We start from the raw sequence: 288,358 nt of genomic DNA on the forward strand, positions 1-288,358 counted from the left end.
TTTCAGAATGAATAGTACATATATAGAGCTCCTGTGAAACTAACTACCTTTTATACCTAGAATTCATGTTCTGGTTAAAACCTTCTTTTTCTCAATGGACCCTTCACTGGCTTTAATATGTAAACAATAGTAAATATTGCAATTATGCTGTTAATGTTTTAAAACTTTATGTTTGAATTTTGGCAAATTACTTTTCTGTAATCAGAAAATATATATGTAAAATGAAAAAAAAAATGGTTGGTTTTAAGAGTCTTAATTTATCAAGACTTTAATTTTTTGTTGGAGGATTTTATTTTTTGAGAGGAGTGCCATTTTAGTGAAAGGGGCTTGAGAATGTATGTAGAACCAACATCTGTGATGTTTGCTTGTATAAAACACTCTAATGGAAAAAGAGAACAATAAATTATGTTGGTGGTTGTTTGATAAAAAGAATGTGTCTGGATATATTAATGATATCTCCTTAGCATCTCTATCTATTTGTCTGGAGATGAACGGATAGTAATACAAGCTGATAAGTTTCTCTACTAACTTTATTATATAACTTTATATTCTACTAATTTAGTCAAGTAAACGTTTGTTTCTGTTATTAAAATAAGCTGAATGAGTCATTTGATCTTTTCATTAAATTCTATTAATAAACTATTAAATGGTAGCTCTTAAAAATAAAATTATATAAAATGTTGGAAAGTTGACAAGGGTTTTAGAACAGACCGTAGACTGTTGCAAAACGGGACATTTTTCTCAGACAGGAAAACATACTAGTTGTATGATATAACTAAAAATATAAATCCTAAGCATTTTCGGTATGTAAAAAAACCAAAAAATTTAAATGCAAGTATATTTTCCAGTATTCACATTTACGTACATACGTAAATGCAAATACTACATTTAACGCTAATGTGGATATTCATAAACTGCAAATAATTCACGGATGGGAATACAAATATTTTATACGTAACAATTACTTAATATGTAGGAGTAAAAAAACGATGTAGCCATTAAAATAAATGTTGTGTGTTGATTAACATAAAAGATGCAATCTCAAGCAGAGGAACTTTGAACTCTGGGTCATCTGTACAATTACCGGGTCATGCAAAAATTTTGAGACAATATTTAAAAGTTAATAACTTCGTATACCATGTATAACACTAGTGATTTTTTCTTTTTCTATTGAGACCCGTAAGTCTTCTCTTTTTGCTTACTTTAAATTAAAAACATAAGAATTTATTATCATGTTGCAAGGACAACAAAAGCAAAGGATTGCAACCTTGTTTACCGCCACAACGTCCTTAAAAGTAGTAAGTGTGGCCAAATATGGCTCAAAAGCGAACCTTTACGGTGTCAAAGTGCGCCTAGAGAAAGAGCTATGATTATCAAACCAAGTCTTATCAGTGACATCAGAAATTGTATCATAAATAATGCTGATATTATCTTTATGCCTCAATTATGAAATTTGTATTACATAAAATGGACAAATTTCCAAAAAAGATTGATGAAACTTGATTAAAGATCAATAAAAAAATATTGAATACTAATTGATGCTAATGAAATACAGTGATATTTGAATTAAATATAAGTAATAGCTATTGAAAATCCCAATGAAATGTCTATATTTGTACAATTAATTTTGTTTTGAATCAATTACGGTCAAAAATCAAATATTATTTCGGAAAAAAAAAATCTTATTATTTCAATTGTAATAGTTAATTTATTATTGTTACTAGAGGGTTTTTTTTCCCAAATAATATTCGATTCTTGACCGTAATTGACTTAAGACTTACGACTCGACTTGGATTTGAGTTTATATTTTAGAGATCTGTGACTAGACGTGGCCTCAAAATCAAAGACGGGTAACTTGACTAGGAATCGATGGTTATAACTGAGATTTTTTCTTAACATTGTAAATAAGAGCCTTAAATTATGGACCTTTTATTATAACTATTATTTTGAAATGAAATCAAAAGAGATATGAGTGCTTGAATTAGACTCAATAAAAATATTCAAAGACTAAAACTGGACTCAATGAAAATATTTAGGAACTTGAGCTTGCTGTATGAGGAGTTTTTCCCACTTCTGCTATAAACTATGTAAATGTGAATATATAATAAAATATTTTTATTACATATTAGGGTCTGACATAGATATAACATGACAAGAAGTTAGATTTTTGATAGACAGTAAGATCTACGTTCTTTTATTTGTCAGTATCGTTTTGACATCCTAATAGATGACAATAGCTCAGCCTTTCTCCTAATATTTATATATTAATAAAGTTTATTTTCTTTTATAAATCTTTGTTGCATAGGCCCCCAAGATGACCAACATCAATAATGCTGATGTCACATGCAAACACTTTAAAGTTAAAATATATAAATGTACAAAATTTGTAGCGTTTGGTATTTTATTTTTCATAGTGTATATCCTCATCAATGATAGTGAGTATTATACCAATATAATTGCTGCACAAATGTGATATTATCAAAAATGCTTAAGGTTAATACTTTGATGTACCTATGTATAACGATATATTTCCGCCCTGTAATAAACATAGTCAAATTAGAGGAAGGTAGTTTTTATTTATGTAGCTTGATAACAAGCACATGATGTCTAAAGCAGACGCTCGCCAAGTCAGGTATATGAGGAAATCCTTCATTATATTACAATAAAAGTATAAGATGATAAATTAGTATTTATCTTCCATAATACTTTATAGAAAAAGGAAACAATTATCACTGATATCCAAAATATCCTTTTAATTCTAACTCATGATAAACAACAACTTAAATAAAACAATACCCTTTTTTGTCCTGATCATATTATTCCTGGTTTTTTATTGTGCGGGTTTTTAATTAAATGCGCCTTTTGATAAAATTTACCATTTACATAGGGGGGGGGGAATGTTCGTTAGTAGCATTTACAACCACTTTCTGCCTCAAAGATTTAAAACTCAAACTGTCCGTTATGTACGTGAAAACAATTTTTTTTTTTTATGCTATGGATACTGTTCTGGATATAAACTAAGTTAAATTGATACTGATTTGCCGTTTATATCATCCATAACTATTTTATAAATTAGATACATAATATTTTTATGGTTTAAGATTTAAACGTAGATGGGAATTACAAATTTAACATTTATCACATACATATATGTACATACATATATATTAAGCTCCAACAGATATAGATTGTTTAAGATCGGTATTAATATTTATGATAAAGAGAGAAAATAATTGTCGCCCAATTTAACAAAAAAACAACACTGGAATAAGTACACAAAATCCTAAGCATGGTGACTTTGGTTACGGCATAATTTTACACATAACCATAGCAAATCAGCTCTAGTGTTCAGATTTTTTATTGTCTTCTTATTAACTCTGTCATGATTTATAAATCTATGAATTCTTGTTCTACGCTGTACAAAGTAGAATAATCTGTTATTATAGAAACAACTATTTTTGGATATTTTTACAATTTTAATGTTTTATGATAATAAGTGATCAAAATATTTTACATATTTAAATAAAATAATTATTTTCCAACATTATTAAAAGTAATAAAACATGACTTATACCACCCAAATTATATCATCAAGGTCTATAGAGTAATTCAGGGTGGGAGAGAAAAGAGAGTCTTTAAAAATGGAAACTATGGCTATGTCTAAGTTTATAAAGTTAGGTAAGTAAAACTTTTTGTAATTATTAAAAAAAAACCGAAACAAAAAAAAACCTGTTAACCCAATGTAAATAAGGAAAAACATGTCTATGATAAGTATCGACAAACTCTGGCTGATTATTCTTACTCTGTCTTTAATCTCCTCACTAATGTATTGGTCAGTCTTGATATTATAAATGTACCATTACACATGATATAATGGTATTCATGTGTCTGCATAATATTTACTCATAGGTGCAAATGAGTAAATGACCTACATATAAGTCATTATATCTAATCAATGACTAATTACACTAGTCATTGAAATTGTATTCATCTTGTAGGATATTTGCTGTGTCCGATTATGTTTAAAATTTCTTGACTTTAGCCTGAGCAGTTCTTGTTTAAAATTATGCATAGTCTTTAAGAATGTATAATACTTGGTATTTATCCTTTTAGTTTAATAAAAAATATTTAAGTAATAAAAGTATGATATGGGTTAGGATCAATTCTACTTGTTTGGTCATAAACCAATAATTAAAAGCGGAGGAGTAATACAATTACCAAACTGTGAGAGTTAGTATTGTGTCAGTCCTTATTGATTCGATCCAATCCAATCTTAGAACTGATTCGATTAGTCTTGGTATTTGTCCTTAAGATTTAGGTCCTTTTTACTGTAAGTACTAGAACTGATTTATAAAATATATTGTTGAGTGATGCAATCAAGGATCTAACTTTATAAATTTGTATGACTGGTATTCAGAACTGAACTGTACCGTACTGAGACTGAACTGGACGTGACTGTAGTCTTTAGTTTTAAATAAGGATTGCCACAACATTAGTGGGAGTATCGGTTTATCAATTCACATCATGTATTTTGAATACAATAGTGAGGGACTATAACAATTAGTTAATATATATTGTTAGATAATGAGGAAAATAACCATTTGTTAAAAAGTTTAATTAAAACAACTGCTTCATATCAGTATATGATTATTTGAAAGCTTAATATAATATATCAGACTTAAATTACTAAAAAGAAAATGTTGGTTTGAAATGATCCGAATATGTAGCTAAGCATTATAAAATTTGACGTTGTTTACTGATAATAAGCATGGCTCAAAAGTTGTGCTAAGCAAATAGTTAATATATTATGACTTTGATTATAGTACATTGTACACATATATGTTTATATAAAATTACCCTATACTTATGTAAGGGTTCATACGTATTTATGACTCCGAACGAGATTATTTTTTTAATAAATAACCCCTTTGATCATATATGAAGATAAGAATCAATTTTGGCATGGAGTATACTCAAAAGATACGAATCTTTATCCACAAAGAGTTTATTTCGATTTGTAAGCTCATGTTATAGTCGACATAGTATATTCAAAACATAGCGGATTCCTTTAAAATATTTTTAATAAGCCTTTTTACTGGGCAAATTATGTACTGTTGGACACATCACATAGATTTTACGTTCATATGCTTTATATCGACATCGCGCGTTATATTTGAGATTAAAAAAAAATCCTTAACAAATATAGGATGTTAGTAATATTTTCATTGAAACATCCAATTAAGATGTTATTAATGCATTTAAAAAGTTAGTCTGAAACGCCCTAAATTAATAAATTCGGAAAAGTTTCAAATTATAATTTTGGACATTATGAAATACGATTTTTTTAAAGAAATATATATACTCGTGCAAAAAGCTGTTTTGAATATTTCTCTCTGATGTGAATAAAATTTGAAATACAACTTACCTGCTATTGCAGCCAGGGGAATCCCTGATTTTTTGACAATCCTTGAGATGAAAGAGCTCATAGTATTTTACGGGAACGAAGAGAGGGAGGGACACCCACACGGTACATAATTACAGAAATAAATTAAACAGAGAAACCTCACTCCTAAGTCTTCATCCTCAATCATATTAATGAAAGGGAATATTATATTATGTTTACTTCCAACTCCGTCTCTGGAAGGAATATAACAAATCCAGTTCAGCAAAAAAAAAGTAATTTATTTCATAGATACATCTAATATTTGGTTGATAGTTAAATAGCTCTCTGGATTCTAACTCTGGGCAAGTATCGTATCCGATGCACTTTAACTCATCACCTTGGGAAATTATCCTTTTTCCAAAGATATGCTATAATTATCTGGTCTGATTGGCTCCTATCGTCAACTCCAGATACATAAACCCTCATTTCCAATACAATCCAATATTTGCTTGGGATTCTTCCATAACAAAATTTTATATTATCGTGATAAAATATTGGATCATATATTAACTTCAATAATTCAGAGCTATAACTTGTATTACAATTAGCAATCTTTATGTTCAAACCTTTTTGGTACATTATTTAGTTTCATTCGTTAATATTAATTTATATCACAATATTATACATCTTTGCTTTACCATTCTACAAATTTAATAGTTATCCTCTTTGTTGAGAATAGGGTACATTCATTAAGTTGTTCCAACTCACCTTTCATTCGGGATGACACATTAATAAGCAAGGCCGTCTATAACTTAGACTTAATTGGAATAAGTGATTTGCGCCTAGATAGCTCATCATATTTTTAGAACATTAAACGCTTGGCTCCTCTAGTATTTAGAAATCAACAACTTACAATTTAACACTCCGTAATAGTTAAATTCAATTTCTCATTGATTCTATGTTTTAATATTTCATTTATATTGTGTTATTTATAGTTTTGTTAATCAATTAGTTTAACATTATAATATACAATTTATAAATGAATTAATTTTAGTTCTTGATTCATTAATTATTTCGAATATATTTCCTTAATTAGAATTAATTAAACCATTGGGAGAGGTGGAACATAATATTCCCTAAAGGATCTCCTCCTATCTTTTCATATTTTTCCTCAATAAAAGGTGTTCATCCGAAGGACTGCGGAGAGTTAAAGATTCAACTCCACATATTGACATTGCTTTTAGTTAAATTTTCAGACTTGATGTTATTCGTATGAGCACTTGTTATGAGATTCAAAACTATTAGTAATGCTTGAAAATGAAATGTTGCTAATTTTCTTTTTAAATATTCCTTTAATAGGTAAGATGGAGTTGCACTGAGTTTGTTAGAAGTAAACATTATAGTATTACATTCACTCCACCTAACCTCAGAAAGTTTTGGGGAAATAAAGTGTATTTCTTTCTTTAGGAATAACCTGGGCGCAAACGTACACCCATTAAGTTCAGGAGAATAACTTCTCCCGAGCGCATTGTCCAATGTTGCTAATTTCCCAAGGTAATGAGTTGAAGCAGCTTGGACTCGGAGACTCTACACGACACTTAGCTAGAGTTAGAATCCAAAGATAAATTTAACCGTCAATCAAATATTAGAGTTATCAATGGAATAAATATTTTGCCGAACTGGATCCGTTATATTCCTTCCAGAGACGGAATTGGAAGCACGGATAATACCTGTATTATTTATATGACGGCGTGAAGAGTGAGAATGGCATTTCCAAATCATCAGCGTCTTCTATTTTTTATGCCATTATTAGAAGAGATCGATTGTACTCAAAATAGCTGTTGTTTAGATGTGAAAATTTATTATATGCAATAAAGGATGCCCCAACAGTTGGAAAGAATTTATCAACTGTTACTAATTAATTTCCAATCTGTATTGCTTTTGTTTTTAGCAAAGAAAAGGCATTGATAAATATGTTATAGAGATTGCTACATGTTTTATTAATTTAAATAACAATCTAATTAGTGTTAAAAACTTGGCAACAATCACATTTAAGTGAACGCCTTATGGAAGGTTTCTGGTAGGCTACAAAAAAGGATAAGCAGGGTATATAAAGTCCGAGTTTTGCATACTAGACAAAATCAAAATCTTAGAGGAATAAGATTTTTTTCAAGGAACTGATCTAGACTGATCCTTTTACTAGGGTTGATACAAGTCTCCCAAAATATTTTTGAAAATCTCAATTCTACTTTAATTCGAATAATAACCAAAGCTCTAAACATTCAAGTATTGATGATTAGTCAAAAATTCTAGTATTGACACACCAGAAGGACATTAAAAACGATTGCAGACGCTCTTTCATTAGTAAAAGAAGAGTCGATAAATAAAAAAGGAGAAATTGCAATAACTCAATACAACTAGAAAATTGATATATTTTTCTTAATTCAACTCGACGCATATTTCAAAAACACGAATCCAATACTATTTGAAAGCTAATAAAGTTGTATCGTATAAATTTCTGGACAGAATTGCAAATCTAGTACATATATACATTTACATTAATTAAATAGGTAATCATTACAGTTTGTAGAGGATTGCTCACAGAAAATTGCATGCTGCAGAAAATTGCTCGTAATTACATAAATTTTAATGATTCATCTACTGATCTGTCCCATCTACATATCCGTCGAAAGTTTTCCTATCGGTAAGTGGTGTATAACAGTTTATTAGAAGCAGTTTATGATACTCAAAGAAACAATCGGCGGTGGTGTTTAACGGGCAACGAGCTATGAGGGTATTCTGTACTACCTATGAGCCTTGTGTATATCTAATTTGAAAATTATATTGTCGCCCATCTGCAAATGAGAAAACAATCAACAAATCCTTAGATGGGGCAGTCATATTTGTAGACGTAAGAGATCAATAGATGAGTCACTCTACAGGTTAGGGATTTTAAAACCGGAACAAGTTTAGACCTTAATAACTTGGCAACCCTGAGATTTATGTTCATGAAGTGTGTTCATCAGATTTAGCTGATAAAACAGTATCCGAAAAGTACGAAATTCTTGAGATATTCTACAAATACGGACTCTGTGCAGCCATTATTGTGTGTCTCCGTGCCGGGCGCAACCGAAGAAGATTATTGAGTTCATGAAGGTACCCAAATCAACGGTTTACGATGCTACCAAGGCTATCATGGAGTCTGATTGTTAGGAAACACCTACAGGAAGACTCATCTCGTTCAGAATGACTTAGGAAAAAAAATACACTCCAAAGAAGCAAAATGGGAATGAAATTATGACCATATAACTCCCTATATATAAATCACTTGAACAATTATGTGTGAGGCGTCTTGGAGAGTGATAGAGTTCAATAAATATGCACATAACACTTCCATTCTCGATGCAGTCCCAAAATGAACAAAGAGTTCCTGATCAAGGCAAGATTGGAGGCTGTGATTGAAGCTGAAGGTAGCTGGCTTCATTGATTGACATTACTATGAGCCATTACATGTAATGCTAAAGATTTGTTAATTGCTGAATTATTTGGGGAAATAAGTTTTGATATACATTATCCTTAAATTTTCTGGATTCAAAATTCCCACTCTTTTTATAAATTATAATTGCGGCAATTTTGGTGAATAACAAATTTCCTGAAGGCTATTTTCTACCTACAGGAAAAAATCAAAGTATAGTAAGTATTTATTCTAAGATGTTATTGCACACTAATATTAAAACTCATTACCACACATAAATTATTAGAATTTTTATTCGTTCAATAGTATTAATTTATGGAATAATCATAATTAAGATTATATTTAAATAATAAGGAGAATAAAATACATACAAGTTAGTAATAAAGAAGGTTTCGGAAAAAAAAAATATATCAAAAATTATGTTTGTGAAATTTCATTTTTTTTTTCTTTGAAATTATTGTACAAAAACACAAGACAAAGCGAAAATATATATGTATAAAGATTATTTTAAAACACAACATTTTATGAAGAAAATGAAAAAAAAAAAATGATTTATCTTTTTTGTTATTTGATTATAAGTAATTTAATATTTAAATTGAGATACATTTTCAAATATTTTTCTATTTAATCAATATTAAATATTGTGTGTTTTTATTCATGTATTTAAGTCGTAAAAGAATGATCACAGATAGAGTTTTCACAATTTTGTATATGTACATAATATTTAATTTATTTACAATTGGACTTTATATAACATTGTTTTTGTTGTTGTTTTTTTGCCATTAGATTATAATAATTACATCATTAGTCAACATTGTTTTGCTTTTATATTGAAATGATTTACCCCTGGTTGTTTATACCACAAAACACCTAAAAATTATCTTTGTAACTCGATTTTTTATTTTTTTCTACTGAGTTACTTTTTCACAACATGTACCTGATATAGTATTACTTTTTCCTAAGTGAACTCTAAATAAAAATCAATTACATAATATAGTTTGTAGTACATACTTTTAGATTCATAAAACATTTTTATTATCTATGTATCTTTTTCTGAAATAGAAAAATGCCTCGTTAGTACCAAAAATAAGCTATTATTATTTAAAAATCTAATAAATTACTCATTCTTGATTAAAATGATGAAAATCATAGTTTGGCATAAATTGATATTCAACTCATAATAATAATTAAAAAAAAATACATTATCAAAATTAACACTTTAAAAGTTATTTATGATTTTTGTCATCTAAATTTTTTGTTTGACTTATAAGGCTATCTAAGTTTATTGATATTATACACAATGTTGCTCTTTGTAGGTCACAAAAACAGACACTTTGAGTTATAAATGTAATTTTATTGTTTTTCGAGGTAAAATCATCAAGTTGAAAGTATATTGACTGGTGTAATTTGACAGAATACAATTTTAGTAAGGAATAAAAATAAATTCGTACAATTCCATAATAAAAACTCAATTTATATAAGTCTTAATTTTTTTAACATATAAAAAATGAGTTATAAATTGTTGATTAATACATAAGACAAAATATAAGGATATTACAAAGTTTAAAAAGGTTTCACTGAATGAATTAGACCCAAGTATGATAAAGGATTGTTTATATAATATTTGGCAAAGTTTAAGTAGTTGTAACATGAAGTAAATATGATTTTAGTTTAGAAAAAAGAAAAAAAAATATGGTGTTGAAATATTATATGCAAAAGAAAAAAATGTGTAATTTTTTGTACTAAGGATCAAAGTTATAATTAAAAGTATGGAAAAAATATTTTCAACTTTTCAATATATATTACTCAAAATAAAGCTAAAATTGAAGTTTGTTATTGGATGTTTAATATATGTGTATATTTGCATATATGTCTAACTCAGTGACTATATTAGTTTTGCATTTAAAAAAAAATATGATTGCCAATCAAAGGGTAGTTTATATATGTTAGGAACAAGCATAAAATAAGTTTTTTCTTGTATTACCTTCCCCCCTTCTAATGTTAAATGTTCTGCAAATATATATTTTTCAATTAGTATTCTTTAGTTTTTTATAAATACTTTTTTGGATTAACTTTAGGCCCTGATAGTTAGGCTTATGTATTATGAAAATATCCATAAATATCAATTAAGAAAATGTAGTCACATTTAATTACAAATTGAGAACTATGTAGTGTTGAAAATTAGCAAGTAAGGTGCTCAAAATAAAGCATAGACTCTTATTAGTTATATTCCAATAATATTTTCTATTTTAACAATCATTTTGGTTTTTTATGTTGTCAAAAAGATAGAGAAACTATATTGGTAAAATAAATTTTTCTTACTTTTTATTAATGTTTGTTCTTCACATATATAAATATATCATTAATACAAAATTCAGATCATTTATCTAAAAAAAAAATGATAAATATAACTTTATCTTCGTAAACATTCATTTAAATTTAAGACCCAGTTCCTTGTATACTATTAAATATTTTTATAAATACTGTGATTATGTGAGAAAAATCAAATATACTTTCACTTTTTTATGAAAATATCTGCGTGGTTCAACTCTTTAAGAAAATCACATTCAATTATTTTTGTTTTTAGATCCAGAGTCCTAGTCCTTCACCGTCATTTGGCCAAATTCTTTCATTCATTCTTGGATTGTAAAATCCAGTTTCTAAAAAAGAAATAAATTATAAAAGGTGATATCTTTATAGTATATTTTTTAATTTGCCTTATTACAAAAAGGTCTTGTAATTTTTAAAGTGATAAATTGTTGTTGATAACTTTTTAAAGATAGATTGATACATGTGCATTTCTAAAAATTAGTATTTGATATCATCATAAAAATGTATATATTTATAGAGACATGGATACTAATATACATAGTCAACTAACTATGTTGTTAGGTAATAAAATTTATTAAACTCATGCATTCTTATAAAATGAAATAATTTAAATTCTTACCTACTACGAAGATCAAAACTTTTTCTGTGAATTTACAGGGAATTAATACGACTTTGCATAGTTTTTTGGGTCTTGATCAACGTATAATACAAAAAAAAAATTTTTTTTTCAAATATGGCACGTGTTTTGTATTATAACTCTATGAAGAAGGGTGAATGATCTGTGACGAACATGCAAATATGTATTGAGGAGCTCTTAGGAAGGATTCAAAACTTAGTTTTTAATAAGATCAAATATGGTTTTATTTAGACAGAGCTCTCACGGGCGGAGCTATCTAGGACAACAACAGGTTTGTGAAGGACAACACGTTTAGGAGAGAGCAAAGAGGAGCTGGATGAGGAAGATCCTGACCCACCGTTTGTTGGTGCCGGTGTAGAAGCAGAGTTGAAACCTTCATCTCCGGAGCTGTTTCGGCCACTTTTTAAGCAACCGGAGGATGAGGCAGATGAAGAGTCTGTTGATGTGTTAAGGCAGACACCTCCACCATTTAAATTCGCATAAACAGGCATTGACTGCTTCTTCATTGGAGTATAACCTTTTCCTCTCGGTAATGAGAGTTCTGCATAGGTGACTTCTTGGCTCTATAAAGTAAAGAAATAAAGAGAAAAACAATAAAGAAATATTTTTATGGATTAATGACCTTCTCTACTCTATGTATATACAAGCAGAAAATAGATATGCATGTAGGTAATTTTAGGGGATAAAGCGTAGGCGAAATATAATGCAAAAATACTTTATGGTATTATTGAGAATATGGGTTATCAATGTTAATGCATATTATTTACTCGTAATGATAGAAATAACTGAAAATAAGTTCGGCGATATCACGTCGATTTGTTTCAATAACTAACGTGAGTGAGTCTAAAACTATTTTTTTAATACATATGCATTCTAAAATCAATTTGTAAATTTATTTATAAAACATAATGTTGAAGCCTAAAGGTCATCCTAATCATATAAATCAAAATGTAATACGTCAACTCAAAAGCCATCTTGACAAAAAAAATATTTCCAAATATTTGATTACATAATTAAATTTGCAGGAGGGCTTGAAATATTTCCACGAATATAACCTATAGTTTGAAGCCTATTTTATCCATAAGACATTATTTACTCCGATAGAACCTCTGAAATATTTACTCCGATAGAACCTCTGAAATAAAATGGTTATAATAATACTACTAACACTCGGTTTTTTTGGTGCTGATGGGCTGCATATTTCATTTACGTCATAATATATTCAAATTTATACATAAAATACTCTTTTTTGTATAAATATGACCAAACAAAGATTTATTTGATTAAGTATTTTCATGTTTGAAAATGATTATGTAGCAATTAAGACGTTTAACATTTACAAAAGCTACTAAAAAATCTCAAGAGTTTTAATTAGCAATATGAATATGTAAGATTTTCATGGTACATTAAATACGTATGTATGTCAAAATATATTTACCCTCTATGTACCAAGAGTTATATATATTTTAATGATAATCTTGGGTGGGTAGAAAAGGAAGTTTTTAAATTTTTTTAATCGAATGTTATTATTCCTTTACGTCACGAGTTCATTATTATTTAATGTAATGATTTTTATTTTCATAGTGAGGGGAATAATTGAGCAATTATATGCTATTAACACTTATTTTTCCCCTTAATCTATCCATTATTATTAATATTAGTTTTTCTTTGTAGAAAAACTACTTTTCATAAGAAAACGCCTTATTTTATATGCGTAAAAGTTCGTTACAGCATTCCAGACGTATAACCCAATGATGAAATAAAATATTCTGTAATCTACATAAATATTTGTTAATATATACAACATAAAACTGCACATGGAGGGAGTACATTTATAAAAAGAAAATAAAGATCCTTCAACAATTGGAAAAAATGAGTAATTTTAACATTAAGTTAATAATTTCAAATTAAGTTTCAATCTAAAAATGTTAATTTAGCGTTGGTTTTTAATCAAACTGCAATTAATGTATTATTTGGGTCTAAAATTTGCAAGGATTAATGAATCAATCATTGTAAATATTTTATTTAATGAAGAAATAATACAACTTGCGAAGAAAAATTTCTTAATTAATCAAAAGCTCAATAATAGCAGTAAGTCAGTTGCTTTAGTAAAAAATCTATCATTTTCTAAGTATAAAATTGATAATCTCCAATTTTGACAAATTAAAAAAATAAAACTTTTTTATATTTTTAGGGTAAGTTATTTAGCAAAGTAATTGAATTTTTTTACCTTTGTTGTCAATATTTAAGGTCAAAAATGTGTTATGATTTTTTAAAGAAAGCAAAAAAATAAATCATTTTTATTCCTTTTTGACAGGTTGGTTTTATGTTGCGGTTTACCACTTATATAAATAACTATTTGATGAAATAAAAACTTACTAAACTAGGGATACATCGCAGCGTGTCATAATCTGTTTTTTGTTTTTGAAGTGTAGCAAATCGCGTTTTATCGCCGTAGACTCCAAAACCCCCGTCTTCCTCTATACCGCAATCTGTCGGAATAAATTAAGAAATTATATTACATTTAAGTAACCAATTTTTCAAAAACTCACCACCAATTCGTGGAGAAGAAGAGATCGGAATAATATCCGGATTTTTCTCATCCACTTCGATACAATCATCAATCCCCTTTTGAAGAGGTACATGCGTTTCCGTATAGCTAATTCTATTTCGAATCTTATCAGGTGATCTTCGACACGCACAAAAATATATTGAGATAAAGAGAAAAACAATGATAAGAGCCCCGCCAACTATCATAAGGCCCATGAGTATGGGACTGAAAACAAATTCTCGTGAGCGAAGATGTGGTGTTTGAATAACTCTTTTCTGAGCTTCTTTCATGGTGAATGCATGTAATATAATGGGATTAGAGGCTCCTTTGCTATTGGAAGAGGTGACAGAGAGTGCATAGGATGTCCCAGGTCGGAGGCCGTTGATATGAAATACGGGCTTGACATTTGTTGTATTTGCGACAATGAATGAGGTCTTTGTGTCCTTAACCATTATTGTAAAAGTCTGAAAGGATGTTTCATCAATTACTGTTACTATACGTATATACAATAACTATTAGAGGTTTGGAAAATGGTTATTATTAGAGTATCCATTAATCAATAATGAAGAAAAATAAAATACACATAAGGGGGTCTCATGAACCTATATTTTCGGTGTCCCAGTTATGGTTGTTGTAATTGGTAAATTGAGCCACAGAATGACAGCGATGATTTACAATCAACCAAATAGGTAAAAATTGATGTATCATTACATGTGGCGGCCCTGTCCCACGTTGTATTTACCTAATTGAAAACAGGTAGCTACAAAAATATACTTTAATTCTGTTCTCTATTATTTCCATCCGTCAAAAATTTTGATATTATGCTCTACAATTTATCTTTTTTAATGCCTTAATTTTATAATTACATCTCAAGTAGACCGACAACAAATTACAAAGCCCTAGGTTGTTGTTTTTTAATGTCAAATTACAACTTTCAATTAACCGAAAAACTCTACTACTTCACGTTTATGCAATAGAATATAATTGTATCAAGTAAATTATGTTATATAACATAAAGCATCTCCTTGGAATAATACAATGATTCTTAAAAGACATGACACATAAAGGGCAAGTAACTGTATCTAAAATATACATAGGGTTTATTTTCTCATTACTTGAATAGTGGAACACCCGCAATTTAACGAGACACATTTTTTAACAACCAAAGCATGACTTGATAATTAAAAATATGACCCAGAAGCAAAATATATACTAAAGTTTGTTTGTAAATTAACATTACCTGAGTTAATCCTCCATCAAAACCTTCATGGCACGTTAATTGTAGTGAAAAATAGGTTTGATTTTGTACTGAACAGTTTTTTGCTGGATCTGGTTTTCCAGCTGGAATCAAATGAAAAACACACGGCTCCTCTTGTTTTCCAATATAATTTTTACCCCAGCACATGAGTGAACCATAATCCAATTCAGTCTATAGAAATGTGATAAAAAGGTTATTATTGTCGAAGTATCATTATAAAGAAATAATTAAGTATATAGTTGTAGACAATTATATATAGTTGTAAATTCAAAGCATTTCATAGTGTGTGAAATTGATTGTAGTTGGCACTCTAAGCTATGTTTTTATTTTACAAAGATGTAAATTTCTTAAAATTTTGAGAAAAGTACATCTAGTCATAAAATCTCTGGACGTATGAATGACTAATAGAAAAATAACAATTATACTTAAGTCAGTCGGACTCATAGTAGATTTGATTCAGTCATAGTTGCTTTTAGTTAATCTAAGAAAACGTCATAGCAGCTAAGCTTCTCTCTTCTCCAGGGCATTCTACAAATCATCTGGGTTAACAGTACTTTTTTTTATACATAATTTAAATGCTTATAATTTACAACACTATGTATATATTTTACAATACCTGTGGTGTATGTATAGCCAGAGATCGTGAGCCATGAACATCAATGCGATTTTGTTGTAGATCAATTCTCTCTGAGGAAGTGTTAAAAACCCAATCAAAGGTCATATCTGCAGAAGGATTGGCAATAACATCGCAAGATATACGGATTTGTTCATGCTTTGCAACACCATAGACTTGTACTTGATTAGGTTTGCAGAAAGGCTTATCTATGTAAAAGAACAATAAAAAGACAAATTAAAATGCATGTACTTAAGTATATGGTATTTAGATTAAAATACTTCGAGATTACATAGGTATAAATAAATTGGCTTGCGTATCACATGTTTTAAAATGCAGAAGTGAGGTAAAATTAACCAAACATGACATCAACTGGTTATTTTTTGTAAAATGTAATGAATAAAATTATAAAACGCTTCCATGATACCTACAGTGCAACAATTATTTTTCATGATTAAGACTTTAGATACAATACGAGTAATATATATAGGTATCCATAATCAAATAGCAAACATTATTTTTTTTTTGGTGAAAACAAATTCCCTTTCAAAGAAAATTGTGAATTATCATTAATATATTGATCAATACAGGGATCGAAACGTCTTTCGATCTACCCTTAATTTGGAAAAAATAAAAATAAAAAATGGTGTAGTAAAAATAAATCCATTATTTCTAATGGATTTATATATTCTTTAATAATAACTTTTTTAATTAATTTTCATTATCTTGACCTTCTAAACAAAGCTTACAAGACGGTTGGAAACGAAGATTTCGGTTATTTTATCCACATATTCGACAATTGGCTTTCCAGGGTGTGCTGCATCCTTTACATCAAAATTACCGGAACAAATCGACAAAAAAAAAAACAAAAACGTGCTGGGATTTTATAGTATTAAGACCATAAACAATAATCCCAAGCGTTTTCGTCTTTATTGAAGCGAAACTGTAAGATATGGTGTATTTTCTCTTTACTGGTGTCCATCTTTGACGCGCATTCAAATAATACTGAGTCAAACGATCTAAAAAACTGTCTTAATTTTTTTTACTACCAAATCTTATTTCTCTAACGCCATCTAGTATAAATGGATTGGAATTTTACAACGCGAGATATCCATAACAAAAACCATGTATTGAAAAAATAATTTCTTTAACAACAACTATTATATATCTGGTCTGACATTCACATGTTTTAAACGTGTCACTGCACTTAAAATCTATATAAAGTTTTCAAATTTAGAATTATTATAAAGAGGAATCGTGGGTTAAAAGTCTTATAAAATGTATTGTTTCAGTGAGAGAAAAATATTTACCAGAAAACCGGATCGTTTATTATGTTCTGTAGAATAAAAACTATATAATATGATATTGTATTCACTTAATGAGCTTGACTAATAAATATGCACATAGCTAAATAGAAACATGAGGAGATAGAGAGAGAGTAGAAAGGAATTATACATTAGGGGTAGGGGTCAATCCCTTCTACTTCTTCTCTTATTAATTTAAGAACATCAAAACTATTCTTTAACGACGATTATTTTAGTATAATTTATTTAAAAGAAATATTATGAACATCTATTTTTATCATAGAAATATTTTTTAAGCATCATATCCAATTTCTAAATGAATTGTTCAGTTTGAATGGAAATGCAATCTTAGCTGTGAATGTTCCGTTTTCATTATTTTATCTTTACGTATATGTATGTTCATATAATAGTTGATTGATTTCCAAAAATAAATAGTATTTGTTGATATATCAGTCATTTTTTTCAAAGAAAAAAAACAAGAACGATTAACTCTCCATATACTAAAAATTGTCCCATGACCTCATTTCGCTGTTAAAATAACAAGAGAATTAATATGTTTGGAAATTTGATACAAGCTCACTATTTCATGCATACAATTTATTTTATTGTTATTTTTTATATAAGTATTGACACTTTTACATACACTCGTGTACTTACAACAAAAGTGGAACGTAATAACGTTCTTTGTAGAATATTTTTGGCATTGCTATTAAATGACATGTCCATTCGAATATACATTCTGATATTGTATTTACATATTGTGTATGTGGTACTACTGACCTGTGGAAAAAGTATGAAAGAGAGAACAAATTCTTTCTATTTACATGGGTCGTCTGAATAAGTACAAAAACACAATAAAACACAAGGAATGTCAGAATAATTTTTTAATCATATATGCATACAAATAAATATATCTCAGACATATTTCAATCAGTTATAAGCTTTGGTTTTAAATTTGTGGATGATTTAGAGTACCAAAAATATTGACTAAAGTTTTAAACCTTCATTTGGTTTCTCAAGCTTAATTTACACCCAATATGGTATTTAAAATAAAAAAATTCTATTAATAATTCTTTGATTGTGTCGAGGAATTTTTACTTATCTAACTGTAAATTAATATGCCAGAATAGTTTGAAGATATAAATTGGCAATGACTTGTCAATACCATACAATTTTAATCAAAAGTCAATTTTCAAGGACATATTGTAATGATGGGTTTCTCATTTATTATTTTTAGACTGATAATTAAAATTTGAAATTCAGTAAAAAATTAATTTAATTAAAATTTTTCTAAAAAATATTCCTTGTTTTAAAATTTTTGTCATAAACAATTTTATTTTGTTTATAGTGGCATAATTTATTTCGAAGAATTCTAGTACTTTCATAGTAACAATTTTGGCTGCAATTAAAATATTTATCAATATTATCATCGATTTAAAAGGGAAAATAAATTCCTTCACGAAAAAGATTTTTCTTTAAAATAATAATAAAATGATCTCTCTTTGAATTCAATACAGGAATTTAATCGATGAAAAACATTATTGAATTATTTTTTTTATACATAGAGCAATCCACTTTCAAAAAAGGAATTATGAATTTTAACCTTTGAATTTTATTAATCAGGATTTGCACGTATATAGATAGTTTATTAACCCCAAAGACTGAACATCCTTGTTTATATTGTGTATATTAAATTTTTTCTCTTTTTTCTAGGAAAGTTCTTAATTTATTTAATTTCTTTGAGTATTTTAATTTTGTGATATGAAACTTTATTAGTTTCTGAGTTATGAAACAAATGTGTAAAAAAAGAAAGAAGAAAATATTGTGGTAAACCTGAGAATTTGAAGAATGTTTGGAACAGAAAGACTTAGCTTTCAGAACGTTTTATTAGATTAGCTACATGTAGCTCTAATAGGATGGAAGTAAACACAAAGTCTACTATATAAATCTCTAATAAATCCTCAGTTTTACTCTCTGTCATTCCTGAGTACACGCATTTAGCACATAGATAAAAAAAGTAACGCACTCGTTTTAGAGTATACTTTTATAAATCGATCCCAGTAACATATGATGGATCATTCCCCGAACAAGTTCTGTTCGATAGTAATTCATGTTAGTTCTATCCTTTACAGGCTTCAATATTTAATATTCTTGTCTGCAAATATTGTTTTAGAGAATATTATTTTATAAACTTTACATTATATATTTGTACAAAAGTATTCGATTTTTCTATTGATACTTATAGTATCATATGTAACAAGTATTATGAGCAAAAACAAGTTTTATAACAGTAAATTCTTTATTTTAATGTTGTTATGCTTTATTGGGGTGGATAAATACCCCAAGGAAGTACTTGTTTTAAAGGGAAGTAACACAAGGGTATAAATAAAAATACGATAATATACAAAAATATTTTGTAAGTTTCTATTTCAGATGTAAATAAGTTGTATTATATTTATTTGTTTTGAAGATTTTTTTTCCAGGTATTTTTTATTTATTCTTCAAGTTCCTCTTTGAACATAAATTTGACGATCATCGACGCATGAAATAAGATTTTTTTGTTTTTCATATCCCTACGTAACATGTTTTTCAGTTTACATACTTTTTTAACTGATAATTCATATTTACTTTTGATCATAAAATGAGAACTCAAAGTATATAAAAGTATTTCCTTCACTACCTAACATTAATGTTCTAAATATTAAAATAGTAAACCAAAAGAAATAAAAAAAGTTAAGGAAAAAAGCCTTGAAGAAGTCGAATCTGCACTTCCATCGATGAGGAATGTAAAAAAAATAATACTGCTGTATATGTTCATATGAGGTCTGTTGACAAAAAATGCAATCATAATCTCCCCTCCCCCCTCTAAATGTTACTGAATCAGATGTAAGTCTGAGAGAAGAGAGACAAATCTATATTGAAAGTTTCAATTGAATATCAATTTGAGAAAAAAATTATTTTCTTGTAAAAACAAAAAAACAAAGATACAGTTAACTTTGTAAATATTTAGTATAGGGGTCTATTGAAACATCTTTCTACCAAGTGAAAGTCCATTCTGCCGTCTAATGGTCAAGTTTACAATTTTGTTTTTTGACTAAGCATGTTGTCTTTCATTTCTATTAATAAATTATCAAGATTAATCCTTTAAAAGCCTTACAAATTGCGCTTAAAGGGCATTTTGTCAAAATTAAAGAAAAGTGTAATGATAAATTATATTTAAAAAGTCATATTGGAGCTAAATAAAGTATCATAATTCAAATAAAAGAACATCTAAGAATGAAAGAGGAACAAACAATTATTTTGTGGTATCAATATAATTTTATATATAAAAGTATCCCAAGATAGCAACAGTCAGGCTATATTTAATATAACACTATACAACAAAATTCAAGTCTCAGAACGCCCACCGGCTAAAACCCGTATTTATTATTGATATTTAAGCCAAAGAATATTTTTTTAAATTTATTTGTAATGGGCTTGGTACTGTTAAGGCTTATTTAAAAATCACGTTTTAAGAGTACAATTTTGATTTAAAGCTGTGCTTAAAAATGAAATCCCGCTTTAAATAAAAATTAAAGTAAATAACAACTGATAAAAACATTCTAGTATTCGAACGATAATATATTTATAAAGTGAACAAAATAGGTCTAATCATCGAAAAATCAAGTAAAATGAAGGGTCTCATTAGGAAACAAACTTTTTCCAATTGCATTATATTATAACTAAAACTAAAGGATAAACCTTAGATTACAACTACAGAAGATTAGCTGTAAAAAAAGAAGTTTAGAAATTAAGTCGATTATTTGACTAATTCTAAGACGTTATGTATTTTTTGGAAATAACAAAGTTTAGAAAATATATAAAAATATGTCGTTTAGATTAAATATAGGTATCTATTCGATAAATACTACTTATATACATTAGATATTAAAACATATTTAAACGAGTTAATTTTTCTGCCTCTAAAATATTGATTATTTATTACAATTAATAAAATAATGATATTTGATTTTGATATTTTTTCACTTGTGTTAATTATGTGTTTTAGCCGGAGGGCAAAATGCTGTTGCATAGTAATATTGTATGTGTTGCGTAAATCAGGAAAGTGAAAATATTGGTCCATAAACTGAGACCGATAAATTGGTTAATTGGGTTCAAGTTTTGACAACGAGCCAATTTTGATCTACGGTTTAAGATGGAGATCTGGACCAAAAAATTTCGGTACCAATCGGTCTAGAAAAATTATCTTACGACTATATTGTAAAACAAATGTTTATGAAACCAAGCCTCAACATAAAAAGGTACCTATATAATATTCATAATATGTACCGATAAGGGCTGGTATGGTACAGGGTTGTACTTGGGTTCGGTGCGGTACATTTTACCTTCAGTGTGGTACGTATATATATATATAATCACATATTAAACATTTTGATATAATAAAATTTCGGTTTTTTTCTTTTCTTAATTTAATAGATTTAGATAGAGAGGTAAGATTTTAATCCATTATTTCCGTTATATATAAGAAATAATTTATTTATTTTAGTATTATAAAGTAACAAACTACGCACCTTTAAGAAGCTACTGCGGCTTGTACTGAACTGGTCAGTTTAGTTTACCGTCCCAGAACTAGTACATACTTCATTATCTATTAATGTTGTTATAAAGAAAATGTGTTATATTTTCTAATTATATTTCTAATTGAAATTCATTTCCAAATAATAAATTAAGCTTTAACAACATAAATATTAAATAAGAAAATATTTAACAACATAAATATTAAATAAGAAAATATTTAACAGCAAATTTAATTCAACATACTTTTAATAGAATCAAAAATATATATCAAGGTAATACTTTTATTTATTTATTATTAATAATTATTTAGAAAATAGTGAATAATTATATTTTATGTCTTTTACAATTTGGAAGCAAAAAATGAGATTAAGAATTTTAAATTAAAAATTTACAGAACTTGTAATTAAGATAATGCAAAAATATAAAATTTTATGTATAGTCAATATATTAAAGGTGTTTTTTTTTGCTTCTTTTGATGAAAATGACTTATTGATAAATATTATATGACACATTATAATGTTCAAATTAAAACTCTTATGTTTTTTCTAAATACATAATAAATATGTAATATTAATAGATCAAATTGAAATGATGGCATCATTTCGTGATTTTTTATTAAAATGACAGATGATATAATTAAATAATGTGTAATTACACATAAAAATTGTAACCTGTTCAATTTTTTCAAATCAGTTACAACTTATACAGAAATGGCAAGTTGTTCACGACATGTTGGTCCTCTTAAAAATGACAAGAAAACAACTTCAATTAAATAAATTAATATAACAATCAAACTCCTATATTTTGTCATTTCTAAGTTCATAATAGATAGGTTTTGCTTTTTGTAATAATACAAAAGTTAACTTATAAGAACATCTATAAGGAAAATAAGCTTCATCTCGGTCTTTTTTTTCAAAAAACTGATTGTGCATATATACTTTATAACTTATCTCTAACTATAATAACTTAAAGACCGGGGGGGAATATAAAAACAACCATTTCTTATTATCTGCGGTAATAGTAAAAAGAATACAACCAATCACGATTCTTATGTCTTTTTTAAGAGTCACCAACAATAAATTTTTGAGCCCCATATGGCAAGCATAGCTGCAGTTCAAAATCCACATTACTGGTATATTTATTTTCTATACAGCTTGTAAAACGAGTAAATTTCAAATATTAAATAGTTTTAAAATAAAGTTAAAATTTGAACAGGTCTAGCGCACACACATGATAGATGTAATAGCACATCTTTATTCAGTTATCTATATAGAAAGGATTTGCCTGTTTTTTACTTGTGGTAGGTTCCACTAATTACCCCCTCTCAAAATACCATGATATGTTACATTAATTTGACCTATTGATATAAATAATTGAATTAAGTTGTTTCTAAGAATTGGACATCAAAATAAAAGAGGATATTTCTTCATATTAGTCTGGTTATCTGCTTTCTGGTTCATACATAAGTGGAAAATCAATTATTACTGTTCAAACGATTATAATAGTTTTTTTGTCATAATAAACAAAGTTAATTCAAGGACTACTTTTTCTATATTTTTATTATATATTTATAATGAACCCAATGGGTTCACTATGATTTTTTCTTCATTTTATATTTTGTTAACTCCGTTTATTGTGCGGATGAGTTATCTGTCACATACATTCATTTGGTTTTTCATTGTTAGGGAGTCTTTCTCTACAACTAATACTACAGTTAGTATATTCCCATATAACAAAATATAGACTTCTTAGAAAAATAAGAGATAATAATTGTTCTTGTTTGACATACATAGAATAAAGGCGAAAATCCGTTTATATTAAAAATGAGTTATTGATAATAAGATACTTTAACATTTATAAAGGAATAATTATTTAAAAGTTTTACAAAACAATAAAAATATCATACATGTTAAATTTATAATATGAATTGAAAATGAATTTTTGATTTTCTTTGCAATTTTTTTTTCTATTCAAACACATGCTATTTTTTTCTGACATACTTCTCATAACTAGGCATGAATATTCATATATTGCACAGAAGATACATTAATGTAAATTATTCAAAATTTCAAAATAGAGAGTGCTTTACACTTGTATTTTTCAACAAATTATCGTCAATTTCTATCCACAAATTATTTTTATTTGGTTACCTTTCTAGGCGCAGCAAATTTAACTTAAAGTAGCCAAAACTTAATCGTCAGAAAAATAATACATAAATAAATTAGCTTAAGAGACCATATAGGGCCATTATAAGTCTTTCCAATCTAATAAATGTTCTAATATACATCAAAAATTATTAAGTATCTTAACTTATTTAATACATTTTAATAATATTTAAATAATAATTAGTTGCAAATTTTTTATTTTCTACATTTTTGTTCATTTTTAATTTTGTTGACGAACCATATATGTTGTAAAATAACCAAAGATAAATCTATGTGAGTATATAAAGTAAAAGTTGAATAACTCCTGTTTCTCAATATATCAGATCTAAGAGCCTTTCCATAAATTAAGTAATAACATATATTTACTTATCTCAACTTTTTTTGTATGATCGAATAAATAAATTTTCAATAGTTGACATATCAAATATTTTCTCCTTTTTTTAATCAAATCACTAGCCATTGAACATTGTCTTATTGTATTTAAATGAACACATGTCCTTTTGTGTTTATACAATTTAGAATTTCGACCCTTAAAAAAAGGGTTATGTATATCCTAAAATGATCTAAAGTGATAACGAATCGATCATAAATAATACGAAAATTTATACTGTATTGTTTTATTAGATTTCGACTTTAATAATATTATTATTTTAACTAATTAGGGTACTGAACATTCTTGGATTATTTAATTGGCATCAGCTCTTTTTATTTAGTTGTGAACAATTCCATAATACTGGAATAGTTTCCTGAAAACTTTATCTATTTATTTTGGACGCTTTTCCAGTCAATTTTTGGTTGATTGAGGTACACTTAAGCATAAACTTCAAGCCATAAAGGTTATTTTTATGTTTCTCAAAATAAAAACAATCAAAGGTGCGTCATCTCAATCCATGGACAAAACAAAGTAGACTTTTGAATCAAGAAGATTGTCAGCTGAGTCATCAGAAGCCAATAAATATTCTATACAGAACTTAGGGTCACTAAAACGACAATAGCCTTTAAACTAATGGTCGGAAGACTGTTAATCTTTGACACATAATCTTTGAAGGTTACTACTTACCAGAAATTATGTGAGTCCTTAAAAAATGTTTCCATAAATATGTCAGACCGAGGGTTTATTTAGTTAAATATATGGTAGTCTGGTTTCTTCCAGTCAAAGTTATCAGATTTCTACTTTATATACACGAGTATATTTCAATTATAATCCAGGACCCACTATGACTTATGAAAAATATAGATGAACTGATAAATCTCTTCATTTCCCCCTTTTATATTAGATAAAAATTTTATGTACTTCAATAACATTTAAAATAACTATATATGTGTTTTATATGAATGAAAGTGCTGACCTAGATGTCGAGTCTCTTTTTTTTCCTATCTAATATGTATTTACTATTGTACAAAGTATTGAAAAAACTTTTTGTTTTTACGAATAAGTTTTTATCTACATACATAAGAAATAGTTTTGAAATATTTCAAGAAAAAATAACCATCCTAATATTTGATATGTTGGAAAAATAGAAAAAGAGTATTATGTAAATATAATTTGTTAATCTAATATGTATATCGGCAAGTTTGAAAATTGAAAAAAAATTGTGAAAAGTTTGTTAATGGTTACCCAGTTTTTGTTTTTCCCCAGCTTATAACAAATCAACGATTTGTTAAGTTTCTTTGCCCTTCATTACTATTACTGTAACTCCTAACGTGAATAATTTTTCAAAGCGTTTAACACCTCTTACAGAAGAAATCATATTATGACACTTTCAAGAAAAAATCCTGATAGGATATTTTTCAAAGTATGATATTGATTAACATTCTTTAAAATATTCAGCTTTGTATATGATTTATTCGACTAAATTGTTTTTTTAAGGACTATAATACCAAGGAAGTATCAACTCGATATTTATAATGGTCTTGAATTTAATATTTTTGTGTTTCTTTGAATGAAATCAATATATATATATTTTATACTTAAGTATTTACCTATGATTTTTGTTAATAAGAAAGAGCAAATAATAAAATGAGGCCATTGAAATTTGTAAATTATGAAATGTATTCCAAATTCACCAAAAGGTTTTCTAGGCATTACATAAATTTTGAATTTCCGTTGAAGAAGGAGTAAAAAAATGTTTAAATGAGTAACTAAATACTTTTTTTTTAAATATCGCTTAAAATATCCCGAGAAAGTCAAATAGGGTTTGAAAACCATCACTTTTCAGTTTTTATTTATTCGGTCAAATCCAGTCCAGTCTTAAGACTGTCAGTCCTAGATGGGATCGAGTTGGAATGAAATACAGTCCTTAGTCCGAAATAAAAACCAACAAAACAAAGTTCGTATCTATTTTGAGCTTATTTAGATAAAAGTTACCGTATAACAACCATGTTCATTTTGTTTCTTAGTTGTTGCATTATGAAATTTAATTTTATTTTTAGCATCTTTTTAATTCTTAAGCCTCAACTATAAACCCCTATTTGTATAATTTCTCTTTTGAAGAAAAAGTAGTAACATTAATAACAAAATTAGGAGGGGGAAAAATTATACAGCCTCTCTGACAGCTACATTTGTCGTTTGACGTATTCCATAAATGTACATATAATATGGATATATATGTAGCTTTAATTAATATGAGGTCTTAATTAATAAAAAAAATTAATTAAAAACATTATTCCTACTATTTGTTCAAATTTAATGCCAGGTACTTTGTTGTGTTGAAGGATATTAATGAAATTTGTTTCTTTTTTTGTCATCTATCATGATGCATGCTCGCTCATTGCTCAACATTTACTCATAAATATATATGAACATTGTATATAGAATATATAGTGAATTGGCATCAGAGGTAGTTGCTGGCTACATTGTTTTGTGCAAATACATTGATATATATAGCAAGTAATAAACTGCCGGAATATAAATGAATTATTCATCTACTGTATTTTGAAGTATGAATGAATGGTTTCCACATTGTTCTAGGCTGTATAAATAGATATGGTACATACCTAATATAAAAAAGGATGTTTATAATATATAATTGATTTATTTTATTACATTTGCTGAATATTTAGATTTATCAAATTTTTTACTTAAAAAGCATTTCAAATCAATCTATCTATTTTATTAAAAGACCCCTCACTGTTAGCACATTTGCACATACCTTAATTTACATATGTATGTAGATAATAGTGGTAATACTCTATCAAAGACCGAATGTTTTTTGGTTTTTTTGGTTCGGTCTGAAGTGATTTTTAGACTGATTTAAACCCAAATTATGATCCAGACTGTGGATCATAATTTCATATCGAGGATTTATTAACTCGGGCTTAATCTATTTATGGGTTTATTTTAGTCTCAATCTATATACCAATTTGCTCCCCATTCCTGATTCATGAATTGTACAAATTTGATTTATACAATACAAACTTCATATGACGTAATTGTGGATTGATCTTCACAACTATGAAATTATCAGCAATTCATCCATAGAATCGGTCTAGAACAAATTTTAAATTAGACGAATCCTGATCAATTTTCTTGTAAAACTGATTCAGACTCAATTTGTTTAAAGAACCGAATTAGGTCCATATTCTAAAAATTATTACGGTCCTAGACCGGTCTATGATTTTGAGACCAAAACCCAACACTAGTAGATTTGTAAATATTGTATAACCAATAGAAGAGTGAATCTCTTATGTACCTAAATATATTCTTTGAATAATTTATTATTCATTTAGCTCCCCAAAATATCCCATTAATTTTTACGAGAGTACTTCTCGGGTGTTGTTCAACCACCACAACATTAAAATGGATATTTTAACAATATAAAACTTCGTATATTCTTAGTAGTTGTTATATAAGACTATAAGCATGACTAAACTGGAGTTCTAATTTAATAAATTGTTATCATACAAGACATACTTTATACAAAATAAGACATATCTTACTCATTTCCATATTCATCTTTGGAGTAGATAAATAAAATGAACGCATGAAAATCATTTTTCCAAGCCTCGATAATTAATTTCATAATTTGCTAGTAATTTAGAAGCTAATTAAGGAAAAAGAGGAAGTACATGGAAAATTAAGAACATACATAGAAAGAGGAGTAAAATGTGATAAAAACCAGATATTGCATGAAGATTTCAATCTTTGGGGAAGTAAAAAAAGGTTATAAACGGTAAAAACATAGTTATATGCAATTGACTCTATCCTTACAAAGTTGTAAATTAACATATCTGTGATTTACAGAATTGCAATTAAAACAAAGACAGTATTTATTTACATACATTTGCTAAGTAATTAGGCTTTTCTTAGTAATATAACATTTTTAATCTCGTACATATACATAAACTGGAATAGGTGTATAAAGAAAAAACCTTAAGATCAATAGATATTTAGCAATTTGCTCCAACTTTTAGAATACCTTCTATCATTATAAGTTATACCAGAAATATATTAACAACGAATAATAAAATGCTAAGAATCAGGCCTATAAAGTTACTTAGTCAAATGAAGGTTTAATATATCTATTCAACCATCTGAAATGCTATAAATACCTAGTTTACTCAACAAAAGAAAAATAAGATATTTTTATTGAGAGAATAAAAGAAAATGAGTAAAGATTAGTTTTCTATAAAATCTCAAAAATTTTAATAGGAATAAAGTATTTTAATTGACTGAACAGTAATGGCAGTAAGTCGGAATAAATAATATACATCTATTCACAGTTGATATTTCGGATTTACTGACATCATTAAAAACAAACATTTAGAGAACTAATGGATGTGCGAGTAATTTCAACTCGGACATATTGAATAACGGATATATTCCACTCCTATGGGAGGATAAACATATACCGAGTTCTCTGTATATTTTAAGACATTTACATTTTTTAGTATCACTACTCTATTTGAATTTCTGCCTTCTGAATCTGGATCAGTTTTTTGTTATTTTTTGAAAACCTTTTTGATGAAGAAATAGATCGAGTCTTATTTATCTTTGTATCACCAATATAATCGGACACCTTGTAATATGATATTTACCGTTACTTTGACAAATTCGAGTTTTGGTTTATACCCTCGCCGATATTACTGTGGACTATGCCTGAGGCAAACACAATTGCGATTTCCTTTTTTTCCTCGTTAAATTGTCCCAATGCTCCCCTCAAGCCTGATCTATTTATACCTTCCATCTCTACTTTGTACATATTTATGAGCAGCAGACATAACACATTAAAAGCTACTTACATCGGATGTCCAGCTGAAGATTATTGCTTTCTCCATCTCCTTCTGCATTATGGGCTGTACACGTATAGATACCCGAATCTGCCCTTGTTACTTTTTGTAGAACAAGGCTCTTGTTTGAAATGATCACCTTCTTCTGAATATTATGTGACAGTTCCCGACCCTGAAATGAACAATTTCATTATTTTTGTATGAATGTATGTATGCATAATGAAAATTACTGGAGTATGTAAATGAAAAACAGAAAAAAAGATGAAGTAATTTTCTCATTGTTTTACTAGGCATACTGTCTCAAAATTTCCCACGATTATTAATTTTTGTACCTTTACTTCTTTTAGGTATATGAATGTATATTATAACATGTATTTTGGTGTTGATTAAAAAATTCTTAATGATAAATAAATAAAAGTGTCAGAAGAGGAAAACTTAATTATACAGAGAAGACATATTATCGTCAATGTGTTGTATGTTTTTAAGTAAGTAACTTAAAAAAAGAGAGTTCTTTGTTGTATCTTATACCAAAATGAGAGATGCTTACCTATCACACACAAGAAAAGAAAACACCGAAATAGGGTCGTTATTTAGCAAAGTTTATGTCATTGGAAGAAAAGTAGATAATTTTTTTTTGTATACACCTTAAAAAGTAAATTACCGCAGAAAAGTTCAATTAAAAAATTAGCAGAGACATTAAGGTTATGAGTCATGCACAAAGGAATCTTCACAATAAGTTGGAAGGAAAGACATTAATGCCTAGTATTGAAACTTGCATATAAATTGATTTGTTGTACTATGGTCTATAATTATTCCTTCATATTAGGAGCCGAAATTTAACTGTTCTAAAAGATTGATCGTTTTTTATGAGTCTCAGACTCTGAATAAACGATTTTTTGTATCATATTGAAATAAGACAATTTATTTATGTACAACTTCGTTTTACATAGTTAAAATCACCCTTGGTATCATCAAAAGCTTATTAGTTATTGGACGAGACCAAAGTTTTAGATGAGAGATCGATCTAGGTCTAATTTTCTTATAAGATATTTACCCATTGATATAATTAGAACCGTTTTAAAAAAATATAACGATCTTGCAGAACGTGTAGAATTACCAGACAGATCCCAACACTACAAATGATCAAATTTTCTGTTTCATTTATTAGGAAAGGTTGCAATATTCAATAAAGATTGTCATGTACTTAATAAAACATAGGTAATGGTTGAAGAAGTCATGTAATATGAAAATCCAGACATGAAGGAACAACAGTATTTTGTCCTTAATTTAACTACTTTTATTGAGATGAGGCCTTTATTATCTTGATCATCTTGAGGAAAATGAATAACAACTTTATTTTTTTTTATTAGCTATAATTTGTATATGACTTTTAAAAGTGACATCTTTTTAATAATGAGCTGGTAAACAATTTTTGATACATATAATGTTCATTTTGGACATACACGGGTATTATGCATATTAAGAACTCCTTTATCTCCGTTGTCAATATTCATACACATGGAGGTAATTACACGTGAATGGAGTACGAAAATGTGTGTTTTTTAAATTTGATTCCGTATTGAAATTAACCAAGGTAATTTGAGAAGGCCAGAGACATACCAAGGAGAGTGAAGGTGATTTTGCAGAGACTACATTTTACTTAGTCTGAGTAAAGACCCTTGACTGCTAGAACGACACGGACAGTAGGGATATGTCGAATATTTTCATTTTTTTTCCTTTTATTATAGGAATTTAAATTTTCACAGTCTTAAATATAATATTTTTGATATCCCCAATGTATTATTTTTATATATTAGATATTCCGTATTATATAGAACAAAATCTGTAAAACAATTAGTTCTCCAATTTAAATACATCAATACTTACATTATGCCTCCATGAGATCTTGTACGGCCTGGGACTAGACTTCACATTACATTCAAAATAAACATCATCTCCTTCTTTGATATTTGATGCATTAAGACTTGACCCCAATGAAAGAGCTGATGTAGGGATATCTAGTTGGGTAAAATGAAAGAAAAAAAAAGAATTGAGTATAAATGTTTCAAAGAGTAAATGTAGGTAGATATAGGCATTTAGAATGAATTGAAAATTGTTCTGAACCGCCCGCCTAGAGAGAAATTGAATCTATTAAAATAAGAGGCTCTATAAATATTGGAAAATAAATTATTTATCATTCTCAGAAAACTTATTTCCTTAATAAAATAAGCTATTCAATTTATTATGTACATATGTCTACCTTTTTGTGTGTAGTACATACGAATGTGTGTTTATATGTAAATTTCGAACTCCGAATGGATAAAAAGCAATTCATTGAGGGATAAGCATTTTGAGTTTGATGATTATTTGTATGTAAATATATAAATATCTATAGATTATAACGCCTTTCTCTACATCCACCCATTGTTAGGAGACACAATACCCTACGTAAATTACTTAACAAATTTTTATCCATATACTGAGTGAATTACTGAATAGTTTGAATACGAGATCTGTTCAAAAAGAAAATCTTATTTTCTAAATCCAATTATATTCTCGATTTTTTCATTATTTCACGTCCACAACATTTGCATTGTTGCTTTTTTTTACAGATAAAAATGTGAAACGTCTTTTCAAACTTTTGAAAGAGTGTATATGCTTCTAAAATTGTTATTTACTAGAAAATAATATATTTTAAAGAAAGAATAATCGTTCAAAAGTTCTACATCATTTTCTCCTAAATTGATTTATTCTTTTCATTTTTTAATATTATAAAACCACTAAAAGATGTCTAATTTTTTTATCAGCAAAAATCGAAACAACAATGTAAACATTGTGGACTTTTGTACCATATCATAGAAAATAAATTTTGAGAATCAAATAAAAATTGAATTCATAACGAAAAAATAACGGTTTCTTTTTGATCGGAATGGTCTATTGAGACAAAATTATTTATCGAATAACTTTCTTTTTCTTTTAAGTTTATGATTTTTTGATTACTTTCGAAACTTTGTCCAAATGTACTTATAATATATGGTTGCTTAACTACAACAACTTTCGGTCTGAAGCGTAAATTTATAAATTATGCATTTGATTGACTTAGTTAATGAATATTTCCAAATCAAGTTCATTGGTTATTATCTTAATTATGAACTAAATCTTCATTTATTGCGCCCATTGTGGGTAATTTTCAGGACCATACTAAATCTAAATTTTGCACCTGTTTTTTCCTTTTTCGATTGTATTGTACGCTTATTATAGGTAATAATTAAAACATTAAGAACCAAACACTTTTTTTTCCCAATAGGACAGTGTTCTTTTTACCTAGTAAATTCTTCAAGTCCTTGTTTATATTGAATAAAATATTTATTCAATTAATTTAGCATTTTATATCTTTAATAATTAGTGGTAATCGCTTAATATTTAATTATCACTACTATATCATTGGAATAATTTTATGTTAGGTTGGGTTTTACATTGATGAGATTCATATAAAATTTGACATTGCGCTTAATGTTATAAATAAATAGGAAAGAATACGTTGATTTCCCTCTAACTCAAAAAATATATTTTTTGTTTGTTGTTGGTTTTCGACTTCTATTTCCTACTTTGATGGTTTGAACGCAATTAAGCTCTTATTCAGTGTTAACGATTTTTGATAAATAAGTTAAATTAAAACCACATTTGGGAAGAATTGGGAAAAACTATCAAATTATTATGGGCTTTTTTTCTTTTTATGAGAAAAAATAGTTGCGAGATACGATAGAAATAAGGTCACACAAAAGGAAAAGAAAAAGATAATAATAGATCTATCATTTTACTGACATCACAAACGAATAGAGACTACCACCAACCTGAAACGCTTTTATTAAATTTAATAACTATAAGTCTCCGTTTTGGTCACGCTGTTTATACATTTTGAAGTCATGCAAAAATGCTCTATATATTTAGGTGTTGCATAAAATTCAGCATGAGTTCGTCAATGTGTAAACCTTCATTTATAGTTTAAAAAAAGAATGCTCTTTACATGTGATATTCATTTATTTTACAACTTTTTTTTTCGACCAACCTTTGGGCTAGTTTTTCTATTAGCGGAATAGTTATGAAATGAAGTAAAAAATGAATAAAAATAATCGGTTATTCAATGTTTTAAGGAATAAAAAAAGACATACATTTTTCTACTAATTACATCAAATAAATAGATCCAACAACAAATTGCTCTAATTCCTCATAACTATTCTTCTATATAAAAGATATTGTTTATCTTTAGAGTATTCCTTTGTTTAAGATACCTCAAATATCACTTCTAAAAAGAACATCTAAGGAAAATTGTCAAGTAACAATAATGATATTAACCAAAGGGGTTGTATTTAAAGGAAAAACACAATCCATGAACATTGAGATATATGTAGAAACAGAAAGAAAATACACAAATCTGATTACAAAGAGAGAGAAAGGGAAACCACGTTCAAATATTGGCGTTTTGTGTGTAGTTTTTTTTTTTTTTGTATCTTTTTCCAACTTTATTGGATTAAGATATTTTCAATTAATAGTTACAAATTAATGAGGAAGTTCCTTATCCTCTAATTCTCTATGTATTATGTCCCTTCCCTTTTTACCATTAAAAGGGTATTTTCTTACTTTCTTTCTATTAGCTTCAGGAATGAAAAAAAAAAACAAAGAATAAAAATGAGGCAAACGCAAGGGGAAAAAATCATTTGTCCTGTGTAAAAAAAAGCAGAAGAAGATTTTCTCCCCAATTTCCCCTATTTTCTCCAGAGAAAAAAAGATGAAGATGAGAGGTTGAAAGCTTCCATATACCATATATATGCATATATATATTTATTGCAAGATTATTATTCACTAAGAAAATAAGATATACTATTTTCATATGTTATAGCCTAAAATAAATACTCATGAATAGACTGAATCAAAGCTATAATTCAAGAAGCAAAATGAAAACCACATGATCAATATTTGTACAAAGTAGTGATCGTAACGACACTTTTTTTGTCCGGTAGGGCTGTTGATTATACTTCAATATTAGTATATAACTAACTATGTAGCCTCAATGAATTCGCCCTATTAACAGAATTATCAAAGTAAATTTTACAAAGGGAACAAAAATTGTATACGTCATGATGAAAAATGACATAAAATGATTAAGTGACGTCATTTATGAAATAATCAAAAGAAACCTCTTATATGGGGGAAAAATATGAGTAAGATTTAGAATCTACTCTAGCTAAAAGTTGAATCTCGCTACTTTGTATTAAAGCTTAAGGGCGGGTGTGCTCTTCAAAATGGCAGATCTAAATATTTACTAGTTCAACAATTTGTTTTATTTATTTGTCAGCCATTCCATTCCGGCTTATTTTGCACCATATTAGTGACATGAACGTCGATTTGTTGAAAAAAAAAAAAAAGGTTTCTACGACAAAAAGTATTGCGCCCGTCTAAAACCATATTTTCTACACGTCTAATCATGAAAATTAAATATTTAAATTATAAATTGCCAACAATTCATCACTATTAAAGGATTAAATTAAAAAGCTGTGGCCTTAATTAAATCAATTGTCATATTCAGGACATAAAAACAGGAATAAAGAAGATGGGATTTAAAAAGAAAACATAAAAAAAACAAGCTTATAACGGTTGGGTTTCCCTTTTTTAAGAATTAATTAACTTAAAGTGTTTTGAATCCAGTTTTTTTTTTCAATTCCCCTATATAAGGAGTTTATTTTGAAAAGAAGGGGGGAAAAATTGAATTTCTTTTGTACACGAATACATAAAACATATTTACGAATCAATTTACAGTCAATTTTTGGTTCCATTGAAATTGCTGGCTCTTCTAACAAAACACATAGTCATATTGGTATATGTAAGTATTCCCAGCCCCTTTTCCTCTAACATTTATACTCATTCGACAACTTTTTTTTTGTTGGATTTATAGCCATTATTTCTACTAGATCTTCCAGCCCCTTCTATCTCAAAATGAAAATTCTATTTTTAGATATATAACATTCTACATACATTTAACTCAGTTCAATAACAGAGGTCATATATTTATATATATATAAACCATCCTCATAAATCACAAAGTACGTACAACCTCTTGCCGCGATTATTATTATTATTTTACATTTCTATTTGTTTGAATTAAAATGAGATCATTCCATTTTATTATATAAAAAAGACTCACAGTGTATGTCCAGTTTCCAAGAGTCCTCTTTTGTAGAATCAGAGAGCCCAGGAACTCCAGCTCGACATACCATAGGAAAGCCTGCATCGGTTACACTAGGGACATAGCTTAGCGAACTAACTGTAATGTTTCCATCATGTGAATGCTTCGTTATAACCCCATTACGAATCTATAATACACGAATAAATTATACTCAATTTTTTTTTAAAGATTACACCAAACATTTTCTTTTGTTGTTGTAAAAGATGAAAATTTTTACATGCCCAATGTTTATTGAGCACTTTGATATTGTTTGAATATGCACATAGCCTTTGCTCAATTTCTGATTCTGTACAAGTTGTAATTGTATAAGCAAATACATCTTAATACAAGTTGTAATATAAAAATGGGTGGGAATATTTTAATTAAAAAAATTGCAGTGTCATTATGATAATTAAACAATTGAACTTTTATGGGACCTATATATATAGTAAAGATATATTTTCTTTAACAATAAAATTACTGATGAATCAGAAAGCTTCATCAGACGAAATTCTATCATTTGAATAGACAAAAATAATATTAAAAAAAAGTTGGTGGAAAAAATGGTTGGTATTGTGATTAAATAACATGTTACAAGACATGTGCAATTTGTGAAATATACTTGTACAAAATCCCAAATTGTAAATAGAATATATTATAATATATATAATTATTTTATGAAAATACCTGCTTGCTACCAATCCACCAAGTAACACTCGGTTGTGGTCTAGCTCCAATGGATTGACATTGTATTTCATAGCGTTTTCCTGCAGAGAGTGGCTCACGACCGTTAAGTAAGGAGACCGACAAAGGACCAACTATTCATAATAAAAAAAATATTATTAGAACCAATTTTGCACCATAAAATTGCAGGATATTAATTATAAAAAAATAAGGATGAAATAAAATTTTCGTTCCAATTCAACATTAAATAAAAAAATTCTTAGAATTTTACAAAAAAAAAAAAAAAAAATCGTTCACTGAGTTCAATAACAGTGTACAATGGTACTGCCTATATTTGTCAGCTGTTGATTTGTACCTTCATTCCATATTATTGTTAGTGCTATTATTCTTGATTTGTTGAAATTAAATTACTTATTGTTACCTCTATTAATTTTAAAAATATCCCATAGTTGGGAAAAGGAATTGCCTAACAACCCTTAATTCATTTTTGGACTATGTTTCTCTATATTTCTGAAGGAAGTAAGGTTGAGAGATGCTAAGAGAATTGCTATATTAATGATAAGTAGTTTAATTTATTTTTTATTTCTTTTGTTTGTAGGACATTCAAGGCTGTTTTGTTGATTATAGTATAGAAAAAGAATACAAAACTTTTCCTAATTTTTTATGAGAAAGAAACCAACATGACAGGTACTTTGGTTCTGTTCGCATATACCACAAAACATACATGTATACTTATATAATATATACATGTATTCTATATCATTTTTGTGGAATTAACTTATTTTTTCATGTGTAAAAATGCTACTACTATGAAAAAGAAAAACTTTATCGAAAAAAAAAAAAATTAAGTAAATTTAGTAACCAATAAACCTAATTAAAACTTGAGAAGAGAATATAAAGAAAACTTTATTAACTGCATGAGAAAGTAAGTATATATATATACATATATTAGATTGGCTCTTAAATTATTATTATAAATATGTTGGGGGGAGGGGATCATAGTTCAAAAATGATCCTTTTTGGTAAAAAATGAAAATATGTAATGCTTGAGCTATATTGATTAATATTCAGAGATTGCAAATCGCCTTTGTAAATTCATAATTTTTAGAAATAAATAGAATTTTCTCCTAAAAATCGTCAAAATAGAGCAATTTAAAAAAAAAAAAAATTTTAGATATACATACACTCTTCAAAAGTTATTCTTTAAATTCCTTCCAAATAATTATTTTTCATAAAAATGATCAGACAAGATATTTTTGTACCAGGTATAAGGCGCATTTTTTTTTTTTTGTGTGTCTTTTATACTTATTTTTGTGAAAAACCAATTTAACAACCCTTGAAAGATTGCTTATTCATCTAAAATATGTATTTCCTTATAAATTACTTTATTTTGAATATTTTAGAACTAAAAATGACTCAAATTATATATATTTTCATTTTTGAACTAAGCACATTATAAATACTACTCGTTTTTTGATTTTGGAAATAAAAAAATCTTTCATAAACTGTTCTTACTTCGTTTCTGATCTTGAAAACTTAACCAATAATTATTAAGATTCATTTGATACTTAGAATAGCACAAATATACGTATTAATTTTAGAGTACTTCGTTACTTTCAGCTTTAAATGAATTCAAAGGTGACTTCTTTATCAAAACGACTTTAACCAATTAAAAAATATATATGTTATAGTCTAACCAAAAGTAACCAAAAGTTTGTCTAAGAGTATCACAAACTTTTTGGTTTATTTTAGAAAATTTGGTGATATAGGTATTTTCTTTAAATATAGGCAAGGAAAAAGGTCACAAACGGTGAAAGTGATAAAAATTCGCAATTGTTAGCTTTTCTATGTATAAAAATATAAGTATTTGTACATTTCGTTATTGTCAACTATTTGACAGTAATACTATAACGAACAAATAAATCAATTTAATTCAACTACAATTATCGCTGTTTTGAAAAAATAAATAAAAAATTATAATTATTAAAAAATGTCTATATTTCATTACAAATATATATAACTAAATTTTTAATATGAAACAAAAAACTTAAATGTGTAGTAAATTGATGATTTTAAAACCAAAAAAAAACATTTCCTAAGAAAGTATGTATTTTTAAGTGTTCAGAACAGTTTAGCAAATATTAAATATTTTTAAAACAGATCAAAATTTAACAATGTTATTTTTGGACCAAAATAAACATTTCCATTCATTAAAAATCCTACATTTCGATAATTTAAAAAATAAAATTCACCCTTATGTACATTTCAGTATTCTATTTGTCTGTTTTTCGATCTAGAAGCAGAGACTTAGTCAAGCAAATAACAATAGTTGTAGCAAATATTATTTTATTATAGTTACATATTTAAAATGATATAAAATTAAGTATATTTGAGATTCAATAAGAGATTTATTAAATGTATATGAATTGGAAGCTAAAGCCAATTGAATATATCTCTAATATATAATATCTATTATTTACAAATTTTCCTTTTAGTTTTTAAAAAGATTACAAAAAATCATATTTTTCAGATATTTTGTAATACTGTATAATTTTAATTAAAAGTTAAAATCATCGTGCATCACGCAAAATAACAATTTTATTTATCTACCTATGCGTATATTTTTATATTACATTTACAGGGTGTTATAAATAAATATCTACAAAATTTAAAGCCTGCTTGATTCTTAATAAACAGCGTACAGGTTGTCTTGTGCAAATTACAATTATTCCGTCAAATTAAATTAATTCAAATAAAACAATGGAACAAGCAAAAATAAATGATATAATTGAACTTCAGCCCTTACGGACATTAAAAACCTCCTAAAATATACCAGAAGAAATTAATGAGAAATATTATAAGATTGGAAAATAAACCAAGGGAGGACAGGTTCTGTATCTTTACATCCTCGGCAAAACCAATTTCTGTCTCCCAAACTCTTCAGAGCTAAACTCATCTGACTTTTATTTTTAGAAAAATATTGAATAAAGACTTGTGCCAGGTTTCATAGAAATATCAAGTCTTTAGAGTCTACAATTGTTGAGGATATTGGCGTGGAGGGGCTTATAAAAAATGTTGTACATCGGGTAAAAGTTGTTGTGGCGACAGACTGCATGACATTACTTTAATTGTACTACACATGCTTTTTCCTCCGAAAAAAAACTGACAAAATGCCTTAAATTAGTTAGTATTTGGGAAAGGTTTTCCAATTATGAGGTTATTATCCAATAAATATTGTAAACTGTTCAGAGCTTCAACGGAGCTAATTCTAATTAAACCAGTCAACGTTCGGAACACTGGTCGGTAGAAAATATGAAGAAATATCCTCAGCTGACAACAAAATACAATGTATACTTTTGTGTTAGTGAGGTAACACAGAAGTGGAGAAAATTGTTGATATTATTATAGCTAATAAAATTGCATTGTTATATTAGTATATATGCTTTTTATCTAAAAGGCTTTAAAGTTAGTGTGGTTATTTATCTACAACATCTTGGATATGAATATTTATACAAAGATAAATACATCCATAATGTTACGTATAACTTTGTCGATATAATATAAAGATAAAAATCAATGGCTCTTATATTTGAATACAGTATTCATATTAATATTTTATTTTTTAAATATAATAACCGGGAAGTATATTGCTTAAGTCTTCTTTTTACTTATTTATATAAATGGAATATAAATAAACATTACACATCCATAAATATCAATTTCACAAGGGCTTGAGTATTATGCAATAACGTAATCAATTTCGCTCCTCAGTTAAGTCATATATGTATGTAGGTATGCTTCAAAGAACTTCATTAAACTGATACATATATTTATAGATAGAATTAGGAAGGTATTTTATAATAATTTATCTTATATGTAGCTGTATTCGACTGCATCTATGTGGAACCTGCCAGTTGCAGCTCAATATATAGAAATAAGACTTAGCTTCTTCCTTCCGTTTGATCTATTTTAAGAACAAAAAAATGTTGAAAATATTGTATAATCTTATTTTTTTAATAAACATTCAATTCTTTTCATTTGTGTTTCGTCAATACATGGGAAATTGTCTTAGAGCGAGATCCCGGGGAACAAATTTTTAAATTAGAAGATATTGTTAGTAAATATTTAATACTGTGAAATATAAGTATTTACATTAAGATTAAGTAGTATTTACAATAATCAGTTTTAAGCAAGAATTATAAATATATTCTTCATTTTTTTTTCTTTATCACTAAATGTAATTGTGTGCAGGTTGTTTTGAATACCTGCTGACTCCACTTTTTGTATTGCGTAACACGTGCTTGGTATGCTAAACTACTTACCAACTTCTGTTTTTAATCCGTAATTTTATTCATGAAGCTGTATAATACCATTTAAATAGAATTTTGTAATCTTTAAGTGCAATAATTAGGCGGTTTATTCAATGGATTAATTACAAAAGTTTATTAGTAGAAATGTAAGATATTTATCAATCGACCATGGGTTCAAAAATAATTTTTATTTAAAGTAGTCATAGAAAATAGAACAATCCTAAATTATTTTTTATGTTGACAGTGGACATATGTTAACCCTTGCTGTTTCATGCAAACATCCATATTTTAAATTAGAGGCATGCAAGTATGACTTTCAATATGTTTTTCTTTGTCATAAATATAATTTGCCAAATAATAAATCACGTATTATGGTCATAGGTATATAAAATAAAAATGTATTAGGCAGCAACATAAAGTGAATTAATGACCTAAGGATGACAAAATAAAAAATCTATAAATTATGATTAATAATTACATTTAGATATATTTGAATATACATTTGGATTGGGCAATGGGAAGACGAGTAGTTAGTTTAAATATGCATATTATTAGAAATGTGGAAATGTCCCAATCTTAGCATGCATAAATTTAATAAAAGTATATGTTGATAGCATTGACAGACGACAAATCTACTCACAAATATCGCTATATCATAAATCTTAAGTATTTCTTTAGGTGTGAAATTTGTATTGATATAGAATTCTTTGTTTTCCAATGATAGCTTTGCTGCTCTTCTCCCAAAAAAACATTATTCAAATTGTCAGAGTTACCACATCATTTTTTGGTTTCTTTTTCACATACCAAAAAAGGTTAGAATTTACAACTTTACAGATCACTATATAAATTATAGTTCTTCATGTTCACTAATGACCTAAAATTTTTAGAGTAATAATTATTATATTTCTGTATAAAATATGACCTGCTATAAAAATGATAGTTAATATGGTAACTCGGACAATTTAATAATATTTTGTAAAAAAGTAAATCATGACGTTTTACATATATTAGCTACCAGCAGCTTTACGAAAAAGGAAACGAAATCCTACTCCAAAATCTAGCAAGGACATAGGCAGGAATGACTTTGATGGTAATCCACAATTATACAGAGTACAACAAGGAAAGATAATTTTGTCTCCTCAACAAGCCTTCAGTGTTACTTGCAGTCATTCATGAGTACAATAATTAAAATTTCCTCAAAAATTAAATAATAATGATAACAGGTTAGGAAATGTAAGAATTCTGTTAAAATGGTAACTAAAAAAAGTTTTGCACTTATTTTAGCTCATATTTTACGCAACTTTATTAATAAATAATACAATAACTCATGTCTTGCAGGCTATTATGATTAGGGATGTAAAAAGTGTCCAATTCCTCGTGAGTGTTAATAAAAAAGCAGAGAATATATTTTGGTAATTTTGATAGACAACATATCTACTGACAGAGATAACTAAATATAACACTATAGTTATCTTTGTTTGCTAATACTTATTTATAAGAGCACTGATATTTTGAATGATACTGGCATATACTTTTTTTTAATGTACGCTCACGAAGATTTTGAGCAATTTTACATCCTTAACTATGAGATATATATACTGTTCATAAACTTGTGATAATTTTGACAATTTTCACATCTTTAGATACTACATATGTTTATGTGCAACTTAGAAGAAAGAAAGTATAACTTATATGAGTCAACTATTGACTTTTTTTCTTCTGTTTAATTTTGATTTTTAAGTCATGAAAAGAACAAAATAAATACGAGTCGTTAGTTATTAAAATATATGTATATCCAAAAAGTCGTAAGGACAGATGGCATTTATGACTTAAATCTTCTTTCTTAGTTTCTTCATATATACTTATTACTATGTATATAGATAGAGTAGGTATAAAAAACTGCTTCGTATGAAGGGATTCTCAAACAAATGGTTATTGACCATTGAGTCCAAACTGAGGGATTATATTCTACTTACTATAGGGAGAGAATGAGTAGAAGGAAATAAGCTTTCAATCCTCAAAACGGATTTACACTTAATCACTTGAACCCCAATGGGTTTTGGTCTCCTTGTCTTTTTTTTTTCTTACCCTTTTTTCATTTCCATATAAACCATCTGGTTGATGATTTTGTCTATTGTTTTGTTTTTTTAGACTACAGATCATCATTAAGAACATATTCTAAATTTGTGAAAAGCAAACGTTAAGGGAGAAGGAGAATAAAATATACTTATATATTTTTTGTCTTTTGTACTTCATATAAAAACAAAACAAGAGGAATATTTAAATGCAATAATTTGCTTTATTTGATACAATAAAAAAAATGTCACAAGGTAAAATAAAACTGACGTGCCTAATAATTTAGTAGGTAAATACTTAAATACATATTTTTTAAATTGGTCTTTTTTTTTGCAATAAGCTCTCAAAATAGCTACATACATATATTTGCTTTTTGAAATTATTTTAATAAGAGAAACAATATATTTATAAATTAAGTTTGAAAAACTATCATGATAAAATTAGTACAACGTTTTTGTAAATTTTAATAACCCTAGGAGTCTATTTAAGGCCTAAAGGTAGATTTTTTTTGACTTCTCTGTTTAAATCTGAATTCTGTTATGGAATATATACAGTATAAACAGAACATTTAAATTGATCTCCTTGCTTCTAAAATGATAATTAAACACAAAATCTACTTAATTATACTTCATTTTGAAACATATTTCGTGAACCTTATGATACATAACTATTAAATATTACATAAGAAAATGAAAAGTTAAAAAAATCAATGAAGATCGATTTTTTATGCAAAAAAGTTTTAAGGTCTTATATTACGTTTTAAAGCAATAAGATATAGTAATGGAAAAAATTATGTGGAAAATATTAGCTACCAATTAAGATATTTTTTTACTCGATTTTTGTATGATTTAATACCTTTTTTATGAATTTTAATCATGCTAATATACTAAAAAATTTATTATTAATATGTTGGAATTTTATATCAATTGATTTTAACTTTTATTTTCATCTGTATAGTTATTTCACATCAAAATACAGCCGGCTCTGAATCGAAATTATATTTCAAAAACGTGATTTTTAAAAGGTTCTAAAGGCCTAACCTAAGTTGGATCATGAATTTATAGGTCATTTTCGTGTTCTACGGCTTAAATAACATGAGGGTGTCAGGTGGTCGGCGAAAGGCTGTTACATAGTTTTATTAGTTGTAAATTAAAATTACAATTTTTTTTACACTTAATGAAAAAAAAACAAATTATATAATGTATGTAGGAAATTTTTAAAGCCGTTTAAAATAAAATATTCAAATATTATTATTGAGGAATATTTATACATACGCAGAAATATATTTTAAACTTCCTTGTTATTTTTTTTTTTTTTTAAATATTGATTTATTGGCATATTTTTTCTTTTATAACCTTATCTTCATTTATTTTTCACAAATATTTACTAAAACAACTTTGTTTTTTTCTCTTCTGCTTCAAAAGAGGTTGTAAAACACTTATTAGAGCATAAAATCAATTTTTCTCAATAGTTAGGTAAAAAAATATGCAAAAATATTAAATAGATAGGAAAAATGCATATGCTTTAAGCAATTTCTCAAAACATGTATAATTAATAAAAGAAAAAATGAACCCGTAGCGACTTTTTCAAATATGCTGTATAGATTCTATGTATGTAATTATTTAAATTTTTTAGACCCTGGAGTTGTATAATTTTCTATGTAGAAATGAACACTTAATTATAATGTGTATTCATGATTATATTGCTATGTTGATTTAATTTGATAGGGGTTCAAAATATTGAGTAGATTCTATATTCGAAAGACTTAGGAGTCGACTTTTACTCTTTTTATTACTCAGTTAATTTATTTCAAAACCTAACAAGAATAATTCCCTGAAGAGTTTAGGTAATCCAACGTTGAAGAAGAAATTTTAACAATCAAAACTTTATTTTCCATTACTAAGTATTTCATTTTATAATATTGTAAGCATCAACGAATGAACTGATTACATTTTTTACTAATATTAAAAAAAATATAAATAATATAATTATTTTTTACATGTGAATTGATAATTTAAAATATGGTTTGAGAAAATAATATTTAAATTAGTAGAATGTATAATATTTTTAAATCATTATCAAAAAAAGACATGTTATATTGAATGGAAAATATTTTTTATTCCTCTTCCATCAACAATTTTGGTATTTATCGTTTGGGTCGTTAAATAATAAGAAAACGTGAAGAATTTTATGTAAAACCTAAATAATTAATGTTAAAATTTATTGAAAACTCATAAATAATTATTTTCAAAATTGTGCGAAATAAATATGTGACAAATTAAGAGCATATGAAGAAAGTGAATCAAAAATATGATACTCACAAGACATTTTAAGGATTTTTCACCCAGGAAAAGTAGCAAAATTTTAAAGTTTTGTGTACATTGAATAAAAACTTTTAGAAAAAATTTATGACTCTTTATTTTTTATGTTATATTTGAGTATTTCACGTGTCACTTTAAGACTTATCCTATATCAATTCCTCCACTTATATTTGTATAATATATTTATGAGTATAAAAATAAAATAAAAATATACCGTGCAATTGTTTTTGATTGTCAAAGTGAATTGTTAAAAGCAAAACAATTATATTGTTATATCATTCGACAAAGTTAAATAAACATTTCATAAGTGCATTTGATTTTCTTTTTTTTTTTGGCAAAAAAAAATATAAATATTTTGCAACATATCAAACAACCATCCATTGTGACCGAACCTGATAATAACAATAAAATATATTGGAAATTTGACATTTTTATTTAGTGTATAAATATATTCGTAAAACCAATAACATATGGGATTTCTATGGCCAATATATGAATATTTTTGAAAGCTTATGTCGATAAATCTACTTCGATCAATGACCCTCTTATAATTTTTTCAACAACAACAAGAAAATAAACTTTTTTGTCACATAAAAAAACAATTTATGTTGTAAAAAAGTTGTAAATTGATACAAATTGTATTAAGATAAACTTTTATATAGATTTCAATCACTCTTTATATCTGACATCATTGACAAATACACCATGACGTATTAGGAGGTATAAAAAAGAATATAATTCAAAAATTTATAGTAATTGTCATGAGAAAAGTAGTACAACCATTGAATACTCAAAAGATGCCCAATATATTTACTTTGTAATTTCTGTCTTTTTTTAAATAAAAATTTATAAACTTTTAAATATACGACGTTTTATATATTATTCTTTAATTTCTAAGGTTGACTTGTTTTTATATAAGCATGTTTTTATTTTTATACTATATATGTGTTTCCTATTTGTCATTCATTGGAATATTTAATTTTTTAAGATACTATTAACAATACTTAATTGCTTCATTCTATTATTAATAAAGAAAATTTAACACAATTTCAATTTTTCTCTGATATAGCTGTCGTCCCATCTCTCTTGTCTACTAATTTGAGCTAAAGCATTGTTTACTTTTAATACTGCACATTCACAACTTTGTGTGTGGCATGGTATTTTGAGAAGTTGAAGCGGTGAAGAGAAAAAACTAATCAGTTGACTTTGAGGAATGACTACTATGATAGAAGGTCCAGTGGCGTATATAAATTGACTTCTCGTTAGCTTTACCATGAGCGGGGCCTTATACAAAGACAAAAAGGGGGACTCTTTCAGAGCCTTGAATAGAATATTTAGGAGAGTGAGATAGACCAGTTGATAATTTTTGTTTATTGAGACGATACTCTTTTAAAAAATATAGTTTATGTCATATAAAAAATTTGACACCTTTTACAATATTTATATATTTGACCTTTTTAAACTTTTTGGGTAACTTTTTTTATATAAATGACCGTTAAATTTGACACCATTAATTACACTTTTTGATGTTAGATTATGCTGTTCATTTTATATGTTATATTAACAATAAATATTTTTAACTAATAGAACATAATCATAATGTTAGACAGGATTTGTGACTTTAAAAGTAAATGGTAGAGTATGCAAACTATATTTATCAACCAACTCAATATTTGTTCAATGGATTTTCTTCTAATCTAATCATATATTTATTAAAACCCAAAGCCAAATGAATGTTGTATAACTATTCAATATAATCGCCTTTGGTGTCAAATAACATCAAAAACAGAAGTTGGCCTGGATGATAGTTTTCTATAGTAAATTTCAAAATTCCTCCCAGATCTTAGACATCAGCTCTGATTTTTTATTTCAGAAGTATCTTTTGGTGTGTTGCTCAACTACGGTCACACTCAAAAAGTCCATGGGTTTGAGGTCCGGTGAGCTAGGAGCCCAAAAAATTGTTTCCAACAAATTCAAACAAAAATATGATAACCAAATCAATGTTTTGTTTACAGTGTGGCATAGATCAGAGTCTAGTTGCCATACAATCATTTGCCACACACTTCTTGATCAGTCTTTCAGAACAGTTGAGATCCCTGGTAATGGCCTCATCGATTTGGATCGATGATTTTTTTCAAATTTGCAATGAAATCTAGATCCCTCTGGCGGGTTGATCTCATCTGGTTATCAACACGCTTTGCTGTTGATTTTTCATAACTTCCAAGACTATTTAAGTTCTTCCTTACTCTACAAACAAAGTACCTGTCCCGGTTTAAGAAGCTTGCAATCTCAACATTGTCTTGTCAGGCATGGATTGCAACAAGGGAGCTCTGCCTTTTCCAAGATTATAAAATAAATATTTCATTCATTGATGCCATTTTTTTCACAATTCCATCCGAACAATTAAATTATCATTGATAAAGAATACTATTTTTATGATTTTAAGATAAAAATAAAGAGAGACAGATATAGAAAAACAGATAAAACGAAGGAAAATAATTAATTAAAATATTATATAGTAACATACATAAACATAGATTACCTACTTGTTTATCTATCTCTCAACTACTTGTACTTATTCTTATAACACAGAAAGATACAAGAATAGACAAATAATTGTGGAATTATAATTTATCTTGTAGAAAAAGGAAGGTTCTTTAATTCGTGTATGTATATATGTACTATACATACGTAGAACTGAGTGGTATATTGTACACTTATGCAACAGGTCTAACCCTCCATTTATCATCATGATATACTTCTTTGTATATTTTTACTTTATTAATTTACGTAGACATACATTCATTTGTACGTATATTTATGATGGTTCAGAGAAGTACATATATAAAAGTAATGTGATACCAAAGAGAGGTATAATAAGAAAATAATATTGCAAAAAAATATTATTCAATGGTCTTTTTTTTTTATATTATACATAGTTATAACTATAACTTGGCACTATTTGGCCCCTTTATAAAGAAACATACACTATATTAAATGATTCAAATATCAAATGATACAACCCAAAAAATATCCATAAAGATAGACTACAATACACATAGGTATAAAGTATCAACGTAAATTCTTATACATTTAAAAAAAAATCCTAAATGAATGTTCCAATAAATTTAAGAGTCAATTTAACATTTAGATAGATATATTTGCATAAATAACCGCCCCACCCAATTTACAAATGCCTGGTATCTAGTTTTCTAGTATGCATAAAGGTATTATTACTATTAATAGTGATGGGACTGAGTACAAGACTGATTTTCGGTCTAAAAGTGGTTCCTTCTAGATCAATGGTTTTCAAACTTTTACATTTAATACAATATTAAGATCTTTATGTACCTCAACCATTATGAAACTAATTACAAAATTGATCTATATATGATGTTTAATACGCGTACTAAGAATGGTAGTCGTACCACAGTTGGAGAATCATTACTCTAGAAAGAATATTTTATTCACAATTGGTTTCAAAATGTTGCCTGTTATTCAATCAATTTGGGAAGCAACAGATATATATTTGGTATCAATTTTAAAATTAATCACTTTGTAAAGCGACCTTTAAATGGTGTATGCTAATTTGAAATCACAATTGACAATATTTTCATAGTTCGTAATTTATATTGTACCAAAACGAGACACTAATTAACAAGTATTTGCTCAATAATTAATGTATTTATTGTCTCTTATATAGAATAAGTGTCATTCGGTATACAGACTATTGGGGTACTGACGTAATTATTAGAGTAATTGAATCTGTACTTGCAAACCCTTTTTGCCTAAAAAATATTTACCTGCCGATGGTGGTCATCAAGTTCCTACACTATACCTCCATAACCTATTTCACACACCAAACAAAACAACAAAATAATCCTAAAAACGCCCCTGTAAGTGCAGACAAATTTACCTCTACGATTTTTTTTTGTTATTTCCATTTGTCCAAAAAGTACTGAAATCATTGAAATACCGACACTAGTTTTGAAATGGGAGCTGGGCGATAGTATTGTTGTCGTGGTAACCCTGATACATATATAGGTTTCATGATTTTTCTTTAAAAGTAAGTCAAAAGGATCCAAAGAGGAGACGAGTGGATAATGTTGCTTATTGAAGATTAGCATGAACATATTTCATGATTTAAAGTTCTGTTCAGCACACATAACCGGTTTACTTTTGGCGTATTATTTATTTGCATTTGTCCCTAATGGGACTGTTATTTATAAATAATTGCTTAGATCTTATTTCCATTTTTTCCTTTATGTAAAGTATATTCATACATAATGAGGATGCTACGTGATGCCATTAACATTATATTGTTCGTTAATCGAAAAAGACTCATGAAAGAGTCGTAGATAATTAGATATTGGACAGCATTACATAACTTTTAGCATGAAAAAAATGAACTTTCTACTCTATCCCTGTTAAAAACCGTATGCATAGTATATTATATACAGTATAAGTTGGATAACTCGACTCTAGATAGCTCCAACCTTTAACACAAAGTAGGTATAGTATTATAGTATAGTGTTTCAAATACAAAATATCAATTTATAATTTTTGGATGTGGTGATGAAATTTTGCAATTTGTGGTTTCGTTAAAGGTGTCGTCATAATTATTTATAAATATGAATTAAAGATAATTCATCAATAAATACAAGGGAAATTCATATCATTTTTATTTGTTTTTGTGTTGCCGATATACATATATAGACGACGGTTGACTTTATATAATTTAATTCCTGATTTAAACCAATCACAAGTCATACACATTGTTATATTAATGGAAACATGTAATAAAGGTTTACTTTTGTTTTTATTCAAATTCAATATTTCTCAATTCAAATAGATTTATAAATGATTTATAACAAGAGTTTTGAAATTAAATCAATCCTAATAACCTCATAATTATTTGTGAAACACTCATAAATTATATTATTTTTTATTTATTATCCTATCTCGAACAATAGTCATTGGTTACCTCAAGGTCGAGTTATCTGACTTTTACTATATGTATTTTTTTAAGACTAAGAACTCAAAAATATATCTCTTTGTTTCCACTCATCTCTTTTAGCAGACATTGCAATTAAATATGTAACATAAATATTAGACTAATTATTTGTAAATTAAATCTACAAAATATATGAATAAATATACTCATTTGTATTGCTAATGGCAAATCTCTTTTAGTTGATTTTTTGTGGAATGAAGGTATCTTTATTATGTGATGTTGTGAGAAACGTTTTGATAATTTTGTCATTCAAAAACAATAATAAAATCAGTAATTACATCTATAAATGAAATATCACAAGTGTGATGTATTATAAATGATTGACTTATTCCATTAGTATACTATAAGGAGATGTCTCTCAAACATCTGTTAATATTTAATTCAACATAAAATTACAAAATACAAGCATACAGTACTTTCAATGACGTCCCATTTGTATACAATAATAAACAAAATGTCATGTCAAAAGGATAGCTATTCTTTAAAATATTTAAAAAATAATTCATGTAATGGCTTCAAAAAGAAGAAATAAAAAACAAAATTAAACAGTTGTTTATGAAAGAAAGATGAATTTTTTATCTTTTAAATATTTGGTAATTATTTTTGCTACCAACAAGATGGCTGAGTTTTAGAATGAAAACATCACATTTTAAAAGCCAATTGAAGCTACATCATTATACATTCTAATTTACATAATATAACCAATGAATTAACAGTAACATTTGAAAGGATTTTATATTTTTCTTCAATTATTCTACTTTTATTGTACCTAACCTAGCCAAAATAAAATGTATTTTACAAACCTAAATATTTGATGAAGATAAAATTATGAAATATGTGCCTTCAATAAGGTGTTACCTTCAATTATGATGCAGTTTTAAAGGAAGCAAATACTTTAAATAAATAAATATTTGTGATATTGTTGTCAACTTGGTGTTATCGCACTTGTATGAAAATTTAACTTTTTTATTCAACTGGTGATTATTCCATACACGGTTTTTTTCATTAGTGTTGTCATATTAGTTCATTGAAATCTAATTAGTTCTTGTTCAGCGATTGTGTACAATTTCCTATTATTAATAGAAAACACACTTGGGAAGATTTGATTAATGACAACTACTTTGGAGACATTTTCTTTTTGGAAAAAAGGTTGAGAAATATTCACATCGTAGCAAATGCAATTCAAGAGGGCCTTTACTTTTTCACTTTTTTATTATGTAGTGTTATAACTAGTTTTCTTTATATAAAAGTTTAATTCTTTTAGAAAAAGAAAATTAATGAAAAAAGGAAGATATTTGAAATATTTTTTTCTTTTTAAAAAAAAAACCCTATCGAGATTTTTTTTTTCATTTTGAAATAAAAATCTTTTTTGACAATATATTTATTCAAATAATGATAATTTATAAATATTATATATAATAAATACAAAAATAATAATATATTTGTTATCTCTTAAATTGAAGAGGAAATGAGCTTTTGATAATTGCTAATGATATATCATCATTCAGAGAAAAAGAACTGAAAAAAAGAAGAAGGGAGGGAAAAAACAGTATATACGATGATTTTTCTCTTGTGATTATGGAAATTCTCGAGTTTTACTTATGGTAAATTCCAAAAAAATGATATTGATTTTCCGGGAAATACAACATTTAATTATTCCATAAAAAACCTTTATTTAATAATGAATGTCCTAGAATAAATGAAGTACTAAAATGTTTTGAACGATGGAACTTTACCATAAGAAGAATCTTATCTGTTCCTAGTTCCTTTTTATACCCACTACCAATATACAGTAGCATACTTATATTCATATATAATACACGCTTGATGCTTGGAAAAAGGAAATAAGGACTTGGAATAAACTAGTAAAGGCTATCAAATCATTTATATTTCAGTACATGATTGGTAAACTAGTTTTTATCTGCAAAAAAACTCCAAATACTTTGTGCTGAGTCAAATTGTGCTATGGAATTTAAAAAAAAACCGTGGTATTGGTAAAATAATAGAATGGAAGAAAATTAGGATGGATTTTATACAAGTAATTTTAGCAACAACTTTTGGTGAATTTGTTTCTTCTTCTTAAAATATTTTTTTAAACTAAAATTTCACACTATTCACATGTTATTTACTAGGGCGGTTTTGGTATTCCCCACGATCCCAAAAATTAAAAATTTATATCACGAAAGGTGAAAATGTTGAAATTCAATAATGACATATTTTTCAAATAATAAGGAAGAACATCGCGAATTATACATTATATTATGTGAGTATGAGTATAAAAATCTCGCCTCTTTCGAGTTATAGGGACAGAGAGTACACATAATGTGGATAAATTGTGATTTCGACTCTTATGGAGTATCAAGAGAAGGGAAGGGACTTGTAGTCGATCCAACGACTGAAGGATAATACCAAAGAAAATATAACCCATTATTTAATTGAGCTACGACTCTTTCTTGTATCTACCATGAATCAATATAATATTAATTACAATATTTATTTAGGGATATCTTTCACCTACTTTCAAGAACCTTCAAAGTACTACTTCTCCAAATAACTGGAAAAAGTCAAAATCCCGCTCCTCACGGTCCAATAATATATCATTAACGTCGTTTTGCTTAGCAAAGTTATTTCCTTATAGTGAACAATTTGCAAACATTGAATTTCAATTTTCCGCTTACTTTGTCTCCATTTTTGAGATAGAAAGAGAAAATATAAGGTGGGGGCAAAAATGTAACCATACCCAAGACCATTTCCCGGAAAAGAAAAAAACCCTAGTCTCTACATACATATTTATAATTTTTTTTTATTACCAATTAAACAAAAAATAAAGAGAGGAGAGAAAAATTACCTTTTATAAGTGTGAAGGTAAAGACGCAACAAATATTTTCATCTGTTAATGTTTCCATACATAGGTATACGAGTACTACATACATATATCGTTACCTGTTTCTCAACATACCCTGTGGGGGTCTGGAATGTTCCTTCCTTCTATACATATACATATCTTTTTTTTATGGTAAGGTGGTGTCAATGAGGCTTCGAGGATTTTTTGATAGGTCATAAATCGTTAGGGCTCTTTATGGTAATACTTTATTCTGAGACAATATTAATAAAGATATGTCTTGTGTATATATGTATCTGTGTAAATGATTGATAGGATATTTTTTTAGAATGTGGCATAGTGGCTTCTAAAATTTTTGGGGTTGTTCGAAAACAAAAAAAACAATTCCATTGGTTCCGAGGACGATTTGTTTCAAAATTGACACTTTACTCCTTATAATCAAAGTTAAATCAATGAATATATGTAATTTAATATTTTGACAAGTAAAATAAGTTATTTTTTATTCGAAGCTATCCCAAATAACATTTCCATAATCTACACTAGCGTCTGGCTAGACAAAATTTGCCAAAAAAAAAAAATATTGTTATGAAACGCTATTATAGCTTAACATGCACTGATCAGACTAAATAGGGTTTTATATCTTTATCTATTTTTCCTATCTAAAGCTTAATTTATCTTCTGATTCCCTGATATGCCTAACTGTTAATGGGAATCCTCTTAATTCCTTTATGTTTTTCTTTTTCTATGAAATTACATTATTCATAGACCATTTTGACTTATCTTTTAAGTTCCTCTTTAATGATCGAAAATGGGAGGGAGGGGGGTGATCCTAAAAGTGGATCGGCATAAGTCTACATATGTAGTGGTAGAAATAGAAAAAAAAGAGATAAATTTGGTTAAGGATTTTTTTCAAAAAATAAATGACTAACAAATCTATGACTTCGATATATAACTAATAAATATTTACATAAATGCCGAATTGACCTTCTGAAAAATCCATTAGGTAAGGTTTAAACTTGGTTTTCTATAAAATCTGAATATCAAATTTGAATAAATTCGCATTATAGTAGAATTGATTCCATTCTTAATACTTACGTAATTACCTTTATTTGATCTCGCAGCCTTTCCTTCAAAAATAAAAATAAAACAATGCCAAAAATCATTAGGTAGATGTTAGCCAATTATACGGTATTATTACGTAATAATTGCTAAGAATGGTTAATAGCTCCACTAAAACTAATTCAACTAAACCCATCAAAGTTCAGAAGAATTATAAGAGAAAAAATCAAAAAATTCGACAAATGTCTGAATGAACGTGTATGTAGTAAAATATATTGAATGAACATGTTTAATAAATGCCAAATTTATAATTTTTTTTTGTTCATAAATTAATTCTTATTTTCTTGCGGGTTTTAACTTTATTTTTGCATGGGGACGGGTTTTTTATGTTTGTCCATATAAAGAATGGGTATAAATATGTCTTGGAACCTTTTTTATCAAAATAATAATAAATCCATCTTATTTCTTACAACACGATAAAGTCGGAGACTTATGTTTTGCCTATTTTTTATTTAATACGACAACACAAATCATGATTTGATGAACTATGTTAGGCAATCTCGACAACTATACAACTGTGTGTCTGTACTATATACAAAAAAAACATATTCTTTTATATTGAGGTTTTTGGTGATAAAGAGAGGGAGAAAGAAAAAAAAGGATATATGATCTAAAATACATAATTTATTTATCCAACAATAAATCCCTGATTCACAACAGCGAGAAAATTGAGATTATCTCTTTTTTCTTTTTTTTGTACTCAAAAGAAGATTCATATTTTTTTTTCTGGTGGTGTTTTATTTTTTTATTCTTTCATATTTTTATTGCTTCCTCCTTCGACTGGTAAATGTATTTATGCATACATCCTATGAATAAAGTAGAAATACAAAAGTGACAGTTGATTTTTTTAATAATAGAAAAAAAAGGTCACAAAACAAGGTCAAAGAAGAGCTGTAATCAATTCCAGACGTGTGTCAGCAGGATCTTGGCTGGCTTGTGTTTTTTTTTATTTAAAAAAAAACTGAATATTCATTTGAATGATCTATTACATAATGAGTTAAAAATGAAGTCGAAAAATATGTGACTCGTCAAATTAACAACAAGCTATGAATGAGTTTGTATTATTCAACTACTATGTTATCTTATATTTCTTTCAATAAATTATTATTCACATATCATTTTTTAAATTCTACTTAAAGGTCATAATTAAAGAAAAAAATAAAAATAAAAAATTGATTTTGAATCAAAATGAAGGCACGAGGCTCACAAACAGTCTTAAATTCAAATTATTATTACTATTCATGCAAAGGGTTACCTGAGGTTGCTCGGGCGAAGAAGGGAGTGGTACATCATATTGACAATGGTGAATACATTTTTATGTTTATACACTTTCGGCACGGGCGAGCATTATAATACATATATTATTTATTACGAATATTTAAAAAAAAAGTTTTATGAACTTCAAATAACATACCAAACTATAAGTATAAATACGTTGTCTTCGTAAAAAAAACAATTTTTTATTTAGGTCAAAAATTGCAAAATACAAATTCGCGAAGACGCCAGTCAATTTTGAATTTTAAATTAACCCCCTATCTAGACTCCTACTGTTTTGGGTATAGATTAAGGCCCGATTAATGACCATTCCCCCTAGACACACACCAAAAAAACCTGTAATCTGCAAAATTTCAAACTTCTAGGTTCAACAGTGTGGGCCCCATAAAGGAAACACACACCAACTCTATGTATTTTATTTATACACAGATTTAACTTCTAAAAAGTTAATCGACTCTTAATATTGTGATGACGGGAAAAAATGTTAAGATAAGTTATTTGACGTGGAGTTCAGCTCAAATACTAAACACTTGATTCGAATACATACTCTTTCAACGGCTATGCATGAATGACTCGGAGGTGCCACAAATTTTACAAACAAATAGCTTGGTTACAATAATATTTTTATTTAAAGGGCCATTTTTGAGAATTATTTATTGTTAAATAAAGGATTTAAACATAAAAATAACATTCCTGGATATCTCAACCCATAACAAAAACCGAAATATGAATGTCTATTGGCGTTTATTTTAATAAAGTATAACATGATTTCAAAATTTCTTACGTTTTCTCTTTGAAATTGCGTATATGTTGTCTCACTTAATATATAAACAAGTCCTGATACGATATAAATGGACTGAGGAATGTCCTATTTATGAATTTCATTCAGATATAATAAATATTTTCTATAATCGTATATATAAACTTTTTCAAAATGTGATATTGATAACTTTTTTATTTGATGGGAATAATTTTTTTTATATGTACGTAGACATGATTAATACACATAATATTTCATTTTTGTACATTTTTGATGACAAATGTTTTCATTCTAGTCAATACAAACAAAAGAAACGAGTCTTTACAACAACTCATGACCTAATTACTTAAACATCCTTAATAAAAAGCTTAGTCAATGTTTTTTTACTTACAGTTCATGTCTAATTTCACAGATGTCGAAACCGGAACAGATATATTATTATTTGTTGCTTGACACGTCAAAATAGTATGAAGATCCTCTCTTTTCAGATTATGAAGAGTTATTTCATTCACTACCTTAAGTGGAGTCACTGACTCATAAGAACTGTCTAAAAGACTATGATCCCTCCACCAAGTCACTCGTGGACTTGGACGCCCTCCAAGAGAAGAACATTTGAGAACAACGTTGTCTCCTACACGATAAGGTCCGAGTTTAAGACGGATTTCTTCATCTCCCGACTCTGTAGTGACTTTTGGCTTTTCAGGAGGAACTGAAATGAAAGGTATTGTGTGTGGTGCATTGAGATGGGATTTAAATAGATGTTACGTACCAATCACTTTTAAATGTACGTTCGTGATTTTAGTAGGAGCTATTTTGTAGTCCACTCGACATTTATAGAGTCCTTCATCATCCCCATGGACATTATCCACTACGAGTCTACCAGGATGATGATCCCCACGGAAAAAGGCTCGGCCCATAAGGACTTTATCATCAGACCAGTGACTCGCCTCTTCATACGACTTTCCCCTTGTGTCATATCTAAGATAGAAAGAAATAGATTTATTAAAATAGGTTTTTTTTTGGCATGGAGAAGAAGCAAATTGTTGTCATCATACTTTATATACACACGAGGCGTCTCAATTAAATCAGACATTACCCCTAATGGTTATATATACATTTATGTGATATTATTTTTTTTCAAATAAAAATTGAGGAAATAAGATTAATAACATCAATTTGTCTTCACACTTCTGTACTAAGAAAAAAAAAGGGGAGAGGGGGGAGGTCTAAACTCCAATTAATGATCATTCATTATATCATCAAGAAGTAATGAGGGGTGAGGATGAATAATTTTTCCCACGTGTCAGTTAACCTTTATATATTTTTGGCCTCAAACTCTCTTTACAATTATTCTTATTATCATAGTATATTTCAGGATTTTTTTACTTTTGAATTCTACGCTGATACTTTTGAAGAAAGCATTATTTCTAAACAAGCATTAAAAGATGGAAAGAATATAATTTTTCTTTCCATTTTGGAACATTTATATGTATATCTCAAGAGGTACATAATATATAATAATACAAAGTCAAAGAAATGTTTCTTCGTGTTGAGATTTATATGAGTAATAATCATATATAAAATGTTTTTTATATGTTCATATCATAGATTCAATTTTTTGAGTGTTTTTCTTTAAAGGTTTTTTTTTCTTATTTTACTCCAGGAATACGGGAAGTAAAAAGTTTGCTGACATAATTTGTAGTTAAAAAAATTTATAACCCTGTTTATTTATACGGATTTTGGGAAATATAATGATATTTCTGAAGACAGTTAAACATCTCTTAGTTGTGATTCTGAGCTTTTTTGAAATACAGATTTTAAAAATCTTCTTCTTCAAAATGAACTCCTGATCTATATTTATAATTATATATCTAATTGCTCCTTTTTTTCTAGAATATTTTAGGAGATATTACTAATAAAACCTTCTCCATGATTTTACATGAGATATTTTGTTTTTAATTTTGTAGCAGACGCGATATCTCGTTTTAGAAAGAAAAAATTGGTAATACAATGAAGGAAAGATAATCAAGGAAAATAGATTGATTTGAAAATAATAAGTCCTCAATATTCCAGGGCGGCAAACAGATTAAAACCAGGCTACGAAGTGGAAAAGAGTTCTTAAACTTCAGGAACTTTTTGACCAATCTGAATTCTTAATCATAATGGCCTTGATGGGGAGGAACGAAATGGATTTGTGAATTGTTTTAAAGATGTAGTCTTCCCAGAGGATCGATCAATTCACTGATCCAAGATCCTTGGGTATTCGAATTAGTCATAAATTTTTCTCATGCTCGAGATGGATGAAAATTTATAACTACTCCCTTCCCAAAAATTCAAATATCAGATCAATTTTAGGTGGAGAAATGGCCAAAGTAGAAGTATAGCCTATTGTTCTATGAACCCTTCCCAATTGGTTGTATTGTTGTTATTGGATTTGTGGAGTATGATTTCATAGTTCTACTTTGTCTCTTTCACGATCCTACATCAAAAATTGACATAATGACTCAACAAAAAAACCTACCGACATAAGGAAATAAGATATAGTTCAATTTTGCTTGATGCTCCACCAAAAATCGACTTGATATTTGAATTTTTGAGTAAAGGAGAAGTAAAAAAATTGACACGAATTTGAAAAAAAGATCAATCAATTAAGGGGTTATTATTTGGCTGTCATGTTTCTGATTGAGGTTTTCCATTTAATAAAATTTTATAAAAATATACACAAAGGAAGTAATGATTTCTTTTGTACAAATGAAATACTTTAGTTCAAATAATAGGTATTAAATCATAAGAATGAAAGAACTGTAATACATTCTAGGGAATTTTTAATATAATGTTTATATTCGCTATGTACAATGGACAGGAAAAAAAAACATTCCAAAAAACATTAAATACAAAGTTGAATAAATGTTCAAATTTTGTATTGATTAGCATTTATTAATCAGAAATATTAATGAGGGATTTTTATCGTAATATATTTTCGTTTGAAGGATTTTAAAACCCCCAGAAAAGTATTTACATTCGGATTTAAATGTTATTTAAGGAGGATACAAAAATAGCAAGTCCATCAGAAATAAATAAGTCAGTCCATAATATACTGATTAATTGACAAACACAAACACCAAAAAAACCCTAATTTTTTTTTTGGTGCCGTTTCTATGTATGTGTATATTTATTCAATTAATAAAGATATTTTTCTTCTGTGTGGTTTGTAAAAAAAAATATGAAAGTGTTAAGAGTTAATTGAGAATATGTTAAAACAATATGTTTTTCTTCACCAAGGAATGAAAAAACAAAAAAAGTTTTATATGCATTTAGGATAATATATCAGGTACGGGGGGGGAATCAAGAAAAGTACATACAACATATCGTTTATTTTTATTTTTAGGGAACCATCATTTCTTCTTAAAAGTCTTTAATTAAACTTCAGACAATCGTAAAAACCCGCAACTATTGGTTTTTACGTACTAACATACACCAGGTAAAATCTTCACAACCAAAAAAAAAAAAAAAACAATAAACATTTTAATGACTACTTTCCATGCCAAGTTTTTTGTTTGTTTGAGAGTTGAGGTGAATGAAAAAAAAAACCCTGTAAAAACTTACGTATAAATCGGGAGTGAAGAATCATTCTTGAACCATAGAACAAGTCGAACTTTATCACCCTGTTTTGGAGCAGAAATGTTACAGGGAAGATCCACAGAACTTCCTTGTATAGCTGAGACTGTTTGTTCGGGAACTACAAAAGAAAAAAAAATAGCAAACCATTAATATTTTTCACTTATTCGTAATTATTATTCTAGTTGGAAATTTATTTTATTAACTGAAAAACTTTTAATAGGGCAAATATAAGATTAAGCAAAATTTTATAGTGGAATAAATTTGAAATTTTACCTCTAAATGATTTATTGCATATTTGCAACAAAAATAGTGTCATAAAAATATATAAATCATAAATATAACAAAACACAATAATATATATATATATCAAAATTGTCAAAATACACTAAACAATCATAATATTATTTAAAAATACCTTATAACCACTAAGTTATACATGCTTAATATCTTGAAACAAGCAAACAACACACCATCACTCTTCTATGACTAATTACCTATTAAGGGGGGTGTAGTGATGCAACGTCATACTAATACCAACACACTTTCCAACTGGTTCGTTGCAGATGTAAAATAAATTACATTTTTTACACTTAATACTCTGATACAAAAGAAACTATTATTTTCAAATTCCAAGTCACTATTCTTATTCGATTCCCAAATAAATTTTTTTATTGTAAAATAAAGGAATTTAGGATTAATTAGTAACAGATAGTAATAATGTGCAATTAGAATGTTTTATGTTCTTATTTATTACAAAATACATTTTTTTTCTTGTCAAATCAAAAAAAAAAATAATAATAGTAACTTGTGGCTTGAATTCCTTCCATATAATTTATTTATACACAAATATGTACATAATAATTAATATGTCAAAAACAGGGACCAAGATCTAACTATTACATCTTTTGATTTATATTTGAATAAGGATTCAATTTTGTATTGCCAGAGTGTATAATTATTTTTAATCTTGAAAGATATAATAATATTATTTATATTTGATTGGTAAAATATATCTACTGATTGATTTGATCCCAAGTAATAAAATGAAAACTTGGAAGTAGGTAGAAATATGTAAAAGCTATTGATGATTGAGTGATGAATCATATCAACCTATTTCTGAATGACAAAATTGATGCTTTCTAATAATAGATATAAGTATATTTATTGTTCCACTACAAAATGGAAAAGTCATCTATCAACTAAAGAAGAAGAAACTTTATTTAGCCATTTATATAATAATAATAATAAAGTGTTAGCTTATTTTTGATTTATAGAAGTCTCTATAAAATCATATTACTGTGAAACGCGTCCTTAAAAGTTTTTTTCACATTAATAATATTGTCTATTATTAATAACCGATTAAACTTTGAGTGGAAGGAAATGATCACTTGAAAATAAGAGTTGGAGTTAATTAGAATTATTTGGACATAATTTATGTTTTAAGGAAATTAAAGTCTTTAATAACAAATATATGTGGAAAGGATATTTATTTACAGATCGTATCATCAACTTGTCCAAAACACAAAATATATAAACAAAAAACGTAGCTGTAAATTGAACAAGTAAAAACAAAAAATACCTATGTTCAGCCCATAATGATAGAGTAGACCAAAATAAAATAACACAAAACAAAACAAAACATAGTTATATATTGAAAGGGTTATAGAAGTGAAACACTTGGTATGTTTCTATATATTTACTATGTAAATATAAATGTTTGTAAAGCAATAAATAATTTTTGAGAAAAGAACAGTGATTTTTATAGTTTGAATACATATTTCAAAAATACAAAAGAGTATCTAATTCACTTAATAGAAAAAAAAACAAAGTTATGTTAATAATTTAAAATAATAAATACTATCTGTTTTTCGTTTAAAAATTAGGTTTATTAGCTCGTAGTTCCTGTAGTTATGCCATAAGATAGAAAGTTGAACGATATATTGCAATTAACTAAATTAGGATTATTTTTATATACATATGTATGTAGGTGAGATAATATGAGGTTAGGCCTTTGACACTAGTCTTTTTGACATCCCTAATTTATTTCACACCAAATAAATAAATAGCTAACTGATTGATTTCAAGTTTTATCACATTTTTTTTCTGTGTATTACTTTTTATTTATTAAATATAAGATATGCGTATAAATAGCGGTACAATACACGGTACCACTTAGAGCTTTGGGAATGCTATTTTGACATTGCGTTTGTTATTGATTTGTAAAATGACATCACATGAGCCACTGAGTTTTTATGCCGTTCCATTGTTAAAAATGTATAAGATAAATATTTTATTCATCCTTGCTATGAATATTTTATATTTTTTAATTTGGTTTTTGCGAATAAAATCTGATTTTTCATTATTTCAAATAATTATTTTCCAAGTATTTTGAAAAATTCTATATATATTTGAACCAGGTTTTGAGTAAAAAAATAAATAAAGAATCCACAAAAAAAAATTCTGCAAAATTTATACTGATTCCAAATAAGGGTTCATATTTAATGGGAATACTTCATTCTAAGAAAAAAAAATGTTAAAGTAAAGAAATCATTTTGTGGTTTTTGTTTGGAGATCGATAACACTTTGGTTTCTCATTTGTTAATCAGAAAAATGATTTTTTAAGTACAAACAATAGGTTCTTCATTATTATACGGAGTACTTGCTTCTAGAAGTTGAATTTAAGTCGCAATATTGATTTAATTTCAAATATCATAATGAAAAAAATATTACTGGAAGTTGATATACATAATATATCACGAAGTATTTCAATATTCAACGCTTGCATATAGCTAAATAAAGTAAAAGGATAAATATACATATTTGAAGGATAATTTACTCAAATTTAGGTAATAATATTTAAATGCTCTGTAAAAAACTAATAAATGCATTCTAAACATTGAAAATAAAATATACAAAAAATTATAGTAAAAGTAGGAATCAACTAATGGCTTAATAACTCTGGCATATAGTTATAAAGATAATGTGAAAAAAAAAGTAGCGTGTAGACTTTATTACACTGTTATTTTGAAAAATCCATAGCATAATAAATTTTTATTGAAATTTATTTTATAACAATGCCATTATGTAACTTATACGTTTAAAAAATTAAAAAACCATATGTTTGTAAATGAGTAATTCTTTACTTGACACAATTGGGATAAATGTTTTATTTTTCTATAGGTATGTATATGTAATGACTACCTTTGGGGTTAAGGCCAATTAATGAGTTTCTAATGGTACCAAAATACTCCTAAGGTGACATTTTTATTAAGAATACGCTATTTTTCAGAGTGACATCAAATAGTAACACCATTATTAGTATGGCGTTGCTAGCTTCATAAGGTAATTAGTCGTAATTGGGATACTATTAAAATCTTGGTGGAAAAAACCCTCTACTCTTTATTATATATCTACTACAAAAGAAATAATCTTTCAAGGTGTACTATACAACTTCACTTCAATTATAAAACTTATAGACTACTTTATAAAGTAGTCGTTATACAATAAAAAAAGAGTTACTAAAGTAGGAAAAAAACTTGGGTATAAAGAAGTTGTAACAATATACATACATTGTGAAAATATATAATAATACATATACTCTGAATTATAGGTATGGTTCGATGGAAGATCAATCAAGTTGAGTTCTTTCTCCTTGTACCTACATAGTAGGACAAACCTACCCCAAAAAATGAGACAGGTTAATTAAGTGATAATGGATGAGAAATCAGCAATGAAGGATCGTATACAATATACTATATGTAATACGAATAGATAAAGAGACAATAATTGTTAAAGTAATTTTAATGTCTCAATTATTTAGATAGGATAAATAATTAGTTGAAATATTTTGTTAGGGGATTGAAAATTCTCTCTAAATAAATAATGTTGTATACCTATGTACTAAGGTGGTTTTGATTTTTAATATGTGAATAAAAAATAGTAACCATAGCAATACATATCGGTACTTTAAAAAAGTCCCAAAATTGAAAAAAAAAATGCTAAATCTTTTCAACAGATACACTTTAAACAAGGTGTTGGGACTAGGAAATCGGCACTTATAACTCGACTTGGACATGAGTATATATTTCAAAGGCTTACTACTCAACTTGATCTTACAGTAAAATACTCACAATTGAATTCTTGACGAGACTCGAATTGGCCTCGATTGTGAGTTTATAGTTAATGCTAGAAAAGTATTAATTTTAATAACCCTTTATTATAATAATTATGGACTTGATATGAACTCAAAATAAATTTGAAACTCGAACTGGAATTAATAGAATATTTCAAGACTTAAATTGAACTCGATAAAAATATGCAAAAAATTGGAATTTAATTGGGCTTATGAGCAGCAAAGATTTGAGACTTGACATGGAAGTACATGATTATATAGATTTTACTTAGATATATCTCCAAGGCAAATAATAAAACATAGAAACGAAACGCGTCTGATTGCTTAAGGAGATTTCCTTACCCACAACAATACTTGTTGAGATACCATAGATGGCATTACTCTATTATTTTTCTCGTAACGTATGAAAATTTGCATTTCCTTCACATAATTTTCTTTGTAAATTCAATTTAAACGATACATGATTGGATGTTGCGTTGTTAACCCTAAAGTAATGTATGTAAGTCTCACTTACTTTTGTGAACAAAAAATAATTATCATATCCAGCTATATTTTGTCAAAAACAGATCATGTGGTCATCGTTCTTCAAAAACGTCCCATACTTTAAAATACACGTTGTATACATGAGATCATTATCATAAGTATTATCGTTTACTAATTAAATTCATTGAATTAAACTTCAAGTATATTTAATGAACAATAATAATTTGCCGCTATTCATATTTCAGACTTAATTAAAGTATGTATTGTTAATTTATACATTGGACGTTATTTAATCCAAGACAGTCGAGATATATGTATGATGGTTCTAGGTGATATTATCAAAAAATTTATGTATGTGGTTATTTTCTATTAATTCCAACTCTTGTAAATTTTGTGTAAAGCGTAATTTTCGAACCAATGATATAAGAACATAATAAGACGGCGAATATGTTATTCAGTTAAATTACCAATTAGCTATGTGATTGCATCATTTTCTTCTGTTTATAGTTATGGGACTTATTTCACTCTTCCATGTAACGTCTTTTGCGTCAGATTTGGACGCGTTCCTTAGATTTTAGACCCAACTGAGCGGAAAATCCAAATTTGAAGACCCATAAATCCCTACATAAATAACTTATTTGTTTCTCTTTTGGCTGGAAACACAAGCATGTTACTTATATTTAAACTACTTTAGAAAGATATAAGTAACATATTTTATTTACTTTGAAAATTATTATCTTCTCCTGTGTTTTTTAACCTCTTATTTAAGCCTACTTTGTTTGTTGTTGTTTTTATCATGTTTATAAATATATACTTTTTTTAATTATAAGAAGAAGTACATTGGTAGAAAGGGTAAAGATATGATGTATGTAAGTTACTTTACTTACTGAATTATGATGACTAACATAAAAACAAACAGAAAGATAAACAATTGAAAAATTAAATTTCTTATTTTTTATATAGTAGTAGTACGCATATGAATTAATACATTTTCTCCCTCAAACTTGAACTAAAAGGAAAAAAAAATTATACAAAAAAAGAAAAAAACCTTAAGGCGTTGAAAACAGAAATTGATGCCTTAGGATGTTGATATATACATATATATGTATTTTTGTTATTATTATTATTTTTACTTACTTCTTCAACATTCAACATCATCTTGTAATTTTAGATGAAGGAAGTTGTGTTAAAGATTTGGAAGAGAAGAAAAAGAAGAGAAAATGACTCAATTAAGAGCTTTATGACTTATGTACATACTTATACATATGTATATTTTACATAATTTGGATATAGAGTAGGGACCGAAAACTAACATTAGCAATAAACTAAGATATTATCCAATGTTTTTTTTTTTTTTTTTTTTTAAATTACTAAGTTTCTTTACGCAACTAAACGACAGCTGAAACAAAAGTTATCAATTTTTTCTTATATTCCAGGTCTTGATGTGTAAAAAATGTTGGAGCATAAACAAAGGCAACGCGTTTGCCACCTCTTGTGCAAGTGGCAGTGCTGAGAAGGCTTCAAAGCCCGTTGGCATCTAAATCCAGACTGATCAAAAAGTACATTAAGGTGTGTACCTTCCATAAAGGCAAGAATAACATAAACTTGTGCAGCAATAATATGGCTGAATTTTGGTTTGTTTCAATGTAGCCTTCTTCCTTGGGCTTTTCAATTTAGGGTATCTTGGAGAAAAAAATTTGCCACACCTCTCATCCAAATTTGAATTCTCTCTGAGATGCCATCATGACAGTGTGGTACGACATGAACACATATTTCATCGTCAAAATCTGCCAATCTGTTCACTAGTGTGTCGAGGTTGTTATTGCTTGAGATGGAGGAGATAAACAATAAAAAATATAGCTAATTGTAGTATTTAAGCATCCTCCAAATTGGTCTTGAGTTGTCGATGGATGAGCTTCAAGAAGACCCCTCTTAATTGTGGATTTAATCGAAGGCGAGATCTTGGGTTGAAGGTTGGGAGATAAATCAGTAATGGAGTTTGACTGTATTTGAATTTATCCTTTTCTAGTCCAAATCAAGTATGAGTTATTCTAGTTTTGAGTCCTTACATGTACGAGTTCAAGCCTATTCCGACTCCATGAAAAATTTTGAATATTCGATGTGGAAATTTATTCATAAATATGAACTTCCATTCAATTTAATTTTTATTTTTTTGCTAATGACGCTCATGACGATTTACATAGTATTCATTTTTTATCATTCTTTAGATATGACGTAAACTAAAAATTGATAACTACAACTGTATTCATGGGATTGAATTGAAAAATATGGTGTGCCTCAACGTGTAAGGATACTTAATATAATTTTTTTGACATACTTTTTTATCTAATAACATTAGAATCAGAAAAATATGTTTACAAAATTTGAGATTTATTGATAATTTAAATAGAAAAAACTGTAATCAAATTTCATCTAACTTGGAAACTGTGTTTTTAGTTTTTTTTAAAGAATACAATATTTTATGTTATTTACTATAGTCAAAAATTATATGTAAAAACTTTTGATATATATATTTTTTTTTTGATAAAATAAATATTATTTTATTTGAACGAGGTGTTGAAATGTATAAATGAATTTTGAGTGTCGGCCTTAATGGATTAAAGTCAACTTTTCTGAATACGAGGAGATCCCTTTAAGATCGAACTATAAAAATAGGTATTTGTCAGGTTTCAACAAATTAAAAATAACACATTTAAAAATAACTGATACTTATATTCTATGTCACAAATAACGCAAAAATTTTGTACTAAACAGTGAAAAAAATTAGTAAAGAAGGGTTTTAATATAAAGTATAGGTGTTTTTTAAATATTTATATGATTTTTTTAAATTTAAACATATTAGAGCTTCATTTATTGTATCATTTTGGTTTTTTAGTGCGTAACAAAATTCAAAAAGTTGAAAAAAAATCCATTGTTCTTCACTTTTTTTTCTGTTTCCTCAATGAATTGTTTCTAACAAAATCTTAAAACGTGTTGTTCTAAAAATATACATAATATATAAACCTTTTCAAATTCGTAATTTCTTTTAATATTAAAACAAATTCTGATGTAATTTACAGTTGATCTAATCAGAGTTAAAAAGATATAAAAACGTGCTTACATACAGGAAAATAAAAAAGAAAGATAATGTTTAAAACGATCAAAGTTAATGCATGGAATTTTTGTTATTATATAAAAGGAGCTACAAGTATCATTGTAACTGGATTTTTAACAAAATGGGATATCATGTTTACACATTTTTGCGTTAAGAGACAAGGCATATTTAAGGTTTAGATAAAGTCATTTTAATTGCTATATAATTCGTGGAAAATAAAAAAAGAATATCTATTTAATTTAGATTGACAAGGATATATTCTAGAAAAATTGTGATTTAATTATTTTAGGATGTAAAATTTGGTTATAAATTTAAAAAAAAACACTTTTAGAGTCCAGATACGTTAACCTACCTAATAATAACAACAATAAAAAGCAGTATAATCCTCTTGAAAATGATTTTCTATTGTTATGATAATGGTTTAAGCCAAACATTAAATAACTTTGCATATCTAAAATAAGTTATCCACATTTTTTTTGTCAAATTCATATATGTTGTACCTATGAAAAAAACAATTGCTTGTTACTAAGTTTTCATTGCAAAAAGTATTTTTTTTTAAACATTATAAAAACTTAAAATAATATAGTTATTCAAAATTTATTATTAAAATAATTCGCATAAGGAGATTCAAAAGTTTAAATTTTCTGAACAATGTATCCTTTCTCTAAGCAAAAGTCCTAATCACGGCCTTAATAGAGAAATTAAAACCTTTTTTGGATAAAATTTATTTTTAAAAAATGGAATAAAACATAGACTGTTGACATTATACTATTTTTAGCATTAATTAATGTTATAATAATTCATCAAATATTTTTTAAATCGAAAACCTCACATATTAAGTTTTTAAGTTTTCTTTGGATTTAAATAAAAGTTCTTCTGTTGTCTTATAACTTTCGAGCAAATTGAGGAAAAGTATTTAAATTAAGATAAATTATGTATATTAAATTACCTAATTCATACATTTTTTTATAAGTCTAGTCGCCTAAAGTTTTTATAATTTTGTATATACTTTTAAACTAGAGGTGATGAAAAACATTTTTGATATTACTTTCTTATAAAAATAAAGAAATTATTAAGAAAAATTTATTTCTTAGAATTAAAAGCCTTTAGAACACTTGATTATTGTCAATTTTAAGATGATGTTTAGTTATGTAAATTTATACAATAACATTTCAAATATTTTTAGCTAAATGATAGTGCCATAAATACAGTTTTTATAATTGGGGGGCCTGGTTGGTGTGATTAGGGATGAACAAAACTAAAATCTTAAACAAGCAACTGATGTTCAAAAGGATATTAATTAAGTAATATCATTAGTCTTGACCCACCTTTTCTTCGTGCGTGGCACAATGCCTATCGCCATGGATTATAATATAACTAACGGTTAATAGACCGATTAATATTACTAATTAAGAATTATTGGGCGTCAACCCTCTCGGGTATTACCGTACTGTTTTACATACATACGTCACATGCCTTATTCGAACGGTAAATAAAAGTTTTGAATTAAATTTTTTTTTTATTTACTAAAATTTAATTTAATTTTTTGGTCATTATTTTTATCAATAAATTTCCCTCAAAAAACTTTTTTCTTATAAACCAGTATATTCATTTATAATTTATTTTTTACTCTTATAGCTCGAATTTTTTTTTTAAAGTAACATCGGAATATTATTTAAAAAATTCAAAGTTCCTTACGTTCTTTTATTGTATAAATTTGTCAAACAAATTGTTTTCATTCGATTCCAATTTTTTACATATCATAGAAGCTTTTCATATTTTTTTCAGTAATTGCTCTTTAAAAAATGGTATACAACTGTTCAAGGAAGATTTCCTAGAAAAGTACTTTCATTGGAAAGTTACCCTCAGTAAAATTTTTGTAATATTAAAACTGCACACCGATATGTCGATCTATATATATATATATATATAGATATTACCATATCTAAGCATCCGTAGAACTCTTTTATTGATTTGAAAGAAGGAGATATAGAATTTAAAATACCCTAAAGAGTTTTTTAATCATTATCTATGACAAGCAAATTTGAATGCAAAATTTTGTTAAAAAGTTTCTAAACACATACATATATGTCATCTATTCTAGAGTTTATTACAACCCGTACTATGAAATATTACATTTTACACTAACTTCGACGCTAACTTAGAATACATTTTGACAAAAAAGTTCCTTTGTTTTATGTAAAATCTTAGAGATTCAAAAAGATAGTAAAATATAACAGTATATAGAAGGACTATTTTATGATTTTTATAAGAAAATATCATATTTCAATAAATTATTTTCAAATGTTATTAAAGATCTTTTAGAAATACTTTTATGTTGAGTGAGGTAAGTTATTTGAATTTCCACAATTAATTTTTTCAACAAATTGTTTTTGTATTTGGAAATGACGTTAATAACTATTAAATAAGTATTTTATTACAATTGTGTTTTGCAACTAATTAATCATTATGTTACAATTATATAGAAAATTTTATCCGAAATAGAGCTCACATACTTGCAACTTGAATTGAGAATTTAAAAAAGGGTTTCTTTGAACAAATGGGTTTTATGTAGACATAATAAATTGAGCTTAAATTATTGTTAAACTCCCATAATTCAAAATATGACAATAAAATTTGAAATCAAGGCTCTGTAGGGTTCTTAAAATTCTGGAGTATCTTAATCGACCCCAGAAATTTGAATACAAAGTCGATCTCCTTAAAATATTGGAGCTTCTATAAATGAGTTCTATCAACATAAAAACAATCTTCAATATATATCTATAAAACGAAAAAATAATTTTGTACATCATATACAGTCCGATTACAATGACCGTTTACAAAAATAGACTGTACCATATTTTGGCAAAAATAAATTAATTCTCTTTCCTAATTTTAAATTTGGATAAAAGCTGAATAGAATTTCTAACTTCTTGTATAGATACTTGATGGTTTAGTTAATCTTAATCATTCACGATTGAGGGTCAAAAACACGTTGTTATTGAACTTTATAACAAATGAACAGTCCTACAATAAATTATACGGAGTTTAAGGTCATTTGTTGAAGCTTTTTATGGACTTATTTTATATATAAATGCAAAATCAACTCCAAGATGTAAATTTATAAAGTTTTTTTTAATGATAAAATATTTACAATCAATAAAAAATGCATTCCAGCAATATTCTGTGCCAGCTTGGATTTATAGGAAACTTAAGCATGAATATCATCAAATTTTAGGCCAATGACAATATATTCAAATTGTTGGGATGAGTTGTATTTTAAAGTTTTCATTTGATTTATTGTTCTTCATTTGACCCAGATATAGTCTTTTAAATTAAATTTGAGAATTTTAATTATTTCATTGTGAAAATTAATGCATACTACTGTAAATTCAATTTGCAACCCCTCCAAAGGATTAATAAGTATAATTTGTTAATAGACTTGTTATATACATAGTAAAAATAAAGATATTTGGTACATATGGTTTTGTTTTGACGCACAACAGATATATATTTTTACTTTTTGAATTTAGTAGTTTTAAAGATGAATCTCTATGGTTAAGAAAAAATAACTTGTCCCTGCGGAATAATAACACTTTGAGAATTATATTATTTATTGTAAATAATCTATTGAATATTATGTTAAACTTTACTTAGTTTCAGATAATATTTTTTCTCATTTTCTTTATATTTACTAATGCAAAACTCTTTAAGTAGTAGGAAGATATTAAAATTGGCTTATTATTTAAAAGATATGGGTTTTTTCTCTTGTATTAATTCATTTTATGAACCAATGGTGAATCGAATGGTTACAAAGAAAACTTATAATGGTTTTCTAAATATCCTCCTTCTCTTGTGCAAACATGTGCAATGAAAAGAAATATGGATAATAAAAATAATAATATATCAATAACCATCCGGAATAACCGCTTCTTTATTGTTGTTCCTCATATTTCGCATGTTTAGTCGTGAATGAATAATTATGTTGGTATGTTGAAGGATGGAATCATTATAATTTTATTGTTATATATTAGTTATACCCTTGCTGTTGATCAATTACACAATAATTAATCACTTCAAAACCTACAACGTGTCATGACCATAACACTCTTATAATAACTATAAAAAAATATCATACGTTAATGAGGAGTAAGCGTGAGGATAGCAAAAAATGTAAATTGATCATATCTTTTTCAATTGGATATGAAACATGATTCATGAGAGTAATAAAAAAACATATACACCAAACTAACGCCAAATTGCTACAATACCACTATGGATTCCCTAAATTTCATATTTAAGAAGAATTGGATAACTACTGGCAATGGTTTAAGGGCTTTTCTTCGCCGTTTTTTTTTTTTTTTGAAATTTTATAAATATAATAAAGGTAACAACGTTAAAGAATGATTGGCTTTTTAGTATCGTTTTTTATCTCAAGACGTCATTTTTTAAAATACCACAGAAAACGTTACTTTATCATTTTCCTTCGGGACACGGGTTATTATTTTTTTCCTTTAGATAATGTACCTAATTTATTACATTGAAATGGCGAATTTATGGTAGCTGCATAGCTACTTATTATACATTATAAACCAAGCCTAATTTTTCTTTGGTACCGGTCCAGACGTAACTTCTTTGAAATACCTAAATTCTTTAGTCGAATAAATCATAATAGTGTCAGACCAGTCTAGTATTTTCAAACCGAACCCTAACACTAATTTATCTTTAAATAACTTTACATATATTAATGTAGTAATTAGATACACTTATTCACTTTAAGAAATATGTAACCACAATGAAGATTTATCTTAATTTTTAATAGTTACAAATTCTTTCTTTAATACTTTTTCCACAAAATCCAATTTTCATAAATTATATATCAGAAATAGATATAGGTAAATAAATATATAGTACTGTTATGTAAATAGAATCTTCAATATACATACAAGGGTATGAACACACATAATTTATATATAATAATGGATTAAATATTTTAACCACAAGATTAGACATTGCCCATAGAAATGATTCAAGTTATTTGTAGCCTTATATCCCTGATACTGAATTATTGTCCTGAATCTGTATTTGATAATTTGAGATATGAAAGAGTCAAAATCCTGTTCAGTATAAAAATCCAGGTCTGAGAGAATGTAACTTTGAGAAATGACATATCTGATAACAGAGTACATAACTTGACTATAGTTCCCCTTCTTTACGAATACAATTAATTTTTCAAAATAATGAAAAATTATCAATAAATAATAACTAATATCGTACAGACTTCATACATATACTTATTTTTTAATTTACGTTCTCTAGGATTTCGACGTTTTTCACATATCTAATTATGACATTCAAATATATGGCAACAATCAACAGTTTTCTCTCATTTAATTTTTTACTATCAGTTTAATTAATACTAAAAATGTGACTAAACGAAAATCAAATATTTCAAGTTTTGATAATTATTCAAACTCAATTATAGTAGATTTTTCAAAAAAAAAAAAGAAAATGTTGTAGGATGAAAATTAATTGAATGAAAATTGTCAGGAGGTTATTTTTTTTCGAATTGTAGTAAGACAGATATTCAACAAAAGACAAAATACGGCAAAAAGTTCGTTTTAAAGTTAATTGTTCGAAGATCAAGTATTTAATCGTGATGAGACTCGGTACAAGATATTTTTTCTTTTAATTATTTCCTAAGTGAATTTTTACAGACCGATTTGGATTGGTATTTCATTCCAGATAGCAATCTCATACTGTAGACAGAAATTTAATTGTTTTCCAATCGTGGAACAAATTTTTGGTCTCTATATATATTGACCCATTTTTTTGCACTTAACCTATGAAGAGATTTTTTTCATATCCTGATTTATGAGCTGTACCAAAAAAGACTTACCCAATACGTTTAAATTCATTTACCATCTTTGTAGATGAGTGTTCACAATTTTGAAATACAAAAATTTTAATTGAGACAAATTTAGACTAAACTTCTTTAAATGACCTAATTATTTTGGTTCACTGAAAATAAGAACAGCCTCGGACCGGTTTGGATTTTCAGACCAAAACCCAACACTAGTATTTAACTTCCATAGCTACATTTTTTCAACCCACTTTTATAGGTTTTCCCCTGTATACTACTTCATGCAATGGGGCTCCCTCCCCCTTTCCCCCCTCAGACAACTACAATTACTAAATATAAATATGACTTTAAAAAACAAAATAAAATAACAACAGCAAAAGATATTAAAAACACCTTTGCCCGTCGCTCAAAAGCAATAAAAAGAGTTACTTTTACATTTTTACCCACCATAAATATGAAAGTGTTTTGTATGTAGTACATTTATATTATATCGCATTATATGTGACATTTCATTCAAGTCTTTTACATATTCATAAATATACACTTAAAATAATTTATTTTTGTATATATATGTATATTAGTTAAATTGTTTTAACAAAATGTGACTTATTTTTCCAAATAGATTGCTTTGAAAATAATGATACTTTATATTGAATAAGTCATGTACAAGTTGTAACTTTTATAAAATTTGCACAATTCTAAAGCAAAACATAAAATTAATTTTTTTTCAGGATGTATTGATGTTAAAAATTTGACATCCAATCATAAAATTTAAGGATGAGTCTAAATCGAGCACCAAAAGCCGTGCTATTGAGAAATCTTTTACGATAAAAGTCATTATGTTTATCCCAAAGTGACATCATTTTAAAGTTTGGAACGCATTTCAAGGACGAATAACAGGGATAGATTGGAACAAATTTGGAGTACCAAATAAAGGACTGATCATTCATGGCTTATGACTTTAAATATTTTAGAGGAATTGTGACGAGAATAATATAAAAATTGAATACTCTATAAGCGGTCGATGTATTAACTATTTAATTTCTGTCTATTTTAATGAAATTTACTAGTTAACTATAAGTATTCTGTGGTACATTATAAAATTCAAATGCCCACAATTATATTACTCGTAAAACATAAAAAATAAGTAATTTTATGTATCAAATTAATATGATAAAATAATTTATTAATTAATAATTGAAATTACGTATGATTTATTTAAATAAAGTGTAATGAAACTAAAATCTACAACATGTATAATCTGACTTAGAGGTTAGGAGTTAGACTCGAATCCATATTTTGAAGACTTGTGATTTGATTTGATCTAATTCGAAAGATACATATTGTAAACGGAATTTAAGAAACCTCGTTATACCTTGGACCCATTGTTATAATTACAGTCTTGAAATGGGCCCAAAATAGATTTAAAAACTCAAACTAGACTCGATAAAAATATTCAGAGACTCAAATTGGACTCCATGATAATATTCAAGGACTTGAATTTGTGACTTAGGACTTGACACTTAACTTGCCGTACAAAGACTTTCGCACGAGATATCCATTAAATTTTTATATTGTGCTAATTTACAACTAGTACAGAAATACTAACTTGTACACAACATACATTTATAAAATAACAAATGAAATACTAGCTGTTCAACTGCTAAGATACCTCCAATATGAAAATGCAATCATTCCTTTTAACCAACTATGAAATAAAATTAATGATGTTATCAAATCTCTTAGTTTTTTATGTAGCTTTTTTTCTCGTTTTTTCTAAGTATACATATAGCCGTCAGTAAAAACCTGATTTATAGTCTTCATTATATAATATCAAAGTGTCATTATTAGGACTTTAATCTCTCTCATTCTATTGCTTTACATAGATATACATATATGTAGTTAGTATGGGGGTATATATTTGTAATATAAGATGGGAGTAAGTAGAACGTATTGTATATATAATATATTTATAGGAAGCAGTACACTGTTTTTTTCTCATCTCTAAAAGGAAGTGTAAAATTATCAAAAATTATTACCTACTATGATAAAAAAAATAATTGTCCATCGAACGTAATAAGAAAGTTTAAAATGTATGCAAAAATACATAAACACTAGTATCGGGTTTTGTTGTGAACCTCATTGCCGGTCTACAACCGTCATCATTCTTAGTAAACCAAATTAATTCAGTCCTTTATAAAAGCTCAGTCTGGAGCAATTTGATCAGATATTAAGTGATAACTTATATGACCGATATTTTGATATAGACTCTAACCGAAATACAATAATTTTTGAACCATTAGTTAGACTGTGGTGTTATCCCAGTTAGAATCTTTCAATAACTTTTTTTGACACTGGAATGTTTTGGTTCTATTGTGTTGATCATTACTAATACAACTAAAAAACTAATGATTTTTTTTAAATTCTTAGCTTCCATCGCTAAAATATATATATTCATTATAAATACTTTTTTGGAGAATATATTTACTAGGTGAATAAAATTATTGTGAATGTTTTCTCTTTTTTCAATTCTTGTACAAGATTTCTTTTGTGATGACCCATCATATGTGCATAGTATATATAAAAAGTAATACATCTATCAATACAAAAATATACATCCACAGGTATATACACAGAAGTATTTAAAAATTCAGTCTGAATAATTGAAATCTATGTAGAAAGGTTTTTTCTATACTAATTAAAAAATCAGATAAACCAATTTTACCTTGAGGTAGAAAGGTGTTTAAATATAATACAAACAATAAGTTGAGTACACACCCGAACCGAAACATGATACATATATTGCAAAAAAAAAAAAAGTGTTATTAAAAAAGCCTACCACGAAAAAGGATAGGCTTCAACATGATTGAATAAGTTAATTATTACTATGATTATATAGGTATTCCTACATAACATTATTCAAAATACCTGTGTATGTACCATGAGAAAAATAAAAAGCCCACAAATTTATCCTTTATTGTAAATATGTAGGTCATATAAATACCTCACCTTTCAAATCAAACATTGTAGTTTTAAAATTGGTATTTTTTTTGGCATCTTACATAACGTTGCTAAATAATAAACGTTCTTGTAAGATTGTCCGCCAAAAAATTGCAATCAGTAGAAAATTGCCTGTAATTATACTATAAATGTATTGATTGATCTACTGATATGTCACTTTGACAGATAGGACTGATCTATCTATGGATCCGTAGATAGTTTCCCCACCTATATAAAATTGTTGAACATAAAAAAAGTATTGGAAAATTAGGAAAGATCCTTTTTGGGACTTGAAGTAGCGGTGGTGGTTTTTAGTCTTCCCCGAAACTCAAATTTTATATTGCACAACCAGTTTATCTTCAGAATAAGCAGTTCTATAGGGGCTTTTGCAAGTGACAGTGGCTTTTTTAACCTATATTGAGGTCCCAAGGTTATCCTGCATAAATTATGTATTCTCGGGGTGCCATTGTAAAATTGTGGCATCCTCCCCGCATGATAATACATATAATTTATCATCAAAAGCTCTAATTTGATGTTTTTAACAAAATTTATAAAATATAATTTTATGATGTACGATTTTGTAAAAAGTGTGATTTTTATTTGATGTTATTGTACAAATTATAAAAATGAGCATTTAAAATGAAAAATATACGATGAGTTAATACAGTAATTGAATTCCTATAAATGTAGTGATTTTTATAGCTGTGACTAAATGATAATTATTTTGTGGTACATATCCAATGTTGTCAGATTGACTGATTTCCAATTAGATTTAACCAAATTTTACTCTGTAATTTGCTGTAAGTAGTAATTTTATAGCTTGTACTTTGATACATATATAATTGTGTAAAAATAAGGGCCATAAAAACGATATAGTTGTTGATAAATTTAGTGAGATATTTTATTTGAAGACGTGTAAAAAGCCAAAGTGTTTATTGACATATTTAGAAGTGTATCATAATAATAAATATTTATTTGATAAATAAATTATTAGTATTTTTTGTTGTTAAATCATATTCATTTACAATGAAACAAAAAATTTATACTATTAAAAACCAAAAAAGTTGCCGAGAATAATGTTGTTGAAAAAATAACCCTCCATAACTTGTATATTTTTGCAAATATTCCAAAAACTATATTATAAAATGTTCCAAAATTGAAAATAGTACCTTTGTGCTGTAGAAATCTATGATTTTATATCCAAAGTTCATTTTTTGGTGGTATTTTATCTTAGAAAAGGAAAATTGACGTTTGATGAAAAAAAAAAAAAAAAAAAAGTTAGAAAATCACAAAATTATTTAGTTAAACATAAATTTTTATTCTTAAAATTTAAACATCAAAGAATCTTTAAACCATTTTCCATAAAATTTATTTCGAATAAATCTGATAAAATTACCATTTTATGTTAATTTAAAGTAGATTGATCAAAAGGACCGAATTTTGTTGTTATACCCTATATAACAGAAGATTTTTAGTAAAAAGGATAATAGTACATTTTCGTGTCAATATAACAACAGTATCACTTATTATAATTATTTGTGACATAAATATATAAGGTGATTAAAGCATTTTTAGTACTGTATATGACTTTCTGTTGCTGTATTTTACTCCAAAGGATATAATTTAATCGTTTCGCATCAATGTACGCACTATGATAAAGACTATGATGGGTGTCATAAGGGGATAATTCAATAAAATATCCCCTTTTCAACATTAAAAAACGCAATTAAAAAATAGCTCTTATGTTCTACTTTCAAATAAAGGGTGGCCGTAATCTCTTAAAATCAATCAATATAACTCAAACTTTATATTTGTTTTATGTTCACAAAAAGGAATACTTGAACAATTTCCTCTTCAAAAATTTGGAACAAAATTGAGAAACCAGTGTAATGTCTACCAAACTACCTAGTAATATGTTATTCTGTGAACTACATATTTTATACATTGATATGTTTCTAAATATACTTAACTTGATAGGGTTAATAGTAATCAAAATTATTATACCATTTCCATCATTATTATTATATGATATTACATCATAATTCTAAATACATATGTATATGTATCAAGGGTGCTTGCCTATCAGCATTTAATGGATATCATAATGGCTTGTGCTACTAAAAAGTAAGACTAAGTATGATTTTGTTTTGTTTTTGATTATAACGTTACAAAATATTATCATTAAAACACTTGATGAGATACATTGTGGACCTCTATATATTATAATAGTATTATGTAACTATATTTAAACATTTGTTTGTATATTTTAGCAAACAAGATTTTCAGAACACCACTGAGGTAATTATTTTAATATATGTTCAAAGTTCATATGTACATATGTTTGTACAATTTGCAATGTTGTACAGTTTATACAACCTACATAAGCACATTGTGCAAGCAATTTGCTCTACGTTTCATAACTAAACATGGATTACCATCAAAATATTTTCATATTTGATATTTTCAAAAACATATTTTAGATATGACATTTTACAAATAATTAGAAGTAACCGTACAAATTTTTTTTTTTCTATTTGTCATAATCGGTTTATTTCGTTTGGCTACAGATTTATATCCTAAAAATATAAAAATATCTAAATTAAAAATGTATATGTAGCTTTTTAGTGACAAAAAAATAATATCTCTAGTTGAGCATATATATGTTCGGCTGTGAGAATATGTAATATATCAATGAATTGATTTGTTGTGAAACATCTGACAGCACAGTTTTGAGCTATTTTCTTTGGACTATCATCATATCAGACTCTATATAAGAAGTACAATTGTCATAAATGTGCATTGAATAATTCCTTTAACTGTAATTATTTTGTGTATTAAGGATTATCTGGCTGCAAAAATTGAACAAAAATTTTATTCTGAATTTGTTAATAACTTAAAAACTTATGAAGCACCATCCCCCCAAAATTTGAAGTTTATGAATATAAGAATATGGATAAAACCAATAGTAAAAGTGTAATAACAAGGATATTTCAGTCTCTGGCGTGGACAAATATCCTGGGAAAATAACTCAGTTTTAGTATATTTTAAATATCGAATGGAAATTCAATCATTGCATTATATATACTTATAACAAAAACAATGACATATGTCCTTCATCTTATTTTTCGATTGGAACACAAATATATGTGAAATATACAATGAAAATTAAATGTCATTCTATGGGGTTTTCTATTTCTTTAAGTTGGAAGACGTTAACTAGATCTGAATATTAAATGATTAGTCAAAAATATTAAATTGTTGTTTTTATTTAATTATATCAATCTCTAACTGAGTACTTCTAATTTTTTTATAGGAGTGTAAATACACTTATAAGACATATTCTCCCATTCAATACTCCCTTTCTTGGAAGTAAAGCCAAATAAACAATAATGTGTAGATGTTATTATCATCACATGAATTGGCTCAAGGAATGAAAATGTTGACACAATGAAATTATCATCTTGCCAAAATGGAATGACATTTGAGACGGGTCATGATCATACCTCTTATATTTATGGCATTTCTCAAACTTATCTCTTACAAAAAATTAATAATAAGCACCAGAATCGGTTGGTAATTCGAATGTTGGGAGGCGTCAAGTGGACTTTCTTAAATAATTTTGAAGTACTTTGAAGTTCTACTGATAGTAGTTGACTTAAAATTATCCAATATCAATACCCTCAAACAATTTATAGCTATTTATGGTTACATAAAACCGAATGATAAATATTTGGTACATCTGTTTCTAGTTACTTATTTCAAGCGTGCACACTTCTTATTTTTTTTGAGTATGATTAATTATGTTTGTTTATTTCACAGTTTCAATATTTGAAGTTTTTATTATTGTTATATATATTTTTTTGCAACTAGTTCTTATGTTTGAGTGAGAAAGAAAAAGTCCAACGTTTTGGAAATAATGCTGATTAATTGAAGTTTCCCCTCCTGTTCTTTCTGTCCATTTTTTGTTGGTACAACGGTGAATATAACAATATAAAGCCAGAGAGGAAGACGCATTGAAAAATATTTTTTTTTTTTTTTTCAAATCTTGACACTATTTATTTTTATTTTGCAAAAAGAAAAGTTCAAATATTTAGCAAAGAAGGTAATTAATATTTTAAAAATATTAAACTATAAGAATTTTAAGTGCTCTGGAATTAATTTAGATATAATGTTCCAATCAACGCAAACACAATATATGTCTTCTTTTTTTTTCAACTAAACTTATTAGGATTAATCCATTGCAAGTTAAACAAGTTGTCTTTAACAGGTTATTTGGTCAGAATTCAAGAATTTTATAGATTTTTTATCAAAAGACTTGAACGTTTCCAAATAATGTTTAAAAATCAAAAAGACATTTTAAACAACGACAAAATTAAACATCCCAAAAAAAAAAAAGAATATTAATCTTATAACTGTCCAAAAAAATTTCTATGGAATATTAAAGGCGTCTATAGATACTTATGAAGTAATTAATTATATTTTTTCTGTCAACATAAAGTCAATATTGAACAATAATAAAGTGAAAAAAAAAATCTTAATTTATCTGTTTACTTTTATACATACTTAAACCCCAATATTTAAGATATATATTTGAGTGAATTATAGACTTATTACTCAAATTTGTGTGATAAGTTAAGATACTCAATATTTGTAATAACAGTTTAAAGCCTTACTTTAATTTAAGATACATATATTGGCCTTGATATGGCCTTTCAAATAAAATATATCAATTTCTCATTTATTTATTGCGAATATCAATTTTGGCTCATTCAATTGCAATTTGCAGGTCCTCCAAAGGTGGGCAATAATGATTTGTTGATATAAATAGACGATAATTCGTCGAAGTATATAAACATTATCTTCACTTCATTTTGAGAAAAATCATTTTCGCTGACTTTTGTTTTGACGACCTATATACTTTAACAATTGATAGTTGAGAACATATTTCTTCACCTTCAATTTTTTTTTTAGAGAAATTTGACTACATCACTTTAGTATTGAATTTCTTATAATTTTAAGCAGATTGAAATAATTTTTAATTTTTATATAGCCCAAAGACCACATTAAATTAATTATTATGAATTATCTCCACATACAACAATAGAGATGAGGGGTTTTCTTTGTTTTCAAATACCAATATTATTTCTCACAGTCTTTATCATTATTTTTTGGTACTACTATTCGTTAGATTATTGTTATTTACATATGTCCATTAAAGGATTATGAACAAACAAGAAACTATATACCTATTGTATGTATTTGTACACAAAAGTATACATATATATTTACTCGTACACTGGTATAAAGAGATCAATAATTTGTCTAAATATATTTTTTTTTCATTTACATATATGTACATACATACGCTAAAGATTTTTATCAGATTTTTCAAAGTAAGGTACTTAGTACATATTCAACTTTGAGTACAGAAAAAGAAAAACACACAGATGATAAGACAAAGGACGAAGAAGATAGTTTCAGTTATTCAGTTCTTAATTCCTATTTGATGATTTAATAGGCTTATGGAGGAATAAGAATTAGTACTAATGGATTAAAATTAAGTAAAGACTTCATTAGTATGAAAGATTGCGAAGTAAAACAGTTAGAAAACTGTGTTTGTCTTGAATCAAACCTTGTTTGATCCACGTTGTCAGTTAATTATCTCAGTATTCCAATTAAATTAAATTGTTTATTAAAATTTTGAACCTCCGGTACTCAACTGGAGTCCTTATAAGCCTACAACAATGGAATATCCGTGTAATATATTTTTTTCATTTTTAAAATATGTAAATTCTTAATTTATCATACTTCATGTATTTAATTTTTTTGGGATAGCTCTTTCCTAGTTTCGGAGTTGATAACAAATTCTTAAAAAAATTATCGATGGTTTAAGGTATGTTTTAATATTTATATATTATATTACACTGGCCAACACAATTTTTCTTGCATGGGGGTTTTAAAGTGAATATAACTCCATTATTATTACAAACATAGAATATTATATCAAAATAGTAAATGCAGGAACAGTGTATTTTTGTTTATAGACAAACATACTAGTTCATTTTTGGGGTAAACTTCCTTTTTGATGACGCCCTCTTATGTAGAGCATCTGAATGACCCCTCTTCAAAATCCAGCAGGAATCAGTATGTCTTCCATGACTTTAATGTCTTGGCGGAACCTCTCACCTTGTTCGTCGCTAACATCTCCAAGTCTGGAAATGTGTCCAGGTGATCGTATAAGTAGTCAGTTTCTGCTCATTCTGCACCCGATCTCTCGTAGACTATGGAGAAGTTTATCCACAATCTTTTGGTAATTGTCGTTTTTCATGTTCCCAAGAAACCCCTGCACCACGTTAGTATTGCAGTCCACGCTCGAGATTCGAAAGTGGTCATCCTCTCAATGAAATGTATGCCACTGAGTAATGTTCTGATATGGGGTCCGTCGAATGTCCCTGCCTTTTTCTTCGCATCACTAAGACTCGGAAAGTTTGAACATATGTATTGAAAACGATCACCATTGTGATCAAGAGCTTTTACAAACTGCTTCATAATACCAAGTTTGGTGTGCAATGGTGGAAGGATGATGTTTATTCGATCAACTAGTGGTTAATTGATGCCATTCTTCTCTCCAGGTACCATGTATGGCTTGATGGGCATTCCATTCTAACCCAGTGATCCTTAACTGCTCTACAGACCCAGTAGCAAAGGAAATAAGGGTATTTTGTCTAACCTCCTTGTTGACGAAAAAGGAAGTTCACCATTTTTAAATCCACATAGATTAATCACTGGTGATCGAGGTATTTCAATCGTTCAAGTACTATTTTGATGTTTCCATACTACTCCTTCATGGCGACTGAGTGTCCAATAGGGATACATCCATATATTTTACCATTGTTAAGTAAAACCCACTTTAAACTTCTTTTTGAGCTATCAATAAAGAGTCTCCACTCACTTGAATGATACGCAGATAATCCCATAGCCACAAGAAACCCTTCAATGTCACTGCAGTATACAAATTTATTGTCGTAATCGAAGAACTTTCTTTGTTCTTCATCTCTGTTACGATAAAATGTGACACTTGTGCCCTGAGCAAGCATGTTTCGCTCTTGCAGTCTGGAAGCCAACAACTCAGCAGATTGTTTAGGTAAATTCAAATCTCGAATCAGGTCATTCAATTCAGGTTGACTATACAGAAAAAGGTTGATCAAACCATGAACCCAATGGTGTGTAATTTGCATCTGTATCTTCTTCATCATCATCATCTACTGAAGTATGTGCTTCATCATCAATATCTGATAATTTGGTGAAAACAGGTACAGTTATTTCGTCCGAATGAGGAACTGGCCATATTGTAGAGGAGATGCTAGGGTATATCATGTATCGCTTGTTCTTTTTATTGAATCCGTCAACATTTACATGGCAGAAGTAAGAATCATCTAGGTGGTTTGTTGGTTCTCCCCAAATCATCGACACACCAAATTTGAGCTTAGCATTTTTTCTTTGAGACCAAGATCTCGGAGTTTCGAGACAAGTCGTGCATACTATGTGAGGTGCCCCTTTTTTGTTTTGGTCTCCAAACAGTACTTTAAAATAAGCAAGGTACACACTCTTAACGAAGTGAGTTATGTTCCGTCTTTGAGGTGATAAAGTGAGGCATCCACAGATATAGCAGAATATATCTGGGTCACTACAGCACTTTCTTCTCCGTGAGGATGTAGACATGGCTAGCTTATACACTTATACAGATGTGTTCAGATTTCGTAAACAGCTATAATGGTGATTTAAAAAATATTTTATATTTAATCTCCAACGTTTACTAAATCCAAATGAGAGCAACACAAGAAATAATATCCAATGAGAGTTTTACTGGTATAGATTGGATTTAATAAAGGATATATTGATTGCTAAAGGAAGAGCTGGTACACATCGAGATATATATTAAAACATGTTAAGTACTCGTGTCAAACAGAGAGAAAGATACATACATAACAGGAACACGTGGTATCATTATAGGCTTTTTTATGTAAACATCCACAAATATTAAATATCAGATATCACAAAAACTTGAAGTGATGTGGCAAATCTAAGCATATATTCGGCATCAACAGCGCAAATTCTATAACAACCCGTTGTCAAAATGCATGCAACAAAAAAAAATTAAATTTTGTTGACCAGTGTTATTTACATTATTGTTAGTTTATCTTATTTGTTTATTGCTTTCTTAATATCTTATATCGGTGTTACCCAACTAATATAAAAATTTAAATTGTATTTTATTGTCAACTGTCGATATTTCTGTTTCTTTACTCTTAACCAGTGTTCTGAATGTGGATTGGTTGAGTTAGAATACATTTTTGTTAAGCTGTGAACAACTCTCAACAATCACGGAATACAAATTCCGTAGTTGCGATGAATTTGCAAACTACCAAGTGATTTTAAACCTTGTTTCAGTAACTTTTCGGAGGGGAGATTGTGTGATACACTAAAGGTAACTACGTGTCATCTACCACAAGGGTGAATATGAAAAAGGGAGAGAGAGTTGAAGATATATGTGCTATTCCATAAATAAATTGCATTGTTTGATAATCTTTTATCAATTTTAGAAATAATTTATCCTCTAAAGTATACAAAATTTTATATTCTTTCTCCAACTACTATTTTTGTATTATGAATTCACACGTATATAATATAAGCCTAAAAAAACATTTCTTCTGTATTTAAGGTAATATATGTAACAGCAATTAAGGGTAAATGAAGCTTATGATGTCAATTTGTATATTAGGTTGAGCAACAACTCCAAAGAAAGTACTTGTATTAGGATTATAAAGGAAATAACGGAAAGTAAAGTACCTCTTAATAATTTACGACTTTTCTAAATTCGGGCCTATTTGAAGTATATTTTATTCTTATTAACATTGGATCCTAGATTATCGAGATTAATTAATGATGACGTGACTCCTCATATTGATATGATGGGACTACCACATTCTTAGATATAAATTTGTAATACTTGAAATAAAATTAAATAGCAACAACAGTATTTTTTTTTCCTTTTTCTAATTGAGTATTGGACTGTTAAGAAAATAATCATAATTATCCATTTTTAATGAGGGAGTTAGAAGCATCTCAATTAAGTTTTGTATGTACATAAATTTATTATTTACTCGAAGAAAATCATTAAATATAAGTAAGTATTAATAAACATTGATCGATGTTCGACCCTTTATGTGTATGTATAGGCATGAATGCATACCTTATTATACTTTTTTCTTCATCTATTAGTAAATAAGAACTTAGATACCTATTAGGGAATATTAGATGTGTGTTTTTCCCGCGCCTTAATTATTATTACTTTACCTACTAAAAAATTGGGGAAATGAAAGCAAGTAAATTCCAAGTGTTCTTCTTTCTTAAGACTTTTTATTAATAAACACCGATCTTAGATTAAGAATTCAACACTAAAGAAGGATTTACTTTGACATTTTCATAATTCTATATAATTCTATTCTAATTCATATAAAATATCTTTACACCACCTTGATTTATACAAGCTTATGATGAAAAAACACTCATATTCAGCTTTAAACAAAGATTGTTTGAATTTTAAGTACGGTAAAATCATTATCAAAAAATTATAAAATTTTTTAGCATTATGTTTTAAACGATGTTACTATATTTTATCTCTAGTTATCTTAAATGAAAAGCGCTTACAAAAGGTTTGAATGATTAAAAAAAGCGAAAATAAATAAATAATGTCGTTTTTGCAAAAAAAAATAGAGGGTGATATAGAGAAATTGATGTCATATTTGGAATCTAAGGATACAAATAATCCTGGTTTAGGATATTTTGATCGTGCTTAATAAAAAAATGGTGATCCGTCAACACAAAAGCAAGTTGAAAAGATTTTTCTTAAAATGTATCATCCTAATAAAAATTTACAAATTTTATTTGAAATGCAATATTGGGGTTAATACAAGTCCCTTATACAAAATAAAAGTTCTAAATTATGGATAAAGTTCTTGCATATCTTAACTTATCTCACAAATTTAAATAAAATGTCTTTAGTTGACACCAAATGTCAGTGTGTATTTGACACTATTTAAATAACAACTAAAGAGATTACTTTGAATTTTCTCATTTTTTAAGTTTGTTGTAAGGTTGATGTATCAAAAGAGTGTTCTTTGTGGATTGAAATTATTATTACTTTACCTACTAAAAATGAAAGTAAGTAAATTCCAAGTCATTGAGAGAAAATAAAGCAGCAACTTCTTCATAAATGGCATCCTCCACCTTTATTATTAATATCATACCTACCTTCCTTCCTTCAGAAAGTGTCATTATTTCAACTCCCCGTTGTTACTTTAAATTTGGAGTATACATAAATATGGTTGTAATAAATGTATCTATATATGCCGTTAACGCCTTCCCATCATTCATTTGGCTCATAATATTAATAACAATAATTGTACATATGATTATTTTTTCCCCAAACAGTGACACGACAAAAAAATAAAATATTTATTTATAGAATTTATGGGTATTCAATGCTTAAAGTAATAATATTTTTATTTTATTTTTACTTTCTTTATTCATAAAAGGAGAAAATCTAAAAAGGTTACCTTTTAACCTGCCTCCCCACTCCATTACTTCCCTTTGAATCCTAAGGCAAGTACTTGTTTCAGGGGTTTAGACAACCAATCATTAAAATAGATATCTTAGAATGATAAAACTTTATTTGCACCTTCTAGTTGTAAAATCTGATTATATAAACATTAAAAAGGGTAGGAAGTTTGGTAAGCGTAATGAGTCGGCAGGAGCAAGAAATATCATACTACTGAATTAACACCCTTGTTAACATAAGTTGTCCGTTATAGGACCATTTCTTTTGTTGGAGGTGTAGAAAAAAAAATATTGCTTTAGTGGAATTAAATTTATTAATTTTAAATTTGTATATATGTATATTTTTTTAAATACACCAAAGGTAAGTTAGAATTATTATTACCTATGTAAGTTACCTCCATTATAATTTATTAAAAATAAGATTGCTCAAACTATTTTACCTTTTTTAATCTTCAAACTGGTATTTTTCTCTACGTTTTGCCAAAGGTATAATTGAACAAATTAAATAACTTTTTACCATAATTGCTTATACCCTTTAATTCATAATTGTAAATAATTGTTGAAAAAAAGGATATTATGCCAATATTAAGGAATTAAAGAAAATGTTGAATACTTCTAATTTTATAAAAGAATTAAATCCAATAAATTCTTTAGTCTTAGCTTTTGAGCAACAGCATAGTTTCAAATTTTGTAACAGCGGATACTAGTTTGTATTTTGTCCCTAGTGTAAGTCCCCACGTTTGAAAACAAATATAACGTTGGTTTACTTGTTTAAATATTACTTTCGTAGCAATGTATACGTTAATAATATGATTTTTTTAAGTAGACCTTCTGCTTTCCCGAAGGTCACAATTGGTCATTAGGTAGCAGTCCCATTTACCTGCATACATCCAAATAACTTTACTAGACATCAAAAATACATAAAAATCCTATATATATATATGTCAATCCGTAACTGAGCAAATTGAACAAAAATAAGTGATTAACCAATTTTGGGCATTTGATAAATATTTATGTATCAAAAGATAGGCATTATTAAGCTAAACATATATGTAAGCTTTGTAGATATGAGTATGTTTATTATGAAGATTCAAACTCATGAAACGGTAAAAAATAATAAATATGTATTACATTACTTTAATCTGGTACAACTTGGATTTACATACTTATACTTAATAATATTATTTTAAATAGCTAGGCCTAATTTAATTTATATATGCATAAGTAAAGTAGGGTTAAAAGTATTAATTGATACGTACATTCTTATAAATCAGTTCATCAAAATGGAAAGCCAATTTTTTTTTGTTCTGAAAAAATAATCGAGGTTTTGTGTCAAATAATTGATGGGTATAAAAAATTCTTGTATTCTTGTATATAAAAATAAAGAAGAATTTTAGCTTTATATAAGACTGAGATAGTTTATGGGTCTAAAGAATTAGTATTGTTTGTAATATGCAATAAATTTTTATCATAACACTTAAAAAATGATCCAATTTTGGAAGAATCGATTTCATTAGTTTTTTAAAATCTACTTTTTAAGCAGGAATGTAAAAACTGTAATATGAAAATTATCGAAATTCCTACTATTGTAAAAAAAAGCGACATGAGAGTATGTCATAACAAATGTGGTAACTTTGTGAGACAACATATCTCCTAACAGAGATCACGATAATACTCTGTGCTCACTAAAGCTTTAAAAAAAAAAGAAGCGAAACGCCTCTGTTAGCTTTGGTAAATTCACTGGTTGTGCTGATGCCTATTTATTATATCAAAGATGACGTCACTTTATCATTTTATCTTATGCCGTATGAAAATTTTTCCTCCTATTGTAGAATGTACGTTGTTGATTTTGTTAAAATAATTAATTCATGGATGCTGCATAGTAGACTAAAAATAGTGACCCGACGACTACTAACTTTTACAAATATTAATCATGTGGTTTTCATTTCGTCACTTGGCTACGTTCGATAATATGTTTTAAATTTAAAAGTAGTGAGAAATAATTAATATATTGCAGGTTACCAGGCTATGTTTTACTTTAATTTATACTCACATGATGATTTGGAAAATTTTCTTATTTATTTAGACTTATTTTTTTGTTTGAAAGGCTACATAAATATAGTTTCGTAAGTCATATTTGCCATATTTTATACGACGTTAAAAATAGCTTGGTCCCCTTATATACCCTATGCTTTTCATGAGATAAGGCATTTACATATGTATAACTATGTATATGTATTTTTCCTTTGTCTATTTTTTTTCATTTGCATACATAGCTATAATTTAAAAAGATATGGTCAATAAAATTTTTCTTAAGAGCACAAAGTTACCCACATAACTATGTTCCTACTCTTTTTTACTCCTGTTCATTGTGGAGTGTAAATTACATAGATGTTATAATAAGGACACATGGAAGACGTTATATATGTGCCTCTATAAATATTGAAATATTGAGAAATATATCCATTAAATATACCTGCTTGTTTCATGACTACATTTCTATTTAAAAAGTAAAAAAATAAATATTATTACATGGTAATTCTACCTCAAAGTCATTCTTAAACTTCTGAACAACAAGAAATATTAGAACGTAATAACATCTTTCTATAAATAGGTTTATATACGAATAAAAATGATCCAATGAAACATAAAGTATTATTGTATCAACGATATTAATGCCATGAAGCCTTGATTTAATGGTATCACTTCAATCAAAAACATAAAAATGTCATATCAACATATGTGTACATACTGCTGACGTAAGTTCTAAATTAAATCTTCATTTACGTGTTCTGTATACAAGTATTAACTTGTACATGCAGATTGAAAAAGTTAGAAACTCTTTGTCTCTAAATAAATCACTTGCTTTGAACACCAACCATATCAATTTCCGTATATTATTTGATGATATCATTTGATTTGAATATATTAAAGTAACTAAAATTACTATAGTAAGTTAATACATCAACCATGTAATAAAAATACAATCATAGCCCTGTGCAAAGATAATAATCTTAGTCGAATTGACGACCACTTGATCAATCTTTATCCTAATTTATTTGGCTACGAAAAACTTTTTTCCTCACTAAATGTGAGTTTTAAGGTACCATATAATTTTTTGTCCGTTCAGGTGCTCAAAAATGAAGTGAAACAATAAATGGCACTCATTTTCCGCTCAATATCTTAGTTTGCATTAGACAGACTGAAAAAAATCTTCATTGAAAATAATTCATTTCATTTTTTTAGTTTTAAATGATACAATACTATTGTACAAAATTGCAGCTGGTACACAACTAATAATAGATTATTTTTGTACACATCATAAGTGTATTTTTTCCTCTTTTGTATAAAGTACTTTAAAATAACAACAAAAGTAAATAAAACAGATTTGACAGCTTCAAGCCGGATGAATCAAAACTATTTTGACCTAAGGATTCATTACTGTTGTTGTTATAGCTTTATCAACGTGGAGTAAAAGTGTTACTCATGTTTACTGTTTGAATTTATGAATCTTTTTAAATAATTGATACTACAGTGGAATCCAATTATCCAATCCTAAACTTGTTCTGAAATTGTGAGTGTCCATATTTTTCCAGTCATATTTACTTATCATTAGGAAATTGAACGTATCTCAAATATACACACATAAAAAGTGTGTATTTTTAAATTCATAAAACTTTGTTTCACTTCCGGCACAATTTAGACTCAATTTTTTTCTATCAAATACAAAACTGTTGTAGTCTCAAGACTTGTTCTATCATAATTGAAATATGCTTTATTTGAAATGTAATTTAAGAAAGAAATTAAATAGAACTTTTTCAAATATGAAAAAATATATTAGCCTTATTTTATGTTACAGAGCTTCCAACTTTACTGTCTGTTTATTTCGACCGCTGAACAAGTCTTAATCGTATCTTCTTCTCGACACTTGTAAATATATTTTATACAAAATAAACTTATCAATTGATGTATTGTTTAAAAAAAATAATAAAATCCGCATATTTTTTTTGTACCCCCCTTTCAATAGTCTTGATCGGCTCTAAAAAAACAATTGTCCGTCCTTGATATATTTCCTACAAAATTCAATGGTATATTAAGCCAAATAAGATATATGATAAATTTATTATAAGCCATACATATATCTTCTGAAAAATATTATTTTTTCCATTATAATGTAATACTATACGAACATTAAATTCTTACTTAATTATATAATTGAAAAATTAAACGAAAAAAACACAAAAAAAAAAACACACCCTCAATGACGTCATAACGGATCAATTATACCTTTTTTGAAGGATCAAAAAGGAGACTACTGGATTGCAGTCCTAAATAAGGACCATCACAATCCTGAGCCACACCAAATTAAACAATCTCTGTTTTTGTCTTGGATATCTATTTATGAACTTATTTAACTGTAGACATGGAGAGCTGAAGGCAAGAACCTAAAATATGTATAAATATACATTTATAATCTTTATTTCTCTCTTACACAATTGCAAACAATTAATTTTTATGACTAGCAATCAAAAGTTGCATGTTTGCAATTAGTGACATGTTCATGGACCATGATTTTGTAAAGTACAAATTTAATTTGAAGTAGGTAAACAAGCATGTTTTGCAATAAAATTAAATGAATATACACACATATTATTTGCAATCGTAACAGCAATATACGAACGTACATACTAATAATCTTTCTATTTAAAAAATCATGCTGTCTAAGGCTTTTAATTATGGTTCATGAGTAAAGATAAAAAAAGTTTAAAAAGACGGACGAGTGATTTCATCAATGTTATGTATATACGTACTAAGAAAATAAGATCCCAATGTTCTTATAGTGTGTATTTTTTTTTTTTTTACTTTTGTAGCTTAAAGAGGGAAGTTATTCATTCATAAATAAAAACCTTGAGTACTTTGATTCTAGAAAACGTTGATAAAATATAGAGATATACATATTTTTTTAATAGTCTCAAGAAAAATGAAGGAAAAAAAAATGAAATTTAAGTAAGATAATTTTATGTAGTCTGTCTATACAAAAGTAAGGGAGGATGACGGTTTTTTCAAAATGAGTCTGGGTTACATTTGTATTCTTCAACTATGTAAATTAATATTATCTTCAGTTAATTTTTATACCATATTCTGACTAATCCTTGGACGGCACTACAAATTGCACATTTATGTCAGTACTATAGTAAATTGCTACTAGAACTGTGTCTTTGATTGGCACTACCCTGTAAAAATTGACGAATTGGTGACGTAAATCCACAGGAAAAATTAGAAAATTCACATTCATTTTTAACTTCATATATAGAAACAAGCTGATAAATCAACGACATTTTTAGTCATGTAATATAGGCCTTGTATTCAAATTTGCTGGATTATTTAATAAATTCAATAATTTTAGCTATAGCAAAGAACATTTATTGTACATAAGTGACTTATATTGGCCCCGAATAGGCCTCTTTCAAATATAATCCATAAATTTATCATTGTATATTTGTAACAATTATTATTTTTTGTACTTAAAGCGCAATTTCAAGGTCCTTGAAAGAGTTATTAAGAATAATTTGCATATAAAATTGATGATTATTCAAAGAAAATGAATATGTAATCCATTTTCAATTGTGAGAAAAATCATTTTAGCTAGCTTTGTGTTGACGCATAACATATTTATAAAATAATCGTGACATTTTCAATCCTTTTTGTGATTATAGGTCGATAAAATTTGATAATACATCTTTACAAACATAAAAAAGCGAATAATCTCAGTTGTTTTACTATACAATTTAATATAAATAAAACTATTAGCCATTAACCGTAAATCTGCTTTAAAAATTGTGTTCAGGCAATAAGGAAAAAAATTTGTACGATGATGGTTATCGTGTTTCTCTTTTCTTTACAACACTCATTTTCCTTTTTGGTTGTTACTTATTTATCATGTGAAGAAAATGGCTATGTTTGTACATCAATACGACAAAAAATGTTTGATGTTGTTTTTTCCTTCCTTTCCCTCTATCTTCTACCCCTTACTTCCAACATCCTAATGAAAACAAGAGGGGTAAAAAGTTTTGTCTTGTTGTTGAAGCAGAAGAAGAAATGGTGGATATTTTTTTTCTTCTCCAGATTTCTTTTATATTTAAATGTCTTAATAATATTATCAAAGAATAGAAGAGAAGAGTAAAAGACTTGGGGGAGATTCATGAAGAAAAAAGAGAATTGTAGTAACAACACTTGTTTCCTTTTCTTGTTACTCTGAGCCTTGTGTGTGCTTCCCCTCCTGACTGTGGTTTGTAATTATTTGTGTTTTAATAACAACAGAAAGATGAAAAAAATGATACAGACAATACAAATAAGTTTTATGGATTCTCTCTAATGTGTTTAGGGGTGAACCAGAAGCCTTATACTTCTTGAAGGATGCAACATCCAAGCGAATTAGGTTGTTGTATGTTTGTTTATAAACTATTACAATATTTATCCATAAAATAAACAAAAAAATTGAAATAATGACTTGTAGGATGGAGAATAAGATAGTTGGATAACAGTTATTTAACACTAGTAAAGATGGATAGAAAAAGATTTTAAAAAAATAGCTAGACTATAATTACTAAAAGTGATTTTATCAACAAAAAACAACAACAAAAAAAACATACTCGCACACTAAATATTCGAATAATTCCTACTGGTACTTTTGAAAAAAAGTATTTTTTTTGGCAAACCTGTTCGTATAAGCCCTATATATATATATAAATATGAATACATATTTATAATTTCGGCACATAATGATATATGTAAGTATGTTAGATACATTCACACAAAGAGAACAAATGAGTTATATTCAAAACAGCGTGGTTAATTTTGCACGCATGTATATGTATACTATTTAATATACACGGCATAATCATATTGAGTGTTTGCTTCAACTTTACAAAACCAAAACTTTTTTTTTTTTTTGAAGGGGGGTTAGTGTAAATTACAAAAAAAATTGATAAAATTTGTTTTTGTATCAATAAAATACTTTTTGATTCTTCTATGATCCCTCCAAATTGGTCCCACTTCTGTTACTAAAATTTAATCTGTACCAAAGCTAGAAAACAAATGGCGAAACAAGGATAATTTTCCCCCCAAATTCAGTTGGATATGATCATACGTCAGTTGTCTTCTAGGCTGAGGGTGGTATAAATGTCTCTATTACAAATTATGCAACCTCAATCTTTTTTTATTGGATTAACAAGGTAATTATCCGAAAAAAAAAAATACATCTATCACAATAGAAATGTCTTTCACCATTTGTTTTATAGCTTTGCACTATACTTTTTTTTGGTCAGCTGACAATTTTTCTACTAATCTTATGAGTGTACTAAATATTATTGATTGGTTGAACCCGAAAAAGTTCTTGCAATTAACCTTTGAAAAACTTCCAACTATTAGTCAATTAGTCTCACAGTTTGTAGAATATTTGGCTAACAATTACTAATTAATTTTACTCCTTTTTGAAAGGGAATAAATTGAAACAAAAGTATAGACATGTGGAGCACTATCTTTAAAAAAAATTTAAATGTCAGAAATGGGCTCAAAATAAATAGTTACCACCTTTTATATCCCACTAATTTGATGGTGGAATAGGAAAGAAAATCAGTCGCAAATATTTTAATTAATGTCATTTGAAGCAACATTTTATATGAAAACTTTGGAAATGTCACAGATTATTGAAGTCATGGTGCAATATATATATTTTTTTTGGGACAATGATATCTATGTAACTATGAAATTACAATATTTGGACCTAGTTTTAAAGTTCCTAGCAAATATTATATTACAATATAGCAACTTATATACAAGTCATAAAAAGTAGTATAAAGTTGGCTATGGCTTAGTCTAATTGTACCGCGTTTTTAAGTTTGTATACCTGCGGTATTTAGTCATAAGTTGATTCTTTATATTATAATTTTTTAAATTTTTTCTATTTAATTGTTAGCACATGGTGAGAAGTTTTTGTTCGACTGCATTTGAACACTACCATATAGTTTAAGGTTTTGGAACGCTAGCAAGTAGATATAAATAAGTAAATATTAAAAGGCTCAGAATATTTTAGCTATCTATACGTTAGAGTTAAAAATTAGAACGTTATAGGGTATGAATAACATAATACGTCAGCAAAAGGCTAGGTTGATTTTTGTTTTTAAAGAAAAATCATGAAATAGTCGAAGTGGTATGATAACAAAACATTCTAATGTTAAGTCATAATTAACTTATGATTCATATAACGGAATTGGTCCTCTATAATTATAATAATTAGCTTTTCATGAATCATAGACTTTGATGAATTATAATGATACATTCTCACATAATTAAAGGTTAGCTTAAAAAAAACCATTATATAAAAAGGTGTGAACATGTATTATTATTTGTCCTTTTAAATATAATTTTGCACTAATTTAACTCTTTTGGAAATAAAAAATAATTATTTAAATATATATATTTTTTGAATAAATATATTTAATTTCTTTATTTATTTTTTGAGCTTTCAAGAAAATAATATTTTTTTGCTAGTTTTGTAATTTATAAAAGAAAAAGAAAATTAAAATTCTTCAAATGATAAAAAAATAAGCTGAAGCTATTTTGTTTCATTCTTTTAATAGGTTTTACTCAAGCTATAAGTATTAAGTAAGTACTTGAAAGACAAAACATCGTAGAAAAGGGAGAAAATTTCTCGTTAATTTTATTTTTTACAGGTTATTTTTTTTTCAGACCAGTCGTTCTTTTGACCTTTGCTATGAATTCTTTTAAAATAAAATAAAATAGAATAATGAGGACGAAAGAAAGAAATTAAGTCATTTTGCAGACCGTTAGTCTCTCAAATACCTAATTATATACTTTCATTTATGTATAGTATTATTATTATGAGTACATGTTTATAGTCTACGGATGTTGTCAGAAAAATTTGTTGCATGCTGCTTTTGACATGAACCACGTGTAGATAAGTGTTGTTGTTTATTCTAATAAATAGGATTTGGGTAAATGTACGGGAATGAACATTGAACAATCTCCTCAAAAAGGGGGCGGGGGGGATCCGTAAGAATTTTTTTCCTTTCAAATAACTAGTATTTTGATAAACGTAATACGGAGCAGACAGTTTGTCTGACATAGAATTAAACATTTGTGGTTTGTAAACATAAACACAAACTTGAACAAAATGATACATTTACAATCTGTGGTAAGTGTAAACAAACAACCATCTAGAACAAATTCAAGGAAATAAAAAATGTCCAATTTATATTTTTGCTCTACATATACACAGAGTCTATAATTAATGGACAAATTTCGGATATTTAAATACTTTTATTCAAATTTTTGGGAATAATTGAGATACTCAATATTGTTAAATATAGATTAAAGCTTTTATTTGATTTAAGTGACCTAATTTGGTTCTAATATGACATTTTACACAACAAAAATTGTACCAAAGATTTAGTAGAACTAATTTGTAATTAAAATTGTGGATAATTCGGGGAAAAATGGAATTAATAAATGCTCAATTTTGAAATAATTATTCTAGCTCGCTTTTGTGTCGTAAATGTAAACGGCCCAATATTTCATATGCATAAACTCCCAGTGAATTAAGGAATTATATTCATATTTTAAGTATGGGGTGTGATACTCATGAATATTGACTACAATGTTGTACACTATACGTGAAATAGCTATCGGTAGCCTTGATTACTTAAAAGAACAACCATATCTATGTATAATATTAAATGGTCCATGATTAAACCCCAATTTTGTATTCGGGCTAGAAGTGATTTGTCAACCCCCTGTTCTCGATTGCTGATCTATAATAGTGATCCGTAACCTTTTCAAGATCAGAGAAACAAACTATTTCTTTATTACCATGTAATGCAATACAATAACAAATACATTTTATGGGACTCAAATTGATTGCTCAAAAAATAAAAAGAGCTATTTTAGAAACTTAATTAAAGACAAATTTTTTTTTTGAAATATTGAACTTTATTTTGTTGAAGGACTGTATGAAATCCTCTCGCATTCAACAGCTGTTGGATCATTATCGCACTGGAATACATACTATATGACCAATTTTCAGTGTCCTGAGATTTTCTGGTACATTTTGCCTTTGATGCAGAGAATTCCAGTAAAGAAAAACACATAAATTATAATGTTTCAACTCCTATACTTGAAGGTGGGATAGTTTTCTTTGGTTCCAACTAAAAACAAATTCATCTAAATATTTTTTTTGTTCATATTATGTATCTCACTATGAAAATTAACCTAGCATTAAAATTATAAAATGTTCTTTTTTTTTTTTTTTTTTTTGGGAGAGGGCAAACTTAAAATAACGGCACGGAATTGAGTACTTATTTTCTGCATTGCATATAATATCTCACAGAGCTATTGAGAATGCACTCTAATGCAAAAAGGCTCTGCAGATCCCAATGCTTTAAAAGGATTAATGAAAATAATTAATAGAAGTAGAATCGCAAATCATAAGATTCATCACTATTTATGTATAAAAATTCAATCTTTCTTCCATCTTACATTTTTTTTAAAGAATGCAGATTAATTTTGATAAATAATCACATTAAAAGGAATAACTGATGAGATAAAAGGTTGCTTGTTTATCGTTCTAAATATTTAAAAATATACAAATGTAACTTTTTCGTTTTCAAGATGTTATGAGTACATACCATTGACAAATAAAAAACATTAAATCAAATTATCCTTTGATTAACTCTTAACGAGTAAAGAATGACAAATATGTATGTTTAAATACATGTGGGGTGCTTTATATATTCAGTTAAATTTATAAAAGGTAAATTTTTACAGTTGTATCTCTCAACCTTTCATCTTCTAAAAAAGTAAAGAGAAAAAAAAAGACCCGCAAGTTAGTCTTCCACACGTCAACAACGTACTTGGGAATGGGCACCTCATTTCTAAGAACTCCTCATATACATAATACTCTTCAAATTCTACAATTTTATCTTTAAAATATGAAGTTTTAAAATGCTTAATTAACAGAAGAGAATATGTCATGAATTAATAAATTTCTAAAAACGCTAGTTATATTTTTACTTCCAAAACTACACACGTTGTTTATGTGTTTACGTAATATATGAGAAAATTCACCTTAAACAGTTGGTAAATAGTTGTTTTTAACTGTTGAGCTACATGCACTCCATTTTAGACATGATAAACTATTGCTTACAGTAATTTAATAACAGCAAATTCAAGTTCAACCAATCTAAAATGTACATAATACTGACACAAAGAAGAGTAGATGAATTGAGAGCTGACAAAAAGATAGACTGTGTAAATTTTTTCAGATATTAGTGATGTAATAATGTGGTAAATACTAATGTTATATCACTCTCTATTTATTTGGTCTTGCCCAGTCTAGTCTAAGGACCACTTTATCGGATTGTCAGTACCAAAACTTATTAAAAGAAGAAGAAATGAAGTTGATTTACGTCATCAAGGACCGAACTTAATAAGTCTTATAACTGATGTGCAGGAATGAATTGAACCGAACTGAAACTGAAGTGGACGGAACTGAAGTCTTCAGTCATAAATAAAGACTATCACAATACCATTTTATGTATAATTTAGTATCGTGTTGAATATTCGCATTTGAAATCTTATTTTACTGATTATATGTCTTTTAGAAATATTTGTATCTACATATATTTTCGTTTGCAATCAATACAATATTCGCATAACAGCACTTTAAACCGTGCATCAATAAATTTTTGAATAGCAATAATCAATTTTAAAAGGTAGATTTTTCCCCTACCGGATTCCACAATCAATTACTATGGTTAGATATGTGGAAATTGCTGGATTTCCAATGAGTGTAACTTTCTCAGAAGGTGTGTTATTTGCTGAACTGTTAAAACTGTGCTTTTATTCATTATTCCATTCTATTTTGAAGATTCAAATGTGGTAACAGTTAGGGTGTCTCCCTTAGTTACCATATTTAGGTAAGGTATGGTCTTTACGTGAACCGGGATTGCAGAAATTTTCACATCTCTAACTATATTATCAACGGGTGAGGTTGAAGATATGAGAAAATAGTTCCATATAACTACTCCAGCCCTTGACTGCTAAAAAAACCAGATCTGCACTTATCACTTTAATTATGCAATTGTTTTAGTTATTCGATATATTAATAGTAAAAAGGCATATCAAGGCAATTCAAGTTCCCAACAGTTCTCATATGTACATATTAGCAGTCCACAATCATGTAATGGGTATTTTCATTATGAATTGATTATGTTTTTAATGATACCCATATATATATGAATTACCTCCATTATACAGTCCTAATGGTGTAAAACCATTAAGACTAAGGTCCCCTATACACAACTCGTTCTTAGCTTTCATGGTAAAAATGTAAATAATAATTTATCTCCTCCGATCTTCCCAGAATATATTGGGGGTTTACACTCGCTAAATTAAACCTTTTAAAAAAAAAAGACTTTAAAGTTCTTAAATTAATTAGAAAATCCGTTAAGAAAGAAAGAAGAATGGTTCTTTTAAGATTCAATAGTAAGGTTTTCATACATATCTGTCTTTTAAATATAGGCCTTAAAATGGTTTCCATCCTGTCCATTCATTAAAAAAGTTCTAAATTTTAAAACGCCCTTTGGAATTAAAATAAAGTACTTGAGTTTACCATTAATTTAGTGAAACTGTTACTATCTTTTATAGAGGAGAATAGTTTGCCATTATTTTAACTAAAAGTGGGTTCACTAAATTGCTTACGTATGCATAATGTCTCCCTTTTTATTAATATTATTATACTTCATTTTATATATTTTTTTGAAAAATTTGAATGTTACTACATAAGAATAATAATAATCATAAAAAAAAGGAAGATAGGCCTGCTCATAAGCATAAGCACTTCAGTGAACCCAGCTTTAGACTTAATTAAAGTATTTTCTATTATTATAAAAAATGATAAAGATTAATTTATGATAAGGCAAATGTGTCAAATGATGAAGTCAATTAATCAAAGATTTTAATTGAGTAATGGAAGTAAAGTTAAGGTTAAGAACCCCTGAATTGTACTTGCATATAAGGATTCCAAATGTGCGTGAATGTAATCAAATCCGGTTCATTTAATCGTACTTTTAATCCAATTTCCTTTCAAGTGTCTCAAACTATATACTAATATATATATGCTTCGTGATAATCTCCAAACAGGCTGTATCTTTATTTTTTGAAAAAGAAAAGAAAAAGGGGAGTGCATATCATATTGTACTATAATTTTTTTTTATTGAAATAGTAGAATCCTTTTCCAAGGCATATATCATATTGCAATTTTAATACGATTAAATAAATATATATACAATATAAAACTCGTTTTTTGCTAATAATATATGTATATGATAAATAAATAATATCTAAGTGGACAGTTAAAGAGAAAATATTGGCATAACTGCTTAAATACAAGTGTTGAAATTTTCTTATATCCCCTACATAATGTTATATAAATATATTTCTTGTAGAAATAAAAAAATTATTTATATATTGAAAAAAAAAAACGCAGTAAAGATTTAACAAAGATCCCCATTAAAATGGGTGGTTAAAGAGTTGTCAAAAATATGAATTAAAACGATTGCAAGACTTATTGTAATAGAAACCTTCAGAACATTGTTTTACTTTATTTTCAATAGCTTTTATATCATATTCTTAATTATTGTGGAAATAACATTTAAGTGTAAATTGTATTTGTGTATGAATGACAAAAACATTACTGATGATTTGTTGGAGATTTTAAAGAAAGATTGGGTTCTAATGCAAGCATTTTCAGGAGAGACGCTTACCTTTTATGATGTTTCACTATTTTAACTATAAATTAAAGGAAATAAATACAATCAAAGATCGTATCTTGTAAGAACATACGCAGGATTTATTTTGATGTTAATCCTCAATTCTAAGCTCAGTTCAACATTAACTTACGGTTATAAACTTTCAACAAATCATCAGTGTTACTCTTTACGCATTAATGATTACTTTATACTTAGATACTCTCTATTCAAGAATAAAATAATAATGATAACAGCTTTGGAAAGTAAAAAAAAAACACAGTTTGCAGGTTGCAACTACGATAAATATCACGCTCGTCAAACGCCATATTTTATAATACTCTAGCATTTTTGGTATGTTAAAAAGGAACCAAAAATCCACATCGCAACCTTACAAATTATACGAATGTTTTGAAGGAGTGAAAATTAGAAGTGGGATTTGTGTATCTATGTTTCCTTGATCTCACAACTAACTATATAAAGCGTCATGAAAGCTAAGCTGCTCTCCTCCAAAATATTATTGAAACTAGTAGGGTTACCATGTTAGTTTTTAGTTTCTTTTGTAAGCCTACTGGAAATTCATATTTTTTAAGACTCTATTTATAAGTTCAGATCTGTGTTGAAGTAAGAGTAATTCCAGAATATGTTGGTTTACTACATATGGAGTTGAATTTGTCTTTATAGCCTTTTTATCATAACTCTTCTATTTAATCAAATATTCTTCCATTTTTCAAGATTTTTTAAATGTTACTTGAGTTGGTCCGATGAACTTGAACTATTTGAATAAGTATTATTGAACATTATCGAATAAACATTACTCCATCTGACAAAGGTATTGACATTGAAGCCTATGTACATAAATTATATTTCCTTCTTGTGGATAGACCAAGTATCGAAAATTCGCACATTGAGCTAAAAATAATGTTATTTACCGAGTGCATTTCCATTGAGCGATGTCGCTCCGTTCAAACTTTCATGGTCAGCAAGTTAATTTTCGTTTCTTTTTTTAAATTCCAAAAGGTCATATTTCTACAACTATAATTATATATATTTAATCCATTTTAAGAGCATATATAAATAATGAATAAGATCAATAATACGTTTTAACATTTTAATAGAATATTTTTATCCCCTCACTTATCTCTATCACAAAATGCGTCCTGTTTGCAAAAAAAACTCCTAAAAAACCTATACTTATCATGTTGATTCGAAAAAAAAAAAAAAATAAGTGAAAGTTTTACTCACTCTACTTTTAATCAGAATAATGATAAAAAGACATGACACACATGGAAATGATGACTTTATTTACAGATATACCTAAACATGATTTTTTATTAATCTAATCAAATGACCTAATAAAGAGTTTGTAGCAAACGAGAGTAATATTGTAACATAAGTTTTTTATATCGTATGTCCCTTTGATTTTGTCTTAGTTATAATATTTTGAAACAATGCAACCATGTATGGTAGTATGTAGATATTAGTGGATCAGTAATGTAACTAGAATTTGGCGCGTATGCTTGTTTTAAATAGATGGCAACATTTGATGCACTTACTCCGTACTATGTTGATAAAAAAATAGATATCTTTTAAAAAAATATATATTAGAAAACATCTTCAGTTATTTAAAAAAAACTAGTAACCTAAAAATATTAGGGTTTTTTTCTCCCAAAAGTCATCACAAAACAGTATTCTATGAAAAATATTATTATATTTTTTAAATTAACAAAATGCTACCTGTATAAAACATTTTAAAATTACTTTCTTTAAAAAGATTTTAAAAACTTTAATTCGAAATTAAATCAAATTTTAAAAAAGAAGGAAGGCCTCGTTTTAGTTCCAACCCACAGTTAAGTCGGTCCAGTGCACATAATTAATTGAAAGCTTAAATTTATTAAATGTTAAATAGTTTGGAGGTAGTATTGTATCCCTAATCATAAACAATCCCCTTGGCAACTGACTAGTGTTGAGACTATTGTTTTTTTTGTGTCTGTCTTTAAAGTCGTTTCTTATACACTGAGTTAGACCAATTTTACGGTCGAAACCTAGATAGTATTAAAGGCTATCGATAAAAAACTTAATATTTTTCAAATCTTGGATTGTTAGTGGGGCCAACTATTGCATAAAGATGACTCACTTTTTATGACGTCTTATAAATGATGTTTGTTCATTTGAAATCATAATTGACGTCATCAAATATCGGTAAGTAAAATATTGTTTTTATGAACCAAAGTGGTAGATAAAAATATCGTACTCATCTCCCCAAAATATATCACGCTCATGTACTGATTAGGAATTTTCAGTATTGTATTGCAACACTATTGTATAGATAATTACTAGAATTTAAATGTACATACATAGAAATAATTTAATCGGATAAATAAAAAAATGAGCATTTGATAGGGGGTATTTCAGAATTATTTAGAAAATCCATACTACCTTATGTTTTATCTGTCAATTTATTGATAAATGCCTGAAGAAATAAATCATGATTATTTTTTGTCGTAATATCAGCAGAGTGGTGTTTAAATATTGTTGATATTTTGTAGAATTAATGAGGTATTATAAGAATTTAATAACAGAGAAAGAAGCCCTTTTAGATTTGTAGAGTGAGTCAATTATATTTTAACGATAATTTAGTATAATTTATCTATAATATTTCTTCAAGTCATGTACAATAAATATCAAATACTAAAATTCACCCCGCCGACAAATAAAACAAATTGATTAATTGTTATTTCATATCAACTGTCACTAATAATTAATTAATTGTCAGAAACAAGTTTCCTATATCCATAAAGTATAATAACAATTATTTATGGAATTCAAGAATATTTCGTGAATCTTAAATATATTTGTAGACTTATGTCTGTCTGTCTGTTACCTACGAACTTCAAATCGACTACATGGATAGAGTTGTTTGTTTGTTTTTCATGTGAGTTACTTGAGACACTGTCTTTATCTGAAGTAAATATACTATAAGCAAAAAGCGGGATAAATCATATTAGGGAAAAAAAATATCGTCTTGAATTCTAATGGTCTTAAAAATTTTAACTCTGCTATGTTCATCTTTTGTCTCGCATTATTGGTAGGGATGACATTTTTATTTTCTTGATGTTACACGAAAGGTTCATTCATATTTATTTTTTAATTTAATCGAGATTAGATAAATAGGTGAACATATTTAAAGTTTTTTGTTTAACCAATATTTTAATTGTCTTGTCGCCATTTTCCTTAGCGTATATTTAAGCAAAAATTGCTATTAATCTGCTCGAAGCATAGTTCAGGTTTTGTACGACCTTATATTATACAAAAAAATTTCTATTATAGTATTAGACATTTGTCTGAAATTTGAAGTGTCTAGCTTGAAAAATGAGATCACTTTAGGTAATCATGCTGTGATTTTTTAAATGTTTTTGGGTAAGAATTTACCCAAAGTAGAGTAATATATGAGGGGCTTAACATAAAATAAAAATTGTTCAATATGTAGTGTTACACAGTATTGACGAGTAGTTTTTTTTTTTGTCAATGTAATATAAATAGGGAAAATTTCACTTATAGAAAAATATATACAACTAAAGTCTATTTAAATTTAATGTATATAATGATTTGAAATAATGTCGCTAATTTGGTCCCATTTTGATCGAATTCTTTCATAAAAATCATTCCTTAATATCAAAAATGTACTAATTTCATTGTAATGTAGAGATTTTTTTGGCCTTACAATAAATATGTACAGTGTATAATCATTTTCTAACTTTGGGAACCTTTTTATGTCAAGATATTTGAATGACCAAATACTCAGGGAATACCCCGTAAACAAGTTTTCACAATATTTATGTATAAATACTAAGTGAATCAATCCATACTCGTAAAAAAAAAGATTTCAGTAAGATAAAAATATCAATTCAACTAATTTTATTATCCTCCACGATTCAACAACAACAAAAAGACCGAGATCTCATAAATATTGAGGAAAAAAAGAGTGATGGCGATGGTTAGTGTATAAAATATCACAGGTTACTGGTTGATACAACCTGTAGCCCATCTAATTTTAATCACTATTTTTTGTTCTGTGTGTTAAAACTTTCACTGCTTAAATGAATATCACATAAAATGTCATCGCTTCTTGTACATAATTTTTTTAATCTACATATAAATAGATTTAAAGTGATGAGTCACGAAATCATGAGGGGGGAGAAACAAAGCTGATTATAATTAATTATACTATACTTATACGTCTTATAAAATAACAAAAAGTATTTTTTGTAAAATAAAAAAATATCAAATGTAAGCAATGCATTCAACAAAATAAATTTGACTTAACTAAATTTTATTTCATGGATATTCCGCCATAGAACCTTAAAATTATTTAGCTTAAAGTCAATGGTTTACATGATTCATGTATATAATTGTATGATATGATATGAATATCCATTTAAATAAGAGTATCAAGTACCCCCATATACCTAGTATTGTTATGGGCATGAATGGATATGTCTTTTAGTACAAAAAATATACTTGTAGTTTATTTATTTCAACAACACATACCTATGTATCTAACTAGTCTTTGTTGCTCAAAGATATTGAATTTCTAATCTGCTTCTTAAATTTCCCTGGAAAAATATTATGTTACCCTCTTTGTATCAGGAGAGTTTTGTATTTACTCATATCGTTTAAAAAATTGTATGTAAATACATATATGATTCAAGTACTTAAATGGTTTATTATGTATGTAAGAATTGGGGTTGTCTTGGCTCAGATCCAGTTCACAAACTTTCAAAATTGGAGGCTACTTATAAGATGAAAAATAATGCCAGGGACAACCTTACTCTAAAGTTTTTGTTTGAAGTTTAGTTACAATAGTACCAATTCATAAATTATTTTACTTATTGGAACTCTAAGACCTTTTTTTTTTCTTCTTCAAAACATTTGTATACAAATTGGCAGTTATTTTTCCTTTTTTTATTTTGTTGTATATGTTATAAGGATATAAACAGCATCTCGCATTTTAAATGATCTCAGATATGAATTGTCATTTTTGTGTATAAGACCAAAATCTTAAGGATGTTTACGCATCGGACGGAAAAACTTTCCCATAGAACAATCTTTGATGTCATCATAATTCTTTTGCGGTTCTATAAGAGGCATAGATATCCCATATTTATAATAATATAAAATATTTTAAATAGGTCTGAATTAAAAACGGTGGCAATGCATAAAATATACTTTGATTCTTATTAAACCAACTAAATTAATAAACAGAAGTACAATACCATTATAAAAGGGAAAATAATGGTTTGTAAGGGGTGTTTTTAAAATTTGTGACTGATAAAAGAGACGGGCGGGATTATAAGTTTTTAAAAATAATACTGGTATCACCCTATTTATGTTTTATAGAAACATAAAAAACGAGACTATTAGCAGTGACAGAATTAGGGTCATACGATTGGGTGAGCTTAAAATAGAAATCTTCCCATTTTCAAGCTTTTTCCTTGCTGTGATTACAATTTTCAGCGTCAGTGAAACTCTCCATTAACTATGAGCACAACACTTTATTCTGAGATGTTCTCTCCTCAAAAACGAAAAAATAATGTCAACAGCTTTGGAAAATAAAAAAACTTGTTCAGGTTACAAAAAGTCTGGCACTCGTCTAAGGTCATATTTTTTACAACTATAGGGATATCTGATAACAAATATGCACTTCATAGACTTATCAATATAATTGTTACATCATTAATCACTGTGGAGTGTGTGCTACAACTACTGAACTGCCGATACCCGATTTGTCGGGTCCCATGCACTGTAAAATAATGACATCCCAACACAGTATTAAAGCAATAATAATAGTATAAATTTTACTATACTTTAACAGTCTCTCCTAATTAGGAATTATTTTCTTTTCTTTCATAGCTATTAACTAATTTACATGCATTTCTCATTAAATAAATGTTGGGTAGGAACAACCCTTTTCTTGGAAACTGAAATGTACCTATATAAATGTTTATGCACATCAAACTTATAATTTGATGGACTAAAAAAAAAGAGTGTTTTGATGCTTCAAAATTTTTAAATTTGATATAGCATTATTATTATTTTTACAACTTTAATTGTGAATAATTACACAAAAATTAAATTTGCATATATGTTTGTACAACAATAACTACATCAAATATTAAAAAAAAATTCCGCACTGCGGTTTGGGAATATTTTTACTAACATTTAAATGTGTCTACTACTCAAAATGAAATTTATATAAATGTTATATACTAATGTATTTATATGCATACCTACTTTGTGGGGTTCAAAATTGTAATAATGAATATTATTGGATTAGGAAAAAAATTGCATTGGAAAAAAAATATATAAAATGCATCATGTGAAGTTAACGATCATAGGAGGTCATGAATACAATAATTTTATATGATATTATTATGGCTCGGGGGGGGGTATTGTGAAGGGTAATGTTATGCCTTATTTTTTTAATGGCGGAAAACAATAGAGGGTAAAAATGAGTTAGTAACCATTTACTCCTTGTATTATGTTTCATACCATTTTTACCCGCACTGTACAAATTTACTCAAAACTAGTGTTGTATCAATCCTTATTTATTTGGTTTATTCCAGTCTTAGGACATATCCGATCAGTCCTTGATATGTAGGACTGAACTGGAAGCGACGGCAGTCTTCAGTCCTAAATAAGGGTCGACACAACACTAATCAAAACAGTAACATAAAGTAATGAAAAAGTTATGAGTTATTTATAAAATTGTTTTCGTGTTCTGAAAGATCTTCAGTCTCTGAAGTCTCATAATTGGTGTTTCAAACTTGTGTTACAGTTTCTTCGAATAAAAACCATTAAGAGCACATTTTGACCGTATGAAAAAATAATGAAATCAGAAGTGACAAAGAAAGGAGAAAATATCCCTAAAAATGACGTAACTTTTGTTATGTTCACCCTAAAACTTGTAAAGGGAAAATAAGCGTATTCAAAATGTATTCCTCTTCTTAGATTATACATTTAAATCTTTGCACGCTTAATAATGTACCATTTTCATATCTCTGATTATGATATGGTAGGGACTAAAACCTAAGTCCTTTTTCAGATTTATTTTTCTTGATTGCAGACTCAAAAAGATACACGTTTGACGTATGCGGGAAGTTGAAATATTTTTTTGTTACTAATAATTGGTTCGATGAAGTTTCACTTATTAAGTATCAGTAAACATTTTATTATCACAATTACTCAATATGACCTAGGATTAGTCTCTTAAGTCTATATACATTAAGTATATTTCCTTCTTTAGGAACAACAGAGTATCGAACCAACGCACATTGAATTAACGATAATATTTCATCCCAAGCGCGTTGTCTATTGAGCTACGTCGTTTCACATGAAAGATTCAGTCTTGAAAAAGTCACAAGCTTGAGACTCACAAGTATAATTTATTTTAAATTATATCTATTATTTCAGCAAAACTAATCCTTTATATATTTGCGTTTCGATATTAATGATGATGAATAGAGCAGAACCTGGGACTTGTACTCCAATTTGGACTCTTATTCTCACTCAAGACTTTTTCAGCTCAAGAAATAAATTCTATTGTTACTTGAAATAAATTTACTCATGAATCATATAGTAGTCGAACAGCTTAAAGACTCGTGTCTTGAGTCGGATTCGAAGAAGAAAATGGCTCGTAATCAAATAATACTTTCAATATCAGGTATATGAAAACTTCAAACCTTGGATATAATTAACATTTTGAGTAATACTAATTTATGAAGATTCGTCATATTCTAAAAATACACAAAAATTTTGCCCTTGACAGTATTTCATTATACGACTGATATCAAAATGATTATAATGCTAATGAAAAATAAAAATGAGAAAATAAAAACATTTGCAATCCATCTTTCAAATCCTTTTGAAATAGAATAAAAAAAGTTACATTCATATACCATCCATCCATTAAAAATAAAAGAAATACCTGATTGTATCTTTCGGCACATAAAATATATACAAACATATGTAGGTACCTATAACATTAGGGTGAAGACGGAGTCCAAAAAATTCTAGAAAATTCAAAAGGATATAAATGAATTTAATACTACTAATTTTGTTTGGTATACCGATTCTATGGTGGTACTAATAATTTTTAAAAGTTACGTTAATAACTTGGTATTAGTACTTGCAGTGGTGTTACGTCATATAAATTATATATTGTGTTATATAACAAAGCAAGAATGAAAATTATATATATATATTGAAAAAGTATTCCAATTTCTGAAATAACCATACCTAAAACATATCCCAGTAATTTCATGTCAATTACCATTACTTGTTGTATACATTTAGTTAAAAAAGTAGTGAAAATGATCAAAAAACTAAGAATTACCTTTTCACCGAAACCGGTACAAAAATATAGGTATCGACCCAATACTATTAAAAATGTTTAAAAAAATTTAAAATAGTATTTCTATGAAGTAAAACTAAAAACATATTGCATATACTCATAAAAGTATATAAAGATATTTTTGGGTAAAAATTACATATTTTCCAACAAATGACCATTTAAACCATTTTATCTAAATTTAAAATATATGTTCATCAAAAATCAAAAAAATTATAATACACATTCAAAAAATAAAAAAATTGAATTTCATGGCTTTTGTCGATGTTTACAAAATTTTATTCAAATGTGCTCAAGGTAAATATGAATATATTTTAATGAAATTACACCAATTTGTGCATTAGGTCCATACTAGTGATGTTCAGTATACCGATACTATAGTAGACCCCAGGTTAAAATAAAAATTGAACCTGAACTTGCAGTATCAATGGTGCTTCTGATACCTTAATCCCTCTAATTCATTTTTATAAAGAAGTTTGTCAATTATAGAAACAAAACAAAAAAACTGTCCTTAATAACGTCATCCAATTTCTGAGGTAACCTTCTCCCACCATCCCACTGTAACTTTTTAAAAGTAATTTTAAATTCACTTTACATTTTGTTTTATATTTCTATTCTAAAAAGGAGCAAAATATCTACACTAATTTTACAAAAAAATATGTTACTGTCATTACACAAGTCCAAAAAACCAAAAAAGGTTAACGTTATTTTAACAAAGTCCTACCATTAGACTCGCCCTAATCTACAAAAAGACATAGAGGGAATTCAATTAATTTGAAAAAAAATTACATTGTAACTCAAAGGTTAACAAAAATTCCAAATGCTTCTATGCAAATATCTACTCCACAAGTATATATGAAGCTAGTATTATGTATATGCACAATTACCATGTAAATTAATTAAGCTAATTATTTTTTCTCAAATATGAACTTATTTGCAAATATTTACATTATGACATTTCTGATTTATTGGTTCCATTTTGCTCCTGGTGCATATTAATATGTAACAATCTATGTATGAACCAAAAATTTATTCTTTCAGAACATTATAACTATGCATTAGGGCTTTCCATTTATCGGGAACTGTTACTGATTCCGATATCCTGGGAAATATCGGGATCCGGATAATTAGTAAAAAATACTATAGAACTAAAGTATTTCTTTTTATACTTTGATAATACATTTTAAGCTAAGCTTGTTTTACCCCTAATGCCACTCAATTCTTATTTATATCATTATCACTTATAGTGCGCAGGTCCATAGCAAAAAAACTTATGTTTATATACGAGTATATAATAAACCAATTTATATAAGTGATTGTATTACAGTCTTAATAATTTTGGAAGTTAAGTCTCCCCCCCCCTCAAATGATGAAGGTTCGAAACGGACTTGATCTGCGAATAGGTTTTTTTTTAGATCCTGGGCTTCCAATTTTTTGAATTCTGTAACCCATTCCGACACACACCAACAAAAAATATATTATATGTGATGAATGAACAAATTTTTAGTAAATCCATGTAATGCGTTTAATAACAATTTAGGATATCCCATACTCCTTCAAAAAACAATTTTTATTTAAAATACGGACCGTTTGAACGGATATGGAAAAGTTTACAAATCATTTATCTTACGTTTAAATAACGAATGAGTTTTTTGGAATGATTCCCACTTTTTTTTTTTTTTTTTTGTTCCATGTATGAAACCTGCATTATTTGATGCATTTGTATATATAAATATATGTGTGTTACTTTATTGATGAGGTATAAGGGGTAACATGGAACATACAAAATTGTTGTTGTAGTAAAGTTCCATCATTAAAACATTTTGGTACTTCATTAAATGAAGCTTATATTATGAAATAATAGAATGCAGGATTTCCAGGGAAAATAAATATTTGCCGATAATTTCCCGTAATTTATTATCCCAGTATACCGAGAGAGAAATCCTAATATTTATATACCTTTAAAATAAACTGTTCATGATTTGGAAGTTGTTTCTGAATTAATATTCTGTCGATTTATCATTTATCTATTATGCACCAAGTTATAAAATGTATATTTATAATAGACAATGATTTCTCTTATATTGAAAGATTTCCATCGCTCATAATATATATTTGATAAAACAATTTTCTTAGGTTGATATGTCTATTTTCAATGTATACATTCAAAATGTAATTGAGAGCTCAATTATAGTTAAAATAAGAAATATCATTGTTCGTAATAATTTAAAAGGCCCTATTTCAATGGTGTGCATGTGTCAATTTTAGGAGCTGAATTGATATTTTGGAGTCTAGAGGAGGTTGAGTTAAATATAATGTCTCTTATACAAGGGAGTCGTATATATTTCTGAGGATAACTATAGCTAATAATAAGTGATTTTATAATAATTATAAGTTATATCTTGAGAATTCAAATATTTCTCAGTTTATCCCATATAATGTTTCATTAGATTAGCTCATAGCAACTATGAGAGGTAGCAAAAAACACCAATTTCACTACTTACCTAGCAAGGACATATTCAGTAATTACTCCGATGTCAATCCTATATTCCGTAATGTTACTTTCCGTCTTTAATGTACCCAATTACACGTAATTTCTTTATACTGAGATGTTCTCTCCTCACGAATAATCATAATGAGCTTTTGAAAATATAAGAAATGAGGCATTTTAGGTCATGTTTTTTACAGCTCTCTATATAAGCAAGTTGTACAAAAAAAAATATCATACAATATAAAAAACTCCAAAATATAATGTAGAAGAATAAATGAAAGCCTTATCAAAAAGAAAAAAGCTATTTAACCTTTTGCGTATTTCTGATTACAAGCACACGTCCCTCATAAATTTAGGGTCAAATTTGTTGAGGTTTTTAAAAAATATTTCTTCTTTTTTTTTTGCAAAAAAAAAACAAAACAAAGCGTAGCAAAATTTCAGCTCCCATTTGTCAATGTCTCTCTGCATTTTCCATGCAATACTTATGCCTAAAATATAAATAAAGGAGTGGAAATAGGTAGATGATAAAATGAGAAAAAGATAGATATATTCAATGGTGTTCTAATGAGGTACGTGTTTTGTATATCTATGAACATTGTAAGTACATAAAAGGAGCTAGAGTCACAATTGATCAGGGTGCAAATGTTTGTGGTTGTATACGTAGGCAAGAGTATACACATAATATATTATATATAGTTATCTCAAACTTTTATAATTTAAAGAATGCATAATTATATGTATATGTATATTTTGAAATAATTATTATTTTGAATTATTTTCTTCAGAACATGAAGAGGATGCATTTGGAGAGTAACAAGAGCAAGAAAACAAAGATGAATAAATACTTGTCTTAACTTGATTGATAACATTTGCCTACATAATTTGTACATTTTATAAATATTTTCAAGTAAAGTAATTGACAGATACACAACTGTATTTATCTATCAATGTACGCACATTCACAAAACCTCTTCTAGGAAGACAAAATAATATTTTCCAAAACATTGCAAATACTTATTTAATTTAAGGTCACAACAACAATATTTTTTCCGACTATATTTTTTCTAAAATAGTTGGTTTGTTCGTGCCAGTAATCAGATTTCAAGCTGGAATATTAAAAATAACCAGAGAATTTAAAACATGAATTGATTTACAAATAATCGACATTTTGTTTGTAAAAAATAACAATAACAGATTAAATTCCGCTTATGAATTTTTTTATTACTACCTAATCTGCTTAAACTTCTTCCACAACTAAAAAGCTCTACATTCTTTTCTTGCAACAGGACCAGCATATTATCAAACGGATGCTATGCTACACATTACTCAAAAAATTACACTATGATTTCAATTTAAGTCTACAGTCTTTGCTTAGAAGTCTAAAAGAAGTCAATTCATTGGGTATTTTTACCGGTCCCGTTAAATACCTCAGAAAATTAATAAAAATTTTAAGAGTACTTTATGTGTAATAAAAAAATGGAAATATCCAAGTCCACTGTAGCGTTTTATTTGATGAGCTCAAGTCAAATTTTGAGTCTTAAAACATATTGTTTAATCGAGTTGCAAGTCTTTAAAATGTGGAATCGAGTCCAAGTCGAGTCGCATGTCTCTGTTTCAAGTCCTTACATCCGATATATTTTAACCAGCATGAGCTAAATTCATTTAAGAAATATGTCAGATAATGAAATTTCAACTCCAAATGGTATAATGGTGTTTTTGTGAATATTAATGAAGATGTGGTTTAATAACTGTGCCATGGTACCTACCTAAATTGGTTCATGGATTTTGCACATAATCTATGACACGTAGATATATATGTATGTAAGGGGGGAGGGCTACAATATCCCTACCAGTACATAGGTTAGTATTATTTAAACGTGCAAATTTTTTATATAGATAGGAAGATAAAGAAAAAGTTTCTAATTATATGAATTATGTCCATCACTATAAATTTTAAGGAAATGATCAGTATTTTTCTTTGGTTATACCATGAAGTTTTTCCTAGTGTTGTGTCGACTCGAACAATTATTGAATTCAGTTGAGTAGATGTTTTTTTGTCCATATTTATCTAGGGAGTCGATTGACAAATATGAAAATATAACATTTGTTTGGAGTTGGGGGGCTAGCTCTGAAATTTGTCACTTTTTTATAACTTTTATTTATTCTTGCTTATATTTATAAAGGACAATTTCGGTTGGAGATAGCTTAGAAAAGTTTGTAAAGCCAAGATAGTTTACCAAATTTATCATACGCGTAAACCATCAAGCCTCAACAACTACAACAATGAAAATACCATGATAAATTGAATTTTGGATTTTATTTTCTCTCAGGAAACATTATAAATCCAAGAATTTCTATATTGTTGACAGGGAGGTTGAAAGACTCTAAACAAATGATACATGTAGTTACTCATCCTTTCACCATTCATAGGCCATTATTTTTTATGATGTAGAACTGTGGCAAATAACAGCTTAACATTTTTTTTTGTATGGGTCCGGTACCACTATAGTACCAGTATACCGAACAACACTAATAATTTGTGGAAGTTATATGAGATAATGAGGTTTTACCTTGAATTTCCGTATTTGTAGGTAATATGAATGAAAATTTGGGTATAAATAATGCAACCTTACACATTATTCAACCAACCAAATAGGTAAATGTTTTTTTAGGATTTGATACAAAAAAATTCCATTCGTAAAAAAATATATATCCAATTTTTATTTTTTTGCATTAATATGATATCATATATGTATAAGTGCCTTTAAAATATTCTTGTCCAAGAATATATCTTTAATCAAGATTATTTTAGACATATTCATATTTACAAAGTTTCACTATTTTTATTTACTTTATGAGGATATCTTTATTTATTGATATAGGGGCTAGGTGCCAATAGTAGGTCTTGTGATAATATTTTGATTCAGTGTATTATTAACTTTATGTGGAATGCTTAGCCAAAAAAATAAATAATGAAAAGATAACAATGTCCTATCATTCTTATAATCTTTTGGAAATAAACATATCTACATTTTTATGTTTAAGAAATCAACATAAATTAAGTTATAAATGCATAGAAGAACAATAAATTATTCTGCTTTAAAAAAGCTTTTTTTGGTGTGCTGAATGATTCATTGATTATATATTTGCAATTATATCTATAAAGTTTTTTGAATATTTTTTTTAATCTACTTGAATCCAGGATTTCAAAAATAATGTATCAAATACGATACGTTTGGCATTATAATATTAAGTGTGGCAATGAATCAATTCCTATTTCAAATTTTTTTGAATTTTGGTTTCCTCCCTAAGTATTTGAGTATCGAATAAGTTAATCGAAAAAAATCTCTCTATTATTAATGAAATAGCTTTAGACGAAGATTAATTATTTGATGGACACTCAATTCCAAAGAAGCTAATATATTGGATTTTATGTTTATTTCTCACACATCCAATATCGTTTCTCGCCAAATTTAAGCACATGCCAAGAAGGGGCCAGTTTTTAACGAGATAAACAGTAAAAAATGCAACGAATTATATTCAGTTATAGTATATAACGATTGAGTTGTTTGACAAAACTGGCAAACAATACATCAAATCCATAGCTTTGGACTTTCTGGACACTGGATTAAAAATATAAAGAAAATTTAAAATATTAAAAAAAAGTAAAGGTGCGGCATAGTTTAGTGGACAACGCATTTGGGAGAAATTATTCTCTTTAACACATTATGTATCTCTATGGACTACAAAAACATATTTATAGGTCAGAAAAGTAAAAGTAGTACAATAATAATTAATGAAATTTAATTTAACAGGTTCATTGGCCCATTAAAATATTTCAAGTGTCAATGCAGCCCACCATATTAAAAGGTTGAACATCCCTGCACAAGACCTATGTGTAATAACCGGCACTCTACGTATCCATGATTATTCATAATAAACATATGTTTTCCTTCGAATACACCAACAATCAACTCCTTGATAAATAAAATATGATCAACTAAAACCCCAAAACACATCTCATTTTCAAGTTTCAATATATGTACATAAATACTCGTAGATATCTTTTATTATTATTACTGTATTTTTTATATATTTTTTTGTCCCAAGGGAGTTGTGACAAGATTGGATACTTTTAATAAGAAAATACTCGTACATAGGAAGAAAAAAAATATCTTTACAAATTGTTAATCTAATTTTTCCTCAGGGTTAATTGATATTAATAAAAGGGTCCACAAAAAAAAATATATGGACTCGTATAATATAAGTAATTCAAATAAAAACTTCTATGACAGGTTCATTGGATCCAATTTGATAGTAAGTTATAATAGAGGTTTTTTTCTCAAGTAACATAATTTATTGTAAAATAAACCAAAAGATAATTGTTGATTAAATATACACAATATAAAAATGGATCTGATTTGAAAAAAAATCAAGGAACCTTCATTTTACGGATTTAAAAATAAATAAAAACATAATCATTACTTTTCATGTTCACACTTTTTTATATGTTATAACAAAAAATTACAAAATGCTCCTTAAACTCCTTTGCTCCAGGCCCACGACATTGTGAGTTAACAGAAAAACTATCATATAAAAAAGACAAATAAAGGAAAAATACCATTTTGTTAGTTCCGCTGAGTTCAACTTTTTGAGAATGTCCAAACATTTCTTATTGTCTTTTCTCCTTTTTAATCCATCAACTTTTATTTTACTAAGAAAGCAGTTAGTAGTTTTTTATTATCTTTTAAAGGATACTAGAATTCGAAAAATCATCACTTGAATGTTTCGATTGGTTCGATTATACGAGCTCAAGTAAAATCAAATTTTGAAAAAAGGATTTTAGAGAGTTGAAATAATTTTCAGAAAAGTGTTAACTTTAGTAAAGTCGAATTTTTTGGAGCCAAAGAAATATTGTAATCTAATACTAATCAACATTGAACAAAACAAAAAGGTAGAATTTTCAATTCATGGAGTAAGATACAAAATCCATTCTCGACTGACAACTAAAAGTTATTTTATATTTGACATTTGTATAAATATTATAATAACCGTTGTAGTAAATAATCAGAAGATTAAATAAATATTCATTTATAAATATACAAATATCTATTGTACATAAATTTATGGATAATTAAGCTTTGATCATTTATGTACACAGCTACATATTTGTTGCCATAAACGATGTGTATTTATTGATAAAAAGTAAATGAAATCAATTCTATAATTATTATTTCTTAACAAATATATGTATAAGGAATGAATCAACTAATGTCGAAATACAAGTTGTAAGATTGCACAGAATGATTATTAATATGAACTTTTGTTTTTTTCTCTCTCTGCTTCTTGATTCGATGTGGCTTTTCAAGCATTGTATAATCGTACACATATCAATATACATGTATTAATGCAGATATGTAATTTTAGTTTTTTTCAGCAATGGATTTGCATAAATCATAATTTTTCACAGGTAATAAATTGGTTGCTACATATTCATTGTGCAAAGGAGAGATATTTGTAAAAAATAAAACAAAACGAAAATCAATGTGGTAATCCTAACAACTTAAATATTGCTTTGGAGGAGAGCAGCTTATCTGTCATCCATTTTATTAGATCAACTACAAGCAATCGTGAGAGGAAAAAAAAACACATTCCGTTCCTCATATAGCCAGGATATATACTTGAATTACTCTAATGCAAATCCTTAATTCTATTCTAAATCCAACAAAGAATAACTCCTATAATTACTGAGCAAACCATCATAATTACTATCCGTTGTTAATATGAGGAAACACTAGTTATCACTTTATACAAATATATTCAATTTTCAAGGATTAAATGATAATGATAACAGCTTCTGGGTTACAACTACAACACAAAAATGGCACTTTTACGTTGAGATACACTCTTACAGTCTTAACTATAACGTACAATTTGAATTATAAGTCCTTATTTGTTCCCGATATGTTCTTTTTAACAAAATCATTCATTTCTAATGATTTCATCATGATTATTAATTTTCGCTAATCAGAATGCAATTTGTGATGACTTTAAAGAATGCACCAGAATAATTTGATTTTAGAAGTTGACGATAATTTGACGAAGGATACATTTATAAAATAAACTGAATTTTTGGAATCATCACTCTAGCTTCCTATTGTTTTAACAGGCCACATATATAAAATAAATATTACACCTGTCTTCAAAAAACAAAATATGCTGTTTTTTCGAAAAAAATTCGGCAATTAATTATTAGATCACCCGTATATAAATAAATACCTTTTCACGACACAAAATTTCCCCGAATATCAGTGAATTATGAACCGTTTAATTTAAATTTATTATATCAATTGAGGTACTTAGTAATATTTTAAGTCTTAATTTAATTTATGCAACCTTTTTTGACACAAATATAACCTTTAAAATATGACATATCATCTAATTTATTATTTTTCTTTATTTATATCCGGTATGATTATATAATTTTTGTTGTCGATCAAAACGTTTTAGAGTTAAAATGCAATTACCAAGTACATTGATCTTGCATCAACACAAAAACTAGCTACAACTTTTTTCCTCTCTAAATTAAGTGTGGCTTACATTATCGAACGATTTTTTTTTTTTTTTTTTTTTTTCTCTTTGAAGGCGCTGCAATAAGTAGCTAAAATTGATCTTAACAATAAAATTAATACAAAATTGACATATTTAATTTAAATGGGCATGTAGGAAGCAATATAAATCTGTTGAATCAATTAAAGGATCTAACCTATTGCTAGAATTCTTTGGTTTCCTAACTCATCCCACAAAATGTAATACAAAGTTTGTCATGACTCAAATATGTTTATAAAATATCGGACATAATTTAAAATAAATAAATAATTGGGTTCTTCGCTTTTTCTTGACTGTTTTCCTGTTGACCCACCACTTTTGTTCGTTCCAAGACTTTAGTTGAATATTATACCCTCCCCCTATGAAATTATATTTCGTACACACTATTTTTATGGGGCATATAACAAATTCATTATATTATGGCATCTAAATAGAGTATACATGATACCTTTTTTTTTTTTGAAGTATAGGGATTGTAAAAATAACAAAGATTTAATGTGGGCGTATATAATAATCCGAATCATTTGAACACGCATCAATGTATCTCTCTATCTTTAATTGATGCTATGTAATATGATGTTGATGAAAAGTCCTTGGTTGTAGATCAACCATCATTTATGGTCTTTTTATAATGTGTCATGTCTAACTGTTGTACAAACATATTTTGATTCTTGTGAATAACCAAGCATAAATCTATCTAATCAAAAGAAGAAAAATAATATATAATATATAGAGGCAGATGATGTCGTGTCCTATAAACATTTTCAACAAAATATATCAACAGCCTTTTGCATGAAGTAAATTAATGAAATATTCCCTACATACTCCTATGTAGCAAAGGGATTCAAAAACTAATAAGATGGAGAACTAACGAAAGAGCTGATTAACTATTCAAAACAATCCCATTTATTATAATTTCCTATATATATAATATATAACTCTCAAGAGTTGGATAATATCCCCTTAACGACCAACCGTCATTATTAATGATGAATGGACAAAAGTGAAGAAAGGACCTTGAAATTCAAACTCTATTTTTAGTTTTTTGTTCCCTCAATTACCTATTAAAGAAGAAAAAAATAAAAAAATATACTTTTTTCCACTTAAGACAATAACTACATATCAATTTTTTTTTTGCAGCTCTATCTATGTTTTCATTTGATTTCCTAGTCCATTTGTTCGTAAACTTTATTGATGCTTTCGAGGTGGTTCATGGAGACATGAATAGTGTGCGGGATATATAACTCCTATGATAAAATTGTATTGTTAGAATTATAAATAGATGTTTTTGATATTAGATTAGGGAAGAAGTATTTTTATATTTTTTCCTTTGTAAGAAGTATTAAAATTATCTTAATGTACTTTTTGTAGAAACCCTTGTCCCTATTGGCAAAAAAATCGAACAGACTGTTTTCTGTAGAGTTGATGCATTAAAACTTCCTGAGAACTACAAACTTTTTTCAGTAAAGACAGATTTGAGCAAGAAAAAATACCACTCGAACCACTGTTGTTCAACAAGAACAGGAAGGGTATTGGCCACGTATACATTGCAAATTTTCATTTTCACTTTCGACCCTTTATTCTCTTTCAGCTAGTAAAAATGTAAATTATGGCGAATTTCAATCTTTGAGTCCTCCATACCCGATATTTAACAACTGAGCCGTCAATTGCAATAGTGTCCGAAAAACTTTTGTATTACATGCCCACACCTTTACAGTACCATATCATATGTACGATGTGATCAATAATGAAGAAGATATGCTTAGTTAAAAATAGGTGTTGGGAAATTCGACATTACTTATTCCCCTAACGTGATATAAATGTAACGCTTTACAGTGATTGATTTAAATCCCAAACCGATCTGAGACTGCTATAATTTTGATAGACTGAACTAATATGGTCTTTTATAGAAGTTCTGTATTTACCATTCATATAAAAAATTATGTCTAAAACAATTTTATACGTGATTTTTTATAACGTCATATGTGTTCCTACGTTGTATACATCAGTATAATTACTTTTCTATAAGGTTTAAAGTGTTTTTATGCGTACAATTAATATTTACGAGGTGAAAAAACTGTTTCATGGAGTGATACCAATGAGCAACGTAGTTTAATGGATAACCCACTAGGAAAAAATTATTATTACAGATAAAAAGAAATTATTTAATAAATATTGCATGTAGAATGTAGATTGAAATTATTACCATATCTAAAAAAGATAATCAAAATAATATCTCTTTTGAAAAAGGAAGAAGACAAAAAAATGGTCTTATTATATAGAAATGGTCATTAATATTTTCTGCATAACATTCCCTCAAAATTCAAGATAATGATACATTATTTTTATTCTTCATAAATGGGCATACACCTCAATATTCCATCTGCGTATTTTGTTCAATGTTTGGCATAATATTCATATTTCTGGAGTAGATTGAAATGGCAAAGACTATTAGCAATACTTAAAAATACTTCACTTAAAGTAAAATTTGCTATCTTTGGAGATAAATGTTGCCATACGTAGAGTATTTAAAGACAGATTAGAAGAAAAATATTTAGCACTCATGACATTACAATAGATCAGAGACAAGTAGTTGTGAGATGAAGGGGAAAAAATATAGACATGTAGGCTGAAATTAAGCCAATGTCAATCCTCAATTATACTGCAAGTCCAAGAAGGTCTGACTGTCATTTTTACTATCTGTTTTTCATGAGGATAAGCACTAGTGATACCTATAGCCATATATGCCCTCTCTTCAAGAATTAAATAATAATGAAAACAACTTTAGAACATAAAAAATCAAGCTGCAACTACACGCGTTTTAAGTCATAGTTTTTAAAACTCTATTTATGATCTATCAGAGTATACTAAATATTTAAGAAAGTTAAAAAAGGGATGAAATAGCTATCAAAATAGGTAATTACGCTAAAAAGGTGAAGTACGTTGCCGAGCCTGAATTTGATGTTTATGATTTTATTTTTCTTCCATGTGGCCTTTCAAATAACCAATAATATATCATACTATTTATATATAATTGCGACTAAAAATAGATATGTAAGTGCAATTTTCGGCGTCTCAAAATGATTAATTTAAAATAATTCAATATTATTATAAAATTTAAAAAAATACTTGGGTTGAATTAGTTTCATTTCTGTTATCAGTCCTTAAAAACGTGCCATTTTGTTAAATACTATCTACATGGAATCATTTTCAGAAGTATCAAATTAAAATAGTATTAAATATAAGTTTACCATTTGAATTACTTCAATAAAACCTCGATTATCTTTCATGCTCAATAATAATTTACCCCTATTTTTACATAATTATACTTTCATTAAAGTATTTATCATTTTTATAAGTACTCCATATTAATAACTTGAAGATACACAAAGTAGATTGACATGAGCAATCAATGGCTTATATCCCTATGTGGGGACTTGGATTTGAAATCCATTTTAAAATTAAGTAAAAAAAACCTTTAAACTATACATCCCTTAATATAAATAAGGACTTGAATTCAGCTAAAAAGAAATCGAAGGACTTAATGGATTAAATGGACTAACATGTGCTAGAAAATTGAAACGTATTTTTCTAGTTGTTGGTCTGGAAATAATTTATTTTCCATAGCTGTTGTCATTATTACTTAATTTTTGAAGACAGAACATGTAAGTATAAAGTAATCATTAGTGCTTTTGCTTATGAATAACGAGTGTCACAATGAAGGATTTAGGCGGAATTATAAGTCTGAGTCTTTGTTGGACTCGGAGACGAATCAAAAATCTACTTAAGAGTAGTTCTAGTATTTTATATTTTTGCTATATACATACAGAGCAGGATTTGTGTTTATTACATTTCTTTAACAAATCCTTGTAGCTAATATGTTAAAACGTCTCGACAACTAAGGTGCTCTTCTTCCAAACATTCTTCAAATTGTTAAGTTGACCACATTTACTTTCTGTTTCTTTTATTTTTGCATACGGTGGGACATATACTACTCATTTTCACTTCTGTTCATATCTATAATGAAGTTCTTTTGTCATTAATGTCTCTTTCGTTTGATTTGGAATGGGTGTCAACATTTATATCGATACATCCCTAAATAATTCCAACACGATCGAGAATATTATTTTATACAGAAAAATGATTCTTATTTGCTTTTGTGTTGACGAACAATGTTTTACAAAATTTTACGACTAATTACGTAATGTTTGCTTAAAATATATGTATTTTAGTAAGATATAAAAAATATTTATAAGTATACCCAAATGTTTCCTTGTATGTACATATACTAATACCTCCCAAGGTACTTCTATCTTCCAACCAAATAAGATCAGCACCACTCCAACTAGATATGTGTTACGACTTATATGATTTATTTGCTAATAGAAGAAGATATCTGTGTAGATATTATGAAGTACATTTTTATGTACATATATTTAGTTTCTGTAAATACATATGTATGTAGCTTTATAAAAAAGGAAGTCCGTAACATATTCTAATGGCCATAACTTACATATCTTTATTTTTAATCCATTTATGGAGTAAAAACATAAAATAAATAAAACAGCCACAGACCCTTCTTTTTTTTCATGAGACAATAAAAAAGACTCAAAATTAAAATTTTAAACACTGTTATTTTTACTTTGATTGCTGATCCAAAAGTTTTATAGGTAGAAACAAACAAAAATTACTTGATGGTGTACCTATGTATAGAGTTGTATAAGCTATGACCCACAATGTGTGGAATATTTTTTTTGGGAGGCAATCTGATCATCGTTTTTATTTTTCAAATATTTTATCATTATTAATTAACTCTTGTATTGATAATAAAGTATAGAGTTATCACTTCCACATGTTTTCTCTTCAAGAATAAAAAAATTATGAATAACTGCATTGGAAAAAAAATTAAAAAAACACTCTAAAAAATTGCATTGGTCCAATGTCATATTTTTACAGCTATAGTTATATGTGTAAGGTCTTATTGGACTCAGATTAGAATTGAGGATTCACAACGGATTAGTTCCTCCCTATGCTTTGCTAGATACGGTGTTGGATAGGCGGGTATTACTTTTCTATCATACAGAGAGCGGTGATCACATTGTCGCCTAATTTAAACCTTATCCCATAAAAAACCGGTTACCAAATAGGAAAGCTATTCTCGTCAACTGACAATACGTAGTTCAGTTAGCATCATGCCGTCATCATATCAGGAGATAAAGAGCTATAAGTGGAACGAGGAGCTTTCGAGGTCCGTCGTAGTCATGGCATTGGTTAATAATGGAGGTGAAATCTCCAATTCAACGATTGCTTCAACCTTAGAAGTGAATTTACAGACTGTTCAGCGTATCCGTAAGAAGCTAGAGGACACCTGAGATGTTGATGCCACCATAAAGAGGGTACCCAAGGAGGAGTGCGCCGACAAGAAGGTCAGGGACACCGACATTGTCGACAAGGTGAAGAAGATAGTTGAGGATGACCCTACCAGGTCCATGAAGGCCATGGTGAGGGATCTAGGCTGTCATGAGAAAACAATAAGGGATTGTGTATCTGATGATTTAAGGTGCAGGAGCTACAAGATGCAGGTGGGCCAGATCTTGACCCATAAGGCAAAGGACAACAGGCTGATGAAGTCAACAAAATTGCTCAACAAGCTCAAGCACCCAAAGCAGCGCAGGATGCTGTGGTTTTTCTCTGATGAATTTTTTTTTTTGTCAAGATCAGAAGGTCAACAAGCAGAACAACAGGTGGATAGCCACCTACACCAGCCATGTGAGGAAGGTAATGAAAATCAAGTTCCCTGCAATGGTCATGGTGTTCGTGGTGGTCAGTAGTGAAGATCATGTTATGCCTCCCCACATGTTTGAAACGGGTCTAAAGGTCAATACAGAGGTCTACCTGGATGTTATGAAGAAGGTGGTTCTGCCCTGGATCCAAGGGGTGGTATGATACAGGCCCTGGGTGTGGCAACAGGACTCAGCACCCTGCCATGTGTCCAAAATCTCCATGCAGTGGTTAACCGATAACTGTTATGACGTCGTAACCAAGGATTTGTGGCCTCCTAACTCTCCCGACCTTAATCCTTTGGACTATTTTGTCTGGGGCTATGTCGAGAGACATACCAACAGACATCCCCATAGCACCAAGGCCAGCCTGATGGACTCCATCAAGGAGGTATTCGGCAACATGGACAATGAGATGGTCAGAAGAGCCTGCGGCCAGTTCAGAGACTTTTATTGATGCCAACGGTGATTATATCGAATGAATGGCTACTCTATACCTATATGCTTGTCATAGTTTTGATTTTCAATAAAAAAGTTAAAAAATGTATATTTTGGGTTGTTTTTTGTGGAAAAATATTTTGGCGGCAATTTGATCCCCGCTCCATTACAGCTGATCTAATACAACGTCATGACAACAATGTATTTTACTCCAAAATAATATTTAAATTGTCTGAGTTAGTAATCCCAATTTAGTTTTTATTTATTTTGTTTTATCAAAGTGGTAGTTAATATTGTAGTAACATAATCACATAAATATTATCTATGTATATGTAAAGTTGCTGGTATTTAAAGAAAAAAAATTCAGCTGAAGTCATGGTTTTTTGGGTTATTACATTAGACAAAAACTGTTGGGCTACCAAATAATAAACTATCGGTTGTCTTTCTTATGTTTCATTCGACATTTTTACTTAAACTGAAGCATGTGGTATATCATTTGAAAGAAAGTAACTTTAGAAATTAAGTGATAACAACGGTTTTTAGAAATTTTCATTAGTAAGCTTTTTATTGAAGCTTTAAAAATACTTGAATAAACATAAACTGTATTATTCATTCTCTTTTTTTTTTTGATTCAATGGAAAATTGTACAAAAATTATAAAGTGTGTATATTTTTATTTATGACCCTTTGTGGTTGTGTTTTTCAATGTGCTTGCAATATGAATATGTTTGTTTTCATTCACTTTGTGTGTGGTATACTTATACATATAAAATAAAAAGATTGAGCGACTCATATCTTCGCAATAATAAGTGTATGTGTATTATCGATATTTTTGATTCCGAAAGAAATAAGAGAACCATTCTCTATTAAATTAGAGTATTGAAAAGGAGTCACGACTTTTATATTTGTGTATTTTAAGTCATTACATTCTTTAAAACAAAAAATACGACCTTAATCTTTGTGACTTTAAAATGTATTTCCAAATAGAGTTAAAAAGTTTTTACATACCTGAAAAATAAAACAAAATATACATTTATTATATAACAATTACATATTTGTATGATACAATAAAAAATGCAGTTACAAAATCTCACTTCTTCTTATATTTATATAACATGAATGTGTCTGATTTATATCTGCATGCTCGACACCAAGTTAAATAATAAAATAGTATAAAATGTCGAACTGGTAAAACATCAAATTGACTTATATTTTTTAAACTAACCCATATAGAGGCAGGTTTATCGAATTACGTAAATTCCAAAAACATCCACAAAGAAAATTCGTTAAGAATATTATTTCTACCACACATTTATATATTTTTCTGTCAATTATAAGCATACACCAAACCTACAAACCCAGGGCTCTATCATTTACTTACGGTAGTATCTGATATTACTCAGAGTTATAAGGCTGGATGAACAGACAATTTAGCTTCATTAATTAGTCCCTGTCTGACTTACAAAAGAAGTAAACAGAGAAGGCATGTAGAAGAAGCAAAATTGTTGCCTTTGAATCGTTAAGTTAGGCTTTGTAATGTTTTACATATGAAAAAAACTGTAATTCAGAGGTGCATAAGTTTCTCACAAAATATATGCGTTAAAATGAGAGCTATTCAAAAACAACACTGCTCCAAATACGATATGATTGCCATTTAAAGTAAAGTCCAAGTGCTCATGATACCAAGTTCAGTCCATGAAAAAATTGTATGTTTTTGGTCTCGAGTACTATATCCAAATTTGAAATTGGGTATAATAGTTTTATATTATTAAAGCATTTTAAATAATATTGCACACATTCATTTTTTCTTCTTCTAAGGAAAGGGCTAAATTAAACTAATTTATTATTCTGATTCGGATTGACTGAATATTAGGGTTTTCATTTCCTTCATATTAAATATTAATACAAATCTCCATAGATACATAGTTAGACTCCTTTGATAGCCAGAATTTAAGGACCGAGTTGATTAACGAACCTTTTTCTAGATGTTAGAATTAGATAACCACTAAAAATAATAGCAATTCAAAAATAAAGGTCCAGCCCTCATAAAACTTATCTTTATACACCAAGACACAAACATAAATTTAAAATTCTTATTTTCAGTTTGATTTATGCACATTACCTATGAAGTACATTCTTTTCTGTATATAGTATACTATATAAGTTGGCCTTTTGGGTATTTTTATAAATAAGAATAAAATGATTACATAAAAAATTCCATATTATAGTTCTTTTTATTTTGTTAGACTCACGACTTTTTCTCTTGTTATTCTTATTATCATTACTTAAACATGGATATTCCATGTTCAAGAATGCACACCGTGGGTTGTTGGCTTCTAAAGAGATGAACAGATATCCCTCTTAAATCACTCATACTGTATTTAACTTCAATATGCTTACCAAAACATATGTACATATATTGTATATACATTGTTATTTAGATGATCAGTTTTTGAGTAGAGAGAAGAAAGAGAGGGGCATAGCAGGTGGTCTGTAGGGAGACCAATGGAAAAACACCAATTAATATTCCACACAATCAACTAAAGCTCACCCGTGGAATTATCCATCATTTTTTTATTCTCCTTCAAATGATTTTACTTATTTTCTTTAGGGAAGAAATGAGCATGTAAATTGTGCGTACATATGAATGTTACAATAGTACTCTGGGGTCAAAAATGGTTTTTGAATAAGGGATAATGCTTAAATAATAATATGATCATCATAATATTGTGACTATGGAATTCGAGTAACAATTCGAATAGTAAATGATAACGATACCTACTAATACCGAATATTTTATAAATATTCATAAACAACATTCAATCATCCAACTATCATCTGTACCAGTGGCCTAGCCATTTTTATATGCTGATCAGTTTTGATAGGGAAAAGGTTTTATACTGCATGTTCAAGTCTCGAGTTTCAAGTTTTACACACAAATACAAAGTCAGTTCTAAATTCTTCAATATTTATATCTGATAAAAATATACCTTGGAAATATGCAGATTCTGTTATTCAATAATAAATACTCTATTATTTTATGCTAAGGAGTAATAATATAGGTCAACTTCTTATTTTCTTCATTATATCATAATTTTTATTTGTACGCAGGTTTTTTAAAGCTCACAGGGCCCACTTTTTAAGTTCCTTAACTTTACCCGACATGCAAAACATAAAAATAAATAGTAATTAATGAACAATTAAACGTCGCATTGGTATAAAACCACGAGGAAAATCGGGATTCTTGTATCCCAAGAGATAAACTTTTGTAAATGTGTATATAATTATGTTCTACATATTCTATAAATGAAAATGTGGGATATAATTGAAAAATGAATATATTGAAATGATTCAGTTATAGTATGGATAGAAGATGATTGAAAGGGTGTAGCATGTAAGTACACACAAGGTGAAAAACTCGTTTACCCAATTTGGTCTTTTACATTTGTAAATATATCCATATTTAGAGATTTGTCAAACTTTATCATACAAAATATTAAATTACATTATAAAAGTATGTAAATAATTTTGATACTGTATTTTTTGTGGACTATAATAATAAATCCGTAATATTTATTGATGAATATAATACACATAATACACAGATTGATTTTCTGGAAAACAAAGACAATAAATACATATAAATATTTAAATGTATATATCATCGAATTATCTCACGCAATCAAAAATATACAATGTATTTTTTATCAGCTGTTGATATTTTTTCTTCTATTCGCGTAATCCATTGATTTTAATGTGTATTGGTTAAATTTGAAATGATCCTTGTTAAGCTAAGAACGATTCCAAATCGTTCTTTTATTTAGTTTTATGTTTGAAATGAATTGACTAACTACTACCATCTAATGTTGGGCCTTTTTCTGTTTTTTTTTTTTGTTTTTTTTAAAGTAAGGTCGTGAGATACAATTAACGTGATAACTTGGTATATAAAACAGTTTAAACTTGTTCCGTGATTAATTACTTTTTTGGATTCGATCTTGAGGGATTTTTTCAGACCGATATTTTGGACTGGAGCGTAGTATTAGTCAGTAAAAAGAAATTTATTTTTTTCAAATCGCAGAACGTTTTTTTGGTCTCACTCTATGCATCGATTTTCTAAGTCTCACTCAATGCACAAGTTGTACACATATGAACAATGTTAAATTGTATATGACGTCATTGTTCTGATAATCATAATTTAGAAACACACTTGACAGCATCAACAATTTATTTATAAAATTTGGTTCAGATCAGGACTGATTTGTTATTTGATGCCCGATATAAACCAAGTTACACAGTATCAGACCGGTCTATATTTTCCATATCAAAACCCAACACTAATAAATAAATCAAATATCAATTAAGGGAAAATATAATATTTACACGAGACATCATTATAAAACTATAACAAGGTAACATAAATATGGAAATTTTGTTTGTTTTTAGGCCTTCAAGATTATTGTATGAATTAATTATTTAACAAAATGTTTTAATAAAATACATTGTATGTATTTAAAAATGTTTTCTCCCTTTTCAACACTTGACCATGTTCAAAAGATTCAATTTTATGCATAGAAAAGCATATGTAGGTTATTACTTAATTTACAGCCTTTTTTTGTATACATAGAATGTATATAAATATTAAAGAAAATATTTATAAGTTCATGAATACAAAATGGTCCATGTTTAAACAGTTGCAATCCTTTTCATTAAAGCTATTTCCTTTTAACTACCTACCTATCTATGTGGACCTTAATGAATAAGAAGCAAGGAGAGGAAGGTCCTAATATGTATTAGCCGTGTACAGGAGCTTTTAATTGTGTTTCGTTGTTGGACAAAATTATTTGCTATATCAGTTCCCGTGTCTTAACGGATCATAATTTAAATTTAAGCAATTCTGATCCGGTTCCTCGATTAGGCTGAAGATCCAGTGATTTATTCCATTTTCTGTACAAAGTTATCCCTGTTATACTGGGGTGAAAAGTAGGGGATAGGAACAGGCCCATTCCTCTGTTATAGGCTATCAAGGCGATCTTCAGAGGGGTGGCAAAAATATTCATTCACTAAGTAATTTTTTAATTTTCTATAATTTATAGAAGGTAAATTTTATATTTTGCCTAGAATGGAAAAGTACCATAGGCCGCCATTAGATAGAGGGTAGAGTGTAAGACTTGGAACCTGAACAGGGTTTTCTATTTATTTAAAACTATTATGATTATAATTTAATTCTTGAAGAGAGAACATCCAAGTAGAAGTTTTTAATATAGGTTCTTGTAGGACATGTATGTAGATAAATGAAGGATTCACATCGGAGTAATTCTAGCCTATATGGCTTTGTTTGATACGGAGTGGATAACTTTTTTTACCCTGTACAACTGCTGGCACATAATTTATATGTCATCACACTTGTCATTCATTGTTCAAGAACCGGCTCAACTTGCTACAACTGGTTCTTTGGCGTATTTAAAAAAACGGTTTGCGGGTAACCCGTGTTTCTTAGTTAAGCGGTTTGCAAACCGGATCAGATACAATATATAACCTTGGAATTTTAAGTCTCATAAATATTTTGCAAACAAGTTTTAAAATCATAATGTATAAATCAAATCAACCTATATTTATGATGAAAACCCTTCGCAAAAAATTTCATGACATGAGAGTTTTTACTTTTTTCTTTAATACTTTTTTATGATAACTATCAATAAATTCATGATTAATTGTCTATCAAATTGAATATATTTCGCTTATAGCTCCTTAAGAAATATATGTATATACTATATATAAAAAACTTTTTTCTTTATTCCTCATTAATAAAAGATTTATCGAAATACTTTTAGATGATAAATATTACAAAAAAAGAAAAAACAAAAACTCTTCAGAATTTGATCAAAAGGACTTATTTGCTTAATAATACCATTTTTGGTGTTTTGTGAAACTTTACAAAGTATACTTAATTTTAAGTGTTGTGTAACAAGTAAACATATAATCAGTTATAGTTATAAATATGAAAATTAAGGGGTTGTGCATCTTTATTCATCAATTATTGTTCTTTAACTTTTATTAGAGGCATTTTTCTTTTATTCTATTGTACGCTTCTAATATAAGGATACACCTTTAAGACATAGCCACATTTAGAGAGAAATTACGCATTAGGTTGTGTATCAATTTAGTAAGTAAAGTATATAATTTTATTTAACAATTACTTTGAGCTGTTTTTCAAAGATTATTTGATAAAGTTGTTTTTTTGCGTTTTACTATTCCTTTAGTTATTTGATGAAGTAAAAAAATATGACACACAAAATATAAATTGTTCTTTCTCCCATTATTTTTTCCCGATTATAATTACATTTATGTGTATTCCTCATATATAACTATGTATATATGCTTATGTACATGTACTTATGTGGAGAGGGACAAGAATCATTCATTAAAAATCTTAATGCATTTAATGAAAAAATCATGGTTTTTTCTAGAGAAAAATATAATCATGCTTGATTTATTTAATGCATATACTACATGACAAACTAAATGGAACTAATTTCTTGATTGATGGATTGTAATACTTGTGTATAAAAATACATTTAAAAAAATAAATTGGAAATAAATCCCTTGAATTACTTTAAAAGTGTTCAAATTTATCTAATCTGAATTATATATGTTTTTTAAAAATTACTTTAACAAATTTCTAAAGACTCTTTTTAATTTTTATTTATGTGCCATAAGTTTATAATCATATAATGACAGACGTAGTGAGAAAAATTACTTTGATTTTTCTAAAAAATGGCTAAATGAATATTAAGTAAGAAAAATAAACTTTACTGTGTCCAACAAATTTAGTGAAAAGGATCAAAAGATAATATTTTAAAGATGAAAGTTATATTTTCATGTATCCCAGAATACCTATTTGTTATGTTTGAACTCAAATATTGCTGTTTTTCTGTAGAAATAAGTCAGAAACAAAAACAGTAGTTAAATTTTTCTCAGTTTAAAATCAATTTGGTACTTTATTAATTAGGTGGTTCTTTTTTTACGAAACTTTACCCCCTTCTCCAACCATGTGGACTTATGTGGTTCTTTTGCTTTGCCCCTCCTAGAGTCACGTGGTATTCTTGTTACCCCCTACAAAATAATAATATGAAAAATACAGTCAGGTGCTTTTCTATTAAAGTTTTTACTATATTTCTCAAATGAAAGCATTGGTCTTTTAGAAATAGTTTCATCTAATGATTTTATTTATTTATTTTAATTCTATTTCTAAAATGACACTATTTTAAAAAATTGAAAAGAAAACAAAAGGTATGAAGCAAATTATGCCATCATGACATTCAGTTAAAAATCGAAGGTTGTAAGTTAACCCCTCCTCCCTAACGAGAATATAACAGTTTAAAGCCATCTCTTTCGCCTTGAGTTACGTAATGGTTTATGAATGTCCTCTCAAATGAAGATTCCTTAAGTGGTTGTTTCTTGTTTTAATTTTCCATTTTATTTATCAACTATGTCTTAAACGTTGTTTCCTATGCAACCTCTGAGGTCAATGAAAACGTTCTCTCGTCCAAAAGTTAAAGAGTATGCGGCAACATTGATTAATAACATTCAATTGGTGTCTTGTCTTTTTTCTTTCGTTTTTTCGAGGAGGCAAGTTTGAGATGTGAAATGAAGATTGGTATATGCTCAACCTATTACAAATTCCCTCTTAATTCTAACAACAATTATCTTCCTCCTATCCTATGTTATCTTTTTTTACACCTCAATATAACGTATTAAGACTGCTATATCATTAATTTTATATTTACATTGGAGAACAAAATATGAAAGTCATAAAGATTTATTAATCTTATTTTCTCTATAATAAAATAATAATATGGAAAGTATTTAGTAAAGCCAAGACATTTTAAAGTAAGATATGTAATAAAATTATGATACTTTATATCTATATTCTACACCTTAAATACAAATTATTATAAATATGTAAAATTTCTTATCCATCCGACATACATCATAATGCTTAGTTTTAGTTAAAAATTATTTACCAGTCAGGGAACTGTTAATTTTGTTTAAAAAAAAACTAATTCATCCCTCCAAAGAAGTTCAATCGTGATATGTTTCACAGAAAAATTTATTCAAGGTCGATTACATTCAAAATTTAGTATAATTACACACAAATACTTTTCATTAAAACTTCAACGACTCCTAGCAAAAATAAACATGTAATCAATTAAATGTGGACAAAAACTGTTCACGTGAACTTCGTTTTGTCATTGAGTTTAATAGCTTTGTCGCTTTTATAAGTAGATACCTAGGCATCTACTCATTATTTTTTTAGCTTGCAATTTTTTAACTTTTTTTTTTAATTCGAGCTTCTGAACTTTGATTGGTTGAACTATAATTCGCTTATGTTGTTAAGCTGTAAATCCAAATACTATTTTTATATGAAGATTTATTTCAAACCTTGGGAGAATCGGGTAACAATGAACAACTGATTTTAGATCTTTTTCTCCCTTAATAAAAAAAAATATAAAATATTGTTAAATGCAATAAAGATAACGGCGTAATACAAGCGCTCAGCTAACTTATTAGACAACACAAACAAATAATTACATAAAAATATTGTTTAAAACGACGCTGTGGAGTTGTTCATTTTATAACTAGACTTCAAATTATTGTATATTTATATATGCACATCATTTCATGTATATATAATGTATGTACGTAAAAGATATAAATAAAGACTATTAAAGAATGCCTTTCTTAATTTACATTATACTCAAGCCTCTATTACATATTTATACATAACCATAGACATATGTATGCAGTTTTATAAATATAAATAAATGATTATCTTTTGAATGCAAAAATTCATGTTCTAAAAGATCATTTACAACCCCTTAATTGAGTACGTTATGTATATAAATTTCCTCTTCTTGAAGAAGAAGATGTTGGATGAAGAAGAGGAAGGAACAATATTGCTTCAGGATATGTTTATCTAAATGAAAAAAATAAATTATTTTAATTAAAGTTCAACCAATTACATAGAATAATCATAAGCCAAAATAAAGATTGTCGTCTTATACTAAAGCCCCGTAGCTATCAAGGACTCTCTTTCTTATCATAAATAAAACACCTATACTAAATAAATATATTCTTACATCTACAAGTTTAAAAATAACAAAAATCACGCTTGACGCACCACCTATCAAAAAGTTTTATTAGTAAGAAACAATAGGATATAAATAATTAGTAAGAAAGCTTCCATGCAACATAAAACTTAATTATAGTAAATGTAATAAACCAACACTTATTACTTACATAAATAAATTCTAATTTTAAACACTTAATCAATTTCGAGTAACAGTGAACCCTATACAGATGTCACATAGTACACGATAAATTCAAAAGCGACATTATTCCGATGAATGATGTTTGTTTGTATTATATGTATAGAAATGTATAAAATATAACCTAAAATGCGTGCGAGACAAATTTGAAGTTGCAACCTGCACAAGATTTCTTATTTTCTAAAGTTCTTATTATTATTATTAAATTCTTGAGAAGGAAACTTCTAAGAATAACAATATCATCAGTGCATGTGCTCATGAAAAACAGAGAGCAACCATGATGGTTTGATTGTGAGACCTTTTTGAACTTAGAAAAGAATTGAGAATGGAAATTAGAGTATTTCTAGGGATTTGTTTTGATGTCCTTACTCTTGCAAGAACTAAGAACCAATTTAATAAAATGTTATGATTACCAATTTGCCCTCCTCTCAAAAATTCTTCAAATTGTCGGGATTAACACGCTAATTTTTAGTCTTTGTTAATTTAACATAGCCGGATGTCATATCTAATAAGACTCTAAATATGTATGTAAATATACCAGCAAACATTTTACTTTCATATAACGAGATAAATACAATTAGATAGTAGCAGAATGTTTTGAAAACGTTTTATAGCTATATGTTAGCGTTATTTAGCCATTAGTTTACTCTTATTTGTAATATATTTATTTTTTTATGTTGAGCTTTCACTTGTTGGCATACAACTGAATTTTGATATATAATTTGTAGTTTTTTGTACAACATTTAACTATAGCTAGTACATATCAATAAATTACCTCTTAAAAAGCTCAAGTTTATAGGGTAGCTATTAAGCAAAATGTACAAAAAATGTAATGGAAACTTCACCTTTTGGCTTTATTAATGCAAATTCTTATTTGTGGTATAAGAACCACTTGATTTCAAATAAAAATAACAGTATATTAATAAAATTATAGGTGTCAAATATCCCTAGCAAGTGGATTTTAATTTGTATTCAAAATTATTTTTAATTTGGTGAAGGTTTTGGAGAGAGACTTAGATGTGTAAATAAATAGTTTAATTTCTCCCTTTATCAAAATGGAAAAGTTATTTTTTTTTAAATATCGATTATGATATTTATCCCCTGAAAATGATCACCTTAAGAAGACATGGCGATACATAAAATATTATGTGTATGTATAAGGTCTGAAATTATATATAATAATGAAAAGGTTCCCTTGTTGGAGACATAGTAGCTATGGAATAACATTAATCAATTAATTTATACAAAATCTCAAGATAACTTAATCTAATGAACTTAAAAAGGAAAAAAAAAAAAAACTTTTGGACATATATATAGGAAAAAGGGGGAGTATTCTTATAAAACTTAGATATTTATGCCTTATCCAAAATGGCCGTCTAATATACTGATGGCGTTACGTGGAAACTATCTACACTTATATGCATACATAAACAGATGTGCGACTTTTTCAGTAGCTCATTGTAACTAAATCATTCAACGACTGCATTCCTGGTCATTATAAATAAATGCATCACTCCCAACAAACAAGTTTCTAACAACTATACAACGGTTTATATGTTATTACTTAGGTTGGTACCTCCTCAATTTTCGATCAACTTTTAAAAAATTCTACCACACACGTGTAGGATTCCTCCCTCATAAATCAAAAGGTATCATCAATGAGAGCGGTTGATAATAATGAACCTACCTATGTACTTCGTTCGTTCATCCATCAATTTATTTTCATTAGATGACATCTCAGACATTACAACAAATTGATTTTTTGGGTGTGTGTTCGAGTTTTAATTGACAATTAGAATCAGGGACGTAGCAGGTTTGACTAAACCGCCAAAATGGAAACTGTTTACGTCCTTTTTTATAGAAAATTAGAAAACTAACCACAACTGAATCAATATTCCTGTTTCTTTCTGTATAATGTACATTGTACATGTTGATATAAATCAGAAGAAATTTATAGTTAAACAAATTATTTCCAAGTTTGTGTTTAATTCATTTAGTTAGGTAAATAATCTTCAGGGCATGACAAACTTATTTGAATATTCAAAACATTGCTCTAAAAACAGAAATAATTTTTATTATGCTAGTCTGTGGACTCTTTCTGATTTAAAACAGCTAATTCTACGTATTCACGAATATAAAAGCGTGTCTAAAGCTATTTAATTATACCAAAGTTTTACATGGATAACGTAATTTTTTGGTCAAAGCTGTCCAGGGATAAAATAATGCATTGATTGGATAGCCATTACATGTTTTTTTAAAGAAATTTAGTTTGACATGGGATTATGCCAAGAAACTATTGCTTTCATTAGTCATAAAAGATCATAAATATAGAGAAAACGTAAATTTCTTAACATTCAATAATTTATATTTAATTATAATATCCTGACATTTTTCTTATAATGTGATTTTTAAAGTTTTTGTCTTATTTGTCGCACTTATATACTTGAAAGTCGAGGTTTTTAGTGAACAGAAGAACTTGCCGTGAAGACATTGTCATAATTATCTGTCACTCTTTGGCGTCATAAACAATACTATAAGGATAAGTACCAAACTTGCAAGTATACAAAATTTTCAAATAAAGAGTTATGGATCGGCGAGAAAATATCTTTAGATCATGCGAATTATAGTGTCCAGCAGAGATGGTAAAAAGTCAAATTATATATAAGATCCATGGTATTAATGGTTTTCTTCAGATTAATAAAACTACCATTTGAGTCGAAGTCAAGTCGCGAGTCATTCATTGGGAGATCAAGTTGAGGCACAAGTTCTCAAAATAAGGACTCAATTCCAAATCGAGTCTCAAGTTTCTAGTCTAAGTACACACCTATGTTTTGGTATGATATCTAAACTTATATAAAATATGATATATTGTAATTAAAAATAAAAGAAACAAAAAAATTCTCCTTCAATCATGGCACATTCACTTATGATTACTTTACATAAATGTATATGTTATTTATTTAAGAATAATGATAAAACCTTTGTAAATAAAAACAACTATAGAGATTCCCATATAGAAACAAATCTCAAAGGCGTTGTATGTTATATTTTATACGGTGTGGATTCATTTCAGTGAGGTTATTTTAAGCGATTATTATCTTAGCGAAATTTGTTAGGGCAAGGAATATTTGGGTGATTTTCTTTTCCACAAGGTTAATTTCAGGGACAATTTTATATAATATACATTACAAGATAAATTACGTCATTAACGTCGTTATTAAACGATAAAGCTAAAATGACCTATGTATTACATTTTTACGTTTATATTATTCAAGACAAGAATAATTGGAGAATGTGCATCATTTTTTTTTTAATTTCACTCTATGGGGACCAATGTTTGATCACTATATTACTCAATGAGCTTTTGAATTTATTTCTTTCATTGATACTCGCCTAGTTGATAAAAAATCTGACAAACGCCTCATTTGCTCCATCTAAACTTCTTCTGTTTGATTCTAACCACCACTTAGGTGAGTAACGAGTTCATATAATTACCTTATTCACTTATCATGTTTATTATATAAAATGTTGCTGAATTTAATCTCGCAGAAAACGAGCTCATTCAAATAAATAATCTCATAAATAAAGGTATCTAAGATGCCACTCGCTCAAATGAATGGACACGCTCTAGCGACATCCCTACCTTCAATATGATTTTTTATTTCATGAGTTAAAAGTACCAATTATTTATTTATATGTTGTTCCTCGTAGAATAAACAAACTTATTACAACAACATCAACAAAGCTTTTCTTTTCATACATATTATTTTATACAATTCAAGCATATAAGAAGATACTCTCAGGGTCAAAGATTTTTTATGTTATGTACATATATTTCTATGATAGAAGTAATCTCAAGAGTAAACTCTTCATTTGAATTTTTTTACTTTAATGTTGTTTATTTTTTTTTATAAAAAAATGTATTTACATATTTCCATTAAGAAATAACAATATATGCTTATATATTTAAGTATAACAATACTTTTCTCTATATACTATCATGAGTATATACTAAATGTTAAGATAAACACGAGATGCCATTCTACATTTAATTTTTATTTATAAATTTATGTATTTACTTTTCCTCTTTATTTTTTTAAAGTAGACAAATTCCACGCAATTTTTTATATCAGTTTTTCTTTAACCCTCTGTTACTTCTCTAGGGTGTTTATTATCCCAAGAAAAAATAAAATTCTTTATTTATCAAATACTTCTTGGTTAGTTTTAATTAATTTCTGAGTCATTTATAATTTTTTTGTATGTTCCTTTAATTGGTCAGATGGAGTTGCACTGATTAAGGTGAGGTAAAAATTATAGTATTAAATTTACTCTATCTGATCTACAAATATTCTTTGAAGTTCATATACATAAAGTAGTTTTCCATCTTTAGGAACGACTGGGACGCGAACCTACGCACATAGAAATCAAAAAAATAATTTTCTCCAGAGTGCGTTTTCTATTGAGCTAAGTAGTTCCAAATTCAAAATTTTAGAGTTAATTTTTGATGTTTCAAAGAATGGTTATTTTGCGATCTTATTATTTATTTGCCCCAATGGTGAAAAAAAAAAGAGTGAAGGATGTCTTATTTAGTATAAGATACGTCTTGTTTCATAATATTATTTTAATTTAGAAATAAATTATCCATCAGAGACTACAAATTTTCATGTTTCTTAACTCTTCTTTAGTGGAATATTCTTTTAATAAAACAGTTATTAAACTGAGTAAAAAAGAAACATGAAAAATAAAACGTATTTAACTATAGGATAAACAGTTGAACAATTATAAAAATTAATGATTTTAGATATTGTACCATTTCTTTATCATCCCATCCATTTAAAGTCGTAAATATCAAATCAAATAATAAAAATACATGAATGAATATAGAGCATAAATAAAAAATAAATCCTTATTTTTAAATATTCTGAATAACACGATTTTGGAGTTTCACAAAGTTATATTTTGGTACCCTCATGGTAAAAACATCACTTGATAAAAATTGCTATGAAGTATTCATTACTTAGTACGAATTTGGGGAACCAAGTAGGTACTCATTAGTTTGTATTATGCTGCGTGTATTAAATAATTTAGTAGCTACAATATTAAAGTTGTGTTTTTATTTTTGTACTCCTCAGATTGAAAAAGGAAGAATCCAAATAATCAAAAGGCAACACAAAGAAAGAAAGATTTTTAAGCAAAAAAGTTGATTAAATTCGTTTTTCTCGATAAAAAATCCTTAATATACTAATAAATCTTAAATAAAGCATAGTCAGATAAATTAAGATATATAATTAAATTCAATTTTTTAGGAGCAAACAGACAAGTCTAGGGTAATAAACGGAGATTCATGCAAATAAAAAGCATTTTTATTAATCGTGTAGTGTGTCTTATCCCAGCTAACTAATAGGGATTTCATATTCCTAAATAATATTTTTTATGTTGGGTTGACTAAATACCCCCAGGGAAATACATGCACATACTTTTCTTTAATAATAAGTTGTCAAAATATTTATTAAATACACAAATTAATAAATCTAACTACCCATTTTTATATTCTTATACATACATAAAACTCTAGCTTCCTAATTTAGAAGCAACAAAAACAATTGATGTTTATTTATTCCCCATTAAAATTTTCTTTCTCTATGGTTATTCTCTAATGTACTATTCAATTCCCGAAAGGATTATATTTACAGAATGATGTTTACGCAAAGAAGCAAAAATATTCTAATCATTTAAAATTTTTGTTAATATCCAAGATAAAACCAACAACTATTAATATTATTTCATTTTTCAAAATAGTAGGTAGCGATCCATTATTTTTTCAAAAGATGGCTTGAGTCATGTGTATCTCGTGCTAAATAAGTGTGATTGGTTACACTAGATAGTTTTAGAAAAATAGGATTTCGTACAAAAAAACTTCTATGGCAGTTTTGGGATTGTTTGATACTTAATGTTTTGAGTGCGTATCATAGATGAACCCCAGTAAATTGAAAGTACGCCATATTTTACATTTTTCTGTGATAAAGATGAAAATGGAAGCAAATCGGCTGAAAAAATAATATTGTTTTTGGTCCTGAAACTACAGCAGTCAATCACATGAACTTTTGGCTTAATAGATTCTGTTCTGGTAATTTTGATGTCTAAGATGCATTACGCTCTGGAAGTAGAAAGTATGGATAAAATAATAAAAATTGTCGAGTCTGACCATGACTATTTAGATTGCCATGGAGATAAACAATAATAAAAAATCCATGAAAATAATGGATGTCTTTTTACTACAGGTTGTATATTAGTTGGTCAGAAATATGATCTGATGAATTATTCCAAGAACAGATGCATTGCTTCTAAGATGACCCCTTATGGCACTTGTATTATTGGTAGAGTTATACATTCAAAACACTTTTAGACAAGGCTGTTTTGAGGAGGAAGGATAAAATTTAAAAAAAAAATATCACTCAAAAGTTTTTCATTATTGAGGTTGCAACTTTAAAAAAAAAAATATGAGGGAGTCCTTTTTGAAAAAAAAAAAAAACCCTTTTTTGAAGAAATTTGAAAGAAAGAATTTATCTGGGTCTGAAGCCTCGAATATTAATTAAATCTTGAAATTTAAACATTAGCATTAGCTATAAGGGTTAACCCTGGTTACACTTAGAGTTGAATTGAGTATTGACATCGGAGTAAATCTTGTCTTTGTCTTTGCAAGATTCAATGCAGGATTTGAGCATATGTCCTCTCCTCATAGTTGCTTGCAGTTAATCCAATGAAACGTGATGCCGGCTATGCTGCTCTCCTTCAAAAGATTTTTTTAATTGTTAGAGGTACAATGTCATTTTTCACTTTTTGAAAGTAGAATCGTCGCTAGGGTTTTTTCTTTAGAGTAGTTTTTTAATATTTTTTCCAACTTTGATATGCGGTGACTTTTTTTTTAAAAATAACATTGGGCATTTTTATTTACCCATTAATAATAAATAAAGAATGTCTTTTTATTTTGGAAAGTAATGAAATAAAAAATTTAGGGTTATCTAGTTTTTTTACAGTTCTTTTGAGTGATAAAAGAAATTTTAATAATCCTCAGTATTCAAATGTTTCGAGATTTGATTATAATTTGAGCTTAAGTCAAGTCAAGTTTGATTATTTTTAAGAATAATGTCGACTCTAGTTAAGTACATTTTTTTTCGAGTTGGAGTAATATTCAAATATAACACTATTACTCATTTATATTTTCAGTGCCATTTACTTTTTAAAAAATGGTTTTACTTTACTATTGCTGATAACTTCTACAAAGTCCCAACTTGCTAAAAACAATATGTTATATTATAAATGATAATTTATTTATTGTAACAAAATATAAGTATTTTTTAAAAGATCTTCACTTCTCTTCAATTTATAATACTATTAAAAGTATTTATTTTTGCATTGGTTAAAATAAAGAAATCTTATTTTAAAGAGGAACGAGGGTTATTTGCATAACTTATGATTACTATTGGCATGATAAAAAACTTTTAACATTCTTTTTACACGCAATGTCTTCCTTTGCATTACTTACGTATGTTGTTATTCTTCTTATCATTTTAATTAAAAAAATGAAGCCGATTTTGGGATAACCAGAGGGTTATAATTTTATTTAAATAATAATCAACTACTGCGTATTTGTTTTAATACAAAGATGACACCATTATCTTTTTAAATGGTAATAAAGTACTTTTGTGCGTTTTGTATTTGTAATTATAACCGTATTAACTTCTTGAGTATTTAGATAAAAGTATAAGTGATCGGCCAAAGTAGTTTAATTGATAAGATAATGATCTTATTGTTTTTATATAAAACGTTCTGAAGATAAAATATATTAAAGTGAATGAATAATTTCATTAAAAAATCTTAGGGAAAATTAATTCAATGGCTTTAAAAATAGACAATTCTTAACTGGTACATATCAAGGAATGAGGGTTGGTATTCTTATTTATTGTTTATCACAATTTTTTATTTACTCCTTCTAAAAAATGAAAGTAAATTAGTTCAACTTTATATTATGGCAATTTGACCCTTTTCATATTGAGCAAAGTGATTATGTATTATCTTTCTTTACTCTACATGAAATTTTTTGACTTTTCTTCATCTAGAACCAAGTAAACGCGTACTAAATTTAGTTTTTCTATAAAAATATCATTTTGAAAGTCCCTTTGACCGAAATACTTCACATGGAGTTTAGGTCTCGAATAAACTTGTAACTTAAATGTGTTTTTTGTCTACCAATTACTTGTTTTGTTATTTGACTGTAGATTAATCCCAGAGATTTTTAAAGACATAATAGCTGATTCATTCTTATAGTTCTGGATTAAATAGTTTGAAACTGCTTAAGGCTTAATTCCAGAATTTGGTTATAACTCAGAAACTAATGAAGTACTATGCCCAAGAAATTGTATATTAAGAATTTACATTAAAGGTAGAGAAAAAGCAAGATACCATAGGATTGTACATGAAAATTCTGGTCTTTAGAGTAGATAATCCTCAACAAAAAGTACTAGAAGGTTAATATTGATGATGACTCCTCCGAATCAAATCATACTTTAGTCCATTCAAACTTCTAACTTCCAACTTGATTCAAAATTGATGGCAAATTAGAAATATATATTTTTTTAAATACTTGATATTATGGTGAATAGCTTATTTAGAATATATATTTTGAGAATAAAACCAAAGATTGTTTTGTAATCTGCTCAAATTAAAAATTAGTTTATGTTTCACAAAATATACATATTTTGTAAAACATAAACTCTTGTATAATAAAGCTAATGTGCGATAAGTCAGCTTTTTTTAATTGGTTTAAGTGCCTCTATATAAATTGTTAGTATTTAACCACTAACGGGAATATGCAAATTTAAATGTATTTGAAACCAACTAGCTATATGTATATAAATTTCATCCACTATGTTATTTTTTTTATTGTTTATCTTATGTCTAGTCATTTAGTACAATAACTTTGTAGTAGTATATAACTAATTAATTAAAATGTAAAACTGTATGTGTACATATATGTTGTATGTGACTAGTTCTTTTAATTAATAAATTTAAAACTAACTCACACGCATTTAGGAAAAAATATATTAATTAAACATTTTATGATGCTACAATAAGCAATGCAAATACTATTTTATTAGAGGTAGATTAAATATTTTAAGGGATGTATTTAACTACATAAATAGGGATTACAAAATTTGATAAAATTTAGAAGTCCTTGTGTCATGCACTGAACATATTTAAAATATTTTAAGAAAATTAAGTTGTAACCCATTCAATCTTAGGATTAACAATTTGGAATTTATATTAATATCGAACCATGAATCTCTTCAAGCTAAAAGAATAATTTTTCTCTTGTGTCAAGTAACGAAGGAATAAGATTATAGCTGTCAAAAATATGACCTAACACGAGAGCGATCCTTTTTGTAAATGCAATCTGAATTTAAAAAATTAATATGTGAAACCTTGAACAAAAATACAGCAACAATCCCAAATTATTTTTTTACTTCATAAATACGTATATGTAGATATAGCCAAATTCTTCAATGGCCCATTGTATTTAATTTATAATCTCTGTATTCTAATATATGGGATAAGTTAGGAGACTAAATAATTTTTTCTATAGTTTAAAACTGTTATTTATTTTAGAAAACTTATATAAGCTTTGATATAGTGTTTTATTTATTTCAATAAATGTCTTACTATATTATATTAACAATTAATTTTTGTTACATTGAGTGCAATTTGCGACGCTTTTACAAGGCTAATAATGATAATTTGTATAAAAAAATTGACAATAATTCTTCAAAGAATACAAATTTAATTCACACTTAATTTTGAAATCAATAGTTTCAGTTTCATTTTGTATTGACGGGGCATATAATATGTTTAAATTTATTTTACATAATGGACGTACTTGAATATCTTTTGTACTTATATTTTTTGTTGTTGTGTTATTTTTTAAGATGGAAGATACTATCTAATATCTACCCTTATTGATGTGTGTTCATATATTTATTTAAGAATAAAAATGAATAAAGTATGTACATATGTATACGAGAACAAGAAAGAACGAAAAAAAAGATATACAAAACTTTGTTGCTCTCTGGGGAAGGTACCAAAAGGTAATACATAGTAAGAATATATATATATATACATAAGTATGTTCATATTAACAAAACAAAGTTCTATATTTGATTTTATATATAAATAAGTTTTTGAGGTTGCATCACGGCAACAGATTCTATTGTCGCTTGACAGGATTTACATATTATTTCGTAGAAAATGATATGCTTATATTTGATGAAGAAATTATCAATTGTTTAATGCGTTGTCAGAAATTCTAATTTATTATCATTAGTATCCTTGTCAATTTTTAAGAATTCAAATTAAAGATTGATAAATTTTTGGTTTACAAAATGGGCCAATTTTTCATGATTTAAAATGACTAACTAGTTATTTTTACCAATGTTTTTTTATAAATAGGAATACTTTTCGGCATAACACTTTTTAAATGTTACATGTAATATTCCAAAAGCATTTAAACCGCTTAATCACCGCGTTTGTTATCCTAATTTCATAAAAATTAACTATGCATCTGTATCAGTTGGGATATTAGTTCTACTCATTAATACCTTATTAGTATTCTAAACACTGATTGATGAAAGTCGAATTAGCTCATGTTTGTTTGGGATCAACTATTTACAAACAAAATGAATTCATCATGAAAGATTTTTTCAAAGCTAAGAACAAACAGAAAAAAAAAGACCTTGTGATAAATATTTGTCTAAATATAGTTGGCTTCGTGACATGAGAGGACAACTACAGAGTAACATTATCTGTGGTTTCATAAAAAACGATATCTCTGATGGGAAAAATATGTACTACACAAGCTAACAAAGGGCATTATTACATTTGGTTTATATATTTGAAATTGGTTGATTATTAATTGATTTTTGAGGTGGTTTTTTTCTATTTTTTGGAATAGAAATGTTAGTGATGACTTTGAGTTATACTGAAACTTAAAAAAAAAACCTACTTATTAGACCAAACAATTTTTTGAAAATTACTTGAACTCAACCAAAACATTTACTAGGGGAAATTTGACCTTACTTGAACTTGTATAATCTAAACTTAAAAAAATCCAATAATGATTAGTCAAATTTATAGTATTAATCAACTAAACAGTAAAAAACTACTACAAACGTTCTTTTCTTACTAAAAAAAAGAGATCATGTAATAAAAAAAATTAGATATCACGTGAAAATTCTCAAAAACTATAAACTCAACTGAGCTTGACAATCGATATACTGTCCTAACACGAACTTAAAAATTTGGAATCCAATCTAACACTAGTATTTAGTTATACAAACAACCCTATTTAATACGACTAATATGATCCCCGTATGTTAATTGAGCTTTAATTAAAGTTCATCGTCAATGGTTGTTCTTATTCAAGTGCATTCAAACGAATTCAATTGCTTTATGTATTAACTTAATGGTAGAATGACTTTGTCTATTTTATGCATACCTATTAAAATGCATGCTGTGCATATGTGTGTACAGCCAGATATGCAAAGAGTGATGATAATATTTAGGTCAATCTTACAGCATGAAACTTGTTTACATCAATTATTTACATGCAGTGTTTAATAATATGGACAATCATCTTAGTGAGTCTACAATCTACCTAAATAGTATCTCATTGAACATAGGTACATATCAATTTCAAAGCAAAAAATAAACTTCTTTTTCAATAGATTTTTTTACCTTGGGCTAAATAATAAAAAAGGGGTAATGATGAAAAAGGAGTTAACCATTTGGAAATAAATCTTTTAGAAGGGATAGTAAAAACAAAAAACTGATCCCATGTTGGGTATAAAGTACATATATTTTCATTTGAAGAGATACTTATAAGTAAATTTTTGAGAGGAGTTGTGTATACCCAATACTATTAAAGACAACTTCTTTCTCTCGGAAGATGTCACTTTGAAGCAGGTACATATACATAATAACACAATTGACATCCCTTTATCATTTTTGCTACTTATATGCCATTTTTCATTACTTAGCCAAATTAAATAAGTTAATGTAACAAAAAGTAAATTAGTTGTGTAGTTAGTTTTAGATTAATTCATGACACTCTCAGTACCACCAGCGGAGAAAAGTTGAAAATAAGTATGTATTCAGTTAGGCAGTTCTTCCCCTTTGCAAGGTTATACATCAATAATAATAGGTAATTTTAACAAATTAACGTTATCAAAATTAATAATACACCAGACTATTTGAAAAATAGACGTTTGACAAACCAATACATTGTAATTAACATAGAAATTACACAATTCATACATCTGGTTAAAAAAACTGTAGTCAAAAAATCCAGAGCATGCTTCCCGTTTTCTTCTCATTTTTAAAAAAAATATTGCCCCTTTATTAGTGATCAGATTTTAGATTTTATAAATTGTGCCAAATTGGTTACGAAAACCATATACGATGTGGTTTTTTCTATGAGCATACAACACTCTTAGATGAAAAAATTTACATAGCTATATATATTCATAATTTTTGAAAAGCTTATGATATATTTATTACAAAATATAAGTTCCTTGTGCATTAAAACCTCTTTTATCAAAATCCCTTATTCTTTAAATCCATTTTTTGTGTATTATTGTCACCATATGAATATGAATTGAGTATTTATTTTTTTATGTAAAAGAACAATTTTCCAATTCATCATAGAAATACCATTCAATGATTCCTTAATATTCTTCTTTTAAAATACGATACCTCATATTTTTGTGTATATTTTTGAGTAGAGTAAAAAAAAGTAATAGGTTTGAGTAATGAAGATGTATGAGGATAGGTATAATTATACGGAAATATACACTAATGAAATGTTTGCAAAATACTCTTATATTATAATACTCTTACGACGAATGTAGGCACATATCATGAAGAAGAAGCACCATGAATTCAATTATATTGACAAAATGAGTTGTTTTTTCCTGTCATGAAGGCAGAAATAACGTCACAAAATAATAAAGTTACTATTTATACAACAAGTAGGAAAATATGACTTCACTTTAAAATAAAGGTAAATTTTTTGGAAAAGCTTTGTATTTCGAATAGTATATATTCCTACAACATTAAATACCCAATATAATTTACTTCAGTTATAATTAAAAACGTCGATTAGTATAAAAAGTAGCGATGTATTGATCCCACAATTTAAGTGCACAAGGCATTTCAATGAACAATAATTGATACGAACCAGTAGTGATATCTTAATCAATTTTAATCAAGATCATAAATACTTAAATTATGTCTAAATTAAGATTATTGAAAAACTTAAGATTTTATTACTATGACTCTATTGGTAAAGGGATGTACTTTTATTTTAATAAGCATAGATGAAAAAACCGGGTTGTTACCAAAAACAAAAAATGAACCTGGTCATCCTGACAATTTGAAGAATGGCTTAGAGAAGAGAAACTATGCTGTTATGATTTTGAGTCTAACAAGGAATTAAACTTATAACTCCTTAACGTTACTCTTCGTCATTCATGAGCAAACATATACCTACGTGGTTACACTTTTTAGTTTGTAGCAAGTATATGATCTATACTAAAGAATAAAATAGAAAATAAAAACATATATTCCGGGAGCATCTACAAAAAGCCAGGCACTTTACAGTTATGGTATTATTTTCATCCATGATCAAAGGTGAGAATCCAGTATGGGATGGGTATGTTAAAAAAAAAGAAACCAAAAAGCGACATGGTAATCCTAACAATTTGAAAAATGTCTTAAAGGAGAGAAAGCATTATGCTCAAGACGTTTCATTAGATCAGCTACAATCAGCAGTGACAAGAGAGGAAAGAAAAAGATATAAACAATGACATTTGCTAGTATTACTCGATGTCGATCCCCAATTCTACTCTGAGTCCAACAAGGACTTACAAATATATCTTGGCAACCACGTATATCACGGTTACGCTCTGTCTTTTATGAGCACCCACGAACGTTCAAACAGGTTTAGAATATAATTGAACCTATTCAGGAAAGGATGTTCACTACTCAGAAATTAAATAATAATAACAACTGCTAAGGATAATAAAATTCGTTCTTTATACTACCTATTATAAATTAACGGGCCAGCTAAAATACACACCGGATTTACATGTATGTCCATGACAATATTAGTGAAAATGATTCCTTGTGGCGAGCATTTTTGAAGGAATAAATAAAATGGATGAGAAGTGCGACCAGTTATTTCTTTATAGCTGAAGCTATATTAAAATATGGCAAAACTCACCTTTTAGCACAAATAGATCTTTTTAGCAATATAAGATCCTCATTCCCCGTAGAAAACCCCTTTTAAAATTCCAAACATGACGTTACTTTACCAATTTTTTTTTGCATAGACGAATTTAAGAAGTTAATTTAAAAAACCAAAAAGTTAGCTAATGCCCCCGTGGACAAAAAAAGTTCTTTTAATCAATTATATTTTGATTAATATTAATCAAGTGGTAGTTTTTTAGCAAATTATCTTATACATTTGATTTTGTCAACATTTTATGACATAATGGCGCTACAAGTACAGGTTTCATTACATACTAAGTATAGTATTGTTTTAAACACATTCTTTTCCCGGCACAACTATGTATACAGTTGCGGTAAACCGAACCAGCTTATACTAATAAATGTATTTATGTAAGACATTTTACAAACTGAACATAAATATAAAAGATTTATAATAATAACAATATAAAAAACTCTTATCTACAACAACTCAACCTATGAAGACTATAACAACAATAATGTTGGAAAAGGAATATTTTTTTGTCTTTTTTTTATGATTATCTAACTTTAATAGATAGAAGAAGAAAGGCATATGAAAAGAAATGATGTAGTTTGTATTTCAGATGTAATCATATGTTTAATAAAAAAACCGTAAGATTTCATTTTCTTATTTTCACAGAATATCTAATGTTTATACTTATAAATAAATATATGTAAATAAATAATTTCTTTCAATAATGTCTGTATGTTAGGGTATCCCATTTTTGAGTTAATATTTTTCTCCCTCTACTAAAGGTGTTTTATACTAAAGATAACTAAAATCTGACTTTGGTAAAGTTTGATTGCTGTAATTGAGATGATGTAATTAGAGTTGAAAATTCTTAGTATTTTGTAATGTTTAAGATTTTTTCTTTTGGGCAATGATAGTCGTGGTTTTATTTAATTTTCAAAAGCTGTTATGAAAATAATTTAATTATTGAGGAGGAAAAATCTAAATATAATGATTGTGCTCATAAAAGACAAAAATTAGCGCTGAAGATTTGTTATTGAGTTTAAGTCCTTGATGGTTTACAGATAATTAAGGATCAATAAAGGAATAATTTTTGTAAAATTAAGTTAATAAGTAAATATGGTCTTGTAATAGCGGGGGAGGGGGGAGGAAATGCAACAGTCAAATATGTAAATACAAAATTGTTATGTTGTTTATCCAAAAGAAAATTGAATTTAAAATGATTGAATTATGTGAAATAGTTTCCTTTTTCAATATATTTACATACAACGTTCGTACTAATATAAATTTTTTTAAGCTTCTTACCATTTTCTTCAAAATTCGAATATGTATTTTTTTAAGTTACAAAGTCAGAAGGTGGATTTCATGTTCTTGACACGTATTGGATAAAATAAATTGACTGAGATGATCTTTAAATATTTTACATACCTGAAATGAATTGAATAATTAAATAATGTAAGGAATACAATGGTGATGTTGTTACAGTTTGTGTTATTTTAATGTCTCTAAGAGTTCATAAGCCTGACAGAGCAGCAATTAATTTAATCTGAAGGGGTTAAGCCGATACAGTTATAGGTAGTCTTACTTCGCCAAATCATTATATCCTTCACTATAATGCAAATTTTATTATATGTATCTAATTTCATAAGCCAACGTAGATATCAACAGATAATTAATTATTTAAAAAAGAAATTAATTTCATACGATTTAGAGTAGTTGATTATGGTACAAATACGGGCTTTTATTGATTAATGTAATTTTTTTTACTTAATATTCATAGATTTTCCACTAATTTTATACTTTTTTTGCGTCAATACTAATAACTAATAAACAAAATTTCATTCACTGACATCAGAGATTGTATCATAAACCAAAAATACGCCTTTAAAGGGCCGAGATATTTACTACATATAATTAGACAAATTTCATATAAACCTAGATGAAACTTTATCAAATGGCTTTAGAAATAAATAAAAAGACTTACAACTTATATTGAATAATACTTAATACCAAAAGAAAAAAGTGATATTTGAATAAAATCTAAATATTACGCAATGAAAAGTCTAATATAAAGATTTGATTTTTATAATTATTGTTTCAGACCGATTAGGAGCAATAAAAAATATTTCATGTTAAAGTAGTCAGTGAATATGAGTACTAAATTAGATATTTATAGATCATTTATATTTAAAAAAGTTTATTTCATATTAAATTTCATCTAATTTCATTTTATGTTACCTAGTACTATAAGAGTAGTAAAATATACTTTTACAAATTTTGAGCTTTAAAGATAAATTTGTATTTAAAAATTATAATTTCAATAGAAGGAGGTATTGAAATGTTAAAATAATTTTTGAGTCTCACCCCTAATTCGTTTGGAAAGAGGAGTTTCATTGCTTCAACATTGAACTGCTTGGGCTCACAAGATGGTTTACATCAACAATGGTGACATCACGTGAAAAAAACTTCAATTTAATTAAATATATATTGATGGACGATCAATCTTTTGAACATATTTTCTGGATCTTATACACTTCAATAGTTTTAACTTTATAAGTCTTCTATATCGACAATTTATTATCATAGACACACACTCTTAATTGTCTCAACCCCACTCAATCCCTTTCTCAGTAGATGCTATGTGTAAATTTTAGTGACCCTACACTACAGATTGGCAAGAGTATATTTGTGTGTTTCTACATAAATCAATCTTGAGCAAAAATCAAGATAAGAAGAAAATCCGAATGTATTTTTTAGTCATATTTAAAAATATTCCAATATTACAAAGACATGCTTAAGTCAATAATTATAATGTTCGTATTTAAATTTGTAGGATATGTTAAGATACTAAGAATTTTAACTATATTTAGAACATATGTATATTAGATATAAGAGACTTATATTTACCCTGATTTGGTCTTTTAATAAAATATGTCAATTTCTCATTATTTTATTGGACCGATTAATTTTGATATTTCAAGGGATATTTGCAGCCCCTTCAAAAAATTAATATGAATAATTTAATCATAAAATTTAACGATAATTTGTAAAAAAATACAAAATTTAGCCCAAACTCATTTTGGAGAAAAACCATTCCGTTTTGCTTTTGTGTTGACAAGCAGCATATATATTTTTCTAAATTATGTTTTTCTTACAAAATCGTTAATTTTTTTACTTCAAAACTATTATTTTTTTCCGATATGGCGCCTTTAATTGACTGATTTTGAATTGTTTAGAAATAAATCGCTTCTTTTTCTTCTAAAATAAATTTACCTCTTGTCTTTTTATTTGTTTTTCCTAATTTGCCGCCCTTTAAAACAATCATCAAAGGAAAGGGGTGGCAGTAGTCATATATACTGTCCCCTTACCACTATTTTAACTATGAAAAGGGGTTTCAAACCTGTTTTGTTACTCACTGAACTGATTTTTAAACAATATATATTTTTTAGTTCGATATATTTAAGAAGGATATCAAATTTGTATTGCATATACATTAAGGTTGACCTCTCACTGTAGGGCAACAACCATACATATATTTAAAACGGACCTTTGTATGTATTTTTACTTGAATATGGGTCTATTTATTTACAAATAGTCATGCTATAGGTAGACAAATTTTAAATCTATGTAGAGAAACTCTTTGGGGATGGAAAAAGAAAAATGATGCTTGGAAATTCACTGTTAAATGTTAAACGAATACACAGTATATGTTTCTATATTATATGTATATATTTATGTAGATAAATTGTTCACTAACGAGGTTAATGCGTCAGAAGATGCAAAATATATAAATAAGGGCAAAGGCTAGAATGAAATATTTATAAATATAAAATATATTTACACACAACACATGGATGACAAGACAATATTATTTGTGTTAAGGATAAGAAATATGAGTCTGCACGAATCTTTATTGCTTTTGGCTATTATGTATATGAGTACAAGTTGCGATGTTGTACAAGTTGTAACTTGTGTAAGAAAAGTGTATACGTTGCAACCCAAAAATGAGTGAATAGTTTGGAGTACTTCGATGGGAAACAACACAATAGTTGAAACTTCCATGGATGGTCAATATATTAACAATTTCATTTTCGACTAATTTTAATAAGAATAAATTGTTGTGTTAAATTGTAGATAAAAATAAAAAAGATGTCAGTAATAATACTCGTAAATGCATCATAACCAAGCAATTAGAATAAATAAAAATTAAATGAGAGTATTAATTATTAGTAAGTAATAAAAATGATACATTTTGTAACTGAATAAGAGTTATGAGACCTAAAAAACTGTAATGTTACAATTTATTTATTCAAAATTGTAACTTGTACGCAACATATATAATCTATTAAATATTCAACAATCCACTTCACTAATAAAACTAACTTTTTGCAAAAAAAGGATTGCACAATTATTACATTTGTACATAATACATAATATCTTAAGGGGTGTTATGGGTCCTTAGATTCTAGTAAAGAACCCCATCAATACTTTCCGAGGGGGTTTATCCATCCTCAATATTAAAATATTATGGTATGTATCATATTTAATCTTCTATTTAAGCTCTTAATTTGTTATATTGTACTTCTTGTATAAAATTTTTGCAGGAGGTTACTTCATTTAATTTCTCAGTTATTAAAATTTTTTCAATTAATGATTAAGATTTCACAAAATTATTTTATATGAATGTATTATTAATTCACCCCAACGATAAATATTTAATAAAATATGTTAGAAGGATGGGGAATATAATTTTTTTCCCCATATTTTGTCAGATATTATTCTAATTATTTTGTAGTTTTAATAATATATTCTTAACAGTCTACAAAATTGAATATTCTTTTCTTTAAATACAACTTTCAATTATTAATTCACAGATATAAAATATAATGGTCAAAAAAGATTTAATTTTTCACTGATGCTTATGGTATCATATACAAAAACTACTTAGAGCAAATCAAAATTTAAGGTATTAAATTTAATGTTGAGAGCCTAAAAAAATTACGAAAGTAACGGAGGATTAAACTAGATCACTATTATTTTCCAATTTTTTCAACAAACATAAAAAGAGAGCACCAGTCTTTTGCTTTTATAATTTTTATAAAATATTGTTAAAAGTTTATAAATACTGCTTAAACAGTTTCCTTCTCCTCTAAACAAAGTGCTTGAAATTACGCATAATTAATTAGTATAAATTTAAGATCGTTAATACTTCATGAATTAACAAAAAAAGTCTAGTGAGACGACTAATATTTTTATTGGAATTATTGTAATTTTCTTTTTTCACGTTTCATTATGACTTGTTAACTTCCCCAACGCCAATTACAACAAAAATTAAATTATATATTTCATTGAGACAGGAATTTTCGTGGGAAGGTCTTAATGTCAAGAACACTCACTAATAAAAGTAGTATTAATTAAAACATAAAAATAATGATATGATTATTAATTTGCAAGGGTATGTAGATATTTGTTTTTTATTAAGCCATTATTGCTCCCTCTAATATATTATATAGACACAAAGTAAATTTGAATAAAGTCAAGGCTAAATAAAATAATTTCCTTTCATTTTCCGGCTGATAATAGCTTGTTTTTCCTTTGGAAATTGGGTTATTATGTAGGATAGTACGAGTCGAGAAAAACTCAGATATGAACATAAAAGACGTTGTTAAAAAACATTCTTCTTTTGAGAGATAATTACAAAGATGAGGCAAGGGCTATAATGATACCTGACATAATTGCGATAGATATTTTCTGTTTTAAGAGTATTATACCTAAACACATAAAAAAAATTGCGATCTTTTTACTCTCTTGTTGTTATGACAGATACCCCAAGGCCAATGTTCCTAACGCCTTGCCTTTCCGTGATGTTGAAACGTGTCGTGATAACTTTATACATTCAACATTCAACCCTTAAGTATTCATATATTTTTTTTTGTTAAACACCTGATAATAGGTTCAAATATTATGTATCTCGATGATTAAATGAACTACGTAAATATAATTAAAAAAATATTTGCTAAGAAAATATTTATTCTTATGTAGATTGAATATTTGTATTTTTTAATCTTTTTCTTAATGTTACAAAAGAAAGAAAAAACTCCTTTTAATTAAGCTACTGGTAGGTATAAATTCAATTAACATTTTAAAATATACTAAACTTTATGAAGCATTCTGAAAATTATGAAGTTATTCTATGGTAAATTAATAAGGAAACCGGTACTTGCAGATACATTACGTCACAAAAATATTTTGAAAACCAATGACGTAATCCCCAGTCTGTCCTCTCCTTCCAAACAAAACTTTACAGACACCCCTATAAGTATGAATTACGTTTTATGTGAATCAAAAAATTAATAAGATAGGGGCACCGCTCAGTAAACAGTGTGCTCGGGAAAATAACTCACTTAAAATCAGCTACACGGTAGCTCCTACAGAACGAAATATAAATATACCACTTATATTGAATTTAATTTCCCAAGTTTGATGGAGTTATTGTAGAAATAAAATGTTTACTTATAAGTAGTGTTGTGCGGGCCTTATCTAGGACCTGTTAAGTCTCAGTTCAGTCCAGTTTAGTCCAGCATATCATTCCTAAAACTTATAAAGGTCGGTTCTTGATAACGTCACTCAACTTTTTATAAATCAATTCTTGTACTGAAAGTCCGAAGGAATGATAAGACCTGTCCTAAGACGGAACTAGACAGAATAAATCAACAACGTCACAATCGATAGGGGGAAAAACATACGTATATTCTTAAACCAAAATTAACTTAAACAAAAACTTCTCTGGACTCTATATCTTTGATCCATGCAAAGTTCAAAAGATTCCCTTTCATTTTAACAGAATATAACATAAATCTTAGTTTATTTAATATGTTGTTGAAATATTATATGAACGCTAATTTGACTTTTCCTATGTTTGTACCTATGCAAAATATTCCATCACAAAATCATCAAATAAAAATTAAAAGCTAGAAAAAAAATAAGCATAAATTATCTACGATTCATGATACGATTTTTTAATTTAACGAAGACAAAAAAAAAGTACATATATATATATCGTTGATTGCATTGAAGACATGAAGCAAATGTGTTCTTTTTTGTACAGCTGTGCTTACATATTACCTACATACATAGGTATGTAGGTATATTATACAAAATGGATTAACAAGAAGTGATGAACAATCACCTCAGTATCAAGTTGTCATGAATTTAAGCACATGCATACATATATATTGTATTTAACTTCAATCTTCCAAGAATTTAATTTTACGCCATTTCTATCAAACTATATGCATAAATGTTAATCAAATGTATTTTTCTTTATTGTAGTATTCTACAGGATCTAATTGAGAATTTTTGTCAATGGAGTGAAATATATATGCTATTTAACTTATAATTTGTTTAAAGATTTATTTAGAAAGAAAATTAAACCCTTAGTTAATTTCCTGAGGGTGTTTATCTACATCAAGGCCTGTAATATTTAATGGATATTAGTATTTGTGCTCTTTTTTTTTAATATTATATATATTTCTTTAATATTTTTATGTTCGAAGTTTGCATCTTTTACCCGGATTATATGGCGGAGACGAAAAGGCACTTTGGAAAAGACTGCAAGGACAAAGTTGTTCACGGTCAAATTGACTGTGTTTTAGGAAATACCACTGACAGTATCTCTTAGAAGCAGTTCATCATCACCAGGTTCCAAAAGCCGCCCAGTAGCATTGTCTGGGCTGCTACTATGTCAGCCGGGAAGAAAGTGTTCCTTATTTTCATTGACGTCCAAAAGGCCAAGTTGGTAGACAATATCTTTCCCTGGATTCAAGACACATATGGCGATGCCCTTAAATCTTCAGCCAAGGCGTGGTATCCTCTCATATAAAAAAATATGTATTCTAGCCCTTGCAGAAGTCCATGGACTTATTTATATGATTCATCTTTCGACCCAGAAGTTGTACCAATCTCCCCCTCCCATCCAAGACACTCATCCAGGAATGGACCAATATCAATGTAGAAACTGTCCATGCTACCTCTGCCCAATTTTTTTTTCGTCTCAGCCATGTGATCTAGGCAAAGGGTGTATATTTCAATAAAAAGCTTTTTTTTACATTTAAAAAAAATTATCTGACTAGTAAATTATTTTACAAACATTTATGCAAATTTAAATTGAACTTATAAACTAAAAAATGTATGTTTCCTAACTATTCCTTACCCTGTACTTCTTGTAGTCAACTTTTTTTAAATTATATTTGTGACTTTCCTTGATCAAACAATCAAAAACTCACAATTTGAATTAGACTCAAAAGGTATTATATCCAGAATTTAAGAAAACCCTTAACTCTATGGACTCTATATTATAATTCTGGTCTTGAAAGGGGTTCAAAAGACAACTGAGGACTAGTTATGTACTCGATAAAAATATTGAAGGACTTAAGAATCAAATTGGGCTTGCATTATCTAGAATTTTTCCCACTTACATAAAATGAATTTCCAATATCCCTAAATTTTAGAAATTGGTTTCCTATAATCTTAGGAAAAGAAAAAAATTATTTAAATGAGAAATCCTTGAACAAGCATCCTCATTTTAAATAATGGTTAGATCACTATAGCTTTTGATCATACTAACGAATATCAAATTGATACAAGGTAGTCATAAAATGCTACAAACAGGAATCGTTGTAGCTCAGGGATAACGTGCTCGGGAGAAAATATTCTTTTGAACTCAATGTGCGTAGGTTCACGTTGCGGTCATTCCTATAGAAAGAAAAATTCTTCATGAATATGGATTTCACAGAAGATTCCTAGGTCAGATGGAATAAATGTAATACTATAATGTTTACTTATACTTAATCAGTACAACTCCATCTGACCAATTAAAATACAACAAACAGGAAGTATATTTATGTAGAAGTCATTATTTTTGTTTAAAAAAAAATAATAAAACTAAACGCAAAAGGAATGCAACACGATTCAGTGCGGATAAAGGCATTGGATAAAAATATGATTATTGATGAAGACAAGCCTAATTACTCTTTATATGCCTACATAATATATTATACATATTGACGTCTATGTAATTATAAATGTATATATCAAAATAGGAGTCGTGTTTCTGAAATACTGACTTGTTTGCTTTAGAATGTATGTATGTATACTTTCAAATATACAGAGATTGTGTGCATGAAGAACTTTTTTAAGAATAATCAGACTACGTCAATTAGACTGTCCAATTTTTGGGCTAATACATTTTTAGCTTACAGAACTAATTTTTCTGCTGTTATAATAAAAAACTGGCTTTATTCAAGTTTGAGGCCTCTCAGATCCTTTTTTGCGTAAATCATATTATTTAAATTTTCACCCTTTTTTTAATTATTAATGTTGTGTAAGATACACTCAATGATTTCCGGTTTCTCTGCTATATCAAAGATTTATGTCGGTTTTTTTTTTCTTCAACAATTAACACAAAATTTTGTATATTATTTAACTTCATCTTTGATAAAACTGGGAAACCGCAAATCATTCAGCAAATCTAATCATTTATTAGATTTTTTAAAAAATAAAACAATTACTATTAGATGCAAAAACTTAATTTTTTGACTTATAGCATAATAATATTAGAAACATTACAAAAGATTTTAAAATTTCCTATTTTGATCATCAAGTCCCTTTCAAAAAAATTAAAATAATCCATGCCACGCCAAAAATGTCTTGAGAAGGTTGAAATTTTGCAAAATTCGGTTTATTTTATGGTCTACAGTAGAAAAAAGATTTGTGAAAAGGAACAAATTATTAACCCACATATGTGAAACTCGAATATAAATACCTATGCATATATCACGAGTGTTTCATTTCTATCACGTTTTGATAACAAACTATGTAAGAGCCAAATAAATTGTGCAAAAAAATTATCATAAGAAATAATTTTTTGAACAATACAGTGTGTTTTTGATATGATTCTTGAGATTAAGCTGGTTTCTTGAAACCAATAATACTTAAAGGCATATTTTTGACCACCCATAGTTCAAACAATTTAAATAGTTATAAATTTTATCATAAAAAGATGGGAGTACAATGAATACGAATCGTAATAAAATGTATTTATTATTTTTCTGCTGTATTTGGTTTGGGGAAATGTCTGTTCAGAGAAATTGCATTTGTTAATTTGTTCGGACACGGTAATTATCAATTATCTGATTTTCTTTTGGTCCAACGCTTTAAACTATATTTTTTTTGAAATTACAGAATTGAATAGTAATAGGGGTTCATGATAGCAAATATCACTTGTGATAAAATACATTTAAGTTCTAAACTTTTTAGAAAATGCAATCCCTCTGAATTGGTACATTATAGTATAATATTGTTATGAGAATTATATTTGGAAAACGTAGGCCATTCTGAGACTTATTTTAGAATGTTTTTTCGATTGAACTAATTCCGTCCTTCCAAAATATTTTGGAATTAATTAATCCCAAAAAATAAAAAAAATCGTCCATGTTTAAACCTACAGTCTGAAACTATTATATAGACCAAAATGTTCATCTAAATGGATGAAAAAAATCAATTTGACAAACTGGGGAAAAATTTATTTCTGATCGAGTCTCAAAATAAAATACAGAAATACTCCGAAAATATTAGGTTGTTGGTTCTGCCTTGAAACGTACTATTCGGGACTATCAACACACGAACTAATATTTCATTATTTTCCATTGTAAATAATCGATTTTTTAATAGCAGTCTTGAAATAAAATAACATAATAATATTGTATAAATATATAAAAACCAAGGGCTGATCAAACCTGGACTAAAATGGCTATTGTTAAACATATATGTATTATTTATTTGATATAAATCGCATCTCCAAAATTTTATTCAATCTTAACCAAAACTAAACATATTATACTTTTTCTGCATTGTAAAAAAAAATATGAAGGAATATTATTATTATCCCTTGTAAATATTTCTTTGCTTCGATTTTGTTTGCAAAATTCTTTAATGGGGACCATTATATGTAAGGAGGACATAACTTTTAATAATAAATAGAATGAAGTTACATCTTTATTTTTTCTGCTTGGAAAAGTTTGGCTTTATAAAACCAAATTCATTTAGTACTATGTATAGAGTTGTATAAAATTTTACCTTGAACGCGAGCAATTTTTTTCTGTTTGGCAATCTAAACAATGTGTTACAAATTTATTTTCCAAAGCTGTTATCGTTGTTATTTACTTCTTGAAGAAAAAGCCAATTAGTAATTAGTTTCGTGTAATTATGAATGACTAAAAATTTGTTGATGAGTCATAAGTATAGCTTTAAAAAAATATGACATGTCGATATATTAAAGATAATAAAACCAAAAATTACCTTGAAAATTAAAAAAAAAAAAAAATGAATGAGAGAACAGTGGCTTAACTGTAATGATGTTTAATTAAATTAGTTACGAGCAGCTATGAAATGAAGGAATTAAACATAGATCTAGCAATGATATAGATATAAATTACTCTAATGTCGTTCGTCAATTCTTCAATGAGTTCAACAAGGACTTATATTTATAACTTCCATAAAAACTATTATTTTAACTCTACGATCTTTCATGAACAATGAAACATGCACAAGTTATTACCTTATACATATATGTTTCTCTTGAAAAATAAAGAAATATTGATTACAGTTTTGGAAATATAAATACTCTAAAGGTTCAACTACAAAAGTATCGCACTTGTTCAATGTTATATTTTGCACAGTTATAGTTATAAGTGTAAATACAATTAGGTATCATAGTAAAATTGAGGATCAGCATTAATGTAATTCGTGTATATTGATTGATATAGTATGGGATATGTATTTTTTCCTTTCTTCTTACAACACTTTCAGCTGATCTAAGTAAACATCATTATAGATAAGCAGATGTGCTGAAAAATATTATTTAAATAGTCAAGGGTTCTATGTCATTGTTTTTTTTTGTATACTGACATTTCATATTTAATACGAATTTAATTATAATTGTATGTATATTAATAAGATAAGCATTACATAAATTAGAATATTAGGTGCTTCTAATAATAACAAATACTACTTGTATGCGTGTTTAATAAGCCCTTATCGTCACAACAATGATGCAGGGTGAGAATTTTCTTTTTTTATAAACTGTTTATTGTCTAGAACAAAAATATCTTTCTTATTTGAAAATTAGTCAAAAACCTAAGATTTTGGCTACGAAATGTATTATTCTAATAAAAATTAAAAGTAACAATATGACTGTTTTTGCTGCTGTTTTTTAAAATAAGGAATAATTTACTGCATATATTTTTTAAAAAATTTGATTAGTAAGGTTTCAAAAACGTTTACAATGATGCAATTCGTTTGCAACACAGAAATTTAATAAGTAACAATTTTATATTTATTTTCTTTTTTATGATCCATTGATTCGATATTTGCAATTACACTATGAAGTTTTTGAGATCAAAAAATTTCAAATTGCTTAAATTTCAAATTCTAAAACCTTATTGTATTTAATACTCGTATGATATGTATTGCGTTATATTGTAAGGGTTTTATGTGAAAAAAAACAAAAAAAACCCGACAGAATTTGAAGTTAAAAACGAAGAACACATTTATATCTTGGGGCAATATGAAAAGGAATAAAGAACGATAAGGAAAAATAAATTGAACCATATTAAATGTTAAAAAAGAAAAATAAAAGTTGTTTCTTTTTACTGGTCACGCATCAATATATATATATATAAACCATATATATATATATAAAACCATATAAAACATACGCATATGAGAATATTTAACAAAGATGGTATTTTGTAGATACATACTCGTATATTTCGCCCTTGTCATGACTTATTGTTTATGCGTACATCAATTTATGACCATATATGAATGTGTATTCCTTTATTGGTAGTCCTCATCATGTTCAGTCATCTCATTTTAACAATTCAACAAAGTAAAACAAAACAAATCATATAAACGCCATAAAAACAAAGGAACTTTTCCAAATAAATAATTAAACCAATTTTTTTCTGGAAAAAAGAAGGTAATTATAACTGCCTTGTTTATATCCCTTCACCTCTAACATGCATGGAGTTGTATCTATACATATGTATACTGCTGTAAATGTTATGTTAATTATGATTATAATGATGACTATTGAATCAAGTTCCAAGTATAGAGTTATTAAGTTTTTTAATGCAATGTCAATTAGACTTTTTTTTTTAAATAGAAAAAAAATATATTTTTATCAAATTAGCCAAACCCTTCTTAACAGAAGGTTCTTATATTAAATCAAGGAATAATCTGTGCATCTACCATACCCTTCTTTCTTTTCATCCCCCCGCGTAGTTGTGCAAAATAAGTACGATATATAAAACAACGTTTCTCAAACTTTTTTCATCCGGGGAAATTTTTAAAAGTTCATAAAATCTCGAGGCAGCCCAATATAAAATAGGATTAAAAATAAACTAAATGCCCTGTTTATTTAGAGAGGCAGTAATGAATATACAAACTGTAAATCACTTTCAAAAATACAGCTTAACACACTTGGTGTATTGCCCTAGCGATACAACAACTCAAGAATCCCACAATAAGACCAAAATAACTAATAAAATAAGTATGAAGTAGTCTGAGTTTCCATTTCACAGTCAATCATGTCCAGTTCTTGTGGTGCTTTTTTTAAGGAAAAATTCATGATATAATTGCTTGTTTCTTTCTCTTTTTGAAATTAAATGCATTTTTTGGGTAAAGGGATATAACTATAATATTATGTTCACCGGAGTGAGACTAAACCCGATGGGTTATTTACATGACACGATAGAGACAATGAGATACTTAAAACATACTTTTAGAGTATATATTTATTTATCTAAAATATATTTTTTTTAAAGTTTATCCTTTCATATGTAAAAAGAATGTATTTATGTTTTGAAATATATTTATATATAAAATGAGGATTTTTTTTAGTTCGATGTAAAAATGTATTTCTTTGGCGGCATTCATGAACCCGTCAAGGACACCCCAATTCCAGTGCAGCGGTACCCACTTTGAGAAATGTTATTTTAAAGTATAAAAGTAATTAAATATGTCTAAAGGAATTATAATATTTTTTTGTATAAAATTTATATATTTATGTCATCAGAAAAATAAATGAACAGTAATTTAGCAGATAATTTTTGATAAGACAGTCATTTAAATTAACGAATGCATTTTTCGATATACTTGTAATTATTATATGTACGTAGATACATTAGAAAGTAAATAAACTTTTATCTTAAGTCTGTTTTCTTTGTACACGAAAGGGTTGGAAACTTCACACACCCATTTGCAATTATAATTTTTCTTTAGCTTTTTAAAAGGGGTAAGTCAATGCATTTAAAGATAATATAATTTTTGAGTTTTATATTTATGCTATTTTGTAGTACAGCAACAAAATTGATGCATTCATGCAACCAAATTGCAATAATCTGAAGTCTTGCAAAAATAATAATAAGAATAATAATTATATTTGGGAATATTACGATAGTCAAACAGATATGAAGGGACTACCTACACATAAGAACTAGCTAAGCAGTGATATTGTCTATAAGAGAAATCATATATTTCCTTATTGTGATCAGCTAAGAGCATTATGACATTGTATCATTTTATTATAGAAATAAAAGTGTAGTATTAAAGTATTATTCGAGAAAAAAAAAATCAGTACATTATTGCAAACGAAAATATTAGTTATTACTTCGACTTTAGTCAACCAAAAAGGAAAATAGAATAATTTTTTTTTCAAAAATTAATCTACATTATATTTTTACTGCTTAACAAATTATTTATAACTTATATCAAAAAATTATTTTGATTTATCATTTGAATTTAAAGTAGCAAACATTCATAATTATCATAAAATAATTAAATAGTTATTGATTTTGTTTGAGAGGGTCATTTTGGGTTCGAATTAAGTTTTACTAATAAAAACAAGATTTTTAGCTATTGTTAATATTCTTGATAGTCTCAATTCCTTCCAGAAATGTATCAATGAATGATTAGGCTTTTTGTGATATATATAATTTAAAAATAATTGATAAGTATATTTCAATATTTAGTCTGATCACAAATGATCAAATCTCTAATAAAATATATATTCGAATAATATGTTTATTATACTTGTTTACTTTATTATCACTAGAACGGGGCGGAATTATTGTTTAATTGTTATTTTTCAAAGTTCTCCAGCCCACTCTTAAGCATATTAATTAGTTCCAGCGACGTTATTTCCAATTTGTAGGTACTTATCTGTAACAGGATAACAAATATCCAAGAACATCTGTCAAACTGTTGTTCATGTATATCTATTCTCAACTGTTTGTTATGACCTTAAAATTGACTGCTGACCTTAAAATTAACGTAACTTTTAACAAAAATCCAGCATTTATTTTTGTGAGCCATTAGTTGGTGGAGCCGTCAATTTTTTCAATTGTACGTTTATTATTTTTGAAAAGAGAGCAATCAAGTTAACGTTCATACTAGGTACATATAAACATCAAATTGATCATGAACCGCTAAAACAACACATAAATTTTACATTTTTTACTCTCATATTTTTATTTATTGCTCTATTATAAGCACATTACATTTTTTACTTTAAATACTCTGTATATATGTGTTATGTAGAATGTACATGTGTTGTATTTATAGGTAGCAGTAATTATTTTGATTCATTATCCATAATGAGTTAAAAAGAATATACTTGATTGCCTCACCATCATGATTACATATGTATTTGTATTCGAAGTATCATTAGAAGAATTATAATATTTCTTGTGTCGAATATTTTAAAAGCATGTCTCATGCAATTTTAAGCAATAGTTATAATTGTCTTAAGCTTTTTGTAATTACAAAATTTTTATCCAAGGATCTTTTAAAACAAAAGAGAAAAATATGGCTGGTAGTGAAGTCTCTGCTTTACAAAACTATAGAATTGAAAGCGAAAATCTATTTGTCAAATAATAATAATATTTCTTTGTTGAAGAATCCACAGAAAGAAAGGAAAAATACATTTTCATTTTATATAAGACATAAAATAAGTGAAGTCATAATTATAAGAACTGAATTATTTAAATAAAAAGTTTTTATGGTTGAAGGAAAATTAATAGACTTTAATTCTTAGAATTTAAAACTCACTATTTGATGTGTATAATTAAGAGGGTTAAGTGAAGGATAAAGTTTATGGTCCTTAGTGGATTTTTATAACATACATAAATACAAGACTATCATTTGTAGGTCCCTTTACGCCCATTTGTCTTTTAAATTTTTTTTGGCAATGCCTGACTCAAGAAAGGCGTGTCAATAATTAAAGTAATTGCAGAAAATAAATATATAAAAAAGGAAAGAGAATATCAAAAGAAAGGAAACTAAAGAAAACGATTCTTTAAAGAAGGCCATTTTTTTTTAAAGAGCTCCAGAAAAAATTGACAAAGTGGTTTTGAAAAAGACAAAATGTAATTGTATTGAAACATTGGATCGGAGTTCAAAATTCAGAAGAAGTGTTAATTCACAAACACAAAGTCAAATCTATTAAGTGTGAAATAACAAACTTGTATTCAAGTTTCTAATGAGAAGCTGGATTTTGTAATTTAAGTTAATGACATCTATATTTTGTAGTCATTGATATATTAGTTTATCACTGAGATCCCTTGTATTTTGCATTTTATAATATTTGGTCGAGATTTAGATATACAAATGAAAACCATATTTGAAAATTCATAAATTCTGATACTAGTTTAACTGTACTAAATTGAACCTAACAACAATCCCCTAGAAGTTTTCGTGGGGGATTAATTACCCTAATATTTAAAACATCAAAAGTCATCAAATCCCCAGAAATCATAGTAAAACGAGATTTCGAGATAACAGGAGATACACCCTAGTATTCTTCGATACTCTAAAACAATTCTCCTTATTTCTTATTGTAATAAATAGTAATGTCGAATAATTTAAAAATATTGGGATATGTTTGGATATTTGTGTAATACGAACCATGTTTCGTAAGTTCAAGTTACATACACAGTGGGAATAATAAATCTGGAACAAGTTGATGCCTCAGAATCCTGTCAACACTGACATTTATGTTTATTTATTTATTTTATACTCATCAGGTTAAAATGACAAAACTGTTTAAGTAAAAATGTACACCTTGAGATGTACCCCTAATAAGAATGCCGTGTGACCATTATTGTGTGCTCCGTGCCGGGAACACGCCCAAGGATGCAAATAACTCAAAATATAATTACTTTTAAGACCTTAAATTGATGTAAACAGATGCGGTATTTAGATATAATTTTAAAATTCTATGCAGTTTGCACAAATCAGGTAATTGAAACCGGATTTATTCCAGAAAAACTAACATTTTAAGATTTTTATGTATTGTGCAAAGGAAATGGGGCCTCTTAACATGAAAAATATGTTCACCTTATACTACGATGTCAGGATATCAAGGAGAGAGATTTCAAAGGCCGTATATATATCACTATTGACTCCTGGTGGGCTTCCATTCTCCAGATAGTGGCCAATATTGGCAAGATGTTCCTCATCTAGGCTTGTACTAGGTTTGAGACTGTGGTTGAAGCTAGAGATGTATGGTTTGAGTTAATGACTTCACTATGCACCCTTACATGTAGATGCAAAATAATTGTGAATTACTGAATAAATCTTAGGAATAAAGATTATTTCTTAATTTTCCAGATTTAAAATCGACATCCTGTATATTTTTAGAATGAAGGAATTGATTAATTGATATTAAAGAAAACACAGAATTAATGTGGGTTTACCAGTTGGTGTAGAGCGCGTTTGGAACGATCCATCATGTAATTGAGACTCCATGATATCTGACATATACAATGTACAATTAATCACAATCTGGGGCCAAAGCCTTATAGAGGAATGGGAAACCCCTTAAATTGAAGGAATTACTATATATCCAAATATAATTGGGGCGAAGAGGAATGGCTTCATTATCATCACCCGAAATTGTAGAAAAATATATTTATTGTTGATTAAAGTTAGCTTCCCTCTCTCTGTACATAGAGTCAAGATGAAAAGAGGGGGATAAGACTGGGGGGTTGGGGGAGAAGTATAAGAAGAAGAAAAATACCAAAAAATGAATAAGTTATTTTGTTTCCTTAAGCCATAATCATGGTCTAAGAGATGAAGAAAATAAATATATGTAGTCAATTGTGGTTGTTGTTTTTTGTGGTAAACGATAGACCACCCTGGATCCACTTTATTAAAAAAATCATTTTGAATACATATATAATGCGCTTCAATGTGCCTTATATTAAAGTAAAGTACACATGATACATATTTTTATAAAAAAGTTGACACATGTCTTTCCATACAACACTTAAATTCAATAAATGTATATTATTTATTTATATACTTTAAAGATATTCTAATTTTTTGTATATGTACGTACATATATAAAAACTTGTATAACTCAACGTTTTACATCTATTTTTATAATCAAAAGTTCTTGAATAAATAAATAAAATGATATCGAAGACCGTAGCAATAAACTACCTTGGTATGTACGATGCAGAATTATCTACTTACGTATACACATAACCAAGAGAGTTTATAATATATCGTTGAATACCATAAATCATTGTACTTTTTTATATAAGTTGATTATCGCATGGAAATCTTTATAATAATATTATTATGAGAGCCACAAGACAATAAATATTCACTGTGGTTAAAATTTACATAATCTTTATTTCTATGATTTTAGACTTTGATGCAGGGTTGAACAACTTGAGAGAGCTAATACTTCATTTTAGCTTTAAGACATTGAAATAGGTATTTCCCTTCTTCATTTTGCAAACTATGATACATTTTGAATACTTTACCCAAATAAGTAGGCTTACAAAAAACCATTTCCCCACGTTTTGGGGCTATGTACTTTTTCACACGGACTGCTAAATTTTTACAATCCCTGCATGATGAGCTGCCAAAAAATATACGCAATGTTTTGGCTATTAGAAAAAGAAATGAGACGATATAAGGGCTCTAAATCGTCCGAATTTTCGACATGTAAAAAAGACAGAAACCGAAAATTAACATGATAGACCTGGCAATTTAAAAAATGTTATGTATTTAAAGCAGTTTAGATGTCATGACGTTTTCCGATAGATTAGCTGCGTAACATAGGAGGGATTACTCTCTTTTCATCATCCATTCTACTTGTCAAGGAGGGACTTACACTTATAACTCAGCGTTACCGAAGGGCATCTAGGAGATTCACAATTTTGCAAACCCTGTTAAGTATATCTCAAAATGCAAAGCTAAACAGAGTGATGGTTAAAAAAAATATCCTGACCAATTCTTCAAGAAAAAGTCAATATAATTAGGGTATTTAATTAAAATATTGAAAAAACTTATTATCAAAATATATGCATAAGTAAATATAAAGTAATTATTCAATGTTTCAGACAATAATTAAAAACGGTTTCTTCAACCAAAATATCTTTATTAATCTTTTCGGGCCATGATTCTTTGCCGATGGTGACTTCAACATTTCGAAAAATACATTGTCCAACAGCAAAAATGGTACAAAAACAGTATATGGCCAACTTAATGAGAAAAAGGATTTGCTCCGAGGACTCCACTTGAATGCCCGTTTTTTGGTATGCCTCACTCACTGCGGGTATGCTACGAGTCATCTTGTGTTTATGAAGCTTGAAATAATTTATTTATACAGTTTGAGACATGAGGCTTAATGTTATAACAAATTGTATAATATATATTTTATTTTTCTCCTTTTTCTTTCTCTTTGTTTCTATCTCTTTTTTTCTTCTCTCTCCTTATTTCTATCTTTTCTAGCTGGGACATACGAATACTTATGCACTTTTATTATGAGATCCATTCAAAAATGTGTTTTTCCTTGAAATAATGTCGTGGTCATATCTCAAATTGACAACGATATAGAGCGTTTTTGGAGATGCTCTTTTAAAAAAATTAAAATTCATACTTTTAGCTCTTCAATGCAATACTTTTAAACTTTCTGAATCTATTCATCGTGAAGCTATGAGCCTATGAATAAAAATTACTTATTTTCCCCTTTAAACAAACATTACATGAGTTGTGAGTATGATCTAGACATTTTAAAAAAGTTTTAGAAATTTTGAAAATTCGGTTTTAAAATATATTAATATAATTTATACCTATCTTCAACACCGAGGCCTAAAAACAGCTTTGAACCTTAAAAATAGCCAAAAATCACAAAAAATGTATGGCATTTTCTGAAGGCCACGAGACTATGACAGAAAAAATAAGGGCATATTTGGAATCAGGTGATTAAACTGTACTAATTTGAGCATATGCTGTTCTTGTGCATAAAAAAAGTGTGACTTTGTTGTATAGTGTTATTAATAAAACTACAATTTTATCCAAAACTTTAAACTCCCATTCATAAAATAACATCATTTTTGATTATGTTTGATTTTGTAGCGTCACTCTGTATTTATGTACTTATAAGCTACGTACTTGCACATTGATAAATGCAAAGTTAAAATATGTATGTAGATTTTGAAGATGGATAATGGATTATTATTCTTTATTCTTTTTGTCTTGATTGCAATCTGATGAATAAGGCACATACAAGTACTATTATGTACATAGAGATATACGAGTATATGACTATTAAACAAGCATAGATTTCTATATATGTCTCACAAATAGGAATTTAATATCTTATTTTTGGTTCGCAATGTTCAAGATGAAATAAATATCTTATAGAAAGGTGATTTTTAAGAACTATTCAATACGGAGAGCATTTTCAAGATGACGTCATTAATAATATCGGCCATCTTCGATGTTTAAGAAATAACAAAGCAAATTTTATAAGAATAAAAACTCTTGCTTCTAGGCTGAAAAATGGCTTATTATACGTACTACTCCACTCCTTAACTGAGACCCAAATTTATATAGAAAAGCTGTTAAATTAATATGCTTTTAATCTTCTTGTACATACGCATACTGGCCACTATCACTACATACCATAGTAATGTACTCCCCTTCCTTCCTCCTCCCCGTTTTGAAGACATTAGTTAAAGTTTCCCAACTATTTTAAAGAAATATCTTCTATTTTGCTTCATAACTAATGACCAAAATAATCATTAGCGTTCTTAACAAGTAGAAATTATTTATTTTTGTTGTGTCAACAATGGAGCAACTTTATTAAAATCCAAAATATAATTAATTTCCAATTTAATATCTTTACTTCATAAATATAATCATATCAAAATTTCAAGGACAAGTTTTTTTTTTCAATTATGTGCTTTTTATTAAAAATCATTCGAATATTTGAAATATTCAGTAATTTTAGTTATAGACGAAAACCTATACGTAGTGAATAATACTTTATTTGATCACAATCTGACATTAATAATAGAATTACTGGACAAGTTTTTTCTCTGTATTGCATTTTGCGACACTTCTTAAGAATTCATCAGGACAGTTTATCAAATTAATTGAAAGATAATGAGTGGTGAGTTAAAAAAAACAATACAGAATATAAATCATAAGAAAGAGAAACGTCCAATTTTGTTTTTATTTCATATATTAATATACCCCATTAATTCATATAAATATTTTGACTAATTATTGACTTTTTAGTTCAATTTCTGGGAAGAGTAGAAATACTATAAAAAAAATGGATTACGCTTGTTTAAATTCTGAATTTGATACATAAAACTAAATTTGGTTCTGATATGGCTTTTCAAAATATTTCTTGATATTTTTTTGACTAATACCGCTAGAATGCAAATAATTATGCAAAAAAATGAATTACAAATAATATACACTAAGTGGTCCCACTACCTTGTGGTATATAAGCAAACTTGTAATAAGTAAGCAACGTCCATGCTCCATTGTAATTAGGCACAGTTTTGAGAAAAATCAAAATAATTTGCTTTTGTGTTGACGGGCCACATATGTAGAAATATACAATTTACAATAATACATATTTGTTGTTGTTTTTATATTCTCCTATTTATGTACATAGGTAATAGATTGAAAGAAAGTCCCTCCGTTGCGTTAGACGTGTATAATAAATAACAACAATCACGTGTGAACAAAGGTATAAAAAGATAATTTCCCCGACGCATAATAAAACGATATTTTTTTTTTGTATGTAATATTTTTATTTCTACCATAGAGTTTTGAAGGAAAAAAAGTTGTCAAAACTTACTACCCTTCCCACATCTATGTCTTATATGAAGCTACGTCTTATATAATATATACTGATCATACAAGTATCTTTGTGCATCCCCCCTTGCGGTAACTTTAAATAGGTAAGTATAACCAACTCACTATCAAACAATGCCTCTGTATATCTACCTATGTACAAACGGAAAAAAATATATTTACAAATCATTCTCTGCACCATGTTTTCCCCCTAATCATCCTCGTAGCCATTATATGTTTATATTTATATATATTATACTACACTCTTCACGAACTGTTGAACAACGCTTCTGAAAATGACTTAAGTTATTATTACAAATAAATACTTGTGCTGAGTTCTAGTTATAACTATTGAGTTTGAATAATTGAATGTTGAGTCGAGTCGATTTTTTGAGCATTGAGTCAAATTGAGTACTTTCAAAGACATGACACAAATAAATATATTTTTTTACTGAATTGACCAATTCTAATTTCAATAATTAGGTATTTTTGATTACAGCAATAAAGATGTAAAAAAACTAGGCACTAAATTAGACCAAGAAAAAATGCTCTACTACAACTAAGACAACGAATTGAGTTTTTTTCGAGGTCGAGGTATACTCGAATCCAACACTAAATATAACTATTTATTTGACAAATATCTTTTAAATTATGTATATTGTCGTTAATTTCTTGGAAAATGTTATATCTCTCATTGACTGGTCGTGTAATAAGTCATTCGGCTATATTATAGTGGATTTGTTAACTCAAAAGCAAGAAAGGATATTTCATACACTCAAAATAATTCTAGATTTTAATTATATTCTTTTTACTAAAAAATAGTAGCCTGCCATCCCAAAAGTCGACTACAATCATTTTAATCAAAATAAGGCCATCACTCTCCTAATATGTACATATTCAAATATTAATTCCAAATAATTAATTTGTGTTAAAAAAAATACATACTATATTTTGACAAATTGATGTAATAAAAAAAAAAAGGAAATATTTCGACTCTTTGTCCTGAGTGATTTTTTTGTATATACATATATTTACAGATAATATATAAATTTCCAAGAAGAAAGTCTCAAACCAACCATAAAAAAATAGGATTGAGAGTCAAATTATTTAGTTTTAAGTCATTTTGGTTAGAGAGAAGATACATCATGAACAGAAAAAAAAATCTTTTGAGCATTTATTTTATTAATTGAGATAATAATTTATTTAATATGCGACAACAATAGCAATTCTGAAAAAAAAAAAATTAGAAACACATAAATATATCCGCCCAAAAGTTTTATTAACAACTTTTGTTGATTTCAGGTATTTTTAATAAAATTTTGAGATAGTAACAAATTCCAGTGTAGGAAAAGAAAATCGGATAGAAAATATTTTTTTTGTCTGCACTTAGAGTCAAGCTTGAAAACAAAATTTTTAATGTACTACATAGAAATCTTAGCTAATAGGGGAAAATGGTTTCAATCACATCTACATAAATTATTACAAAATTTACTATATCGTCTTTTTAATTCTTTTCATCCTCAAATTGACACAAACAAATGGATCTTCTATCCACATTAGCTAAAATAAACCTTTATATCGAAGTCTGGATTCCTTTGATAATTATGGAAATTAATTTTTTATGCTGATAAAATATAGCGTTAATTATTTACAAAGATTGCATTAGGAATAGCTAAGAAGCAAGGTTAGCTATTTAAGAGCAATTTTGATTTATTCAAAAGGATTAATTAGTATATATTTTAATCAATATAAATATTTATTTAAAGATCACTAAAATAATCCATACTATTTTTTGAGATTTTTTTTTTTTCAGGTTCTCCGAAGAACTTATTTGGTAATAAAAATTAATGAGACCTATTAAATAAGAATACTCCTCATTTTAGATTATAACTCTTGTTTACATTTGTATTGACAGTTGCATATTATAAAGTGTTCACGGTACAAATTGTAGCTTATTAGGCTAACTGAAAATTATATAAGCTACGACCAAAAAATGAATTGTAGCGTTATAAATGAAAAAATATACATTTTTTTGAATAAAAATAATACAATGAATGAATTTACTTGTACGAAGTTGAGTAAGAGTGATTTTTTTTTGATTAAAAAAATATTTTGCACAAATAAAACATAGTCATCCACTTTTGAACCAATCGTACAACTAAATAAGTAATTTTATTCCATCAAAATGAAATAAAAGCATTACTTAATAGTTTTTAGTCAGAATGAATGGTGTTATATTTGAGTAAGACGTTATGAAACGCACTCATTGCAACTGCTAATACATAATCATTAATTACATACAATAGAAAGATAATTAAATATTTATACCCCATTTTTATTTTGTACTTATTTTCAATTAACAATTATTTGATTCGATATAACCGTTTATTGGTTTTACATCAAATTAAACTAAAGCAGATTAGTATAGAAATAAATGGGTCTTTTTATGTGTACATTTGCCTAATTATAAGATAGATAATAATAAAGGGATATTGAGTGAAGATAAGATTTATTATAAGGGAGACAGGAGACAGTTGTAAGACCGTCTTTGTTGTTGGGAGGGTTGCAACACTTAAACATATTGAATTTGACCTACTTAGAAATAAAAAAAGTTATATTTAATAGAACAGATTGGGATATGAAAAATTGAATCTATGAAGGTGTTGAATGATTGACTTTCAATGTATTTTAGCTAATTATAGAATTATCATTTATAAGTATTATGGATTAGAATAATTCACTCTTATAACTATTTTCAGGCCCTACCCCTGTTAACATATATTCTTTTATTCGAGTTTGAAAACTATATCAAGTAATAAAAAATAATTTATAAATTACCAAAGAATAGAAACACTTGTTGCTTTCTGATCCCTTTTTACAAAATGTTTAAGTAGATGTATACATAATTACAAAAAAACATTTTTGTTGTTCTTTTTGGGGAAAATGTTGCAATTTTTTCAAATTGCAACGTTTTCCAGTTTTCCTTTAATATTTGTATTGTAGAATTTGTTTATTAAAGTTAAATACTTTCCAATAAAGATATGAAAAGTTATAGATATTATAAATAATTTTTCTAAAAAATTTGACTAATGATGTGCGCTAAAAACTAATGTGTAAAATTGAGCACATTTTAAAGAAGTTAAAGTATTTTTGTGGAGATAAAAGACCATTAAATTAAACGCAATTTATGTATGTATGTATATATACGTATATAATGAAAGATTAAAACTTTAGATACGAAGGAAAAAAATATTATTACAAAATGAATTTAGAAATAATATGTATTCGTTTAATTTATGAGCAATGATGATTTTTTATTATGTAAACTAGGGTGAGGTTGTTTTTTTAGTGCTATGCATGGTCCTAATGGACTCATCTATATAATTTCATTAAAATATACATTTAAATAGTTTGAGTATAGACTCAATAAAGTTTTATATTTTTTTTAGTGTGACTAACAATTTTTTTACAAGATATGAATCTAAGTCAAAATTTAAAATCCACCACTAAAATAATGCTTAAATGAAGTAAAAAAGAGTTATATACATTTACGTAAAGATTGATTATTGAAAATACAATCACCAACTTCACACGTAAAGTTAGCCAATAATACTCAACAAGACACTAATTATGTTGTACTGCATTATAATATTACTGAGCTAGGCCATTTCTAATTCAGCAACTAAAATTGCTCAGCAGTTGGCCTCTGGTGACAAAAAGGCTAGTTCTACGCAATTGTAAGTATCATTTATAAAAAATGAAATAATTAGTTTATAAATATTCCCAGGGTGCTCTCTAAGGACAAACTATTGCCATTAGTAAAAATTTCATTAATTCTGGCAATTTATAGTATGAAACCTCTGCCACCCTATAGCAACAAGATCAAGGTCTTGGCCAACCGTTCAGTTATCAAGGCCAAACTGGAGGGTGGAAAAAGTGACTGCCAATCGCCAAGTATTTCAGTTATCAATTGGAAAGCATAAAGAAGGCCATCAGGGCACTCAAGTTAAATGGAGGCAACACCAATTGCAAGATGGGTGTGGCTAGGCCCTCAAGCAAGAAGGCATATAAGTATTCAACTCTCAATAACAATAAGTCTCGAAAGATCAAAGAGGTGTGTGGCAAAGACAGGGAGAGGATTGGGAAGGTGGTACTCACAACTAAAGAAAACTGCATTTAGTTTTTAGTTTTTTCTTTTGTGTAGACTTTAAAAAATATACCTCTTTTGAAAATGGAAGACTCTACTCTTTCCATCTTATCATGTAAAGTTTAATCAGTCACTAATATAGAGCTAAAAACCTCTAAAGCAAAATTGGAATTATGGCAGATCTTGTACAGAAAAATTGACATATTTTTAAAGCCTCATTCATTTTGTGGTAATAAATAGTATACTTTTCAGCAATTGATAGAAAAATTTTGTTATCATTCTTTGTTAATTCAAATATAGACATTGTGCAAAAAAATTATATCTTATTCACGTCAAGACACAAATCCAAAAATGTGTTTTTCACTGTTTTAAAATATATTGGCTACCAGCCTCACCCTAATGTACATGTAATATATAAATTAAATAAGCTTAATAATTAATCAAAGGAAAAGTTGGTTTTTTATTTAAATAATTACCTGCCCAGGATTTAACTTTTTCAGTTATGAATGTACCTATTGTTGATTCACCAGTCATAAAATTAATATAATTGTTAATAATAATAAAAAAAACCTTTGCCAAAAAAAATTTAATAGATGATAAAATCATGACTTGACTTTTGAAAGCCCGTCATTGTTTTTATCCAATTATAATGTACATATAATAACCTTTTTTTTATGATTTAAACATTATAATTTAAGGTTCATATTCCTAATTTTCTTTTAATTTTTTAGAAGCCAATTTTTTTTGTTTCATGTCCAAAGGGCAAGAAAATCTTCATTATAAAAAATAATCATGAATGAAACCCAAAAGTTTGGATTATTTTAAAATGCTTGATTATAACTTTCTATACATTAATACAAACCGTGTATGTATATATAACAGTCTCGTTCTATGTGGTCAACTAAGACATGGCTGAATTGATCAGATTTAAATTTGACAAAAAAATGCTTAAATGCCTTTTCAGTAACATGGTCAAATAAAATTTGCCGATTTTATTTTGCAAAAACCCCTAAAGGTAGCAAAATATTTGTTTTTTGAGCTTTATATTTTTCTTACAAGAGAATTATATTTTTTTCAAAATTAAAAATGTGTACAATTGCTAATCTAACTATTTTTTAAAGACCCAAATAATCTCAAGGATGTCATTATAGTTCAAAATATCTCATATTTTTAAAGTACTTTTAGGTACAATAAGAATAAAAATCTAAAGAGTGAAAATATCTTTTGTTTCTCACATTATTTGATTTGATGCCTTTTGTATGCTCAAAATTTACCAAACACTTTTATTAATTAATTAATACTTCTAAAAAATTAAATAAGTTGGGGTATTACTGTGCACTAGTATAAAATAAAATTTTAATTATGTCGTACAAAGCACTATATTATTGAAAAAGATGGGAAAGCTTACAACTTCATTTTGATGACTCCATAATTTATCTCCCTTAAAAAATATATAAAAATGTTTTAAATAAGATTTTTTTCATGATATTTGCTCTAAAATATTTTTGGGATATTTTTCATCCCATAAATTTACGAAAAAAAGAAAAACAAGAAGAGAAGTTTCAAGAGAATTTACGATTAAGTAGAATCCTTTTTCAGAGATAAATCTGCAATTTATATCTTGAATAATGAAGTCAGTTCATTTTATTTTGAAGCATTATTATACATACCTACATACTCAAATATATGCTTAAAAAATCAGGCATTAAATATATATTTGAACAAGCAAACTAGGAAATCTTTGTTATGAAATAAAATTAACAAAGTTTCAAGAAAAAAACCTTAGAAAAACTTTATTTAATGTCTTAAAAAGCTATTAAAAAAATAATTGGTTGTTAATTAATATGCCATCCATATTTCTACCTTTATTCCTTCAAATAGTTGATTGGTAGACAATTATCACAACTTTTGGACTACTCTACAATTAGTAATGCAGGAAATTATTTACAGCCACTAAATAGAGTTAACTCGATTTTAACCAATAAATGCTAACAGCACATATAAGAAATAGTATAAAAATCGACAAGTGACGAAAAATGCATGGTAAATTTGTAATTTATTTGTGGAATAAGTATATTTTTTTATAAAATTTGACTTTGTATGAATTTTTATATTCTTTTGCACATTTTCCCCGGTTCTTCTAATAGATGAAGGGAAAAAGGGTTAAAATCATTTAATGTTTATCCAATTTAGGACGATTTTTATTTAGTATTATTAAGTATTTATTGAGAACTTAGCACGACCTAATTCAATAACAAATTGAAGTTCAGAGCATCATAAAGAAAAAAAAAGAAAACCGACATAGCTAACAAAAAAATATTGAGAATTATTTTACACAGCTGTTTTACTCAAGAAAATTTGAATATAACCAATCAAAGCTACAAACTCAATTAAAAAGTAGTATCAAAGTCTACAAATGGATAAAAAAAAATAGATATTAACATTTCATATTACTAGTGAAATAAGGATTTTGATTTGAATAGAGTTTGGCTGATTATGATAGATTGTCTAAGATGGCTGACTTCTATAATGATGACGTCACGTGTACGCGCTCTTTAAACCTAGTGGTTTTTTAATACACATTTAATGTTTAATTTTATGATTTAGGTGATTTGTTGTAGGTGTAAAAACCCCTAGAAATTCCCTAAAAACAGGATTCCAAGAGGAAAAAACCTACTTTTGGTATTCCTGACATCATTTTCATGTGAAATTTATCTTTTTATTATAAAATCCGAGATATCAACTTAATCTGATATTAGACATGAATAAGATTGGTATTTAGCAAAGATTCTCCCAAAAATAAAAAAAGATTAAAAGATAATTTGTTTTACGTGAGTACATACTTTGAATTATTATTGTTATTGATCAATTAGATAAATATATTTTGTTGAATGGAGAAATTCGTCTTTTAAAAGACAGATTATATATTTTTTTCTATTTTTAGCGTGCAAAAAAACTATTTTCTTCATATAGGGCCTATTAGCCGACGATGCTGAAAAATCCAAATGAGTTAAGTGAACCCTCTTTAGAATTTGTTGTTGGTGTTAAGTAAGTTATTAATTGTGTCTGAAAGAGGAAACATTATCAAAAAAATGTATGAGGCATTATATACGTCCATATATATATTATACAAATGAGTTCATTGCCTTTTGTTCAATGGATGAAATCCCCTCCCCCCACCTCTCTACTTTTTATCTTCTTTAAATATTACTGAAAATAATTATAAGTAATCATACTTTGTCTTAATTATACAAAAAAGCACATTTTAATTACTTTAAAAGATGAGTTCTTTGTTGTTGTGGTCATTGCATATATATATTGAAAGCAATAACTACCAAAAAAAAAAATCCAAATGATTTACCAATCTACAAAAAAAAATATGAGATCATATATTTTGAATTGGATGTACTCAATTTGAACTGTTAAAAAAGTCATTATTTATGTACTTAAAGTACATGTATGTACATGGCGTTACTCAAATAAGGGCTATGTTTAATTTACCACACAGGACATCGGAGGGATTAGGGGTTATTAAATCGTGAACACTGGCTATAATAAAGTATATGCAATATGCATGCATGTTATCTTTGGGTGAGAAAGGGGGCAAAAAACGCCTGAAAAACTTCTCTGCATACATGGTGCACGACCGTTAGCAAAAAATGCACACAATTGTAGATCATTTTTCCTTTTTCACTTCTTATCGGTGTTATGAACGTTGTTTGTTGAACTTTAATTCGCTCGATATATTAACAATTTTTTAATTATTAAATGATAATTCCATAGTTGGGAGATGAACTGACTAAATTGTAGGAACTGATTTGGGACGTGAATATTTTTGCTTATCAATTAAATTTAAGTCGGAAATTGCAGTTTGATCAGATTCAAAAATGAAGCTTGAACACAAATTTATTCTCCAGCTTTTATTTAATCTTTATAATCAATATTTTAAATTCCCTCATAGACAAAGATAAATGACGCTTGAAAAAATTATTATTGTATCAAAATAAAATTAGTGCTTCTGAGTCTGAAGCTTGATATTTTTAGAAAAAATTGAACTTTTAAATTTTAAAGGCAAATTAAGTTTGAATTTCCTGTTTTGTGTTTGTTTAATTTGACTACATGGAAATCATGACTGATTTGTGAATGTAAATAATCCTTTAGCTTTAACAGTATTTAATTCACTTTATATCACTAATTCTAACATGGATAAACAAAAAATTGTTCATATATTTTATGATGTTACGATATATTTTTATTTAAATAACACATCCCATGAGTAGACTACTATTTTTCTGTCGTTCTTAATAGTCCTTAACCTTATTTTAAATTATGCTGATGGATGAATTCTGTAATAACGTTACACTTTGATGATGATCAAATATCAGTGGGCGGCCATAGTTAATTCAAACTTTCTTTTAATTAAAATTCAGTTATATTTCTTCTAATCAAATCCTATTTACATATTATTTATTACAAACGAAATCAATTTGTTGGGCATGTAAAAAAACATATTGATGCTTGCTTACTCAACTCTTAGGTCTTAACTCTTAGTTAAAGAAATAATTATAAAAAAAATAACAATAGGAGCGTCAATCAAAAACGTAGGGAGAGGGGGAAAAGATAGATTTCTATAGCTATTCAATTGTTATTTATAAATTGTGATCATAATTATGTATATTAGGTATATATAAGGGAAACTAAGAGCCCTTCTTTGAAAGATATAGTGAAATATCTTCACTTATCTAGAATTATTTCTTATATGCAAGTCCAATACAAAGATTTTTAACAGTTCCATTTATAGTATTATTTCCTTTGTTTGGACCAAACATAAGCCACAGATAATTTTTTTATGACTTAAATGATTTTTGTTTTTTTTCCAATTTTAAGATTTAAAAAACTGTGTAGAATAAATAAAGAATATTATCATGAAGTAAGAGAGTTTTGTTCCGATGTCTGCTTAGGACAAGTGGCATTTATCAATGCAATGGTGTTAAATGTGACACCTATGCCTTTCAAGTATTAAAAAATGTTTGGAAAATGACGTCATCATTCTAGAAGTCGGTCGTCATCTTTGAAGGAAAATAAATAATTTTTCGTATGAAAATAATAGTATTTGCTCAAATATGTAGGAGCATTTTTTAATTTCAGAATCAAAATGAGTAGTTTTGTTAAAAATAAAATTGTGTACATCACTGTTCGGACCTAAATTGAGTTCACTTTTATTCAAATTCAAGTCAAGCAGGAGTCATCATTCCATATAAAAGAGCTGTAGTACACTCGAGTAATGTTTATATGAACACTAGACACTTGGAAAATGTGGACTAGAATATAATTTTTCCAATGGTTCTGGGTCCGAAATTTTACTTTTTATGGCTAGAATGTCTCACACTTCATTAAAATGTCCCCTCAGCTCGGCTATTTGTCTCATACTGTAAATGATATAAGGGTTTGAAAAAGTTTATTTTGTGCTATAAATATTCATAAATTTAGTGAAGTCTTAGTGATCCTTTTCTAACAATTCAATAAAAAAAACATATTTTCTTTTAAATTCTAGCAACTGTAGATAAATAAATGAATGAGGAATAAAAAAAACTCAATTACTTTTATATTTCTCCATGAGAAAAACTCTATGTAAAAGAACTATAAAGAACTTTTAAATACTATTTATTGGCTTAAAAAATATAAATGTAAATCATTAAAGAAGTCTATTAAATATGTGATGCGTCAACTCAAAAACAATTTTGAACGAAAATCAAGAAAATGATAAATTCTGATATATATTTATTTCCCTTCATAAATGTATATACATAAGACATCCAAAATTTAATTGACATATTTTAGTCATCTATGGGGCTTATATTCAATTTTTCGGACGGTTTATGTATTGAGGAATGTATAACATGGCCCAGTAATTTTATTGCATTCATGATGCTTTAATTTGCCAGCGATATCATCTTAAAAATAGAATATATCATTGAATCCCCCTAATTGTCACCAAACAGTCTTCAAATGGATTTTGAGGAGCCTATAAAATGATTAATCATTGTAATTTATTATCAGAAATGGTGGACAATTGTAAATTGCTCAAAAATACATATGCAACCTAGTTGTGTTTTTCAGTATTCTTGTAGTATAATGGTTACATTGCAATTAAAACGGTACTGTGCAAAATTGCTTTTGGAACTAGTACACGTAACGTTACAACATCATAAAAATGTTGTTTAGGGATGACGTAACAAAATTAAAGTAAGAAATATATCAGTATTTATAAAATTTCTGAGTTATCTTCCTCTTTTCTCTAAACAAAAATTCTGCAGAAGTCCTGATAAGTGCTTGCCAATACCTCTTAACAGTATTTTATAATTTATATTTAGTCAAACAAGGATTGAAAGTACCAATCCTAGTTTTGGTAGCAGAGCCGGTACAAAATTTTTAGTGTTGTGACCAGTGACAGTATTGTAGAAGAGAACACATCCTATTTTATAAGGGCGGCAAATTGAAAATTTATAGAAAAGAAATAAAATCCTTTACGAAAATTAATACTTATGTTGTTTTTTTAAAAAAAAGACCTTAAAATCTTCCTATACAAAAATCAATTAAAAAGGATTAAAAAAAAAACTAAAGGGTAGCAATATTTACTCATGGTATCCTCTGTAAAAGGTGAGCCATGATACCAAGGATTGTGAAAATACTACAATTAATACACCATTCCTAAGATGGTTTCATGTTGAGTGCCATATATTACTATTTACATTTTTTTATATTGTACCTAATAATTCATTAAGGAGTGCTGTAAAAAAAATGTTTGCAAAAAAATATACATCATTAAATAATATATAAAATCTGACAACTTGTGGTGGTTAGGTACTAAAACTATTGACTAAAATAATCATGATTTTTTTTTGTGCTTCATCAATTATTTCCCCGATTTTTATGAATATATTAATTGATAGTCATATTTTTTGTTTTCCTGTTCCTTAACCAAATAGATTACCTTGTGGTTTGAAAGTAAAGAATGAGAAATATAATGGAAAAACCACATTTTAAAATGAAAAATAACAATGTAGAATATGAAAAGGAACTTCAAAGAATATTGAGATGAGAAATCCTCGATAGTTCCATTACTATACATTAGACTGTTTCAAAATTGAGTAAATATGGATTATTAAATGAAAGACAGCATTTTCACATTATTTTCTTCATTTGTCAACGCATTATAAAAACTTAAACTCCAGTAAGAGATTTAAAAACAAACCAATAGTTTTATAAGTAAATATAGTTAGACAATTACTTCTACAATAAAATGACTTCAAAGTTTAGTTATCAATGTATCACCTATATGATTATGAGGTTTATTTATTGCAAAATAATGATAAACTATTCAAAAACTCCAAAATTTCGTTTTCCTATCTCAAAGTTTCTAAATATTTAATCCCAATCCAATTTGGTAATTCAAAATTTCAGAAATTTGATTTTTCTACATTAACTCAAACTAATCAAAATACAGAGAAAATGCCGTCTTAAATTAAAGATTATATTGGGACAGCATCTTAAGACAGTCTAACGTATGTAAAAAGTAGTCATGAGTACCAATCAAATGATGATGATAACAACAATAAAAATTAGAAAAAAATATACCATTTACATATATAAATACGTATGTACATTTATAAAAAACCATGAAAAGGTTTTTGTATTTTGTAGACAGTTATTGTCGGAATTATAAAGAGAAGGAAATTCCAAATGATTTGACATGAAAATATGTCCGATTATTCTCATTTTTGAAATTTAAAAAAATGTCCATAAATTCTATAATAATCTAAAATGTTGTGGTTGCACAAAATACTACAATATAGTTTTAAAAAAATGAAAAACGTAGTTCGTCGTACAGTAAAATTCAATGTTTGATCAGCTCTTTCAATAATCTTGTCCTTGTCAAAAAAATAGTTGGATTTCCAAAAATTATTTACTAAAAAATATTAAAGAATCACAATTTATCAAATATTAGGAGAGACCGCTAATAGTCATAATCAGAACCTTTTTTCAAACATCAAAAGGGCTAATGTCTCAAATTTTACTTGATAATTAAAGAAACAACTATAATTTTAATTTTTTACAACTTTTATCCAAAATAATTTATGTAAATAAAAAAGTAAAACTAATTTTTTGTAGGGGAACATTATTTTTGTAACAATGCAGTCAGTTTTTAATTATTTTTGTGGTAACAATTTTAATAATTTAATTATTGATTATCTTGTGTGCTTGCTCCTTTAAGGGGAGTTATTTGCTGTGAGTTTCATATTAGTGACATTCATATGGTCAATGATTTATTTGGGCGAGATTCTTTTAAGCGAGGTTAATTTCAGCTACATTTTCATGAAGTAAACTTAACAATATGAAATACGTCATTACTCACCAGAACAGTATTTAAAATGAAATAAGAAAAGTCTGATATAAGTAACTTCAGCTTTGGTGAGATTATGTACATCAACTCTCTAAGTTTCAATGAAGTGAATAATTAAAAAAAAAACATTTTAACTGATGAGTCTCCGTATATCTTGAAATAAGGATGGACATTCACCTAATATTCTCAATGGGTATTTTGTGAATGTATGGTTTTCATGGTTCAATTTTGATATTTTTTGTCAAATAATGTCGTCGTTCATCTTGTCATGTATATTAAATAAAAATTTCTTTGAAATATATATTACTGATTTAGAGTGATATTTGGTCCAGAACGTGATTCAGAACATAGACACAAATTTAATTGTTTTGAAGGTGTGAAAAAAAATTTATGTCTTAATAAATATAACTATAATTTTTTTGTTTTAATTTATGGATCGATTTTCTTCCATATTCCTGATTTTTTGTTGTACAAATATGGTTCATGCAACACATTTAACTTCATATGACGTTATTGTGCCCATGTTCATAATTTTAAAGCACACATGCCGATATCAACAATTCAACTATAGAATCGGTCTAGGTCGAATTTTAAATGAGACCAATCTATACAGACTTTTTCTTTTAGACCATTATAAATTGAATTTTTTCTTTGATATCGGTCCAGATTTAAGTTCTTTAAAGGACTGAATGAGGTCGTTCCAGTATAAATCATAGCAGTATCAGACCAGTTTAGTATATTCAGACCGAAACATAATATTAGTCATTCAACTAATGACAAAAATTTTGCAACTACCCCAGGTCTCCCCTACTACTAATCAAATAAAACCTTCATCCAATGTCAGATTTGAACAAATATGCCTATGATGTCATAAATATGTATGAAATAGGTACTCGAATGCAACACAATACATAAGTACTTTTTTTTCTTTTAAGTCACTTGAAAGAGAGTGTCAAAAGATAAGTTCCTTCATCTTAAAGTCATTAGGCATATGTATGTATATAGAGAGAGACGGCGTCGCCTTAATTGTTACTTTTATGAACAACATACTCATTTTACGGCTCTTGTGGACCTCCTACAAGGATGATGTTAAACAAATGTGACATACTTCTTCTTCTCCGCCTCTATCTCTCTCTGTCTCTCACCCCGTGTATATACATTTGTACATACATAAAATATTCCTTTATCAATGTCAAACAGAGAACTCAAAAGTGTTATTTAAATGTAAAGAAGGAGGAAAAAACACAGAGAAAAAAACAGCAAATGAAAAAAAATATACAAACAACATAAAAACAAAGAGATTGATATTTTGAGACTCTTTTTAAAAGTTTTTTTACTTGCAGTCTGAGATATACGTCCATTTTTAAATATATGAGTAAAACTTCCTCATTTCCTGGCAAAGTGTCTTTGAGCAGGATCTCAGGATACAAATATAATGCAAATTATATGAACCAGTTAGTGAATACTGTTAAATTTAAGTATATCTTTTTATATTTTCAGATGAAATAATAAATTTCTAGATATTGGCAACCTGAAAATGATTTTTTTTAAATTTTCTATAGCTGCTATCATATTTATGTAACTCTAGAAATTACGGAAGCCCATCCGGACCACTAAAATAACAATAAAAATAGTTTAGGATATTGTATAATTGTGAAATTTGAAAACCCACCCACTGAATAAAAGTCAGCTCGTCCATCAACTATATCCCTATAACTCTTTTTATAAAAATATGAGACATCTAAAATGTCATATCTCATGCTGCTTCAAAAGCACATATATACTCTAGCATAAGTGCATAACACTTAAATAATATTCTAATAGTCGGAATTGACTTAGTGTCAATAATTATTATATAAGGGGAATTTTGTATACCTCACCCCCCTTTTTTTTAAACTAAGTATATTTCACTCATTTTTGGCACCACTGGATCATACGATAAAGCGAACAGCCCTCATAAAATCGTTTTGAACCCATTGCAAAAGGCTGGATACAAAAAGAAACTCGTGCTTATTTAAGACAATGCCAGCCCGCTTACATACTTGATGACTCACCAGAAGCTCTGATGGGAAGTTATTATGCATTGACTTTGCTTTGTGCGAGTTTTTGGCTAATAGGAACGAGGGCTTCTAACAGAAGGGTATTATAAAGTTAAAATATCATTGGTTACAAATTATAAAATAGAATTGGCTTGCTTAGTTGAAATCTGATGATTTAAATTTTTCTTACAAGGAATTTAAATTAAGCGAAATATACGTAATTATTTTTTCCCCATTCTTATACACATATAAAAATCGAAATAATTGGATATATAGTTATATATATATGTTTCAACTAAATATGTAAAAAGGCTCTTAGATTCGAGATAATGAGAAATTTGGACCTGTAGGTACAATCTAAATATTTAATTCATTTTCTTACTGTTATACTATGAGTAGGTATTTGTTACGGTACAATATTTATTTCATTTTCTTCCCTTTTTTTTTATTCATTGATCGAATAGAGTCGATTTTTAACGACATTAATCCACTCATGTCGACTCAGCATTACTCCACCCAATTTACTTTATGTAATGGACAATTTTATAATAAAAAATATTATTTTTAAATGTATTAATGATGAAAAAACTTCCTCACTATCTCCTTGGAGGCTCTTCGGTTTCATATAGATATATATATTTATGAGAAAGAAAGAAAACATCCGTCATTATCATTACTTAGCTCCTTTCAATCTATTGGAATAATCTTTTGAAGGCAGAATAATGCCATTAAAGGGAAGTTTAGACCACTTCGAAACAAGAGGCAGATAAAGAAGAACCACATTAAAGATTCTGTATATTTATTTACTTGTTTTCCCCCCTCAGAAGAGTCGTTCAAAGAAATGTGTACACAATAATTTTTTTGGATATACTTAGATATACATATATGTATGTAATGTAATTATTAAGGTCTAACAAAACTCTTTTAATACGCCTAAAGTGTACGTATTAGGCTATAATTCGTTTAGTGTTTAAAAAGGTCAATTGAATTGAAACCAAAATACTTGATCTATTAACAATAAAATATTACTTTACAGCTCTACCAATCTTTCCTTAATTAGGTTTGTGAAAAAACAAAAGCTATTTATAGCATACAATATTAGCACCTGTGTGCTTACACAAAGAATATTGGCATTCGTAACTGATGTTTGAAAATGTGAAAACCCTTTTGCTCTATCTTATTCTACATTAAACTACTAAGACGTTATGAGAAGGCAAAAAAGTATGGAAACAAAAAACATATCCCTCTGTTTACCAAAGTCTTGTCAAATCATTCACAGATCAGGAATGCATCGAAGATTTTCATTCTCAGGTTTACATTAGATGCTAAAAAGTTGATAATAAAGAGGGTTTATAAATCTTAATGCAAGATTGAAGTACTAAAATGATTCTATAAAAAACTCCTTTAGCATCTGTGTTTGTAATTTTTTATAATTGTTTAGAATTATGAATTAAATATTTTTTGATTTTCTATTAAATAATTTTATTTTTTAAAAACATGCTTGAATTGAAACTTGAGCATAGTTATTCATAGATGTAAAATAAGTGACATTTATCCAACTCACTATACAATGAATATGAATTAACTAGAGGGTTAAAAAACTTTGAGTTATAATATAAGAAATAACTCGGAGTAATATGGGTACTCCCACTAATTGAAATAAAATTTAGGACAAATAACTATTTTCGGAAAACGGTACTGTGCAAAAAAATACATAATGCATTAATTCTAACTTTGCAATAAATAATGCCATTTCAAAAAGGTTTTCTCTCTTTCTTCTTCTCTCACTCTCCATTCCATCCATTCTCAACTCTCACACATTTTATCAAATATCGATAATCGATTATAAAGACAATAATATAGAGTGAAATTATGTATGTAAATATATTTAAATAAACCATTATTTGCTAAAGCGAATTTTTGGAGAAACGGTAAGTAGGTATTATGGGATATTAGTCGTGAACCAATTATTGTAATTGATGAAAAACTTCTACCAAATATGTAAGTTACTTGATCTATTAACAAATAATTACGTTAAGATATTAGTCATCGATTTGAAAATATACGAGTACATATCTATTTGTGCATACTAAGATGGGACCCATATTAATTGTTTGAGTTTGGAGCAGGTGTACTCCTTTACAAGTACAATTAGAGCATGCTTCTATAACAAAAATTTAATACGCAATGGTTGTCCGTTAAAGGATTCGTAAATAACACCATATATATTTTTATATAATGTCATTAATTACTGGTTGGAAATATTTATATTTAAATTAATTCATGAAGTTACGTATTGCAAAGATTGTTGCTCTTTCTTTTCTGTTTTTTGGAATATAATATACATCAAACTCTTTTTTTAACACTCGTGCTTGAGTTAATTATTACAAAGGAAGACTCAAATATCGGGAGCCCCCCCATATTGTTTATTTTGAGTAAAGATGTAATTATAAAAAAATAAAAGTTTCAGGTAATATTTTAATTTGATCTCTACAAAATACATAAAAACCCCGTGTTGAATACAAATAAATCCATCTAGAGTAAATTTTTTATATTGAATCCCAATTTTTTAATAATCTTACAAAAGTTGCATTGATTCTTTCGGTCACAAAAATGAATTGAAATTAAGAAATAAATTGTAAATTCCATAAATTGCTTCTATAGACATATTTTAGGTTTTCAAGGGTTTAGAATGTATTTCTTTAAGTATATCTTTGAATAGCTGCAATTTGCAATTTTTGTACGAATATTCTCTATTTTCCTTTCATAATCAGTCTATACAATTAATTTAATTTCATATACATTTAAAAAAAATGCCATTTACATAAAATGATTATCTTAAATACATAAAAGTATATATAAATATTACTTTTTCTCATGTAAACTTTATATTTAAGTGAATAAACATAGTTAGAAAATGCTTTATCGATTTTTTTTTCAAACACTTAAAATCCTCCAGGATAATATTCTTTATTTTAACTAAAGGATAATTTATTTTATTTTGTGTAGCGTTATTTGAATAATAAGTACAGGGAAAGTATTTATATGAGTTATTCGTGTATAAATCGAACTTGAAAAAAGAAACGACTTTAGTGAAACTGACTTTTTTTTTACATTTTCTGGAACTCACCCAAAACATTTTTTTAGAAAATTTAAATTCACTTTTACTCAATTGATAATATAAGCTAAAAAGACGCATTCAAGTACTGATGATTAGTAAAATTTCAAGTTACAGAACTAAAAAAGACGTTAAAAAATGTACTACAGATGCTAAGCTTTCTTACAAAAAAAAGAGTTGAAACCACATTAGAAAATACAGTTGACTCTGCTCATGGTGGCACATTTGGCCGGATTACAATTTTCACTATAAGTAGGTTGTCACCCTCTTTGTGTTTATAGTTGAAATTTGAACTAGACCAAACATGATATTCTTACAAATAATGATCAATATCTAACTATAGACATCGTTAAAAATAAACGTAGAAAAAAATATAAAATATAGCTATATGGATAAAAAATCTTCTGTGAATTTATAAATCCAAAAAAATATTTATTCATTCAAAATTACAAATTTATTTTTTTCATTAAATTACAAATTTATTTTTTTCATTAAATTACAAATGTCCCTAAATCTGTGTCTTAGTGATTATCAAGTGAATCTCAATTTTTTTGTTTTAAATAATAATATATGAAGATCATTATTTTAAAAAATTGGTACTTTGACTTTTCATCACAAAATGTAGTTGTCACTAATAAACAGGTTTAACTCTGTATTTCTATTATCAAACTCGATCTACACCAAATTCAAAACTTGGTTTATTCTTAACACGAGCTCTAATTTGCGCACAACTCGAAAATTTTGACTCAAATCCAACACTAATTAGGTACAAAAAGACTTGTTACTTTTGTAAGCCTAATGACTGACTTTGAAACTCTTCTTGTTGTATGTACTTGGCACATGTAATAACGTTTTAAGCTTTAAAACAACATGTTGGTAAATGTCAAAAAGTATTATTATTTGTTTGTTATGCATCAAACTTTCATTAACATTTATTTTTTCTAGTTTCATACCTTCGGCTGCATTTAAGTACTTTTATCTAGAAATGGCTTGAGAAAAAATCACAAAATTAAACTATTTTTTATTACAAACACCATATTTTACATGGAATAGATATATTATCATCTTTTTCAGCTTAAATTAAACAGATTTATTTTTCATGTAGATGTGAAACTTTTTGAATTGAAATAAAAGAAATACAGCATCGTTTCAAAAATAAGCATATTTGGCATGTTAAAATTTTCTCCTCCTTTCAATTATCATAATTATTTTAAACAAGTTAATATTTGTGCAAACCGTTATATGAGTTATTTACAAGTAAGCGACGGTGGCAGATTTTTTCACTATAGAAAACGTTTTCAAAAAAATATTGTTTTATGCAATACGAAACGTCAGCCTCGTAGGGTTGCAAGTCAAGCCTGATAAATATTTTTCATTTTCTCAGAATAAGTTTATGTCTGGAATCTAACTTATTGCTCAGAAAATACATTCAAGTTATTGACCATCCTCTTTTGACCCAAACAGACTTTTAATTTCAAGTGTACTCATTTATATTTTAAATGAATTTCTTTACTATATTAAGTTAATACAAACTTTTATATAAATATATATGTAATATTCTTCCATAATTTTATTAATATGAAATATTTCAATAATTTTTTAAGCTAGGGTTAACCGAGCTCTTAAAAAATATCAGCTGTAAAAAAATCCAAAAACTATAAAAGATGATATTTGAAGTAATAGTATTATAAATAAAATACAAACAAATATTCTTCTTTTCATGTAACGGTCTTTTTTTTCTTGACTAAGAGGATTTTTAAATGTACATTTTCATGAAAAGATTACGAAAAAAATATAATCTAACAAATTTCTAATAAATGTCAAGCGATAGAAATGGGTTCATAAAAATTCGACACTTAATATAATAATACAAAGTTCTCAGAATTAAAAGTAATAAGATGGTCTATTGTATAGGTACAAGTACAAAGAAATAAAGTCAAAACTATATTATATATATGTAGATATAATAAGTTTAGTCGAGTGTATTTATGAAAATAAGTACTCAGACATATGTAATTTACATTTAATATAAGTGATCAAAATCCGAATCATAGCAATACAATATTAACATAATACTCGAACAAAATCAATTATAAAATTTTGATCGAAAATTGAAAATACTTCTTGCAAATGCCTATATTTTCACATTTCTATCTGTAGCATTAAGTAGAATAAATTTAAAAACCAGATTTAGTTTAATGTATCTCTTTGTTAAACGAAAAATAAATATGATTCAATAATTTTTTGCTAGCTCAGCACATTTCAAATTTTTAAGAATATAGGCTTGGTACCCCCTATATAGTGCCTACACAGTCTGTATGCATAATTAAGATGATATAAAATGATAATTAACTAATTCTAAGACAACTGACGCGACAATAAGCCTTATTGTTATTGCTCACATAAATATTATTATTTGGAATATCTTCTTCTACAGATTTAATGTAGTACTTAATATAAGCTATAATAATCAAAAGTTAAAGAATCTTTGTTGTCAGTTTTGAAAACTAATAGTTTTATTAACTTAAGCTTTTCGGATTAATCTATTTTTTTTTAGCTGGACTAATATTTTATATAATTATCAATGTATTGTAGAATTAAAAAAAAATTTTAACTCCCAAAGTTAATATATTCAATAATTATACTAATAATATCCTTTTTTACTAATTAATAATCTTCCATGAATAAAAATAGTCAGTTTATATAATTTATGTACAAAAAACTATGGAGAAAAATGGTCTAAGATCAAATTGATAAACTTGTGAATTGTACAATTACTGAAGTATATTCTACTTTTTTAAAACATTTTTTGGCTCAGTGACCAAATCAGAATTCAATACACGACTACTACTATATTTTGTAGTAATTATTTTTTAAATTATGAAATGGGCATCCATTTTACAAGAACTGAGGTTTCATTGTACTTTTAAATTAAAAAACGTTCTTTCAATGATCCAATCATAATTAGTGATGCAAATGCTGCAATTTTATGGAACTTTTTAAATGAAAAACGTGTTTATCAATTATCAAATTATGATTAATTTAGTGAAAACATAGTAATGACTGTTTTAAATTTTGCATTATAGTACTTGCAAGATTATTACACGTTTTTTCAGAAAACATTCAGCATAAATATGATAATGATACGACAATGATTTGATTAAACTATGATTATGGATGTAGGTACCTTGAGATGTGGGATTATTTCTGTTTTCCTCTCTATTGTAGTGTCTATATAGTAGATTCATTAGGTAAACATCTTCTTTATAATACAATGGGTTCTAACAATATTTTTTGGACTATTAATGTTATTTATCAAATTACCTTTTATACATAATGATAATTATCAAAGTATCTTGCGATTAACCTAGGCATGTACGTATGTAGGCTTTTCTTCATTAACGTATTTTTTATTTCTTAGTAACTCTCATGATGAGGTTTTCATTAACTTCGAACAATGTGGTTATTAGTGTTATTCTGGACCGGTTTGATACTGCAGTCATTTTTGTTGTACCAAACTAGTCCTTTAAAAAAATTTGGTCTGGAAAGTGGTCATAACCAAAATTGGTCAAAATCGGTCCGAAGGGAAAATTCAGTGTAGTTTGGTCACACAAGAAAATCAGACTCACTTAAAAATCGATTTATATCGAGTTGATAGTTTAATTATTGTTGACGTCATCGGTGTTTCTAAACTATGAGCATGAGTATAATGACGTTAAATGAAGAATAAGCTGTTGTAAAGGTGTTCAACTCGTATAACATAAGAACAGCTATATTTTTTTGTAATTTCATTAGCCAAAGTGTCAAGTAGCAATTAAAATTTGAGATTTTTATAACGATATTTGATTTATTTTCTATATATTAGCATTAAAAAAACACTATTTATAATTATAGATATTTATATACATCCCGATATAAAAATGATATTTTTTTATTTGAAGATTAAAAAATAATGTTTAAAAAAATAAAATACTCTAATACAGTAATTATTTTTGTTCTGATTATAACTAGGAAAAAAATAGACTTTTAAATACATTTGTGTCAAATATAGTCATTCTAATGATGATTAAAACGTAGAAAAAACGATCAATAGAGTGATACAGGAAAAATCTACCATTTAAAAAAAATTAAATATCGGTCTTGTACCAAGTCTGAACTCTTGTAATTATTATGTACAAAGAATCTAACATAAAACAGAATACCTTTAAACAATTAAAAAACAACTTTGAATGATTAAAAAATCCTTATAATTCTATAAAAAAAATTATCTTAAACTCTAAATATAAATTCACAAAATATATGTATTGTACAACAAGTTTTTATTAGATTCTTAAACATAATTCACATAAAATATCATAATCATTTTCTTAAATTATTTTTTTCTTAGAAAATGGTGCCAAAATATAAATAAAGATTTGTTAAATTGATAAAAATAAATACAAATATTATTATAATAACTTGACTTTGGAGTTTTAAATACGATATACTTATATAGAAATATTTGTGTTTATAAATAATACATACTATATATAGTATTAACACTTAACAGCAAAATAGTCTTAATAGTTCAAAGCCTCCTTTCATACTACATGTACCTAAAATGTAACATTTAACGTCAGAGTAAATTTAATTTTACAATTCAGTGAATATTTATATATATACACTTTGATTCAATAAGAAGTAATTTACACATCCTATATTTAAATTGTACTAAATAATAAATGAACATACTTAAACACTTCTAAGTTTAAAAAAACAACTTGGAAAAAGTATGTACATTTGAAGATAGGCATAACCTTTTCTTATTTTTATAGGTAAATTTATATAAAAACAATTCTGCAATTTTAAGTGTTAATCTCCGTCATTCATAAGCTCAAGCACTTTGTACTTCGATGTTTTCTCTTCAAAAATTAAATTGTAATATGAAAAAACCTATTCAAATTGCAACTACAAAATGTTTCGCGCACACGTTTTATGTTATAGATTATACAACTTTACATATATATAAAAAGGAGGTAAGAAAAATAAAAAATATAAAACTGACCAAAAAATTTAATATAATGTTTTGAATAACGTTATATAGTGGTATTTTTTGGATTGACAACGTGATTAGAAAACCCTAACAATATTTATAGTTCGAATAAAGATTTTTGTTTTAGAGGATAGTAATCAGAGACATATATACAATGTTGTACATACAATACAAATGTTTGCACATTATCTAACTAACAAAAGATGATAAGAAAATATTGTCTCCTTAAGTGTAAAACAATCTTTCGAAAGAATAAGAAATGTTTATCTGATATTATTTTTGTTCTAAAAAAGTTCCGAAAAAAAAAAGAAAAAAAGAAATATCGATGTACTTCTGTACATGTACCTACAAAAGATAAGATTCAAAATATGACAACTCTTTCCTTGCTTAGTTTTGTCCTCCTTAGAATAATTTTCATTTTATCCCTCAACCTTTAATCACAAAAAAAGAAAATAGGCTCGTGGTTAGATCATACGTTCCACAAATGTTGGACAATTCTTTATGAAATAACTAGTATTAGCACCTGGCATGCGTCGGGGTTAGTAGGTGTTGATTAACAGACAAAATTTGCTTTAATAATTTGAAAGATAACTCTAAAGCAAATCCTTAGTGTAACTATCCATTTTAAAGAGAACACTCACATGTAATTACAAATTATATAGATGTTATATCCTCAAAAATAAAAAAGTATTGATGACAGTTGGACAAAATACAATAAAAATATTGTTCAGATTGCCTAACATAACAAAAAACTTTCATGCTAAAAAATGCTTATAGTTTGCAACCCATTTAATACACTCTTTTTGTGATATTTTTGAATTGACGCGTTGAGCCTAAACACGCTCATTTAATTACAGATTCTAGTATTTTTTAACTGTACTCCCCTTTTATCTTTTGAGACGCTAAGCTGAAGCTACAAACCTTCATTGTTAATAATGAGTCCTTCCCCGACAGAGAAACTTAGTTTTATACATAAATATATTACGACATTTATCTTATTCTACAATAGCCAATACGAGGTCTGCAAATCAATATTAAAAATAATAACTAGAAAAAATAGTAATATACTACACAACAGCTAGAAAAAAATACCTAAAAATTAGTGGATAGCCACATATGTATGTTTATATACCAAAGTTATAAAACAAAGTGACAAAGTTAGATAAAGGGAATTTCTTGGATACAAAAAGAAATATTTCATTTGTGAAAGGTTGCTTTTGAGCTATCACAGATTACGCCATTTTATCATTTTTCCTCGTGAACAATACATTTGTTTTTTCCCTTTCCAGAAAATTATTCTTGCTATTTTAATTAAAATAGTGAATTCATGGAGGCTATGTAGTTACTTAGCATGGCGTCAACAATCCCCTAGTGGATAAAAAGTATACACGTAGCCAACTACGTTTGGAGAACAAATTGATCATGTGCGTTTTACCACTTGGCTTATAGTTTTGATAACATATATGTAAGTACGTTTAATTCTTAATATTATATTCAATTACCTATACTTAAAAACAATATTATGAACGTCTTGAAGCTATATTGTAAATAAGTAGGTAAAATAAATCAAAATAAACGAATATTGTATGACATTCCCTTAGGATATTATTTTTTCTTGAAGTAGCTACTAGTAGCTTTAAGTGAGGAAAAATAGTATATAGCTGTACTTCCTAAATAAAAGTGTATTAGGATAATAAAAAAATAATTATACACATACCATGAAAGTATATGTATAATCTGATCAAATTCATTAAATGATTAAATAATGCAATTAATGTACTTACAAATATGGTTTGTTTCTATTACTTTTGACTTTCATCATTTTATGTAACCAATTATATATAATCAATTAATTACGAAATCAAAAAGCAAAATTTTGTTTCTAAAATAATTGAATAATCCCTCACAGACTTTCTATTATTAAAATCTTTTTTATCGGGTTGTTCATCCATCATATATGATTTAATTTAACATCAAAAATGTTCTTACCTATGAATAAAAAGTAAAGAAAATAATATATTGATAGAAAGCTAGTAATGAAAAGAAAAAGAAAGAAAAAACGCAAAACATATTGTTGAAATGTCAAAATATATACATTTTTTTAACTAATGAAAATATGAATACTCACAATGAAAATTTTTTTAGAGCTATAAAAACTCTAAGTGGACTCGGCCTAGATTTGAGGATCGACATACAAGTGATTTCTGACTATTTTCCTGCCAGATACAGGGTAGGATTTATGTATATTTCCTTCCTCCCACAAATGATCTAATAGGATGACATAACAAGGGAAGCCACTCTCCTTCCCGACATTTGTCAGTTATCAGAATACCACCTAAATTTTTGTTTCTTTCTATTTTTAAATACCAGCAGGTCATATTTTACACAACTCTAGATAGATGTAAGCATCTATTTGGTTAAGTCCAGACCATTAAAACACTAATTTTATAGATATTTCAAATACAAAATAATACAGCTACATATAAACCTAGGTAGGTGAGGTTAAAAATACCTAATTACGTGTTAACGTGTTTTTTTATGTGTGTTTTGTTTATATAATAACTGCTTTCAAAATCTATTCAATAAAAACATATACAAAAACATTATAATATAGTCAAAGGAAAAAGTACAAAGTCATTCAGGGCTAAAGATAAAAATGTGATGTTTGAAAAAAAAAACGTAAACCAAAGTAAGTACACACATAACCATATGTATATTTTATTTAAGGTGGTTTGTTAACTAACATATTTTAAATATCATTTTACACAATGGATCGTTGGGATTTTATCATAATCTATTATCTACCATCATTGAACCACACAAGAGGTAAAAGATCTATACCACATTCGGTAAATATTTATATCTAATCAATCCTTGGTTAAAGTCTATTTTAATATAGAGCTACTACTTATAAAGACTCCATAGATAGCCATCTATACAATAAACCCTTAAATGCTTTTATATTTTGTTCCAAATATCAACCTTAATTATTGTAATAAATATTTTTTTAGAAACTGCTATCGACAACTCTCCAATTTTTGTCTTTTTTGAATAAATTACTTCAACACAAACATAACTTAGTAGATTGATTCGATATTTAAAATTAATTAAGGCATATGAGCCTTCAAACTCTAGCCTTACCTAAATAATAAATGATTTTTTAAGACTATATTTAAAATATTACTATTTCCCAATAGTTGGAATGTTTAAAGTTATTGACATTTCAAGGAGTAAAATCAGGTAATGCAGAAGTCGAACATCTCAAATTTAATTGCCTTGAAAAATAATAACAATTTGTAGTATGAGTTAATATACTCAATAATATATATCCTTTATTTGATTTAGGAGAGTTATACTGGCCCCTATGTGGTCTTTCAAATAAAATCTATTAATTTCTCATCCATTTATTGTAACGGTCAATTTGTCACTTTCAAGTGCAATTTTCGGGATCTCCAATGGATTGATATGGTCTATAAGTTGATATAAATGGAAAAAAGTTTTTCGAAGAGTAAACATGATAATCACACTTAAATTGGAGAAAAATAATTCAAGATTGCTTTTTTGTTGACAAATTATTATTTATCAAAAACTTAACTGCAATATTATTTTTTCTTCAGCTTTGTTCTCCTTTTTTTAATCAAAATATCGTTAAACATAGTAATATAATGAAAAACATAGAAAAATGTAGTTTTTAAAACTATATTGAGAATAAGTTGAGGGGCTGGAGTATGGAAAGGTCTTTATATAAATAATATACCTTAAGGTAACCTTCAAATTATTATTATAATACTAAAGTATAAAAATGCATTTCAAATGAAAGTAAAAAAATCCTCTTTAAACAAAACAACGTTATATTAAGTAAGTGGAATAGGGGGGGGAAGGGGGTAAGTTATTCATTTAAATGAAAAAAAAAAAAAATTTATGCGTGATTTTAGGCAATAAAATGTTTTTTTGTTTCTTCACGCAAAACAATAGTCCCAAAAAAAAAAAAATTAATACACACAATTAAATTTTTTTTACTTATGACCTTAGGGTTCTTTTTGTTTTTGTTAAAAGATTTAATTAACCCCCTTCCTTTTACTAAAATAAGAGGTTAACAATTATAGAAGGAAAAAGACAATAATAGAATTGAATTTGACATGTTATGTGTGACTTAACATAAAAACAATGTAAAAGAATCATCAAGAAAATGATTTTTGTGGCAACATTTTTACATATATCCCAATACTTCATTGACAAGTGTATTGCAGTCAAATTTATTTAAATTGTATTCCATTCTCTTGGATGAGTTGAGATATCTAAAAGTTACAACTACAAATTAAAGCCTTCATTTAAATTATGCAACTATATTTGGACGCGATATGTTCGATCGAATTTAATTTATCAATTTTTAATTCTTTGAGTGGAGCGATGAATTTTGAACTAGGAACTAATCAAAACAAAATTTGTGGATAGAAATTGTCAATAACTCGTTAAAAATACAAATGTAATCAAAGCTGCATCATTTCGAATTTTTTTTTTTTAACTTGCTTTTGTTTTTACAGGTCACATATATTATAAACATGGGTGATTGTCTACAAGAAACCTAATTTGACAGAGATAATCAAATTAAGCAAGTTTATCTTCAACATTTTGAATGAGGCTTTGTTATGGCAAAAATATCTTCATATAAACCAATTTTGTGTTATATAATAATACATTTTTTTTCGTTTTAAATAAATCATTATGCGCCCATCAAATAAAGGTGTTTTTTTTTCTTAAATATTTCCATTTTCATAAATTAAATATAAGTTTAAAAAGAACGAAATGAAGGTGTTACTTCCAAGCCATTGGCAAGCCATCACTACAAACATACATGAACTTCTTTCACTCATTCATTTGAAATAAGTAATTTTAGGATAAATGAAGTGATAAAACAAAATCCTTTTCTGGCTTTAGTTTAATAAATAACAACTTTTGGGGTATCTCTTTTGTCTAAATAGAATAATTTGTAATGAAAAAAATATTAGAAATATTTCATGATCATGTATAAAAATGCAGTTATCTGCAGGTATGAAATAAAGGACTTACATGTAACTTTTAAATGTGAATATTTTATACATCACTGATCTCTTGTGGTCAAAAATGGGTAATTATGAACTTTCTCTGTCTCAAACTCTATCTCTCTCATCTCCACCCATACTGTCAAATATGGGGAACACAACATTATGTTTTGGGTTGTTTCTCTGCTAAGCTACACAGCTTCACTTCACAAACCGTCCATTCTCCGGGAAATCATGGCCAAAAATTTTCAGCCCTCAGGTTAAGACAATAAAAAGAGGTCCTTCAGTACGAAAATGACCCAGAATATACGACTATGGCAATATAGGAGTGACAAATGAAGTCATTAAGGTCATGGAGTGGCCAAGTCAGTATACTGACCTCAATCCCATAGAAAATCTTTATCAGTGGGCGTACCTAAAAAATAGGCCAAGGATCAAATACTTCTTTCCTCCACTTTAAATATCTGCAAGTAAATAGTAACAGAATGTCAGCTATGAGATATCATGTTTGCACTGCATTTTAAAAGCTATACGTCGATAATATTTTGCAGTAAGTTGATTCTTATTTCAACTATTTCACCTATTTTTATATATTCAGAATTTAATTGACAGTCTATGCTAGTAGATTTTTGTAAAGCATTTGAACGCCAGCATATAGTAAGTTGTTTTTGACCAGCCTTTTAACAGTTGAAAGAAGATATTGATAAATGAAGCTTCAAGAGATTTTGATATTAAGTTGAGTTTTAGCAAAGAAAGAAAAAAATAGTTGGTACTTTAACATTGATAAATTCTATAAGTATTGTATCTTATAAAGTAGAAATAAAAAGTTGCTCACGCACCTCAACAAAAGTAGCAACTTTATCAATAAGCTAGCTTTAAAAGCTGAACATATTTTAGCTAACTATATGTTGACGATGAGACTTGAAATATTTGTACAGTAGAACTAAAGATATCCACACTTTCATACTAAAGATGCAAACTATTATTTTCCAAACGAATGCGAATATTGTATATATTTGAAATGAATGCGGGTAATTTGCACATACGAATTGTGAATGTACAATAACATCACACCACAGCAGTACAAATATAAATACCTTTGCTTCATTTTGTCAAATTCTGGCCCCTTAAACAACTTTCACATACCATTTCAATTATTTAAAATAATATTTTATTTTATTTTAAATATGTTAGATCCAAAAAAATAATTAGATGGATTTCTTTTTAACACAAACTTCTAGATTTGACAAATTTAATACTCCATTTTTTTTTTGCTAATAAAAAAACACTAGAAAAATACTACATTTAATGATGTGGCTCCAAAAAAAAAAATTCCATTTCAAAAAATATAAGATACTTAAATGACCAAAAAAAAATCGTTAAATTTTTTTATTGGATTTGTAGTAACTAAATACTACATTTCTGTTCAATGTTTATAGGTAAATTTCTTTTGCTTCGTATATTGATCCCTGGGAATTTGAAGAGAAATATAGAAAAAGAGACTCTCGTCTGCCTCAGGGAGATGTCAAAAAATACCAACTTGAAACTTATTGGATTGAGAGTGGTAGTAAAAAATAAAAAAAATAGTGCCCTTCCTATATTTATACAATATTTTATACGGTAAAACATAGAAAAAGAAATCGAAGTATAACTACCATAAAATTTCTGAAAAGTATAGTTCAGCTGCAATATTAATTAGAATACATTATTTTTGAAGCAAAAATTAATCAAAATTAAGTATTGAAGTTTTACAATAATTCCATGATTATAAATTTTTTGTATATTGTAAAAAACAGGATAGAAATATATCCAAATATATATAGATAAACGATGAATATTTTATTTATTCTTTTATCAAACTTTTATTGATAATTTCTTCAATAAAATTAAAAACAAATCTAACCTAAATCTAAAATAGACCTTTTAGGACGAAATACTATTTTTTAATTGAAACTTGTATTATTTACGCTTAAAATAAGCTCTTTTACTTTAAAAAAAAGTAAAAACGTTATTGCTTTTCAAGCAAAACACATAAAATATGATGGTTTTTTAACCTTTCAATTGCATTCTTTCAGAACTGGATGATGACATATAAGATCTAAGTACATGGAGTTTTACAAAAAATAAATTAATTTTCATCTGGGTTACTGATTTTTTTCCTTACTCAAAAGTTCACTCAAACTTTAAAAAAGGTTACTATATTTCCAAACCTCAAATTAAAAATTATCAAAAACAGATTGGAACAGGAAAACATTATTTACCGATTATTGATAAGCAGGGGACTAAAAAGATGAAATATAGAATTCAAAAGATTTTTGAAATAGAACAATTTTGTTGACTGTGTCATCATTTGCAGTTGATTATATAATAAGAAATGTGGTTTGTCAACACAAAACACGTTTTCTTACATTTTTCATATAATTTTATTTAAAAATAACTTCAATATTATAAAGGATCAAAAATGAAAACTTCCTTTCTATTAGAATTAATCATATGCGTCATTAATAAATATATTTAAAGTTATTTTCTTATTGATTATATAAATTGTATTAAAAGGTAAATAAGTAGAAAAATTTTAAATAACAATTTACCTTCATTAATAAATATATATACCATTATATATTATTTACATATGACTGTACATTATATAGAATTAAAAGGTCTTAAACACCACGTATCTTTAGTGGACAATTACTTAAAGTACACATTGAAGAGCATATTATATATCTTTTTTATATAACAGAAAGACGACGAACAAATTTATGCATGATAAATATCGATTTCTCTCAATAATACGAAAATAAAATAATAATATCAATCTGTTATACACAAGTATAAAGAAAAAATATATAAAAACAGCATTGAAAGTCTCTCTTAATTATAAAAACGGATCTTTCAAAGAACACTTAATATTTTTTTATTTGTCAAAACAGAATTAATTTTACGGAGGAATAAATCATTGGTTATATCTATATAGTATGTCGTTTTATCTACAATCATAAATAAATTAAAATCAGGTAGAAATGTACAGCCAGTGAGTCACTTTAGCTAGTCAATGTAAAGTGGTAACTCCTAAGCATTTTTTGTATGCGAGTTTTTGTTGATGTTCCCAAGTTAAGCAGTGCTTTTTAGTTTATGAAGTTGTTGTCATTATTCTTTAATTTTGACAAGAGCGATGGATTTATTATAAAATAATTGTTCAAAATTTTTCACAACTTAACAAAATTAAATTCTAATACAACAAATCAACTTTCTATGAACACTGAGTAGGAGAAAATAAGCTGAAAAATTTATTACTGATAACAAAAAACAGTGATCATTTTTGTGTTAGTGGCGTAACACCATGAGATAACATCATAGTATAGAGTGTAATCACGAGTGTGTGTGCTCATAAATGACGGAGAGTGACTCTGAGGATTTTTATGATTATTGTCTAGTTAAGGGCTATTGAAGTTAGAGTACTATTAATGATCGAAAACAGAGTTATTCCTGCATATGCTCTTGCATGATACAGAATAAGACTTTTGTTTTTTTCATTTTTGTCATAGCTGCCTGAAGCTAATCTAATAAAATGTCTTGATAGCTACAATGATCTCTTCCAAACCTGTCTTAAAATTGTGAGAGTTTCTATGCTAACTTTCGGTTTCTTACTATTTATAACTCCAACTCCATTGGACAAACATAAAATACTTTTTTCAAACAAATTAGATATTATGAAAAACTCCAATCGTTAGAGATTGTAAATAAATAAATAAAAAGATAAGTAGTGGGATTGATCCCATGTTGACTGGATCAGTGCCAAATATATACAAAATAAATATACAGTATGGACACACACAAATAAAAGAAAATGCCTATATATTCTATGCATTGATATTGGTTGATTAGTTAGTTGAAAGAAATTCGAAGGAGAATACATAAAATAAAAATTCATGTTATTTCTTAATTCTCGAAGGACTCTATCTTAAATAATATGTATTATATTCCTTCTGGGAGGAATCCCTCCCCCTTTTCTCTTACCAGAACCTGGACAAAACAATTTATTTATAAAATAAGATTTGATTTGAGTGGTAGCATAATAAGAAAGTTATTCTATATTCTAGATATCTAACTTAATTAATTGCCTATATTTATTTTTAATATTAAATTTTAATCTAAATCATTGCTCGGTATAGGTAAAGCTATAAAGCAAGTGGTGAACAACCTTAATAGCTTAAATAAACTCCTTCGTAAATTATTTTTCAATCGTAAGATGTTAGTGTTATGAAAACACAGATGGCGTTACTTTATTCTTATTTTTTCTTCCTCGTACTTCATATATGCATACAGCCCACTATTTCATGACATATTTGAGTCAATTATAGGTTTTGTATTCAAATTTGTGGGATGACTTGAGATATCTCATAATCCTTAGGTATATTATAAAAATTATATTTGAATTAAGACAATAATTGGGCACCGATATGCCCTTACAAAATAAATCCATCAATTGATTTTTTTTCTATTTTGATGATCCATTTGGGTTCTGTCTCGTGGATTGAAAAATAGCCCATGGAAGTAACAGCCGTAATAAGACTTAGAAATTGTAATTTGTAGAATATCATATTCAAGTTACAACTTTTATATAATACATAAGTATTTATAAATATTAAGTAAATACATGTATATAGATATTACCTAAATCTAAAGTAGTAACACGGAGGTATGAGTGTATACCATTTTATGTAGCGTAAGTTTTTGAGCAATAAATTACCAGCTATAAATTTTCTTTCTTATTCCATTAGTATAAAGTAGTTAAAAAAAACTACATACATATTTATTTATTTATACCTCACACATTCTGAGAGAAAAAAAAGGGGTTGTGTGAGCATATACCAGGTTTTTATGAATGTTTTAATTTCTCACTTGTTAGCAGTGTGAGAACAATCATTTCTCTTCTTTATGCAAGGTGCATATGTTCGGTGTATCTATATTATAGAATTTTAGAGAATATAATATATCCCTAAGCTAAAAATAAGAAACAAAAAAGGGACATGATAGCAACTAATTTTCTAAAGTTGTTATCATTATTATTGAATTGTTGAAGAGAGAACATCCAAGCATAAAGTGTGAATGTTGATGACAGATGTTTACACTGAGTATTTGTGAGGGAGTTACAAGCACAAATATTTTTTAGACTTAAGTAAAATTGGGGATCGAAAACAGAGTAATTCTTGTGTTTGTTCTTGCTAAATACAGATTAGACTTTGTATTTATTTAATTATTTTAAACGCTACTTGAAGCGCATCTATTGAAACGTAAAATAAGTTTGTCTCTTCTAATCATTCTTTAAATTGGGAGGGTTACAATGCCATTTTTTGCTTCCGCCGTCCACTGAGGTAGAAAAAATTGTTTAAAGATCATTAAAAAGTATTTTACTCCAAAATTCGTCTAAAAGTATAGTTAACATGCTTAATAAATACCTTTTTTTTGTAATAATATGGTTAGAACGTTAACAATATTTAACAGCAAAGTTAAAATACTTTAAAAATTAATATTATTGTCGTTCTACAGTTAAGGTAAACAAATTTAGGTGGTGGTAAGGGAGTGGGGGATTGGCATTGATTAGACTAATAAATAAATAAAACTTTTTTGTACACTACATTTAGATAGGTACACTAATGTTTGTTGGGTATACAAAATAGAACGGTACATAAAATATGCAGATGAAATTGGGAAGATTTTTTTTTCTTTTGTAGTTTTTTTTTAATGGATCTGCAACATTTATAAATCGAGAGTTTACTTTAACAAAATATTTTTTTTCAGTGTTTCTCTATATATAAATATTATAATAAATCTAAAAATCGTACGAAATCTAGGAGCAAGATATATTTTTAATATGTATGTAAGTGAACACATTTGTGTTGTCTATTAACATATGAATGGCAATTGAGTACAAATTTTATTTGTATTTTTTTTAATAATTATTATCCTGTGCATCTATTAATAACACAAGTCAACATAGAATTTTCATCAGAAATAGTTTTGAATGTATCTTACAGCATTTTTGACGAAAATTTCAACTATGTAATTATATTTTTTCTGGGAGATACAGTTTTTAAGAAAAAGCTAATTTTGTTTTAATAAGTTTGCTTTTTTATTGTAGTAAATCAATAACTTTGATATAGACTCATTGTAATGATATACTTCTTTAAATAAAAATTGATCTACGAGTCTCATAATTTGTAAAAATCAGATCAGTCAACATGTCTTGAAATTGTAAAAAGCATACCGACAAGTTCTGTTACTTATTCGGCCAGTTCACAACTAGAATCCAGCGATAAAGTATTACATCCGATATAAAGAAAGTATACTTACTATAATTTGGTTGCCATTTAGACAACCAAGATAAACCATGGGCACTACCTCATTTATGATTGTTTTGTTCAAATGGATTACCGGATTAACATAACAAAAATAAATCTTCAATGCAATTTGCTGTACACATGACATGGAAGTAGCCAAAAATTCATAATGATAACTTTTATTTCTCTAGTGGAAAATTTAGAGTCTCTTCTCAGCCAAGATCGGTTGAATGATCTTGTTAGAACCTTGTGGTTGTCTAAAGAAAAATCATAAATTCTTGATTAAAGTCTAAACGAGAACAATTTACTCAAACACAATGCTCGCATTAATTATTAACAAAAGTATATTTTGATATTACTGGCTTCTTTTCAGTTGACAGTCCTCTTAGTTACTATCATGGCATCATTGGTTTGTTTACAGACATGTTTCGAGTTATGGAACATTTGGACTAAATTGCTAACAAGGATTTTGAAATAAAATCATGATAGTGGACCATTGTTGGACGCTGTATCGTGACAGTCCAGACCAAACATATATAAGTAAGACACATTCACTGAGCGTGTAATATATAATCTTTATGTACATATATACATAATATTTGTTTTGTTTTCCAAATTTAGACTATTAGCAAAATGTTTGATCTATGTCATGTAAAAATCTCAAAAAATTGATAAAATTTCAAACCACTGTATTTCAAAAGTTCGGCGTGGTACAAAACAAAAAAATCAGATATCAAATCAGCTCAAAAAATGCATTCAGTAATATGCTGAGAAATTTGTGATAATTTTTATTTTTATTTATTTTATTAAGCTATGGAATTAGTCCAAAAAACAATAAAAAATAGGGTTTGCATGCAAGATATGACGGGAATGTCCCAAGGATTATATTTTTGCGATGGGCTACAACCCCTTACGCCCCCCCTGCAGACACTCTTGCATAAGCACAAGTCATTGTTCGACTCATATTAGAATTGAGGATCGACATCAAAGTAATTCCAGTCTATATGTCATTGACACCCTCAACCAAAAAATGAATAAGGACGGGGTATATTTTTAAAATACAAAGAGAATATAACTGTAATGTTTATTTACAAACATCTCTACCACTAAAGCACGTCAAAAATATACTCATAGGTCAAGTAGTAAATTTTAAAACTATCAGTATTAAAGTTAATAATTGGTTTTTCAATTGGGATGTCTGCTGCTTCTTTTCCAAGAGTCGCTCTATCTCGAACAACATTAAAATTTAAATATAGGACCGTGAGTTCATAGATAATTATGAAATATTAATCTCTTTACTGAGCATTCAACAAAAATATTTAATAAGGAATGTATCAATTTTTTGTTCATAATTACTTTTGTGCTGACGCAATATATGAAAATATATAGAAAATAGTTTAACACAACATAGTTTAAGTTCGGGGGATACTAAAGTTTAATTAACATATACAGATATCTAAAAATCTCATAAAAACTATTTATATAACATGATTTTTTTATAATATGAAAAATGGAGCAATGTATTTTATATTTATTTATAACATATACATATTTTCCCCCATTTGTATTAAGGTGCAAGAGCATAGACAAATATGTCAAAAGTTTTTTCGTTTTTCTTTAATATTTTTTTATTTCTTTGCGAGTTCATCTTTTACATATTCTCTTTGATGAATAAAATAAGGTTTTTATTTATTTATCAGCATACATACATCAATACGAAGTATTCTGTTAGATGAATGCCTTACATATGCATGTAGTTATGAATGAAATAAAATTAAGTTTACATAATTGAAACTTTTAGGAGATCTTTATTATATATTATATGAAACAATTTGACGCATGAAAATTTAGTAATTTATAGTTTTAGAACCAAAATATATTATGACATTTTACTCAAAACAAAATTGAAAGGATTGAAGCTTCAAAGGATTATCAAGAAAAGGCAAAAACTATCGATTTAGTGTTATAATTACATTTTCAAACTTTGAAATATAATTGAAATAGTAATGCCTTATAAAAAAGTAGGAAATTAGTACAAATATAAATAATTCAACTCTGAAATTATTAGATATTGGATAACCTGGCAATTTTCGGAGTTATTAGGAATCGATTAACTATGCTTTAATCATATAGATATCCATTTTCTTTTTATTTTATGTTTAATATGATGAGATGAGCTTTATCTACACATGTTCGGTACTACATTATTATTACTTAAGTGAAAAAGTTCTACGATATAATAGTAACATTCCAAGTTTCAGCTACACACGTTTGTATCTACTTTATTAGCGATTAAATCATGCAATTTTAACATGCTAATTGTGTTTAAAACTTAAAAATGAGTCATAAAAGAACGAAAGACAAACTTTACTTTTTAAATATGGATTATTATTTTAAAAACCTTACGTCAATATGTAATATTGTAGGTTTAATGTCTGGAAATCCTAGACTAGCTTAAGACCGTTATAACTTTAGTTAGCACCAAAAATTCAGTCATTAAATGAAGTTTGGTCTTTATCAGTCCCATAAAAAAATTCGATCTGGATCGGTCTTATTTCAAATTTGCTCTACACCGAATTTATAGATGAACAATTGATCACGTTATGTTTGTTTCTAAATTATGACATCGGTACCCTAACATGAAAGAATTGTAAAATGTTTCATATGTGTGTACAACTCATATAACTGGAACGTGGCCAATATCGGTTCATAGACCAATAAAATATGATCCCCGATTAGAAAATGAATAATATTTTTCTATGGTATCAGGCAATTATTTTCTACCGGAGGGGGGGGGCTATTAAGAGCTATTTAATAATAGCTCTTAATTTCAAAGTTTAATCTTATATGTTTTTCCAAACCAAAGCAAAAAATAAACAACCTCAGACCATGTCTCAAAAGGATTTTTTCTACCTATATAAAATTGAGATCAAATCAATATAACTCTTTTGTTTTTTTAATCTTTGGAAATTAAAATATGCTAAAAAAACTAATGTCAAACTTTTTGATAGTCAGTTTTACTAAAAAATTAAATATGAAACCTCAAAGATTTTTATTTGTTGCCTTGTTTAATTAATAATAAGAACAGTAACATCAGCTAGTTATACATACATTACAAATGATATAACACAGGGCTTAATTCTGGATTATGTTATGCACATATGTTTCTATAGAAATAAATGATAATTAGGGGATTGCATTAATTATGTAATTTTCCAGTGTTTACAAAATTGACACATATAATAAATTGTAGAGTTTCATCTGTCGAAGACGTATAGACGCCTAAAACTACAACTTAGATTAAAGTAATTTTTACATGTTATCCTTATAAGTCACAACAGAGTCCATCATTTATTTCTTTTTCTATCCCAAGTGTCAAGACGTCTTCGGGGGGTCTGTAAATTCAGATTTTGATCGACTTTGTGCTAAGCTCTTGGCGTTTCTATAAAAAAAGACTCTTGTTTTTTACAAAAATATAAAAATAGATAATAGAACTTTTACGTACCTAACCTGGAAAAGGGGCCTGTAGGACTTGTTGAGTATTTATTATAATCATTTATGTATCTATTATTATTTCATTTTTTTAAGGGGTCAAATTTTTGAAAGAAATTTCTAGGTTGTTATACAAAAAAAATACCCTTTAAATCGTCTGTTTGTATCTTAAATATATTTATATGTAAGTTATAGACTTTAAAGCTACTAGATAGATTGAGTTGACATTTAGCCTTCTGAAACACCTACCTTCAATATAGACTATTTAATATTTAGGACCAAACGCAAGGGCATCTGCTCATTCAGTTTCTTTCATCTTTATATATAATATTTTGGCATATTTTTAAACAGGATTTATGAATGGGTTATAAAGTGCAGAGGGTATTTCAAAAATATATTTTTATAAACATAATATGTATGTATACATGAATGACTCCAAAGAAATAGATTTGACTCAAATTAGAATTGTGGTATCAAATATAGTAGTACTACTCATAAATGAAATTTTGGTTCTGAAAATTAATCCAACACTATATTTGGAGGTCTTCAACATGAATAGACTTATCGTTTTAGATACATTTTTGATTTGTAATATATAGTAAGCCAAACATGAATAGGCAAGTATAGTATATAATTGAAAATCTCTTTACAAAAAATATCTAATAAATGTTTTATTTCTTGTTACAAAAAGTTAAATTTGACAATTGAACATTTAAAAGGTAACCTTGACAATTTTCATATCTTAGCTGTCATAACGTTTCATTAGATTAGCTATACACAGCAAATATGACAAATATAAATTAAACAAAAGCCTTACTGCGTATCAAGCAAGGATATAAGCAGGAATTACTCCGTTTTCAATCCTCAATTTTACTTTGGGTACAAAAAATACATACTTATATAGTTCCCCAAAAGCTCCTCAGGGTTAATTTCTGTCCTTCATATAATGTTAACAGCTTTAAACAATAAAAACTACTGTTCAGATTGCCACCATCAACAAATCCGCACAATAAAAAATCCTTGGTATTTAAAACCCTATAAACAGGTTATATATATATGTATATATAAATTTATGAAATTGGTATATCTACTTTATAATGTGAGTAAATGAAGGAGAAAAATCTCAAAAAGAAAAGAAAATGCGTACAGAAATTTATGTTACATGTTAGTTATGAGTAGTTAGTTTAAAAAGTACAAAAGTTACATTTATATAAATACAACGTTAATGGAAGAAAATAATGACAAAATGAGGGCTTTTTTTACTAAAGTTATATATCCAAGCTACATACAAAAAAATAGTGGAAATACTTCCTAGCTCTGTACATATAACATGAAAAGACAAAGTGATTAATATAATGTGTGGTTTGAAAAAAAACCAAAAAATGAGAGGAAATAAACTACATACTGATAGGTATTATATATATCCATTGAGATATACACTACTTGGGTAGTTTTAGAACAATTAGCTAATGAACATAACTCTAAAAAGCGGAATAAAGGTTATTTTTCAAAGTAAAGACTTTTAAGAATAAAAAACTAGAAGGATTCATAAAAATACAAACATTACTTTTTCCTTCCTTTATTACTTATTTTATACAAAAACCAAAAAACCAGACATTTGTCTCATATTGAATTAATCTAACAAAGTGTAGGTTTTACATTTATATATGTAAGAGCTATTTATATATATAAGAAGTTACTTATACAATTATAAAGTGAACCAACAACAGACAAGAGATCTGGTTTTTATTTTATGTTTTTTTTGTTCATATATAATTTTATGTATTATCTTAAAATAAATGATTTTTTTTGGATTTTATATCAGTGGCGTAAGAAGGTGTCATTTTTGTCTCTCTAAAAGTTGAATTTTCAACGCTTCACATATTGCACTTTAATTTTTTAAAGGTGTATTTTTTGTATTAAAATATTTTAGAGATATATCAGTCTCAAAAAAATTTACGTTCCATCTAAACAAGTCCCACATTTTAAGAACGCGTCCTTAGCAGACACATAAGCTGTTTTAAATAATATTTTTTTTGTAAAATAACAACATCTTAGATATTAGCTAGTGACACCATCATCAATCAATAATCATTTATTTATTATAAGACTAATAAATAGCTCCATTCAGCTTAACTGGTGCATTAAAATAAAGTATTTAACTAATATAAATAATAAAATATAACTCGAATGCAAAAAAGTTCAGAACAACGGACGCCAATGGCTGTGTTAAAAAATGAAATTATAGTTCTTATAAACTTTATCTAGTTCCTATTTGGACATCATGAAGTAACTTTTCTGCTGATTTACTAGTATTTAAAATTGTATAACTATTGCCATTAAGTTACAGAGGTTTTTTCAAAACATCAAAAACTTTTGTCATCTGTCTATTTTCTTCTTTTCTCAAAACTTATTGTTCAAAATTTCGGACCTATTTTTTTTATTTTTTTGCAACAGAAAAGGTTATAAGATACAAAAAGATTCCGAAGTTATTTGTGTAAATTATAAAGTTATTATTGATTTAGTTTACAAACAAGAAAACATACTTCAATAATAGAAAGAATGGAATAAATTCATTGTCTCATTTAAAGCCATATTGCCCAAAAGTTAATTGTTCAAATTTATAGATTCGGGATTCAAGTTATATAATAGAGTGCTATTAATAACATGCTTTGGACATTTTCATTAAAACTTAATTTTTTTAAACTGAATTTTGTATTTAGAAACTTCCTAATTTTTTTTATAAAGTAAAGTAAAAATATAAAAAGAATAATTTTCTTCCTATTATAACTTTGGTTTTGCTTCTTCCTCACATATTTACGTATGGAAAGATTATCTAAAACTTAAGTATCTAGAATTTTTTTTAGAGAATGGATGCTTAAACATCCCCCCTTCACATAACTTTTTAATTTTTAAAGGAATCCAATGATAAGAAATGGAACAATTATTACTTTTGAATCAGATCTTGTTTTTGTACAAATATAGAAGAACATTTTAATTAGAACATCATTCATTAAAAGTATACCAACATATTAAAAAAGTAGTTAAAATAAGAGCCCAGTTAGGAATATTACAACAAAAAGCAAGATACCAACATCCCAGCTTACCCTGCAAATGAAATGGTCCATAAAACAATTTTTAGGACTTTTAGAATAAAACCCTTTGGCCTTCACCTTATATTAACTCTTTAATGACGAAGGTGGAAAAAACAAAAGATTAATATATTTTCTGCATTTAAGTACCTAGCACAAGATTTAACATCTATATATAATTGTGGCTATCAATTATATTTAAATTTATAATTTTCATTAAATAAATATTTTTCAGAATATGAAACGATATATTTGTAATTATATAATTAAAAATAAGTGTTCCAGAATTTCTCTATATTTAAAAGAACATTAAAGAAAGGAAAGCATAGATAAGTCTTTGTAAATTTTAACAAAAGTTTTTTCAAATAGATACAGAGTAGTCAGAAATTTTAAAAACTTACAGAAAATAAGTATACAAAATTAGATTGAAGTTAAGAGAATGTCACATACAGTCATGTGCATAAGTATTAGCACTCCACATTTTTACTTTGATAACTTATAATTATAACAAAAAAAAAAAATCACTATAGTTTAAATGACAATAATAAGAAATGCTTATTGTTAATTAATGATCTAAAGTTTGTTTACTTTGATAACCAGAAAAATTGATATATTTGATTTTAGAGTTAATCATTTAACAAAATACATGGGTGTAAAAAATTGGCAACCCTCTAAATAATAGTTAATTTTGTCGCCTTTACTTCTGATAACTTCAACTAATCTTTTATTATAATTTACTATTAAGTTCAAATAAGGTGTAAAATGAATATTTTACCACTATTCAATAATACATGACTCGAGTTTTTGGATATTTTTGGATTTTCTGGCATGAACCCATTTTTTAACTCCCTCAAAGATTTTCAAAGGGATTTAGATCTGGATTGAACGAAGGCCAGTCAAAAACCTTGATTTTACTCTTTTTTAAGCCACGAGGCTTTAAATTTGTTGGAATACTTTGGGTCATTGTCCTGTTGGAAGTTCATCTTACATCAAAGGCGTTTTTTACTTTTTGCAGAGGATTTCAAATTTTCTTCTAAAATATTGAAATAATACTCTTTTTTCATTTTTCCATTCAGTCTGATAAGCCTTCTAGTACGTTTGGAAGAAAAGCAGCCCCAATGTATGATTAATATACTACTATGCTTAACTGTATGTATCGTGCTACGAGGAGACAAGCCTCTTCAGATTTTCTACGAATGAACTGGGTAGAGCTGTGACCAAAAAGCTCTATTTTTGTTTCACCTGACCCCAATACTCTTACCAGAAGGTCCTATCCTCCTCCAAGTGTTCTTTAGCAAACTTTAATTTTAATCTATGGTGTCGAGGTTTGAGTAAGGGTGTCTTTGATGTACGTCTCCTATAATAACCTATTTAGTGTAGCATTCTGGATATCGTTATTCGTGAAACAAAGGTTGATTAATCTAAAATCCCCTTGATATTTGTACAAGAGTTAATTTTTACTTCCCTGACCACTTTTATTTGCAAGTGAGGAGATAGTTATAATGGCTGGCCAGTTCTTTTACGATTACAACTTCTTCATATTTATTGATGATATTGGGAACAGTTAATTTCGGAACATTCCATTTCTTGAAAAACAATTTGTATCCACTGCCTTGCTTAAAAAATTGCAAAGTCTTCTTTATGTCCTTAATGCAATATTCTTTGGTCTTGGTCATATTAGACAATACTTATCTAGCTCATCATATGTAAAAAGATTATCTGAGTAATGATTTGAAGTACTCAGACAAAAGAGGCTCTCGACTCTGTTGATCTTCTTGTTCGGCTAAAAGCATATCAAATTTTAAAAAATAACAAATATGAACATACAGGTGCCCATAAAAATAGCCAAACTTTAGAGGGTGCAACTACTTATACACATACTAGTATCTAAATAAGCAAATAAATCTTGGCAGAAAGTAATCTAAAAAACATCATTTTTTATTTTTTAATATGCATTTATAATAAGCAGTAGTTATTTCCACCCAATATATCACTTGGAATATTAAAATATCAAAATACATATGGCAATACATATGCAGATGACTGATGTGACAGATATTCAATAAAAGTTTATCTCCCTTGACTTAATATAGGCTATGGTAAAGGGGGGGGGGGTAATGTTTTTTCAAGGGTCTACAAGGACTCAAGTATGGCAGCTAGTGGAGAAAATTCAGGAAGTCTGTGCCCACTGGCTGCATGCAGCAACGTACTAATATATTTACAAATGAGTGGCAGGGGCAAATTATGTAATGGTCACACAACCTTACAATGTTGTTAATATACACTTCACCAACCAAATTCAACTTGGTAATATATAATTGTCTATAAATTTGAGGGTGGGGGAAAAGCCTCCTTGCCACCAATAGTTCCGGTGGTCCACTGTATAAGTTTGCCAGTATGTTATACTTTCTTTTTTTATTTCGAAATCGGAGACCACGTAAGCAGAAATTCGAAATTCAATCATTGCAACCTTTTAATTATTAGTCAATAACTGGGGGAGATTGTTAGTTTGCTTCTTACAGTGTATTCAGAGGGAGTGGAGGGGTACACAGAGTCAATTCGTGGACTGAGGGGCAAGAACATAGATACAAAAAATAGTTGTAGTGTCTTACATAATGATATGTTATCTTCCATCCAATTTTATGATCGATCCTTCAAAGAAATAATTGTCCGAATATCTCGAAGAAGTTGAGATCCTTCTCCTCCTTGCTGCAATAATATATTCTAGGCTTCACATAGAAAACTTATTTGTTTATAATTATCAGGTTGCGATAATTGAATTTCGACTTTTCACAAATGCAGCTTCTAATTTCCAGATAGAAAGAAGAAGCATGACGTACGGGAAAACTTATAAAGTCTACCCTAATTCCGGTGCAATTATCTGGGAATCAAGCTACTCAGAAGAAGGACTAGCATTATGAATAAAATATGCGTCAATTGTAGGCTGACTAAATAAAGCCTGTGACAAAGTGCATATTCTAATACAAACCATAATTATCTGTGAGTAATTTAATTTTTTTGATTAGACTCTCAATGAAGACCACCCTGTTTGTACAAAAATAAAGTATTTCGTACTACATCAAATGGAATTAATTGAATGTGATGTGTGTTTTGAAAGAACTACATTTGTACATAGACATAACAACATAGTGGGGGTAACAATACAGAAGTTAAGGCCTTTTAAATTATGTCTACAATACATACAAAGATGAACAACACGTGAACAAGAGAGTATTATATTTTTTTAAACCAGGAAAAGAGAGATGGGGAGTCATTCGATAATTTATCGCAACTATCAAACCATTTTTTTTTAACCATGATTAAAAATAATTTATGCGTTCTCTGACTTAATTGTTTCATTTTTTGTATTTTTTTAATAAATATATTTATTTATATTTATGAGTATTCAAACATGTATATGTGGCCCATCAAGACAAAAACAAGTTAGAAGGTTTTTTTTTACAAAACTGAGTCTGAATTTTATTTGTATTCTTCACTTAACTATCGTTGAGGTCATATTACAAATTATTCTAACTAATCTTGTGGAGACGCCACAAAATGTACTAAAATTAGTCAAAAGGGATTGTAAAAATAAACAAATCATAAATAAATAGATTTTATTTAAAAAGCCAAATCCCAGACGATACTATAGATAAAACTTCTTGAGTATTTTAAGTCATACGATAGAACACACAAAGCCTTTTATAGACTCCAATATATCTATGAAATATTGGGCTGTATATATATATATAATAAAAATAGTAATTGGAATTTACATCTTTTTTTTATTATTGTTCAACATTTTTGATGTTGTCGTATCACATATTTAAATTAAAATAATATATTTATTAAGAAAAACTTCTGATTTATTCTTGGAATTTTTGTTGTTCACTTTTGTTTCAAAATAATAAAATATGTACCCTTCTTAATGTTTCACATTTATGAATACATTCATAATTAGAGTCATGGTGAAGTTCAACTGTTAACAATTAATTAAGCCATGAATAAGAGAATGGTTCTTATTTTATTACTACTATTGAAAATGTTTAGGGAAACCTAGTTCAAAAAAGTTCATTATATCAAAAACTAACCAACTTGTGTGATGACCTGGCATTGCTCAGGGGTATTTGAATAATATATGGTATAAACAAAAATGAAGAAGTAAAATCATCACGATGTTGCTTCTCCCGTTTCATTCATACAACATTTTTAATCTTTTACGATTTGTATTAGTTTTGTTTACCAGTCTTCATTTTGAAAATTCGTATACTATTTTCAAAACCAGTTTAGCTTGAATAATATACGTTTATGTATACAATTTCTTGTAGCAAATAGCACTCTTACCTAAAAATAATTAACATAAGAAAATAGAGTAATTTCAAATTAATAACTGTTTTATGTAAATAAATAATTTTTAAGAAATAAATAATGATTTTCTCCCAACATAATTTTTAAAATTAAAAAAATGTAAAATAAATTCTTGTTTTACCAAGTTTTTGTAGCTTATGTTCAACATACGACCTAAGTTGCTTTTTTTGAAAAATATTTTAGAACCAAAAATGTAAATATTTTTATTTAATTTTACATTTTTAGCATAAATTTTATGATAATATCACATCAACAATAAAAATGTTAATGGTGAAACAACGAAGAGTCTCAAATAAAAAGTGGTCAATATAAAAGTCTTTTATGTTTATTAAAATTTGTATTAGATTCGTGTAATACCTCAACTCGAAATATTCGAGTAAAGATTAATGTCACATGCAGTTTTGTCTTTTCTACAGGTAGGGAAATTATATCAAAAAGAAGAAATATAATTGGTAGTGATTATGACGCTGAGGTGCTAATAATAACAACATGACAACCTAAAATAATTAAATTTATACTTTGTTGTGATTATATATATTTAAAAAAATTTCTTATTATGCCAAAAAAAAAAAAAAAAATTCTTTATGTAATTTAATTAATTGTTGACTGCCTAGTTGAGGTAGTCAAACACACTTAATTGTTAAACTTTAATGTAAAAATATTTTCATTTTCTCCGTCTCAACTTAACTCAATGCTCAAAAACTGGAATTCAAAAGACCCCATAATTAAATACTCAAACTCTACCAAACTAAATTCTTTTTACTCGAATCCAACACTAGTTAAAATGAACTTCCAGGTGAGTCAAATAGCATGCAAAATAAAAATGGTATTTTTTAGTATCAAGTCAATATTAGGTATGATAGAGTATATATAAAAAAATTGTTAACTTTTTACATTTTAAAGTTTATTTTATGCCTCATATTTGTCACATAAATATTTCATTTGCTAATGAGGATGACCTTTTGTTAGTTGGAAAAGGACCAGATGTGTGAATAAATATTTATTTGTATGTAGGTATATGCGAACACGGATAAAAAAATCCTCGCATTGCACTTAAATCTTGGGCATGTATCATGAAACAATAATAAATTTCAATACTTTTATCCGCAGTACACACGTACTTACTTGCAAAATAGGCTATGTTACAAGAGGAAAGGAAGAAAAACAAAAACATTTCTAGCAAATCCAACTTATAATTTAAATTCAGGTGTTGATTCCATTTCAAATAATAAAAATATATAATATCTACAGAATAAGTATATAACAGAATATAACTATATGGTTATTTTTGAGAACTCGTAAAAAAGCCAAGCTATAATTAGTATAGAAGGAACGTGTGGGCTTTGTTTATGAAGAAAGAGAGGGAAAATGTAGGAACACATATACGTGTCGTGGTCCAAATGTAAGCACATGTCTTTTAACCAAATTATATACTTTTTATATTTGTGTTAAAAACGAGTGACTATCAAATATTTAAATAAGTGGTAGATCAGGGGATCCCAGGATTTCTCAATATTTTACATCTATGGTAAATTCCTAGGAAATCCTGCATTTCCAAGTTTAATAATATTAGATTGATTTATTTATGTACAATCCACTAAAATTAGCTTGTTAATCACTTTCTATTTAATTATTAATTATTGTTGGTCACATAAGGATAAAAAATAAAAAAAAACACATGAGAGCTGAGTGCTCTAAATAATCTTTACACTGAAAATTTTTATATGAAAATTGAAATATATGGGTAAAATTAACATAAACTGTATTTTTGCTTATTAAAGTATATAAATTTATACTTAAATTTCAGTAGTTAATATTTATCAATGGAATCTTTATATTTCCCAAAGATATATTTAAGTCAATTTTAGGTTTTGTATACAAACTTCTAAAATGAGTTAAGATTCCAAATAATTTTAGCTATAGTTTATTGTCTTTTTTATTTAAAGATACTTAATCTGGTCCCGACATGGAATTTTAAATAAAATCTGTCAATTTGACATTATTTTGTTATGACATTAATTTTAGGTAATTTAAGCGGAATTTTCGGTATACCCCAAGGATTAAAAATAATAATTTATTCATAGAAATTGGCAATAATTCGTGAAAGACTACAGGTGTAATGCAGACTCAAATTTGAGAAAAATCATTCTAGCTTGCTATTGTGTTGACGGGTCACAAATGAAGAAGTGTTCATTTTTGATTTAAATGAATTACATATGCATTGTAGAGTAATGAATTAATAATTCGTTAATTATTTTATGTTGATGATGTAAGCGGTTACTTATGTCTACATATATGCAATATGTATATACAATGTATATAATTGAACGTGACTGTCACATCTTGTTACGTCAAGGTATCCTTTTGAAATGTTGTACTATGTAGTATGAATATTTATGCATGAAAATAATAAAAAATGCAAGTAAGTTTATTACATGCATATTTTATTTTCAATTGTATGGAAAGCATTAAATGAGTTTGCTGTAAGTATAAATGTATGTTTGGAAGTGACTAAGAGAGCTTAAAATCTTTCAATGAAAATGATTTTAATTTATGTATCAAATACATATTAGTGTACCAACATCAAAAATCAAAAAACCTTTTAATGAGACTCACCCTCCTCATTTGCAAAACATGTCTATTTTTACTTCCTGATTTTTTTATAGAAAAAGCCCAACATATAACAACAAAAAATGTATTTTTTTAATTACATTTATCGGCCCTCTATTTTCAAAAACGACCAGTGATTAGTCTGCAAAGTCACCCTGGTCCTCAATTGCTGAAGCCACCAGACCTGTTATGTGTTCAACAATTATATGTACTTTAGAAATATTTGCATTCTATACAATATATAATCTTTTACCGCCCATGAGGGACATACGATCATCCTTTAAAAAATGTACCCATCGTGGTTTATGATACGTAGATCAAAAATAAACAAATAAAAAAGATGTTTTCTAATTAATTTTATGTCTGTTAGGGAGCGATAAAGTGTCTATATCATCTTTTTATAGTCTCTAAGTAACATTGTATTTATAGATTAAAATTGCATTGTGATGTATTTTTTAATATACTGTAAATTATAAGAAACTTGTATTTTTCATTCCCAGTTCATAATTATAAGGAAATTGAATGAATTATAGAAAATATTAACACTTTTTATGTTTAAAAAGTTGATTGTTTACACACAGAATATACATACCTTTTTTGTTTGAATACGTACTAAACTAAATTGAACCAAATGGTCTTGCTGATATTTTTTTTCATATTAAATTCTTTGTATATTAAGTCATAAGTCAAAGCTGCATTTCAGCCACTCAATCAAATCAAATCATGAATGTAAATAATATTCACATAGAATCACGTCAATTAACACACAAAGTTTTTTATGCAACAATGATTTATTTAGAACCATGATTACTATTTACTAAGTGATTATGTAATCATAATTTCAATGTATGTATGTACATTATGCATACAAAGCTATTTTCAGTACAACTTAGTAGCATTACTTTTTTTTAAGATACATAACATATGTACATATATACAAACATTCTTATTTACTATGCAATACTGCAGTTGAATTATTTATTTATATATTCTGTTTGTTTGTTTGGTGTAATATATATGTACATACAGTTATTTTAAACAAGTAATATTCTTATAACTATGTATATAAGTGCATAATTTTCATGTACATAACACTTTGATTTAAAAAAATCGTTAATTTATGATTTCGAATTCAATTATCATTTGGTTCACAAATTTTTGTTTCATTATGTCGCTAAATATGTATACAACGTATGTTGACCATATCAGCCATTTTACATTGTTATTTTGCTTTTGACATATAAAAAATTAAACGTCTATTGGTGTGTACATTGATTTTCTACTATGGAAAAATATGGGAAGAAAATATCTATTTAGAGGAAAATTCTTTAAATACATTTATAAAATTCTATATTTTTCTAAAATAGTAATTTTTTACAAAATGCTTAATTTTGAAGAATAAAGATAATTTAAAACGTTTTTGAAGAATTTTCCACTAAGTTGCTTTATATGTCTATATTTGCTATCTGTCAAAAAAAAACTAATAGTGTGAACGTTAAAAACATATGTACCAAGATAATGAATAAAATAATTCGAGCATTGAATGAAAATTGAATTTGGAATAAGTAAATATCGGTTTACTTTTTACAAGTATGTACTGATATATAATTATTTTTGTGAAAAAGATTTAGTTTCGTTATTCCATACATCCCATGGAGTCTTAGTTGAGGTGTAACATATCAATATATGTGTCATATTATCTTTCTTAAATGTGTGTTTAAGTTTCTGCACACAATCTGTTCAAACTGCTGAGAGATACACACCAACACATCTGTTTCAAAGTGTTTGTGTTTTTTTATGTGTAAGAACTTGTTGATAGATTCATTTCTCTTATATATGTATTTTTTTATAGTTTCATCTCATAAAGTGTGTTTTTTTTTTTAGTGATAATAGCTGTAATAATGTTGTAAAAGGAAATATTTGAACACCATTTTGAATTAATAGTAAAATAAATAACTTTCCGATATTTCGAATGATATTTTGTCAAATATGTGAAAATGGAATTGTAGTTGCTAATTAATGTAAAATGTTGTTTGTTCTATAGAGTTTCTTTACGTAATATTTAGGATTTATCGGTCTCTAAATTTTGAAGTCTTGTTCTGTTATATCTTATTCGGATGCAAAAACTGTTTCATTGATCAATTTTTACTAAATGATATGATAATAGATATCAGACAGTGACGTTAATATAAACAAATGTTCAACAGTTTTTATAAAAATCAATAAATTTTATAATAAGTAGAAATCATGAATTGGAGAGGGCAATTTAAAATGTAGAATTATTTCTAGGAAAGACAAAACAGGACTGGACGTCAGACGGCACAGATTTTAAGATATATATTAATATTAAGGACTAATATAACTCCAATAATATGAATATAACCAATCACATTTGCTCATTCGAATTAACTAAGAATGTTCTAACTTACGTCATAGGCAAATAATATAATTAAAATTTTGATTACTCATTCAGCATATGCTATATATATTTAGAAACTGATACTAATTGCTTAAACTATAGTAATGGTAACTTGAGTAAGAAAATCATTATTAAATTTAGAATCAACACTATATAAATATCTAATAAAAAAAAAACCTTTACACCGGACGTCATTGGTAAATAAATAATGACGTATAAATATTATATTTTATAGATCGGAAATCATATATTGATCTGTAATTTTGATTCACCTATTTGGCAATGCATCTTAATAAAATTGAAATATTGTTTTGTAAAAAAATTGTCACAATTGCTTGTTAATATATATTTTCTAAAATAGTTACACCAAATATATAAATAATATTAGAGTGGCTCAAATTTTCCTTTTTATTTTGTGTTTGACTATTATTATAAGTTATTTTTAGGTATAACCCAATGATTCGCAATGTCCAATAAATAAAAAATTACAGATTCCACAAAATTTTTAATATCATAGATTTTAATCATTTATCTAGTAACATTAATTTTTAAAGGGAAAAATTATGTACTTAAATAAATGAAAAAAAATAATTTGTTATTAATTTTTTTTTATCAAAATGTAACATTAAATTGTGCCAATTTAATTCACTTAAACGTGAAACACCCTAAAATAAACCACCTTAATACATATGTATATAAACTGTGTTAAAAATATTTATTTTCAAATAAATTCAATAAATGACAAATTTGTATAGAAAGAGTTAAAGTCGTTTGACAAAAAAAGTTATATAAATACTTTAATTAAAAGTTGGGAAATTGAAAAATAAAAAAAGTAGTTGCTAAAGAGTTATTTAAAAGATATACAAACATACATAAAATTTTATTTGTAAAAATATAATAATAAGCTCATGGAATTAGTTTAAATGTTTTTTTTAAAACTGATGATAAAATTTAATTTGCATAGAGTTATGTGTATGTATAAACAGTTATGATAATTCTAAATATGTTTCTTAAAGTGGAGAAAATGTTCTGAAACAGTACTCTATATTTTTTTAATGGCACTCATAAAGTTAAAATGTTTCATAATATTATGTACTCATTTTTTACAGCAAAAAATGATCCTTTGGTCCTTTGGATTATTATAAGTTCCAAAAAAGAGATAAAACTGACTAAAAAGGAAAGCATTCACCTTTATATTTTTACTTTAATAAAATAATAATACATAGCAAATTTATGTTTTAAAATATTGAAAGCAAGGGTCATAATTTGATTTCTTTTTTAAATAAAAGACTTTCGGAGCTAATGAATTTACCTTTTATTGTATTTAATTTTAAAATGATCAATGCAGTCATCATTACAAATGTTCGTTTTACAACTTCAAATGAGATTATAGATTTACACATATATTTGTCACTTTTTATTTATGAAAATCGTTGGTAAAATTCGCATTTTTCGTTGTTTTTTTATTGCAAAAATCATTATCTAACATAATGTTAAACTAGTCCATTTCTTTTATTATTAAAACAAAATGTCATTTATATAATCATAATGTTTTGATCCCTTACTTTTTGTACATAATAAGATAAATGTAATATAAAATCAATTATTTAGATAACTGATTTCATACAAAATTATTACTTCTTGTCTGAATGAACAAAAATACAAAATATAAAGGAAATTTGTTTGTGTTTCCACCCGTTTTTGTACTCGATTTTTTAATCAAATGTCAAATTATTCGACTTTGAGACCCGCACGAGTATCAAAACTCTGCGTATATTGTACATATATTATATGGTAACAACAGCTTAAATGAGACTCGCTGAACAGATTTACTAGAAAAATTATCATAACATGACAACAACAAAGGTTGTGAAGGTATTGAGTGCTAAAATTTTAATTCATCGTTGATCAATAAACAAATAAATTCATAAGATTAATTTTTTTGACAGGCAGAGAACGTGTTTTAATAGTTTTTTACTATTGGATCCTATCTTTGGTTTCTTTGTAAAAAAAAAATACAGAGCGATCGATATATATAGTTGTACAAAATATGACTTGCAAGTATGCTGGAAAAAAAATTTACATGTTAACCCTGAAAGTTTGAAAATATTCTGAAAGTAAATAGCCAAGCTGTCATGATTTTTGTAAGATCAGCTCCAAGCAGCTGTAATATGAATAAAATAAACAAATATTCACCTCTGTATCTTGCAAATAAATCGACAAGAATTACTCTGTTGTCGATTTTCAATTATGCTTTAATTTCAAGGAAGACTTACAATTATATTTCCCTAACAAATCAACAACGTCACTTTAAATTATTTATGAGACCACAAAAGTTGGTGATTACTAGATGTTCTTTCATCAAGTATTAAATAATTATGATAAAAGCTTTGAATAATAACAAATAATTGTTTAGACTGCGATCTAGAAAAAAAACTAGCTCTTGTTCTAGGTCATATCTTATAAAACTGTAATTATAGATATAATTTATATATGTACAAAATTTTATCCAATAACAGATGACTGCGGATATTTTATACGAATTTACATATATCCAATGAGAGTTGACAAACCATAGAGTAACAAATAAATTAGAACAAAAATAAATAAATAAAGATTATAAATAAATAAGTTTCTACTTGAAAAAGTAATTTTGATGAAATCATCTTCATCATTGATTGGTTTGAAAGATTGTAAATAATAAAAGTCATTAATCAATGATTGATTAAAAACAATTGTGTGATTTATAAGTATATATGTATGAAAAATAAGGGAAATGAAGTAATATGAAGAAGATTAATTGAGTGTCAATATGAATTTACTTATTTACTTATGTTGTATCTAAATTAGTTTCAATAATTATATCAGACCAAATAAATAACAATCATATTTACAAGGAAAAGTTTAATGCATAAAAGAGAAGTCACGCATCTATTAAAGCCTGCAAAATCATTTCAATGAAATGTTTTGGTGTATAGTATAATATGTACACGACCTTAAGCTATCTTTTATATGACTAACATTGATTTAGTCAACTAGATTATGTATACTTATTGGGAATCCGATACGCTACATAAGTGGCCTGTCAACACAAAAACAAGCTAATAGGATTTTTTCTCATAATTGAGTGTGTATTACATTTCCATTCTTAGACAAATTATCCTCAATTTCCAGGTACTAATTATAATTATTAACCTTTAGAAGGCGCCCAAAATTCCAAATAGAATAGACAAAATTGACTATTAAAATAAAAAGTGAGAAATTGATATATTTAATTTTAGGGGCAATATAATTGTTCTTAGATCAAACAAAGATTATAAAATATAGGTTAAGTTATTTGGTATCTTATCTAAGCCCACATATTTAAACACAAACCTATGATTCACTCAAATATGTTTGTATATATGAAGTAAAAAAGAAAAGGTGAGACTTTTTTTCCTTCTCATGATTTTTGATAAAGATTATTTAGTGTTGATACATTCTACCGCTAGAATTTGTCTGTTATTTTTTACTGGCCTATGGATTTTTTTTTAGTAAAGAACATCAAAAAATGTTTTTTATGGTATATTGAAAATGTGAAAAAAAATCACATAGAGGCAAAATTTTATAACCAAAAATAGGGTCATAAATCTTAAGCATTTTAAGTGTGCAATATTTTGTTGTTATTTTTGGCAAACTGGCGAGTATTGTTTTAGTTTTCTAAATCTATTATCATTATTTTTTCATTATTGAGTGGAGGCAATCTAGGTATAATAAAGTACATAAAGCATTACCACAAGTGTGCGTACTCAGAAATAAAAGAAAGCAACGGTGATGAACTTTTGCGGAAGCATAAAAGTAAGTCTTGTTGCACTCAGAATTGAATTTTCCATGTTACTCTCTGTCTTTTATTAGAACACACAAATGTTCAATCTAGTTGTCAAGATAATTGAAAAGGAAGTTCATTATTCAGGTGTTAGATAATAATGACAACATCTCAGGAATAAAAAGTTCATTCATTAGACTATCAATTGTGTAAAAACGGGCAAGCTAAAAAATACAACGGATTTTCATCAATCGATATATGTTTATTTCTTCTTTTCATAGTTGTTCGAAGCTAATTTAATAAAACTGAAGGACAGCTTAGCTTCTGTCCTCTCAAACATTCTTCATATAATGAGGCTTATCATGCTAATTTTATTTTTACTTCTTTACATATTGAAGTTACTTACGATTTACAACCCTACTAATAAATTCTTACCCTTTTTATCTCAATTTTAAGTATCTATTTACATGATGTCACTTTTGTTCATGACTCTATTTATGTATATACATAAATATAATTTACCTTATTTATCAAATAACGAGGGAATGAAGTGGTGTTACATATGAACTTATTTCTCTAAATATACCAGTAGGTACATAAATGAGCTAAACTGTATATATATTCGTATTAAGTGTGTTTAAGAGGGAAAAAATTATTTTATCTTTGCAACTCATTAAAAACTTTTTTTATACGTAAAGTTGTTTTTTTGTACACACAAAATGGATCTTAATACATACATATGTATAAAAGTAAAACCATCTAAACGAATTTATAAAGATCAAAAAACATTGTTTCCCCTTAAAAAAATAAAAATACATGTTATATGAAAAATGAAAAACAGAAGGAATAAGGTATCTTATTAAATGAACAAAAAACTAACATTTTTACATTTGTTGATACAAAAAGTATTCATGTTATATTTTTAAATATATGTCAATGTTTTACTTAAGGTAACTCAGTTTATTTCTTAATAAAATAAAAAGATACTAATTAAAAATAAGAGAGAATAAAAAATTGTAATGAATTTAATTGCATGCAAAATATTAAGATACTTTAAAAAAATTATACATTCAAATTTTTTAAATGTGCGTTGGGCTGCAGTTATTTTTTATGCACATATAATAATCATATAAGCTCACTCAAACAAGAAAACTTGTTGCTTAAAAATTAGACAACTTAAATATGATAGATTCCCCAAAAAACAAAAATAAAAAGTTTAATGGTTTCTCCCTCTTTGACTGTAAAAATTCCCTATAATTACTATCATAACAATGTCATTGATAAATGCAATTCTAATAAATCAAACTAAAAGCAAGTATTTGACGTATGTAGAAGCTTTGGGGAAGTGATTAACGACTACAAAAATGTAATTAATTTTTTATTTCCTAGTAGAAAAAACCAAAAATAACAAAAACATTTTAAGCTCAAAAATGGTAATAAATTGAAATTTGTCAACTAATAAAATACTCATTAATAAATTTCTGTAATTACTCTCTTTTGAGGCCCTGTTAATAGCTTTTGAATGTCTCGATTCAACATTAATTGTAAATAAATTAGTATCTTTAAGGGTAAATATTGGTAAAACATTTTCTATAAATAGTATATATATATATTCAAAGAAATAATAACATTTTCAAAATCCTAAACAAAACAAGCAACTTATTTCTGAACAACAATAAAAGAAAAATAGTAATTTCTTTCAAACCAACATTCCAACTTAAAGTTTTAAAAGACAATAGTCAGTAACAACCATGTGGTTAATTTTGTAGGGGCTCCGTTGTTTGTGAAGAAATGTTATTTTTGAATATGGGGCTTAACTCCTCAACATCTGATTGATTAGGCAATATGCTATCTTCTCTCTAAAAGAGGATAACATTAAAATATATTACGTTATAAAATATAGATATGTTCTGCAGACATTGATGGTTGATTCACGGCAAAATACCTTTCAAGTTAACTGGTTTATCCTAATGTTCAATTTCCATATAGGATCCATGATCGTGAAAAAAGTAGTTTACCTTGTAATCTGAATTAACAAGCAATTGGGTAAATTCCCTAAAAAAGATTATAGGTAAAAAGTGTGATATTTTATGCGCTACAATAACTGAGAAGTCTATTAAAGTCAAATGACTACACAATGGTTTTTTAAACTCTGTGCCACAGCACATTAGTGTGCCAAATAAAGTAGTATGATGAGTTGCAAATGTTATGTTAGTTTATGAGCAAAAAATCTATTTAATAAAATTTGGTTAATGCACTTTAATTTGCACCCTGAAAAAAAAATATTTTGAGAAACACTTTTAAAGCTTGCATTAATGGGTGATTCCATTCCATAATTAACATAATATGTTAATAAACTAATGGGACGTTTATATTTATGAAGTCCAAAAATAATTAAGAATTTTTCCCCTTTTTGGTTTATTTTATGTTGATGGATAACATTTGTAGTACATGTTTACATTCACTACTGAACCGAATATTATATGAATGTATAAAAATGCAAAAACAACCACTAAGGTAATGTACGGTCAAAAATATCACCTTGTTTTTAAACAAAACTTATTATCCATTTTTAAGAACAAAAAATTTTTCTTGTTTTATAAAATAGGTTAAAATTAAAGATTTTTTTTTTCATTAGAAATTGAGAAATAATTGTTTTATTCAAAATATATCGTGTTTATTTTTGAAAATTTATTCGTATAAAAACATCAAAATTTCATTTTAAATTCTTCTAAAAGCGCATAATTTTATTATATTTTTCATAAAGCAGTACGATTGAAACTTTGGAGGTGACTAATGATAAATCAGGATTTTTTATCTGTTTATTAATTATAACCATGGAGTTTTTGGAGCTAAGCCTCAGCCTAAGAAATGATTCCAAAAATCATGTATCAATTATAATACGTATGCCGTTTAGGGATAATTAGCAAGACACGGTGTTGTATTAGACAATAAATTTTCATAATAATAATCTTTTAATAGTTATTAATTTATAGAAAGAGATTTACTGCCTTCCATTTATATAAAAACCAAAAAAAATATCACTGTTTTCGTGTTTTTATATCTAAATTGAGCAAGTAACTTTTTTTTTCTTACATGGAAAGTGTAATGTTGTTAAGTAAATATTTTAATATAATCATATTTTCCATTAAATGTACATATTATTGATGTAACAGATCCATAAATTGGGATTCTGGGTACTATGGCTTATTTTTTTGGACGGGTCTCCGTTTTTCAAAAGGTTTTTTGTTTGTTGGTCCGACAGAGTTACAATGATTAGATATAAGTAAACTTTATAGTATTACAATTACTACATTTGATTAAGGAATTGCCGTTGAAGTCCATGTTAAATAGATTTCCATCTCTAACAGGCATCGGGAATCAAAGCAAAGCTCCAAGAATAATTTTTCCCGTTGCCCGTTAAACGACGTCGCTATATAAAATTAACCTGTTCTTATGAAATCATCTTCCAAATTTCAGCTGTTTGTATCGGGTTATAAATCAGTTCTTCGATCAGGTTGGAGATCAGGTTCTTTATGACCCTATGATCCTATTTTCAGTAAAATAGTACTTAGATATTACCAAGAGATATCACGTAGGGGTAAAGGTAGTCCTGTTTCTAATGTTATTGGTGAGATAGGTAGTCGCTTATGGCGGCATCCTCAGAGGAGTAGGAAAAATTCTACTCCATTAAGTGATTTATAATTTTTTATATTATAAAATTTGGCAAAAAATAATAAGATGCCCAATGTTGTAGGGTTGTTCTGCTGGTTCCTTCTTATCTTTTACCTCAAAAATATGATTGTTACCCTTCAAGTTTGAAGGAAAAAGAGTACACAATAGATTAATGATTATGCATTTTTTTTTTTTAAATTCACGGAGCACAAACTGGTTGTTGAACGTATTTTGATAAATTAGTAAGTGAGTAACCAGCTTTTCTCAGTTCTGGATGTTGTTGAAGAGATTGGGACCCTCGACATTTTTCAAAATATACCTATGGTTAAGTGTAAATGTAATTACTTCAATAATAAACAAAAAATTGTGTTTAACTACCTCGGTATGCAAATACACGCATTTTTTTTTTTTTTTTTTTTGTCTTTCTTTGAAATTAAAGAACACTCTACTATATACATATGATGAAGAAGTAAAAAGAGTGAAAAACGAAGTATACAAAGAATTTATACATATTTTGGGACTGATAATTTATTTTGTTTTTATGTGAATTATTTATTGTTTTTTTAAAGAATTTTTTTTTTCTGCAATAACTCTTATTTATACAGTATGTATGTATATATATGTATGAAAAAAGAGAGAAATAATCCTGGAGATGCTTGAAGGACATCAAATTTGCATTTATATGGTATATAAAAAGCAGAGGCTGTAGAAACCAATGCTTCATAATTCATTAGGTAAAAGTTTTCATTTATTTCATACTAGAAATATAAAAATTTCATCAATTATCAACTTTCACCCAAATTTTGGGCTATGAAGTTTTTGAGCCGAAAAATTCTCAAACTGCTCAAATTGAGGGCTTAAACTCATGGGTCAAATATTCTACGTATGTTATATGTCCTATACATTTTTTTAATCAAATTATGATTAGTCGTTACACTTTTTTATATCAAATCGGTAATAAAAAGTTGCATTTGTTAAGGTATATATTTTATCGAGTGTTAGTGGATCTGTTTCTCTATAAAAGCAAGTATAAAGTATATACAAAACGAAAATACAATTACACGTTAATGTATTTTTTTTTTCATAAAATAGATGACTAATTCAATTATATAATATATATGCGCCATATATGAAAAAAATGAAAAACTAAATAATTATTTAACCTTTTTAATCATTATAGTCTATGTACAAATCATATTATTTTATGTGAATATCTCATGTGAATATTCATTTTTTCCTATTTAAATGCTTAATTATTTGTTTCTAGGAAGAATGACTGAACACAAAGGTACAGATGTGGCCTGTAAACATAAAAACATTTTGATTAATCCGCACACTACAGTTACTTTTTGAGAAAATTAGTCCAAATATATAATGTTGATCCATCTACACAAAATTGATAATTTTGGAGAAAGTCCAAACAGTGTTCTCCATTTTATATATTATGAAATATTTAAATAATTAAATTAAATTAATTTTGCACATTTTCTATTTCAAATTAAAGGGACCAATAAAGTTATTGTATTAACAATGACACTGAAAAATAAACACATTCCAGAAATTTTACTGGTAAATAAATATTTATTTATCTTATGAATATTAGGATTAAAAAAAAATTAGTTATTCCCTACATTCATAAACATATTAAATCAATGTTTTAAAATATAATTACACATGTCAGCAAAAATTATTTTCTTTTTTATATCCAGTTCTAGTTGGTAGTAATACAAATCTGTCAATAGTTATTTTAGTACAAAATATGCTCTTATAGAGGGATTCTGATAAACAGAGAAATTCCAAGATAAGATAATAAATAATTAAAACTATGAAATTTAAGTAATTTATCGTTTTTTAAACCTAGACTTCCTCATAAATTCGTTAAAGATGATTAATTAATCTAGATGTATCCAACATGAGAAGGTGAATTTATAATTAATTTTTCGTTTGTATGTTTAATGTATTGGAGATGTTGCAAATTTCACTTTAGGTAGTAAAAAAATCTATTGTCACAATGGAAGAATTAAAAATTGATAGATTATATTTAAAAGAGGTCAAATTAAGTTCCATAAATTAAATGAGGGTTTTAATTGCGGTTCAAAATTCTAGTGCATGTCGGTACATCCCAGCAATTTGAAAATAAAGTATATAATTGACCAGAATATACATATGAAATATGGGACTTAATATTTATATGATGTAAAAATGTGTCTCCTTTAAATTTTTATTGACAATTGTTTTTGTGTTGATGCACCACTAAACTTTTCATTTGCTGAATACCAAATCAAAGCAAGTTTATGTTATGAAATGATGTAATTGGAGATTTTCGTAGAGAAAAAGCCATAGAAATTCGTCAAAGTGGGGATAAGATCCCAAAATAAAAGCTCTAATCAAAATAAAGATAATTTTTTTTGCTTAAATTTATTATTTTCTAGTCAGGTGGGAGTCTATAATAATTAAAGGATTTTAATTATCCGAGTAATAATTCCATTTGATCTCTTATCAATTGTGTGTGTGTTTTTTTTAAATATGCTATTAATAACAATGTCGTTAATTATATTTTAATGAACAATGTTATATACATATTACATACATTTATATATATTGTTGTTAAATAAAGTTACGTGCATACACATACATATACTCTGAACATAAATCCTGCTAGTGTGGATAATATTTCATTATCAGCTTTCTATTCAATTATATACATATATGTGAACATATACTCGTTTATGTATGACTTGTTCATCTATCACCTATTGTGGATATGATATTCAATTACAATTAAAAATTAGAGGAGTCTTAATTGGACAACAATATGCTTGTACTACACTATGTATGAAAGATTAAAGCTCTTTCTAAGACGTCTATACAATATATGTATGTTGATATAACACTTAACAATATATATGTAATTTGGTTAATGAAGGTCATTTGCTTCTACTGATGTTCAGTATATGTATATAAGACTGTCCCATTTTTGGGTTAATATTTTTCTACCCTAAAGACTTTCTCCGCCGGGGACATTAAAAATATTGACTTTTGTAAAGTTGAATGCCTCTCAAGGCATTTTTGCTGTGAAAAAGGCCATTTTAGTTTAAAAATAATTGAACTTATGGTTCAAAATTGGTTATTTTCAGTCCCATTGTACCGTTTCAAATAGCTATGATAAAAAATTGTAATTTATATATTTTTTGGCATTATGTTTATCTGTTAAACATATTCTTTATAATCATTTAAGAGATCTAAGATGATTTCAATGATTTGCGGTTTGCCTTTTTTTTCAAACATAACCCAAGATAATGTTTCTCGTTTTTTTTTTGTTTTTTTTGTATATCTATCACTTAAAGTAGACTTAAATTTGGATAGTTTATGTGGATAAAGGAGGGAAACTAGAAAAGGTTTAGGTTCCGTGGAGCCACTGCTCTTTGTTAAAGCTAATATTCTTTGGTATCTGAAGATATGTTTGTTCATGATTGCTTTTGTATTGACATAAGACAAGTATGCAGATTCCTTATTTAAAAAAACGTTATTTTTTTATCACGGGTGAAAAAATATTTTTTTTTGTTCTTTATTTTTTCACCTGTATTATTCCTCAATCTTCTAAATATTAGTACTACCTGTCCCTACGGGGACGGTTTGAAAATAATAGTTCAACTTTTTTTAAGGATTTATATAGCTAGTAAAACAAAAGAGTTAAAGATTCCGTTAGATGAACATGTATAATGTATATATATTATAGTTCATCGTACACATAAAGGGGTATAGCACATCATTCCGATGAAGATTCATTACCTCCATAGAAAAATTATAATTTAAATGTTACTTAAATGAATAATAATGAATTTCCATTTTCCCAGAAATGCTTGTACCGGGCTGTGCAGAATTATTTACCGATTTTTGTTCAGAACATATTGCAGACAATAATGACATTTCGAATGACTTGAGAAACAATTTATTCATACATTTTTAGAATAATAAAATAGTTTTTGATCAAATTTAATCAATATAGCCACCATTTGACTCAATGACACTGGTCAGGCGATGTCTGAAGCTGCCACAGACTTACTGGATGTAATCGGCGTCTATGGAGGCCCAGGCCTTGTTGACAGCAGCCTTTAAGGCATTTATGTTCTTGTGTCGTTTTTTGCAGGCCTTGGTCTCCACGTGCGGCTAGATAGAGAAGACTAGTGGGTTCAGATCTGGGCTCTGAGGGGCCAGTAGTCCTTGGCCAAAAGTTCATGTTGTCCTTGAGCCACTCTTGAGCTTTCTTGGAAGCGTGGGCGGGTGCTCCATCTTGTTGAAAAACCCAAGGAGAGTTGCCGACTATGGATTTATTCCACGGAAGGACCTTGGACGCCAGAATCTTCACATAATCCTCCACTGTTAATCTGAGCCAGTGGGGAACCATACCAGCTTCATGGCCTTCCCGTTGGATCCCCAAACATCTCCAAAGCTCGCAACACGGTCATTTTGCCTGTTGAAAACAGGATCGACCGTAAAAGTTTTCTCATCCAAAAAAATGATGATGCGTCCAGATGAGATATCATTCAAGATTTTCTTGGCACGCTCAAGTCTGACTTCTCGCTGACGTTCAGTTAGCAGATGGGTTCAGTACGCCTCAGGGACTTTCCTCCAGCCCTTTTCAATACCCTTGAAACAGTTGATGTCGACGTTCCCATCTTTCTGGCCATTCGGCAATGGATCTGTTGGGAGTCTTCTTGAACACTGCCTTTACTTGCCTTGTTGAGACAGTGGGCTTCCTGCAAGCCCCAGGGGAATTCTTGAGATCACCCCCAGCCTCCAAGCACTTGGAAACGTTGTAAATTGTCTTCAACGAGGCCCCAACCTGTTCGTTAATGTTGTTATGAGGCACTCCTGCTCGGAGGAGGGATGCAATTTCGATCATCTTTGTTTCCTGATTGGACATGGTCTCACGTGTGGAAGTTGTTACGTTCTCACAGGAAGGATTTTTGTTTATTTTAACAGTAAAAATACGAAACAATCAGATTGGTTGCCACAAAACCTCTGAAAAAGTATATTTACATCATCGGTAAATCATTTTGCACGGCCCGGTATACATATGTAGGGATTAGCTAAAGACTTGATCGTTGAATAATAATGTATATAGATTTTACTAGAAAAAACTCAGTATGTTTTATGAGTCTAAGTGGGTAGGAACTCTTATTTAAACAGCCAAACTGGTGGCCTCGACATGATGGCTAGAAGCGGCCGAGTGGCCAAAGTCCCTCAAGTGGTAGAGGAAATTACAATTATACCCTTTTGGCTGAACAAACCCAAGTCCTGGTTTCGCCGACTTGAGGGTAAATTTGGATTGTGTAAGGTCTCAGAAGAGACTGAAAAATATTACCATTTACTGTCGGCTGTAGACGACAAAGTTCTGGATGCCTTCGACGATGAGGAGTAGAGTTTGTGTGATACTCCTTACTCCGACCTAAAGTCCAAAATTCTGAAAGATTACGAGATATCAACTCAGCACAAGATGATAATACTTTTTAAACTATCCTGGTGCTCACTCTGTCACTGAGATTGTTAGTCATGCGAGAAATTATCTTTCGAACCTAACCTAGCAGAAATAATCTATAGTAAAACAAATTCTAGTAAGGAGTCTTCCAGATATTCAAAGGAGTGGACTCTCAGTGCAGTTTGGATGTGGGCTTAGACGAATTAATAAGGATTGTAAAATTCAATTCAACTATGACAGGTACCTCCAGAGTGTTAAATACGATCAAGGATAACCAAAATCCCATGCATTGTGGAACCGACAAAAAAGAAGAATGTTCGTATCATAAAACATACTGACTTTATTCTAGTAAAATCCATATACGTTATTATTCAACGATAAAGTCCTTAGGGGAGAACTGTTCATATTTACCGGTATAGCTAATCGCTACATATAAATATAGATCAATATCAAAGAAAAAAGTAGTCAACAGCTATGAAGGGAGGAACCTAATAAATAGAATAAACATGAAAGTATTTGGACGAAAGCAATATCTTGTACCGGTTCCCTAGGATGTTTCGTGGGTAGTTGGAGGAGGGTAAGCAAAGAAATTTGAAGACTCTTTTTGTAAAAGTCCATTAATCTTTATTGTTTTTTTTAATAAGGACAATTTGTTTAATATTGTTGTTTTGGGAAAGATATTATAGCTCCGAAACAGGGGGTTACGTCATCAGTGGTCCAATATTTGTATGACTTAATGACGTGGCAAGTACCTCTACTAATACAATTTCAGTCTGCTATCGATTTATCAATATTTTTTTTATTATTCTATTTAAAACGGGTTTAACCAACTAAAAAGACGATTTTTAATTTCTTAAATCAGCTATTGATGCATGGGAACTCTTAGCACTTGTTAGGGGTCTGAGCGTTGATTGGTTGAACTTGACTTAGTTTAACTATGAACATTGAACCATTATCTTATACTATATGAATAATAGTCCTATAGCTTGAATTAAAGAATGAGCCAATTACTATATAATTTGGAACTTTTTTTTTTTTTTGAGAAGAAAGGTTTCGAGATACAATATATATTTTCGAAGCTATTTGTTTAAATATTATATTAATTATTGATTTAGTAAATAAACAAGATAAAATCCACCATACTAAGAAGGAGGAAATAAATTCACCTCACATATAAAGACAAACTAGGCAAAAGCTAGTGCTTCAAATTAGTAGGTAAGGAGTACAAAAGAAAGTATATAGAGTTATTAATTTTATTTTTGAACATTTTTAATGACTTTGGATTGATTAAAGTTGAATTTTATATTTAGATTCTTCGTAAGTTTTTTTATTAGGTAAAAATAAACGAAAAAAATATTTATTAAATCACTTTATTCCTTATATAATTTTTTTATGTTTCTACCTAACATACATATATACTAATCTAACAAATCTACACATATTGATACTCGAAAAAAGGAAATAAGGACTAAAATCACCCTTAAATACTCACACACTGTTTATGTGTGAGTAAATGATATGTAAACTAATCCATCTCGGTATAAATATATATAATAATAATTTTTTTGTGGCTCGGATTAAGTTAAAAATTTCGAAAAAGCTAATGGTGCATTGTTGAATATAATGATAAAAATAAAGAATGACGAGTATGCTTAAAACTAGCTTTAAAAGTTTTTCTTTCTTCTGAAAATATAAAAAGAAATACTGAAATATTATACAATTTATTATTTAGTAACGGGATCCCTATATTTGAAAATTTGTTTCCCAGACAAACACTAGTAAATATTCATCGAGTAGAAACTATAAATATATTTATAGATATATGTAAATACATTTTAGAAGCTCTAAAGGACTAACACATAGGTAAGTAAAAAAATAAAGATATTGCTGAATCAAATTAGCAAGTAAAAATTGCAAATTTATATATATATTTAAGGAAATTTGAGATATATTCTACTTACTTAGCTCAAAGGAATTGCGATTTTGTTTTTGTTTTTTGTTAAAGGGGGAGAATATTTAATCATTCATTAGTATTTTTTGCATATGTTAATGCATAAGAAATACATATATATCTGAGGAATAAACATAAATTCAACTTTAAATGAAAAATATGAAGAAGAGACGAATAGATTCATCTACTACTGTCTTTTATTTTCTTTATAAAAACAAGAAGATAATACAAAAGAAAAGAAAATTGGAAAATAAAATCATGAAAAATAAAAACATCTAATTAATTATTTTACTTCATAAAAATATACAGCCAAATACTTTTCATATTTATTTTGGTAAGTTATAGGTTTTATATTAAAACTTCTTGGATATTTTGAGATACCAAGAAGTTTTATATATAGTTTACATCTTCATGTGTTTTATGAGACCTAATTTGATCTGGATATTGTCTTTCAAATAAAGTTCATTCATTTCTAATTCTTTCATTGTGATGATGAATTTTTGCTAATTTTTGTGCCATTTGCGGGGTATGCAAGGTGTTACTCAGAATATTTTTGTGATAGAAATGGAATATAATTTGCTGAAGAATACATGTGTAATCCAGATTAAACTTTGGGAATAATCTTAACAGCTTACTTTTTGGTTCAAAAAATAAAATTAAAAAGGGTAATTCAGCTTGAGAATATCCGGTTTAAAAAGTACTCCTACTTAATAATAATTAAAATCATATACTTCGTTTTAAAGACCTTGCATACTAATTTACAGCACTGCCTAGCTTACAGTTTGGCTTAAAAACAAAAAGTATGCATCAATTTATATTTACCGGGAGTAGAAAAAGTAATGAGACCTTCTAAAAGTACAGTTTTGAATAGGTGTTGTTGATTAAATCTTAAAATTCTGATTATTTTTGAATAGCTTAGATTCCAAGCCTTTGATTGATGGACATATTTTAAGCAACCATTTGGTATATATCGTGATGGAGGCAAGAAGAGCCATCAAATCCAATTTAATTCTTGCTGGAGCACCACCTCTGACATCATGAAGGCCTTAAACGTCAGCAAGGGATCAGCCTGTCGTGTCAGAAATTGTTTACATGATGGGGACAGTATTAAGGATAACCCCAAGAGTGGAAAAACCAACCAAAGTGAAGACTGAAGACATCATGGAGGCCTTAAATGTCAACCCAACGATGAAGATGTCAGAATACAGCATGTAGAAGAAGGTGCATCGGTTTACTGTGGGCAAGGCCATCCGAAAGGACGGAGGAAAGTCACTTAGAAGAATTGAGAGGCAACTCCTGTCCCAACGACAAAAATAACTCCGTCTTGAGTGATGTCAACAACTCTTGAATGATCTGAAGTACAACAATAACCAAGTAATTTCTTTCTCTGATGAAGATACCTTTACTATTGACCCCGTCTACAACAAACAAAATGATCGGAAGGCATGCTTTGGCTAGGCTGACAACAGTATCAGGATAGTCAACAAGACCGAACATTCGGCCTCTGTGAGATGTTAGTGGTTGTGGCATCAACTGGAGAAAAAATGCTTCCTATTTGGTTTCTTGTTAGATACCGGTTACCTGCAGCCGACTACTTGATGGTATTGAAGGATAATGTAGCCCTATAGATCACTAAGACTATGAATAAGTCCAACAAGGTTACTTATGTATTTCAGCAAGACGGTGCTCCGACCGATACTCCTAATATTGAACAAGAATGGATGAGTAGCAACATCAACTTCTTGTCCAAGAACCTTTTGTCCACTCAGAAACCAGATCTGAATCAACTGGATTACTCCATTTGGTGGCAAATTGAGAAGAAGGCCTGCAAAGTCTGCCACCCAAATATTGATGCCCTGAAGACCTTTGTTAACCAGCAGTGGAGAATCATGAAAAATTACTACTTTGCCAAAGTGTGCAAGGGGTTCCAGAGGTGGTTGGAGGCTATCATTGAGGCTGATGGTGGCCATATTCATAATTAATATGCATTGTTATTGTAAAAAATATTATAAATACAATTTTCTATTTACAACATCACCATGAGCAATTATGACTATTTTAATGACTACCTAGAGTGAGGTCTCATTACTTTTCTACAATCGATATAAAGATATTTTCATGATTAATAACTATCAAAGCCTTGAATATTTTAGTGGAGAATTGTTTTTGGTGATAAATAAATCGTACTAGTTGAATATGTAAAGCACTTAATTTTGAGGAGAAAAACTTTTTTTATGTTTGCTACACACATATCTACTTTTGTATAATATGTCATTGAATTAAAAATAAAACGGCGTTACCTTGATTGTATCATGCAACCTTTACACATAACAGAAAAGAGGGACAAGGCCCAAAATCAGTTGGTAGTAAGCCAATTCTTCCCAACTTTGGAACTATTGATTGGCATTAATTTACCCAATCTAAGTTCAGGCTACTTATTAAGAGAAAAGAAGCATAATCATCGACAGCTGACAAAAAAATAAACTTTATGTTTTTGTGCAAGTGAGGTAACACCGTGATAAGATCCTTGGAATGGGGAATGGATTTACTTCTTGTATCCTGTGTATAATAACATGCATAGTTATTTGGAAAATCATATTTTGACGAAATAGTATTTCCTTAAATGGAATAGGACTTTTCTATTATGAAATCATAAGAAGATTTTCTACTCATTATTCTTATTAAATAAGGTGTGCTGTTTTATTTATTTACAATATAATATTTAAGTATATATTTGGTATGATGATAGATTCATCTATCCAAACGGAATGCTTCAATATTATTATTACAAACCTACCCCCCCAAAAACAAAGATTTTATAACTACTTATGTATGTACATATACTCGTATGTATGATTTATAAATACAACCTCTGTTTAAAATGAATTGAAAAAAGCCACACACAATTTTAGTCAACATTGAAGAAATTATAAGTACATATATATATGAGTAAAAAATGCAAATAATTATTGAAAAACTGCTTTTTTTTTTGTTATTTCACAATCAACCCACAAACAAATAATGCACTTTGTTCCAACATAATTTATAGAATTCATTTTTTTACAAAATATAAAGATAATTTATTGATGGTAAATTATCTTTGATGAATTAAATTATAAATATACGAGGTAGTTTTTTTATATATGTAATAAAAGATGTGAAGGATGCCACGGATGAGATGCCGGATTGTTAAACTTCAAAATATGGGATCTATATCCTCTTTTTAATATGATTGTCATAGAACACATATTCTATGACAATCACAAAATTCCATTTTGAAGTTTGGTCTTGCTGATATAATTTAAAAAAGTGTTATTAATTATTTGTTTATTACTAAAGCTTATAAACAAAGTAGCAAACCGCTACTTGGTCGTAGTAATGACGTTTCCCACGAAAGATGTCGCTTTTAATGATAAAAGCACAGTTAACGTTATTTTGTCTTTTTGCCTATGATGTATAGAACTATTTCTTCCGTTCGCAGAATTTAACTTGTTAATTTAGATATCAGTCAATTCATGGAGGTGACGTACTTATTTATATTAATATTCAAAGCTTCAATCCGACAAAAAAAAGTTTTCATAGGACCATTATATTGTACATATATTGATCGCATGATCTTCATTTCGCCACTTCGGTATAAGCTTTATTTATTAATATAGACAGCTATTTTTTTAAATAAACTGGCAAGTTTTTTTATTCTACTCTTTCGAAGGCTAGTCATTAGATATTTCAATGATATTTTCATAATTGCATATTATCAGTATATTTAATGATAGTAGAGTATTGTAAGAATTGGATACAAACATTGATCCGTATCTTAAAAGAAGAACTGGATCCAAGTTGACTATTTTGTATATGAAATAGTCAAAGACTCAAGAACCGCTAACCAAAATCCATGAGCCACATCATTAATAGTATAGAATATCGTGTGTCAAAAGCAAATGTGTATTCATTCAATTTTTGTCAAAAGTGAGATTTTTGACTAAAACTGATATAATTATAACACAAAGGGCTTCATTAATTATAAAAAACGATGGTGAATTTATGTACATGAAATGCTTTCTAACACCATTAGTTCTTGAGTTATTAAACTCAAAATACATACTCCCTATACTTGATAAATATAGAAAGAAAGTATTCATAACTTTTATTTTGTAAATCCTACGTTACCAAAAATGAAATATTCATAAAGTTATAAATTTTTTAACTGTTTTTTTATTGTTATCATCATTATCCTTTGACATGTACAAAAAATCCAACTAAAGATTAATAATTTAAATTGTGAAAACAAATCAATATAAAACATAGTTATGTAAAATTATATAAAAAATCATCAAATATTCCAAGGTTAATAAAAGGGTGGTGTAATAATCCACTTCATAAACTAAAATATAAAATTGGTCCGGTTTAAAAGTCCATTATTTCAATATATCTTGCAATTGTTTTGTTTAACCCTGCAGGAACAGGAGCCTTTTTTGTTCTACAAGCGTAGTTTTTTTATAAGTCTCGTCCTGAAAATTGACTCGAATTCTCAAAATTTATTCCAAATCGTAAATATTCTAAGTTATACTTAAACAGGTTCATTTCATATGTTACACTTTTTCTATAGACCTACAATAAATACTTAATCTTTGTTCGTGCCAAATATTACACGCATAGAATGAAACAAACAAAAATATCAAAACGAACGTTGTTATTTCAGCCCCCATACCAACATCTATGCCACATGAAGGATTTAGTTGAACTATGTAAAACAACTTTGTTGTCTATTTGAATAAATATAATTCAGTAATGTTTGGGCATACAATGTTTATTCAAGTTTTAGGTACCAAAAAAAAGAGGTATCTCTGGTTTAATTCAAGTATTACTGTTTGTTATTGTTAATAAATGCAAGTGTTAAGTTTTCTTTATTTATAAAGGAACTTATTGAAGTTTTATCAATGTTAATATGAAATATTAACATTTTTAAGTTGAAAAAATATCAGTTTTGGGTTCTTAAGATGGCGTTTCCTTCAATAATGGTACAACTTATCACGTCAATGAAAATATTCAATATAATATGTTATGAAAATTGGACATTTTTTGTTTATTATTATTTTTTTTTGTGTTAACTCACTATAATTTTATATGGTGTTTTTTTTTTTTTTTTTTTTTACAGAAAATCAATTTTATAATTTTTAACTATACTTATATTGGATGAAATTAATTTTAGGAGATTGGTTTGCAATGGCTTGTTACATTATATAATATTTTTTTATAGATAACAAAATACCTATATCACAAAAAAACAACAGAATTTATCCCTCCTCATGACAGATATTATGAATCTACGGATGAATGAGCTGATTTCCTCTATATATATACTTTAACAAATGTCCTTGAGTACATGAATACCCACAGATTACACCTTATATTTCAAGACAAAATGAGTAGCAGGTAATTATTAAGTAGTGTCTGCGCTTCTTTTAGGAGAGAAGTAACATATTATTTCTGAATGTCTGTATTTACAACATGATTTAGCGCAGGAAGGGGAATTATAAATAAATCCCTTACCCACTTATAAAATAATTTAACAAACATTGTTTACATATATTTTAATAAGTGACTGCCCATATTTATACATAATGCATGGTCCATTTTCCCTTGTGCTGCAATTCCATTCAGAAATGTATAATATGTAAGCCGATTTCGTTTGGTCTTTTTACCGATCTTGAGTACAAGTTTGTCTCGATTGGTTAGATAGAAAATATTTTAATAATGATCGACATAGTTTTATGGGACCGGCATTTTTATGAACTGTTTTTAATTCTAGTTTTACGACCGATCTAACATTTTTTATCCTCCTTATTGGTTAGATAGAATTGCACCAACTAGTTAGACATTGTAGTATTTCAATTAATCCATTGGACCTAGGAGATATCTTAAAAGTCAATAAATATATCATACGATAAGAAAAATTGGGATTCGAACACTCGAAGATCTCATTATGGTCTTTACAAAGGTACTGATTACAATTACTGTCCGGATTAGTTACATAAAAATAATAAATATGATAATTATAAAACTTTATTTTATGGGACTGGCATTTTATTAAACTATGGATGACAATAATATAATTGAGTAAGCATCACATAATTGACATCATAAGAGTAGACCAAATTAAATAATGGTTAATTGTTTGATAACGATTCAATTGAGAAGGATTTTTTACAAAAATATTTGTATAGTAGGGCTAATTTGAGACCACACTGGATATTTTTACTCTATACTTACAATAATATGAATTGAAAAGTTTTTCTCACTCAATCACTACAAAAATTAGAATTGAAATCCTGACAATTTAAATAATAAAAAACTAATTTTTCCTCATATTACGAGTCATTTTCAAGCAAATATATGAATGTCTGATGTGGAATGTTAAAAAAATCTTATAAGAAAACATACCACTGTATTCATAATTTTTACTGTATCTAATTTTTGTAAAATATCTATATACAATGATAGAAAGATTAAATTATAAATACGTTTTTTTTATGTAAGGTAAAAAATGATTATTCATCAAGGAATTTGTTGAAAAACATATCTTCTATCTATACTATATCTTTTGCAATCTTTTATATATTTTTATTCATAAAGAATTTGTAATAGGCATTGCATGAGAGTTTTTTTATTTCTGATGATGCAAAATAAGATGCATTGAGATCTTACCTTCATTTTCCAATTCAACGCCCAACTCCTTTAAAACGGCGGAATTACCAACATGTGGTTTACCAAATGTAAGCCATGTTTTTATACTCAGTATTAGTACAAATTGCAACAATAAACAACACTGCATTTTTTATTTATGGCAAAGAACAGAAAAATAATAACTATAAATTGTTAAAAATGGTCTTTATGAATTTGTCTTATTCTTAGTCAAAAATAATTCATATTGACAAAGCAATCACTCTTGTTCCAATTAATTCACTATATATTTAGCTTTTTTGTTGTAAAAAGGAAAAGCCTCAAAAAATGAGAAAATCAATTCACGTAGTATGTGGATCCTTCAGGGCTAGAGATTCAACTAACATTGTGATCTTTAATACTATTTTTTGAATTACTATCAAAAGAATTACTCGCACGCCTTCTCATAGAACATGAATTTGTGGACGGAAAAAAAAGTTTCTTCATAGTAATATGTAGTAGAACGTTGGTGCTCATTCTTTTTACATATTTACTGAATATAAGTAAATCGTCGCGCGTGCTTCGTTACAATTTATAGTACATATTTAATATTTGCCATTTGTATATATATATATAATATATATGTTGTGTAAAAGTTGTGATTTTATACAAATTGCAATTTCTCTAAGCAAATTATAAAAGCTGTTACCTAAATATGAGATTAATAATTTCTAATGAATGATTTATATTACTTAATATCAGGATAATATAAAAATTGAATATTCAATTGATAAATTTAAGCTATTTTTTTTTAGTTATTTTAAAACAAATTACTAAAATATAGCTTCTCTAGATCACATTACAAAGTTCAAATGCCCACAGTTATAATACTCCAAAATACATACTAACAGTATTTCCTTAATAGATCAAAATAATAAAATGGTATCAATTAATAGTTTGGACACAACAAGGACAAATGTTATAACTGAGATGTAGAGTTGTACGAAACGACTTGCCAAATTGAGCTATATTGAATGAATGTGAAACGATGACGATTTTCATTTTTAGAAGTTATTCATCTGCAATTCCTAAGAGAACCATTCTTGTAATACGATAAGAAAAAAATTGATTAATAGACAATTCATCAACGACCTTTTAGACATTTCACATAGCGGGAAACTTGTGCTGATTTTTCTGAATTTATGATTAAATTCGAGTTGTGAACGTTACCACAAATAATTTCCCAAGGTTCACTATTTATAATAAATAAACGCATAATCAAGTTAATATATATATTATTCATATATTCTAGGACACCTGAAAAAGAGTTAGGGGACCATGGAGCTCAATTATTATATGACATAGCGATAATTTATTAGTATGAAGTTCACACACTATTCCAACAAATCATTGTACCAAAAGTGTATCTATTAGTTGCAATCTGAAGATGTTCTGCTATCTTTACTATCAAGCTCTAAGCAAGAAGATAGGTTATTTGAAATATCAAAAATAAAACTGAAAAGATATGGAAGTAATTTGGTAGATATTAGTGTACAGCCATACTTTTAAACCTAACCACAATCGGGATGATACTTCAATTATTAATATCAAGGATTTAAGTAACGCCACACTGCCTTTTATTACGGTGGTCGATTCTTAAAGTCAACTGATAAGTGTTATCGACACAAAAAAAAAAATAGAAATTATATATTCATAATGAATGAAAAATATAAAACTTACAGAATATAAAAATTAAAATATTCTTAAATAATAGCAAATCAACCTTTAAAATTAAGGAATAATAAATAAAAAGTCGTATTTTTAAGAGTTTAATTGACAATTTTCGTTGTCCAAAATTATAAATTGATAAACTAGGGCGTCTTATTAGGCATAAATGAACAATGAAAGTATATTTATTAATAGTATTTTTCAAATTGGGTCACAAAGAAGGAGATTTGAGCAATAAAAATGAGGAGAAACATCAAAACACATGCGCCTAATATGCGATACTTAAAGACAATAATATATATATGCGCAGCATGTTTGGAATAGAAATACTTATATTATGAGGGAAGTTAGAGAAACATTATATAAATATTTGTGCAAAATATATGTTTCATCTATAATACTTATAAAAATAAAAATCCCGTAACTGGATTTAACTCGATAATTTGAAAGTAACAACTACAAAGTTTTATTTTTTTTAGATATTTTAGAGATTTTCAAATCAAAACACGTCTATGATGAACCATTTTTTTGGACGTTTGATGGTAATTTTCTTGTTTAGAGGAATAAAATGCAAAAAAGAAAAAAAAATATCAGGTGATACCAAATTCTTTTGTCATTATGGTACACCCTAATATATATTGATAATACGGGTAATAAGGAAAATAGGGCATTTTGCAAAATGCCCGGGCAATCTATAAAATTTTCAATCAAGTGGTTAAGGGTTTTTTAAACTTCACTTACAATGTAAGGTGAAATGATTGTGGGTAATATGAAATTTAATAAATTGCCGGGGCATTTTGCTCATCGTCCGCTCTGACAGGCATTTTGCAAAATGCCCGATTTTACACATTGCCCGTAACATACATTTAAAAATACACATGTAAAAATAAATCTACAAGAAAAACTTAATATAATTATTCAAATTAGTACTGCAATTTGATTTCGAAATGTCGCATATGTTGGATATGATATCAATGTTTATATCAAAATTATATCAAATATCGATTTCTGTGGAAGTTCTTCGTGATAAAGATAACTCTATGAGTATTTTTTGTTTTTTTTAATATCAAAATATTCAACTAGACAATTTAGTTAATATAATGTAATAAAGATAGAGCATAATTTGAATTTTAAAAAGAGAGAAGACGTTCCAAGATCGCTATTTGTTTAAAGACATCACTAAATATATATATTTTTTAATATCATAGATATTTTCTTTTTATTTTATTCTTAACTTTAATTTTTACAATCAACTGGTTGTCCCACATATAGCAGACATAAAGAAAGTCCCTGAACAGAATGTAAAAAAACAAAACATAGACGAGGACAAATGGAAGTTGGATCTAAGTTACTAATATTACAGTATTGTAAATTCTAATATAATTTGATAATATTGCAAATAATGCAACAAAAATGTTGGATTGATAACAACGAAAAATATAATAGTTAAATTACGTCAGCATAAAATAATCGTTAACAAAAAGACAAAATTCCTTTTTATTTTTTCAACTTCTTTTATAAATACAGGCCAATATTTCATGTATGTATATTTGATTCAATTATAAGTATTGTATGCAATTTTGTTGATACGATACCTAAGTACATTTTAGAAACTTAATTGTATTTATGATACTTATATGACCTTCCAAATATAATCTGTTAATTTCTCATTCTTTTAGTATGACGGTCAATTTAAGTACAATTTATCCTATGAGTTACTATGAATAATTTTTAAGTAGAAATTGACAAAAATTTGTCAAAAATAAAAAAAGTAATCCACACTTAATTTTGAGAAAGGAAATTTTAGCTTGCTTTGTGTTTACTGGCCACATTTGTATATGAGTACAAAAATTCATTCTAGTATAACAACACAAATGTTTCAGTATTTTTTCACAATAGGTTTTGTGATTTAACTAATGCTGTTCAATATATACCTAATATCCATTGATATTGGAAGGGAATTTGAACAATAAACTATCTAAATAAGGGCTTCAAGGCATCATTAATTTTTAAGACCGTTGTCTTAAAATTTGATCCCATCTCCAACAAAATCTCACAACTAATTTGATTGCATTAAAAGAAAGAAAAAAATATATTACAGGCTGGAACCATATTTTAATTAGATGGTGTGTTCAATATTCCATCCCCACTTATCCACATATACCTACTAATTATTTATAAGAAGTATGTATTTTGGAAATATTTCTGAAGAGGTGTATTATGCAACAATGTCGATTAGCTTTTAGTTTATGATACTAATATTATAGTATATATTAATGGCTTTATCAGCGTTTATTTATTCTTATGGTTCAATTAATGATGTTACATAATAATATGTAGAAGCCCTAAGACATGAAAATGTATAGGTAATTGATTATTTTAAATCATGAATAAAATTTAAGTGGTCAGATTTTCAATATTTCACATTCATACATAGACTGGCTTTATTCGAATTCAAAACATGTACTATTTTTATATATGTAGATACATCATAAATTGTATTCAAAAATCAATCTGATATTCAATGACGAGACAAGACTATGAAAAAGTATTTTTATTCTTATGTCTTTGAGAATGAAACATAGGTACAACACCTCATTAACATAGAATATTAATAATATTTATTCCTCAAAAAATAGGTTTTTACTCTTTCAAGATACATTATATTATATTTACTATGATGTTACCTTAATATGATCAGTTCCAATATGGGCTTAATAACAAAATGACAAAAATTGATGGCTTCTTCTCTAAGAAAAATAGTAGCATGTCTAGTCAAGAGTAACTATTAGGATTACTCATTTTCACAACAGATTATACATGTGTGACAGTGACACTTTGTCACATGTGTTCTGTAAATTCCCCTTGTTCTGAATCAAATATGGCACTGCCTCTAGGAAAAAAAAATTCTTGCAAAAAAAAACAAAACATAGAGATATTTGATTTCATCGAACAAGACCAATAGTATACGCTAGTCTAATTCCCCCGTATTTTTTTTGAAAATCTCAAAGTTCGAGCTACTGGAAGGGTTAAAGATATTGAAAAGTCCTTTGAAATATTTTCTATTAGAGGTGGAGCGCCAGAAGCTGTATTATCTTCCAATGACAAGCAACCGTTGTCTTGAGTTATGCTTGAAGCCAATACAAGTGTTCATCCCAATCAAAGTACAAGAAATATTGAGCAGTGTAAAATGTGAAAAGTTTGACTGTTAAAGTATTTAAGAATGATGTTCCTTTGTTCTCTAATTATATTCTGGATATATGAATGTTAGGATTGATCAATAAAGAATATACTTTTCCAATAAAAAAGGATATCCCTAAATTAGTATCAAAATTGTGTTCAAAGTTTAAGCTTACCAAGCTTTTTATATAAAAAGGTACAGCAATATACGAATTAGAACTGATTTGATCAGTTCTAATTTTTTCACCCATATAATAATAATCTTTATCATAAACTTTCTGCAATAGTTATTGTTAAAACAGTCTGGGTTATCTGATATAACAATTGCCTATAATTTTCAAGGTATGTTTAGAGGTGTAACACTTAGACTAGAGTAATTTTCTTGCTAAATACAGAGTCGTCACCAAATTATAGGATTCAAAACCATATGTACTCAAATTTGCCATCATTTAGGCTAAAATGACGCCATCACTATGGAAATCCTCCATATTTCAGGGGTGTATATACAACCAAATTTAATATATATTAATAAAAATGAATATCTTTATGAATATTTAAGAATTTTTCCTTTAGCTGTTTAAAGTCATATGTAGTTAAAGTTTCCTTATGATTTCGTGAACAATGCTTCTAAAGTAGCGGCACTTTCTGTGTATTACATATTTTTTTTACGTCAGTGAAATGGTTCTTTATTTTAGTAAATATTTTTAAAAAATCTAATATTTTTGACCAATTAAATTTTTACACAAATCTAAGATTCTTTTAGTGAGAAATGAGCAACTTTCTGCATTAAATAAGTTACTAATATACATTACTCATTCATGTGGCTAAACAAGTATATTATAGGTGAACCCAGTTCCTCCCTTTATCCAGTCACAAATCTTAAACTGGTTATAAAGGCAACATTTACGACATAACTTTATCAAAGTTTTCAATAGATTTTGTTTTATTTTTTGGCATCAACTCAAGAGACATGCATTTTAGTTCTTAATCGTATGTTCATAATATATTAAATATGCATAAACTCTGAATCTTTGTTCTAGTAATAAAACATAAACTTTTTTTTAGATTATAAAGCAATATAAAGGTGTCACACCACATTGACGAGAACCAATGGTCGATTATAATCAATATGGAATACTGTTGATACAAATATTTTAATTGGACAACGTATGCTTTACGTGAAAAAAACCTTGATATAAACACTAATATGAAATTGTTTAATGAATTATGTATTATTTTATACTTACACTAGTCAAATTAAGAATTTTGCCATATATTTTATCAGTTTTAATTAAAACAAATTGATATTAATTAATAAAATGAGGGAAGAATTGACAGGAGTTGTAGATATTTGCATCGTTAAGAAGTGACTAGACAATATTGAATTAATGTTTCTTATAATCAATATATTGTGTGCATCAATGAGCCATAAAGTGTTTGTGTAATAAATTGAGACTAACTTTAATATGTCAGTAAAGCCAAAGTATTTTTTAGCATGTAAGGTGTTTTTTTGTGGGCAACCTAAACAGTATTAAAAAGATTAAAACTGTTATCATAATTATTTCATTCTTGAGGAAAGAAATTATTATTATAAAGAGTGATCACAATTGTGTGTGTGCATAAACGACGGAAAATAAAGCCAGGGAGTTATAAGTATAAGTCAAAGTAATACCTGTGTATATCCTTGCTTGATATCGATTGTGACTGGTATTGATTACCTAAATCACACAGCTTTACAATTCATATAAGTTGGCATTAATAGCTTAAATATTTAAAAAATATGTAATTTTTATGTTTTAAAAATATAAGAAATAGACCTAACGGTATCAATCGAGAGTTTGGGTAAAATCATACACATTAACAACTTTTTAAAAATTATGTGAAAAGAAAACTACTTATTGTACAATTTTATTCTATTTTTGATTTAAAGTTGAAAAAATAGCTTTTTTTAAGTATATATTTAAGTTTTGAAAATTTGGCTAATATATGAATGTTCTATAATAAAATGCACGAAATCTTATATTCATAGTCTTATATACATAACTTTGAAATACTTGATTTTATCAATTTGACAATTTTTTACACAAAACTTGATGGATGCAATTGCAAATATATAAGTAATAGATCATTTAAGAAGAAATAACAAATTTTTTTTACTTATGACCTTCAGGTGTTGCAAACGTATAACCGATTCGAAAAAGTGTTAAAATTGTTTCATTAAAAAAAAAGTTACAAATATAATTTCAGTGGTGTTTTTTAGATACAATTCATTCATTTTCTCGAAAAATATCAGCGACATGAGTCAGGTGGTTACTTTGAATATTTAAAAAAATTGTTTTCAAACCAAATGTCAAATATATCGAATTAAAAAAATATCAAAAATCTTTGAAATGTACAAGGATTTTATTTTTAAATATTGGTATTGCTGATTATTGGGATATCATTATGTCCTACGATAAATCGTAAAAAAAGTACCACCATTTGAATAGGTGTAGTATAGTATAAATCAGAAAAAATTATGGTGAATCAAAGATTTTGTATTATTCTCCAAATTCTTTTTTTTCTATTTGATAATGCAGAACGCGTAAAGTTCCCGACATACTAAATTTATTGAGATAACAACTCTGTCGATAATAATTATATTATTAAACATAAAATGTGTAGGTTCGATACTTGGTTGATCTTGGATAAGGAAATATATATTTACATTATGTAGGTATATGCACTTCAAAAACAATCCTTAAGTTTAAAAATAGTTTTTCTATATTTTTCAAGGTGAGGAAATTTTTTTTTTGTACAAAAAAATTATATTTATATGGCTCAGCGTCAGCACATTAAAGCTGTCTTAAATTTAAGCCAAGTTGATGCAACTGGGACTCAAATATATCACGTAAAATAAAATATAATAGGACAATTTATATATATTTGAAAAACTTAGGCATTCATAGGTTAAGGATTAATTTTGAATGTCATTATTGTCCAAGCTAATTCATTTTATAAAATCCAAGCAAAATTAGATATTATAAAAAATTACGAGAAAAAAATAACAAATTTAATTTCTTGAAGTTTTAGACAATTATCAATTTATTTTACAATGATGATTGTAAAATAAAATGTTCCCTTGGAGTAAGTACTTTAAAATTTGGTACGTTATTCTGTAACCTATAGCGAGAACATAGTACAGGACTGATCTTTAGTCCCGTATTAAAGGCTGATCATACCTTACAAAATATATAACTCGGATTTAAACAACCAATATTTTTCTTAAAAACAAACTAGATCCTTGATCCATTGATTAAAGATCCAAAAGGACACTTAAAACGTCAAGTAAGTATTCATGACATTACTTATAGGTACTATAATACTTCAACATAATTTAATTAGGTCATATATTTATAACAGCTAGGGTGGGTCTTTAGAGCCCTAAAATTGTTGAGAAATTTAAATTTATTATCTAATTTTAAAGAATGAGAAGAGTAATAGAAAGCAGTCTTGAGCTAAACTTGAATATACTTATGTATCTATTATTGAAGGAGCCGCATTAAAAAAATCCATAAATGAAATAGAAAATAAATTGGGCAAATAATAGCTTTTTGGCTATTATATTTATTCCTTTACTTTTATTTTATCGTATAAATAACTACAACATTCGAATTTCCCTTTAAATTTGACAAGAACGTAAATTGCTTGCACCATATTCATAAGATCTAAACTTTTTTTGAAAAGCGCTTTTCATAGTGAAAAAGTGGATACATTTTTAGTAAAATAGATAGCAGTAATTTTTCATGTCATTATACTATCTTTCCACTTCGAGCCTCTTGGCCTTCATGATCTATGTCACAAGATGGTGTGGGGTCCTCGTGGATGAGAACAATCCCAAATCGCCCTTCACAGCCCTTCTTTTGGCCTTAGCATCTACGAAGAAGTCGTTTGGGAGGGGTTAATCTATTTTGGTGGGTCCTCCTTGATCTTCTTCCCCAAGGTAGCCAGGATCTCCGAATCCCTTTTAAATTATCTTATCCATCATTCTTCAACTTGGCAAACTTGGAAACCAGGTGCTGGATCACTTCACAATCTCCATAATTATTACCACCTCAACTTCAGTATCTAGATGAGCTTTTGGTTTTTTACTCACTCATGATATCGAGTAGAGTTTGCTTATGTACAAAGTATGGCTGAACCAGAATGTAAAAAATAGTCATTAAACCTTTCTATACTAACGAGAAAATTAACAGTTCATTAACAAGTCCAACCTTGTACAATTTAGTCATCTTGGAGAAATAAATATTTTAGGTTGATATTCAATTAAAATATAAACTTTATCTTCTAAAGAAACGCTTACAAAAAAAAAGTTTTATAAAATTTTAAACATAGGAGACAAAAAAGTGCACAATTAAAGTGATCCAGCAATACTTTGTTCATAATTTGTTTATAACATATAGCTATGTTAGCGTAAATTAAAAAAAAAAAAACTTTGGGAAGATTGTTGATTTATTCAAAAAAGATATAAATTATTGAGTTATGTTTACTTTACTATTTGAAAAATCTTTGGGATGATAGCAGCTGTGCCTGAATAACGTTTCATTACATTAGCTGCGAGCAAATGTGAGATAAAGGAAATCAATAAATGTCTTTCTCCCCATCAAGAAAGGACATCAGAGGAATTACTCCGTTTTCGATTCTCCATTATACTCTGAGTCCAACAAGGAATTACACTTGTAACTTCTCAGTGTTACTCTCTGTCATTTATGAGCAAAGACACACGTGGATACACTTTTGAATTAGATGATATCATCTCAAAAATGACAAAATAATTATTACAGATTTAGGAAGTAAAAACACTGTTCAAGTTTCCATCAATAAAAAAACTCTCACGCTAAAAATGCTTAGGGACTTACAACTCTTGATATGATTGATCTTTAGAATCTTTTAATGTGTAGTGTGTTGAGATTGACTCACAAAAAATTCTGATAAATTTATTTCAAATTATTACGAAGCTTCACTCCAACTCAAATATTTTCTTTCATATTTGTAATTTTTTATATACATAAAACTTCATATATTAATTAGCTAGATAATGATCTTCTTCCCTCCAAAACATACACTAATTAATATGTAAATATTTCATCTAAAACTTTTTATTTATCTTCAGGGATGAGTATAGCTTCATGACTTTTTCGTATGTCTACTTAGCATATAAAAGAAATTCATCAATTCACTCAATTGTATAACAAATATTCCATAAAAAAATATCAACTGTTCTCCAATCATAAATTTTTTTTTTCTCACTAAATTATCATATTGCGAGTAGTTACTTTTATTGTATCTCGCAAACTTTCCCTGAACAAAAGAAAAAAGGCCCAAAATCAGTTGGAACTTTCTCCTAACTATGGAATTAACATATTATGAAACTAGAATGGACGCTCGGTAGAGCACTAAACCTCCGTCTAATATCTAATTTAATTATCTCAATTTGCCCAAAGTTATGTTCGATTATGCATTTTTTACGTTTGTGTCACTTTCACCTTTTCAAAATTTAATGTTCTTTTACTAGACCATCAATAATTTTCGTATTAAATTTGATAAAAATGGATCCGAAACTGTTACCGTAATCATGGTGAATAACAAATTAATCCTTAAATAATGTTGGCAGAGGTAAATATTTCGAATTTATTCAATAGAATTTTTTCCATTTTTGCATCCCTATATAGATGTATGAAAAATATTGTTAAAGTGTAACTATTTTGTACTAATTCTGATACAAAAATTAGTATCCTTATTTCCATATTTTTTTAAATAAAAAATGTCTTCAATAGAATTCACATGTATTTTCAGGAGTGTCCATAGGATATTTGTATGTAGTTGGAGGGCGTGAGTCCATAAATTTGATTATGTTATAAAATATAATTTTAATTCTCGCTTTGTTATACAAATCGCATTTTTATAACACATAAATTTAGGGGGTTACACAATTTTTTAATAACATAATCATAATGCAAGAAACGGTTCCTATATCAATTTAGTATTGTGCTTTTCTAAGAGCGTCAGTATCCCGGTAGTACTAAAGTACCGTATATCGATTAACAATGATATCAACATTATATATTATTTCAGCAGTTAACTAAAAAAACAGTTAATATTGGATCTACGTAGAAATAACCCTTGAACTGATGCAAAAAAATATGAATATGTACATTTACTTACCAAGATATTTAATTACAAATATTTTTTCTAATCTTCTAATAGAATTTATGATGCATGTTGAGATATTTGAAAATTTTAATTTTTATCGGATTAGATTGAGTAATTATTATTATTAATAATAATATTGAGCTTATGCACACATGAAAGAAATTGCTTAACGACAGCAAACATACGTGACCAAATAGTTGTTTTCTCTTCATTTTTTTATGATTTTTTTCTCATAAACATACATGTGTCTTGTTTGAATAAGTTAAGAAACGGATATCACCCATAAAATCTGATACCTTGCACCCTATCAGAATTAATAAAGTTTTATGGCTATAATAAGAAAAAAAAGTACCAGAGGATATGTCTTCATTCAATAAAGCATCTGTTCATTGAATAATATATCTATGTACTACTAGGATTGACAAAGGGTAGGATGCATGGAAGTTTTATTATTATTATAAGAAATCCAAGATGTTTCGTTCTAAGCTTTTCTTGAGAAGAATAGGGGGAAATGAGTTTTTTTTTTCTTTTTTTTTCTTCAATGACCGACTCATAGGGATAGTTATCAACAGCCAAGTGATACCCACACTGTTGAAATAATAATTTAACTTTTTTCAGAGATGGGCATTAGACTGCCCTATCTACGGGTGCACAAATAGATTTTCTACTTGGTAAATCTAAAAATTAATTCGGCTTAGTCTAAAGTCATTACAATAACAGTATAGACCATTTTAATTTAGAAAAATTGTATTTTTAGCTTGAAATTGACAACATTTAGGCGTTTTGTACCACCCAAAATATAATGCAACAAGTCATCTTTTATTTTAAATAATTTAAAGGACTCTAATATGCATTCAATGATGAGCGGTTTTTCTGAGATAGTATATGAAATATTATAAATTGGAAAGTATATTGATCCCTAGTACAACTCACCAATCGAACTCAATTTCCCAGAAGTTGGTAAAAGTCATTCAACAACAAGTCCAACTCGATTCTCAACTCCTTGCTCATAAGTCCAGGTTCTTGAATATTTTCGTTCAGTTCAGTTGGAGTACCGTAAATATATGTGACATATTTTTAGATTTTGGTCAAAAACAACATATTCATGTTCTTCACATTTTGTGGAGAAACTGAAAATTGTTGCAGGGATTTTTCTGGCTTTACCAACATTACTATACCATTTAGTCCGCCTCACTTTTGACTAAATGGATCTTTATGAGTCCTCTTGTGTATGGCAAACCATTGATGCAATTGATCTACTCCAAGTAGGCCAATTAAGTTTCATAAAAACTTTTTTCTCATTCCTAATATTTTTTATCAAAATTTGGGAAAAAAGGGTAAGATATAATGAGTTTGTAATTTCAATATAAATTGCTTGTATTAAGTTTGAGGAGACAAAGCATGAATTATGATTAGAGAAAACATCCAAAAAGTTATTTGTTCTCAAAGTTTTATAAATTTTGAAATTTAATATATTAAATATAGCAGATAAAAAAATCAAAAACATATTTTCGAATTCTTCTTCACATATTTACAAAATATGCCTGCAAAAACATGATATATTTTTTCAGCCCATATTTATGAGTCTCAAGCCTCGAACTATTGATGTGATTCAGACCACATTACCTGAGCCCCAAACCAAAATAAGGGCAAAACTTTGAGGGTGTCAGACTACGTAGAGACCAAGAAAAAAGTACTATTTTTTATACAAAGAGTTTTAATGCAGTTGCTTTGATCTTGATATTGGCAACGATATACCCAGCTTTCAAAAATTCGTATCGACACTAATACGGTCTCTATAACTAAGTTACTGTCTAATATATAGAGTGATACTCTGAATCTTTTTTTTTTTTTAAACAAAGTAGTGTTGTGAGTCATACAATAAAAGTCTGAGATAGTTTAATAAGACTTAAGTGTAAGTGGACTTCGAGTCGAGTCTGGGGTGGCAGTTTTATTATACTTATGGGCAACGTTCAGTGGTAGGTACTTGGACTGAAATACATATTGCGAAGATTTGCTACTCGCTATTATCTCTTCATCAAAGGTTCACTACCTTATTTGAACTAGAACACTAAGATTACGACTTGACTTTGACTCAAAAGGTAAGACCCGTGTCGTATAGAATCGATAGTTAAGACTAATGAGGCTAAGAAAGTTTTTACATTTCTTGAATCTATTTTAATGTGTATTTTGGACTAGGAGGAGAGGGATCTCGACTCTTTTGAGTTATTCAGAAATTTAGCAATTTTTCAGCATCTTGAAAGGAGATAAAATTTTCTGTTATGGGAGAAGAGAGTGATTTTGTCTTTTGTGGAGCATGATGAGGGTAAAAATTGTCTGAATAACAAAAAATAATGGAGATCCTACTATTCCTACTGAAATAATACATTATTTCCCTCAAGTCGCTTAGCGAAGTTTTTTTCTTTTTATTATAAGGTACCAATAACTGAGTTTCAATTTTACGCTAATGTTGTTTCCAAATTCGAGATAGAAAGAGAAAATATGACGTTCAGGTAAAATTGTAGAGCACACTTTTATCATTTTTGAATACAGAACTGCATTATTTCTCTTGCAACAATCAATACCATATTTTACACTTTATCTTATCACGTGTCCTTGCAATAATGCTTAAATGATACTTCAACCCTTTCATTAATTGGTTCATCATTTACAACAATTATTATAAGTAAAGAAGTAGGGTCAAGAGTGTGAATCCTATTAAGTTGATTAATACCATTTATACTAAAATAAAATGCAAAAAAAAACTTCATGTAGTAAATTACATTTATTGTACTAATATTTTGTTATTACTTTTAAACGCTGAGTTCAATTGAGCTTTAAGCATTAAAGCCATTAAAGGAAATGGTTTGAACTAATTAAAGTAATTATTCTAATTATTATAACTACAATTTTTTTTCTTTATTATGTTTTATATTTCGTGTTAATTTTGTTTTTCATTAATCATTGTTTGTTTTTTTTACTTGTGAGAAGAAAAAAATTTGGTCAACATATTGCAAAAGGTTAAACTGTGTTGTTACATTTGCAGATTTATTATTCCAGGTCTTTTCAGAATAATCAAATCTATTTGGGGGTCTCTACTAACGTGTACTTTACTTTATTAATTAGACGTAATAAATTTGTAATCTTTTTATAAATGAAAGTCCTTTTTTTTCCTTTTTTTTATGTAAATCGAAGAAAATCAAAGAGTTTTGTCTTGTATAACATCGAGTTCATTGACAAAGTGTATAAAAAACACAATTTAACAAATGGGGTATGATTAAGCTCAAAAAGTATATTCTCCATTCATTACTTGTATTATTTTTCCACAAGACGGCATCAGTATGGATCGTTTTGTAAACAACCTAATATTTATAAAAAACGCTAATGCAGTACTAATTGTTTCTAAATACATTATTTTCTTCTATAAAAACATATAAAATTATTCAAGTATTTTGGGAAAGAACATTAACCTCAATTTGTCAATGATAAATTCATTATTTGTACGGAATTGATGTTATTTATTCGTATGGTTGTTAACGATTACCTAACTCCATTTATATTCTATATCTAAAAAAAAGACACTGCTTAAATCGAAGATTTAATAATTCAGGTAACAAATATTTTAGTACAGAGAAACCATCATCAAAAAAATGTTAGAAACTAAAAATAACTCTGACTCATTAAACAACAACAAAAATTTAAATTCTCTATTAATAATTCATTAGAAAAAATATATATGATTTTGTTTGAATCATGTTTATTGCAAAATTGTATAATATAGAACGTTTTCATATGATATCATCACCATGAAAAGCTGACTATTTTTGAGAAAAAGACAACCAACTCTATAAAATAAAGACTATTAAATCTTGTGTATATTTATAAATCTTTAAGACTATTCCTCACAACTGTCTGTTATTGTATATTTCCTAAAAATATTGGTAGCGTATTATGTTTGAGAAGAAATAACAGATAGGTCGAGCATCAAATTTAGAAAGGTGAAAAATATCAGATATGACGTCAAAAGAAATAGATTTTTTAAGAAACAACAAAGAAGAACAGGCTAAATTCCATCAAAAACAGTTGTCAGTAATAGATGAGGAAGCACAGATACTATTTGAATCGAAACATATGCATGTAGAAATATTTCATTAAGTTTCTTTTTTGAAAGGTTTGTCTATTTTGCATGATAAATAAAATAAATACCATTTTGAATCCAACATTTTGTTACCTTCACTTTAATTTGCAATCTATAATGTCATTGGAAACGTTTAATCATTACTTTAAATTATAATTTTGTTTAAAATATCTTGAATCTAGAAATAAACACCCTTTGTATCACGGTTTAATTAGTCGCATTAAGGCCCCTCTTAAATACTGTATAAACAATATCAAAACTTGCTATTGATTGATACATATAGGGCCGATTACATAAATCCGTACTACTTTAAGCCTTATCAAAAACTTAATCTGTTGTAAATACCAAGAATATTTTTTGAAGTGTTAAATTATGTGTAAGAGTACATATTTGTTGCTCATATCAAATAAACAATGTAAATATGAAAAAATGAGTAAAAGAAATAATGTTTGAATTATCTCAAGCAAAGTTACTGTCATAATACATCAAGATATCGTTTGGTTACTCCACAACCATAGTTTTTTATGCCTACAATCGCTGAAACGGACAGTAACAGTATTAGAAAAGTCTTTATTACTGACCTAAAAAAATTGATTAGGTCTCATCCTGAAGCCTTATCAGTATTTTTGACCAAAAAATGCCATTAAACCCATTTAACTTTTCCCAAAGTTATAGTCCTAAAAAAAAGCTTAAAATACTTTAGTGATCACGACATTTGCGAGTTTCTTCTTTTTACTTAGAAAAAATACGCATTCCTGGGTGAAAAAGAAATTTTGGGCAGGGAAAGGGGAGGTTTTGCTGGCTTTTTTTCTCAGAGTACTTAAGATATCATTTTTATTCGCAATGTTAAGCTAAAATTAAATTTGATTTTAACCCATCCCCCTACCCAATGTAAGGGTTAATTTTGACTTATAGATGAACATTGTTTTATAAATTTTTTTCAATGGAGAAAAAATAATGTTTTGTCAAATAGATAAGCCATTTTTCTTAAAAAACTCGAATGTGGCCATTGATTCACCAGGGAACTTAATAAGGTGTCTCCCAATTCTATTTGATCCCACAAAGTGTAAAGCCACGGTTGATGTATGCTTTTTTGTTGTGGTGATCATCTTATCAGCATAATTTATCTTCCTAAACCTTATAAAGAGCTCATTACGACGGTTATCAACTGGGCCAACATTAAAATGTTTCTCAATTTTTCTGGTGCTGATTTGAGATCATATACAAGTCCTATTCAACGTTATAGACGTTCTCCATCATTACTTAGATCTTATAAAAAAGTTCTGCAACTGTTATATAAGCTATAGTGGGAGAAACTACAAGATCCTCAGCATGATTTTGCGGGTTTCAAGGATTAAATAAAGGTTTTAAGAATAGGTTTTCACCTGAACCATCCTTTCTTTTAATGTTACCGTTACATTCAAACTTCTTTTTTATGTTGAAGACAGTTTTCCCACAGACTCCAATAAGCCTTGAAATTTCAGTTGTAGCGTAACCTGCACTTATTTAAGTTGACACCTTAAGCTCCGTTTTCCACTCTGATGACAATTTTTCAATGAGTAAAGATATACAGCTGATATTTCAAGAAAAAAAATAATTATCGGAACTCTTTAAGTTAGTTACTTGAAATCCCAATAATATCAAATCATTTGAGCGTGTAAACTTCGAATTTCCAAGCTAGATTTTATTTGACGTCAAGGATCTGCTAATTTCATATCCTTTGTCAATGTATATTTCTTTTTTTATCGATCATCTACCTCCATATTATGTACAACATTGATCTTCGAAAATGGTGAAAATAAATCAAAATCGATTTTTAATATCATGATATTTGATAAAATATAATTTCGCAAAAAATTAATTAAATAAATATATCACAAATTTAATGGATAATAATCACGTTATTCCTTATTTTCAATTATGAATTATATCTCCAAAAAAAATAATTTGTATACACTTGCGATACATCGTGTATCTACAAATGCGGCGAGTTAACAATAAAAAAATCTAAAACCAAAATCAAGGAAGGTCTAATATATTTTTTGAAATCATATACATAAGCTTAATATTTGATAATCATATTCTTATCAATGATAAATACACTTTTATCAAATTTTGGGGATGAGTTAGAATATCTTTGAATCTTAACTTTTGTTTCGAGCCTTCAATTCGACCCCGATATTGCTCTTTTCAATTTTAATTATTTCAGTATTATAAAGAATTTTTGTTACTTGTATTGCGATTTGCAGGAACTCCAAAGGATTAATCAAAATATTTTCTTGATAGAAATGACAATAATTTGTCAAAAACTATAATTCCTGTATAGACGTAGTTATGAGATAGATCTTACTATTGTGGATGTGCGTGACAAATATTGATGTGTAAGTAAATCAAAAATGCAAATAGCAAAAATTATAAATTTAATAAATTGGATGCGAATATTTATCAAAATGCAAATAATCTGCGGCTGCAAGTGTTATTGTTCTTCCTTTATAAGTATCTGAGTATTTACCTTAGTGATTTATCGAAAGTGATATATTAATTCAAAATGCAAATATCGACATATTTTTCCCTTCAACACAAAAGTAGTATCAATATCTTTTCTTTAAATAGTGTTTCTTTTACATTTTTATTATTCGCGAATCGTCCTCAAATTATAATAATTTGTTATTCTGGAATATTTTGAGGTCGCGCCGCAGATATCACATTAAAGAGCAAAAAATAATTGTCAAAAATAAAAAAATTAGAAATGAGTAGGTGTTAAATCAATCAGATAAGGGTTTTAGACTGTAAATAATATTCTTAAATATCTCAACCCATCCCATAAATTTGAATGCATAGCCTAAAATTTATAGATTGAGATATATTGAATGAATATTGGGCTGATTGAATAGGGTAATGATGAATCTAAGGTATATGGCAGAACCGAAATTACTCTTCTTGTTTTACATAATTGAGAATATACATTAGAAGACTATAAATGATTTTAAGAAACAGAAGGGTTATGATCCAAAATACCTGGTTTATTCATATCTGGACCTAAACCATGGAAATAACAGTATTTTAAATGACCAAATCGAGTCATGAGTTAGTGTAAAGTTTCCAAGAGGACCAAAGACTCTACAATTTTTTTGGCTATGTCACTGAGAACCGAAAATAAATACAAATTATCTGAATTTTTTTTTTTAAAAGGATTGAAACTACCCAGATCTAAAATTAGAACCCAAAATACACTATTAGTATGTCGTATATATTATGGAAAAAAAATGGACAATTCTCTTTTTTATTTTTTGCCCTAGATTGTTTCTGTGTTAACTCACCACATACTATTGAAAATATCAGGTATTTCTATTTTTTTGTACAGTCAAAAAGGGTAGACATCTTTTGTTATTTTTTACTATTACAAAAAGGGGAACGAATAAATTAATTTAATGGATAATTCATTAATTCTATTTTTTTTAAGATTGTGTATTCATTAAAAAAAAATAAAGGTTGTTTATTCTTTAAAAATAATTATTATTTACAAATTCTAAATTTTGCAAAGAGAAAAAAAACTGTTAAAAGTCTTACAGGAATTTTCTAATAGTTTTATTTTTTCTTAAAATACGTCTAACTTTATTATCTTTCAAAAATAAACTAACAATGAAAAATGGCTTATATTATCAATATACGCTGTGAACATGTGTACCAATATAATTTGAGAATCAAAACATTATTGAATTCAGAATTAGAAAAAAAAAGTAGTTCGATCAGAACTCGTAATGAATATGGATCAGTTGTAGACGCAAATGCAAGTATTTAATACATCACTACTGTAGGTGTTATGTATATGTATTTAACTCAAAGAAATCTATTCATATAATTTTGTTTTCTGTTTTACAAATAAAATATCAATGGTTGCATGTTTGTACATTTATTTCACAAACAGCGTAATCTCTCAAATTTTGACATTTTAATTGCATACAGTTTCAAGGAAAAAAAGAACAAAAACAACTTTACACTCAAAACCAAAAGACTATAACATCCAATATCTACTTACATATACATTATATGAATGCTAAAAAAACGCATTTTAAAGGGCCATTTTCTTTTTACGAATCACTTTTATAATTTTAGGTATATATCTTTACTTTTTTGGGATTGTGTATAATGATTTTTAGGTTACTAAAAAAAATAATTTTCAAGTTGTAAACAAGAAGAACATGTTTTTCTTTTTAATAATTCTTCTTTGTAATCCCCATCACATCACCTCCACCATCTAGGAAATCTAAAATGCATTGCCTTTTTGCTTGTTGCTCTCACATGATGATGCAATGCCTAAATGATTAGTTTAGTTTGTTTATGTAAAAAAGACAGTGGAAACAGAATTTAAAAAATAATCACTAAAACTTTTCATAGTAATGGTTTAAAAAAACGTTAATTAACAGTCCACGTTACGCTGCCCTATCTTGTATATTCAACGGATATATATGAAATATTTGATAACTCTTCGAAAATTTATGACTAAACTTGATCTTGTCTCGTGACTCAACATGTACTCATGTTCAAAGACTAATGTCTAATTTATCCTCGTTTTTTTACTTGATTCAACATAGACTAACGTATAAATCCTTTCATCTTTCTACTAGAGAAAATTACAATTGATTTGAACTTACCTCTCAAAACTCAAGACTCTACTCTTAATAAATGACGTGTGAAGAGTTTTACTTCTATTTAAGTGAAAATTAAATTAATTTTTACCCATTATTTAGTGGCAAAATAGCCCTGTTTATTTTTGAGTGGTTAAACGAAAAAAGCTTAAACAATTAGCGGAAAAAATATTTTTTTAGTTTTTTTAGCCCATCAGATCTGCTCTTTTGTTATATTAATTATCTATCGAAATTATTTTTCTGAGGACCAAAGCTGAAATAAAATCAAAAACTATATTTACGTGATAAGCATTTCCCAAGTGGCTAAAGGATACTTTTTAGGCACTGAAAGTATCATGAATAACTATATAGCTAACTACACACCCATTAATTCACATGGATATTTTGGAGAGAGAAGGCTTAATTTTATAAGTTAGGAGGAGAAATGATAAAATAAAGTCAAGTATGACAATCTTTCAAAGTGACTTCTGGAGGGGAGAAATAGTTTACCTAGGTAAAAATCTATGGACAAAAACGAATGACGTGGTTATTGTTTCTTTATAAAATAAATTGAAGGATTAAAGCACATCAACATATTTTATTAGGAAATAAACGAAGGAAATGAAAAAGTGGGATAAGCTAAAACCCGCTTAGAAATAACAGAATTGATACTTTTCCCTTAACTACATCACTACCACAGACATTTGTAATGCATTTTGTTGCTGTCGGAAGTTCTTTTTTTCCTAGTCACCCTTCTAAAAGTTGATTGGTTGAACAAGAAATAGATTATATTAGTTTGCTAGAAATTAACAACAATTATTGAATAATAATTCGATAGTTGAGAAATATCGGCTAACTATGTGCATACTGATTTTCTGCATTTTTTTTTGGTTTCTTTTCTGAAGCTAGGTTGCGAGATACTACACAAATAACGACATGTTTTAGTTTTTATTCAATATGAAAGTGAAAAAATTACCCTTGTTCTTTTTAAAATCGACTTTACATTTACTTATCGGTTGTTTCCATTTAAAAAAGTTTATAATCAAAAAATGGTCTTAGCCCTAACACAAACATGGAGTATATATAAATATTCAATTATAAAGGTATAAACATGTCTATGATACGTATATTCAAACCTAAAAGACAAACAAATGGGTTTTAAAATTAATTTGTAAAGTGTGTATGTGTATAATGTAGGTATATATATACCTGAGTTGTTAGTTAATAAAAAATATTATTGTTTAAATAATTTTATATTACATCAATCATTATTTGAAAAGTTATCTGCCTAATAAATATATTAACTAGAGTTTATTTTTTATAATTAATTTAAATGAATTGTGATATTTATTTCCCTTTAAAAAATGTTATTGAAATCAACACTGTATATGCATTTTTTAATTAACATTTACATTATAAAACTATCTCTCATTTCAATAGCTAGCTATAATAGTCATCATCATTTAAATATACTTATTTTGTATGCCTACCTATTCATATATACATATATATCGTCTTGTTTCCATCTCATTATTTCCAATTTCCATCTATTTATATACATTAGGGCGGCTTACACTGAACAAGCAATTTATTACTATTTGATACTTTGCATATTATAATCTTTAAACTTTGAAAACTCTCTCTGTCAATATAAAGAGGTTATGTAATTTAAAATGTTTCTTGTTTCAGAAAGGGAAAATACCAAGTAAGTAATTTTGTTCTTCCACAAGTTAATTTATCATAATAGTTATACTCCTACAATCAAGACACATTTTAAAGCAGATATTTATAGAAAATATATGTACTCCCCGTTTTTTTTCTTTTTTATACGACACGATGAGCCATGTTATACTTTAGTTTCTAAAATGCTCATTGAATAAACTTTAGCTACACGTGTTTGCCGCTAAACACTATCTAAAGTCACATTTATTACTTTTTATAAGTATTCCTCTATATATTTTTATACGAGACGCCCGCCCAAGCAATATTATTATTTTTTTCAAAAATATATTTAAAGGACACATCCATCCAGACAAACTTTTCTTTACTAATATATATTTGACAGAGGCACAGATATATTCTCAGTTCCTCTTGGACTTGGACACTATATTTCTTACATTTTTATCCTCTAAAGTATATCTGAAGTCTAAAATAATAAGGTTGTCATGCTTCATTGTAGATAAATGAAGGAGTCGTTTCTGCTTCTGTAATGAGATTCTCCTTCCTACTCATTCACAGTCCACGGATCGTATCCACCCCCTCCCCTTCTCAATTTATCTTCAGGATCCTTAAAGTTATCATAGTCCAAATAATTTTAAAAGTCGATATTCTACTCCTACTTCATTCAAATCTCTTTCCTAAGTAACGTTATTTCCATTTTTTTAGAAGGATGTAATAATTGAATTTCAACTTTTTACATACACTGTCCACATTTTTGGGATAGAAAAATAAACTATGATGCTTGGGATGAATTGTAAACTATACATGCTAAATGGAAAAATGGTATAAGAAAATCTTGAACATTGCATTTTGATCTTTCCCTTGAGATTTTTTTTTAAAGATACACGATATAGGCGGGTCACCAAAAATTACTCATGCTATTTTCTCTTTTTGCTCCAATATATAATTTTTGAAAAATACTATGATAATATTACTTGTAAGTTAAAAACATATCCATCTCATTTTTTTCCTGCTAACTAAGTATTTTTTTTTTTACTATTTATTAATCAATTAAAGAATTTTTGCCTTTTTTCAAACTTGGTGGAACATAAAGATGACATCTTAAAAAAATGAAGTCATAACTTCTAGCCAGAATTAAAATTTGAAAAAAGTTTAAAAAAAACAACCCTAATATACATATAAATTATCTGAACGAGTTCGTATATTAAAGAATAGATTAAATATTTTTTCATTAAGGAGATTAAAATCAAATAAATCTCATAGTTTTTCGTAAACAAATATTAGTTCAAATAAGGAAATATTTTTAGGCTAATTATGTAAATGGTTCTCTATATAATACTAGCATGTCATCATAACCATAACAGACTTCAAATTATATTCATTAGCATGAAAATTCAGCAACATTATCGCTTTGGCATACATACTTCTATAAAAGATGGTTTCTATTATAACGAGGTCTCAACTATTTATCCCAACAAGTGCCGCAAAAAAAGATTTAGAAATATTTAATTAAAAACAACATGGAAAAAATGAGTTGATTATCTTGTATTAATTTCTTATTTTTCTTTATTACCTTAAATAATATATACATACTTGGTGCATATCCACTCAATAAAAAATATTTGATAATTTTTTTTTTAAGTCCTAACGCGTAAAATTGTAACCTCTATATAAATCTCAAACTATCTTCCTTTATTTATATTATGATATTAAAGGTGGCAGAGGAAAAACGAAGACTTCCTTCATGTGGAAATGGGAAAAAGAGCTTTGCAAAGATTGGAGCCGTCTTTTATAAGACTGTCTACAACGTGGATAGGTTAACAACACTATGGGAAGTCTTCTGAGTTGTATCAAATTGTTGGTCAACACAAAAATAGATATCCTAACTTCAATGTCAATTTGAAGTCTAAATTGTTCTGTCTTCCCGAAGAAAGTAAACACATTGAGGGACAATCAGAAAGACTGTTTAATAAGACAATGCCCTCAAAAGTTTATAACAGTATCAGTTGTGAGGTAAAGGAATGAAAGATGCTGGAAAATCTTGCCATTGGAATATGTTAACTCTCTCATCTCCCTATCTCAACGTCCTTAAGGGGATAGTTGGCTACTACTCGCTCAAATTTGAGTATTTTTTCAAAAAATATATACTCATTTTTGGGACAAGATTCTTGAGAGAATTATGAAGAAGGTATTTCATAGTTTCTCCCTTGTACAGAGATTGTTATTACTGTGTAGGGAGGATATGTCAAATTATTTTGTCTTTTTGTCAATATTTTTTTTATCATGTAAATATTTAACTTCACCATTGCCATTTTGTAAAGAGTGCTTACGCACCCCATAAATAAAACTATTTCATAATTATCGTAATAATGGAATTTTAAAATGAGAACAGCATTTTATCAGTATTTTATATATACTGACGATGTAAAATAATAATATTTTTACCAAGTTGACATTGACAAAGCAAATTGGGGTTATATATTTTGTCTTTGAGAGATATAAAGAGGACATTTAGTGTTTTTAACATTTTATATATTTTGCATGTAAATAATGGGCTGAAAAGTTATGAACTTCACACATAGATGGGGAATTTTTTCTTAACACACATCATTCAAACCTTCAAAAGACAGCAATCAAAATTTCATGGCACTAAATTCTTAAGTTTTTGTACTAAGTGTGACACCACATTTGTTATTTCCAAAACAATGGAATGCTAAAAAAGGTATGTTTTAATTTTACACTGCAACTTGATGGGAAAAACTACAATTCAAGCTAAGCATTGACTTTAAAAGTGATAAGGGGACTCTACTCCATATAGCAAATAATAAATTAAATGAATAAATAATAATTTAATAAAAAGTCACTTTTGAACGAAAAAAATAAAACTTTCTTTGCGGTACACTGGCTTTTCACCCTATGTGTTACATAAACCCATTACGTATTTTGTTTATGATCTATATACATACTTAACCTTTCAATTAGTAACTGAAATTTTTAATTAAACTTACTATATTTTTTTTAAATACTTTTGGTAAAAGTATGGATATCTTTCCGTTCCAGTATATAAAGTGACAAGACACTAGAATTCATTAGACATCTCATGATTTTTAGATTGTGTAATGGGGGATGGGGGGTAGATTTGTTACTCAATTCATCTCCGAGTTGTGAGTTTCTTTTCATGAGGAATATCATCAAAATTTATCTGGAAAGATCTTTTTTTTTTGTCTTGTATCTCATACACCACTAAATTGATGTTTAATAATATCATTATATAGCTATTGAGCGGTGCAGAATAGAACGACTGTGTAAGCTTTTTCTTTTTTCATCGTGATAATCTTGCTTATTTTGTTTATGTTATATATATCATATCACGGCTTAACACTCCAAAAAAATTTCAGTGACTTGGAATTTTCGAATTAAAATCACATAACTTATGAAAAAATGCTATTGAAAATGGACATAGGGCTATTTCCATTCCGTCACAGCTTTGATTCATCTTACTGAACCTTTTTTTTCTTGTTCCAAATTTATTTTTATTCAACTTAAACCTTCCATAATTACAACACCAATTTATCATTGAATTACTTTATGGCAAAATTAAGAACTAATTACAAACAATGAAATAACCTATTATTTATCTGGAGACGACAAAATATGCATGTACTCTTATGTAAGTCTATGGATGTAATCTTCTTGATTTAATTGTATGAAATAATTTCGAGTTTGGGGATTTGTCTACATTAATAAATCAATTTCGTCTTAGCAAATGCCTTTATAGGTATAAAGACTTAATGTAATCATAGGATCATAAAATTATATTTTGTGTTTTTATTTTCCTTCAAGACAATTAAATCAAATTATATATGTTCTTGTATCAAAGTGGTTTTAAGAAAATAATCCAATCAATGTAAGGAAAGGTTCATTATGTGCACTCAACAAAATGATTGTCGAATTAAGATTTGAACAAATGTTCAATCATATCAAACGCATAAAAGGTGACTAAAAGGTAGATGAGTTTTATATGGACATATAATAAATAAGTATGACGATGAAATCTTATGATTAATTTTGACTTTTTATATTTACCAAAGTAACCATTTAGTTTAATAATTGTGTATATACTGCTAACACATTTGTATTATGTAAACGAATTAGTTAAGAATTTTTTAATACTAATTCTACACATTTTTTACTAATAAGATAAATTACATAATATATAGAGGTATTACTTTTCAAAAGTCGCTCCCTCTGCAGTAATATGAACCATATCTTCACCATTTTCCTTTATCCTTTGTAGCACAGAGGTCATCAGTAGGAGTGTGCATTTCGAAGCACGCCAGGAATAGGCAGAAGTGAAACATATGATACTACTGAATTTAGATTTTGGTCACTATCAGCTGCCTCTTATGGGGGTTTGGTGAAAGAAAATGATTTACAGCTATAAATAGGAAAACCTTCTACATTTAAATTGATAATAATTTACGGAAAATATTATAAAATTATATTTCAATAAATGTTTTATTTTGTAATACAACAAGGGTATGCAAGAATTTTTTTTAATAGAAAGAAGGCCAAATTGTGAAAAACCAGTACTATCTCTTCAGTCGTAAAACCTACATGAAAAAATTCTGAAAAAAATGGATTTTTGGTTTGGCCCTGACTCCCAGACACGCACAGACATTTACATTTTATATATAGATTGGAATATTAATTGTCATATATAATAGCTTTATATTTTTATTTAAAATAAAAATCAATGAATGAGTATGCAATGACATGTATATTCTACCAAGATTCTTGATAAAAATAAAATCAAACTTATTATGTATATTTTTGAGTACATAATACGTAGAATTAGCTACTTTAAATCAATGTATCTTTTTTTTTTTTTTTTCGAAATTACTGGTGATATTGGAGACATATATGGATTCTGAACTTATAAGAAATTTTGACCAAAATCAAAGAAATTTTAAATTTAAAAAAGTATCACTGTACCTTGTAATCGACCCAATATTTCATTGACTTAATTGTGCCAAATATGGACTCTATATTTGAATTTATGGAATCAATTGAAATATATGATACAAGGCCTTTACTCTATTTGGCTTTAATAAGGCCTTTCAAATAGTATATATAACTTTTTTATTTTTTTATTCTGAAATAGTTATTTTTTTACTTCAAGTGCAATTTGTTGCACTTTTAATTTTATTTTCAAACTAATGTATTAATATAAATTTAAAATAATACAGACTCATTTGTAAGAAAATTCTCTGAAATTGTTTTTGTGTTGTTTGATCGCCCATTAAGTAGTTGTTGCTGCAGCTATTATTCAATAAAATAGGCAAGTTTGAAAAAAGAACAGAAAAAATCTAATAAGCTTCAATAAATGGCTTTAAAAATTGAATAGAAAATATGATATGATTAATTATAGTTGTATCATTTCACTTTTGATAATATAAAATTAAGAAAAAATCCCCCAAAATCAGTTGGTACGTAGTCATAATTATATCCAACTGTTGGACTATAATTGATTTGAAAAAAATACATAATCGTATATGGCTTCACAAAAAGTTATTGAAATTTAAACAATCAACGTTCAGAATACTAAAAAGGGGTGGGAGTTGTAAAAAATATCATCTGTCGTTTTGTAATAAACCAAAAATTAACGTGGTAACACTCGCAATATGAAAAATGTTTCAGAGGAGATTAGTTTAGTTATCTTGACATTTTATTATGGTATATGCAAGTACCTAATATATAAGAAAACGATAAGTAAATAAACAGGAATCTTGCTCCATATCTAGTAAAAGCATCAACAAGTTTTGTTCTAATTGCACTTTGTCTCCAACAATGGCTTACACTTATGACTCTGAAACATTTCCTCGGATTTTATGGGCACACAAACTTTTTATTAAGATATTCTTTCCTCAAGAATAAAAAGTTAATGGTAACTTGGGTTGTAATTCCTAAGGTATTTTTAACAATCGAGTTTTTGTATTGTAGATAATCTAATCTAACCAATGTTTTATTAATTTTTTTTTTTCGAAATCTGTCATCATTATTTTTTCATTCTAGAGGAGTGAAGATCTATGTATAGTATGTAAACACGAGTATGTCTGCTCATGGATGATGAAGTGTAACACCAATAATTTATTGGGAAGCTATAAGTGTAAGACTTTATTTGACTTAGAATAGAACTTAGGATCTACACAGAAGTAAATCTTGTATATATTCTTGCTTGAGAGGTATTGGGTATCCTGTTTATTCTATAAATAGCGATGTATAAATATCAGATAGTCTAATCAGGCTTCATGAAAGCTAGGCTGCTTTCCTCCAGAAACATTATTCAAATTATGTGATAATTTTCGGGTTTTTTTATGCAAGCAAAAAATGCTTACGATATATAGCCTTAATAATAAAAACTATGGATATATTAAGAACTGATCATGATGCATTTACAAAAAGTATTGCACTCGTTATAGTTTATATTTTTTAAACTTAAGATAAATATGTGAAAATTGACATCATACACCACATTGGAAGCTATGTCGTTGATATAATTGTCGAAAAAGATGTACAAATTTCTAACAATTGTATAGAAACTTCATCGTATGGCTGTGAAAATGAAAAAAATAACATAAACAAAAAAAAATTAACAGTTTTATCCGTAGAAGCAAAGGTTTTTATATAACTAATTATTTATGCTGCTAAACAAGATTACTAATTTCTGTTAGTATGTAAAACGTCTTTTAAAACAAATTCTTAACCAAAAAAATAAAATTAATGATTTGCAATTTGGTATGGAAAAGTTAATTAATGGCATATTTTTTGTAATTTTCATTATTTCGGATTTATTATTGAAAACAAAAAAAGAATTATAGCTTCCTGTTTAAAATAGTTATGATAAATTAAATAAGTAAATAATAATATAACTATTAAATTTGTTATTTTAACATGTTCATCAAAATTTTAGAAAATCATTCAAGTTTCAAAAATGCCTCTAGATAAATATTTATACATCAAAATTAATGTTCATTCTAAATTGTTTAATTAATTAATTTGCTTATTCTTTATACTGTAACATCTTTGAGAAAACTAAGATATTGCTCTTAATTTGATAAAAGTCTTATAATTTATTTTGACTTGGTTGCATATAGCCAGTAATCTTTCAATTTACTAATACTTTTACAAAAATATCATAATGATAACCCAATTTAGAATACATCATATGGTATAATTACCATAATAACAAAAAGCTCTATTTGTAATATAATATACATAGCCATTATCGATAATAAAAATTTTAGTATTAATATAAAATATTGATTTTTTAAATAGTTGTATTGATACTGATATCGATGTTAAAAATGGTTTCAAAATGCATAGTTTAAGTTAATTACATTATTTTTAAGGTATTTCTACATTAATTCTAACTGAAAATTAGCTACATAGTATGATAATGCACATTAAATTTGATACAATACTTTTATTAGTTATGAAAATAATATTTTATATAAAGATAATTCAGTAAGTATCTAATTTATAAAATATCTCAATTTTGATAAAACAAATAATTTATTTTATTAATTTCATTTGGGAATATTAATTAAAGAAAATATATCCAACTCAGAGAATTTTCTGATAGATTCATTCTTAGTGCTGTGAGGTACAACTCCACTGCTTAAAATAACATTCATTGGATACAATATTTTTAAAGTACTTTGTATTTAAAATACTCCAGAACTTTCTTAGATTTTTTGTATTTTAAAATGTTTCCTTTATGTGTATGTCTAATTTACTGAATGTGTACTTTATATAAAGCCATATTTAACATATTACAACATAGTTAATTTATTAAATACAAATATGGATCCTTCCAGGAGAAATTTCTACGATAAACCAGATTTGACTCAAAATTAGTGGTCACATTGATAGTATTCGTACATAGAAATGAAATAATAAGTTTTGAGGTTTTAAAGCTAAAATAATTAGCAACTCATGGCTAAACTATCCATTTTGTTTCGTTAGTAAAGATACTGATACCCTTTATTCAATATTTTGATATCGATATTTGTTCCTATTAGGTACATATTTTTGACGTATCTAGTGATGCATTAAAAAAAAAGATAATTATGTATTATGGCATACATATGAACGTTAACCAAAAAAACATATATTCGGATCTAAAGTATAAAATATTTTTTTTGGCAATTTAATGGTTTTTGCTCTATTCTTTACTATTATTTGTGTAATACACGCATGTATTAGATCTAAATACGCTATGAAATTTTTATTTTTTAACAAGATTGAGAGAGAAACAAAGACATTAAATTATTCTATGTATATTTAGCACTTTCTTTGGCATATCAAAAATCTCTCAATTTTTGAATTGTTTTCCATGTAGATACTTCCATTGAGCTACTTGTACAATACATTCTAATGTCTATGTAAACTCTCTTTCAGAATTTCCTATGAAAAAATATAAAACTTTCAAACTATTCAATGAAGAATTGAAAAAAAAAATAATGACAAATTGGCAGTAGTTGAACTAAAAATATTAAATAATAAGGATTTTTGAGGCATAATTTCAAACTTCAGGGTCCACTGATGATACATATATACACATATATGTAATTTGAATATATAAAAAGGAATTAATAGCAAGAGTGTCGTTTTTCTTCATTAACATAGTTGGTGTTCATAATTAAATAAGGCATTACTATTATTAAGACGGAACACTGTACATAAAAAAATTAGTTCCTTAAGGTTTATTAAGATAGGTGAATAAGAGAACTTGCAGAATTTAGTAATCCAATATAAAATAATAATCCATATGGCCGAAATTATTCCAAAGCCAAAAATCTTTAATAACCCATACAATAAAAGGTTCTTCTGTAAGCACTCCTTTATACAACCACTAATTAAAAATTTGTAGCAGAGTTTTTCTTAATAGGATTGATCACAATTGAAATTTTCTCTCTATAGAAAGGTTCATTGGCTAGATATAGTTTTAAAACATACAAAAAGTGAACCAAAATTCCCTTTTTTTTTATTTTGTGTCTAACTATGTTTATAACTTTACATTATTCAAAACTATCTTCTTTAGGGCTTGCAATTACTACTTTTTATGAAACAATTTCATTTTATGATTTGATATTATTATTGGACACTATTATAAGCTAATAGTTTATTGATATATAAATAATTATTATAGAATGTAGAAAGTGCAATATGTACATGATAATTATGAATATTTGTTTCAATTATAGACTAATCCATTTATGAAAATCCCTCTTAAAATTGATGATTCTGATTTAGCACCTCTTTTCTGTGATTGCTTTATTTTGCTGAGTCATCTCTTCAATTATGTTACGACCATTTAAATAAAAAATATACCTTATCATGAAACAATGATGATTCATTTACTTTATACTTAAATAAGGTTAAGAGTTCATCATGTTTAAATAAATTTATAGAAACTATGAATTAGTGTTGTGTTCGAATTAAATTTTTTTAGTTTAAGTATTTGAGTTTCTACATCGAGTTGAGTTCGTACTAAGACAATATACTAATCTTTGAGTACAGTGAAGTTCGAGTTATTGAGAATTTGACTGATTATTACTCAAATGTTCCAAGTTTTTGTCAATAAAATTATAATCGATTTTTCCTATCAATATTTCGGTTAAGTTGGAGTAATTTTCAAAAAAATTAGTAAATTCTAGTAATTTTCAAAAATCGTCAGTTTTAGTAAATTGTATCAAGGTTTTTTTTAGTATAGAGTCAATCTTTAGAAAAGAAATACACAATAATATTTATCAAAAGTAAATTTAAAAAAATACATTAATAAAACTGTAAAATGTCACTCAATATTGTACTTTTTTGGAGGTAATTGTGTTTCTCTACAAATCCGGCGTAATGATTTCCTTGATGATTCAATGAATTTTGATTTTAATCCTCATTATAATGTTTAATTAATTTCTTTTTTTTAAATTTTAACTTAGTGTTCTTATAAGAACTACAATCAAGTTTAGCCACAGTAGGCAACAGCTGACACTTTTTGGGTGAGGGTGGATTAACAAATTTTGAAATTAAAACAAGTGATAAAAAGTAAGGAAAATTTGAATAAATCATTATTAAAATATAATTTGCAAATGTTTTATTGGAACACTTTCTATGTGTCACTAGTGGACGATGAGACATAGTTTGTGTATATCTGATGCAAATTATCATCGAGGTTCATTCAAGGAGAGGAACAAATGATCAAATTTTTGTTAACTCCCATATTCACATTTCAAAATAGTTCAGGTGAGTTTGAGTAATTTGTAGTAATAAAATGTTATCACGTAACTAGAATGTTTTTTTCAACTTTTATATTTAATTTATTGATTTTATTTGTTCTTCTGTTACTACATAAGCCAATTGCAACCACAGATTTTTTTGCTTGAATGTATGTAAACACGTGTAAAAAATTTCTTAATGTTCTAATTCAACTTGTGAATTTTTCAGTGTAAAAAAAAGGCAATCTTTTCAACCCTTAGGTTTATTTTTTATATTGAAACTATTTCAATATTACTTTCAAACAAATTGTTAACATTTATACAGGAATTATTTATTTTAAAAAAGCAAAGTTTGTTTCATAAATTGAAAAAGTATCGAAGTAGATTGTGATATTATCATTTTGAAAGTTGGTCATCTTAGAAGCTTTATATATAGCCAAATTTTAACTGAATAAAATCCTTTCTTTTTTAAAAAGTTAAGATTTTTCCAATTATGGAGACCATATATTTTTCAGAAATTTGTGTTTAGTAACGGCAGTTACTTTATAGTACTTTTTTACAGGTTTAACATATCCCTATATTTGATTGATACATCAAGTAATGTACTTTCTCTTGCTCGAAACAACTTGTCGGAGACCTCTCATCACTGACGTTCAATAAGTATTTACAACGTATTTTACGCATGCGGCCTTCATATCTGCCAGCAGGGAGTACTTGCTGAGCCTGGAAACTGCATTAGACTCCTCCTCAATATTGCAAAGTCTGGGGATTTAGGTTCAGGGGAAGAGTTAAGCCAAAAGATTTAGTCCTAAAAGAACTCAAAATTGTCTTTCTCACCATTCTTGAACTATATACATTTTAAATATAGGTTGAGGCCTCATTCTGCTATTGCAAGTCAGGGTAACAATATTACATATTGAAATCAGTAAAAAAAATAATACAAGAATAATACTCTTTCTTGTATAATAAAGTCTAAGTTTTTCAATTTTAAAGCCATTTTTTTGTAAATTTGTCATTTTTGATTGATAACTGCATATATCAACAACCTTATTTTTAGCCCTTACAATTTAAAGAATGTTTTTGGAGGAAAGCTTCTTATCTGTCATGTTGCCTTATTCTATTATGTGCAAGCAACTATGTGACGAAGAACATATATACAAGATATACTTCGTATAAAGCAATGGTATAGACAGGATCTACTCTGTGATGAATAGAGACTTACACTTATAATACCATAACAAATCATTCGTGTTAATCTCTTTTATTCACGTGCAGACGCAGACTCGGATTTAGAGAGTATATTTCGATGTTCTCTCTTTAAGAATTAAAAAATACTGAAAACAGCTTTAGAAAAAAAAAACACTTTTCAATTTGCCTACAACAAAAAACTCGAAAGTTTAAAAATGCCTAGGAATTACAACCTACTCAAAAATTAATAAAATCTAATCTTTGAAAGTACGACACAATATAAAAAACAATGATAATATTCAAAGTTTTATTTGATTTTTAATATTTCAGACAATTTAATTGTAGTTAATTAACCTCTACTATTATTCGAAATATTCAGTAGGCACCTATAAATCTTGTACATTATTCATATAGATAAATCTTAAATAAACAATATACATATATTTTGTCATATATGTACTAATATGCAAATTACGTAAATATTTTATTTAATGCAAAAATATTATAAATTTATAACTTCATGTATCTACAAAAACACATAGAAAACAAAGTATTATTATAATGTAATTCATCTCACACAACTGTCAAATCTATGTCTGTAAAAAAAGGATTTAAAGACTTGAACTTGTTTACCGTTTGAATAAAATAAATTAGTGCTGTATTTGTGTCAAAACGTTCAAGTAATACTATAATATACTGATACCACGAAAATGATACATATAGACCCATTGTATAATAACAGGACGTAAAAAAGTCTTTAAATCTTACAATCACATATTTTGATAAATTGAATGAGCTTAATTAAAAAGTTCCAGTGAATAGAAAGCTTGGATTATCAGCTTTCAATTGATATATAAAATATAAACAAAACAAGTATGATAATCACCATGGAAGAAAAAAAAAGCTTAAAATAGCATTTAGCAAGCACCGGCAAGACCACGTCCAACATTAAAAAGATCATAAAGGCAACTATGTGTCGAGTCAGAAATGGTTTGACTACCTGGAACAACCTCAAGGACAAACCTAAAGATGATAAGCCAAACCAGTTGAAGGTCAAACAGGTAAGGATGGTCTTTCATAAGAGCAAGATTATGAAGTTCGCCAAGTACGACAAAAATAAGAATCTTGGCTATTAAAAAAGCTGGTAAAAAGTCACTCAATAATATTAAAAGCCTCCACTTTCACAACAATAGCAAAACTCTGTCAAGAGCTTTGTCAGTTACTTTGAATGAATTATATTAAAATTTAAATGGGATCTTTTTTTTTTATTGTTGAAATGTCCCTCTCTGTTGACCTTATCTACAACAAGCAAAATGGCCTAGTGGTTTGCTTTGTTAATACCAGAAGTAGCATTAAAACTTTCACCACGACCAAACACGTTGCCTCTTTCTCAATTTTCAGGATTAGAGCCTAAATGGAACAAAAATGTTGGTCATTCGGGTACATATTATCATGCTTATGTAAGCTTTTTTGTATTCCATCGTGATTATATTTATTCTTTTGTTTATCTTCTATTTCTGAAATGAAAGCCAAAAATTTAAGATTTCGATTAAGTGACTGGATCATTTTAATAAAAATAATCAGTTTTTAAAAAAATGCAACTAAAAATGGTCTCAAGAATTTTTCTAAACCCAGTGTATGTAAATTAGACTGTCCCATTTTTGGGTTAATATTTTCCTCCACATGCACATAAACTTTTTCAGTCGGGTACAATAAAAAAATGACTTTAGAAAAGTTTGAGGTCTCTCAATGCAAATTTAGTTTTAAAAAAATGAAATTTTTTGGGGAAGATTGGACATTTTTAGACATCTTCTGTTGTCCCAAATATGTGTAAATAAATGTTCGTTTTAATATTTCTGAGTTTTTGGTTTATCAAGATAATCTTCCTCCGTTTTTATTCAGCAACTATTTCTTTAAATGGTGTTAATATTTGTTTATTTTTTATTTATTGGCGTTTTGATATTTTAAAGCAGGAAACTGCAAATCATTGATCACATCTTTGGCCTCTCAAATTATTAAAAACAAGGACACAATACTTATAGTTATTAAAGTGAATACTAAAAAGTAGATTTTTAGTAGACTGGTAAAATAACTTGTTAAGCAAATTCAATTGATTATTTTAAATTCACTCAGAGGTTTAAAATATATGTATATATACGTATATGGAAGTGTGAAAATTGCTGGTATCTGGAATCTACTCAAAATTAACATATTATGAAAGCCAATAATATCAGGTGTAGTTATTATACTCGCCATGATTCCAATAATTTTTGCATCTATACATTTATGTATTTGTAGGGATGGGATTGTTTTAGAACGTGAGAAGAAGGTGGGATCAAGACTTGTGGAAATATTGACCGATGAATCTTTGGTAAAATAAGCAGCCTATTAACTTATGGTTTTGTGAGAGTAAAATGCTGTATTATTTCTCTAGAAGTAAATGTTTTACTACAACAATTTAACAAAGAATGAAAATAATTTGAAAAAAAAAGCAAAAAAAGCATGTACAAACCGTTTAAGTATATCATTTTTTGATTAATACGCAGTAAAAATAATATCATTAAAGTAGACAAATTCACTAATCACCTTAAAAAAGGGGAGGCCTGAATGCAGAGCTTCTCAAATTGTAACTTTGGAGAGACATGGAACAAGATTGGATATTCATTGAGTATTAAAATTTATATAAAAAAACGAGGCTGAGGAATTTTAACTAAGTAATAAAGGACCCAGAACAAATACAAAATGAAAAGTACTGTATGTCTTTGTAATTATATGTGTTTGTTTCATTGTCAAAACAAACCAATTTGTCTACCTTAAATAATGTCATAAATTTTAAAGCATCGGCTGTTGGTGATAACTGGTGTGTTTATCGGACTTTGTATGTATAATATATATATAAAATAAGCTACCCTATAAATTTATTTTCTTCTTAAGTTAAATATCTAGATACATAATGTATCAACCCTAACACTTTCATACGAGACATAATTAAAAGATAAACACACATACTCACACAAAATCGAGATGCTTTTAAGCCCATTCTAAGACAATGAAATATGTACATTCGTATGTCAAATACGTTCGTAATTTGTTATCATCACAACTTTATCTTTTTAATGAAGCACAACACTGCCTAAATGGCATTGATTGAGCACGTAGACCTCTTTTTTTGATGGATGATTAATTAACCGAAAAAGAAATATGTTCATAAAAAACGTGGAAATGAAATGAAAAATTAATTATCTTCTAAGTAATAAATATAATACATGCAAATATACCATATATATCTGCAAAAAAATATAAGAAAAGTATATCAATACCTTCAGGAAATTTTACCTATTTTTTAATATATTTCATTTACCCATACAATATACATGAATTTACTTAAAATTATCAAGTAGGAAAGACTGGGGACTGTAGAAACACTTTATTCTTGGATCAATTACTGGGAGCTTGTTTTACCAATGCTTAGCAAAATATGCCTACAAATTTCTGCTACCGTTTATATATACTGAGAGTTTATACAAATCATTTGTTTTTCCACAAAATGTATTTGAATACGACTACCCGTGGGTTACAACTGTCGCCGTAGCCAAATACAGGTGCAACAGTTAATGCAGATAATGGGCAATATAAGTTTTAAAAAAATGACAAAATATTATATTTCGATGAATAAATTAGACTTTTTGCTGATGTTGAACTATTAAATTTCAATAGATTACACCGCGTGTAACAAAATAATTTCAAAACTTGGTCTTATATGATTAATTTAATTATATGTTTTGAAAATATTTCCTTAGTGTTTTTCATCATAATCCTAAGTGCAGCATCCATCGACCTTAATGGCAGCCTCTAGGCTTTTCTGAACGCCCAACATATGTTGATGATCATCTTCACAGTTATTGTGGGCCAGTGCTCCTCAACAAAGGCCTACAAGCAGATGGTATTTGAGTGGCAAACGCGGCATGACTAAGACTCGACCTGCCGCCAGACAGTGAAATCCAAGGGATTGAGATCTGTGCAAAAAGCGAGAGGTTTATGAAGAATCGCCCTTTTGATTTTCTTGGATAACCTTGGGTTTGTGACGTCATATAGATTTTATGCCAAGGTTATTCCTGTAAGCAATGCGTGTTTTGATCCTATAGACCGTCGACCTTACGATCCCAAGCTGCCTGATATTGCTGATGGTTAAAGAGATTACTTTGACAATATTGCGTCTATAGATGCTTATTAGAATATTAAAGTCTTTATTTTGCTTGTAAGCAAAGTTTTATGCTGTCATCTATCAGCACATGTATCCATTTTTATTTTACAATGAGGATATCTACAACTCTAGGCGCTAACAAAAGTTTTGCAATTGTTTTGTTAGACCTGGTATTAGATTAAGATTACTAATCAATATTATAGATTGGAGAAATTTATTATCATAGACCTCTTCAAATTTACAAACATAATTTATTTTTTTCATACATAAAAATCAGTGAAAAACGATGGAGCAATATTTACGAAATTCAAAATTGGTCGATTTTTGTAGCTTCATAGCTAAAAAAAATTGTATATGACGTCGTAAAGGAGTTTTTTTGCAAATTTGAAATCATAATTAACTTAATTTTCAGTAGTTCATGATGGTCTAAAGCAATCAATACCTTTTTTCATGGAAATGATCTTGATCTCTCGACCAGTCCACAAAAAATTAAAACCACATTTTTAATTTATGGACTCAACTACATTATTTATGTACAAGTTATAATTGAGTTATTAAAAGTTTTTGCTATAAAATAATGACACTACATTATTTTTTAAGCATAAAATGTACCACCACACGTTTCATTAACTTAATGATTTGAAAAAAAAGAAACATTTTTGTCATGCGGGAAATAATTAATCACATCTTATCACACAACAACTCAATTTTAATATATATTTTTTTTTTTGCATTAAAGAACTTTTTTAATATTTCAAAATCAAAATATTTGAAGACCATTAAGAAAAATCATTAGCATGATGGGTGAAATAAAAATCATAGAAATACTTTCTAGCTACTACTTAATAATTTGATACTGAAATTATGTATTAGGGATATCATGGCTCCTAACTTCCAGAGTGACAGAGTCATGTGAAAATGCTAAAAATATAACATAATTATGAAATACAATTCTCATAGTTTGATTTTTTTTCTCTGAAAAAAAAAAGTTTTCTTGATTGATCTATTCTGAATTGAAAGAACTACTTAATTTGTAGATGTCTCAAGGTATGTATTCCCATTGACAAGCGTCAAGTAAAATTTGACATTGTGTGAAACAGTATTATATAACTATTTATTATAATTTATTTAAATTTATAAAAATCGAAATAACGATACAATTAACATGGCGCTCGTTAATGAATAAATTTATCACTAGTTACTGAACAGTGTTATGATGTATTTTGCTATCTTTTAAATACGTAATAATTAATACCAAGTTTATTTTAGTTAAAATTATTAATGAATAATAATAAAAATAATTGTTTAAAAATGAGTTACAATTGCAAAAAGCTTTGCCAGTGTAATTTTTAACCCTAAGTTTCTAACAAAAGTACTTCTTAGGGGTGTTTAGCCACTTTCAACATAAAAAAAAATATTTTAGCAACATAAAAAAATTACTTGTCACTAGCAAATGTTGCATATTAAACAATAGTCATTAAATATTTTTTCTGCTATTATATTATTTTTGTTTGAGTTGATTATCTAAAATTGTTCTAAAAAAATGAAGTTTTGAAGACCATTGAAGATAAAAAATTTCTAAAATAATAAATAATTACCAAACTAAGCAATTTTAAATCTAGAAAATTTAAGTATAATGTATATTACAATTTATTTTCCAAAATTAATTCAGCAATTTACAAATATTTTCATTCTACATGTAGGGATCCATAGTGAAGTCAATAACGCAAACCAACCACCTCTAGCTTCAACAAAATCCTCTTGCCTGTTCTTGAATTTGGCACAGCTCTGGATGATGAACTATTTGCCTATGTTGTCCACTACCTAGAGAATATAAACACTTGTGGAGTCGCCAATGTTATATGTACGTTTATTAGACTCTCTATCCCAGACACCCCAACCATAGTTTTCCAAAGGGTTCAGATCTGGCGATTTAATAGGACAAATTTTCTCTGCCTAAAACATAAAATTCTAATAAATGTTGATCTTCCCCCCGTAATAAATCAGTTTCCAATTGCCCAATTTGTACAAACTACAATCATTGACATTTCTACCATGACACTGCGTCTTTTGACATCAATTTCAGCTCTCTAGTATAACTAATTATGTAGTTATTTGAATCCTTGGGTGTGCTCCCGGCATGAAGGCACACAGCAATTGCCGAACGGCGTTCGTATTCGTGGGATAACTCAATGATTTTGTATTTTTCTTATTGAGTTTTGTACTTAAGCCTAAAGAGTACATTTTCATAAACATAGATCTCAGGGTTGTCAAGATATTGAGATTTAAACTTGTTCCAGATTTGAAATACCCACCTTGTATATCGGTTGGTTAAATAACTAATGAAAAAGAGTTATTTGATACCTTCATCATTATTTAAAAAACAAATTTAATAACTTAAAAGATAATGTAATAACATTACAAAATATAAATAAAGGAAGTATATGATAAATTAAGAATTTACTTAAATTTAGAAAACAAAGCAAAACCATGATGCACTCAAGATATTATTAGTATTTGCAGTTTCTGGGATTGATAAACACTCCATGGAAGTAACAAAGAGTCTAAAATTGACATCTTTATAATGGGACGACACAGGTACTAACTCTGTAATTGAAAAAAAACCTTAAGGATATTAACTTAGCATTCTGATCTGTTTCTTCTACTTGGATAAAGGTTGCATTACAGATGTGTGACTTTTATATCTTTACCACCGTTAAAAAGGAACGACTAAGAATCATTACAATATTTTATTTATTTATCTACCTATATATAACAATTTGCATTGCATTTTTCATCTTTTCTCAAAAAAACAAAATAAAGAAAAAGAACAAAGAGCAGAAATTATATGGCAGTTCTGTAATTATGTCTTTCCTCTCAACTTTTGAAATGTTTTTTTGTTATTTAATAGTAAAGCTATTTACAGCTTAACAAAATTTTATGCGAGTTTAATAGATGAACCAAAGTTAATGTTGTGATGCATTGGTACGTTTTGTGTTTTTTTCATTTTAGTCTTGTCTTGCCACATTTAACCTCGCCTTTAATTCGTCAAGAAAAAAATTATTTGTTCAAATTAGAAGAAGTATTTAACAAATGGTTTATTTTCATTTTTTTTCAGATAGTCGTCATGAAAAAACATTTGTGGAGGAATATATTTTGTTGAGTCATAGCTAACGAAATTAATAATAAGATCAAGATATAGAATACATATAAGAAGCAAACAGTACACAAATCAACATTTGATAAAAAAAAAAAAATAAGTTGATATTTTGATAAAATCTTTTTCTACAGTTTTCGTAAGACGAGATTTAAATAAGTGTATATTCCCTTTCGGGTTTTTAAGCCAGTTACCTTAGTTTAGTTATAAAAATCCAAATAGGTATTGATTAAAATTACGTCAACGTAACCAAATTTCATAGAAATTTGAAGAACCAGATAGTAACTGAAATCTTGGTTTTTTTTATCATATTGGAAACTTAGCATGTGGCTATATTCGTAGCTTAGTAAAACGGCATTAGTGGCACTTGCCCTAGGCCCCACACTAGATAGAAGTGTAAATGTACAGATAAATTTTTATATAAATACGAAAAGGGAAGACTTTTAAAAAAATATAAATATAGAATATTAAAAAAATCGACAAATGAAATATAGACATAAATTATTTAAAAAGGGATACAAAATTTGGTCCTCTCTGGAATAAAGGGGAATATAAAAGTTAAAGGATCTTGTAGATTTATTCTTAAAAAGTGAAATATAGATAAAAAATTAAAGGAAAGGAAAAAAAAGGACTTCCCGCATTTATCTTTATCCTAGGCCTGCTCATGCTAAAACAAACATGTGTATATCATTCTTACTAGTTATATACCTACATATGAAACATGTTTTCAATATATATAATTGACAAAGAGATTTTGCTAAAACAAAACTTCATTTTTAAATTCCCCTTTGAATTAAATACTACGTAACTACAAAATGATCCTTGATTTGACCTTTCCATTAAATGATTAATTATTATTACTATTTTCACTAATGAAAAAGGCATTTAAATGTATAGTAATGAAGTCAATGCACTTCTGCACTAACAAACCCTTTAGAATCTGCAAAGGTGCCTATCAAGTATATAATTTGAATTAGGTATTGTCAAGGTTAAATATATGTACATGCCTACATCAAAATCTTATGTGTTCGACTTATTTGTACTTATATGAAAGCATTTAACAGTAATTGGTATTTCTTATAGATTTTCTTATATGTTATGCATAGGTAAAATAATTATTTAATGATATACAAAAAGGTTAAACTGTGCGTTACTTTTTAATTTTTTGGGGTTTTTAAAAAACCAGTACGAGGTTACTATAAAATAGTATAATTGTACATAACTAAGTAAAGTTTCCCATTGATAGAGTTTGTGATCGTAAGTTAGAGACTCATCACCTGTAAATTAAGTAATCTCTAAATTTGTTGAAAATATGATCTAAAACGTGCATGAAGTTTTTTCTAGTTTTATTTCTTTTATTATTTTCTAAAGCTTTTATCAGTATTTTTTCTTTAATTTTTGAGGAAAGAATATATTACTATAAAGTAATGACTTGTGCATGTACTAAGGGAAGATAATAAGGGGTTATTGGGGAATTATAATTGTAAATACTGATAAATAGAAAGACTGCAAGAGAGAGCATGAAAATCACTGTTACACAGTTTTTAAAGAGTCTGTTGAGTGGTTTGATAGATTTAGTTCTTTACTGGTTCATAGCTTTGCCAGCACTCTTTCTCTTGGAAGTAGTACGGCAAAATTTATGAAGAATTGATCCATTTTTTTCTGTGGAAGAGAAATACAGTCACCAAAACATTTTTATATGAATGATGTGAGACAGGAAAAATATGGGATATATTTTATTTATACTGGCCCAGAAAGGGAATTAATTGATTTCATCATTTACAAATTGAAAAGGATTTTATATAAGTTTAGATGTACAAAAACAATATTGTTTGATAGTTTAATTTTAATAGTTACCAAAATACAAAATGGGTTGTAGATTTTTGTAATAATATTAAACTTATGTAAAATGTATGCGGCTGTACATGCATACAAAAAATATGATATTCAATTTTGTCTGGTTTTGACATTCCACCAGGAAATAACTTTATTGAATTCACATAAAAACAAACACATCAGTACATATCAGCTTTAGGAAAACATATTGTTCAAATATAATTGCAACTTTCTAAATGTTTTCAAAATTTATTGATATAATGTATTATAAACTCCATTAAATAATTGCACGAAACGAAAAGAGGTGTAAATAAAATGTTGCTACTCAACTCTTAAGCCAAACAATATGGAAAAAGTAAATTGTTTACAATTAATTACCAAATATAAAATTACTAATGGAATAGTGCCAATCATATTGTTTTGAAAAATATGAGAAGTGTATCCTTTCATAGTTGGATCTCTGTATCATTGTTCTATCATCTTCTTCAAAACAATCAATACTTATACAAATATAACTTTCCTTAGAAATAACCCACATTTCTTTTAATATTTAGTTATAAGAAATGCGTTGGGGACAATACAAGTCTTTTTAATCCAATTATGGTATTAAACTATAGTAATTATCCTTAAGTTGTTTGAACATAAAGTCTATAAATAACTAAATTATGTCTGTGAAATATTGCCCGTTATGTATAAAGTTAAACAATAAAATTGAATTTTATTCTTTCCTCGATATTTTTATAAGATTATCTTTTTGTTAACACACAACATGTGTGATTTTTTTTTTTTAAATATTGGGAGAATAGTCCAAAAAAGATAATTTCGGTAACATATAAGACCTATAAAGTTAGCCCTATTAGTCCTTTTTTAGACATTTGCATCACTCTTTAAGTTCCTAAATTTCATCATTTTCAAAAAATAGCATTTTTACCTGAAAATAATCAATATATAACTTAAAAGAGAGCTTTTGATAATAAAAAGTTATAAGTAAGAAATACAACAATACTATATTTTTCCATTATTTTATAAGAAGTAATCTTTTAAGGAGAAAACTATCATTCAAATTTTATGAATATGTTTATTCATGTAATTAGATAAGCTTTTATAAAAATTGCTATACCTTAACTTATATATTATTTGTTCTAAACTTTAAGACAAGGTATGTTCACCCACGATTTTAAAAGAAATAAATCATTCTAGTAGAAATATCCTGTATTTGTTGAGGGCCTTTAAATTAATTATTTATTCAAAGATTTTTTAAGTTAATCTTTGTTAGTTAAGAAAATTCATAAGACAAAGGTCTACAATACTAAAAAAGTTAAGATGTCCATAGTAATGAATCTATTCTTAAACTATATATTATAAATATTTCAAAATATAGTAGAGTCATTATTCCAAGCCAGTATGTAATTTCCAATTACTGTAAAAATTATACATAAATAGATTAATGTACATACGTCATAATGTGTCATTATGCCATTATTTGCAAGTAATACTTTATGTATCGTATTTTTTTTTTTTAAATTGTCCCATAGTAAACTTCAAATTATTCAAATCTGAATTAGTAGATTGACAAATTAAACCCCTATAGATAGGGATGGGTTTTTATAGAGTGCAAGGAGAAGGGAGCGATACTTACGATACTACTGAATAATACCATTGCTGCTTGTTTTATGATTTTGGAGAGATAATATAAGTTACTACTATCTACAGACTGCGGCAGTAAAATGTGGTCTGTTAATTAATGTTAATGTTTACATTAATACGGGGAGTTTTAGTGATTATCTTTTGACATTCTGGCTTAATCATTATTTTTGGATAAGCAAACGATGATAAACATTTCGTCATCATGAGTGAGTAAGAAGCCAAATGGCAGCGAATCTCAGATCTCCTAGATCCTGAAGTTGAGGTGGGGTGAATTACAAACATTTTCAAGTGGTCCAAGGTTATGTTTTTCAAGGTGGGCAAGAGAAGAATGATAGAAAATACCAGTCCAGGAAAGCAGGAAATGGAGGGAACAATTTAAATAGGGACCTAGAGTTTCTGTCCAGCTTGGAAAAGAAGATCAAAGATGACTCCACCAAATCGAAGAATCGCCTTCCCTACAACTTCTTCGTGTCTGCTAGGGCCATCAGGAAGGCTGTGAAGGAAGATTTGGGATATCTTCATAAACGAGGAACTCACGCCATCTTCTGACAGAGTTCTTGAAGGATCAGAGGCTCGAGAGTTCAAGTTTTGCTGTCCCACTCCGTAGACGATAACCTTTTACAGTGAAAATAAGAATAATGTGGAAAAATATTCTAAATATATTTAAATATTTATATGTGTATGATTTTTTTACTACGCAACTAAAAAAATTACTCTAAATGTAAGTGAAAAGAATTTTTCCCGGTCAGAGAAACAACAACCACGATTATCAATTAGGGAATAAACAAATAAAAAAGTACTTGCACCAATCTTTTTCAAAAGATGTCATTTTACATAATCTTTTCATATTTTCTTTTTAAAGAATTTTTATTTTATATTATTTATTTTTAAACTTTGTCAGCGGAAAAGCACATGTGTCTCATTCATTCAAAGCATGATAGTGCCGCACTCTACTTTCAAAAACAACTTTCGAATATAGCCTCTAGAATGAAACTACGCCCATTCCACTAAAAGTAAAACTAAAAATTGCATTTTCCATGGTTAATTAGTAAAATAGCTATAAAACATTTAAGGAGTTAAAATATCAAGTTTTTAAAAGGAATAATTGCCAAAATATAGCTATATTTTTCTCTTTTCGGAAAAAATATTAGGAGATAGTGTGTTTTGACTTATATTGTTTGTTGATTGTGCAACATTCGAAAATATATGGACCTTCAACGTAGAACCTATGATTTTTCTAAAAAATAACTTTGTATTCTTCAAGTTAATAGTTATTTCCTATTTCAATTAATAAATGGTTATGGTTTAAAAGCGCTGTATAATGTATTTAATCTTACTTTGTCAAAGTAAAAGAAAATATGTTAATAAATCTTCATGTATTTGAAAAGCCACATCCGAGTGAAACGTATCTTAATTCAAATGAAGATTCTGAACTTCCAGCTAAAAAAACCCTTCATCTATACCATAAATTGGAATATCAAACCCATAATTCACAGAAATATATTTATAATGTACTAAGTTGTATAAATATTATCAATTTATTATCTGTAAATTTAAATTATAAAATGCATTTGAGTCCAAATGTATATATTTCTCTATTTATATATGCTCTGTCCCTAAACTACATACTGTTTAGCGGATAATTAGTATTTTTAGTTGATCCTCCCCTATTATGTTTGCAAACGTCTCAAATAATTCAGACCTGATTAGTATATTCCTAAATGATAATACTAGGAGCTAAGATAAAATAAAGGTATCAACTAAATGGCAAAAAGCTGAACATATTTGTACAAAATTAGATTGCTACCATATTTTTCTCCACGCTATTAGACGATGACGATACAACATATAACTAGTGTCTAGTTTTTATCGTTATTAAATATGATGGTTTGTTTCTTTTTTTAAGATGACCGACTTTTACAATAATGACGTCACATGAAACCACTCTATATGCAAAAAGAACCAAATACTAACTTTATTTGTTCATTAGAAGCAATTATTAGCTTATTAGCAATTAATTTTTATAAACAATCAAAATGATTAATTATACTAGGAAATATATTTTAACTTATGATGGGTAATGCATGAATACATATGTGTATTAATGCTTATTTTCTAAATAAATTTCTCACTCAACATTATGTGAATAAAGAAAAATTCATTTTGTCATGTTCAAAAAGATATTATATCTTCATAACCGTTACTAGATAATTATTATATGGATACATGCAAAAATGCCCCACTTTTTGATGATTGGCCCGGTTAAATATACCAAGGGTACAACTTAATATTTATTTACAACTAATAGTTGCGTGTTCTATTTTTCATGTATGTCTACTTTAACTTTTACCTATCTATATCATGAGCAGTCAAATATTTAGCTAAAGGTAATTAGTT

The 288,358-nt window shown here is 27.5% G+C and overlaps 1 protein-coding gene across 1 annotated transcript; it reads right to left on the reverse strand.

Annotated features, from left to right (window-relative positions):
• Positions 1-9,415: 9,415 nt before the first annotated feature.
• On the reverse strand, positions 9,416-242,544 carry LOC121117121 (protein turtle). The gene is made up of 14 exons (XM_071888736.1): positions 242,152-242,544; positions 59,755-59,887; positions 56,918-57,126; positions 56,540-56,857; positions 36,435-36,565; positions 35,727-35,895; positions 31,412-31,542; positions 29,537-29,696; positions 16,252-16,457; positions 15,618-15,806; positions 14,379-14,841; positions 14,206-14,318; positions 11,809-12,389; positions 9,416-11,518 (listed from the first exon to the last, which is right to left on the reverse strand). Exons 1-13 carry the CDS (start codon positions 242,276-242,278, stop codon positions 12,054-12,056), a joined length of 2,685 nt encoding a protein of 894 aa, XP_071744837.1. The 5' UTR covers positions 242,279-242,544; the 3' UTR covers positions 9,416-11,518; positions 11,809-12,053.
• Positions 242,545-288,358: the final 45,814 nt, after the last annotated feature.

The sequence above is a fragment of the Lepeophtheirus salmonis genome, chromosome 5 (assembly GCF_016086655.4).
Source record: "Lepeophtheirus salmonis chromosome 5, UVic_Lsal_1.4, whole genome shotgun sequence".
Lineage (NCBI taxonomy): Eukaryota > Metazoa > Arthropoda > Copepoda > Siphonostomatoida > Caligidae > Lepeophtheirus > Lepeophtheirus salmonis.

Bases quoted from the DNA above. Each gene is read 5' to 3' on its own strand.
- LOC121117121 (XM_071888736.1), bottom strand. From the start codon at position 242,278: ATGCAGTGTTGTTTATTGTTGCAATTTGTACTAATACTGAGTATAAAA. The intron at 31,543-35,726 runs GTGAGTCTTTTT...TTACCCAACTAG, and splicing joins TTGGAAACTGGACATACACT to ATATCCCTACATCAGCTCTT. The intron at 14,842-15,617 runs GTAATGTTAATT...ACATCCTTTCAG, and splicing joins TTGATGGAGGATTAACTCAG to ACTTTTACAATAATGGTTAA.